The sequence below is a fragment of the Nycticebus coucang genome, chromosome 24 (assembly GCF_027406575.1).
Source record: "Nycticebus coucang isolate mNycCou1 chromosome 24, mNycCou1.pri, whole genome shotgun sequence".
Classification (NCBI taxonomy): Eukaryota; Metazoa; Chordata; class Mammalia; order Primates; family Lorisidae; genus Nycticebus; species Nycticebus coucang.
The window spans coordinates 23,114,181-23,388,214 of NC_069803.1; the positions used below are offsets into that span (position 1 = coordinate 23,114,181).

The 274,034-nt window shown below is 48.6% G+C and overlaps 3 protein-coding genes across 10 annotated transcripts; 1 reads left to right on the forward strand and 2 right to left on the reverse strand.

Moving 5' to 3' along the window:
* Window positions 1-8,638: 8,638 nt before the first annotated feature.
* On the reverse strand, window positions 8,639-16,037 carry EGR3 (early growth response 3). 2 transcript variants are annotated; one of them, XM_053578568.1, is made up of 3 exons: window positions 13,611-13,716; window positions 13,141-13,193; window positions 8,639-12,323 (listed from the first exon to the last, which is right to left on the reverse strand). In XM_053578568.1, exons 2-3 carry the CDS (start codon window positions 13,178-13,180, stop codon window positions 11,314-11,316), a joined length of 1,050 nt encoding a protein of 349 aa, XP_053434543.1. In that variant the 5' UTR covers window positions 13,181-13,193; window positions 13,611-13,716; the 3' UTR covers window positions 8,639-11,313. The 2 variants fall into 2 exon arrangements, with proteins under 2 accessions (XP_053434543.1, XP_053434542.1); XM_053578567.1 differs by lacking the exon at window positions 13,141-13,193 and having other exon boundaries at window positions 13,611-16,037.
* A 15,361-nt stretch (window positions 16,038-31,398) lies between these two features.
* On the reverse strand, window positions 31,399-235,144 carry PEBP4 (phosphatidylethanolamine binding protein 4). Of its 7 annotated transcripts, none has more exons than XM_053578575.1 (7): window positions 234,970-235,144; window positions 229,018-229,154; window positions 222,457-222,583; window positions 125,415-125,513; window positions 44,906-44,951; window positions 42,357-42,470; window positions 31,399-31,676 (listed from the first exon to the last, which is right to left on the reverse strand). In XM_053578575.1, the coding sequence occupies exons 2-7, from the start codon at window positions 229,146-229,148 to the stop codon at window positions 31,522-31,524; spliced, it is 672 nt and encodes a 223-aa protein (XP_053434550.1). In that variant the 5' UTR covers window positions 229,149-229,154; window positions 234,970-235,144; the 3' UTR covers window positions 31,399-31,521. The 7 variants fall into 7 exon arrangements, with proteins under 7 accessions (XP_053434550.1, XP_053434551.1, XP_053434553.1 ...); XM_053578576.1 differs by lacking the exon at window positions 234,970-235,144 and adding an exon at window positions 231,021-231,142; XM_053578578.1 differs by lacking the exon at window positions 234,970-235,144 and adding an exon at window positions 230,697-231,005.
* LOC128576429 (histone H3.3A) lies at window positions 161,208-162,222 on the forward strand. Its single transcript, XM_053578582.1, has one exon. It carries the CDS (start codon window positions 161,299-161,301, stop codon window positions 161,707-161,709), a length of 411 nt encoding a protein of 136 aa, XP_053434557.1. The 5' UTR covers window positions 161,208-161,298; the 3' UTR covers window positions 161,710-162,222.
* Window positions 235,145-274,034: the final 38,890 nt, after the last annotated feature.

Sequence of the window (274,034 nt, forward strand, 5' to 3'; positions counted from 1 at the left end):
GCATGTGAGCTGGTCTGGATGCCTCGGGCCACAGCTTGGTATTTCTGGCATTAAGGTGAATGCGATCCCGAGCCAGAGGATTGGATTATATGTACATTTCTGTACACTATTCAGGCAAATATGAGAGAAAATGGGTTTAGAAATATATTCCAGGGGCAGGGCGGCGCCTGTGGCTCAGTTGGTAAGGCGCCGGCCCCATATACTGAGGGTGGCGGGTTCAAACCTGGCCCCGGCTGAACTGCAACCAAAAACTAGCTGGGCATTGTGGCGGGCGCCTGTAGTCCCAGCTACTCGGGAGGCTGAGGCAGGAGAATCGCATAAGCCCAGGAGTTGGAGGTTGCTGTGAGCTGTGTGATGCCATGGCACTCTACCGAGGGCCATAAAGTGAGACTCTGTCTCTACAAAAAAAAAAAATAAAAAGAAAGAAATATATTCCAAGATAACATCGCAGCCATAAGAACATTCCCCCACGGGCTCAGACCAGTGGGAACTAAAGTCAGGAAGTGAGAAGCCCAAAGAGCCCCCGGGCCCCTGAGGGTATGGAGAGGGGGCTGGCACACAGCGGAGCAGGAGCAGGATCTTGGAGTTGAGTCTTGCAGCGGAGCCAGGGGGTGGGGGGTAGGGTCTCCTGCCCAGGGTGCTGGTCCTGGGACTTCTGCACATCAGGGCTGCAGATGTTATACCTGGACTGCCCGATTTTCTGACTGTGACTTTGCGAATGTCATACAGCTTTATCCTTGTGTCAGGGCCAGGACCAGAGGCTGGGTCTCCTAATTCCTGATGCGCACATTGTTCGGAGTTGTATGTTTGACGATCTGTGTTCTCATCAGCTGGAGATTTCGGCACCCTAAGACTGAGAAGACAGTTTCTAACAGTGAAGCTGGGATTATTCCTGAGCTGTCACCTCTGTGCCATCTGAAGCCTGCGCGGCTTTCTCACATGACCCAGTAAGAACAGTGACTGAGTTCAGACCTGGCTTCTAGCTCCACCTAGAAACGTCTTCCTAGAATATATTCACCTGTCAAGGGAGAAAAGCTTCCCCTCCTCCTTCCTCCAACAGTCTTCTTCAGGCTTCGTGGACAGGACAGCTATTTTTTATTTTTTATAATTTTACATCCCAGTGGCTCCTCCCCAGAATCCTGTGGTGTGGGGTTTTGTCCTCATACAGATGGGAGAAAAGAGGCTCTGCCAAGTTAAGAGATTGATTCATGGTCTAACCCACAAAGAAAGGCAATGCTAGAACCAAAGCGCCAGCCTCAGTCTTCTGCCTGAGAATCCAGAGCTCTCCGACCAGAAGCAAAGAGAAGCAAGCAGCTGGGCTGAGAGTGGGGAAGGTAGAGGTTTGGCCATGTTTGGAGCTGTGGAGGCAGAATCGCAGTGCCCCAGGAGGAGGAAGATGTGGGGTGCATTTCCTCTCAGCTCACCACGTCAGGTCCTCTGTGGAGGGACTGGCTCCTCCCCAGGCAAGGCAGGTAGAGATCGCCTGGAGGGATGCTCTCTGGGGCCAAAAGAATCCGAATATAGAGCTCCCCTCCGATACTTCCCCGGCCCCAGAAAAGTCTGCCTTGTAGCAAGGAGAAGCAACCAGAATGCAATGCAGGGACGCGTCATCTGGGTTGGGCAACTTCCGCCCAGCCAGCTGGGCATACTTCATAGACGCCAGGCTGCTGGGCCACTGGGATTTTCTCTTTTCCCCCAGGAAAAGGACAAAAGAGGGAACAGCCCTGTGGGCTGCCAGGGGAGCATCTTGGGGCAGTTCCACTCTGCCTGGAGTCCAATGGCAGAGCACTTAGCTTATCAGTGGGCCAGTTATTACTGTGGGACTTGGAAGGGGACTTTTTGAGATGCTCCAGGAAGTTCCCCCACCCCTTCTAAATGCCCACCTCTCCTCCCTCCCACCAGACTCTGGGTTAGGTGCCTCCCTGTCAGGGACCACTGTCATCAAGACGCCAGTCCTAATGTATTGAAATAATCTGTTCCTATGTCTGCCTTCCTTGACAGAATGTAAGGTCTTTGAGGACAGGGACTGTGTCTTTTTTTTTTTTTTTTCACCATGGTAATGAGATTTTATTTAGGAAGAACAAACAGAAAGTTTAGAGCATTTCCAAAGAGAGTTGAAAGTGGGTCCCTCTCATGAGGGGGGGAGGTGAGAGAGATGGAGGGATTGTGTCTTGGACTGTGAGACTTCCCCACCCCCAAGCTGAGCACTGTGCCTGGCTTAAGACTTTTGCTAAATCTGTAGATGAACGAAGAACATGTGAAGAAGCTCTGGATGACACCAAGTTGCCAGGGAAAGACGAGACCAAGGGGAGCTTCTGAAGAGTAGGAAGATCAGAAAAGCTGGAGAGAGGAATTTTTTTCTTGGGAATGAAATTGTTTAGACAAGGCTCTAGAAATGACCCTTGAGGATGGAGATGTGCAAGAATCCAGGGAAAGAGAGAGCTTGTGGCAAGGAGTATGGTGGATCAAGTGATTTGGGGGATATTCCATCTTGCATGTCCAGGGCTCAGGCTATGGGCAAGAATGTGGCCATATTGGAAGAACCCAGCCGTCTGCAAGCTTTTTGCCAAGACAGGAAATGTGGACAATCCAGCCACAGATAAAAGAGGGGTTGGCTGTGCAGGAGTGATTTCTGAGAGGCGAGGCCAAGGGAGATTCCCACTCCTAGGCTGGGTAGCAGCAAGAGTCATCTATCGTATTAGGAACTTGGCACCAAGGCAAATGTCAACAGGAAGAGAGAAGGCTCTTGGGCTGGTTCTTGAATGAGGCAGTTCTGTCTCTCTTTGGGAGTTTAGGAATTGTCAGTGGCTTTTGGCATCTCAGACATGAAAGCTCAGAGGGCTGCAGTCAGGGAGATTAGGAAGCCAAGCAGAGGGATGTGGGCTTTGAGGGCTGAAAGCAGGGCTGGAAGCTCTGCCTGGAGGTTGTGGGGCCTTCCCTCGTCCTTGGCCTTGAGTGTTTCCTTCTTTTGGAAGCATTCATTTCCTTTAAGGAGCTCTGTGATCTGATCCCCTGCTATCTTTCTCCTCGTATTAATTCCCTCCTTGTCATCTCTCCAGTCACTCACTCTACTTCAAATTATTCCAAGAAGTCCCAGAAGGCCACCTCCCTGAGGACCCCTGCACTTGCTGTGGCCTCTGCTGGGATGGCTTTTCGTCAGGTGTCCACATGGTCAGGCCATCGCTTCCTGTACTCCAAGCCCTTCGCTGTGAGGCTGTCCTGGACATAACGGGAACCTGTGCATAACGGGAACCCCCTCCTCCCAGTGTGCCCCATTTTTCTCTACAATACACATCACAAGCAGACACAACACTTACTTGCTCTTTTGGTTTTTTTAAAATCTGTTTTGCCTCGGAGAAAGTAAGCTTTGAAAAGCTTTTTGTTCACTGTTCTATCCCCAGTGCCTAGAAAAATGTGGTGCACATGGCAAGCCCTCAATAAATATTTAGTAAATAAATGAAGCAATCAACACCTTTTGGTAAGACCCTCTGCCACCGACAGTCTGGATCTGAAATCTCGGCTCTGCTATCGCTAGCTGTGTTTCTTTATCTGAAAAGGAGCATATTGGATTGCCAAGGACCCTGCCAGCTACAGCATGCTGTGTGGCCTCTTATGACTCTACAAATCTAGGGGGTTTTGCCCAAGGTTATGGGGGATAAGACAAAGGCCCTGCTATCCACAATTCTCTGCCATTAAAGCCCTAGGTGCCACTTCTGCTCTCAAACTAGGGCTGGACAGGGCCAGTGCCACCAGCCCTGTGGCTAGAAGCTAAGATCTAGCCAGAAGGCTGAGGTCAAGGTCTGATGACTAAAAACCAGGCTTGGATTAAGGGAGAGGGATGGACTGGGCGGAACTGGGGCTGCTGCGTTTTGTTTAAATCTCTGATAAGGATCAGGAAGCAGCAATAGCCGGTGACACCTTAATTAACTTTGCAGATGATACTGGATCAGGAAGGTGGTATATCCACCCATCCCAGTGAGAGAGATGGGACAAAAGGACCTGGGAAGAGGTCAAGAATCAGGCCAGGAAATGACAACAATGAACCTCAGCTGGGGCCAAGAGTGGAGGTGGGGTAAAGAGGACCAATTTTCAGAATCCAGATAGCCAGTGGATGGCAGGAGTTGGGAATGGTGACAAATTGATGTTCTGGTGGAGACAAAGCCCTTTTCTTTGCAACTGTGCTTGGTGGTTGGGGAAAGGAACAGGGACACAGGAACTAAGTGGCCCGGGCGGAGTGCCCACCACAAACCAGGCACCATATCCAGTACCCATTTGAATCCACAGCAGCAATGGTAGGACAGGAGGAAACTGAGGTTCAGAAAGACAAAGAGCTTGTTGACAGTCACACTGCAAGAAAGTGGCAGAATTGAGATTCAGTTCTAGGAGGGAGATAATGATTCCAAAGCAGGTTACAGACCCTGAGAAAAAAGCCAGAGTAGCCGCTGGGTTATCAAACTGCCTCTTAACATTCAGTAACAGGTCAACAACTAGGTAACAAGAGCCCCAAAGAAGGCTTTCATGAGCACCCTGGGGACCCACCAGCAAGGCAAGTTTTCTTCTGTCCCTTCTGCTGGGATGGCCTGACCTTCCTAAGCAGGGAAACAAGTGGAGACAGAGGAAGGGGTTGATGTCAGGTGTCTGGACATCCTGTAGAGGTCAAAATGCTAAGTAGAAGGTGCCATAGCTCTTGCAGCCGCTCATGAGGAGATGATTCCAAAGGGCTTGAAGGCTCAGTTCTTTTGGGGGGGACAGGCTGCTGATGGATTCTGGGTAAGTGGGTGGCCACCCCATGGAGTGAGTCATCCTAGAGAATATAGGTCCACAGACAAGGGTGTTTTCCCCTGAGGAGGGTCCTGGTTGCCCCCAGCCTCCTGGGAGTCAGACACCTCTTTCCCTCCAGGGAGCTGAGAGGTAGAGGCATTTCCTGAGACTATAAGTAGGATCTTAATAAGTGACCCAAAAGGGAACCTGAAAGGACAAGTCTGTCACTGGTTGGGTCATGATGCCACAATGCAAGGCCTAAGGCACAGATGCTGGCAGGCCCTGGGCAGGCCAGTGGGAGGAGCTGGCCTGGGGACCAGCCGTCCTGCTCCATGTACCACAAGCAGGGCCCAGAGAGCACAATTGGAGGGGTGACAGGACTTCTGGGTGTGGATCCCCAGAGGCTCCCCAGAATGGAGTGAAGGAGGGGATGACAGGAGCTGCACAAGACGCCTGAGGTCCCAGAAGACATTTCTGGGGCCCAGAGAAAGGGCCTTCTCCATTCAGGGACCTTGGAATCAGGGAAGCCACATGACCTAATCCTGAAAGAAGATACTTGGGGACCTCCCTGGAGGTGGGGCCCAGAAGGAAGTTAGACAGCATTAAAGAAACCATATGGTGGTCTAACTCCCACCCAGCCTAGAAGTGAGAACACTTTTGTTGACATTCTTCTTGTTTGCAGCTGTGGCCACGTTCTGTTTGCATTAGCTCCTTAGTAAAATTGCCTAGAAAACTTTCTTCTACTCATTGTGTGTTTGCTGGAGGGGCAGATACAGTGTTTCCACCCTGGGGTCAGGGGCTGGCTCCTCATGGCCAGCAGAGGTAGTGGAAAGGACTGCCCCATTTCTAGACCAGCTGTGATGGGCTCTCGGCCAGGAAGTCGGGGCCTGATCCCATCCTGCCCGGGCACAGACATAGACTTTGCTGCAAATTGGGGAAGGCCTCATCACACTAACTCCCATGCTGACCTACTCCCGTTCTTTCATAGAGATGGAATAGATGGAAACCTTTGTGCAAAAAGAATGGTGACTCTTCCGGAACTGAAATGTTGAGAGAAGCTGCACAGGGCCACGCCTGGCCTCTGCAATGACTGACAGGTGAGTAAGGGTGTGTGTCCTCAGTACTGTCCCAGGAACTGGTCTGACCAAGGGCCTCCTTCCCCTTCCTCTGGACGTCCCTCGCCTTTCCTCACAAAGAGTGGTTTTTCTGAGAAGAACCCCTTGGGATAGATTTGGAATTATGACCTATTTTAAAACCCCATGGCACCTTTTGGAGAGTCATTCATTTCCCCCTGGTCTTTAAGATTTGCCAGTCGGATTTCTAGTTTTGGGGACACACAGAGGGCTCCTGCTTTTTATTGTTCCAGAATACCTGGGAAGCCAGTCAAGGCCAGGACACGAGGCAGCACACAGCCTCCTCATCTACCACAGGTACGTTCTGGACTAGCAAAAGGGATCACAAGCCATCGCCTTCGTTCCCCAGAATCCACCTTGCTACTCTCTCCTGTGTTTGAGTGCAGTACACTAGAGCACATTCACCACCACACGCCACCTCCACCACGCCACACAAAACAGCTGCTGCCGCTTCTTGCCCCACGTTCTCTTAAAGCATCTCCTCACTCACACCCAAGCCCAGTTCACCAAGTACAATTTTGCAGTCATCACTTTCAGAATACCACTCCTGAGGGGGCGCGTGTGCGTGTGTGTGTGCCCGTATGTGAGAGGCATCCTTTCACTCACGCTCAAACACCTCAGGGGTTGCTTGGAAGGAGCTCTATCTTACTTCCACGCCTGGCTTTGCCCCAGAGTCTCTTTGCAAATCCTCCACTGATCCCTTCTCATGATAGCCCCATTCAGGCCTTTGCTCCACCTTCTTTCCACTTCACCCCTAAGTTTCAGGGTTGAGTCTCCTCTCCCCACATTTACAAAACCCAGGCAGGTTGGGTAGCCGGTGCAATGCTATCTGGGACAGTCTTATCTAGCTACAAAGCATGAATCAGTGATTACACCACACAGGGCTGGTGCCAGCCAGACGGGCTGCCATATTGCCAAGTAACCCAGTGGTTGAACCAGGTTAGGTTGAGTAATATCCACCAATGGGAAGTGAGTTTATTAATCATGCAGCATAGTATACTGTTGACGAAAGTGTAACTCTGAAGGCCTAGTTTGATTGGGGAAGGTGTAGGTGGGGCTGGATGCTAGTGAGGAAGATACGGAGTGGCAGGATCTTTCTCTGTTCACTAGAAAAACACATAAAAATCTGGAAGGAAATGTCTAGTTTAGCAAAGAGATAAATTTTATGCTCAATCATTCAGACTTTTCAGCCATCTTGGATTCCTTTTGTTAAAAAAAGGAAGATACCTCCACGTGGCTGTAAATCAAAAACTGCAGTTTGGAATTTTTAAAGTTTCACGAGGCGAGAGAAGGGAATTTAAGATGGCAACCAGTGACCTAGAATTGTGTGGGCGCGAAAATTTAAGATGCCATACTGCATTCTCTTTGTTCATCTCTCACTTCAAAAACATTCTTTTCCAAGGCCACGGCCTACCTCCTCCGCCCAGGCCTCGATTTCTTGGTAACTGCAGCCAACCAGAAATACTACCCATAGTTTTTCAATGTGATGGGCCTGCGTTGTAGCAGCAAGAGCAGTTTCTGAGCAGGTACACAGTATTTGTGTTATTTTGTGACTGGCCTGGTTTGGATCTCAGGGTCTATGACAGGGACCCAAGTCACACCCTTGTGTGACATTTATACGGCCCCTAAACTTTGGTGAGGCCGAGCACATGCTAAACACTGCAGAGACGACCAGGGGAATTTTCTAGAGGGCAGATAAGAAAAAAAGGAGGGGGAGAGGACTGACTTGTCCAAAGAATGTTCTAGAACAAGCCTCAAGGGATAAAGGATTCTAAAGGCCATGGAGAGGGGAGCAGGATGGAGGTACACACACATATTGTGGAGTACACATATTTCCTCACGAGAAATGAAGCTCTGGGGTTGGCAAATAATTTCATTAAAGGATGAGGAATATTCTGGGGGAGATAACCTGTAGGGTGGGGAAAGTATTGCTTTTCTGGGAGCTGGAAATCGTTAGATGTAATGGGCTGTTGCTACACAAACATGCCCCGTGTGTTCTCCAAATCCCAAATGTCTTTCTTCCCTTAAAAGCATCAGGCCCCTGGGTCATTTATAAAAGTGACTGTTCTGCCAGGACCACTTTTACCAGGCAGCTACCAATAGGGAGTCCTGTCCAGGCAGGATTAAAGTTGTAGAACTTTCAAGCCCGATTTTCCCCAATTATATGACCACAAAAGAGCTGCCAATCTCTCTGGTTATCTTGCCAACCCTGAAGAACCTCTGTCAAGCCTCCACCTGTTTTTTAAGCTTCAAAAGATTTAGCAGAACTATTCAGTGTGGCTGTAGAGGCCCTCTGGGGTCTTATTCTCCTAAGACCATCAGAGAAATAGTTTGTAAACCAGGATGTCCCCTCCCTTCTAACACTGAATGCCATTGGAAACCAGACAAAAGGTTCTAGAAGATTCCAGTCATCAGCCCTGACTCCCTGTGTGTTCATCTAATCTCTCTGGCTGTTCAAGCCTCTCAGAAGGGGGGGAAGAATCCTCTTTTCCCTAGAACCACAGGAAACACTGAAAACTGTATTTGAAATAACAGAACCTGCACAAAATTCTGAGCAACCTCCAATAACACCAAGTTCCATGTTTCCCCTTTGAGAGTTTTCAGAGCAAGAAATGACAACACCAGGCATAGCAACCTATCAAACAAATCACCAGTCAAAAACAAACCAAGACAAAAAGACCAGGCCAAACCAAAACTTTATGCTATGAAAACAAGAAATAAAATAAGGAGATTTATAGGCCGGCTGATTGTCAGCAAACACAATATATTTACTGTATTAGCATTTGCTCACAGTGCAAATGGTACAACATTACACCATTTCAATATTTCGGTTTTTAAAAATGCTGTTTTCATGAACTATATTATATTGGCATAACAACGTGACAAAGGAGCAAATGAAATGTTGGTGAAGAATTTCACCTTTTCACAATATCAAGCATATTTTTTAACCTTAGTATAAGGTACTATAAATCCAAGAAATAAAAACATCCACAAAATATATTACATCTGGTTTGTCTTTTTCTAAGTACTCAACTTTATACAAAAGTCTTTCAAAAAATATCATTCCCCATAGGTTTTCCTGTTTAAAACCTGATTATTTTTTTCCCTCTCAGTTCACATAAGTTAGAGTGCATTTTCTTTTGTTCTTTTTTTTTAAACATGCAGACATATAAAAAAATCCGGATAGCACAACGTTTTGGCAACAAAGTTATTTTTCTCTTAGTTTAGCTTAAATGTCTGAGAACAGTTTTATTAAAACAAAGGAAAACTCAGAGTTAACATGCAGTGGCATGCATACACCAGAAGGAGCAAGGAAAAAATATTAAAGGATATCTGATTCCTCCTTCCAGCTTTGAAGTGACCAAAATTTTTGTTTTTTTAATAATCATCACATTATAAAAAGTATTCAGCAAAATACTGTCTTTGCAAAGAAAGATTTTACCCTTCAGCTGAAAAAATATGGGCCCTCCTGGCAAACTTCATCTTCTCTCTCCTTCTACAAAAAGTCCAAGTACCTGGAAATTCACAACCCCCCCTGCTCTTTGAGCCCCCCCTTCACTAAAGTCCATTTAGTATTATTTATCCACCACCAAAAAACCGGTGCTTTTTTTCCTTTAAAAAAAAAAAAAGTGGGAAACGCATAAAGTGACTTTAAAAACAGACATTCTGTAAACTCTAGACCTTGGTTTTTTTCTCTCTGGGCAGCTTTAACGGACCACAGGAGAAATAACGCTAATGGGGACGGGTACATTCAGTCAAGACTGTGCTGGAAGCTGTGTCACAGAGCAACCTTCCCTACTATTCCAAAAGAGCCACCCTGTGCTAGAGAAGTGCTGGGCAGGACAGCTGGGGACAGGGGGGTGCCTGAGAAGAGGTGAGGTAGGGCAGGGAGAAGGTGAGGCTGGGATATGGAAAAGAGACATCTCATTCATCAACATGGATTAATGAAAAAAAAATCCCCCATCTTTGAGGACCATTTGGACAGAGATGTGTGTATGTATATACAAACACATGTGTACAGATACGTGTATGTATATATCCACGCACACATACACACGTATGTAGATATAATCTCATCCGTTAACATTTTCATAAAAAATAAACCATTTAAAGCTGTATACACCTACAAATTCTCTTTATTCCAGTGCACTGCACTGGATAACCAAATACCTTAGAAATTTTATCTTTCTAGGAATACATATACTGGGTATGTTTTATATATATATATATATGTCTGTGTGTATCTGCATACACACACATACACATACATACACACATTTAATTTCTATCTGCTGTGTTGGTGATGACAAAGGGCAAAACCAAAGCCAGCTTTCTTATGAATAGTGGAAAGAGAAATGGGTAGATGAGAAAAAAATAGAAAGCTGGAGTGAATGGTTGAGGCCTGCCTTTCTGGGAAAAGATTTTGGGAGAGATGGGGAGAAGCCTTGGTGGGGAGGGAAAAGGAAGGGAAAACGGGCGGAGGGCAAACTCAGGAACATTTTTAAAAGTGGGGCTGAGAAAATACATATATATAAAGGCAGGCTCAGTGATGGCTGCTCTTCTCCCCGCAGATCAAACTGCCCTGAGGCCTAAGAGGGAAGCGCTCAGAAAAGGAGGGGTTCTGAGGGGCCAAACCCGAAGCGGCGGCAGCGGCCCCGCGGCGGCGGCATCCGAGGCATTTCTGTAAGAAACATTATTTCAGAGCAGACGGAAGACCATCTCCTCCGGCCACGTGCAGGCCCCCAGCCTGGGACATCCCCCAGCGGCCTGGGGACCCAATGTGGGGAAGAGTTTGGGGTAGACACAGCCCAGTTCAGCTCAAGAGTCTAACACACATAGACGCGCGCGCGCGCGCGCGCGAACACACACACACACACACATACACATACACACACTCACACGCGAGCACGCACACACTCGCGCGCATCCCGCACGCAGGCGCGCGTGCGTGCGGCGGGCAGCAAGCTCTGCGCTTTGGTGCGCTTCTTAACCCCCTCCCCCTCTCGAGTCTTCGAGGGGAACCGAGGGAAACACTGGGGAAACAGTGAGGTGTTTGGGTCAGGCGAGGGTTGGTGGGCTCCGCCTTTAGTCCCCCGCAGGTCCTTGGCGCTGCCCAGCGGCCCCTGGATCAAGGCGATCCGACTGAACAAAGCGGGCTAGACGCCACCTTTCCGCCCCCACGCCTTGGCTAAGGGGGTGGGGGGACAGCGAGGGGAAGGCATCTCCAGCTCTGGCCCCTCGACCGCTGGCCGGTGTGAAAGGGTGGGAACCGGGGGCATCGAAGGGGAGCAAGGGGCCGCACGTCCATGGAGAGGCCAGGGCGCGGCCCCTGCGCCTCCGTGGCTGGCTTTCCCGCTGCTTTCAGGCGAGCAGCCGGGAGGCACTGAAGGGGAAAAGTGGGGATCTGGGGGCCAGTGCCTCAGGCGCAGGTGGTGACCACGGGGGCCAGAGACACTGGGGGAGCTGAAGATGCCGAGGGCGCACCCCCCTTCTCCGCCTTCTTCTCCTTTTGCTTGAGGTGGATCTTGGCGTGGCGCTTGCGCTCGTCGCTGCGCGCAAACTTGCGCCCGCAGAACTCGCAGGCAAAGGGCTTCTCGCCCGTATGTGTGCGGATGTGAGTGGTGAGGTGGTCGCTGCGGCTGAAGCTCCGCATGCAGATCCGGCACTGGAAGGGCTTATGGCCCGTGTGGATGCGCAGATGCCGGGTCAGCTCGTCCGAGCGGCTGAAACGGCGGTCGCATCCCTCTGCTGGGCACGCGTGGGGCCGTTCGTGGAGCGGGGTCTTGCTAGGCCGGTTGGGGTACTTGCGGGGCCGGATGGGCTTGAGCGTGAGCGGCGGCTGGGGCAGGCTGCCGAAGCCCGGGTGGATCTGCTTGTCTTTGAATGCCTTGATGGTCTCCAGAGGAGTAATGGGGGGCGGGTTGACCCGGATGGGGTCCATGCCCTGGAAGGGCTTGTGCTCCGGAATGGAGCCCATGTCGTTGGGGTGGTGGTACAGGTTGTAGTCAGGAATCATGGGGAAGAGATTGCTGTCCAAGGCCGGCTTGGCCGATTGGTAATCCTGGGGGGAATAGGCGAGCCCGGGATTGCCCTGGGGGTCGTGGAAAGACACTGGCTCCGAGTAGAGATCACCGCAGTTGGAATAGGGGGGCAGCGCCGGATACATGGCCTCCACGTCGCCTTGCGGCGGCTGCACCATGCTAGCGGTGGACGTCTGCGTGCTGAGCGCCCCTGAGGCCGGGGGCACCCCCAAGATGCCGGCGCTCATGAGGCTAATGATGTTGTCCTGGCACCAGTTGGAAGGGGAGTCAAAGGCGAACTTTCCCAAGTAGGTCACGGTCTTGTTGCCGGGGGCTGGCTGGAAGGAGCCCGAGTAAGAGAGTTCTGGGTTGGGCTTCTCGTTGGTCAAACCGATGTCCATCACATTCTCTGCGGAGAGCAGGGAAGAGAGGGGAGGTGTGAGTGAAGCCCAGCCGGCTCCGGGCCGCGGCGCCCAGGTCCTTGCCCAGGTGCTGAGGGTGCGGCCGGGTGGAGTGCGCAGCGCATGGGGTAAGAGGAACGCTGAGCACCGCGCAAAGCGGGCGGTGCCGCGCTCCCAGGCGCAACCTGGATACAGCAAAATACTACGGATCGGGGTGTGGAGTGGCTGCGGCACACATACCGCACGAGCCGCGCACACACTCGCGTACCACACACACGCGCGCGCGCGCGAGAAGCATTGTTGTTCTTCCCGAGGTGGGGCGGGCAGGTAGCTGCAGCTACAGGTAGTTTCAGCCCCGAGCGCGCCAGGCTCTCGCTCTCCAGCGCACACAACTCGGCCTCTTTCCCCGGCCCTGTCCACTTCAGGACGCCGCGCCTTTCCCGCCCCAGAGATGCCCCCCACGCTCGCTGTGCCAGGGTCGCGGACCTAGAGCGCTCCGACGCTTTGTGCTCAGCGTAGAAGGGTGCCGCCCTCAAAGGGAGCTCTCCCTTCTCCTCCCTGGGCCCCAGCCTTCTCCCGGCCTTAAGGAGCTCTTGGCTCTTGCTAGAGGTGAAAAGCGTAGCTCCAGCTAGGGAGGGTGGAGGGCGGAGGAAAACCGGCCAGTGTCTCCATGGCTGGAGAGGCCGACCCTTCCCAAGCTCCCCAGCCCCGGGATCGTCCCCCGTGGCAGCACCCCCGCACCACGAGTGGGCCCCCTCCTGCTCCCCGCCGTCCCCACACCCCCACGGCTTTGCTGAACGCCCCGGAAAGGCAGCGTCGCAGTACCTCTCCCACCGCGGGGACTCCACGCCGCACATGGCTCCATCCCGGGTGGGAGGCTGAGGGAGTAAGGGGGGAGAGCGCGGGTGAAAAAGACGCTGGGCTCCTCCCGGGAAGGGGGCGACGGTACCACGCCTTGTGCGCAGCCCGGCGATCGATCGGGCCCCTTGCGTGAGGAGGGAGAACCCCACAGCCGCTCGCACCTACCTCCCTCCGGTCGGCGGCTGCCCCCACCCGGGAGCACCGAAGCCTCTACCGTGGCGTCGCCAACCTAGCCTTCTCGATCGGGGAGGGCGGGAGGAGTGGGTGGGAAAAGCAACTCGCCCCCCGGAAAATTCCCAGCGCGCCCCCCATCTTTCCATCCATTTATCCATCCATCCATCTCTCCATCCATCCATCCATCCATCCATCCATCGCTAGGTCGTTCCCTTCTCTTCTTTCCTTGGCCTTTCTCGCCGCCTCCCGGCCGCCCTTACCTGTAGCCATCTGATTGTAATGGGCTACCGAGTCGCTGCTGCCGGAGAAGAGGTTGAGCGCGCTGGGGATCTCCTCGGGGTACAGATTGTCAGGCAGTTGGTTTAGCAAACTGCTCATGGTCACCGGCAGCTTCTCGGCGAGTTTGCCGGTCATAGCACTCCCGAGCTGCCGCCGCCGCCGCCACCGCCGCCACCGCTCCCTCCTAACGCAGCTTCCAGGCAAGCGGCATCCGAGAGGCGATCCGTGGTGCAGGGGAAAAGCATGCGAGAGGGAAAGTTCGGGGGGAGGGGAGAGGGAAGAAGGGAAGGGATGGGCCAAGAGAGGGGAGCTTCTTTTTGGGGGGGGGTGGGAGGGGGCAAAGGGGGTAATCCTCTTGGGTGTCTCAGCTGGCTGGGTCGTGGGGGTGGGGTGGGGCGTTTCGCAGCGGGTGGGGTGGGGGCTGGGCTGGGGGGGGATCTCGGCCCGAGGGGGTCGGACGCGGCCTCAGTATTGATCTCACAAACAGACACGCGCCCGCGGCCCCCCCGCCCCCCGATCTGCCACCACCACCGCCGCCGCTGCTGCCGCCGCCTCTGCCGCTGCCGCCGCCGCTGCTACCACCACCACCAGCCCCGCCGCTTCCTAGCAAGCTCACTGCTGCCCAAAAGCTCCCAGCCAGGGAACTCCACCAGCCTATTTATCTGAGCCCCGGGAAAGCTCCGTGACGTAGCTGCCCATATATGGACAGACAAAGCCCAGCCGAAGGGGCGCGACGTCACAATGGAAGCTCCTCACAATGGAACATTAGAAAGCAGGAAGCGGGCCGCAGCCAACGTGCGGCGCCCGCACCGCTCGCCGCTCTTAAAAAAAGAGAGAAGGAGAGAAATAGAAGAGAGGGAAGAAGAAAAATGAAAGAGGAGAGAGGAAAGAAGGAATCAGCTGAGAGCAAAGCATGTCGCGCGGAGTCGAAAAACCAGTAACTTAAGTGTGCCTTTGAGGTCCGCACTAGGAGAGCTAGTTTAGGGGTTTAGCGGACGGTGAGAGGTGGGGTGGGGCTCTTTGCAAGTGGTCTCCAGCACCCCCAGCAGGAAGAAAGAGTTGAAAACACCTGGCGATGTCCCTTTGCAGCCAGGGAACTTCTGGGGAGCCCGGGAGGTGTGCATTCCCACCACCCTGTTCCTGCAGCGCCCCCCGCGTCCAGGACCTCGCCCGAGATTAGAAGCAATGGCGGGGGGGAGGGTTAGCGTGTCAGGATCCCTTGGTCCACTATCCCGAAAACTTTTGTGCCCACTTCGATTCTTTGTCCACGCCCCTGCCCCTCTGGGGACCCCTGACCCCGCTCTGACTCCCGGCTGAGCCTGAGCGCAGTAGCAGCCCAGTAGTTGCTCCAGAGGCAAGAGTTTGGTATATCTGGGGTCGTGGATGTGTGATTTTGGTGATGAAGAAGGAATGAAGTTGGAATAGAAAACACGTGCACCGAATCTCTGGTAAATTCTCTAACGTTTCAAAGCAACCCCTTTGGCCACAGGATGGCAGGAGGGCCCAGCAGGCCGGGTGCAGGCGCTGTCTACTGCAGCCTGCGAAGGGCCCGCCGCTGAGTTGCAGCAGGAAGACGCTGAACCCACTATCTTTGAGCCACACAGAGGCCTCCCCCCTCTTCTCTCCCCACCCTCTAGCCTTCCACAGGGCTGTCCCCACCCATTGCTGCCTGCTGGCGCTCTGCACTCAAGGGCCGCCTGTGTTTCGACCCGGAGCGCTGTCACCTCGCCGGGCTGCAGCGGATCCCGGGGGCGGCTGATGTGTTCCCCAAGGCCTGCTCCCAGAGCGCGCGCCGCGGGACCGCGGGCGAGCGGGAGGAGAGGGAGGAAGCGTGGAGGTGCGACCCCAAATCACTCCGGCTTGGCGGGGGAGGATTCCCTCCTCGGTGGCCGCGTGGGCGCGGTGAATCCCGCGTCCCCTGCTGGGGAATCGGGACGGGTTGGGGGACGCGCGTTTCTCAGGGGGAGTGGGAGTGCTGTCAAGGAGGAAGACAGGATCCCCCGGCCTCACGCTGTGGGTGGGCCACGCGGGCCGGGACGTGTGGGAGGAACTCCCGAGCTGCACATCGTGGTGGGGGCGGATGACAACCTCTCTCCCCTCCCCTCTACTTGGCTCGGTGGAGAGCCGGGGATGGGAGGACCCGGCCTCCCCCATCTTCTCCAGTTCTTGGGAAAGGAGGGATTCCCGCCGCCCGCGAACCCCTTCTCCCCTACTCGCCGCTTCTCCCGCCAGGCTCCCCACTCTGGTACCAGGGAGCCACGGCGCCCCCGGGCTCTCCTCCGCCCGCGCGGCGCGGGCAGGGAGCGCGCTGCAGCGGTCCCGCGCTCAGGCCGGAATCAGGGCATGCTGCGGCTCCCGCCCCCGGCTCCTTCCCTGGGGGGCGAGCGGCCGGTCGGGGGCGTGGGCGGCGGTGTGAGCCCGGCTGGGTGCGGGCGGGGCCAGGCGGCGGCAGGGAGGGTCGCCGGGCGGCGGGCCAAGCCGGGAAGAGCCATACAAGGAGCGGATCCGGTGACGCGCCGGCCGCGCCCCTTCTCCTTCTTGATTTGGCTGCAGATTCCGGTCCCCGGATTTGCATATTTTGGCATCCAGTGGAAAAGGAAAGAAGAACGGAACCCGCAGCCTTTAAAGGAACCGCACAGGCTGTAGCGTCACCCAGGGAGGCGGTCTGGGTGGCGTGAAAAATTAGCCAGCGGCTCTGGCCTCTGGCCGCAGAGCCCAGCAGTAGGGGAGGGGCGGGGAGTGACGGCCGCCAGCTAGCTGAGGACGCGCCAGTCCCACTCTAGGCCTCTCTGGGGCGCTTCCTGCTGCGCGTGCAACCCAGAGGGGTCTCCGTGGTTCCTGCCTGGAGACTGGAGGGGCCGTGCAGCCCTCGGCGAACCGCAGGCCCCGGATTGATTGCAGTGCCCAGGTCTCCCAGTGTGAGGCAGAGCTTAGCCTACGGGGGTGGTGGGAAGGAAGGCAAAGGTCTCCAGGCCGCCCGGGTCAACTCCGGAGGACTCCACGATGGCTCTCACTTTCCACCTGTCGGGATGTCCCCCTAGGAGGGGTACAGAATGAGGAGCTAGAGACCCCTGTTCGTTAGCGGCCTGCATTGGGAAAGGCGGAGGCAGTGGAAGCATTTGGCCCCCAAACACTTTTAGGCTCGCTGGCCTTGTTGCCAAAGAGAAGAGCATGCAGCAAGCTTTTGCCCGCCTGCTCCAGGGCCCGCTTACAGGTTAGCAAGACTGAATAGGAGTTTCTTGTTTTTTTTTTGTTTGTATGTTTTTGGCAAGATGACTCCTTTATACTTTCTATTCTTTGCATAGAATAGAAGCTTTCAATTCAATTAAATCAATAAAGCTTCAATGTGACCTTTGGAAAACTTCTGAATTTTTTTTTCTTAGCCTCAGTTTGTTTCCCTGTCTGTGAATTAGGATAATATCTTATCTCTTAGAAAGAAATGAGTGAATCTTCATAGAATACTCATGCTAGATCCTTGGCAATCACTCAATAAATGGCAATTATTGTTCAACTGTATTCTCCCCCACCCTACTGTGTGTCAGAGATACTCTTCCCTCTTGGGAGTGAATTTGGGCACTAGAGATAAGAAAAAGGGCCAGGTATAGAACTGATCACAGATCATTATGATCAGATATGAGACACGTTAATATTTCTTATATAGGGGGGAAGAGGTGGTGTGCCTGGTACCTGCTAGGCTCTGTGCCAATCTAGGGAGAGTTCAGGAATGGTCCCGGTTCTGCAGGAGCCTAGACATGAACCGCTGGTTGTGACACAAAGCAGGTACAGAGAAGTCACTTGGTTGCTCTTTCACAGTCTAGAGCACCCTTGCAGACTTTTCTCTGGGGGGAGGCTGTGGCTCCTGGGGTGATACGGGGGATCCTGGTGTCTTTCCTTTTCTCCTTTGCCATGGAAGGAGCCCTGCTGGGGGAAGCCTGCCCTGCAAGCTTAGGCCCTCCCTGCCTGGGGCCTGTTCAGGTTGCAGCCCCCCATCCACTGTTACCCTGGACGATGTTGGCAGATGGAGGCCAGGGTTCTGTGGCAAGAGGGCACAACCCTGTGTGGAGCAGGGGTGAGGTGATTAGAGTGGCTGCTTTGTAAACTAATCGTGTTCTTCCTTCTGGTTCCCAAGCTTTGAATTCCAACATAGAAAAAAGTTTTTCTCCTTCCCTTCCTCCTTGTTTCCTCTCTCTCCTGAAGGAGGCTGAGGGTGTTTGTCTCTGTTTTATTGGCAGGCTCAGGTGAGATTGCCAGGGGCCTAATTACCTGAACTCAAAGCCCTGAACTTGTTGGGGAGCGAGTAGGCACTGGTTCAGGGCACTCTCTCCCAGGAGATGGTGAGAGGCAGGCTGGCCCCTCTGCAGCAGTGCCAAGGCTGCCCAGGGCTGGCTGCTGAGCTCTCCTATGGAACCCAGCTAGCCTCACCACCTGCTTTCTGGGGACTGCAGCTGCTGGGGGAGGGGGAATGGGTGTGTTTGTCTTGGTGAAGGCAAAGGAAGGAGGAGATGTGGCCCCCAAAATCCACATCTTTTTTGCAGAAAAAAAGGCAAAGTTGCAGCTCTATCTTGGTCCTTCACTCTATAGTCCCGTCTGCCCTCTGACCTTTAGCTCCCCTTTTTGCTAAAGATATCCAGTTCTTCTCTGCAGTTTTACAAGAAGGAATCCCAATCCAGAAATTAATCCAATCTGGGTGTTAGTAATTTAATGCATTGCCCTTCTCAGAAGATATCTGTACTTTAAAAGAAAATGCCTACAGAGGGTAATATAGTAACACCAAGGAATTAAGCCTAGTGCTCAGCATAATCCCTGGAGAATAGTAGGTGCTTGTTAATGCTGGTGGAATGAGAGCTGGACAAGGAGTGGGAGCCTTGGGGCCCAGATTGTGTCTGGGTTTCTCCAATGACACAAGCACCTGTGTACAGGGCCCACTGGTGGGACTGTTCCTGAACAGCAATGCTCTTTAGGGTCCTCACATGTTTTCCATTTTGGGGTGCCCCAAAGGAGGCTCATAGGAGACTGACAGATCTTCGTGGAATTCCCCTGGCCAGCCCTCCCTGGCATTCTAGAGGTCGTTGCTATATTTCAGGTAATAACAACCAGTTTAGAGGCTACATGAGTTTTGTTTGGAAGCTTTTGGAAAGGAAATATTGTTAGCAGCCCAGCAGAAGAGCCCCATAGGCTTTCTGAAGTTCTGGAGCTGGTGCTTCTGGTTGTGTTGGGGCTGACATCCTGCTGGGGGCTTCCAGGAGGTAGCCTTGGAAGATGAGGCCAGGGATATCTGTTGCCTGCTTTGCCTGATGGTCCCACTTCATTTTTTTTTTTTCATTTTTCATAACAATCCTGTGATAGGAAGGTTTTAGGTCTGGCCCTATAATACTTTTAAAGAGTCTGAGTAGCTTCCTGAAGGTTACCTGGCCACTAAGTGGCTACTGTGACATCTGAACTCACCCAGTGTGACCCCAAAGCTTAACTCCTCCCTTGTCCCCAATATGGCTGGGGAAAAGAAATGCGATGATGGATTCGGCTAAGAGGAGGGATAATATAAAAGCTGTGGAGAAAGCAATGAGTAGAAGAGAGGCAAGCTGGAAGGCTGACCCCAGCACGCCCTTGGAGCCATACTGGGGGTAGGAGAGGAGCCTAGCTCAGAGGAAAGGAAAGGAGTAAGGCATTCACCATTCCAGGAGAGGTCAGGGAGCAACAACTTGCTGCCAGGCCTCTCAGTAGGTGTGATAGCAACTGTGCCACCCAGAACTCTGGTTCCACTTCCCTAGGCTGTTTCAAAAGCCACAGGATCCTCCCTAAGCCAAGCACAAACCTTCTATTTATACCGGTTGGGGTCTAAATTCAAACTAACTCATTATAATCATGTTGAAGCAGGGTGTTTTTGATCATGCTTTAAGCAATTTCAGGGCATGTCTGATGACCAAAGAGAGAAAGTCTTGTTACAAAATAACATTTCCTAGAGGGGGCAAGGCCCCCAAAATGGATTGCCCTAAAAACCCCTCCTAAAACACAAGTCCAAGGCAGTAACTGCCACGGGTGGTCTAGAGGATGAGATTTGGGGGCCATCTCTGCTGGGGCTGGTAGGGAAGGCAGGTCTGAGGAAAAAAGGCTTAAGAAAAGTGGGGTGTGGGGGTGAATGTCAGGTCCCAGCCCTGACAAGAGTCTGGGGCTCTGCCATAAAGTATCTATGACTGGGTCTGGCCCTTCTCATTCCTGGGCTTTGAGAAGGGGTTGAACAGGGATAACCTCCCTCTAAATTTCTCCCCATTCTGGCAGTGCTTGTGACTCAGTGGGTAGGGCGCCATATACTGAGGGTGGTGGGTTCAAACCCGGCCCCAGCCAAACTGCAACAAGAACAAAAAATTTCCCCCCACTCTTTTAATCCATGAGTTTCTGATCCTGTTACAAGTTTGAAGGAGACATGTTTTAGAACTCCTAATCCAATTTAGAGGCTCTGCGGGGCTTGAGCTGGTGTTCTCGGGGAATGAGGCCTTGTAATGGGAACTTTTGCTGTTTAGGGGTTCACGAGGGTAAGGGGGGTCATGTGCTCTGAGGACATGTCACTCCCCCCTAGGGGCCACTGTGGGGCAGCCCCTTCTCAGCTGGGAGGGACCAGGTATCTTTATAGAAAGGACTCTCTGGGGATGGGGCTTTTTTGAAAGAGGAACTTTGTGATTTGAGATGAACCAGAAAAGGTGTGAGTGGGGGGGGGGCAGACAGTGAAGGAGGTAGTCAGGGGGAGCAAAAAGGGAGTGACAGAGAAAAGGAGAGGGAGGGAGAAGGGAGAAGAGATGAGAGTATGCTCTCAACTCCATTGCTCTCCATACAAGGGACCTCTTGCTGGGTGCAGGCTTTGCACATGGGACAGATGCTGAATGCAAAACCTGGCAGGTCCCTTTCCTCCCTACCCAGTAAGAACAACCTCTGGGAAACCAGAGAGATTTGTAGCACTTAGATCTTTGCCTCTTTCAGCTCCAGGCTCAGGTTTCTCCCCAGCATAACACAATCAGGCCCTTTGCCTACCCATGCAGGGTGGAGGCAGACTTTTGGTTTCTACCTTGCTATTCTATGTAATCAAAAATCTGGGATCCAGGGAAAAGCAGTTCATGACTCCTTGGAGCCCAGAGTTCAAGTGCCTACTTCAGTTGAATCAGCATCTTCTTCCACCTCGTGGCTTAGGCAGGGGTTCTTAGCTTTATCATTTTGCCTAGAAAATGAAACTCTTTTTACAGTAAAGGACTCAAGACTGCTCCAGGCCCCTTCCCATCACCCTGAGGCCTGGGAGAACAATGTTGGCCTAGCTGGAAGCCTGCACACTGGCTAAAATGCTGTGATTGATGCCGTGGGCTTCAGAGCTAGCACTCCTGGTGAATAGGAACAGAAGAGCATGTCATCTCTCCCTCAGATACTGCAGAATTATTTGGGCTGTTGAGAATTATTTGGCCCAGGATCACCCAGAATGTAACTGAAAGACAAAAGATGATACACAAGCTCCCTGAGGGCAGGGACTGTCTAATTCACCTTTGCCTTCCCAGTGCTTAGCACCTGCCTGTCCCCAGTAGGTGCTCAATATGAGCTTGTGGACCCAATTCAATCATCATAGTTGGTGATTCTGAAACATGGTCAGTTGGAGGAGGAGTCTGATCCACTTCACTCTTCCTGTTGGGTCCTTTTATTTCTATCCCCTCATCTCCCTCCCCTCACAGGATGTGTGGAATGAGGTTCTGGTAGAAATGATCACATCCAAGGGATGGTACGTGTCCCAAAGGAGGTACAAGTAGGGGATTTAGAGGGTAAGGTCCACTGTAGGCATGGAGGAGGGAGTTGCTCAGAGCATGGGGAAGGCCCAGACCTTAACCAGGGGCTCTAGAAGGCGCTAAGACCTTAAGTGAGGAGGGGAGGGAGGGATGGGGAGCTGGAGGGGGTTCCTTGCAAGGAGCTCTGATTTTTTTCCCCCCTCTTTTCCCTGTTTCCATCTTTAAAACTAGAACTCATTAACTTTGTTCTTCTAGGACTCTCCCTTGGAATGCCTGGCCTGGACCTGGTCATTGAATGAGGAATCCCAGAGAGGTGGGAGGCAGAAAGGTGCCTTGGATAGACACCAGATCCCATTCAAACATTTGGGCACCCACCAGAATGTGAGCTCTAGGAAGGCAAGAGCTTGGGTCTGTGACCTTCACAGCTACAGCCCAGCAACCAGAACAGGGGAACTCAGTGCATGCTTCCTGAAGACGGAGCGTGCTGTGGAGGGGCACTCTCCCAGACTCTGAGGCTATTAGCAGGAACAGAGAAGGGGCTGACTCTGGATGTAAAACCTTGGGGGAGTCCAAAGGAAGGGCATCAGGGGAAACACGGATCCCAGGTCGGGGCAGGGTCGGGATTAATCAGGCATAAACTCCAGTGTAATGGCCAGGTTAATTGAGTGGTAATGATTGCTGGCATTTTTCATCTTCAAAGCCAGGAACAAACTGTAATTAATACTCCTGCCACCGGGGGCAGGCTGTGGGGGGTGGTGTGGAGAGAAACTGAAGCTACTGCTACTCAGCTGGGGAAACTGAGGCGCTAGCAGAGATAAAGTCTGTTAGGGGAATGGACTTAAAGCCCAGCAGAGTCCAGGATCTTTAGGGTTGCCTTGAACAGACCCGAACGTCGTCCCCTCCAAAACCCAGGCACCTGGAAAGCCCAGGTTGTGCGAGGGGAGACAGGGAGCTGGACGCCAGCACAGGCTAACAGGGGTAGGGGCATGGGGGAATTGGGTTTACAAATGGCTTGGCTAGATGAGAGGCCAGGGTGCTCTGGGCTTCCCTGGGCAGACATTGGGGGGCCCTGGACCTAGTTCCCCACAGTCTTTTTGGCTTCTTCTGTGCCAGGGGCAGAATAGGAAAGGAGTCGTTTGCACCCATTGGCAGGCTGGCTCAGGGCACTCAGTGTGACTCATCAGCGCCCCAGATGCCTCCCGTTTCCTCATCATAGTCTGGCTGCCTTGAGCCCTGAGGGCGTTTTTCATTAGGGTGATTACCCTGCTGTGATTAAAAGCCGGTAAATAGCACCCAGGGACCTCGTGCTGCCTCTGAACTGCAGCTTGTGTGCCCGGGCCCTGGGTCACAGGCAGTGCTGCTTAGCCCCCCTGGTGACCTGGTCCTATCCCCAGTGCTTATGTGTGAGAAGTAGACCAGGACCCATTGTCTCGTGCTGCCCCCAGGACACCGACCCACCTTGGATGCTAGGTGGACACATTCTCTTTTCCCCGGACCATGATTTCCTGGAGGGCAGGAGCTGGCTGTTCCCAGAGTTGCACACTAAGCATCCTTGAGTTCAGTCACCATGTACTCAGAAAAGCCTTCCCGCTGCTACCCAGTTCCAGATGATACCCCAAATACCTCTTTTAGGTTGCCAGTAATCCTTCCCACTTACATGTTTACCTTTATTTGTGTAATTATTTGACACATGTCTGTCTCTCACCCTCCTCCCCCCAAGGTTTGTTCACAAGGGCAGGAACTACTCCTGATTTTGTGTTGTACCCCCATTGTATCACCAGCCCCAGCTCTCCCCAACTGGGCCTCATTTCACACACACACACACACACACACACACACACACACACACACACACACACCTGCCTCCTGGCACCAGTGTGGGGTATATAATAGGCAGCAGCTTTTTTGAATTAACACGTCCCCCATAAGTTGTTTTCATTTTTTAGAGCCCGGGTCTTGCTATGTTGCCCAGGCTGGATTTGAACTCCTGGACTCTGGCAATCCTCCTCCCTCAGCCTCGTGAGTAGCTGGGACTACAAGCACCAGCATCCTACCACCATGCCCAGCAGCCACATACTTGATGACCATTCCTCCTCCCAATTTTTTTCAACATTTGTTGGTACCTACTGTGTTGTCAGACATTGGGGATATGTATGGAACTAATGAAAAGAGTCCAAGTCTTTGTTATGGGGAAACTGAAGAGCTAGTGAATGTTCAGGGTGGGGATAGAAGAAAGAAATGGAGAGGGTGCCAAAAAATGTACACACATTTTAGGAAAGGAAAGAACAGTACTAAAAGTGTAATTCTCAATATATACCAATACCATTTGTTGGCCTGTATATTGTATCTCTTATAATCGCAGAAGTCAAACGTGACTTGAATATTACAGTTTTAATGCAGTTTTTTCTTTCTTAAAATTTGTATATGTTTTTTGGCACCCCCTGTGTACAGGAGGTGCTGAGAAGTGGTATGAAGACAAAGAAATCAGAATAAAGGCACTGGGAGTGACCAGGCTTGTGCTGAGCCTGTTTTCTGCAGTAATTCTCCCCTGCTCCTTGCATTTTGGAGTTAGCACTTGGACCCTTGACTTTTTAAAATACTGAATCTGAACATGTGGGTCTGTGTTTTAGTCCAGCTATGGCCTAACTTACAGGGTATGCTTTGAAAAAAAAATTTTTTCTTTTCTTTGAAAAATTATGTGTCAACAGAATCTTTGTAAAAAAAAAATTATATCAAAGTACACTAAGGAAAATCAGGTCTCTGAAGGGAAAGTCACCTGGAACTTGGCCCTTTGACCCTGGTGGCATCGGCCCATCTTCCCCTGGGTGGGCTTTCAACCCCCTGCCACCAGGTGGCCAGAGATAAAATTCTGACAGTGCTTGAGCACAGGGTAGTTTTCAGAGGCCACCTCTGGGCAGAGATGGCAGTGGACCCACCGTAACTACTACAGTAATCAGTACCCCAGCCCAAATCTCAGAGCTGCACTCCCCTCTCTCGTAAACTCTATCTCTTTCTGTAGTGGCAGGAAAGCTTCTTCTAGACCCCAAATGAAAGAAAAGTTGCCACAATGGAAACTCAAACTAATCCTCCCCTCTTGCCCCACTTCCCTCCCGCAGTCACACTTCCGGCAGGCCGCCACAGGGTATTTTGAGTTCGAAAACAAAGCGTCAGATCTATTTGAGCAACTTTTGTTCCATCGGAGTAGAAGCCTAGGGGCCTGTGGCTGCCCTGGGCTCGGCCACTTCCCCAGGGAACTGACGCGTTTCCCCTTCTCTGCCAAGGTCCAATTTAGCAACTCAGACTGGCCGCTTTTAGCTTCTGCTTTCCCTGGCCTGGCTGGGGGTGAGAGGCCAGAGGTAGGGCTGCTGGGGGATGGGCGTGTGTCCTGGTGTGTCCTGGTGGACTTTAGGGGAAGGCCTGGTTCTCCTCTTCTGCCAGAACTTTCCTCTCAACACCCCAGATCCCCCTACCCCCACCATGAAACCTCCACTGCCACCACCAAAAATCAACTTGCTGCACCAGAAGACATCAAAGTGAGAGTTGTGGTTAGGCCTGTCTAGTCCTCAGTTTAACTCAAGGGACATGTGTCTCTCTGTGGGTTGGTGCATGTGCAGGTCGTGAACCAAGCGGGAGTGCATATATGGAGATTGCATGTGTCATGCAAATCCCATGTTCATGTTTGTTGGGGCTGAACAATGCATGTGTACACAGCTTGCATGAATGTCTAGAAAGAGCTTGGCAGAGTCAATACCCTGGAGTGTCTAACGGGTGTGTACACCATGTGATTCTGCGTGGGCTGCTGTTTTTACAGTATGTGTGCAGGTTGCATACAGTAGAGCGGTGTCTGTGTGCTGTATATGTGTGGATGGGCAGGGCCTGGCTCTCAGGGCAAGGGGAAGGAAAACAGGGGAGCTCTGGACAATGGTGACCCGTGTGACTGTGTTCAGATACTGAGCCATAAGTGCTGTCCATGCATGGATGGACAGTTAGCAAATTGCAGGTGAGTCTGTGTACATGCAGGGGGGCCAGCTGGGGGCCGTAGCTGTTTTGTGCTCATGCCTCTAGGCTCACTTCTCAAGTCCCCTCCCCCCGCCCCACTTGTTAGCTGTCTCCTTACCACTCTGTTCTGGTGCTCCACTCCTGCAGGCCTCCCAATAACATGTTGTCTTTGGGTCTGCCCATGCTCTCTCCTGCTGCACAGGGAGAGCTTCCAGGAGGCAGAGACCGTGACTCTAGGCTCCTTGTCCAGTGCCCTTGATTCTCAGTACACAGCTGAGCCACCAAGAATCCTAGGGAAATAGGGACGGGGGTGAGGGGTGGGGGAGGAGGGAGGGTAATTGGTGGGACCACACCTACGGTGCATCTTACAAGGGTACATGTGAAATTTACTAAATGTAGAATATCAATGTCTTAACACAATAACTAAGAAAATACCGTGAAGGCTATGTTAACCAGTGTGATGAAAATATTTCAAATTGTATATAAAAACAGCACATTGTACCCCACAATTGCATTAATATACACAGCTATGATTTCATAATAAAAAAATAAAATTATCGTTGAATGAAAAAAAAAATAATCCCAGGGAAAGGCTGACAGTGCTGACTTCACAGCCACAGTGAGGGCATGAAGTTTGGCTTCCTTACATGATTCAAATGTGGACGGGCAGGTCTTACAGCATGTGGGTGGGTGGGGGTTGTGGTGATGGAGGGGGAGGGTGTTTGGATTCCCAGGCTATGCCCGTGCATGGCCCTGCTGCCCAGGCCCGAAAGGACGCACTCGGTCTGCACTCAGTCTGCTTTCCCCATGAGGCAGAAAGGCAGAGTTAGAACTCGGGGCCCTGCTGCTCCTGCCCTTCTGACACTCAGCTCTCTTCCCTGCCCAGCTGACTCATGCCCAGGCGTGGAGTCCAGCTCATGAGGAAAACGAGGGGTGCTTCTGTGTACTGCTCTCTTTGCCTGAGTGCAGACATGGGGCTTGTGTGCTCCTCCACCCCCTTTCCAAGGTGCTGAGGGTCCCCTAATGGGTTTCCTCCGGCCTAGATCTGGGGGACAAGCTGGCTGCTGCTTCTGGGAACTCCCAGGGTTTTCAGCTCCCCATGACTGTAAACGTCTCTCTAACCTTGGCCTCCCACTAGGTAGGGTTTTCTGGCTCTTGAAGACAAGTGTGCACTTGGCTCTTTGCTCTTAATTCTGGGAATACTTTTCTACCCTGGGCTGGTGGCTTCCATGTACTCCCAGCCAAAGGGACGTGGTGGTAGATTTCTTTACCTCTCTCAAAATAACCATATGGAATCGCAGAACATTCAGCTGGAAGGGGCCTCAAGAGAGTCCATTCCAAACTATTTTCTAGAGGAGGAAACCGAGGCCCAGAGAGGGTGGCTGACTTTCCCAGGCTTGTTCATCAGTGAATGGTGGAGCTGGTATTAAATTGAAATCTCGACTCCCAGTCAGCAGTTCTTGCTTTTTCTGTTTCCTTCTCTTTTCTTCCTTTTACTATTGAAACATTTCCTTTTTTTCCCCTTTAAAAGGTTCTTTCTGTTTTAACAGGATGACTTATGTCTGCTGGCTTGAAGGTGACATTTGGCGCTGAGATCCCTGTCCTGGCAGGGTTTCCTCGGTCCTTCCAAAAGGCTTCCCCCTTCCTGTCCTTCCCCCCCCTCAGGTACCCCAGGACCTGTCCTGGCCACTCCCCGAACCATCCTCTTCAGCTCCTGTTTCTCCTTCCTAGTGCCAAGGAGGAGGCAGACAGAAATCCTTGCGGAATCAGCTTCTTTCTCTAACCTTAGTTTCCTGGTCTCTAAAATGGAGAGAAAGTCTCAGAAGGGGAAATATGGTCATATTTGTGTATGTGTGTACATCTCACGTGTCTCCCAGCAGCTCCTGGGGGTAGATGCAAAAGTTAATTAGCACCAAGATGAAAGGTGTTCTGGGATAATTGCAGGTAATATCAGGACAGCTGGGAGAGTGGGGTGAGAGGCCCCTAGAAGTCCTGGAGGGTGGCAGTCCCCAGCCCCACTCTTGCAAAACCCATCAGACACCTGGGGAGGCTGGGGGAGGGAATGTTCTGACTGAAGGGTCTTTGTCTTTACAGGGAATTGCTTGTTAGTTGCTAAGGAACTGGGTTGTCTTTCCCGATCCAAGCCTCCCAGTGTTTTGCTCAGCTTGGGAGGGGGATGCTGGGCTGAGGCTTGAGGCTCCCTTGGCAGTTGGTCCTTTCCCTGGGGCTGCCGAGCCTCTGATAGGTCTCTTGGGAAGGACTCTCTTCTGGGATTGCTGCTTCTTTCCCATTACCCCAAGCCTCACTGCTGCTGCAGCCAAGCAGGGGAGAACAGGTGAGGTGGAGGCAGGGAAGGAGAGGAAAATGCACATTTCCTGAACAGCCTGCAGGCCAGTCATTGGGCTCACACCTCCCTGCTATCTCATTTAACCACTGCAACGAAGCTTGGGAGGAAGGCACTGCCATCACACGGCTCTGTGCAGCCAGAGCGCAGGATTAGAATAGTCGCTGAGGCCACAGGACTGTCGCGTGCTAGAAATTCCATGTGAACTTAGGTCTGCTTGGTAAGAAAACTTTATTTTTATTATCATTAATTTTTAGAGACAAGGTCTCACTCTGGCACCCAGGCTGGAGTGCAGTGGTGTGATCATATCTTACTGCAGCCTTGAACTCTCAGGTTCAAGCGACCCTCCTGCCTTAGCCTCCTGAGTAGCTGGAATTATTGGCGCATGCCACTGTACCTCACTAATTTTTCTAATTTTTATTATTTTTTTTTTTGTAGAGACAGAGTCTCACATACCACCCTCAGGTAGAGTGCCGTGGCATCACACAGCTCACAGCAACCTCTAACTCTTGGGCTTACGCGATTCTCTTGCCTCAGCCTCCCGAGCAGCTGGGACTATAGGCGCCCGCCACAATGCCCGGCTATTTTTTGGTTGCAATTTGGCCGGGGCTGGGTTTGAACCCGCCACCCTCGGCATATGGGGCCGGCGCCCTAGTCACTGAGCCACAGGCGCGGCCCAATTTTTCTTATTTTTGTAGAGCTGGGGTCTTACTATGTTGCCCATGTTGGACTTGAACTCCTGGCCTCAAGTGATTCTTGGCTTCCCAAAGTGCTGGGATTACAGATGTGAGCCACTGTACTCACCCTTGAAAACTGGTGTTTTTCAAACTATACCATGTAAGGCATATATGAGGCTTTCTTCCTAGCCCATGGCTGCTCACCCCTAACAACTTGCCAGACCACTGCCACCACCAACACTATCATCATCATTATCCAGCCTTCCTAGTGGCTTTCCCTCCTCTTCTAACCTCTCTTCTTTACCTAAGAGAAGTCATCACACAGGCATGGTGGGAGGGAGAGGTAATTCAATGGACTGAGGGTGATAAACTGTTGGGGTAGTGGCCTTGAGCAGGTAGGAGGGGTGGCAATGGCCAGGATATTGCCTTGACTATTTGGGAACCCCGGCCCTCCCCACAAATCACACTTGGTCCAGGATGGCTTCACTTAGGGGAAGGGAAGACACTTGGGGAAGATTACCCTTAAATGCTTCTGAAACTTCTAGACTTCCCTCTTTGGCCCACTCTAGCTCCTGAATACATAGAAGATCTGCCTTTATTTTATACAATCCAGAGAGTAAAATTAGAGTATTGTTTACCTCTAAATATTATGCTTGAGAAGGCTGGAGTTAACATCTGATTCCACTATCACTAGTTATGGAACCGAGAGTAAATTCCTTGACTTAGGGGACTCTCAATTTCCTTATCTATAAAATGAAAGTAACACCTATGTTATTAGGTTGTTGTGGCAATCAAATGAGAGACCATGTATGGAGCCCCCAGAGGGCTGTGAAGCCACGCGGAAGTACGTTAAATGAGAGGCCACATGGTAAGCATTTGGCACAAGGCCTAATATACAAAAAGTGTCCCCCAAATGGTATCTGCAAATGATGATGACAATAATGTCAGTCCTCTTTACCCTATTAAAGGAGTTACCACTGCTCCTTTATATTTTTATATATTGGCTGCTTCATTAGAGCTCTCAAAGCAGTTTACCAGTCCACCTGTTTCTACCTGGAGGAGATAAAGCAAAGAGAAGAGAGGAGAGCCGCAAAGAACAGTGCAGGCAGAAAGCTGAGTCAAGGCAGGGTTTTCCCCAAGGTCCCCTCGGCCTCCAGGTTCCCCGTCTGGTGTGGGGACCTTCTTCTCTGTGGTTTCCAGGGATCGCCTGGCACGGTTGGCTTCTGCCTAGAGCCTGGGCCCACTTTGTTCTTTTTTCACATTTTGGGGGAACAAGGGAGGGGTTCTCTCTGGCAGCTGAACTAAAAGCCCAAATCACCAGGTCAAAAGAAAGGAGGGTGGTGGGGGAAGGAAAGCATGCAAGCCGATAATTTCCTCGAAGGATAAACATCCGATTTTTTTTCCTCACCCAAAATAAACATGCTAGCCACAAGGAATTAAAAGCAGAAGAAGGGAGGATGTGTCCCGATTTGGGCTGCTCTAGGAAGCTGACCCTCTATTTATCCTGGCCCTGGGCACTAATCTGAGCTGCCAATTACACTCTGGCCTGGTGGGGGACTGTGGGGAGAATGTCCCAGGGAGCCGGGGACCAGAGGGTCCCTCTGAGACTGCCTTCTGTGACACTGTGACACTGCAAACGAACACTTCCTTTTGTTTCTCGTTTGAGGGCTGCTTGCAGGCTTTCCTGGCAGGGTGGAAGGGAGTGGGGGAGTGCCCAGCAGTCTCTCTTGCCTGGGCTTCCTTTTGCCCTGAGCTGGCATCATGTACCCTTTTGGAACACAAGGATTTGGTGCCCACCACCTGGGCTGGGAGCTGAATCTCCCGGTGATAGGGATGTCACCCCATCTGCCCTTCTCACAGACTCAATCAATCTCCTGCTGCACTGCGTTCTCCATGAACACTTGTCCAGCTAGTTAAAAGTGTGCTCTGCTGGGCCGAGTGGTCAGCCCGGGCCCCCTGCTTGGCAGCTCACGAGAGGTAGGACTCTAAGAAGGTAAAACCCCATGCCCAGCTGTCCTGTTCCTTTCATCTGGGGATCTCAAAGCACTTTTCAGACATGAGTTACCAAGGTAGCTGCATCCTCGCCAAGGAGAGGGGATGCTAAAAATCTCTTCACTTGCCTTCTAAAAACCACACATCTGATTATGTCCCCTGCCCCTCCAATCTACTTACCATTCAGTGATTTTCCACTGCTTTTTGATACAGTCCAAAACTTTGATACGGGAACAAGGACTGGCCTGGCCTTTGCCCACCAGTGTCCTCTCTTTTGCATACTTTGCTGCAGCCATACAACTGAGCTTTCATTTCTGAGAGGATGCCACACGTGCCCCTGCCAGCCACAGCAGCTTAGAGGAGTTTTGGAGTGTTCTCTATTGCCGTTGCTACTCAGAGGTTATCGCTGGTAACCTCTACCCGCTTTTCAGCACTCAGGTTAAATACCACTTGTTCTGAGAGGCCCTGTGTAGGCCTTCACCCCTCCGTCTGCATCGGGGGTCTCCTGTCCCCTCACAACACTCATTATAATTTGCTGTAATTTGCTTGTGGCTCCCTGATGGCTATTTCCCTCCCCTGTTGCATTGGGAGATGCGTAGGGCAGGTATCGTGCTGGTTTGCCTGTCCTCCTTACCCACTCATGCAACCCCAGCGCCTAACAGAAGGTCAGGCTCATGGCAGACGCCACAGATATTCGTTGAATGAAAGGTGTTGAATGTGCCAGCTGGCAAGGTCCCTGGCACTATGCTGACCACCCTCTACTGCTTCTTCCCCACTTAGTGTCACAGCTGAGGAAGAAGAACTTCAGAGGGGATACACTTGTGCCTGAGGTCACACAAGGACTCAATGACAGCTTAGGCCTAGGGATCCCCACTTCCTTCCTGTCCATCTAACCTACCACCCTCCGCCATCTCTGGTGCTGGACACTGGTTCATTTCCTCTTGTTGATTTTCAAAGAGATACAGATGGAGGAAATGAAATCCCAAGCCCTGGGTGAATTTTTCTTTTTTTTAATCTGGAAGAGCAGGGGTTCCAAACCCAGAGGGGCTTGTGTAGTCAGGCCCTCCGTGCTGGGCAATGTGGACACAGGCCTGGAGGGAGGAGCCTGCAGTCTAGCAGGGAGTTAATTATGTTTGGGTTTGTTCTTGGACTCACTGTCCCCTCCTCCAGCATTCAGGAGGCTTGGTGAGTCCTGCTGGTTCTGGGTCATGAACTGGGTGCTTGCTTCGGGTTCCTTCAGATGGAAGCGGTTCAGAAATTTGTCCATTTTCCAAGAGGCTGGAAGGACAAACAGATCACAGGGCGGTAGTCAGAGAGAACTGTGGACTTGAGAGCTGGCCAGGGCCTGAGAGAGAGGCAGACTCTGGGTTCACGGAGATAGTGGGTGATGCCCTGTGGGGGAGAGTGCCGGGGGTGGGGAGGCCTCTGGCTTCTGCTGCAGAGGCAGCTCCTAAGTGGTCAAGGACGCCTTGGGTGTCCTCCCCCGTCCCCTCCGCTTATCATAACTGCACATGCAGAAAGGAAGTGCCCAGTTAGGTGGGCTGCCCCCTTCCTCCACGACCACCACCCCACAACCGAGGCTTTAAAGCTTCTTTTCTTCACACTTGGCCACCCCAGCTGCTGGGGCTGAGATTGTCCAGCCTCTGCACTCAGCCGTCCCCCTCTCTGTGTCAAGGAAAGGAGCAGGGCAGATGTGGAGGTGCAGCGGGGGTGTGGGTGCCTGGAGAAGCCCAGCCAGTACCCAGGTTGGAGGGGTTTCTTCTCAGAAAGAGAAAACCTAGGGCTGTTGGGGGAGGCACATCTTCTGGGGCAAGTGTGAACAGGCCTCGTGGTAGGGCAAGGAGGGCACAGCCCCGGGCATGGGGAAAGGCTGAGGGAAGTGGTCAGAGGCATAGTCCCACACTCATGTTTCCCAAACCGGGGACCTCGGGCACCCTGGGGGGGGGGGTGGCTGCCAGGAAAACACAGGATGTCCCCTTAAATCCGAATTTCAGATAAACAACAAACTATTTGCTGATGTAAGTTGGTTCCACATGTTGCATGGAGTATACTTATCCTAAAAGAACTTTTATTGTTTACTGGAATTCAATTTTATTTTTTAATTTTTTTGTTTTGTTTTGAGATAGGATCTTGCTCTGTCAACCAGGCTGGAGGCCAATGGTGGGATCACAGCTCACCGTAACCTTGAATTCCTGGGCTTGAGTGATCCTCCCACCTCAGCCTCCCTCCTAAGCAGCTGTAACTACAGGGTCATACCACCATGTCCAGCTAATTTGTTTATGTTTAAATTTTTTTTAGCGGTAGGGACTTGCTGTGTTGCCCAGGTTGGTCTTGAACTCCTGGCCTCAAGTGATCCTCCTGCTTTGGCCTCCCAAACAGCTGAGATTACAGGTGTGAGCCACCATTCCTGGCCGGGCATTCAAATTTAACTAGGCATCCTGCATTCTTTGATTGCTGTTGTTCTTCTTTTTCTAAATCCAGCAACTTCCCTGGGTGGGGAGAGTGCATGGGGAAGAGCTGCTGGGAGCAGAGGGAGGCAGTGGCCCGTATGCCATGGACCAAGGGAGACTTGTCATCTCTGATCAAGGGGCTGGCTGCCTACAGTTCCTCTCAGGGCCTCCCCTGAGACTGCCATTCCACCCCCTTCCCACCTGCCACACTCACACCTCTTTGCATAACATTGAGGACAGCAAGCCAAGCCCATCCAGGTGTTCCTGCCTCCTGTGGGGTGGGAGTGGGGGGGGTTAGTGCTGGAAGGGAGCATTCATGTGGAATCAGAGAGTTCCAGTCCAGTGTTTCACAGCCCTGAGCTTTGGGCATTGCAAAGATATTCTCAAAGAGAGGACAATTTTTAACCCCAAACAGTAACAACAATAATGCAAATAGTAATACTAGCAGTGACACCACCAGTATGGTGCGTCCTGTACGCCAGGTGCCATACTACCCTGTTTCCCCGAAAATAAGACAGTGTCTTATTTTAAGGTGTGCTCCCAAAGACGCGCTAGGTCTTATTTTCAGGGGATGTCTTCTCTTTCCTGTAAGTAGGTCTTATTTTCGGAGGATGTCTTATTTTTGGGGAAACAGGGTAGGAGCTCTACACATATTAATTTACTCAATCCTCCCTCTGATTCCAGCAAGGGAGAACTGCTACTCTCCCAGCTCACAGACAGGATGGAGGAGGCACAGGTGGGGCGCTGATGAAGAAGCTTCTTAGAAGGCAGAGATGGGTTCCCTCAAATCCTGTCTGACTCAGAGACCGTACACTTCCATTGGACCTAGGTTGGCTGGAAAACACAGGCTTCCAGAAGTTTTCTTTCGGGAAAGGTGGCTGAGGCACTGACATTCTATAGGATGGTGTACTGACTGCTGTGGGGTCCCCCTAGGAGGCTCTGTGCCCCTTCTGAGGTGCCCTGCCTGGCTGGAGCTTATGCACCCGGGAACCTGGCTACCTGGAAAGGAATTATGGCATCGTGAGCCTGGGAAAGTGTGTGTGTGCACGTGTGCATACCAGTAAAAGGGCTCATGGGTGAACTCGTGTGTGGCAGGCACGGGGACAAAGGGGCCTTCCCCACTGACTAGGGTAAGAAGGAACCTGGGTGGCAGGGAGGGAATTGAAACCCATCACGGGACCAGAGCAAGCTGGTGAAAAGAAATCCCCTGTGCCCTGTGAGAGACCCGCTCTAAGCTTCTGAGCCTGCAGTGCCTTGGGGGCTGCACGGCTCCTTCCTGGTGCCATTTCCAACAACCCTGTGGTTCTCCGGCTCCTTGGGCAGCTCCTGAAACCGAGCCATGTGCCGGCCAGCCTCCTGCCGCCTCCTCTCCTGGCGTGGCAGTGACCCCTTACACCTCCTGTTTCCTGCCACAGAGGGTAGGAGGAACTGACCCCGCGCATGTTCTAGAAGGAAGAGGAGTGAGTCAGGCCTTCAGGGGTGTGTGGGGAGAAAGGGGGAGCTGGGAGGCTGTGGCTTCTGTGGTCACTGCTCGGAGGAAAGCCCCTTCCTGTATGGCACTGCTCTGTCCCTGAGCTGCAGGGAGTCGCTGCCATGCAGGAAGAGGGTGGTACTGTCTGTGCTCCGGCTGCTCCACTGAGTGTCCTAGACCCACTCAGGCTGGGCTTTTCTCCTAGGACGAGAGCAGGGGTGGGCACACACTTCAGAGGCCTCAGCTGAAGGAAGAGAGGAGGAAGTTGTCTATTCTGTCTCCTGAACTGTGGGCTGTGGCACTGAGACCTGGTCTCTGGGTGGGACTACCACTACGATGTGCAGGTTGGTCTCTGCACAACCCTAGGGGGCGCCACCCCCATCCTGCATAATCAGACGCAGTGGCCTTGCTTAGAGGCTTTTCTCTTAGTGGCCAGTCCTGATAGGGAAGATGGTGAGATGTTCAGAGATGTTCATGGACAGGAGCCCAGGGGAGAGTCTAGAAACCTTATCTGAAGCATTCGGGGTTTCTGAGCCACCACCATGTGCCTGACCTCCTAGTAGAAGTAAGGGGGCCATAAATGTCCTGTCCTCAGCAGCTGGGAAAGGGGCTCACCCTTAGAGCTTCAGTCCCAGGGCCTGGACAACAGAAGGAAAGTTTGGGAACGGCCCTGGGGCAGGCCTTGGCAGTCACTCTCTTCAATTTGCTGGGCTGGCTTTCTGCCATGTGGTGTGGCTTATCACGTGTGACTGGACAGCTCCATTGGGCCGTTAGGGACAAACAGGCAGCCAAGAGACCGAGAGAGTGATACTTCAACTTATCTAGCCCTCTGCCCCCTTGCGGGACTCAGGAGAATGGGGTGGACAGCTCCTCTGCCAGAATGTGCCAGCTCCGAGCTGAGAGGAGCTTCAGCACAGGGGTACAGGGCCCCTTAACACCTCCTGTGTCCTGTGGCCTCTGCCAGGCATGTGGGGAGCTGCCTTACTGTGTCTCCTGCCCTCAGCGAATGTCTAATATAACATAATTAACACTGGGCTAATAACAACTGGCTTTTTGAAAGGTGGCCTTGGCCAGCGGCACAACTTTACAGTGCGAGCCCCTGGAAGACAGGGTCCTTCCCCCAACGACAGCCCCAGATTCCCTTCAGCAGGGAAGGATAGCGCTTCCTGGGTGACCCTGGTCCTGCCAAGGGACATTTCCCACCTGACTGGTTGCTCAGTCCTCAGTGTGCCCTGAAGTATTTCCCTTTCAGCCTGGGAAGTGGGGGAGGGACCCTGGGATGGGGCCCCCCTCTTTTCTCTTGCTGGAGTCCCTGCTGTTCGCCTCTTCTGTGCTGCTCCAGCCTCCTACTTTGGAGCAGTCTCTGCAAGGGCAGGGTACCCCCTGGAATGGCCCTGTCCCCTGTGGGCAGGTGACCTGTCTTTCACCAAGGCGACCACCCTCTTCCCTGGCCTTGCTCTACTCTCCCCTTGGGCAGGGGCACTGCTGCCTCTTGTCAGGGGATGGTGGCCCTGAAGAAAAAAAAGACAAAAATTCAACTCCAGCCTAACAGCCGCCCCACAGAGGGACCAGCTCAGGTCTGCAATTTGTCTGGTTGGTCGCAGGGCTGGCTGTATTGATAGAAGCGCTGATGCCTTTCTGCTGAGATTAATGATGTCCTGGTGGTAGTAGGCGGGAGGCCGGAGCCTTTTATTTTTTGTGCCATTAAATGACATCCAGAGACTTCCACTCAGGAGCTGCAAAGCCCTCGTTCCATCACATCCAATTATGCTTGGAGGATATTTGCTGAGTGGCTGATCCTGCTGGCTGAGAGGCTTCGGGACAGTGGGGACCACTTTGACTTTGGTGTGAGTGAGAGGCCAGGGAGGCTGGGGGAGTTCCAGGCACTGAGGGTTACTGTCCACTCCTCTGAAAGCTGGAGAGTGGAAGCTGGTCCTAACCCTCTAGCTAGTGTCCCCCCCCAGGGCCCCTTCCCCTTTCCCGTGGCAAGGGTAGGGTGGAATGGGGGCGAGGGGAGGGGAGCCTCCAAGTTGCCAATTTAGCTCCCAGATGTCAACTCCAATAATTGATAATGGTGACGCCTAGCTGGAGTTTTAGGTGGAATTTGGGGATTATATGAAGTTTCTTTGTGATCTGTCCAACGATGTCACTTGACTGGAGCACACTTCTTAAAGAGGTCTGCCTAGAGCAGTGGTTCTCAAGCTTCCTAATGCCATGCCCCTTTAATGCAGTTCCTATGGGTCGCAACCCACAGGCTGAGAACTGCTGGCCTAGAGCCTGTGGAGATTTCTGGCAGCTCCTTGCCAGGGTGTCTGTCTGAGAGTTACCCAGGATGGCCCCTGCTGGGTGGCTGCCAGGTTCCCAGCTTTACCCACTGGGACAGGTAGGTGGGGCCCTTTGAGGCAGAAGAGAGGCTTCTGCCGCTAGGAAACACAGGGATGGGGGCTGGGCCCTGGGGCTGGGCCAGGTGAACCACCATGGGACGTCACGGGGGCGGGCTGTGTTTGTGTCTGTCTGGGTGCATGTTGGCATTGGAGGGGGGCAGTCTGAAGGCAGGGGGCTGGCATCCAAGCAAGGCTCTCTTTCCTCTCAGGCCTCTTTCTCTCTGCACTTCCTGACACCATGTGCACCCCCTCACTGCCATCAGGCCCCATGGAGTTCCTCGAAGTCCTCCCCGCCTCCCTCTCTGTGTCAATGTCTTCTGTAGGTGCTGTACGGGGATCTGCTGTTTTCGTGCCTTTGGTCCCACAACACCCACAGAGCCCTGCAGGCCCTCGGATGCCACAATCCAGACTTAAGCCGCGCTGTGTGGCAAGTCCCTGCCTGTCTCTCCTCTCTGACCCCTATGGGTGGGTGGCTCTTGTTGGTAATTAGGAGTGGCTAAATGCTGCCTGGCCCAGAACCTCAGGACCTGTCCCTGTCCCACCCCTCCCATTTTGCAATGGGTGAGTCTTCCCTCTGGAGGCCCTCAGGCTACCCCTGTGAAGTGGTCACTGGAACCCCTTTCGCCCATTATTTCCAAGCACTGAAGCACTGTCATGGGCCTGTGGCCTTGGAGTGGCTTTTGGAGCAAGTGTCAGTATGTTCTCTTTTGGGACACAGTGGGGATTTCCCTGGCTTAAGGAGTGCAAGGCCAGCTCGTGACACCTGTGGGTGAGGTGGCTGAGGTGCGGCATGGCCTAGACCACAGCTCCAGGAGGCTGAGCCACAGCCTTCACCAAGGGAGGGAGGAGTGTGAATGGACTGTTCCAGGTGGCTGCCACTGCCCCCGTCTGTCCTCACACTGCCTAGAAGTCTTGAGGTCCTGGTCGGGTGGTGGGGGGAGGGAAGGGAATGTGGGCAAGGTAGTGACAGATGTCATGAGCCCTCCCATGGAAATCAGGAGAAAGCTGATTGGTTATTTATTTAGTTTTTTTGCAGTTTTTTCTGGGGGGGCCGGTGCTGGGTTTGAACCTGCCACCTCCAGTATATGGGACCAGTGCCCTACTCCTTGAGCCACAGGCGCCGCTCGAAAGCTGATTGTTTATTAACAGTGGCCTCTTCCTTGAGCATGCCATTCACTGTTCTGGGCCTCAGTTTCCTCATTCGCCCTGGGGGTGGTGATGACTGCTGTCCCACCCACCTGGCAGGGCCATTAGCTGAAGGTTGGGGCAGGCAGGAGAGGCTGGAGGAGAGGTGTTGGGATAGGGAGGATGTGGATGCAAGGACCGTCTCTGCGGGCATGCTGCTCACAAGAGGCTGCCCTTTCAGCTTCGGAGGAAAGCTGACGTGTGCTTGTGACTGTGGGGGTGTGAGAATGTGCAAATCTGTGTGTGTGAATGGCTTGCGGCTCTGTACACATGGGCGTGTCCCCTACACAGACACTCACTGATTGAAAGCTCACAGGTGAGAGAAGGGAGCGAAAAGGGAGGCGAGCATTTCTCTCAAGGGATTTACCGTCTCATGGTGGAGGGAGGCCTGATGTGAGTGGAAAATGACTGAGTGATACTAAAGACCTCGAAGCAGATGTCTGGGGCCTACAGCGAATGCAACACGGAGGATGGAGTTGGGGGGTCAGACGGTAGAGACACTGCCGGAGGGGGCCTGGGTGGTCTGAGGCAGCCCCGTGGGTTGTTCCGGAGACTGTGGTGAAGGAGGAGCCCAGTGGCTGCTTGAGCGGGGGTAGGCCTGGCAGGTCTGGGGAGGGCAGGACAGGATGCCCCAGTCAGCCACAGCGGGCAGGAGCTCAGGGGTGTTCTGGCTGCTCAGGGTATAGAGAGCATGCAAGTGAAGTCTGCTGGTGATGACTTCTTCAGACACGTCTCCTTCGTGGCATTCAGCAGGTTTGTCTGAAGTCATGGATACGCCAGACCCTGGGGTTGGGGCATGGGATGGGAGTGTGGGGGTTAGTGCTGGGAGGGGGCATTCATGTGGAATCAGAGGGTGCCAGTCCAGTATATCACAGGCCTGAGTGAACACCTGCTCCACATCTAAGAAGGCGAGGTGTGACCTTTGGGACAAATGTTGGCGGGTGACACTAGGCCACACCTAATCAGAGGCTCCAGTTCACACTCTTGGCTTCACTTCCTGCCTCTCCTCCACTGGGGACCTAGTTATATGTGAGCTGTATGAATATCTCCCTGGCTCTCTCTGTGAACTCCATTTAGTCACAGAGCTACCCCAGGGTGACGCCAGGCACCCACAAGAGCAGGACACTGTCCTGTGGCTCCCTTCTGTTCTCACAGCACCCAGAATTGTGCCTTGCACTGAGGGAATGCACAAGGTATGAGTGAATCATGCCAAGCCTGGGGTGGCCGTGGTGGGAGAGGAAAGAGCTGTGGAAAGGCGGGAGAGGGGGCGGCTTGGTGGGGCTCAAGTTACACTAGAAGTAGGGTTACCCTAAGCCACTCCAGGGCCCTTGCTGTGGTCCTGGTGCCTCCTATCTGATGGAAGTTCTCCACCTGGCAGTGTCTGGGGTTGGCCACATGAGTCAAGCCTTATCATTTACTCCCAGGTGCTGAGGGGAACATGGCCAGCTGGAAGCAGATCAGTCTAGGGTCATTCAGTTGTAGACCCACCAATCCAATCCCTTATCTTGATGAAGTAGAAATCAAGGCCCAGGGATGGGGCGTTGCTTGGACAAAGTCACACAATGAGAGTTGGGGGCATCAGGATCTTCTCATTTGCTGACAATGTGTGTGATATCCTGGAGTCACAGTACAGAGAGGAATGTGGGGGATCTCACCCCCATGGCTCTGTATAGCCCCCCCACACACATAGTTATGGCTGGTTCAACTAGAATCCTCTCCATCTCCCCTTGCAGCTAAGTCTCAGAGAGGGTAGGGGCCCAAACAGGACTGGGTTCAGCCACCCATCTGCCATAGATGGTCCTTTCTCTGGCTCCTATATATTGGCCTCTCCCCTCCGATCTCTAGAAGCTTGTGTTCAACCCAGGGGACACAGTGGCTGGTTATATCACACTCCCTAGGACACTGCCCTCTTTCCACGAATCCCTTCCCATGGAGAGAAAACTAGACCAAGACAAGTCCCAGGGCCTGTGTTCACTGGCAGTCCCTGTGCCCTGGCCTCCTGAATGTCAGTCCAGCCTGGGGCTCCATGAGTCTCCAAACACTGTCCATTGAGGCTCTTGGTGTTTTGACATTGAGCAAAGGCCTGCCAAGGCTGCTTTTGCAATCGCTACTGGGTTCCTCTGCACCAGGAGGGCCCTCACTGCCTCACATCTCGGTGCCTGGGGCAGCCTTCTGTCCTCTTGATCTGGTCAGTTCTGCCTACCACCACAGCCTAAATCTGAGCATCATGGTTTCCCCAACCCAGAGCTCCGTTCTCCTTCACTCAAGGATTCAAATCTCCTCCTTCAGGGCCCAGATCATGCTCCACCTCCACCACCCAGCCTCAGGGCCACAAAGATCTGTAGGTCATCGAGAGCCAACCCCTCGTTTTCTAGATGAGGAAACTGAGACCCAGGGAAGCTAACTGATTTGCCCAATGTCATATCACTAGCCAGAGAGTGGAAGTCAAGATTTCCTCACCTTACGATAAAACTCCCCGCCCTCCCTGGCTGAAGAGGGCGTGCTGTATTGGAGGGAAGGGGCTGCTATGAAGGGAAGAGATCTGTCCCTGAATCCATGTGACAATCAGTGTTCTTAAAGTCAGAATGTGTAATCACAAGCCACTCTTCATTGCTATTTAATCAGCTCCAAAACAGATCGTAAGACCCTTGAGGGCAGAGAAAATCCCGGATGCCCTGTCTGAAACTCCTAGCACTGTGCTAACATGTAGAAGGCACCACTTGGTGGGACAGGTACCTTGGCCAGAATGTTTGCCTGGGTGGATCCTTTTCCTGCCTCTGTTTCTGGCAGTGAATAAAATAGCACAGAAGCCAAAGCCACTCTGCCCAGCTCCAAGTCCAGTTTCTAAGTTCCTGTGCCTGAAAGGTGGTCATAGGGGCCAGGGAAGGGCACCCAAGTTGTTTTGGCAAAGATCCAAAGGAACAAACAATGGGTTTCAGGCTCAGTAGGTTTCCAGCTTCCTTGTCTTGCCACCAGTGTCCTGGAAGGGGTGGGTCAACCCTTTGCTGGTCACTTGGACCACCATGTTTTCTGGAGGACAGGCTGCTGTCTAGCCCTATGGGCCCTGGCATGCCGAGCTGGAGGTGTCTTTGGTGTACACAGCTCCTTCCCTCCCTTGCCCCTTTCACTGTGCCTAATGTCACCTGATGCTCTGTCCTTGCCTCAGTGACAGGCTTCTGTTCAGGTCACAGGCATTGCGACTCTCAAATCTACTGGTGGGCCTCAGAAGTACTACCTCTTTTTTAATAAAAGTCCCACAGGTGGGGGACTGTCATAGGCTGAGTTTGGGATCATTAACCAGGCTTCCTGACACCTTTGGTGAGATTGGTACCCAGGGCACTGGAGAAATTTTTCTTGGCCTGGGCCAGATACATTCTTTTGTTCTCTCTTCGTATCCAAAGTTAAAAGTGTGTCTTTGGCAAAGCCATTTAGACAGATTTACAGATTGGCAAGGTGCTGAGGGCACCTGGGGAGGGTTCACTGGTGGAAAGGTTGTAGTAGCTTCGCTCCCAGGGCAGCCTGAGCCCTCTGCGATTGGTGGCCTTCATTTGAAGGGCTCCTTTGCTCAACCAGAGCCTTTCTGGGCTCCACGCTCTGCTCCTCTCCTCTCAGGCCTGGGGCATCAGGATTGTAACAATACCCGCCCCAGCTTCCCAGTGGGTGGGTGTTGGTCAGGGTCACTAGGTGAGAGGAAATGGCTGATGACACCCACCCTCCCACTCACCTTCCCATCAGCCTGGGGATGTGCCCTTTGTGCTCTTGAGTTGGCATTGGCACTTTCTACATTACCGTCCCTTCTCTGAGTGCACAGACTCAGACAGGAGTGGGGAAATGGGGTGTGTGGCTCACATAGGCCATTTGCAGAGTAGGGCAGTGGCCAGGTATCCATGGCTCCTCTTGCTCCCAAGGCCCTAGGGAAGAGGACTGAGGCCACACAGGCTGAGTTTTCCATTAGGAAGTCATGGGAGTGGGTCTGCTCTGAGGACTGAGGAGGGCTGCTCAGAGAAGCTGGAGGGGTGCAGCTGGGGAAGTCTTTGCCCCACCACTGAGATGGCACAGGCAGCCCCAACAATTATCAACCAATGAAGCCAGACCGGCAGGGTGGCATTCCAGGGCCCTCTTGCCCAGGTGAGACTCTTACAGGGTATGATTACCCGCAGAGGTGTTTTGGGGGAGCTGCCTGCACATGCCATGCCGAGTTTCAGGGGTGCTTCTCTCCTGGGCTCTAGTTGATCCCTTTGGAACCCTGACTTATACATAGATGGGCTAAAGCCACCATGTTGGCCTAGAGGACTGACTTCTCAGGGAGACCATATCTGATGCCCACATTTCCCTTAGGACTCTCATTCCGGTTCCCAAGAACAAGCCTAGTCTCCAAGGCTCAGGGTGCTGCCTTCCCTGTGAATGTGCGAAGCATCAGTCCCACCCCAGATTCACCTATGCAGGAAGGTGAATGAACCCGCCTTACCTCGGGTTTTGTTTTCTTTGTGAAGGAGCGAGATGACCCTTCCTTCCTGAAGGTAGACAAAGAACTGGTAGCGATGGAAGCCAGTGTGTGGCGGTGGGGAGGGCGGCTGGTAGGCTGTGGGTGGAGAAAGGAGAAAGGTGGGCATCACATCCCACACCACCCAGGGCAAAGCTCTGTGTCTGTCCTCGGTCACTGCTGACCCTCCTTGGGTCCCTGCTGAGGGCTGACCACATGCAAACCATTAGATACCTTCAATATCTTCATTTAGGAAGTCTGTATTTTGGGGAATGAGTATGGAGTAGGAGATGGTCGAAGGGGAAATGCCCTGGACTGGGCTGAAGGTCTTGGGTGCTGGCCCGCTCCCAGGGCTTTCGGGGCCTTTGGGTGTTGGTATTGCCCTGTTTTTGCTTTAGTCTGTCCTGACGGATTTCCTGCCTCAAGAGAAACCCATCTTCCTCTGCGAGTGTGTTTGGCAGTGGATTTTTATTTATTTTTTCAGCATTTCCTTATGAATTCAATCCCCAAAGAAGCCAATTTCTTGGCTGTGTCTGGAGGATCTGGAAGTGGTTATGGGGGTGGGTGGGACAGGGTTCAAAGGTTTGATCATGGGAACTGTAGGAGCTGGGTGCTCGGGGCACCAGAAAGAAGGGCCATGTCCCATCCTTCCCTCCCTTCCCTCCAGGATGAGGGCTTTTCCTGGGGGAACAGTGGGGGAGGGTCACCTCTCTTCCTTCCCCCACATCTAAGCAGGAGCAGGGTGCTGCTGGCCCAGCCTGGGTCTTGCAGGTTAGACCTCCTTCCGAGAGTGCTTTGCCCCTTCCCACCCCCCTTCTCTCTCTCCACCTCCCTGTCCAAGGAGAGACAGGCTGTAGGCAAGACTCCTGGTGGGGTGGCTGGGAAGGAGCATTTGCAGTGAGAATGCTGCAGGGAGCAGGCATTGGTGCTTTAATACGGCTGTCTCCCCCTCCTCTTCTCTTCTGACCACTAAACAAAAGCTCGACTTGCTGCTTGGAGCAGTTGGAAGTGTCCTCGTCATGCACTTCCGGCCGCTGGGGCCTCTAGCGTGCCAACAGCCAGGGGAATTCCTGACTATTCATCTCTTCCCCAGCCTTGGATGGCAGATCAGATGTGTGTGTGCTCAGAGTGAGAACACAGCAGGGCGTGCCAGGGGCCACGTGAGTTGTGTGCTTCAAGGGCTATACCCGGCGCAGATGTGTGCGTGAGAAGAGCTGCTGTGTAAACGCCTGACACTGTTCTGGAAGGTCTCTGGTGGTGTGTGTGTAAATGGGGTAAATCGGTGTTTCTCTACTGGTGTACAGAAAGACTTCTGAGCATGGGTGGGTGCGGGGAGTTTCCTGGTGTACCTGGGTGGGGGCAGGTGTGATGAGAGCACCAAGGGTGGGCATATCACCTGAGGCTGCAGACTGGTGACCATGGTTCTGTGAGGGCAGGTCTGCAGTGAAGACTCATTCATTCTGTGTAATTGGGAATCCATCTCAGGGGAGGTGCAGACTGACCCCCTCACCAGGGCTCTCCTAAAGAATCTCTCCTTTGAAACCTCCAAAGTTAGAAATTTGAGGCTTGGGAGGAAGAGGAAGGGGTTCACACGTGCCGAGCCACTATCCTGGGCCAGCCCCAAGGCTGCCTCTATCCATGTGTGATGTCTCCTTCATTCTCCCCACAACTCCCTAAGTTGAGTAGGAGGAAACTGAGGCTCCAAGAGGTTAAGGCCCATAGTGAATGTTTGGGTTGGGATTCGAATCCAGGCTTTCCTGGTGCCCAAACTCATGTTGCTTGACCAGAGGGTGAGGCTGGGTTTGGTGCCCAGTCCTTTGCTCTGGGCAGCTCAGCATCTGAGAATTCCCTTAAAGTTCAGTCAAGGGTATATTTGGGGGAGGGGGGTGTGAGAGGGAGGGGATCTGGGGAGGAGGATTGGGGCAGGAGGAGGTTACAGGGCTCTCTAGTCAGACAGACCCCTGCACTGTGTTGCCAGCTCCACCCCTTACTAGCTGGTTGTGTGACAGGTGCAGGTTGGTCTACGCCTCAGTTCTGTTCTCTTTAAAATGGAGACACTGGTGACAGTGACCTTAAGAGGCAGTTGTGGAGATGAAACCAGGACATACAAGTAAATTCTTGGGTTTGTGTTTGCATATTGTGAAGCAGCAATATGAAGTTGTATTGTCAAAATAAAATTATTACTTTTTTGAGCTAGGGTCTTGAGGTCACTCAGATTGGAGTGCAGTGGTGGGGTCATAGTTCATCATAACCTTGAACTCATGGGTTCAAGCGATCCACCTGCCTCAGCCTCCTGAGCAGCTGGGACTATAGGTGTGTGCCACTGTGCCCAGCTAATTTTTATACTTTTTTGAACAGATTGGGTCTTGCTGTGTTGCCCAGGCTGGTCTCCAGCTCCCTGGGCTCAAGTGATCCTTTTGCCTTGGCCTCCTGAAGTGCTGGGATTACAGGTACCCTCAGCCTGCATTCAAGATTCTTAGAATCAACACTGATGTCCTGGCTTGGGGGGAGGAGTGCTGGAGGGTCTTACTCACCCGATAGCTCCTGGCCCTGAATCTTCCCTTTCTTCATGTCAATACCCTAAAACAAGAGATAGGCAGGGCTGTGGGTTACTCCTGGCACCCTTCAGTCTTGCGAACCTGTTTTTGTCTCTGAGGGAGTGGAATGGAAGAGAGGGGAGGATATCCGGCTGCTCCTGGGGGATGTGGCTGTGGGGTTTTGGAATGGGTACCTCAGCGGGTCTGGGGAGAGGAGACAGACATAGATGGTGCTGAGGGTGGCCTGGAGGTGAGGGCTGGACCACCCAACCTCTGGGCAGTCCTAATAGTACACTTCCCAAAGGGCTGCCCTGTGATCACCATCTGCATCCTAGACTGGGCACAGGACATAACTATCAACCCGTGGGGTCTGGTCAGGCGCCTGACAGTTCTCAGGCACTTGCTAATCAGCCCATCCACTCAGGAGGAAGGATTTATCTCTCTTTGGAGCCTTTAGAACATTAGGCCAATGGCCCTCTGAGAAACTGGGAGTGGAAGGTGGCAGGAGGCTGCCGATTTTGCACCAGCATCTCCCCCAGCCTCTAGTTGACTCAGACCACAACCCCCGGGCAGACTTTCCTCCCCTCTCTTCCATTCCAGTCCCTCAGAGACAGGGGAATTTCTTTCTTTCTTTTTTTTTTTTTTTTGTAGAGACATAGAGTCTCACTGTACCGCCCTCCGGTAGACTGCCGTGGCGTCACACAGCTCACAGCAACCTCTAACTCTTGGGCTTACGCGATTCTCTTGCCTCAGCCTCCCAAGCAGCTGGGACTACAGGCGCCCACCACAACGCCTGGCTATTTTTCTGTTGCAGTTTGGCCGGGGCTGGGTTTGAACCTGCCACCCTCGGCATATGGGGCCGGTGCCCTACTCACTGAGCCACAGGCACCGCCCCCCAGGGGAATTTCTTTGGCCATTAGGACAGCCTCAGTTTCCCTCCTTCTTGTCCTCCCCCACCCCCCTGCTCAGTGTCTGTGGGATAATGAGGTGATCCTGGGGGCGGGTGCTAATTACTGTTTGGGCAGGACTGGGAGATGCTCGGATGAAAGGAACTGGAGCCGGGCCCCTGGGTCTGTGCCATGGCTCGGGGCCCCGGGCCATGCCAGGGACCCTGCGGCCCTGAGGTGTGGGGTTTTATAGCCTTAATGAAGGTGATTAGCGTGGCTCTTAACTGAGTCTGCCAACACCTAACTGTGCCCTGGCCACCTTTCCCCCAAGCCTCCCAGAGGTGCTTATTGGGGGTGGGTGGGGGTGGTGAGTGTAGGGGAGGGGTGAGGGGGAAGGTAAGACCCAGTCCCTAGCTTGTGGCTTCCTTTTTAAAAAGGTGAGAATGTTGGGCTCCGAAGATGTCAAACTCCTTGTCCCAAGCCACATGAGCTGTGAGAAGGAACATCCCACAATGTTCAAGGAGAAAGGGGCCTTGGACCCTGAGACCTTGGAGATCGGCTGGCTTCAGGTCTCAGACCTTTTGACCTCAGTGCTGTCCTGTGCTCTTTCTATGACATTACAGCCCCTTCCTTTCTCTGGGAGGCACTGATATCAAAGATACACAGATATTCTCTGGAGGGCTGGGGCTGCAGTGGAAAAGGGATCCTCCTACCCTTTAGCTCTTCTAAAATACCTTTGTGGATTAGAATATCACATCCAGCCTGTGGAAGCTAGAATTCTCTCAGATGAATGAGATTCAGGGAAGTTTCAGGAGGTAAGAGGGGAAATCTGTCGTTTTGGGCACTGCCCAGGGCCGCCAGTGTTTGAGAAACACATGCACCATGGCTATGGTGCTGAGCACAGGCAGGCTTTGCAAGGAGACCCTGCAGGATGGAAGAGACTGCCGAGAGGACCCCACCATTTGGACTTCCTCCCCTTCACCTGCTGCCTCTGCCCCCCAACCCACCCTGGCCTCCAGGTGTGCTGGCTCCTCTTTAGGAGAGGCGAGGCACAGACCCGACCTCCTTTGGCTTACTACAGCTAAGAAAGGCTGACATTTTTCAAAGAGATTTGTCTAAATGCTAAGGTTAAAAAAGGAAATGCAGTTGACTCTTGAACAACATGGGTTTGAACTGTGTGGGTCCATGTATACAAGATTTTTTTGAATGAAAGTCACAGCAAGGGCCAGGCGTGGTAGTTCACGCCTGTAATCCTAGCACTGTGGGAGGCCAAGGTAGGTGTATTTCTGGAGCTGGAGACCAGCCTGAGCAAGATCAAGACCCCGTCTCTAAAAAATAGCCCGGCATTGCAGCCACCACCGATAGTCCTAGCTACTTAGGAAGCTGAGGCAAGAGGATCGCTTGAATCCAAGAGTTTAAGGTTGCTGTGAGCTGTGTATGACGCCATGGTACTTTACGTAGGGTGACAAAGTGAGACCCTGTCTCCAAAAAAAAAAGAAAAAAAGAGTCACACCGAGTTGGGCTGTCTTTCCTACCTCCCCTTCCACCTCTGTTACCACTGAGACCTCAAGACCAACAACCCCTCCTCTTCCTCCTCCTCAGCCTACTCAACGTGAAGGCTATGAAGATGAAGACCTCTAGGGCGACCCACTTCCACTTAATGAACAGTAAGTAAGTTTTTTCTTCCTTATGAGAGACATTAACATTATATTTTCTCTAGCTTATTTTTTTATAGGAATACCAGGTATAAAGCATACTATCTGGGTGAGGGACATACTTATAACTTTGTGCAAAAGCATGTAACCAAAGCATTTGTACCCTACAATATTCTAAGATAAAAAAGAATACAGCATATAATATATACAACTTAAAAAATATGCGTCAATCTACTGTTTATGTAATTGGTGTGGCTTCCAAGTCAAGACTAGGCTATTAAAATTTCTGAGGAGTCAAAATTTATACTCGAATTTCTTTAAATTTAAAAATATTAGGGGATCCACATGTTTTTGTTACATAGATATATTGTATAACGCTGAAGTCAGGGCTTAGTGTGCCCGTCACAGGAATAGTGCTCATTGTAGCTGATAGGTAAGCGTGACCCCCTCGCCCCCATCCCCTTTCTTAGTTTCTCAATTTCTTTGAGGAATCTCCATGCTGTTTTCCATAGAGGTTGAACTAATTTGCAGTCCCACCAACTGTATAAGCATTCCTTTCTCTCTCCGTTCATGCCAGCACTTCTTCTGTTTTTTTTTTAGAGACAGAGTCTCATTATGTCGCCCTCTGTAGAGTGCCGTGGTGTCACAGATCACGGCAACCTCTAACTCTTGGGCTTAAGTGATCCTCTTGCTTCAGCCTCCCAAGTAGCTGGGACTACAGGTGACTGCAGCTAATGCCCATCTACCTTTTGGTTGTAGTTGTCATTATTGTGTGGCGGGCCTGGGCTGGGTTCGAACCCGCCAGCTCAGGTGTATGTGGCTGGCGCCCTAGCCGCTGAGTTACAGGCACCGAGCCATCATCTGTTGTTTCTTGACTCTTTAATCATGGCCATTCTGACAGAGGTAAGGTGGTAGAGCATGGCGGTTTTAATTTGCATTCCCCTTATGACTAGCGATGTTGAGCATTTTTTTGTATGTTTGTTGGCCATTTGTCTGTCTTTTGAAAAACTTTTGTTCGTGTTTTTTTGCCCACTTTTTAATAGAGTATTTTTTCCCTGCTGATTTGTTTAACTCCTTTGTATATATTCAAATTTTTGACTGTGCCCCTAACCCCTGAGTTGTTCAAGGGTCCAGTGTAATTATAGAACTTACAAATAGCATGGGTGTATGGATGTAGTTGGACAGCGATCCAGCTGAATGATCTCACAGTATCCCATGCTAGGCTAGGGCAGAGGTCGTTAGCCCCTTTGGACTGGAAGGAAACCAGAGAAGCTTCAGCTTCTCAAGGGCAGGGACTACATCCTGCCGATGTTCATAGCCCATGAGATGCTTGGCACACAGTGGTGCGATAGACATGGTAGGTGCCCTGGCCTGTCCCCTAGTCCTCGCCACTTCACTCAGCCCCACTTCCAATTTCTATGTGCCCGTGGGAACAGCCAGAGAGCTGCATTTTCTGAGGCCTTTTGTAAACATGAGGGTCCACAGAAACCCCTCCCTTACCCTGGGGAACCCCTTGGGTAAAGGATTGTTAACTGGATTTGATTTGTGAAGTCTGGAGGGTCGGGAAGGGGCTTGGTTCATTGCTGGTCTCCACAGGGATGTGGGCCGAGTTCCCTCATTCCCCGTCAATTACTTGAAGGTAAATGCCCGCCTACCTAGGTGTTTGTTGAGGGCCCCAGGCTCACTGTTCCCCAGAGCAGAGGGTCAGCAGCCCATTTCCTTGAGCAAGGGACGTGATTTAATCTCTTCAACCACCTCTTTCCATTTGGACAGGAGGATTCCACCAATTCTCCTGCCTAGCTGCAAACTCCTGTCCTAACGGGAAGTTTCACTTTTTGATCTCTGGGAGGAGGTGGAGTGGGGTGGGAGCATGGGCATTGGAAGAGTCCCTAACTTGAAAGAAGCACCCAAAAGGTGTCGTGGAGATAAAGGGAGTGGAAGGAGAAATGAGCAAAACAGAGCACGTGGAAGAAATGGGAGAAAAAAAGGGTGGGAAATAGAAACAGAAACAGAGTTCCAAGCTCTCTGACACTGGCACCAAATGAGAAAGCTCCTTGCTGTTTTGCACAGCTGCCTGCAAGCTGCCAAGTGGCAAAGGATCCAGGAAAAGGCACAGGATTAGAAAGTGCTATGCAGCAATCTGTGTATTCTGCAATTAACAAAGGGTAAGTGAGTGGAAGACCTGACAGCTCCCAGGCTCTGAGATCCCCAGGGGCCGGGGCTGCCAGGCCGCCTAATGCCAGACTGAAGAAGACCCAGCCCGGGAGACGGTTGCTGAGAGATTAAATCATGCTCCTAGAGGAAGGCTTCTAACCCCGTGGCCTGCCCTTCTGCCCTGGGGCTGAGGAAAGGAGGGACGGCCACCAAGGTGGGTGGAATGAAGTCCGTGGGAAGCGTTAAGAAGGAGACACAGATCTGAGCCCTCCTGGGAGCTGAACATTTCTAGACTCCAGGGTACAGGATGGCCAATTATTTTGTGCACTTGTTCCTTCAAGAGGTGTCAACATCAAAGACCTGATAGGCCTCTTCCTGGCACATTTCTGAGCAGTGGGAACAATATGGTGAATACTGTCTTTAGAAGACCCCAGTGGAATGTCTAGGCAGTGGAGCCTACTGTCTCAGCAGAGATTGGAAACAAGACCCCTGGGTTTGGATTCCTAATTTGGCTTCAAATCTGGGGTTGGTCACTTCACCAGGCCTCCGGATGCCAAAGTGGGTGGAGTGAGGTGTGGCTGAGAGACAATGATTTGATTCTTGGAGTATTTTCCCAGAATGAGAAGGCACTTCACCGAGAGTCGCACCACCTGCCATGACACTGGCTTAAGAGGCAAGATTTCTCAAGGCCAAGGTCAAGGTTGTTGGTGGCTTAAAAAGTACCGGCTGTCCAGGCCCTTTGTCCCAGGCCATGTGGTTGTCTTACATCCCTGTGCATGTGATAATATCTAGCACAGAGTTGGCCCTGAGGAGGTGGGTATATGAATGAATGAGAGGCTCTGTATTAGAAACAGAAATATAAATAAGAGAGCTTGTGGGATCGAGGAGCTCATGGCCTAGTGGGGCAAATAAGTTAATAAAGAAATAACTATTACAGACCTAAGGAATTGAGGTCTTATAGGTAATGCTGAGAGCATTGCCCAGGAGGGTCAGCACAGCAGGCTGGCCAAACTGCCTCTCCAGTCCAAAAAGGATGGGGGTGGGGCCAGCCCCATGTGGCAGGTCAGCGAAGGATACGGCTGAATGTCATCATTAATGGTCTCACTCAGGCTGGAGAGTCTGGGACCCCTGACCTCAAGCACTTCCCTTTCACAAACTATAATCTTTTGTTTCAGGTCATATGTTTACTATAGAAAAAATTTAAAACAGAGAAAAGCACTAGAAAGAAACCCCCCCAGGTCATACCACATAAAGATAACTGCCCTGAGAACATTCCTCCTCTCTTTGTATCTGGGTTCCAGAGCTTCTAGTCACACAGTTGCCACCTTTTGAGCCCCTGCCCCGTCTGGGACTCCCGTCTGGGACTCCCGTCTCTCTGCCCTGAGTCAGGACCTTCCAAGGGGTGAAACGCATTGGAAACCTGCAGAAGTTACTTTCAGTCCCTGAAGCTCAGAGAGAGAGTGGGTTGAGCCACAGGAAATTGTGGTGCCACCTCCCTTTGACACTTGCCTGCCCTGCCATGGGTTACTCATTCTCTGGATGTGGCTGGGGGTGAGGGGAATGGGGTGGGGGCAGGAAGGAAAGGCATAAAGAACACAGTGTGTGGTCTTTTCAAACCTGTTCCACTTAGAAGTAGACAAGAAATAGTGTTCTCCAAACATCTTTCCGAAAGGAATGTATTAATTTGCATTCCCACCAGCAGTGTATAAGTGTTCCCTTTTCTCCACATCCACACCAACATCTCTGGTCTTGGGATTTTGTGATACGGGCTAATCTTACTGGAGTTAGATGACATCTCAAAGTAGTTTTGATTTGCATTTCTCTGATGATTAAGGATGATGAGCATTTTTTCATATGTCTGTAGGCTGTGCGCCTGTCTTCTTCAGAGCAGTTTCTCTTCAAGTCCCTTGCCCAGCCTGCGATGTTTGGAGAACACTTAGAGATCCAAAAATAGATCTGCCATTCTATCCTATAATTCCTCTACTAGGTATATACCCAGAAGACCAAAAATCACATTATAACAAAGATATTTGTACCAGAATGTTTATTGCTGCCCAATTCATAATTGCTAAGTCATGGAAAAAGCCCAAGTGCCCATCGATCCATGAATGGATTAATAAATTGTGGTACATGTACACCATGGAATATTATGCAGCCTTAAAGAAAGATGGAGACTTTACCTCTTTCATGTTTACATGGATGGAGCGGGAACATATTCTTCATAGTAAAGTATTTCAAGAATGGAAGAAAAGTATCCAATGTACTCAGCCCTACTATGAAACTAATTTATGGCTTTCACATGAGAGCTATAACCCAGTTATAACCTAAGAATATGGGGAAAGGGGGAGAGGGAGGGGAGGGATTGAGGAGGATGGGTGGAGGGAGGGTGATTGGTGGGATTACACCTGCGGTGAATCTTACAAGGGTACATGTGAAACTTAGTAAATGTAGAATATAAATGCCTTAACACAATAACTAAGAAAAGGCCAGGAAGGCTATGTTAACCAGTGTGATGAAAATGTGTCAAACCGTCTATAAAACCAATGTATGGTGCCCCATGATTGCATTAATGTACACAGCTATGATTTCATAAAAAAAAAAAAGGAATAAGTAGACAAGAAATAGTAAGATGGGCTAAAAGCAAATGCCAAGATTTGGGAGCTAAATATGCTTACTATGGACTGGTGTAAGTTTAGATGAAAGGCCACTCTTTCTAGAGACTCGGGACAAGTTGATGCTTCTGGTCTTAACATCAGGTCACCCAAATGGCTCATTTATCTGGAATCATGTAGGAGTTGGGTATTCTACATAAATACATTTCCCTGCTATCTTGAATCTGAATTTTTAGCTCCCCAATTCCTTTCATCTTAACTCTTTTGGATAGCCATCTTATTAGAACACTAGTTCTTGTCTTCTTATACATACACCTGCAGCATACCTTGCGTAATTTAAACACCACTGTGGTTGTCACAGTCAATGCCAATTTTGTACCTCACTATGCGGTACCCGACTACAAGGCTTAAAAGCAAATAAAAAAAAGGGCCAGGCAGCCTTCCACCTGCTTCATCCTCCTTGAGGGCTGACAATTCAATGTTTATGTCATGGTCACCATGTCAAGAAAGGGACCCGACTTCTTGTGGAGCACCTACTGTGTGCAGGCATCTTTCCAGGGTCTTTACTTGAGTTCACTCGCTCTGGTCTCCACCTTCCAGGAAATTTCCCTGCTGAGGTGCAGGAGACCCCTCCCCCCCCCATATGGAAGGCAAAGGTCCCTGGCCCTGCTGGAGGGGTTGTGCTTTGTGATGTGATTTCTGGCTGCCACAGAACTAAGGAAATGAAGCCATCCAACTGAAGTAGCCCCACTTGAGGAACAACTCAGCGTCTAACACAGCTGTTCTCCTACAGGGCATCCTGGGCTTCAGTCCAATGTCATTACCAATTAGCAATATGTCTTTGAGCAAGACACTTAATTTCACAGCGTCTCAGTTTCCATGCCTATAAAGTGGCGATGATAACGATACCTGTCCTGGTTTCTTCACAGAGTTGTTATGAAGATACAATTAGGAGATGGACTATTCTAAAGGTCCACAGTGCTGCCCAAGGGCAAGGGTCATTACTGAGCTGAGCTCCCTGCTAAACTCTGGAGTGAAAGGCCCTGTGGCTGCCTGGGAAGTGGACAGAGTGGGGGGGGGATGAAGGTGGGCACGCTGCCTCCATCCAGCCTCAGAGCCCTGGGACCCATCTTGGCGGGGCTGGCCTCATGAGGCTAATGGCTGTGCCGTGGGCTTGGTGGTTACTCAGCTGTGAATGTGGGGCCTGTCCCGCTGGGCCTGCACTTACCCAGGGTGCACAGAGCGAGCGGCACATCATGTTTATTAATATGCCTTGATGAGGGGCATTAATATCTCTTAATGACACCATCTGAGCCCAGCCTCCTTCCTTCTCTCATTCCTTTCTCTTTCCCTCTATCCTATGGAGAGACACACTCCGACAGGCAGAGAGCCAGGGCACACAGAGGAGGCCCAGGAGAAGGGCTCAGGCTGGGGTGTAGCCTCAGCGATCAGACAGGGCATCCTGGGTGGGGAGCACGTCGGATGCTGCTGGTGCTGTCAGGTGGAAACTTGGCCAAAAACTGGTGACAGGAGCAAGGAAGCACAACAGTGGAGAGACTTTTCCATAAGGAAAGGGAGAGGGGGACTCTCTGGAACTGTCTGGTGGGAATGGAAGCTGCAGGGGATGAGACAGGAGAAGCTGGAGCTGGGACTGGAAGGAGGCGAAGGGAGCTGGGGGCACTCTCAGGCCGGGGCTGGGAGAACGCGAGTCACATGCATTTACGCACGTACACTGCTTTCACATGGTACACGCTCTTGCACACCCTCACACCTACACACATGCATGCACCTACACTCACAACTTGCAATATGCTCACACAGCGCTCGCACCCCCATGCACGCTCACACACTCACATTCATACACATGCTTATGCTCACAAACACACAAGCTTGCACACCCCTCTCCTAGGCAACCTTTTACTGGGTATGTTAGGGGCTGGGCATGGTGGGGAGCATCAGGGGAAGGGGGTTGGTGGTGAAGCTAAAGCTGGGGCCACAGGATTAGGAAAAGTAGGTGTGGGAGTCTCCAGGTCCCTGGTGGGGCCAGGACAAGGAGATGACGGGTTAGGGCTGAAGTCTGTGGATAAGAACTGAGTAGTTCTGTTACCCACCTGGGTTCTAAGACCTGGGGGGCTGCACTGGAGGGGACAAGGGTCAGTCCATTAGGAAGCAGCGGGGCTATGCAGGCAGCATGAGGCTTGCTCTCCACATAATTAGGAGAAGGTGCAGTTAATCCCTAAAACAAACAAGGCTTGGGAAACTGCACTGCCAGCGGGAGGAGAGAGCTGCAGGGCTAACTCCTCAGCCCGGGCCCTATCTCCTCATCTCTCTCCTCATCTCTCGTCTCCAGCACCCAGTCTTTCCGGCTGGGTGGCTGCACCCCCAGGAGGGGTAAAGGGGAGGAGCTGAGGAGGCCAGTGCACTGGGAGGGGCAACCCCCCAGGTCTTTGCTGCCTAGCTCTGGCTGGACTTGGCCTGGGGAATGGTACCCCAGGCCTGTGGGTGAGCAGAGGGCACCAGCTTCACACCCCTGCTCTCCCGGGTGGCTGTGGGGAGCTCCTCCAGTTTTTCAGAGTGTCTGGCTCAGCAGTTTCCTCTTGTTCCTGGCTCTAGCAATCCTTCCTTCCCCCTGTGCTGGGCTAAGAGGTGCCCTTGAACCCCCGCCCCTGACCTGTCCTGCTCTGTAGTGCTGCCCAGGAAGTGGGCTACTCTGCCTTCTCCTGTGCCATCTGTGAGATGAGGCCAGGCCTGGGATGGAGTACGGAGGGGGACGAGGAGGGCGAATGGGGCTATAGGAGCCTCTGCCAAGGGCCCTTGGGGGACACTGGCAGCTGTAGGTGGGTCAGATTCCTAACTTCTGTTCTCTGCTTGTCCCAGTCTTTTGCCCTGTTTTAGGCTTCTATACCCAGCTCTGGTAGGAACAGAAAGTAAAATCCATGCTTTTGAGCTTCCCCCTTGCCCTCCCCACCAGTGGGCCCAGCCTAGGGCCGCCTTGTGAAAAGGACGGAAGGAGAGAGGGACTCTCTGGAAGAAAGGTCAGGAATTTTGAACAGGAAAAGGTGCTGGCAAGATCTGGAGGCTCGGAGAAACGCTGTGCTCATCAGGAAGTGTGACAATGAGGAGAAACAGCCCAAGTCCCACTCAAACCATGTCTTGTTCTCTCGGGAAGTGCCAACAGTGAGCCTGGCCCCAGTTCCCGGGGCCCTGATATTCCGAATGGGGCGCTCATTAGAAATGCACACTCTCCACCCTGGCCCTAGTGAGTCAGAATCTTCCTTTTAACAAGGACCCAAGGTGATTCACACACATTAAAGTCCGCTCTTGGGCCCTTCCTGACCTTCCTACCTGATTCCCCTGAGGTCTCTGGGCTGGGGAACAGGGTCTCCTCATTAGATCTGTGTTGGGAAGGGAAACCATCTGAGCTCTTGTTCCTGGCAGTGTCTCCTTCCCTGTCACTTCCAGGCCCTGGAATCCCCAGGGGCTCACCCTTCTCCCTGTGGCCCCAGTTCTCAGTTCAGACTGTTTTTTATTTTTTTGTGGTTTTTGGCCAGGGCTGGGTTTGAACCCACCACCTCCGGCATATGCGACCGGCGCCCTACTCCTTGAGCCACAGGCGCCACCCTCTCAGTTCAGATTGTTAAGTCTGGCTGGGCCCTGGGGTGCTGGACGGACTGGGCCAGGACTGGGAGGCCTGGTGTGCCTAACTTCCTTTGCCCCTACATAGAGCCATGAAAAGTGGACCCCTGACTCTGGGCATGCTGTTCTGAGCCTTTCAGATCCTGAGGATGGGGGCAGGGGCTGAGGAAACAGGGGGCATTTGGAGACTCTAGAGAGACCACCGGGTGCTCCTTTCCCAGACCATGCTCCCTACTGCTGGCCCTATGAGAGGAGGGTAGTGCATATTCCCCAGGTATCCAGGGGCTCAGGGATCTGGGGAAGAGACCAGACAGGGCAGATGAGGGAACAGGGGCTTCCCCTTACAGCCTGCAGAGCAGAGGATAGGGCCCAGTGGAAGGTCTGTGGCTAAGTGATTCCTCTGTGTTCTCTCCTTAGAGAAGCCCAGCGTGCTGTCTGCCACCTCTGACAAGCTGCATCCTCCCCAGCCTCGGCCAGCCAGCGCCTGAGTGATGGGCCTTCATGTCCCTGCCTGCCTGTGTCAAAACCAGGTTCCTTTGCTCCAAAGGAAGAGCAAAAACATGGCCCACCAGGGCCAGCCGGGGTCTGGGGCCCTGTGGCCATCAGCTAGGACCGCGACTTGTTCTCACTCTGTTGTGTCACTTTTCACAGTGCCCAGAAGGCAAATGCCAATCTGGAGAGCTTGGCAATTACAATGAAAAAGCAACTGAGACTGAGCTCGGTAGACTACACCCTGAGCTCACAGTTGGTTTCATCATCCTGGAGTGCTTTGGGGACTAACATAACCCCAGGGAGAGAAAGTGAGGTCCTGGCCCACTCTGGCAAGGCTGCCAGCCCGAGGTCACTGCACTGCCCCTGTAGCAGGTGGATGTCTGTTAAGGGCCACTCAGCTGAGCCCCACAGGTGAGGGTCAGTGCGGAGAGGGAGACCTGCCCTGGGGCAGTCTGCGCGCTTGGCTTCCAGCCCCTATGGGCAACATTGTCAGTCTCAGGGTGTGTTGAAATAGGCCTTTGCACAACCTTGAGCAGGGCCCAGGTGACAGAGCCCAGGGGCATGAGGAGATGGGGGGAAAGGGGATAGGTGACAGCAGGCAGAGGGGGTCAAGGGATGGCTGCCGATTTCCCAGGCCTCCTGGCATGGGGCTTACTGGCCTCCTGATCAAAGCTCATCAAGTTCTAGTCCAGGACAGGACCCCTGTGTGGCTGGGCCTCAGGCCTTCCACTGAGGAGTCTAGGACGCTAGAAAGCCAGGCTGGTCCCTAGGCTGTGCCCCAGGGAGCTCAGACAAACTTCTGCCCAGAACTTTTTGTTGTGAGCAGTTAATTGCCCTGACATCTGAGGCTGCAGAGCTTGCAAGCAAGAGGCCTTTAATGAATGCAAACGACAGCTGATTAATCTGCCAGCTCTGGAGCCCCTGCTCCTCTCTGTGGGGTCTGGCCACGCTCCATTCAGTCTCCATGGCCTGCACCAGCAGGGTGGGCGCCAACCTATTACCACAGGCGCTTCTGGCCCTAATGGGGGAGAGGGCAAGTCCGTACCCCTCCCTGGTCTTGTCACACATGAAGGGCTCCCAGGGCTGGCCCTGGGACAGTGGGCTTGCCCCTGCTGGACTTTGTCATTGGGTATTCCCTACAGTGATGTGGTTAACAATCTGGGGACAGGAAGCTAGTTGGGGAGACTCAACTAGCTGCCCAAAAGGATGTGTGCGAAGGAATTAAATTTAGGAGGTAAGCAGAGATACTGCCTATACAGCAGCAGATGATTTATTTTCTAGCCTTTCCCTGACTGTGGCCTTGAAAGCAGCCAGCTCATCAACTCATTCGCCTTGTGAGAAAAGGCAGAGGAGAAGGGTTGGGACTATGAGAGAGTCCCCTCTTTCTATCCCACTTCATACATCCTGCCCTGGTCCTGGCTGATGTTAACTCAGCCCATGTTTCTTAAGTTCCTGCGAGGTCGCACGTGGTGCCTCACAAGGGTGGCTTACTATTTGAAGGGATGGGAGAGTCAGGAGGGGGCAACTGTGGTGAGCCCCAGGAAAGGGAGGTGGGAGGGCTTCCTGGAGGAGGCTGCGTGGGTCTCCATCAGCTAGTGGTGCTTGGGAAGAACTGTGTGCATTATCCTCTTATGCTAGACTCTAGCTACCAGGCCAGGGCTCTGAACAGGGCCTCCCTGTCCCCAATAAGCCCCAGGCCCTAATTATATCCTCCTTGAGCTAGCGGACCCTCTCCTTGGGCTGCTGGGCTACTAGGGGGTGGGGTGCTAAAGGGGGGTGAGAGTCAGGCCTGAGGGTGGAGGACACTGACTTCCTGGGTGGGACCCACTGCCAGGAAGTAGAAGCAGAGTTCCCTTTGGGGGAGAAACCCCCTGTTTCTACTACAATAAAGAAGAGGACTGAGCTCTCAAGCTCTCATAGGAGCCACTAATGACGGGGTTGGGGTGTAATGAATATCTGTGTACTCATAAAAACAGGTTAATGACAGCCCTCATTTCATGGACCCCTTTCATCCTTGCCCATTCCCAAAGCAGAAGCGACCATCCTGGGGACTGAGGCCTGGAGCTTGATGGCAGCTGCAGGCTGTAGCTGTTTGGGGTGGGGGCCCACTGGGTCCCAAGCCCAGACCTCTTCAGAGGCTGCCTTTCCCTCTTCCCTTCCTGGTCTGGGTGAAACAGCCTGAGGAATTTAGGTCGAGGGCTGACAATGACTGGCCTTAGGAATTGGGCAGGGGATGGGGAGGGAGAGAACATACACCCCGATTCTCAAGAACAGTGTCGACACTTGTAACACGTGGAGGCAGAGAAAGAGCATTCATTCAGCACTGCTGCTGCACCACGCCCCCTTCCTCTGCCTGGTACTGATAGGAGCTCCCTGAATCATCCCAGTCTCAATTCCAACACCTGAGAAGAACTTGACTCTGGGGAGGGCGGGGCTCTGCTGAATCACCAGCAACACCTGTGTTTTGCTTGGGAGGTCTCCCACTCAGGGACCAGCCAAGCCTGACCCTGTTTGGCTTCTTGGAGCTTGGTGAGATCACAGCCCGGGGGTTGTGGCTGCAGGCCAGTGTGACCTGCTATGCAGGGAGTATTTTTAAAGAGATACTTGCCCCTGTGTTCCCAGGACCAGCTCCATGGGAGGCTCAAGTTGTTATTTGAATTCTGCCCTGCCCCCCTACTTGGGATAAAATATGTATTAGAAACCAACAAGTCAATCCACTTGCCATAGACCAGCCCATGGGAGGTGGCCAGGGGGTCCAAGTGACTAATAGCACCTGAGGGAGGTGGGATGGGCCAAATCAGAGCCCCTTAGCCCCCTGAAGATGAAGAAACAGTGTCATTTTCTTTCTCCAGAGTTCCAGAACTGCCTCACCGTGGTCGTCTGGTCAGATTCTGGACAGGAGCCATGTGCCACCATGACAGGATCTGCCAGGGGCAAAAGACTCATCCGTGAGTCATCCTGCAGCCCCAGGGTTCCCACCAGGCACTGGTCGCCCCTGCCTTCAAGCACTCTGCAGATAGATAGCAGAGGATCCCAAGGATGTGGCCCCTCGTGCCCTAACCAACCTCCCCTTCCTGAGTTCTCCCTCCTCGGAGATGATCACCCTTTTACAACGAAAGGCAGGCAAAACACCGTCCCCTGGTTACACATAGCCTCTTACAGGGACATGATGGTAGGAAAGGAGCACTCAGAGGAGAACAGCTCCTAAATCCTTGTCTGGGGAGCGTGGAGAGCAAACAGGCCAGGTGAGTCACTCAGAGGTTGTGCCATGGTTGTTAGAAACAACAAGCATCCTGGCCTGTCCCTGGCATTCTCCACCCTGGGCATTTCAGACACTCACACAGTGGGATCATTTAATCCTTCAGGAGGAGGCAGAGAGGCAGATGCTATTGCCCCAATTTGCAGGTGGGGAATGCAAGCCTTTGAGAGGTTAAGTGACTTCTCAAGGTTAAGAGTTCTAAGCAGCGCAGATCCCCGCCACTAGAATCCAGGTGTCCTGGCCCAATCTGAGTCTCCTGATTCCCAGTGCAGTGTGTTTTTGCCTGTGCCTCAGAACAAATGGGCTGTGTTTGGGAAATTGATTCTGAAGGGAAGAGGTGATTTCTTTCCCCTTTGGTGGAATTTCTCTGGCGATCCTGGACTTGCTCAAGTCGGATGGAAGGACCAGTTTGGGTCTTCTTAAGTTCTCCTGGACTATGCCCAGGCCCAGGGGCAGAGCGCTCTTTTGAGACAGGGGCAGGCTATGGGCTCCAGCACCCTCTTGACTTAGGGGACCCCAGTGCTGAGTTAGGCAGGGCTGAGAGAGGTGTGGGCTGTGTTAAGTCAACCAGCCTTGGACCCCACAGGGGCACTGGCAACCAGATGGGACAGTGAAAGCTGGAGGGATGTGGGGCCATCCAAGGGATGGAGGCAGAGGGCCTGGGGCCCAGTGGCCAGAGGTTTCACCCATCCAAGGCTGGGAGCCTTCTTCAGGGTCCTTGTCTAACTTCACTAGTAAGAGTTGATGAACTTCCTCGTGAGCTTGGCTCAAGGATGTTCTCAGTCTTAAGAGCCCTGCTCTGATTCTCTTATCTTTCCAGTCCAGCTCACACTTCTCCTCCTCCATAAAGTTCTCCTCAATGGCCCTTCCCCCAGCATTTCCTCCCCTCACTTTCTATGCTTGTCTCTCTGTGATGGGGGTTCCACTCTGCCCGGACCTGCATCTATTTGTGCTTCATCCTCCCCTCTGCCTGCGAGGATCTTGTCCCCGTTCTGTCTCCTGCCTGTGATGCAGGAGGAAGCCACGCAGCGTTTGGGGCATTAGGTGAGGAACACACACACCCCAGAGCCTGCCTTGCCCGAGTTCCACATCCAACTTAATAGGTGTGCCCCTAATTGTCACAATAGCCCTGAAAGGCAGGAAACTGAGGCTCCGGGAGGTGGCACCTTGTCCTCGTCCTTAAGTGGCAGAACTGGAATTTAACTCAGGTGTTTCTAATTTCACAGGTGATGGTCTTTGCCAGGTTTGATGTTGTCTCTCAAATGTTTGCTTGGAGAATGCAGGAGAAAGTGACAAAATGCATTGCTCGTGTGTCTATACAATTGAGTCAAAGTGTCCCTTTGTTTGAAAATCCACCCAATGACTGGTTTCTTTCTTTTCTTTTCTTTTCTTTTTTTTTTTCTTTCTCTCTCTCTCTCTCTCTCCCTCTCTCTCTCCCTTTTCTTTTCTTTTCTTTCTTCCAAGAGACAGTTTTTACTAAAGGGAACTGACATCAGGCTCCTCCCTGGTAGATGAGCCCTCCCAGTGGAAAAGAGCAAAGGGCATCTCTCTGCCACTCCAAGTGCTCAGGGGTAGGGAGTGCCCAGGACACAGGGCTGATGAGATTGGAAACCACCAGATGCTGTCTCTTGGCCCCTGGCTGATTATGGTGCCTGTGATTCTGGGCTCTGGCCCTTCTGAAGTGGTGGTGGAGGTGGGAACATCAGTCTTCCCAGGTGGGACCCATTGGTCAGATCTTTGCCAGAGGTGGTGTCTCCCCACCTTACTCCCTGTTCTCTCTCCAATCTCTCCTCTTTCTCTCTTTTGCCCTTCTTCTCCTTCCTTAAAGCCACAGATGTCTTAGGCCACCTCATCCCCAATCTGCCTCCCTCCAGTTCGGTGCTGTTCAGTATGATACCGTGTGACAGTGGTATCACGCACTGAGAGCAAATATTCTCTCTTTGCACGTCCTAAGCTGCCAGCCACCTGTGGCCATCACACACTTCAGTGTAGCTAGTGCTATGAGAAATGCAGTTGTAAAAAATTATTTAATTTTAATTAATTTAAATTGAAATAGTCACATGTGGCTGTGGCTCCTATACTGGATGTCAGAGCTCCAGTGCTACGAGGGCTGGACACCCAGGAGGTCCCTGGGGGTCCCCACACCCTTCTTGAGGCCCTGCTGCCTCCCCAAGGTCTGGCTCCCCAAGGTCTGGCTGCTTGGTCAGCCTTTGTTGTGGGTCCAGCATTGCCCCTATTAGGCACCCTCAAGTGGATGCAGAGACCTGGGTTCTGGAATAGGACCTGGGTGACCTCAGGCAGGTCACTTGATCTGTGGCCTTAATAGCATCTTCTCTACAATAAGGGAGGAGATTTCTTGCAGGCCTCAAGGTTCCCATCCAGCTCTCAGGTCTATGTTCCTTTGGGCAAGAGCCTGCTAGGATCAGACCTGAGAGAGTCAGCGTGAGCAGCAGGGCAGGTGGAGTGCCTGCATATGTGTGTCATGGGTGTGCACATGTAGGGGACAGGGCCTGGGAGGCAGCATTAGGACCCCTCAGGATCCTGCTTATCAGCCTGACCACGCCATACTGAGCAGCCCCAGACTAGGAAAAGGGTTAAAGCTCCACCGTTAGTGGGAAGGTTGAGCCCAGCTCCACTCCCGGCAGGCGTTAGCCAGCTGCCTGGCCCGGGCTATTCCTACGATGCCCAGACTTCCTCTTTGGCCATAAAAGTCTCCCGGAAAGCCTTCCCATGCAGGCCCCAGGGGCTTTCTCAGGGAATGTGTGAGTGTGCACTCGCACAGGACTATGGAGCAGGGCTCAAGGCCTTGTGCACGCAGGCTGGAAGCCCTGGCACTGGGGGAGAGGTCTGGCCCAGCTTGAGGGAGGGAAGGAGGAAAAGCTGGTCCTTGCCTGGACTCGGGCCCTGGCTCATGTGGTGCTCAGACTTGTAGTCAAGTTGAGCAATGGGGGCACACATGCACACACACACACACCATGTAGGGAAATGAGGGTAAGTCAGACAAATCACCCATTGCTGCTTGCCCTCTCTCCAAGCCTCTGCTTGCAGAATTATCTCCCCAGGTCTGGAGGGAAGAGGAGGATACCCTAAGAGAAGGGTCCAAGCCCACGGCTGAGGTGCTGAGGCATTGAATGAGCCCCCCAGCCAGCGTTTGATGGAACAGGGCCATGGCATAGAGAGGAGAGGATGCTTTCTCTTCCTGCCCCAGGAGGTGCTCAAGCCTTGGGGATCTTGGGTCACAGAACCCGCCTGGCAGAAAGTTGCATCAGAATGAAACCGCATGCTAGTTCCCTGGGGGAGAGGGCATGGAGGGCTACGATTCTACGTTTCTAACCCTCAGGTGCTCAGGGTCAAAGCCTTGGCCTCCACCAGACTGCGCCAGACTGCACATGACAGTGGTGGTCTCAGGCTGAGTGGAGAATGGCGGTGTGAATCAGAGGTCACCGGGCTTTTATCAGCACTGAGTCAGAAGGAGGGTGGGAAGGTGGGTGGGAGCTGCTCCAGGTAGTCCTGGGGTTCCCTATAAGCAAGAGCACCTTGGGAAAAGGGAGGCCCCCCGAGGGCTGTGAAGCTCCTGACGGCCTTTTTGGCTGTCACTGTGCACCCTGGGAGAATAGAAGAGGCTACCGCAACTCTTGGATGATTCAGAAGCAGACCTGCCTGTGGGTGGGGAATTGGCTCAGATGATCCCATGGGCCTCCCAACTCTGGGATTCCACCCAGAGGCCTCAACACCTTGATGCTTCTTTGTGCTGTGGGCCCAGATAGGTCCCCTGAGAGTTTGGGTGGTCCCACTGCTGGGATTGGGGAAATGACAATCTGGGGTTAGGGGACTGAGATGGGTGCAGGAGGGGGCAGCCCACAGGGCTTTCATGGAGTTTCTGCATTTGCTCCAGGGTTCTTATTTCCCTGGAAATAGAAAGGAGAGTAGGGATGACCAGGAAGGTCTGAAGTTTCTTTTTTGGTTCTTGCAAGGAAGCGGTAGATGTGTTTTCCTTTATCCCAGCTGACAGCCCTGACTTCCAACAATAAAATGACCGGGAGACTGAGGTCTGGCTGCTTGGTCAGCCCTCCCCAGTCTATGTGTGCCTCTCTGTGGCTCTTCTTACTGTAGCTCCGGGGACAAGGGGTCCCCTTGGTGTGGGTCAGCCCTAGAAGCACAGCTGCCTCCCGGGCCCACGGCCTCTACCTGCCCTGTTAAAAGCTGGAGACCTGCGCCTGCCCCAGGCCCTGCCTCTGTCCCTCTCTTCCCTCCCTGGACAGGGGTCACCATCTTGGGCACAGCACCAGACACAGCATATGGGTCAGCTCTCTGGATGGTCCCTGTTTGCTCCCTGTCTGCATCTCCTTCCTGTCCTTTGAGCGGGTTCCCCATCTGGGGGTGTAGCTGCAGATAGCTGCAGAGGCATGGGTGAGCCAGGGATGCTGAGAGCTGCTAGGGAGGCCAGCAATCCTTCAGCCAGGTCCACCTCCTGCATTTCACAAAGGAGCAAATTCAGGGCCATGGCAGCCCCAGGACCAGTTATATGCAGCAGCATCAGTCTAAAACCTACTTCTCCTGATTCCCAGTTTATAGAGACACTTTCAGTTTCCTAGGGGCTTATAAGTATATGGGGCTGGAATTGGGAAAAACTTGTCCGGGTAGCATTTTTTCTTCTTTCAAAATTTAGATGGATGGTTCTGGGCACAAGGCTGCTGTTTAAAGATACTTGTTGATTGACCTCTGGGTGACTCCCACCTTACCTTTGAAGGGAAGGAAGGGGATAAGCCGTGAAAGTTTGGTTTATTCCTTCACCCTTCTCCTTGTAATAGACACTCCTGCTGGGCGTTAGTGAGAAAGAAAGATGCCAGAAGACCCATTCCCCACCCCTAGGGTTGCACTTGGCTGTCTCTTGCCTCCCCTCATTACTAAGACTTGAGTGAAGGAGCTGGTTTACACCGGGCAGCCACCCTGACTGACTGTTAGAGAAATAAACAAGATGTTATTGTGCCGAGAGGAGAGGAGTTACATCAAAAGTATCTCAGAAAGGAAGAAAGCCAAATTTTTTTAATATGAGATGCACGGATAGTGGGGGAGAGAGAGAAAAAAAAAAAGCCTGGGTAATTAAGTTAATAGGTTTCTTAAAGAATGCCCTTGTGAGCGACGTTCAACACATTCAAGTGTTGACAAGAAGGCATTGAACTTGACGCCCACGCAGCGGGCAGAAGCATGCTCTCGGCTCCGACACACCTTCTTTGTCTGAAACTTGTAGTAAAACTCAGCACTGAGTTGTGAAATCTGTCCCAGGGAATCCATGCTGCAGGGGTACCAAGGTCAAGTCCTTTGATTCTGGGTAGGATTGGGGTGGCCACCCTGAACTAAGATCCCATGAGTAGGAGGGCGGTGGTGGAGGTCCTCCACTCAGAAGACCAGAGATGCTGTTGTGGGGGCTCTGAGAGTGTCAAAACGACAACCTTCCACTCTTGGAGGTATCAAAACAAAGCTCTGGCCCTTCCTTCCAAGTCCCAGTTGCCGTGGGGAACTTGGGTCTGATGTCCAGCAACTTCTATGAGACCTTTGGGCTTCCCTATCTTCATAAACTCGGGGGTGGGAGGCTACAGATGAATGTGTGAATATGTATTTTCCCCTGCTCGTCAATCTGCAGTTGGGAGACGGGCCCCAAATCACTGGTGGGCTGGAACAAGAGGCCTTGTTGGAGGAGGAGGGGTATGTGTGTATTGTGTGTCTCTATAGCTGTATTTACAGAACACTTTGGGTTGCTCTTGGTTGAAACCACAGAAGCATAAATTACCACTCCTAAGACAAAGAAGCATCTCCTTTGCCAAGCAGCCTGCCTCAGAGGCCCTGGATCAGGATGGGACCTTGGCCTCTTTGCTGCTAGCTTATCGGCCTGCCCTCCTGGCGCCTGGCAGCCACCCCTCTTGCCATTAGCTGTCCACTCATCCATCCTCTCTTCTTCCACTAGGCTTGGACTTATCAGGAGATCAGAGTTTTCAGGCTGGGACCAGAATCTCGGGGACTTTGTCAGAATTAGGGCGGCCAGATTTATAAAATGGAAAAAAAAAAAAAAAGATGATTGAATGCCTTTTCAAAGGAACTTTTCTTTCTTAGATACTCAACCAAACACTTTGAAAATAAAGTAAGCTAATTCTACAGTTACCTGAAGCAGCTCAGATCCTAAGGCGGTGATTTAAAAAGCCCAGATTGATAGCCTTGGTCAGTGGGTTTCTGGTCTGGCAGAAGGCCCGGCACTGCCCCTCACCTAGAGTCAGAGACCAAGACCATGTGTGTCTGCTGGGTGGTGAGGAGAGGGTGTGGATCGGAATTCCCCTCATTTATAAATGGTGGTCACAGAAGGGAAAACCCTCTGGCAACTTGAAAGTCTGGGTTAGCTCTTTGCCCCTGTTCTTGGCACCAGCCCTTGTTCTGGGGGCTCGTTTCTGCCTGGAGAAACCAGTTCCCACCCAAGCAACACACACAATCCTAAGGCATTTCTGCTTCCAGGAAGAGGGAACAATTTTATCATCTTTCTGCCTAACTCACCATGCATTGGGACACAATATGAAAGGAAAGGCTGTGGGTTGAGTTAGGCACACCTGTTAATCTTACAGTATAATTTCCCATTCCCTCTTCAGCATGGAGACACATGGCTCCTATCTCTCTGCCCTTGATATTCCAAGTTGTGTTTCCTAAGGGTAAAATGAGAGGGTTAATCAGATTGCCCCCTTGCCTTTTGACCCAGTTGTGTGGCCAGGGGAGAAACCTACAGCTCAGTTCAGCACACACTCATGAGTTCATGTCTACTGTGAGCAGAGCCAGCACTGTGTGGTACAAGGGATACAAAAATTCATGGTCGGGCAGCACCCGTAGCTCAGTGGGTAGGGCACCAGCTACATACACCGCCCGAAGCTGTCAGGTTCAAACCCAGCCTGGACCAGTTGAAAAACAACAATGGCAACAACAACAACAACAAAAAATAGCTGGGCATTATGCGAGGCACCTGTAGTTCCAGCTACTTAGGAGGCTGAGGCCAGAGAATCACTTAAACCCAAGAGTTGGAGGTTGCTGGGTGGTGCCTGTGGCTCAGTGAGTAGGGTGCCAGCCCCATATACCGAGGGTGGCGAGTTCGAGCCCGGCCCCGGCTAAACTGCAAGAAAAAGTAGCTGGGCGTTGTGGCAGGTGCCTGTGGTCTAGGCTACTCGAGAGGCTGAGGCAAGAGAATCGCCTAAGCGCAAGAGCTGGAGATTGCTGTGAGCTGTGACACCACGGCACTCTATCCAGGGTGACAAAGTGAGACTCTGCCTCAAAAAAAAAAAAAAGTTGGAGGTTGCTGTGAGCTGTGACTCCATGGCACTCTACCGAGGGTGACAAGTGAGAGTCTGTCTCAAAATAAAAATATTAATGGTCTCACAATATCTGCCCTTTAGGAGTTTTCAGTCCGTGGGAAGCGCACGGCTGCCTGCACCTTCCCTGCAGTCCCGCAGAATGGGTGCTCCATGCCCAGGAGCCAGGAGGGGGCTGTGGGCATCCCAGAAACAACCAGGTTTCCAGAGATGTCACCCTTAGCAAAACAGACCCCACCTCCTAGCATCAAATCTCGGGGAGCCACATATACTTTGACAAGGAATCAATGATCAAGGTGGGACAACTTTTTGCCTGAAACTCTTTTCAAAAATAATGTTTTCTTCCCTTAGGTATACTTGTCTTGAATGAAGGAGAGTTCTTTCAGTCTTGACAAAATAATTAGATCAGTGATGTTGTTGGGTGTTTCAGGTGGACACATGTCTCTGAGAGAACTTCAGGGCTGGGCAGCTCCTGTGGCTGACAAAGACTGAAGGTGAACTTGAAGCAAGGAGAGTCCTCTGAGTGGCCCCAAGCCAAGGCTCCACCTTTCTGAAGTCCTACCCAGGCCACTGCTTCCCGTGGGGGAGTGGGGTGGGTGGGAGCCAGGGTCTGGGCTTTGCTCGGACTGGTGGCCACCTCAACACGGGCTTTTGGACAGAGAAGAATCTCTGGACCAGACTTTCCCATCCCTGCGTGGGAGGTGTGAGGGGCTGGAGCTGGGAGGCAGGAAGTAAGCACAGATGGGCAGCCTGGACAGCTGTGCAGAGAACAGAGCACATCTGTCTGGGTGTGAGTCTGGTAGGCCCCCTCCCTATAACTTTTGTACTGAGGCTACATGTTCCCCGATAGGGTGTGGGCTGAATTTGGTTCCCACATGGGGAAAGAGATGAGAAAGGAAAGTCTGAAGATAGAGGCTGGAGCTACGGATGGCTAATCGGGTATGTTCAGATGGAAGGGGAGAGAAGGGACAAAGGGCAGAGTGAAAAATGGAAGCAACTTGATCAAATTATATCTGCTCACCATGGGCTCTGAGATGGGTTTTAGTGGCTTCTGAAGTCCCAGGGTCTGATGTCTCCTCCTCTGGGAAGCTGCCCTGGGGCTCTGTCCCCTATTCCACATGGTTCTCCCTCCTGGTGCCCCAGCATCTTACATTGTAGCTATTAACATCCCCAAGGTGACTACTCATTTTTCTGCCTAACCTACTAGACTTAGAGTGTATTAAGATCAGAATCTTCATCTCCTTCATCATTGAATCCTTATTCTTTCAGTAGAAGGTTGTTGAATGAATGGATGATTTTATGGCCTAAACCAACCTACATTTTCCTATTTAATTCTTAATTTTCTCTAATTGGCTTTAAATAGTGCTGGGAAAGCTTATCCCAGGCAGGCGCTTGGGAGAGATCTTTGGGAGATAGAAATTGGAGCAGATTTCTCATCAGGAATTTGCTGGCATGCCTGGGGGTAAGTTAGCTTTTTTGTTCTTTTCTAGGGAGAAAAGCAGAAAGGAAAGGGTGGTTGTTTTAGAAACTGTACACACTAACCTGGCATCAGGGCCATTTGTGTGGCCTCCCTGGGGCTGTTGCTCCTCCCTCTGTGTGAAGCTGTCACTTGCCTGATACTGAGCCAGGCAGGTAGGAAGTATGGCTCACACAGACCTTTGCAAGCCCACGTCCACCCCTCTCTCACCTGTCTCGGGTTTTCACATTGTAATGAAAGGAGGTGGGAGCTCCGCTGTGTGGCCCTGAGTAAGTCAGTTCTCCTCTTTGGGCCTTGGTGTTCTGATCTGTATAATGGGATGGCTTAGGGTGACTCCTGAGACCCCTTCTGGCTTTGAACTACTGCGAATCTGGTGGGATGATGAGTAGGGACTGTGATTCTTGGTGATCATCATTGTCTCCTGACAGCCTGGGCTGGGGACTTGCCCTTAACCTAGGCTTAGGAAAGGGAGGAAGGGTCCAGAAGCCCACTACTCCACTCGGGGACTCCTGGGTTCACACAGTGCTATGATGGTGATGCCTCCTGGATGACTGGCCAAGTCCTGTCCAGCATCAGAAGGTCTGCTTGGGTGATTCTTAAATATTTCTACAGCTTCTATTCCTGGTTTCCTATTGTCTAGTGAGTATAACAGAAGTGCCAGTAGGCTGGAAGGGAGAACTGAAGTCCCTGGGGTTAGGCCCAAAACAGGACTCACATGCTCTTTTCTCCTTTCCTTTCCTTTTTTTTTTTTTTTTTTTTTGTTGAGACAGGGTCCCACCCTATGCCCCTGAGCAGAGTGCAGTGGGCGTGGTAGCTCACCACAACCTCAGACTCGGGCTGCCGGCACCCCGCTGCCTCAGCCTCGGGAAGCCACTGGGATTACAGGCGCTCGCCGCCGGCACCCCGGTTTTTCCATTTTTTTCACGAGTCGGGGTCTCACCGTCGCTCAGGCGAGTCTCGAACTCCTGAGCTCAAGCGATTCTCCCTCCTCAGCCTCCCACAGTGATGGGATTACAGGCGTGAGCCACCGCACCCGGCCTTTTTTTTTTTTTGAGACTGAGTCTCAAGCTGTTGCCCTGGGTAGAGTGCTGTAGCGTTACAGCTCACAGCAACTTCAAACTCTTGTGCTTAAGTGGTTCTCTTGCCTCAGCCTCCCAAGTAGCTGGAACTACAAGTGCTCACCACAACGCCCGGCTATTTTTGTTGTTGTTGTTGTTGCAGTTGTCATTGTTGTTTTAGCTGGCGCAGGCCAGGTTTGAACCCGCCAGCCTCCGTGTATGTGGCCAGCGCCCTACACACTGAGCTACGGGCGCTGCCGCTCTTTTCTAATGTAATTTTTATCATCACTTTTATCCTCACTGTCATCACCTCCATCATCATCCATGATTAATATTGTTGAACCTTTATTGTTCTTTATTGACCCAAGTGCTGGCTGCAGGAAGGTCACCTTACCCTGGGCATCTCTCAAGTTCAGGCTGGCACCTCCAACCTCACACAGAGTTTTAATCTGACCCCTAGCAGGACTTGGAGACCCGCTACCTGGAAGCGCTCTCCTTCCTGGAGGAAAGGCATTATCGTTCCAAGCTACTACTGTTGCTGTTCATCTGCGTCTTTTCAGGGTTGTAGCGTTGAACAGGGCCGCTACAAAGGGTGCTCAGCAAATGCTTACTGATAATAATTATTACAATGATGTATTATAATTATGGCCAGAGTGCTACTGAGCTGCCATGGGAAACATATTTAACTCCTTGTCTGGGGCAGCTTTCCTGCTAATGCTAGTGCCGTACAGTTGCAAGACTAGCGTGGGATTGTTTTGGAGGCTGGGTGGCAAGACTCAGATGGGAGGTGAACAGCTGGCGCCTCCTTCTGGCCCGGCAGGGCTGGAGCAGGCCTGGGAAGGGCAGGTGGGCTTGTGCAAGAACCTTTGCCCCTGGGCTGGCAGACTGTAACCCTCTCTGCCTGAGACCCTTCACCCCTGGAGAGCCCCAGCTCCGCAGAGCCAACGGAGAGGGAGAGCCAGGGAAGCTGTTATGTAACCGATTTAACTCCTTGTCAAAACGGTGACTAATTCAGACAGTCTCGGCCAGATTGGCTCGGCAGCTTTGCTGTTAACCTGGGTCAGTTTGCGGCTGACTCTCACACCCTCTGCTGGATGGATCGCTCAGCTTCCTCACTGGTCCCAGCCCCCTCAACCACTGGCTCATGCCCACTCCTCCTCGCTTAGATCAGGGAGGCTCTTCCATGTGCTCTGCCCCCCCGTTGTAGCATCCCTTCCTGCCTTGCAAAGAGAGGCCAGGAGCAGATGGTTCATTTATGCCTGTTCTAAGGACCGTTTGCCTGTGGGCTCACTGAGGGCTTTCTTCTGCACCCGGGTAGGGGAGAAGAAAGGGATGGCTGGCAAGCTGGGAGTTCTGGCTTACAGAGGCTGGGACTGCTAGGTTCAGAACTCAGTGGCCAATTTCTACCATTTCCCAAGGAGAAAAGGACTTCAGGGAATACCTGGCCTCCTCCCAGTCCCCTAACGTTGGACCCCTGGCCCTGTGGGTTATGGGTCTCCTGGGGGATGCTGGGGGAAAGGCCTGTGTTCACTGACTCAATGCCTACTTTTTTTTTTTTTTTTTTGTCTTTTCAAAAGGAGGTACAAAGAACACTCAGCCTATCCCTCCTGTAGAAGGCTGTCCCTAGGGAGACACGGGTGGAGGACATTTGCGTTTATTTGGAGACAGTTCATGGAGAAATACAAAGAGGTGTCCTGACAAGGTGGCAGGCCCACAGTGTTCGTCATAATGAGCACTCACTTGTTACATGCCAGGAATCATTTCATTTAATCCTTAACCAAACAACCCTCTGTGGTTGGGGATTATGCCCATTTTATAGGTGAAGGAACTGAGGCTGAAAGACATCTGTGGTTTGCCAAAGCTGGGATGTGCCCTCACTCTGCAGTGGCTGGGGAGCCCAAGCTGGCTCTGACACACTGCCTTCCCATGGCATTCCTGGGACTGGTTCCCGAGGTCCTTGGAATGCTTACACATCTCAGGAACTTCATGGCAACGGCCCAACATGACCCAGAAGATAATTCTACCTCATCCTCCTCCCGCTGCTTCCTTCCGCCAGGCGCTCACAGACGTGACCTCATTCCCTCTCACAGATCCCACACGGGCTACACAGGGGGAGGGGATTGTTAATGTTGCTTCCCAGGGAGGCACAGGGAGGGACAGTGGCCCACAGTGGGTCGCTCAGCCAGCTGGCAGGAGAGCTGCAACCAGAAATCAGGCTTCCCTGCCCTCCAGGGCAGTTATTTAGCGTGATGGATGTGAGTTAGAATCACCTTCCAGATCCAGCAAATTGGGGGGTTTGTCTGGGGTGGGGGAGGGTGACTCAGAGGCTGAAATACTCCATGAGAGTCAGGCTTGTGCTGAGAAAGGAAATCTGAGATGCATACAAATTCAATCCATGTGGAAAAGAGGGGTGTGGCCCAGGATGCTCTGCTTGTGCCTGAGCCGGCAGGATTGCCAGGGTCTCTCTGACCCTCATCCTCCTAAGAGGATACCCCAGGGGACAAGCTGTGTTGTTATGGAAAGAACACTGGCTGTCAGGTCATGGGACCTGGGGAGGATGTATTCACCAGGGACCCCCCACGTTAGTCATTTTGCCTCTCAGCTTTTCCATTTTTCATTCAAAAAAATCGGGATTCTAACTCCATGAAAGAGACATTGTGTGGGAAGTATTTCATCATAAACTGTAAAATCTGCGCAGAGAGAAACTACTGGTGTTCCCTTTAGCCTGATTTCATCTCTACTACACACCTTTTTAAAAATGGTTTTGATGCTGGCAGGTGGCACTGGATGGGGCTGGGCGTCTGTCTGTCTTTCTCATTGTGGCCTTATTCACTTGGTATCTGTGGTACCCAATGCCTTGTACTGAATATTTCCTGGGTGGCCCCAGGGGGAGGCAAACTTTCTGGAAAGGCCAGGTAGTAAATATTTGAGGGTTGGTGGGCATGCATGGTTTGGTCACATGTTCTTGTCTGTTTTCTTCTTTCCTTACAGCCCTTTAAAAATGCAAAATCCATTCTGAGCTCACATGCCCTACACAAACAGGCTAGGTTGGCCTATAGGCTAGAGACTGCTGGAGGCTCATTTACCTGAAGTAAAGTGGGTGGGTGGGAGTTTCGAAATCCACAGAAAGGCCTAGAGCCCCAGCTTTGTACTTGCTGCTCTGTGTGTCTTTGGACCGCTCATTAGCCTGCCCTGGACTGAGTTTAGGGTTTGCCTGATGACTCTAACGCTGCCTGCTTCAGAGCACTGTTATGAGAGCAATTGGTAAAAAGTGCCAACCTTAGAGCAGGTGCCCAGTGGATGTCATTGCTGCTGTTCAGCAAGCAAGGGAATGTAGGACCCGGGGCTGGCCTGCCATGTCTTTGGTATGGTGCAGTGTACAGGGCTTAGCCAGCATCTGGCCAAAGCCTTGCCTTGGATGGGAAAGGCCCTACAGGCTGCAGTTTCCCAAGGAAAGGAGTGAAGCCTAGGGTTGTATCAGTGCAAACTGGAGGGCACAAGGGAGGAAGAGGGGGCAGCCTGCAGGGGAGGAAGCCCATGGGAGCATCTCTTTACCTGCTCCAGGCAGCCACGATGGGTAACGCCAACCTGAGAGTGGGGGGCAATCCCATAGGGCTAGAGTGGCCACGGTAGCCTGGTGGGGCTTGGAGGGAGGTGGTGTCATGGGGGGTGGTGGCTGGAGACCTTGGCCCCAACACCGGCTCTGTCTTGGGCAGAAGTGGAATCTGGGCATCTGCAGGGCTAGAAGAGACCCAGACAGCCCGAGGGCCAGGGAGGCGCAGGGCTTTGCCAAGAGAGAGGACACCCAGGGAATACCTGTCCTCTTGAGTTCTGGCTTCTTGTCAAAATGAAAACTCAGGGAAGGTCAGGTCTGAAAAAAGAGTGGACTGGAGTGATAATCAGCGTCCTGAGTGCCTTTGTGGACGAGGTGCTGTGTAGGGCTTTCTGCAGCCTGGTGCCCACCCTTCCAACCAGCTTATGCCTCGCTGAGGGCCGAGGCCAAGGCTGGGTGAGAACTGACCTGCATCAGCCATGTCGCCTTCTCAGCTATCCCAGTGCCTCCCCGTGGGCTCAGGTTGGGGAGGACACCCAGGCTACGGGTTGAGAACTTAACTCTTTTTTTTTTTTTTTTTGAGAAATATAGGGAGAAGCGTGACTGGTTCCTTGAGCTGTCAGAAGCCCCCATCATCACCCCCAGCCATGGAGACCTGGAGTGTCCCTTTGCCCCCCCCCCCCCATCTCGTGGCTGATTCTAAAGGGCACAGTTGGGACTCTCCTGGCTGTAACCTGGCAGCATGACAGAGCACAGGGGCCACATCTTGAGGTTCCCAAACACCTTGCTCATTTCCACACCCTCCTGCATCTGCATGCCGGGCCTCTATTTAGAAAACCCCTTTGCCACTTCTTCCCTGGTAAACTTCTACTTAGTCAAACGTCACCTCCTCTGGGAAGCCTTCCAAGACTACACCCAAGCCTTAGTATCTCTGCCATCTATCTTCAGGCATTTTGATGCAATATTTGGGTGGGACAAACACTAGTTGAATGCTTATTCCACCCCAACCCTTGTGCTAGGCACTATTCTGTATCGTCTCATTTATACTTATGATCCTATAAGGGAGAAATGTTCTTACCCTATTTTACAGACAGTGAAACTGGGGCTTAGAGCAGCTAAATAACCTGCCCAAGGTCATTCAGCTGTTGAGTGGTAAGGCTGGGACCTGAATTCATGCAGTCTCACTCCAGTGCCATCTTCTTAGCCACTAAATTATATTGGCTGCCTTATATTACTTATAATTGCCCCAAACTGTAATTAGAAGTTTATGGGTCTGTAAATACCTCACTCTCTCTGCTCATAACTTACTCATTTTTGCTGCTCTAGAATGGAGCACTCAGTATGATGCACACAGTAGGTGCTTAGTAGATGCTTATAGAATGAATGGTAAATAAAGAAGCTATGGGGCCGGGGCCACTGAAGGACAGTGGCGTGCCTGAGAACAGGGAAAGGAAGACACAGAACAGGTGGGGCTGAGTAGGCAGTGGCAGGGGGAGAGCCCTGGACCCTGGGGGGATGGCAACTCCCACAGGGTCTGTGCCTTGGCATCTTGGAACCCCAGCCTAGCAAGAGCAACAGAATCGTGTCCTTACAACTTAGTAAGCATCTTTAGTAGGATAGGAAGTGCTTCATACACGGGCATTCCAAGTCCAGGGTAAAGGAGAGCTTGCTCAAATCCACGGACAACTCATGTAGGAAGAGCCCAGACCCCAGTCCTTGTAGGACATACTTGGCCAAGGTTCCCCTTGAAGGCAAGGTGGACTAGATGACCTTGAACATGACTCTGAACCTTGCAGGCATTCTTTGGATTGAGGGTGTTTCAGGAGGTTTCCTGTGCATAAATTCCCAGGTGCATCAGTCCTTTCTTGCACTGTACAACTCTGTGACAGCCGCTTGGCTTTCCAGGGAGGTGTGTACCAGATCTCTGTTTCCTTCTGGGCCTCTCCTACCCCTGCCAGGCCCCAAAACCTCCCTGGCAAGCACTGGTGGGCCTGTGAGGTTATGCTTCCTGGGTCTGAGAAGAGACAGTCACATCTTGCAGGTGGGAGCCTCGGCTGGTGTGTGTGTGGGAACACCTCCAGCATATTCACAGTTCCCTCTGGCGGCCAGAGGTGCCCCTTGAAGCCAACTGGAAAGCACCTTTATTGCCCGGAAGAGGTCCAAAGCCTGTGTGGCTGCTGACATGGTGAGGGGAGGGTGGGGGAAGGCGGGGAGAGCGAGAAGACCCCCCTGCAAGCCATGTTCATACAAAATGCATTTCCCAACGTATCCCTCTGGCCTGTCGGAGCCCCTTCTGCTCACTGCTCTGTTTATACATGATAGACAACTAATTAACATCCAAACCTCTTGAAAGGTCTTTTCAGAGGTAATGTTCTGACAGATTATGTCAGCAAGGAGCACTGATTTGTCTAAGCACGGATCACATTGTTTCAGACTGAATGAGGTGAATATTAAACTGCTTTAAATGTACTCTTCATAAAGTACTAATTACACACTCCCGAGGGAGAACAGCCAAGGAATACTAAACAGTAGAGAAGTCAACAGAGGGTTCTTTTTATAGTATGTTGCTGGGCTCTGTGTTTTTCTGTCTCCTTCTTTCTCGCTCTCTCTCTCTTTTTTTACAGTAAAATCACAGCACGCGAAAGAATACACATTTATAGCACAATGCTTCTCATCTAATTATATGGCAATCATTAGTTTTAAGCTGGATGCATTATATTTTCTTTGATATATTATGCCTAAGGCATAACTCTGCATTTATTGCTGCCGCTGGCAGAATTTAGTTCCCTACCCCCTCTTTCTAAATCCCAACTTCTCTCTGCCCCCACCCTTTAACAAATTATTTAACCCCTATTGTGAGTTTGCTTATTGTCTCAAAAACATCACAATTTAAATTGGAAAAAATTGGGGAAACAACGTCCACTTTGTTAATGTAAAGAAAAAAAAAAAGAAAGGAAGGGAATTTCATGTGTTCTGGGGGAGCTGTGTAATTTTTTATTAACCAGGTGATGTCCCGAGTCCACAGCCTCTACTCCCCACCCCGCTAAATTCCTTTTCCTTCGCAACAAATTCTACTGGATCACACTGAATTCCCGCTTGGCTGAGTTTCATTGTCCCTCAGGGAAAGAGATATTTATATGTATATAAATATATATCTATAAAAGCAACACAGGGGTGGAAAACCATGTGGTAGGGAACATTCCTTCAGAATGCCTATCTACAGATGTAGCCAGCGTTCCGTTCCATTGGTTTTTCTGGGTTTTTCTGACATTAGCCTTTGCCCATGGTTGAGAAGAAGCAAGATCGATTTTGAGGTGCCCTAGATTCTTGGATTCTCAGTCCTGAAGTGTGGAAAAGGCCAAGATTCATGGGGACCAACAGCCTGGTATTGACCCACCTGGTTTCTTTTGGGTCAGGCCTCCAATTCCCATGCTACTCAAGAGAAAAGAGTTTGCAGATCTCTGAGAGGTGGAATGATTTCTGCATAAGAAGCAAAGTGGGGCCGTGTCTCCCTATTACAATCTTCCCGCCCACCCTCAATCAGACAACCGTGGAATCCTGGAGTTGAAGGCATTAGAGCAGTGGTTCTCAACCTTCCTAATGCCGCAACCCTTTAATACAGTTCCTCATGTTGTGGTGACCCTCAACCATAATATTACTTTTGAGAAGTAGCAACGAAAATAATTGTATGAAGTGAAGTTTACTAAGTGTAGAGTATAAGGGTTTGAACACAATAATTAAGAAAATGCCACGAGGGCTATGTTAGCCCGGTTGGTGAAAATATTTCAGACTGTATATGGAACCAGCACATTGTACCTCATGATTGCACTATTGTACATAGCTATGATTCAATAAAAAGAAAATTGTAAAAAAAAAAGTGAAAGTAATCAGATTATAGGGGTTACTGAAAATAAAAAAAGAAAAGAATTTTATGGTTGGGGGCCACCACAACATGAGGAACTGTATTTTTAAAGGGTGGCAGCATTGGGAAGATTGAGAACCGCTGCGTTAGAGTTTTCCTTTGCTCCTTGTTTTACGCTGAGGAAGCTTGGCCAAGAGAGGCTATACATGTCACCTAATGTCACGGAGCTTCAAACAATTCTGCCTTCACAAGAATAATCAAGGGCAAAGGCATAAAATGACAGAGTCATCGTCTCTGACAGCCAGAAGTCTTAAAGCCTTCTGGCTATTTCTTGAATCCCCGCTATAATGTCCCCAACCAAAGACTTCCTCGTTCTTGGCTTTGGGCGCTCCCCATTGGGATCAGATCCCCGCTGTGCACCTCTCCTGGGTGTGTTTAAGAGCAATGGGCACCGGCACTAGAGCACATGGCTTCAACTCTTGCACTGCCACTTCCCAGCTATCTGAGCTTCCATAAACAACTTAGAGTTTCTTTGTTTTCCTTGCAGATAAAATAGGAATAATACAAATGTCTGCCTCCTAGGGTTTTGTAAGGATGAGAGTAGATAATCTCTGTCAGAAAAGGCTTAGACTCCTAGGCTGGCTATGGCTAGCCATTATTATTGCCAGAATGTTCATCCTCCCAGATGAGCTCTATCTCCCCAAAACAACTAGTACGAAAGAACGATCTGTCCCCAAGAACTAGCATGGCTACGGTTCTGCCCGGGGCTCCATGGAACAAGATTTATTTTCCTCCTCTATGACTGCTTTCAACAATTTCATTCACACTGTGCACAGCTTGCACTTGGTGGCCCCTGCATGCCAGGTACAACAGTGCCAGGTGTGGGTAGAGACACGAAATCGACCTCGCCCCTGCTCTCGAGGAGTTCGCACTCCAGAAGAACTCATCATTTGTTTTTGGAGCTTCTCTTCCTCAGGGGAAATGCTGATCAGTTTCTTTGCATATTCCTCACTTAACGTGATATCAATTCGTTCCTGGCCCCTTTTCCTCATGTAAAAATCATCCAAAGAAATATATCAGGGAGGAAGAAAAATGGCAGCAAATATGAGCTTCCGTTACCCAAACATACCCTACCGCACTTGTTACTCAAAAGACTGGGATTCTATTGGGCTGGAGGGGGCCCAGGGATGGTGTTTTTTAAATCACTTTCCACACTTGAATCTAATACACACACACACACACACACACACTCACACACGCACACACAGCCCCACTCTGGGTAAATGGGGAAGGCTGCCTTTGAACCTGCCCACTTCCCTGGGCTGTGCTCTTCTCCTCCACCTTCTACCAATGTCTCTCCTCTGTCCAGGTATTCTTGATATGCTAGGGGGCCACCTGCTACTATGTGAGTCCTCCAGAGTGCCCCACGTCAGGCGACAGTCCCTCTGCCCATCCATATGTCAGCCAAGACCTGGGAGCAGGGCTGGCTTTGTTGGGTTGTGACCAGTGTAGTCACACAAGACTCTCTGCTTTGAAGGGACTCACATTTGGAATTTAATGCTCTGTGGTTGTCGGCAAGTTCCTAGTAATTTACCTTTGAATTCGTGTTTTGTGAGCGAAGGCCAATGGGACAAGGGAGCGTGTGCTAGCTGACATGTGGTCCCACTTCCTGCCGCCTCCTGGCGTCCCTCTGCTCTGTGTGGGAGCCTGGGTGCAGGCGCAGAGTGGGGGTCAGGCACACACCCCGTCGTTTGGCGTGGGAGAAACAGTGGCCGCTCCTGTCCACAGCTGGCAGGTGGGTGACTTGACAGGGGCCCCTTACCCGCCCCTTACAACTTTGGGAGGATGTTCCTGGTCATGAGGGCCAGTGGGCCAGTAGGAAGAGGAAATGGATCTCCCCCATTCCAGGAAGGGCCCACATTTCTAAGTTATAATAGGTCCTGTAAATCTTGGCCTTGCCAGGGACCTACTGCATACGCCGTCTCTCACACCCTTTTCCATCTGGTAGCCACTCGTGTCTCGGTTCCTTCTTAGGGACTAATGTACAGCATGCCTGGATGACACGGGGTGCCCCTGTCTTTGCACCCTACCCCCCATCACTGAAGCTGCCAAAGCTAGTATAATAGAAAACAAACTTGACTCTGTCCTTCTCCTGCTAAATGCTTTGCACAGGATTCTCCAGCTGCTCCAGGGTAATGCACAAGCCTCTTGGTTGGAACGCTGGCGCATGTGAGTGAGCACATGTTCTACACGCCTTGCAGATATTTGCCCTGCACTGTGGGTGGGCTCCCTCCACAGCCTGTGGATTGCCACAATTTGAGGGGCTTCTCTGCTATTCTAGACGATTGTGTTTTATTCATTTTGTTACCTTAGGTAAAGCCTAACACAGTACCTGGCAGAGTGGGTCTCTGATACAAGTTTGGTGAATCATGCAGGGGTGACCACCCAACATTCAAGACCCCGGGAATATTCACGTTGTGAGGCTGCTATTTTTGAGGAGGAGCCCTGGCCTCACACCAGTGGATACGGGAAGCCAGCTTCTTGGCCTAACTTGATGGATTCCCTAAACAGAACCCTCTTCCCTGCCAAGCCTTTGCCTCCTTCCTTGAGTGAGGACCTTCCCACCTCGTCGTATGAGATTATCTGGTGATAGGATGTGTCCTTCCGGGTCAGCCAGATCTGGCTGTGTGACTTTGGGCAGTGAAAACTCACCACTAGGCAATGAGCACCCAGAAAATGCCAAACATGGCGGAAGAAACAGACCACAGGTGACGACCAGTGGGTATGTGGGCTGGGTCTTCAGGGAGCTTGCTGCCCACAGGTGATTCACTGCACTGAGCGCGGGATTTCTCCTTCTCAAGAGCAGCCTCAGAATACCCTTCCATGGGGCAGCCGTAGCAATGGAGATGGTGCACGTGCAGTGCTTGGCATGGAGTAAACGCTCCATGAAGTTTCTGAGCGCGCATTCTCCTACAGCTCAAGTAGAGCATAAAGAAACTGGCCCTTCAGGGGCAGGAACATCTCTGCAGACATGTGATCTGGTGTCTGTGCCGTGTCCCTGCATCTGGCTGGGGTGGCAATCAAGAGCAGAGCCAGCACAGGGGCTGACGGAGTGCTCAGCAGCAGTGCTGGGGACAGGGAGCCTCACATGAAGAGGTGCCCCTCTTCTCCCTGACACTTTGCTTTATGCCCCAGGGTGTCATTTTTCTCTTCAGCATGTCTTCTCCTTGTTCACAAACGTCCAGCACCTCCTGCCTACCTGGGTGTGTCTCAGCCCGAGTTTGGAGGAAGGAGATTAAACTAGGTTTGAATGGCTGCCTCTGCAAGTCATGTGGCCATAGGCACAGCCTCTCTGTGCCTCAGTTTCCTTGTGTGCAAAGTGGGGATAATACCACCGACCTCCTTGCCTCACAGTGGGATCAAGAGTGTGTGGCACAGATGCCTGGGTGTGACATGAGTTTCCAGTTCCTCGTTAAGTCACACGAAGGGGTATTACGGATTTGATGCATTCTCCCTCCTCAGGAGTTCTTGCATATTAAGAGGATGGGGGGGCTGCTTCCTACAGCACAATGAATTGACTGGGGTAAAACTTGAGGGGGAAGCAGCGAGGGAGAGGAAAGAGATATTCTGGGGGCAGGAAATGGCCTCCCTTTACTTCTGAAATCACACCGCTTAGGCTAGCAGTTCTCAGCCCCCAAACTGTGACATGCTGGTGTGGGACCAGCGGTTGTGAGATGTATCGCAGACAAATATGTTACTAATAATAAAATGCCACAGTTTTCCAATAATTCCCCTTTTTTTGTCAACTAGAGGGAATTCAAGGTTATGTCACACCCATCCTCACTCCTATATGATTTCTCAAGGGGGACAGAGAAGGGAGTGCCCTGGGCTTGAGCTCAGCCTGAGCAAGGATGTCCCCGGTCACGGGCCGCCTGGAGGAGGCAGCAGTTGCAGGTCACTGATTGGGGAAAGGACACAGCTGTGAAGGCCTCTGAGGGACTGAGGTGCCTGGGACGTGCAGCCCAGTGGGAAAGGGGAAGGAACCACTGCTCTGTGCACTCCCACAACAGAACATTGTGATCCAGTCATACAACACTTAAGAACACCTCTGATCAGTGGTGACAACAGTCCAACAATCTCACCTAACGGCGTGAGGAGGATATGGCCTAAGAGGAGACATGTAGAAGCCTCTTGGGGTGTTGGAAATACCCTCTTTTATAATTTTTTTTTTTGGAGCGAGGTTCTCACTGTCACCCTTAAAGAGTGCAGTGGCCTGAGACCAGGTGCAGTAGTTTGCTCCAGTAATCATAGTACTCTGGTAGGCTGAGGTGGGTGGATTGCTTGAGCTCATAGGTTCAAGACCAGCCTCAGCAAGAGTGAGACCCTGTCTCTAAACAAAAATAGCTGGACGTTGTGGTGGGTGCCTGTAGTCCCAGCACCTCCTGCCTACCTGGGTGTGTCTCAGCCCGGGCTTTGGAGGAAGGAGATCAAACTAGGTTTGAATGGCTGCCTCTGCAAGTCATGTGGCCATAGGCACATAGCCTCTCTGTGCCTCAGTTTCCTTGTGTGCAAAGTGGGGATAATACCACCAATCTCCTGATCTCGGGAGGCTGAGGCAGGAGGATCACTTGAGTCCAAGAGTTTGAAGTTACTGTGAGCTATGATGCCACGGCACTCTACCGAGGGTGACAAAATAAGACTCTGTCTCAAAAAAAAAAGAGAGTGCAGCAGCTTGATCCTAGCTCACTACAACTTTTAACTCCTGGCTCAGGAGAAGCCATCCTCCTGCTTCAGCCATCTGAGTAGCCAGGACTTCAGGTGGGGGCCACCACTCTAGGATATTAAAAAAATTTTTTTATAGATACAGGGCCTCACTATGTTGCCTAGGCTAGTCTTGAATTCTTGGCCTCAAGCGATCCTCCTACCTGGGCCTCTTGAAGTGCTGGGATTACAGGTGTGAGCTACTGCACCCAGCTGGAAATACTCCCTATCCTTGATCTTGGTGGTGCTTATGCAGGTAAAAGAACTGTGAAGTTGTACCCTTAACATCTATGTGCTTAATGTATGTAACTCCAAGAAAATATTTTTGAACAGCACCCTGGAAGTCCAGGCATACACCTATGAGGTATTTTCCTAAGGCACCCATTAGAAGCCCCACCATATGATCTAGGGCAAAGACAATAGGGTGAAGATGTTATTGCAGGAGCCTGGGAGCACTGGGGTCCCCTGTGATGACTGCCCCTCAGTACTCCTGTGACCCTCTGCTCACTCCACATCTCTAAGGCTCCCCAAAACTCCTCCCTGGTAGATGACTTTTGTGGGGGGGGGTGTCACCTGCATTAGCTCCAAAGCCCAGAGACAAGAGGACCTTCATCAGCCGTCTCATTTCTCCTGGCCACACAGCCCAATGGCACAGTAAAGGCACAGACACTACCACGGTGTGTTGGGAAGCATAGGGGATTGGGGTGCTCATGGAAGCCCCCATCAGAGCAGCCTCAGTGAAAGGAGCTGGGCAGACTCTCTGCAAACCCTGTGAATCCAAGGCCCCAGGATATTGAGGTGACTGCTCCTGGGCCACCCATGTGGAGCGCATTTTGTTTGCTTTGTGTGTTACTTTTCACCCAGCCCTTCTGTTGCCAAGGAAACAGTGACGCAGCCTTGGGTGGGGCCTTGGACCCAGTCAATACAGAGTCTTTTGAGGCCCTGGTTCAGTGAGGCCAGCCTGGTGCTGGGAAGTTGGTACAGAGGTTGGAGAGTGAGTCAGGGCAGGATGAGAAGGGGAGTTGGGGGGGGGGGGGCTTGTTGCTGACCTGAAGGATTGCCCTAGTCAGGATGCAACAGCCACTAGCCTCGGGACACCATGTCACTAGCAGAAACAAGGCAGATGGTCCCAGAGAGCTGAGGGAACATCCTTTTCCCATCCTGGTATTTGGGTGGCCTGGGACAGTGAGTCCCTGAGGTTTCATCAGGTCCAAAGCCTCTGCAGACCACAGCCAGGTCAGGAGCCAGGCAGAAAGCATTTCTGGGCGCAGGATGTGTCTGTGGACAACTGTGGAGAAGAGGCTGGTCCTTGGGGACCCTGCCTTGATATTAAATGGGTCTTTTTTTGCTGAGGATGTGCTCAGTTCTGTTCTTAACTCCAGGCTGTGGTCAAAGACCCTCCCTTCTCTGTGCCTCAGTTTCCCTTCCTGAGAGACCCCTCCTCTCCTGCTGCAGGGACACCCTCCCATGACTTGCTGGCAGCTCAGGCTTTGAAGCCTCAACAGAAGGAGCCTTTCTCTGCTCACTGCATGGGGAACCCAACCCAAATGCCTGTTCCCTGCCGTCTCCCTATCACCCAGTCTCAGAACCTCGGAGCTATTTCTGGTTCATCTCTCTCCTTTATCACCCTTCTCCAGTCACTTATCAAATTCTGTCAGCTCTTCCTTCAAAATGTCTCCAGCATATGTCCCTTCTTTTTTTTTTAAATAAGTTCCATTGTTTTTCTTTGTATAAAAGAGAAATATGCTCAGTGTAGAAAATTTAGAAAATACTGATAACCAAAAAGAAGCTATCCATTCCTCCTCCTGCCATCAATATTTTCAATATTTTGAGACATGCCAGCCAGTCCCTTGCTGTGCCTGAGGACCTCAACCTCCTCTTCCTTCTGTTTCTCCCCATTCCTGAAATTCTCCTTCCTGCAGTGCCTCCTGACTCTCCCGTCACTCACTCTTGTCACTTTTGAAACTCTGCCTTTGAAACACTTCAGTTTCCTATACATGGAATCCAGGGCAGACGCCCTTCTGGGTGGAAGCCCACAGCTTGGCAGGGCTTTGTCGGGCACCTTTGTGTGAATTAGGAAGTGGGCTCCCCCTCTGCAGGGTGGAGGAAGCCCCCTGAACGAGGTCAGTGGCTTGATGGGTAGAGGGCAGGCTGGCTCACAGCCTCTCCCTGCCCCTTCAGAGAGGAGCTGGCACAGCCACTGCAGGTGGCTCTGGTCAAACATGCCCTCTGCTGTTTGTGCCACACTCCTCCCTTTCCTAATTTCACCCTGCCCATCCTCAGAGGCCCAGCCCAGGGGTCACAGCTCACATGCCTGCAGAGTCCAGGTTGAATCAGGGGAGGTGGGGGGTTGGTGCATAGGAGAGGGCCTGGGCTTGCTACATCTTCCTCCAGGTTATTTAAATGCAACTTCTAGTTCAGTGTCACCTGTTAATTCAATACTTGCGGAGATCTTGCTTGGGCTGAGGGAATCTGTCCCATTTTCTGCCAGCCCATGTCTTCATGGAAGATTTCTGTACCTCCACCCAACCTCTTTTTGATCAACTCTGCTCCTCACACAGAAGTAGGATACACATGTCGGCAGTTTAGGCCCCACGGGTAAGTGGAAAACACATTTATCTATCCATCCATTCAGCAGGTATTTAATGAGAGCCTTTCACAGGTTTTGTAGTAAAAAAGAAACTACAGATTCTGATTCTACCACTTTCTTGAGCCAGTCAGTTGAATTCTTTGAGACTCATTTTCCCACCTATAAAATGGGGATGAAAGTAATTCTCAACCCTGTCATTGGTGAGAAGGCATTGAAATCAGATACGTGAAAGCATTTCATCAGCTGTCAAGCCCTGGAACGTGCCATTTTCATGCCATTGTCCTTTGTTCAGGGTGAGCTAGTTCCATGTTGAGTCCCCACAGTACTGAGTGTCTATCAAGCATTCGGTAAGTACTTGTGGATTAGTTAATGAAATGTATTTATAGTACCATATCTACCTCCTTCAATAGAGGATTTGTATAGATTACAATACAACCATACGCAATGAGATAATAACACAGTAATACTGAGAATGGTAAATAACAGCCACAGAGCTCCACTTCATTACGGGTGCTGTGCTAAGAGCTTTTATGATCATCATCTCATTTAACTTCACAATGAATCTTTAAGGAAGATAGTGTTGTTACCCCCACTGCACTGATGAGGAAACCGTGGCTCAGCGTGATTAAATAACTCCTCCGGGATTGGCTAGCTGGTGAGGTCTGGAGAGGAGAGGGAACAGGAAGACCAACAGACACAGTGTCAGCCCGCGGCTTTGAAACGTTGGAGATAATGCTGTGTACACAACCGCATCTAGAAGACTCCAGCAGGCTCATCCCTATTATTACTGGGTTCTAGGCCCATTGTATACCTCTTTTTATTTAATTCAATCCTTGCAACTATCCTACGGGGCAGGTATTCTTAAATCTATGTTCTGAAAGGGAAACCAGTAATCAGAGAGATTCAGTGCCTCTGCCCAGGCCATGCAGCTAGGGACTGAGAGGCTGGTCAGGGACCCCTTTTACTCGAGGGTCAGCTGTCTGGGGCTCACAAAGCTTTCCTCAGACAAATAGGAAAGACTCTGCTTCCTGTGGTGTTGCTGGAGGGACTTCTGTGAGCCTATTAGCCAGAGGTCCTTGTTCAGGCCTTCAAGGTAGCCTCCACCAGAACCCACCTGTCTCAGAAATACCTGTTCGGGGTGACGTGGGCTGGGCTCTCAGAGCTAACACGGGCCCTCCCTTTAAACCTCAAGGGAACAAAGACTTACAGAACCCATCTTGGCCTTCCCCACCCCCTCTGCATACCCCCCCAAAGAAAAATGAAAGAATCTGATAATTACTTCTATCTACCACCCAACTGTACTAATTACCAACCTATTTCTTCACAGTGTGACAGACACCAGCTCTGGAAAACACATAGAGATAAATTAGCACTAATTGGTTTTCCTCTGGCTGTTTGAATTAGTATTTAAAGCTCCAATTACAAAGCAGAATAATTGCTATTAATGTCCTATCGCAGCACAAAAGGCAGTTCTCTCGAGAACCAGCCCAGGTGTATTATTACTCTGATTACAGCATATTTAACCTGGCTCGTTAAGAGGGAGACACGGGGGATGGTTTCAATATGGTGGACAGGCCACTCCCTGCAGGGTGGAGAGAGGCCTGTGACCTGAGATGAGGAAGGAAGGGTGGGTGAGAAGGGGAGGGGAGTGGGGAAGCCGGGCCTGGAAGCCTGTGGGATTCGTCAGCAGGGCTCCTGAGGTCTCCTCTGCTTCCCCCACTGTCTCTTGCGGGGACTCTCCTGGGCCTGGTCTACCACACTTCCCCCAGTACCAGCCTTCTGTGCACACCCCAATCCAGGGAAACCCTCCATAGGCCTTCCTGGCTCCCAAGCGGATGCTTGACGGGGGGTGTGGAGGCAGCTCCAGAAGTAACCGTGGCCCCGTGGATGCTCCTGAACAGTGAGGGGCTTTACACTCCAACCACACAGCTCCCTGACTGGGGCTTGAGGACCCAGAGCCGCTCACTGCTCCCACTGCGGGGCCTCGCTTTACCTGCTCCACCCCGCTTCATGCTTCCTGACACCCTTTTCCATCTTGTTCCTCTGCCAAGGACCTTCCCTGTTTGACAGCAGATGATGGGAGAATGGGGGGAAGGCGAGGTCCCCTTAAGGGGTTCCGTACAGAAGAGGTCTCTTGCTCACTGGCTGGATGGCAAGTCCTCAAACCTCCCAGAGCCTCATCAGTTCAACTGTAAAATGGGCACAACCACCTCCCTCTTGCTGGCTTCACAGCGCTGAGAGGGACAGAGGAGGATGGATGTAGAAATGCTGTATATTAATAAATCACCTCATCGGAACCTGAGCAGAAGTGGCTTATTTGTACACTACCGAAGGGCGAGGGCCTGAGCTGCATCGGCCTCCTGCCGCTCCCTTTGGTTTCTTCTTCCCTTTCCATAACTTCCCTCCCTCCTCCTGTCACCACCTCTACTTCCACTTGCTCTGGGCTCCCGGATGGCCCGTGTCTCCCCATTCACATGAGGATATTAAGAACTCAATGGGTTGCCCTTTCCTAGAGCAGCTGCGTTGAAGAAGGGAGGGCTATGTTTAACCCAAAGAAATGAGTCACTAATGGTGAACTTTCAGGCAAACTGAGATGATATTTTGTGGGGGAGAGTGAGGATGTCACAGCGCTCTGCAGAGCCCCAAAGGCAGCTGTCTACTCACTGACACACAGGTTTGGCACAGGCCTGTGCCAGGCTCAATTTTAGCCAGAGAGGGAAGGAGGCTCTGCTGGGAGGAGGCAGCAAGGGAAGAATGGCTGGCGAGGCTGAGGTCCCCGTACACTCAGCTGAGGTTGTGACAGGAAGCGTGGGGGTTCCTATTCTGGAGGTGTGGGCAGGGAGTTGCTCTGGCCTGGCTGCCCACCTGGGGGGAGGAGGGGCAGCTGTGTGCCCTGGGCTGGGTGTCCCTGAGGCTGTTCTAAGGAGTTCGGCTTCCCCTCAGCCTATCAACACCTTGACCTTGTGTTGACTGTGTGTCCTAGCACGCTCTCCCAGGCTTCCTTTTCTGCTGCTGTATGGGAAATAAACCAATCTGGTTTCTTCCAGTGCGTCTGCTGGGCCTGTTTCATCCCCTCTGCGTCCTTGCCCTTCTGTGCCCTGCAGTCTTTCTCTGGAGCCCATCCTTGATCTTGCCAGCCTCAGGGTGCCACCTCCCTTCCCCATACGGGGAGAGATGCCACAGGGCAAGGGCCAAAGTGGCATCCTTAGAGCCAAGACCCAGGTTTAGCCCAGCTCTGCACAAGTTCACCTTGTGCCTATCTGGCCTCGGTTTCCCCACCTGTACCATGAGAGAGGGCCCCAAGTTCTCTTGGAAGGTAGTGTTCTAGCTTTTCGGGCTCCCTGCCTTCCTTTTCCATATCAACTGGTCCCTTATGCTCGAACAGTCTGTTTCTCTCAAAGCGGCCTCCAGGGACCCTGGAGCCCCAAGAGTTTTGATGAGGGGATTCCAGGAGTGGGCAACAGGAAGGCCTCCAGGGCCCACCTGCCAGGGAGAAGCCTCTGGGTGGTCTCTGCTGGGTGGGCCCAGCTGTCATGGCCCAGGCAGGAGTGGCACTGCCAACCAATCCTTCCTTTACAACCGTGCTGGGAGGGATGTGCAGGGGCCCGTGGGTGGTGTTCACGTATGGTGGGGGGGGGATTTCTTTTTAAGAGACAAGGTGGGTGGAATGGGGGAAGCCAGCTGGCTGTGGGCTCTATTTCTACTGACAAGGCTTTACCCTGTAGGTGTGAGGAATTCCAATTAAATATGCAGCCTATTTGTCTGTGTGTGGGAGAGGGTTTGCTGGGAAGGAGGGGGACGGAGGCAGTATCTCTGCGGCATACCAGCAAACCAGAAATTAGCTCCGTTCATCACAGGCACACGGGGCTTCCCTCAGCCCTCCTGTGCACTCGCAGGAGTCGCGAGAAGGAGACAGACAGAGGAAACGAGAGAGAGAGGTTGGGGAGGCGGGTTCTCCAGGCTGGAAGGGCTTCCGGAATCTCTGAGTGGGCAGGAAGGATTGCCCGACTCCTTGGCTCTTGGGGGGTTTCCCGTTCTGGAGGCGCCGGCAGTGAGCTCCTTGGGCCATCTGTCCTCACCAGGGACAGCCAGGGTGGTCTGGGCTCACCCCTGGAATGATAGGGGTTGTTTATGTACACAGAGGGGGTGTCTCCAACAAGAGACTGCAGGGGTATCTGGGGCCAGGGTAGCCTAGAGAAGACACCAACACTTCCCCGGGGCCCTAGGGGACCCCTGGGACCCTCCCCTGCTTCAGCGAGGGGCAGGGGGTGCTTTGAAGAACAGAATCCTGAAATACTGACTCTGAGGCTTTATATGTTGGATGGAGGGATCATGCCAAGGCATTTTAGGGGTACAAGGGCCTCCAGAACCTTTTTAGGGGTACATGGGCCTCATAAATGGGATTTGGTGGAAAACATGAAACTCCTCCAGGGCACAAAGGCCAGTGTATGTTGAAGCCGGTAGGTTCAGTCTTTCAACAAGATCATGGGGTTTGAGGGAGTTTTCCACGTGTGCCTGGAATGTGAGGCCCTCTGAAGATCAGTGAGGATGGCTGCAGGGTCTGCTGGCCCCCCCTGGTTATGCCATCCACTACAGTTGGTCTTTCCTTCAGGCAGCCATTCTGCCCTTGGCACCTTGTGCCAAGGTGAAAGTGTGTCAGTGCGTGTTTGCTTATCACTTCTGGATGCCATCTCTGTCTCTCCCTACCTACAAACACTAATCCCTCCTTATGTCTCATTCCACCGTCCATTTTCCCAGCTGATTAAACCATAATCACCTGTTGACTTGAGCTAAGTGTCTGGATGTGAAATGGAAGAAGAAGAGCGGCTGGGCAGCCATCTTTCTGATCAAGGCATCCAAGATGTTGGTCAAATCCAGGCCAGCTAACTCCACCTGAGAGCAGCCTGGAAGGGGGCCTGCAGAGCTGGGAGATGACCAGCACAGGGCCTCAAAGTCTTAGTCAGATCTGCCTGATGGGGCACTGGGGCACAGCCAGGGACAGCCTCTGGGGGTCCCAGGGAGGGCAGGCTTGGTAGACAGAGGGGAAGGCAGATTAGGGGCTGGAGGGTGGTTGTTACAAAAGAGGTGATGGTACAGACAAGCTGTTGGGCCAGAGAAAACCAGTGCAAAGAGGGGGAGGAAAGTCCAGTGCTGATGTCCCCCAGGAGGAGGGAGGTGTCTACTTTTTCTTCCTCATTCTCCCGGATCTCCCTCCTTGCTGCTGCTTAATCTCGGGGCTGCCCCTCCTTTACTCCTGCATTCGTCTCACTCCCCAGCTTGAATCATCTCATGCACAGTGTGGGAAAAGAGGGTGTGGCTTCCCTGGGCTAGAGAGGACAAGGCCACAATGAATAGGTTTTTGCCCTGGCCCTGGAAATGCTCTTTCAGAGTTCCACGTTCTCCACTGAAACAACAGGGCCCCTGGGCTGCACAGAAGGACAGGTGTGCCCCAGTGCTGGCACCTCTTTCTTCCTCTGCTTCGCTTTTCTCAATACTAATAGGGAACAGAGGCTCGGCACCCATAGCATAGTGGCTACCACACCAGCCACATATAGCGAGGCTGGCGGGTTTGAACCCAGCCTGGGTCAGCTAAACAACAGTAACAACTGCAACAAAAAATAGCCAAACATTGTGGTGGGCGCCTGTAGTCCCAGCTACTGGGGAGGCTGAGGCAAGAGAATCGTTTAAGCCCAAGAGTTTGAGGTTGCTGTGAGCTGTGACGCCACGGCACTCTACCAAAGGTGATAAAGTGTGACTCTGTCTCAAAAAAAAAGAAAAAGAAAAAGAAATATGGAACAGAGAGCAGCCTACAGGAAAGGGCTGGAGGTGGAGGCAGAGAAGTGCAGGGGATTAAAGGAGAAAAAGAGAAGAGAGAATGGCAAGGGAGGGGTATATCTGCTTTGAGAACATTAAAATGGTAACATTAGGTCATTTGTAAGTTTTTGGGTGAGGAGGAAGTCCTCCAGCAGGTCCGATCACGTATTTGGGAAACATTTGGATGTGCTCCCACTGGGCCTATCAGGCGATCTGGGGCTGGTTCTCAGTGGATGTCAGTGACAGCATGGCATGGGCCATGAAGTGAAGGGACAATGCCCCCTCACCTTCTTATCCTGTCCTCACTTTTCTTTGTCGAACACCTGTGATATGTGATGTTAAGTACTGGGTAGATCCCACAGAGGACACCATCACTACCTGCTAGGATCCTGCAAACTAGAGAAAAACATCTCACAGTAGGAAGAAATACCTACCACATGGGTGAAACAGGCCCTTTGGACAGAAGTCCAGGCTTTCCTGGGCTCAGAATGTGAACAATCCATCACTGTTTCCCTAAGCTCAACCTATGAGACACAGGAGAGAGGGGTGGCTGTGGCCCTGTCCCCTGGAGGAGACAGTGGGGAAGGCAGCATGGAGCCGTGAGAGCAACTGCAGGGAACTGTGTTGGGACAGCTGTGGCCTTGCATTCATGCATCCATGGAGGGAATGAGCCTCCAGGTGCAGGTGGGATCCTTCTAGTCTGTGAGGGCTACTGAGCCAGCACCCAAGGTGAGCTTGTCCTGGAGTATAAGAGGGGCAGGGAGAAGGGTGGGAGTGCAGTTCCCTGAGACCCTCAGGGAACCTCGGGCCCTGAAGGAGAGGGGCAGGCTTCAGCTGGGGCTGCACTAATAGGATCAGTGCCTGGGGTGGCTGGGAAGCCCCACCCTGTCTCCCAGCCTGGCCTAGCCCAGTCCCAGCCCAGCCCCATTAGGATCTTCTCCTCATTTGCCCTGCAGGGCACTCCTGTCACTCCAGAGCTGGGGGTGGTGGCTGGGGCGTGGGGAGATGCTGTGAATGGCAGAGCTGCTCGGGGATCCGACCATGAGGTGTTTTCCCGGCGGCGGCGCTAAGGATAACCTCGTAGGAGGCAGAGGGAATCCAATTAGACATGCAAGGCCGGGGAGGCTGAGGGCGGTGGGAGAAGCCTGCTTTTCCCTTTCTGGCTTCCCAGGCCTGCGATGAGAAATTATAGCCTGGCTCCTTCAGTGTCCCCCCCACACACACAACTTTCCTTTCCCAGGGCCCCTGTTTCACTCTGATTCCTGCACCACGCAGCCCTTCTAGCACAAGTGGGACAGCCCCACAGAAGGTGAAGCAGAGTTCCATGGCGACAGGAGCCCAAGGCAGCAGCCCTTTCAGGCAGTTCCACTGTTGTTCCCTTCTTCTCTCTAGTTCCCTGGGATGGAGCGGGGAGGCTGCCTTCTGCACCCTGGAACTAGGTGCCCATCTAAACTCTGCCATGGTTGTCCTGAGCTGATCTGAGCTCTGCAGCAGACATCCGTCCCAGCCTGCTCTGCCCCAGGTCCACAAAGAGAGGTGACCTTTCTTCTCCTGGACCCAGGGTCCTCCGCAGTGGGCCAGTCACAGAGCTTCTGCACGAGGCTGGATCCTGTGACCTTTAAGATGGTCCACTTGGTGCTCCTTTGAGGCAGTTATGGGGGACACAGCAGGAACTCCAGCAGGCTCCTGAGGCCCTCCCCAAGTGTACTCGCTTATAGCAGCAGCTGCTCCACTCGAGTCATGTGGCCCTCTTATCCCTGGCTCCTCTCTCCTGTGCTCCCGATGAAGCTCAGGGCTACCCTCCCCACATGGAGACAGGCAGGCCCAAGTGCAGATCTTTCCAGCTAGCCTCTAAGGAGAAGGTTCTGGGTGTGCTGGCTCATAGGTGCTGGGCTCTGAGAGTCTCCCCCTTGCCCGCCCTGGCCTTCTCCCTTGTTCTGCTGAGGCCATCTGGCCATCTGAAGGGGACTTTTTTTTTTTTTAGGGAAAGCAAAGTCCTCACCCAATCTTTAGTGTCCCTCAATAGTCAGGGCCTACTGCCCCCCGGGCAGACACCTTTGTCATATCATCGGGGGCTGTTCTTGGATGGAGGTGTGAGGAACTCCAGTTAAGCAGCCCGTCTGCCTGTGTGGTGGGCACGGGCTGTGGGGGCAGTGTGGTGACTCATCCTCACAACACGCTTAGGAGCCTCTGGGGAGTAGGCGGTGGGAAGGTGGGCGAGGGAGGCGGGGGACGGGGTTTCCTCACCAAGTCAGCCGGCTCCCAGCTCCCTGTGCATGCGATGATGCCCAGAGGAGTGTGAGATCCCAAGAAAGGGAAGCCACAGGGCCTGGACTCCCCGCAAAAGGAGCCCAGCCCTTGAGAGCTCAGGGTACCCCGCACTTTGATTCACCTAACTTCGCCTGAGGACCTCTGATGTACCAGGCATGCACTCTCCCCACAACCCCAAGGCAGCCTGTTTTGGCCTCAATTCACAGAGATAAAGGATCTAAGAAGCAGAGAAATAAGGGACTTGTTAAACATCTCCCGGCTAAGAGGTGATCGGGCTAGATGAACATACAGCTCCAAGTCCCGACCACTGGGTTTATCATCGTGTCACGGAGGCTGCCAGGCAAAGGCTCTCAGGATCTTAGCAGAGCATCTGGGTCCCAGGTCACATGTTCCCACCCCCATTATTTGAAGAGACTGAAAAGTCCAGGGAGAGAGCTAGGCTGGCACCCTGGTCCCCCCACTCTGCCTCCTACCAACAGGACGAGTTTTTCAGAAGACTGGGCAGTGTGTCTCCACTGGGAATATTCATTTATTTGGCAAATATCTATTCATTGCCTATACCGTGTCCCTGGCACTGTGCTTAGTACCAAGAAGGGCGAGGACAGCCGGGTCTTGAAGAAGAGCTGTGTAGCGGAGCCTGCAGTATAAGCGCTCAGAAGATGAGTAGCTATTTTTATTTTCCAAGAACGAATGAGAGGAAACAGGGCTTAAACACAGGTGATTTAGGTTGGATGTGCCAAACGCTCTCATGGGGGAGGACTGCTCAGTAGTTGGGGATGGTCAAAAGCAAGATGGATTCCCAGGTGTCCTGCCTTTTTTATCTTGAGGTTGGGGATGGATCAGACTGTCCTTCCTCACTTGGGCCCTGGCCAAGTTCACTGTCATGGACGCTTTTGTTTCCCAGAATTTTTCAATGACTTGTTGAGGCCCAGAGTAGCTCCTATCTTGAAACTCATTTATCCAGAGCAACCTGCCTGGTTCTCTCCCCTCCCTAAGGCTGACAGGACGCCCAGCAGGGAGAATGGAGGAGCTGGAGGCATTTGTGTTTCTGCCTGAACCACGGGCAAAGGTTGTAGGGGCTAGAACATCTCGGTGATCCTTTGAGGTTCAGAGTTATTCTCAAAAGGATGACTCCTGAGAAACTAGGAAGGTTACTACTGTGGGAATTATGAGGCCTGAGAGCTTCCGTTCACCCTGCCACGTGCCCACTGCAGAGACAAAGTTCCTGGATCTGAGGCTTCCACCAGCTGGAAGGATGTGGACAGAGGGCCCATAGTGATGGTTAGACTCCTCAGATACTGAGGAAATCTCATGTTTGATCTCAGACTTTCCCTTCCGTAAAAGGATGAGAGGGCCTCTGGGGTTCCTCTGGCTGAAGGGGAAGGTCATTGACATGCACTGAGTGCCTCCTAGGTATCGCTTTGTGCCCAGAACTGTACCCAAGATGTCTTACTGAGTTACCCCAACGGCCCCGTGGGATAGACCCCACCTCCCACCCCCATTTCCAGCTAAGGAAAATGGCTCAATGAGGTTCTGTAACTTGGCTAAGATTGCACAGTTAGACAACAGCCTTGTCAAGGTTGAAATCTGGATTTGTCTTTGGAATGGGCAGTCCCTGATTCTGGATGGCAAAGACCTTTAGCCCCCTGGTGGTCTGACACCAGGTGTTCTGTTCTGAACACAGGGACCAGAATCTCCTTAGGGGTGCCCTGTCTTGCCCACCACGTTCTTTCATTCTTTTGGTTGCCCCTGGCAGTGGGAGCCCTCCTGGGGGCCGGCCCCTCCCGGCAGTCCTGTGGAGGAGTAGGGAGTTCCGGGAGAACAGGAGGGGGAAGGGGCTGGTGGAAACTCCCTGAAGCAGCCGGAGCTGGGGCTGGGAGTGGGGAGGAGGGACACAGGGGTGGGTTCCAGGCTTTTCCCCACACTTCCTCAGGGATTGCTTTACATAACCAGGGCTGCTTAGTCACCGCTTTTTACTTTTTTTTTGGAAACAATTTTCTCAGCATCACAGCTCCCGTCTCCATCCCTTACTAGTCACCGGTGCTAGGGAAGTCCCTTTTCTCCAGTTCCCTAGGCAACCCAGCACATTTGCCTTTCAAATGATCCAAGGCCTGGGCGGGGGTAGGAGTTCCCTCCCCCTGTACCCAGGCCTCCTACGCTGCCACTCCTGCCTCAGTGGGCTATGTCATGAGGCCTAGCCACTGGAGACATCTGGGGAGACCAGCCTCCCTGCCTGGCCTCAGCCCCTGCTCTAGAAGCTCACATTTTCAATCCTTGAGTTTGGCTCAGGCTCAGAGTTCCCAGCTTGTGTCTGGGGGTGCCCATGTTGGACTTCAGACATGGCAGGCTCTCTCCTTCCTCTCTGGGGGAGAGGGGGAGCAAGTCAGACATCTTTGGGAGATGACAGAGCTGGGCTTCTGAAACCTGGGGGCTGGAGCTACCCATGCTGCCACTATATCTGGGAACAAGGCCCACTGGCCCTGATGCTCTCAGCTTACTTGAAGAGTCCAGGGTAGGGCAGCAGATTTCGGATGAGGTCTTCTCCCTTCAGAAGAATATTTCCCTGGCTACTGCCTATGTCAGCCTTGGCTGGACAGAGGTGCCCAACTGCTTGGAACACAGAGTTGACATGGGAGAGGAAGAGGGTCGGGGGAGATCTCTCAGAGTGGGTGCTAGAAGCATCAGGCAGAGGCCCCAGAAGGCCAGAGCCTGTGTATGAGCATTTCGCTTTAAAAGGCCATAATGTTCATCTTAATGATACAAGGCACTTTATGTGGGCTTGACACTATGAATTAAGGGCAATCATGTGAACTATAAAAATAGAAAAGTACGAAATCACAGAGCACATGGGAACCTTTCCCTCATTCATCCAACACAGTGGCACACCTACTACGTGCTGAGCATTGTGCAAGTCCTTGAAAGACCATCGGATCCAAACCTCTGCCTTCAGGGGCAGGAACGTGCCCAAACTGTCCATCAGAGAGCTTCAGAGAACTGCGATTTCCCAGGGTCCATGGACCACATATAGAAAATCTCATCCACTCTCAGGGGAGTACTAATCAGGATAAATGTTCTTAGCGTGTCTTCTTCAAGCTATAGTTCTTCACTTAGGACTCACGAACAAGCTTCAGGGGGGCTGTGGATGACCACAGTTTGTAAAAGTATACACCTTTATATATGTCCACATGTATATTTCCCTAGAAGAGGCAAGCCACTTTCATCTGATCAGGGTCTCTGATCCTCTAGGAGGTAAAGGGCCCTTTTATTCAAGGCTAGCCCAGGGTATCCTGAGAGTGATCCATAACCAGGGCTGTTTCAGAGTATCCTGAGAGGGACAGCCTGTACATGCATCACACTTGGAGATCAGTGTCCACAGTAGTAACCTAGTACACCAACCTCCCAGGACTCTCGGTGTTTGATTCTGCCAGGGTCATAGGGAAGAACCCTGGGCCCTCAGCCTTCTTGCGCAGACCCATCATGGCAGCAGCAATATGGAGGTCCCAGCCACCAGCATCTTCAGGCCCAACCTCAGTCAGAGGGTACTGGACAGGCACCTGTTTCATTCATACCTGACTTCTCTGAGCAGGACTCCCTGAGGTTTGGGTAGAGGGCACATGGGCCAGGTCTCCCCCTTCTCTGGAGAAGTCTTGGGAAAACGTGAGACTTTTCAGGGCTCTTTCTGTCCCATTCCAACTTTTTATTTCCCTTCTATATTTTGGTCCTTTCTCAGGCTTTTCTTGAGAAAAAGTGAATGATGCTTGTCAATCTTCTTTGTACTTTATCCTGCTTTCTCTCTAAGGAAAGACAGGCATGGATACCCCGTAGTGATAGCAAGTGTTATGGGCGCACACCCCCTGGGCTTTGACCAGCTCCCTCATGCCTTTGGCTCAAGGCTCAGCTTCCTCACTGGATGATGGGGCCCAGGACTGCCCTGCGGGCTCCCACCAGCTTCCGTGTGGTTGATGGCCAGGTGCCTGGTGAGAGGTCTATAGGCTCTGGATGGAACCAGGTTTCTGGATTCAACAAAGATTGGGTCTCAGCGAGATCTCAGAGCAATGATCGTCATGATGACAGTAATGAATAATGATCTCTTAGCACGTGTTTGTTTGCAAGTGTCTCCAGTTCACCAGAAGTGGAGAAAGCACAGGATTTGGAGTTAGAGCTGGAGGTCAAAGCCCAGAGTGACTCTCACTGGCCCGGGGAGCTTGGAAAGGCCACATAACCTCTCTGGGCCTAATGTCTACACTGGTAGAAGGAGGCCAATGACTCCTGGCTCTAGGCTGTTTGGGGGATTACGGAGATAGCCTCTGGCATGTCGGTTTCCTTCTGTCCTTGTCACCAGCACCCCTGCTATCAAAACTGAGTAGATTGTGATATTATGAGGGTTTAGGAGAAGAGTTGGAGTTTCAGTAAACAGCAATAGTAACAAACACAAGCAACACATTTGAAGGGAATGATGAATTCAGGAGTCAAAGCAGGAAAAAGAACGGAAGAGGCAGGAAGGGACAGAGTATAGTTATTTCACCATTATTTTAAAAGTCTGTCATTGATGCCTTGATTTTAGGGAAACTGAGGCAGTGGGGTGGCCAGGATAAGCCTCCTTGCCTTGAATTCTGGCCCTGCTGCCAGCTACTGGATGTGACCCTATAACCACCCTCCCGACCTCCCATCCCGGGAGACATGCCAGGCTTGGGTGCTGCCAGCCGGGAGCCTGATTTAGCGCACGCCTTGTTAGGAGAAGCTAATTAACAAACCTGCATTTAAATAAGCAGCCGCCCGGGTGTTTGTAACCACCGCCTTATTGAATTGTGACAAGTTATTAGCCCTTGCATGTTAAATGAAACAGAAGCATCCAGGAAAAACCCCCTAAATCCAATCTGCATAAAGCAGATTCCTGCTGAGAAAATGACGGCAGCAAAAACTGATTCACTTGCCGCTTTGGGGAGAACTCCAGGCCTCCCTTCCTTTGAGGTTACATAACCCTCTGTCAACAGCGCCACACCAGGAGGAAGGCAGCAGGCCCAGAGGGGACCATCAGAGCCGTGCTGGGCTCCATCTGGGTGCCACTTTTTGTGGGTCCTGGGGACTCGGCCCGGGCAAAGGAGCCACAGTGGGCCCTGTGTGTGAGCAGCGGGTGGGCTGCCTGCTCAGGACCCCAGAGTGTCCATAGCACGTTGCCGCCCAGCATAGCGTGGCTTGGCTTGGCTTTTCCCAGGCCTGGATGAAGCTCCTACCCCAGTGGGACAACAGAATAGCTCAGGCCCATAGGGTGGCTTTCCTTAGGGAACTGCTTTCTGCATGTTCTTCAAACAATGGGAGACAGGAGCCAGGGCCAAATTCAGGGGTGCCCTGACAATTTTTTTTTTTGGAGGAAAAAAGCCATTAGCCTTCAGCTGTCCCCAACCAAAGATTCAAGTCTTAGAAAATGGCATGGGAGCTGCCACATCCTCACGTTCTGTTCCTTGTCCTTCTGGGACTCATCAGGGAATCTGGCCTGGGCTCTCCTCAGCATCTCCTGCCCTGTGTCCAGGACAGCACCTCAGCCATATCAAGATCCCAAGAATACTGCAATGCGGCCCCATCTCTGGGATGGGGTAAGACTCTAAAAGGCATCACGGTGCCCTCTGGTTTGGGACAAGTCCACCATGGGATGTCCAGCCATGGATCTTTCTCCTGTTCTTCAAGAGGAGGGAGTTGAGACAACAGCCAGGCAGGGAGGTAAAAGTGGTCATGGACCTGGCTCTGCCACTTGCTAAGCCCGGCCTGGGAGAGCTATGGATCTTCACTGAGCCTGCTGCTTCCTCTCTGGAAATGAGAAGCACAGATACCTGGCCTGGGAGGGGCAAATACAGCCTGACATCGAGTGAGAGGCCAATGAGTGCGGGTAGAGGAGGAAGAAACCAGACCAACAGGCAGACGTGGAGCTGAGTTTCGCAGACGTGGAGCTGAGTTTCCCAGACTTCACTGCTGCCCAGCGTCCATCCTGGACCCAACAGGCATGCGTCAAACAACGTGGGTGCTGGAGACAAGCAGAGCTGAATTTGAATGTTGGCTCTGCCAGCCTGGATAAGTAAATGAACTTCTCTAAACCACGATTTCCTCCGGTGTCAAGTCCGTGGGTACTTACCTTGCAGTGTTGGAGGGAGAATGTAACCAGATAATGTGTGTTTAGAAGGGCCTGCCTGGAGCAGAAGCTGGATGCATCCTGCCCTCTTTTCCTCCCTCTTATCCACTTCATGGCTTTTGTCTGCCAGCACGAGAAGCACCAGACTGTCCATTCTGGAGGGTTCCGGATTGGTGACAGACAGCAAGGAAAGATTATTCTAGTATGTTACAGTATCCTGAGTATGTTTTCCTCGGGGTTAGGGTGGGACCTCTGGGAAGAGGCTAGGTACATTTCTGGACTTTGAGAATCTCTCTATTATTAGCTTTTTCAAGGTGGCCAGGGCAGCTTGAGGAAACGGAAACGACCTCCCCTCGGTCCTTCTAACAGTGAAGTCTTCAATCAGCTCATCAATCAAAGATCGCTCATCACAGCACACGCTGTATACACACGGTGTGTCAGGCAGAGATGCCTCGGGGGTCCTAGGAAGGAAGAGCCTGGCTCTTCCTGATGAGCAGTCTAATGTCTGGGCAGGGGAGAGGTCTTCAGGGATGACTTCCTCCGGGAACACGCCCCAGATACCTGTAGGATTTGCATAGATGGGGAGAGGGTGGTATTTTTCTCAAAGAATAAGATACAGAGAATGGAGCTGAGTGCTAGGGTCTGTTGTTAGATGTATCAGTCAGGTTTGAAATATGAAGAGTTTTCTCTGGAGCAGTGGTCAGAGGGCAAGAATTACACTGGGTCTTAACATCTCAGACTCATCTTTCCCCAGGCACATGTTTCAGCTCTAGGAACTGGTGGATGATAGACAAGGGGGGTAGCAGCATTTTGACAGGGGAGTTTTGTTTTCATGGCACCCATACCCTCTCCTTGCTCTTCCCCATCACTACTGTGCAGTCAACAAACACATTAAACTCCTATAGCTATGACTAACTGCTCTACTCTGCCGAGTTCCACGATGGAGGAATGTAGGAGTGATGGTAGTTTGCTAGACTCGAGGAGACTCCTGCTGCCCAAAAGGAAAGCCTTGTGAAGGGTGAAATATTTTGGCTCAGCCTTAAAAGATGCTCTAGGCAGGAGAGGGGGCAGGAATAAGGGCGGGGACGTGGAGACGCTGAGCTAGTTTTGTTTTCAATGCGCCCTGGGCATGGGCCTGCAGAGCATCTAGGCGAGGTGTGTAACAGGTCTGCAGGCCTGGATCTTGGCAGAGGGAAGGTGGGTGTGGCTCAAGCCTTTGGGAATGAATGAGAGCATCCTGGGAAAGTATAATGGGCAAGGAATCCCGGGAGAACCGGGAGAAGTAGAAGCAAGAAGTTCCCTTGGAGGGAGGGAACCAAGGAAGGAGACTGAGGAGCCTGGCCTGTGTTGGGGTTGGGGGGATGATCCTGGCAGCCAAGGGAGGAGAGGGCTTTACAGTGAGAGGCAGCATCTAACTCTCACAGAGACGCCCCCAGGAATGAGAACCCACGGGCTTCCATCAGAGGTGGCCTCCAGAGGGTCAGAGGAGGAGCATTTGTCTGTTCCCTGTCTGTTCAGCAGGGAACAGACAAATGGGAAGGGAAGAGTAGAAATTGCATGTGTAGCCTGCTCTTAGGAGGAAGCATGTGGCTGTAAAGACCAGTGAGAAGTCGGGGCACCATAAGGGAAGGGGAAGGTTCCAGAGCGCTGAGTTATAGCAGGAAGGACTGAGGTTGGCAGGCGGGGTGGGGACAGGAGCTGTTCCCATGCTGGTGAGGAATGCCCAGGACAAATACCTAATTCCCCTGTGTCCCCGGCCTCAGTTTCCCCTTCTGTAGCACAGAGGGGCTGGACCACAGCCTTGCTAGGTCTCCTGTCAACTCTAAAATATAGTTGTCCTGATGGTTATACATATGCTATTGGTAGGATTCTAAGTTGATGGAAATTCTAAATTCTGGATGGCATTTTAGTAACATGGACCAAAAAGCCTTTGAATATGCAAAACCTTTGACCTCTGAGAATTTTTTCTAAGAAAATCACCACAGTGTGAATGAAGAGTTGTATATTCACAACTTTGTTCATTGTAGCGTTGGTGATAATATAAAAAAAAAAAGATAGACACAACCTAATGTCCAATAGTAAAGGATTGGCTGAGTAAATTATAGTACATCCATATGGTAAACTACTTCTGACTAAAAATCATGGTTTGGAAGATTATGTGTTGACATGGGAAAATGTTAATGATATATTGCTAAGTGAAAAAAACAGGCTACATTACAGAATGTACAGTATGATACATTCATTTTCAAAATTTTTGATTAGGACACAGACCAAATCTTTAATTAATGTCATTTTTTTCTTTTCTTGGCAAGCGAGAAGAGTATTATCTGGAATAATGTAACTAAAAAATGAAACAGAGAGACAAAGTTATGCACTGAGCATTCATGTGGATTTTTAAGTCATTAGGATGGAGAGTAGGCTGCCAGGGAGTCAAGGAAGAGGAGAAATTGGGAAACTGTAGGATTTTAGAAGTGGAAACCGCCCTAAAGATCATTGGGCTCAACCGCCTCAATTTTCAGATGAAGAAATTTGAGCTTCGTGGAACGCCTAGGACAGTATGACTCCTCAGGGGTTGGGGTGGGTGCCAGCTCTGCAAGTAGGGCCTCCCAACCTCCAGTTGGTGCTAACATGTTGCTGTCCTTCAAAGAGACTCCACTGATACTTCTGAGGTGACTCTATTCCTAAGTCCCCTGAGCTGAGGCTGCAGGGACCCAGAGCTGGGTTTCACTGTCTTCCCAAAGAATGTATCCTCATAAGGTTTTTCTCCACCTCCCAGTGCAAAGGCAGGGCTGCATTTTTCACTGTGGTCAATTGTGGGGGGACAAGTGCCACTTCAGATGCCCTGCATGTGGGTGGGGTCCTGTTATAGTTCTCTTTCTAACTCAAGGAGAGGGTGTCGGGCCTGGCCTTCCAGGATGAGGAGTTCTCTGCCTCTTCTCTAGCCCCAGGCCTGCTGGCCACCATGGCCCCTCTACCATCTCTTGCTTAAACTATCGCAAGAGGCTCCTAGCAGATCTCTCAGCTCCTAGCCCTTTCCTTGCCTTTAACTCTCAGCCCTGGAGCAAGTCCTCAGTTCCTATGCCTATTAGCCTCCTCTGTCAGCCTCTGACCATTGTAAGGGCTCCATTCACCCACGCATTCATTTTTATTGATCATACACTCAGGCACAGAGCTAGATGGTATTTTGCCCTTAAGGAGGTCACAGTCTGGCAGGAAAGCAGACTTGGAGGACTGACTATACCCAGGCAGCATGGAAGCCCCTCCTGAAAGGCAGATACAGGAAGTCAGGAGATGGCAAGAGACCCTATCAGGGGACCTAACTATTTGTGATGGAGGTAGACCAGAAAGCCTATGCACATCAGGGGTGGATTTGGACCCTCCTTTGAAATATGTATGGTGGGAGGAAGACATCCCAGGCAAGGCAAAGGCTTCGCCGTGGCAGAAAACACGGGATATTTCAGAGTTGCTGAGGCTGCTTGGGAAGGTGGGATCGTGTGGGGTTGCGGAGGAAATAGAAGCTAGGGCCTGACCTTGGAGGGTCTTGTGGCTACCTCTGAAGGCTTAGTGTTCTAGTTCCGAATTTGTACATTTTACAGGCTTTTGGAGAAACGGAGAGTTGGCTCCCTTCTCAGCAAACAGACGGGGTTTAATTGCTGTTACTGTCAGTGTAGTTGCAAATATCATATAAAAAGGGCTTTTTGGCTAATTGTTTTTAGAAGAAAAATTCAGGAACTATGTATAGATATTATGCATCCAGGGTACTTTAAAGATCAAACTGTTTATATTTCTCTTAAATACAGTCTTTAGCATGCTGCACCGGGATCTGTGAGTGACAGGGACATATAGTGAGCCCCCCCAGGGCTTAAGATGTTGAAACAATTGGACGGCTTTGACTTTTTTTCTGGGGGCAGCTAGCGGCCTATGATTGGTCAGAAGGCCAGCAGAATAGACAGCCAAGTGTGGTAATGTCACAGGCAACTTTAACCTAAAGGGCTGCCCCCAGCCGTACACACCGAGAAAGCTGGATTCCATAGGCTTCTGCGGGAGAGAGGGAGGGAAGGGGCTGCCTTGTCCAGCAGCTCCTGGAGAGCTGGGGCTGAGAAGCAAAGCAGTGCCAGGAGGTGGCAGAGTTCAGACAAGCCCAGCACCGTTTATCTTCCCTTCCCTCCCCTGCAGCTTCCTTTCCTCGCCCCCAAATGGTGCAGAGAGGAGTTCTGAGCCGCACCAATAAAGCCATCCCTATCTGCTCATTGCCATCTTGTCTCCGCGCTCAACCCTCTCTCAAATTTTAATTTGGGAGCTTTTAGAAAGGCAAATTTATTTGTGACACCATCCAAATTCTATTTTATTGGATCCTATTCTCAAAAGATGCGATCGACTCCTGAGAAAGCTGCGGGCTTCTCCTTTTGATATTTCCCCAAACTGTGCGTGTGTATGTGTGCGTGTGCGCATGCGTGCACATTCATTTTCGGGTCCTCTACATATCTTACGTACAAACACATGATGCATATTCACAAGGCAGCTACAGAAGTGTATATATATTCATCACATACATGTGTAATACGGTACAGATCCCGCAAGCCAATATTTAGGTTCTCATATTTAATGCGTTCGACAAACATTTAATAAGAACTTACTCTTCATTAAACACCGTGCTAGGCTATGGGCAGAAAGCAATAATAAACAAGTCAGACAAAGCTCTGGAGCTAGGGAGCTAATGTTTAAATCCACTGGCTTCTTAACATGAGGTTTCTGACAAATGTGAGGAAGTCTGTCTGGACAGTCACAGGGACTGAAAGCTACGCCAACAGATCAGCGTTCCCTTAATGCAGGAGAGACGTCCATCTGAGGGTGACGGTGGTAAGCAAACGTGGCATTAGGGTTCCCAGCCAAAAGGCTAAGGGGCTTTGCACCAGTAAAGGTGGAGATGAAAGAGCTGGGGGGTGGGAGGGTTGGTGGAGTCTCTCCTTTGCGACCTTCTTATGTCCCTACCCCACGGTGATACCTGGTCACATCCTAGGTCATGTCCTTTCCATGCCTCTGGGTGATCCCCGGTGCCTTCCTCCTTCATAAAGCCTTCTCTGCTCATCCCAGTCTTAACCAAAGATTCCTCTCATGAGCTCATCGTGCTGTTTGTGTGATTCATCCAGCACCTGTGTTGCCTTATTTTGATAGGTATTGGGTATTTATTTATTTATTTATTTTCTTTTAGAGACAGAGTCACTTTGTCGCCCTCAGTAGAGTGCCGTGGCATCACAGCTCGCAGCAACCTCCAGCTCTTGGGTTTAGGCAAGTCTTTTGCCTCAGCCTCCCGAGTAACTGGGCCTACAGGCGCCTGCCACACACCCAGCTATTTTTCTGTTGCAGTTTGGCCGGGGCTGGGTTTGAACCCACCACCTCCACCATAGGAGACTGGCGCCCTACCTCCTTGAGCCACAGGCGCCGCCTAGGTATTGATTTTTTGTTCTAAGTCTTTATTGCTCTTTCAAAGAACAGTCAAGGATTTCTACTGATGTGTAGGTAAGGGACCCTGGCTCTGCCCATCAGGACTCAGTTGACAAGCAAAGCTGTAATTGTGAGTGGAGCACCCGGAGTGCAGCTGAGCTGTGCACAGGGGGCTTGTAGGGGCATGGCAGTGGGTACGGGTGGCCAAATAGGGTGGCTCTCAGGGCTCCTCAGCAGAGGTGATGCTCAAATGCTCCCCAAAGAAACTCAGACTCCCTGGATCAGGGACCTTACCTAATTCTCTTTACATCTCCTCCTACCAATAGCTGTGATGATCATATTCTCTTGCCCTGTAATTTAATTTTTAAGTAGCATTTTAAAATTGGATAATAAAATACGTACTATAGAAAATTTTGAAATATAGCTTAAAAAGCCCAAAATAGAGTATAAAAATCACTCATAAGCCGACTACCCACCTAATAATTATTATGAACATTTTGGTGCAACTTCCAGTTTCTTTTCCCCATTTAACAAAAATGGGTTGTGCTCTACTTAATTATTTTTCATTTGCTTTCTCTTTTCATGTAACAATTTGGCACAGTTATTTTACTGATGCCCTCCTCATGTATTTATCTTCATTCACTTTCATGGCTGTATAATATTCTACATATCATAAATTTGCCAACTCTCTCTTGTTGGATTGGTGATTTCTGATGTCTTCACTATTGCAAGCAACACAGTGATGAATGGCATTGTGGGTAAATTGTTGTTCACGTCCATTATAATTTCCTTAGTAATTGTCTAATACATAATATGTCCTGTCTTATTTTGATAGATATCACTTTTTGTATACGTTTCTAGAAGGAGATTGTTGGCTAAAGGCTATATACATTTTAAAGGCATTCAACATTGGATACATACAGTCAAATAACCTTGCAAAGGGTTTTTTTTTTCCAATTTACCCTTCCACTAGCACTATGTGAGAGGGTATTATTCTGTGTATTTTTTTAATAAAATAAAGCAAAACCCAAATATCACCAATTTAATGGCCACAGTGTGGGTTAGGAAGAGGTAGCAATAATTTCTTGTTTTTGTTTGTATTTCTAACTGCCAGTGTAGATTTTCATTTTTCATATGCTTATATCGTATTTCTTTTTAAATAATTTCATATTCATGTCCTTTGTCCCTTTTCCTTTTTCTTTTTTTGAGACAGAGTCTCACTCTGTTGCCCAGACTGGAGTGCCCTGGCCTCATCATAGCTCACAGCAACTTCAAATTCCTGGATTTAAGCAATTTTCCTGCCTCAGCTTCCCAAGTAGCTGGGACTATAGCACCCACCACAATGCACGGCTAACTTTTCTATTTTTTTTTTTTTTAGTAGAGATGGGGGTCTTGCTTTTGCTCTTGAACTCCTGGTCTGGAACTCCTGAGCTCAATGGTTTTCCAGCCTTGGCCTCCTAGTGTGCTAGGATTATAGGTATGAGCCACTGTGCCTAGCCTCTGCCCCTTTTTCTATTTATTATTTTTCTATCTTAAAAATAACAGCAAACATTTGTTTCCTATATGCCAGGCACTGCCCTAAGAACTTTACAAACTGCGTTATTTCCTTTACTCCTTTCAGAAATCTCAGGAGGTATACACACTTATTATCATCTTGATTTGTAAGTACCTACATATTGAGGACTGTAACCATTTGTCATATATATCACATTTCTTTCAATGTGTTAATTGCTTTTTAATTTCATCTTTGCAGATTTTTATTTATCGAAGTTTAAAGGGTGGATGAGGTCAGATTGGCCAATTATTTCACTTCTGCCTTTGCATGTATTATGAAGAGGCTTTTATCCTATACTGAGATCAGAGAAATATGAATATATTTTCTCTTGATTCTCTTATGGTTTAATTTTTAGCACTTAATTCTTTTTTTTTGCATTTTTGACTGGGGCTGGGTTTGAACCCACCACCTCTGGCATATGGGGCTGATGCCCTACCCCTTTGAGCCACAGGCGCCGCCATTAGCACTTAATTTTTAACATCAAAAAGTAACACTTAGGGTGGTGCCTATGGCTCAAAGGAGTAGGGCCCCAGCCCCATATACTGGAGGTGGTGGGTTCAAACCCAGCCCCAGCCAAAAAAAAAAAAAAAAAAAAGTAACACTTAACTATCTAATCCATTTAGAATTTATTTTTATTATACTGTAAGAAAGAGGTCCAATATTTATTTTTTTCCCAAGTGGATAGGTAATCATCCCAAATCATTTATGGACTAATTGATCTTTTTCTGTTTTGAAATGGCTCCTTTGTCACACCCTGAGTATGCATTTTAACCTGTTTAAGTTCCAATCTGTTACGGTTATATGTCTGTGTATTCTTTCACCAGCATCATACTTTTTAATTATTGTAGTTTTATAACATCTATTAATATCTACAAGGACAGGCACCCCTTCCTACTTATCTTCCCTTATTAGTCCTCTTTTACAAAAATTTCTCAAATTTCTCAAATTTTCCTTACGGGTCCTCCTCCCCTTCCAGGGTTCACTTTGGAATCATCTGAAGTTTCAATAACAATTATTTTGTCAAATTACAATAAAAATCTCTTTTTTTAAAAAAAATCTCTTTTTTAAATCAACAAGATACACATGGGAAAATTAATTTGGAGCATATGGATTTATAAACGTATGATGTATTTCTCCAAATATTCAAGTCTTTTATATTCTCCATAAAAGTTTTTTCATTGCAATTCCTCACATTTGCCAATATTTTACATCATTTCTCAGTATAAAATATAAATGAATATACCATGCTTTGTGGACCAAAAATCAACATACAAAGATAGATTTTTTTTTATGCTTCTAAGTGTCAAGAATAGTTTAGGAAGTATAGTTTGTATGCTGAAATGTGGGAATTTCTGGGCATTTCTATGGTAAAGAGGAGAACAAGGTGGGAATGTTTAAAATTTGAGTACTATTGAAAAAATCTCAAGGGTATGGTCTTCAAGCTAAAGCGTCCAGGGCAATGTCCTGCCACATGGTGGACACTCAACATTTATGGATGGCTTCATATTGTTGTATTGTGTTGTGCTGTATAGACACTTAGAGTCTAAGGTTGGAAAATCCAAAATAGAGGTTAAAAGCAGTGACTCATGTTGGTCGGAATACCAGACTCTTTAACCTATAGATTCACCCAGATCCCTTGGCAAGACTCAGATGGTATATGGGTATGCGTTTGTGTGTGTTTGTGTATATAATTCATTTCCCCACTAAATTTTGAGTTTATCGAGGGAAAGAATTTAATTTAATCCTTCTAGAGCCCCTCCCTTCCATACTGACCAGCAGAGAGCTGAAGGCAGAGGGTGTGCTTAGTAAATAATTGCCGAGTTGAGTAATTGTCTCTTGCTATTAAGATTGTAAACAGTATGGTCAACCATCAGCAGCTAAGAAGGCTCTGGGGAGAAGATAAGCCAGATGTAAAAGTCCTATTCTGCCTGTGGGCAGCCTAAGAAGAAATACTTGCCATATTCAAGGAACAACTTTCTAGAGAATGTCAGCAATCCACATGGTTGGAGCCAAAAGTGGCCTCGGTGGCCATGCTGTCCAGCTCTGCATTCTACCTGGGAAGACACAGGCCCAGGGATCTGAACAATTTGACTCAGTCAGTGAACTCCTGGATAGAAGCCTTCAATGTCATTCTGAAGGTGACGTGGTCTTTAAGTGGAGTATGAACACTGGAAAGAACCTAGTCTTGGAAGAGAAGAAGAGAAAGGACATTTTGGGAATGACATGGGAAGAGAAGAGGTATGTAGGTAGGAAGAAATTGGTGGTGGTGAGCAGAAGTGGTGGTCAGTCAGTAGAGGTGTGTGTTGGAAGAGGCATTGGCAGACTGTTGTGGGGTTCATGTGATCAGAAGGAAAGGAGTATCGGAGGAAAAGTCTTGCTATTGTCCATGAGAGGGACAATGATGCAGTGTATGGTGACAGCCTAGCTAGGAGACAATAGTAAGAAAGGTGAGGGGGTCAGAGTAGGTACAGGATGGCAGCGGGGAAGGGCTGATGCCAGCAAGCATGGCAGTGCTCTGGGGATAGGGCTGGACATGCACCAGTGCAGGAGGGAGGCAAGCAGAATCTTCCCAAGGGGCTAGGAAACTAGGGCAGGTGCCCTGGGACAGCTAGGAAACAAGACAGTGTGGAATCAGGTGCTAAATTGTGCGGCACAGACTGAGTGCTGGGGGTGGGTGGCAGAGAACGGGAGAGGGCCTGGAGTCCTAAGGACGTTGTCCTCAACGGGGGGATTCTGAACAGAACTTTCTTTTTTTTTTTTCTTTTTTTGTATTTTATCCTTTTCCTCTTAACAATTTTTATTAAATCATAACTGTGTACATTAATGTGTTTATGGGGTACAATGTGCTGATTTTATATACAATTTGGAAGGCTTACATCAAGCTGGTTAACACAGCCTTCACCTCACTTAATTATTGTGTTAAGCCATTTATACTCCACTCTTAATAGATTTGACATGTACCTTTGCAATATGCACCATAGGTGAGGTTCCATTGATTACCCTGCCCCCACCTGGTCTCCCCCTTCCCCTCCCTTCCTCCTCCTCTTCCCTCCTTCATCCTGGGCTATAGTTGTGTTTTATCATTCATATGAAAGTGTGGGTGATTATATATTTGTTTCATAATAGTACTGAGTACATTGGATACTTTTTCTCCCATTCTTGAGATACTTTACTAAGAAGAATATGTTCCAGCTCCATCCATGTAAACATAAAAGAGGTAAAGTCTCCATCTTTTTTAAGGCTGTATAATATTCCATGGTGTACATATACCACAGTTTACCAATCCATTCAGAACACAGTAAGTAAAGCAAGCTGAGCAGAACTTTCTATTTGGATAGAAGGGCATTCTAGGCATATTCATCATGTTTTTTATTTTCTGTATTTTATGATGCTTTGATTTCCTGAAGCCTTGTTAATTCCAGAGAGACTACCCCTCCCAGGCCTAGTTAATTCCTAGAGATAGTAAACAACTTGCCTGCAAACACCCTCCTTGCAAACCAACCAATCTAGAACCCATCCCACCAACCACCTCCTGTATGTAACTCACACACACCAAACCTATATTCCCCCTGCCATAAAGCATTCCAAGGCCAAGTCCCAGATGACTAGAAACCATCCCTATAGCCCAGAGCCCTGCCAACATTATGCAAACTAGCTGACCCTAAGCATGTGCAAATTTGCTGACCTTGTCCTGTCCCCCTTGTCCTTCTATGGAAACCACAATAAAGACATCAAGGATTCAGGCCATGCTGTCTTCTGCTTCCTGGCATGTACCCATGCAGCTCGGTGTGGCATGGCCTGGCAGGCCTCTTTCTCTTGAGAACTGTGAGTAATAAAGCTTCTCACAATGGCACTGATCTATCTGTGTCATTACTGAGTCATGGCTGTACGTTAAAACCTGGGTACAAGGAAAATACCAGGCAGGAAAACAGCCTTGGGTTGGGGGCAGCTGGTATGGAGGAAAGAGCACGGACGTTACATGGAGACAAAGGCAGTGAGATTCTGCTCCTTTCCTCTGACCCTCCCTTACACCTCTCCACCTCTCTCACCTTCCTTCAGTGCCCAGTTGGCCTCTGATCCTGTTTGCCTCTGAGTGGCCCAGCCAAAAGCCAAAATTCCAATATCCTTTCCTATTGCTTCCAGTGTGAGGCGTAAGCCAGTCTTCCCACCATGGGTGGCCCTTGCAGCCTTACCCTCCTCAACTGTGCCATGACATTTCCCTGCTAGTGACGAATTTTAGGCATCTGTAAAGCCAAAGGGGAAGATAATTTGAGAGCTGGGGATGGGTGGATTGGGAGAACTTTTCTAGAATCTCTAAAATTGCAGTCCTTGGCAAAGGCCAGATTAGGCTCACCAAATGTCAAATCTTGATTTTAAAGGAGAGAGGAGGTAAGAGCTGAGCAGTCCATGGTGAACTCCTCCTTTCCTTTTCAGTTTAGCCTGACCCTGTGATGTTTCCTGTGGCTGGGTGAAAGCTTCTCTCCTTCAGCAAGGTCAGGGCAGGAAACAGAACAGTAGAACTAAACGTTGGGACACCTCAGTTTTGGTTTACCCTGCGCCCTGACATGCATGTATGACCTTGGGCCTCAGTTTCTTCATTTGTAAAATAGAAGAGAGGGACCAGATGAATCTTAGGGCCACTCTAGCTCTAAGGTCTAGAAATCTATGACGCAAGGAAGAGTCCTTGAACTGTGCTGTCAACCCTGTGCCACCCTCTGGCCTGTGTTGTGACTCTACTCTTCATGACAAAGGGAAATAGAAGCCTCTCTCGCGAGGTGCTCTCCTGGGGATAGTCTCTGGGCAGGCTGGCTCCATCTCATCTCCCTGGGCAAAGTGCACCTCAGACTGCAGGGTGGGCATGGCAGGCCTTACAGAACTATTCCTCAGAGCCCCTGGGAGGAGAGTTCAGGTTTTTTCCCCTGAAGTTAGAGCCTGTCTGGAGCAAGGGATATGAAAACTGGAGTTGAGTGGCCTGACCAGTGAGGCGTAAGAGGTGGTAAACCTCCCTCCTGAGCTGTGTGCCCAGCTCCTGGGGCCTGTGGGAGAATGCAGGTTTCTCTTAACTCCCTTCCTAACCTAGGAACAGTCCAGAGTTTGGCTGCCTTTGCCTCTCGAGACAAATTCAGGCTCCTTTCCTTGGACCCTCTCCTCCCTGCCTACCCCAATCCTAGCCGCCTTCCAGGCTTCACCCAACTCTGCCTCTCCCACACCCCTCCTGCACCTTTGACCTCCCCAAGGGCCCTAACCTTCCCCTCTGCCTCCCTCAGGACCTAGCAAAGCACAGAACTCATGTACCAGTGGAAATCTATTGACCAGAGAGATCATACAGGGAAAGACAGACACTGAGGGCTTCCAGCAACCTTTAAGCCACAGCTGTGCCTGAGAGCCTCCTCCTCATCCCAGAGAGGCCGGTCACAGCATGGAAGGTGGAAGACACTCCGTGTCAACATGCGTGATCTCATTAATGTCTCGCATCAGCCCTGGGAGGTATGTGTGTTTTTGCCTCTAACAGATCTGGGCTCAGAGAGGCAGGTCACTATTCAGAGTCAAGGAGCAGTCGTGTGGACCCAGGTCTACCTGGCATCGGTATCCCTGCACCTACCATTGCACCTCACTGCCTCTGGGAGCAAAGGGGACCCTGCTTCCTGGCCTGCAGGTCCTCAGAGAGGTGCCTATTCCTGAAGCAGATGGGAGGACGCGTACAGGGACTGTAAACAGTAGTGCAAGAGCTAAAGGTTGCAGCAGGGCTCCTGGCCTCTGCTACCTTGAGGCCAGTTCCCAAGGAGATGGAGGTTTCTTTGGAAGAAGTGTGTTTTTCTTAAGGAAAGGGCAGAACCCGAGCTCACCCCCGGGAAATGGTTTTGCACAAGGACCGGTGGATGGGCATCCACACACATGCAGTCCACACATGCACACGCGCACACATGCGCACACACATGCACACACATGCATCCACAGCCAGAAGGCTCCCAGCCACCACGGCCCTCCCCCCACCAAACCCCGCTCTCCCTCCTACCCTATATGTGCAATCTTGTGAAAACTCCACCACTCTTAAGGTTAATAAGGCTCATTTGCTTAAGATAGCACCTGTTTCTATGGTGACTCCTGCCACCCAGAATCTGTTCATCAACTGAGACAAGAAAACAGTGACTTCCACGCTCTTTGAAAGGAAAAAGCCAATTCTTAGCCAAGGGTGTGACAGGCCAGTGGCTCAGGGAGCTCTGGGCATCTGCCCTTCTACCCTAAGTCCCTCTCTAGGGCCCCTCCCTCCACTCCCAGGCAGACTCTCCAGATTCTTCCTGAGGGCTCCGGACTGTGGTTTCCTCCTCCTCCTCTCTCTGGGAAGCAACAAAGCCCCTGTGGGAGGAGAGTGTTGCTCTGTCCCAACTATGGGCCACCGGCTATGTGGTCTTCAGCCTCTGATCTCTCCGCACCAGCCCCACTGTGGTCTTTCTGGGAGGAGGCGGGCAGAGAGCCCCAGGAAGCCCCTGGGCCTTCCTCTCCATCCTGCTGCCCCCATGCTAAGCCCATCTCTCACCCCAGCATGCCTGGATTCCAGCAGCTGCCCCCTAGCTCACCCCCTGCCCTAGGGCTCGTCCTCCCCCCGTGTCTGCAGAAGGCTGCTGGCTGACTCCCTGAAATGAGAGCCGTCTAGGCCTCGCCCCGCTCAGTGGCCCACTCCAGTCTTCTGTGGTCTGTGGCTGAGATTTGCAAGGCCGACCTGACACAAGTCCTGACCGATGATTGCAAATCATTAGGGAAGTGGGTTCTCAGGCAGGTGTTACTAATAATAAAGCTCCAGTGCACGGTTTACCTTTTAAAATAAATGAGAGTGACTTCCAATGACTCCTTCTAATAATGACACTCTCGCTGGTGCTCTGAAACACTTTGCTAAGTGGAACTTGGAGCTCGTTTTATGTGTTCTGAGGCCCAGGGGAGTGTGCTGTGCATATGAACAACATTTCAGCAGGTTGGGGGCTGCTTAGTGGAGGATCGGGTACGGAATCACAAACTGTCAGACCTTGGCCTTATCACCAGAATCTACCTTACCTACCTGGCTCAGTTTGTAGATGGGATAACAGAGACTCACAGAGGGGCAGAGACAGGAGCAGTGTCACTGGCTGACACGTGACCTTCTGAATCCTGGCCCCAAACTCTTTCCAAAGTATTGCCTCAGTCCCCTGCTAAACAGAGGCGACCCCTTCCTGGCTCTGCTCTGCTCTGGATGGTCTGAGGTCAGGTTCATTTACAAAGTTCCGGCAACTGAGAGCCAATATGGTCCAACCGTTTGCCCCATCCCTGGCAGATGGCTTCTCCTTGAACATCTTGGCCTTAAATACCATGCACACATCACAAAGCCAGGCCTCCTGTCCTGTCCTCTCCTAGGAGTTCAAAACTCACTTCAATCTCTTATTTGAAATCTCTACCCAGAGGCCTAAAAGGAGTCTCAAAATGAACATGTCTGAGACAGAGGTTTAGACCCCCGCCTCCTACTGTCCCATCTCAGTAAAGGCTTCAGGCCCCATTCAGGGGCACCCTCCAGCCATGCTTCACTCTCCACATCTAATCCAGCAGCATGCTTTTTTGGTTCTCCGAGGCTGTCCTTTGCATGGCCACTGCTCTCACTTTGGCTCAGGCCATGCCATCTGTCCCCAAGTAACAAAATGGACTCTTTCAGCTATCTGCTGCCCCAACCCCTCACAGCAGTCAGACTGATTTTTTTAAAAAACACAAGGCAGTTTATGCCCCTTGCTTAAAGTCCTCCCATAGTCCACCTGCCAAATCTCTTACTCAGGCTTGGATAAAGGCCCTGTTTGGGCGGTTCTCGAACACAGGTGCACATTAAAAAAATTCTTTTTTACTGTGATGAGGACATATAACATGAGATCTATCCTTTTTACCAGATCTTAAGTGTACAGTACAGTGTTTCTAACTAGAGGCACAACGCCACACAGTGGGTCTCTGGGACTCAAACATCTTCTATAACTGAAATTTTAGGTCCATTGAACACAACTGCTTGTTCCCACCCCCGCCACCCTGTTTGCATCCCCTGAGGAGCCTTAACAGTAACCATGCCTGGGCTCCACCCCCAGAGAGTCCCATTTAACTGCTTGGTTCTGTGGCTTCTCAGGTGATTCTAACAGTCCAGGGCTAGACCTCCCTTCTTCCTGGCCACCCTGGGAACCTCACAAAGCATCTCCTTCCACTTGGCCACTCTCTCCAGCCACAGCAGTCCCTTCCTGTTTCTGGAACACACCCAGCTCTTTCCTGCTTTTGCCTCTGCCCAGATGCCCTCGTCACACTGGCCCCTGGTGAATTTGTTTAAAGATGGCCTCCCCCGGGGAACTTTCCCACCTTCTTATCCCCATGGTTCTCGGGACTGAACGCCATCCTGTGCCCTCCACTGTGCTGGAATCTCTGGTCTTTTCTCCTCCGTCGCCCTCACCAGACAGTGATTCCTAACAGGAGGGATTCCATCCTATGACCTTTTGATCTGCAGTACCTGAATGAAATCTGTTCCCTAAGATGTGCTTAGCACGCACTAAATGAATGAATGAGGTGGTCTGACCGACCCACAGAAAGGAAAAGTTGTAACTCTTCATTGATCAAAGCCTCTACTTCCACTGATATAAATTAAGATTATGTTAACTGTCTTAACTCCTGCATTACAGTTTGACATTCTATTACTAGCTTAACATTTAGATTAAAATTAACTTAAAAACGACCTAAAACTCCTCTTGATCTTTTCCCCTCATGAACCTCTAACATGCCAGATCTTCCCCTTTCTGTATGTGTGCACTTGATTTGGAATCTAAATATAGAACTTTAGACTAATCCCTATTAAATTTATTTTTTTCAATGCAAGCACATCCTTCTGATTTGCCAAAATTAACTGTTTTGTGTCACCCATCATGTTAGCTAATCCTTGAAATGTTGTGTAAGCATGCTATCAATAAACATAATGAGGCTCGGCGCCTGTGGCTCAAGCGGCTAAGGCGCCAGCTACATACACCTGAGCTGGCGGGTTTGAATCCAGCTGGGGCCTGCCAAACAACAATGACGGCTGTAACCAAAAAAAATAGCTGGGTGTTGTGGCGGGTGCCTGTAGTCCCAGCTACTTGGAAGGCTGAGGCAAGAGAATCGCTTAAGCCCAGGAGTTGGAGGTTTCCGTGAGCTAAGATGCCATGGCACTCTACCCAGGGTGACAGCTTGAGGCTCTGTCTCAAAATAAATAAATAAAAATAAACATAATGAACAAGGTGAGGCTCATGTCAGAAGCTTGTGGCAGGTCACCAGTGACAAACTTTAGGATTGATCTGTTAATAAGCCACGAACTCATCTAACACAATAGTCTTTGAAGTCCTATCTCCCCACCTTGCCCACAAGGTTACTGTGATTAACTTGGTCTGATGTTTTGCACCAAGCTGTGCTGTGCGTAATGACAGTTTTATGCTAGTTCAAAGGATCAGGGCATTTACCCACTAAGAAACCTGGGTGGTCAGGTGTGACTTGTTTTTGGTGAACCTATGCTGACTCCTAATGTTCACTGTTTTTTTCTGTGTTGTCTCAGACCATCTGCTTATTAAACGGTTTTGAATTTTGATGAGGATTGTTACACTCACCAGCCAAAATTCAAGAATCCACATTTTCCTTTCCTATTTTCTGGAAATGATCTCATGATTGCAAATCTAAGCTCTTTCTGGACCTGAAAGGTATAAGTCACCTGGAGATCTTAACGCATTTAAAGGAACTCTGTGTTTGCAAATTGCAGATGGGCTTTTAGGAAGAGGGGAGTGAGCACTCTACAGAGATCTCTCACAGCCTAAAAGGTTTGAGACCCCCCAGCAAGAGACCCAAGGCTGGGGGAGAAACAAGGCGGAGAACAAAGGCCTTGAACTAGCTCTCCAGGGAAATGGGACTCTGTTCCCAGAAGGGAGAGTCACTGCAGGGCTTCAAACAGGAAAGTAACATAATCCATTTAGATTTTAGGATCCCGTGAAGGAAAGATCGATACTTTTGTAGGAAGATTATAGGAGGGGAACCAGTTAGTAGATTTTGCAATTAATAATCTAGATACAAGTGATAAGAGTCTCAATTAACTTGATTTTTTTGTTTGTTTGTTTGTTTGTTTTGCTTTTTTTTAGACAGAGTCTCAGTCTGTCCCCCAGGCTAGAGTGCTGAGGTGTCAGCCTAGCTCACAGCTACCTCAGATTCCAGGCTTCAAGAGATCCTCCTGCCTTAGTCTCCTGAATAGCTGGAACTACAGGTGCCCACCACAATGCATGGCTAGTTTTTCTTATTTTTAGGAGAGTTGGGGTGTCACTCTTAGTGACAGCTGGTCAGGCTGGTCTTGAACTCCTAAGCTCACTGCCTCACCCTCCCAGAGTATTAGGACTATAGTTGGGAGCCACTGTGCCAGCATTAACTTGGCTTTTAATCTTGGCTTTTAATTTTATGTTTATGATTCTTTTGTCACCCCATTCAAATGTTGAGCTTTTAGTTATGCTATTCTCTTCCTGAAATGCAATCTCTTAAATACTCTGACTTTTCCAGACCTACTCCTAATTAAAGGCCAAGTTCAACTCCTATCTCCACTGTTAAGTCATGCCAGAATGGCACCACCCTCACCTTCCATCCTCCACCTACCAAAATCCATCCATCCATCCATCCATCTCCCCAACCATCCATCCATCCATCCACTCATCCATCCATCCATCCATCCACCCACCCATCCATCCATCCATCCATCCACCCATCCATCCATCCATCCATCCCTTTCTTCATGTCTTTATTCATATATTCATTCAACATTTATTGAGGGCCTTCTATGTTCTAGGCACTGTGCTAAGTGCTGGGGATATACTATGGGTAATATACATTTCTGCTCTCCAGGAACTCATAATCTCAAAGGGAAAAGAGGTGCATAAATAATAATAAGGGCACTGACTGAGGTTTGCCTGGGTGGGGTAGGAGCACAGGCAGGATTGACTAACTCAGTCTGGGGGTGTTAGAATAAGCCTTTTAGCAGAGGCTACATCTGAGCCAGAGTCTGGGAGGAGGAGGAGATGCCTCACCTAGAAGAGGAGGGTGCTCTCAACTCTCCCAGCCCTCGGAGTCTAAAGAGCCCACGGAAACTTGACTCCAAACCACGGGGAACTGCTTTCTAATGACTGCCTGTATGTTGGCCCTGTCTTTCCAACCGGGCAGCAGAAAACTCACATTTTAAAATTCCTAACACATATTCATCATATATTTATTTGTTTGCATTTTATTTTATTAAATAGCAATAATAGTGCTGAGTGTAATGCAAACAGCCGGTCCTGACACCTCCCTATTAAGTCTGATGCCCACTGGTGGCTTTTTTCCCCTCGAGGTCTTTTAATGCTATCCACATGGACAGCTCGCTCTCCTGACCAGGCCCCATCCAGCCTCGCCAGAGTGACATGTGCTCCATATCTGAGCATCCCCTGGAGGATTCTGAGTGACAGAAGAGGAAGGGGCAGAGAACCCACATACATGTAGCAACTACAAGTGTCAGATGCTGTGCGCTGGGCGTTTCACAAATTTGATCTCATTGACAATCCTGCAAGGTGGATGTTAGTCTCCCCTTACACATGTGAGGAGACAAACTCAGGGAGGTAGACACTGTGCTCATAGGAAGCAGGAGAATTAACCTCCTGTGTCCACACTGCACTTGAAGGGGCAGGTCCAGGGGTTAGCCATGGCAGAGGTGAGCATGGCTAAAGGCAGAGGGACCACCAACCTCACACAACAGCACCACTCCCCCTTAGCACCCACATCTGGCCCTGATATAAGATGCCACGTGGGCTAAGCCTAGGTAGTGGGTGTGGAACCTGCCCTCTAGACAGGCAACACGGCCACAGGAGTAGGGTTTGGGCAAGCATCTCCAGCGACTGTGACACCTCGGGCACTTACGTTGCTTACCCACTCTGGGCCTCGGTTCTCCTGTTTCTATTACCTCCCTCTTAGGGCTTTTGTAAAGACTATGTGAGATGTTTGTGGCAAGCACAGGGCTTGGCACCACTTGCCAAATGTGCTAATGCTTTTTCTTATTTTTCTTCTTCCTCTTCCCTCTGTTTTTATTCTTTCTTCTTTCATTCTTCTTGTTGCTAATATGCTACATAGCTATAACTATAACCTATCACTGTGTACCAGAGGGTGTTTCCCAGCCAGGAGAGGAAATATGGTAGGTGGAGACATTTTCGGAGGTGCCAAGGGACACATCTTACAGGTCACCCGCACCAGCCTTCTATCCAATGAGGAAATTCTCTTTATGGGGTAAATGCTCAATTCCTAAGCAGTTCAAATTCTTAGAAAGTTCTTCCATACATGGGGTCAAAATTGGCTTCCTTGTAAAACTTCCCACAGTGTTGTTTTTTTTTTTTTTTTTTTGAGACAGAGTCTCACTATGTCATCCTTGGTAGAGTGTTGTGGTGTCACAGCTCACAACAACCTCAAACTCTTGGGCTTAAGTGATTCTCTTGCCTCAGCCTACCAAGTACCTGGTACTACAGGCACCCACCACAATGCCTGGCTATTTTTTTGTTGCAGTTGTCATTGTTGTATAGCTGGCCAGGGCCGGGTTCAAACCCATCAGACTCGGTGCATGTGGCCAGCACCATAACCACTGTGCTACGGGCGCTGAGCCCCCTCAGTGGTCTCGATTCTGCTTTCCAGTGATATTTCCTCAACACTGCAAAGGCAGTCCATTCCCATGCCTCGCGGGGTTGCCCTACTGGGCTAACCATCCCTACTTCTGGCTGACACAGAACTGATATGGTTTCTACAGAGCCTCACCATTCCAGCTGCTTTCCTCACACTGGGCACCACCTCCCTTAAACTAGTGTAGTCAGAAGACATTTTTCCAGGTGTGGTGTAAACAACACAAATGGGTAGAACTTTCTGAGATCAAGAAAGGATCGCTGTGCTCAAAGATGCTGCCAGCCACAGCCCTGGCCCCACCCCTTCTTCCTAAGAGCACCTGCTCAGGGATGGGTGACGAAAGCTCAGTAGGCAGTCAATGTCTAGGTTCTTCATGTCAGGGAGAGGGTGGACTTGGACTGCTGGTCTCAGTCCCATTCATTGTATAGCTTTGTCCAGGAAGGGGAGCCAGGCACCACTCCTGGCCCCCTCAGAACTGAGTGTAGAGTTGGGTGAGCAAGACTACGCTGCTCCCTTTGGGGTGTTGTGTGTGTGTGTGTGTGTGTGTGTGAGAGAGAGAGAGAGAGAGAGAGAGGGAGAGAGGGAGAGAGAGAGTGTTTTCTGCCTGATCCAGGAATTCTCCTGGATGGCAGAATTGGTTTCCATAACGACTTTCTGATATAAACATATTTGATAAAAATAAGTTAACAGCGGAGCTGAGTTGGAGCACAGAATCTCAGAGTGGAGAGAGAGAGAGGGAGAGAGAGAGAGAGGGAGCGAGAGAGAGAGAGGAAGAGATCTCCTCGAAGAACAACATTTTCTTTTTAACTCCTCCTAGTCAGCCTCTTGATACACGCTTGCCATAAACCAACTAAAAAGCTTTGTTTACCCTATTCTTGTATGTGCTGGCTCCTTTCCTGCCTAGATACCTTGCATTCATATTTCCTCTCTCTCTCCCTCTCTTTCTCTCTCTCCTTTTCTCCTTAGTTACCTGAAGCACTACAGTATGCATGGCATAATATGGTAAATTCATTTCCAATTCACTGCATTATCCCTTGAATATTTTAATGACTCATTGAATGAAGTAAAAAAAAAAAAAGCTATTTCAAATGAACAATTATGCTGCATTAGTCTAAGGGCTGATTATATTTAAACACTGCTCACATGGATAACAGGACACAGCGACCTCAGCATACGAGAGCTAATTTGGCTCTTATCTCCAAATAATTTCACATCGCAAATTACCATGAAAACCTAAAGGGCTTTAAAAACATTCATCAAAAGATAATATTCCACTTTGTAGCAACATTTTATTTAAATTATTTTGAATGGGAGTGAAGGCATCTCTGGGGTGGGACGACAGCAGAGTGGGACTGAGTGATAAGGAGCTGGAGAGGGCGCTGGCTTGTGTTAAAAATAGAGGTGGAAAGAGTTAGGGAGGAAGGGGCTGTGGCCTTGAACATGGGATGCACGCTATGGGCCTATCTCTCGAGCCCAGCCCCACACCCTGGCTGTGGGTTGCAATGACTCCAGAGGGCCTGCTCTGGTCCAGGGAGTCACAGCACAATCCCCAGGGGCTGGATGATGAGACTGACCACCTTCTTCTGGCCTCCAACTACCATCTCTACCAAAGCTAGCCTGGGTCACTCTGGGCCCTCCAGACTGGGCCTGAATCCATCTGGACACAGAAGAGCGGTGAGCTGTGTTGGGCCTTGCCTGGAATTTTTACTTTGCAAAACATGAATCCAATACTGTAAGAGATGTCAAAGTTAACGGAGGTTCAGGGAGAGAACCACATTTATTTATTGAGGTCCTATTTTTGTGTGTCAGGAGCCTTAATCGCGTTGAACTCTGGCAAACAGGTATTATCATCAAGCCCGTTTAAATGGCAAAGACACTGAGCCTGGAACCGCCTCTGGTTCATTTGACCCTAAAGTTCATTCTCCCTTCCTTTTACAGTAGCCGCATACCAGCCTGATTTATAACCTGGGCCACCTCTGTGTTGTCCCCACCAGTAAATGCTCTTTATGGCCCATCTGAACCTACATGCTCTTAGGGAGCATAAGTCACACCTTTCAGTTGTTTATTATGTAAAATGGACCCTCCCAATACAGGTACAAAGGCCGGTCAAAGCACACACAGGCAAACTGCACGATATTAGCAATAAAACAGAAGCTACAGTTCTAAATAAATAAATGATTATTAATCCCATTTCCTTGGGTCGACCTCTTCATCTGAATTTGTGGTACTGATGAAGATCGTTCCCTCTGTTTATCACTAACTAGGTTCTGGGTCTGTAGGAAGTCACATCATATAAGTGTGCATATATATGTATGCATATAAATATACACGTCTTCTCAAATTTCTACCAGATCCGCTGCTCCATTGATGAGGAACAAGGATAAATGTGCCTCTCTTTAGGGAGGATGCTCCTCTTTGCATATGTAATTTCCTTTTCTTGTCTCAACCTGAAAAGTGAGGATTTCTGTCAGTTTTACAGAGCAGAAGCTGCAGTCTCAGGGAGGTCAGGCAACTTGCTTGGTAACAGGTCTGTTTGCTTAAATCTAAGTGTCCTGGCGCACACAAACCATCTAGCTAAGAAGCAGTGAGCAGTAGCCCTCCCCTGTTTATTGGGTTTCCCATTTGTCTTATTCACCTAACACTCTTAGAGGTCCTTAAAAACATCTCAATTATAGAAAAATTTAACACCATAGAAATGGAGACAGAATAATGACCCCTTCGAGGCCCTTTTCACTCAGCCCAGGATCAGTTGCATTTACAGCTGCCAAAGGTTGAGGGCACTGAATGAAAGGGAAACATGAACTTGCCAGTTTCCTTTTCTTTCTTAAAACAAAAAAGATATTCAGGGCAAATTTTAGAATCATTGACAGTTTCTAGGAAGATTTTCTTTTTTGGAAGAAAAAAGGTACTCTCGTCTCCTTAATTGTTCTTAGCGTTCTTTGTCACCAATCATGATATTCTTTGTGGAAAGTATTAATATACCATCTTCCTGTGTTCAATATTCCCATTAACAATAAAATGTCTAATGAAAATATGTGCCTGCCAAGCCCTGAGCACTAATTTCAGCGACAAATAAAAGATGAACCAATAAGTATTTCTTCTAAAATGAATGATGCAGATTAATTGATATCTTAATGAGGCTTCAGGATGAAGATTATTAGTTAGATGGAATCAGAACTGGAGAATATCTTCAAGGAAAAGCTAAGGATGTAGGAGGGGGAGAAAGGTGCTATCTGTCAATATTGTGTTAGAAATCTCTTTTGCTCAATGACAACGTTTCAAAGAAGGGGCCAAGAAGGATCGCATTCTTTATGTATGGGTCACTGCTGCTCTAGTCTGGCCAGGTTGAGGACTGAAGTCTAGTCTTGTTCTTGAGCTAATGGGAGCCCATAAGTATAGGCTGTCCCACCCCTAGGGAGCCCCCAGGATTTTTGGAATACCACCACTGTGCTGCAGACTCCTTCCTTGGTCTCTCTAGATTAGAACCCCTATGCAGGCAGAACCTCCCTCTATTTTGTATGCATTTGTAACCTTAGGGCTACCTATACACTCGCCTTACAGAGAGAATAACAATGTAACAACAAACGATCATTATAGGGCTCACTATGTGTTCTGAGTATTGTTCTGAGCACTTTACTTTAAAAAAAAAAAACAACTCAGTTTAGCTTCATAACAATAGTGTGATGTAGGGACTGTTAGTATCTCCACTTTACAAGTGAGTATACTGAGGCACAGAAAGGTTGAGTAACTAGTTCAGGATAACACAGCCAATAATGGTGGATTAGGGATTTGAACCACAGCAGTCTAACTACAGAGTCATCACTCTTAGTTTTTCTTTTTGTTTTGATAGGGTCTTGCTCTATGACTGTTGCTATAGTCTGCGATATAACTAGACTATACAACTGGTTTCAAAGTCTTGGGCTCAAATGATCCTCCTGTCTCAGCCTCCTGAGTAGCTGGGACTATCGGTGTGCACCACCACGGCTATCTAGAGAGTACTTGCTCTTAACCACTGTACTATATTCAATAGTGTTCAATGTACATATTTCTTGAATTGAATGAATACAAGGGTACCATGAATGCTTAGTCTCTCCTATTGAGCGTCTAACTTCTGGTTTTTATTTAAGTTGTCTATAGATCTAGATATTTATCCTACTTTATGCCAAATACAAGTTGCTCTTTGTAGGATGGGATGGACAAGCTACAGATGTTTCCTGTATTCCTAAAAACTGGTTGCTGTCCTGTTTCAACCTGGATAGCTTGCCAAAAAATTTACTCCTACTGAGAGATTCCCCTGGCTCTGGCCTGGTCCACCATCCAATCCATCCTGGACCCCTAATATCAAAGCCAGCCTGGTTGCACCAAGGTTTTTTCTGTGGTCATTGTGAATCCTAGGGCCATTGCCAGGCCATGTCTGCAGAGACTTTATGGGCTGCTTTACTGCTGAGGCTGCTTGGATAATGATAATCTGTGGGGTGTAGTTTTATGAGGTTCAAAACACTTAGCAGGTGTCATTTGTTTCGCAAGATAGTGTTCCCTGAGGAGAGTTCCCTGGCAGCATCTGGCTATAAAGGGTGCTCAGAAGGAGAGCCCTGGGAAGTAAGTGTGAGGGGGAGCCACAGAGGTTGTTTCCCACCTTACAGAGGGGGCATGGTGGTTCCTTGTCACGGTGGGGTTGATGGGAGAGATAGAAGAGACGGCATGGTACAGAAGGAAGGATGTGTGGTTTGGATTCGGGGGTGTGGACTGAGACTCACTTCTATAACCCAGAGGCTGAGAGGCTGCCTCATTCAACCTCTCCAGCCTTTGCCTTCCCCACAACAAAATGAGGACAACATCTAGTTCACAAAGTGACTGTGAACTTCAAAGGTTTCAAAAGTGCTTTTTGCTCAAACGTTCTTCTACAACAAGGTGAACAATGGCCAAGGCCTCCCTGTGCTGGACTCTGCAGTCTCGCGTCAAGCTGCTGATGCCCCTGGATACAGGTTTCTCTCAAGGCTGAATGAAGGACAAGTTTGGCAGGCGTGGCCCAGGAATCTGCATTTTAACAGGCTTGCCTACTAGCTTGAACGCACCCTGCTGTTTCAGACCGACTCAGCCGTAGGGAACACCAACACAGAGGAAGTGCTCTGGCCTGAGCAGAGCCCTCCCTTCCTTTGGTCACAGTCCGGAACCTGAGACCTAAATGAAATTGGTGACACTGTCTTTGTGGCTGGCGGAATTTGGGGACAGGTGGGCAAAGCCAAGTGGATGTAGCTGCTGCTTCCTGCTGAATGCTCAGATGAGGGGAAAGGGGGTGAAAATGTGACTGAAACTCAACCCGGCCAGAGCGGGAAGGCCAAGGGCTGTACCAGGGCAGGTGGTCTTAGTAAGCTCCATGGCTTAGCAGCCTTGCCTGACAGCTGCCACCTGCCAACTGCTCTGCTTCTAAGCTGGCTGCTGAGGCCAAACCCATGTCTATAGCTCAGAGCTCAAGTGAGAGGTCTGTCCTGAGTGAGGAAGTGGGAGTTAGCAGGTGGGGGTGCAGAGAGGCAGCCTTATGGTCCCAGGCTCCCCTGACTCTGAAATTACCCTATCCACAACTGCCTTTGCATTCCAGCCTCTGGAACGCCCAGTAGAGCCCTGTTGTAGGAAACCCTGGGTGCGTGGGGCAGCCTAGGGACATGACCTTGAGAGCTATACTCCTCTCTGAGTGTCTCACCCCCTGTGACTTCAAGGGAGGCCCAAGTCCAGAAAATGACAAAGCTTTAGACTGTGGGGAGATACCATTTATTTCCCTTTTGTGCCCTCTGGTCCCTCCATGCCCTGATGGCATGGACCTCCCCAGCTCTGCCCCTTTGCATGTTTATGGTGTTTCCCGTGCTCTTTGCCAGGCTGGAGAGGTGCAGCATAATAGAGACTAGTTCTGGCACTGCCCAGGAAGCTGCTGCTCAAGTCTCCCCTGAGGAAGCCCTTCCAGTGTCATGACCAGGGCTGCCACTAAGGAGGGCTGAGGAGGACTATGCCCCTGAGCTTCCCAGAAAAGGCCCAGGTTGCAGAGCTATGGGGTTGTTGTGCGGGTAAATCCCCTTACCCCAACTCAGTGGCTGTGAGTCCCTGCCTTGAACAGGAGAGTCAATATCTAGTTCAGACCAACGCCCCTTCTTCTGCCCATTGCTCTAAAGGCAAAACACAAACTCCTTATATTTGTGGAATTCTCTGTTTTCCAAAGTGCTCTCATTGGCTGATGATGACAACCACACAAAGTCAGTAGCATGATTCCCATATTACAGATGCAGGTGCAATCCCAGAGGGGTTCCTGGTGACCTGACAGAGGTCATTGAGTTGGTAACTAGCCAAGATCTAAACCAGACCCAAACTTAGTTTTTCTAGCTCTGGGTTCCCACCATCCACAGAGTTGATTCCTCTGCATGCTCTGTGCAAAGGCCACCTGTGGGTCTTCTAGGCATAGAATCGTAACTATTTGTGGCTAGTATTGATTTCCCCAAAGTACAGTAACAGGCACTCAGGAACAAAAGAGTCAATGATCAAGTAAGATTGGAAAATGAATGCATATTACATAGTTAGGAGAGTAAATCTCTGAATTTGAAATTGAAATGGGATTGATTTAGTTCAACCCAGAGTCTAACTTGTTTGGCAGTAAAGACTCCCCCCCGCCCAACACACACACATAATTGCCCACTAACGATCCACCAAATCTGATGAATGTACTCTGGAAAGGGTAAGACAGGCTCCTTTACAACTACTGTGAACAAAGACACAAAGATAAGGGGCAGCCACTGTTCCCTGTACAAAGAAAAGGAAATCACATACTTCTTCCACATGCCTGGCCCCATGAGCAACCCTCGCCAGTTCTGTTGCGTGGACTACACAGAATCCCCTCCGTGCCAGCAAGTCCAGTGGTGCTGGAGTCCATTGTTAAGGTTTCAGAAACTGTGTGACTCTGTTTTTACACTAATTGGTAGCTTCAACTTGACCATGGTGGGAGAATTTATTTCTATCATAAACAGCAACAAACACTAGAAATCAGGGCTTTCCCTCCCGCCCTCCTATCCTGGGAGCTGGTTTGCCAGTGTACCACTAGCCCTGGGACACTTTTGAAATTGTCAGAAAACTTGGGAGGGCTGTGACATCTGAGTGCTGGGGCAATCTGTCACAGAAGTGCTCGCTTGACCTTGTATCCAACCCCTTGAATGACAGCGGAGAACTTCACGGGATGATAACCTTCTAGCTACAACCCCACGTGACCAGAAAGCACCTCTTGACTTGCTTACCTTGATATCTGACACCAGCCAATGTCTCCAGAATCTCTTTGTGGGTTCTGTCCTGCTAGGGGCATCCGGATCCACCATCACCAGGATATAGGTTGCACCCTGTAACACACACACCAAAAAGTTATATAGTATCCTGGCTACAAGTATGGCAGGGCACTGCCCGGGGGTGGACTCTCTTTTCAGCATCATCCCAACCAAGAATGTCTGACTAACTACTATGGCTTCGCACCCAGTTAATTCATCTTTGTTCTCATTCCTCTTGTGTCATGAGTTTATTCTCAGAGAAATGTAGTCTGTGAAGTAGACAGCAGGATATTTGCCTTTTCCCTTGTGAGGAAGAATCAATCCAACAGGCATATTTACTAAACACCTGGGAGTCCCTAGCACCATGGAGCAAACAAAGAAACCTCAAACAGGGCTTCCGCCTTCACGAAGCTTCCAACATAGTTGTACGGACTTATCTGTTAATTTGGCAGACCTGTGAGAATTCACTCCGAGTAAGGAACTATACCAATTGCATTTGTCCCTTCCAAAAGCTATTTACTGACCACCTACTATTGCAGGGAGCTGTCCCAGGTGCTGGGAAGCCGACAGAGCACAAGACAGTAAGAGCCACACTTTCAGGAAGCTTTGCTTCTAGGTAAGAGACACAGATGACAAAAATAGATAAATAAGCAAAGAAACGTTAAGTTGTGATTACTGCTATGATGAAAATAAAACAAGGTAGGGCGAGAGGTGGTAAGCATCCCAGGAAGCAGAAGCAGCTGCTACAAAAGGCCTCCAGGTAAGAAAGAGGTCAGCTTTGAGGAGCAGAAAGATCACCTTTGTGGCCAGGGACATGCAAGAGGAGGAGCCAACATGGCGGGTGCGAGAGATGGCCAGGGCCAGGCCACAGGCTTCTTAGGCCTGGGTGAGAAGTGGGATTTTATTCAAATTGCAACATAAAACCATTGCAGAGTTTTAGGGAGGTCAGTCATATGCCCTGATTTATGTTTTTAGGAGATCGTTTTGGCTACTGAGTAGAAAATTGATGTCTGGGCTCGGCGTCTGTAGCTCAGTGGTGAGGGCGCCAGCCACATACACTGGGGCTGGCAGGTTCGAACTTTGCCCAGGCGTGATAAACAACAATGACAACAACAACAACAAAATAGCCAGGTGTTGTGGCAAGCGCCTATAGTCCCAGCTACTCGGGAGGCTGAGGCAAGAGAATTGCTTAAGCCCAAGAGTTTGAGGTTGCTGTGAGCTATGATGCTATGGCACCCTACCGAGGTTGACATAGTGAGACTCTGTCTCAAAAAAAAATTTTTTTTTTTTTTGTTAGAAGGCCAGAGAGGAAGCCAGGAGGCCAGTGGGAGACTCTTGCAGTAGCATAGTGAGGGATGGTAGTATCTTGGGTTAGGGTGGTAGCAATGGAGATAGAAACAAATTGATGGGTTGGAGAAGTATTTTTAGATAGAATCAATAGGGTTTGCTGATGGATTGGCTAGTAGGGCAGGGGATAGAGAAAGAGAAACTGAAGATGACTCCTGGGTTTTGGGCTTGAGCAACTGGGCTAATTAGTGGCACAGAGAAAACTTGCAGAGCGGGATGCTTGAGGGGACAATCCAGTACATATGTCAGAGTCTAGAGTTTGAAGGAGAGATCAGGACTGGATGTACAGATTTGGGAATCATTGACACGCAGATGGTCTTTGACTCTGTAGGGCAGGCACAGAGAAGAAAAGAAGTCTCACAACTGAACTCTAGAACATGCTAACATGGAGAAGGGGGGGATCTAGGAAAGGGGATGTGGAGCCCAAAAGGTGAGGGGAACACCTGGAGGGCAGGTGTCATGAAAGCCAAGACAGAGAGCATCTCAAGGAGGAAAAAGTGACCAACTATGACAAATGCTGCTGAAAGGCAGGGCTAAATGAGGACACGGGTGTGGCAATCTGATTTGACAACTTGGGGATCACCCTATCTTGAAAAGGCCAGTTCCAGTGAAGTAGAAAGGACTAAGATTTGACTAGAATAAGGTGACCTGAGATGGGAAGTGAGAAATTGGAACTAGCTACTAAAGATGCTAATATGAAAGGAAGTTTTGGCGTGGACAAGTGAGGTACGAGTGACTGACACTAGAGAGAAGAAAGGGTCAAGGGTTTTGTTTTGTTTTGAGAGATGGGTGATAGTCAGGAATCTTTGTAGGCCAATGGAGATGATCTAGGAGAAAGGGAGGTATACGGCAGAGAGGGGATAGAGGATGGAGGGAATAGAACCCAGAACGAAAGTGGAGGGCTGGGTCTCTGGTAGCCGCAGAGGATACTAGTTCAGACTCAAGAGAACTGGCAGATGTGATGGTGAAAAACAAGGATCTATTTTCCAGTGAATTAGAGGCAAGGTCACAGAGGAAGAGGGATCATAGGAAGTTTGAGGACTGAGAAGAAGGTGAAATAGTCATTTAAGAAGGTGAGAAAATTAATATACATAAATATGCAGTGGGGTTACTAGGTAATATGACATTCTACAGTTGTGTGCTATTTAGTTGTTCAAGAGCAGATGTAGAACAAGTGGTAGGTGGGTTGGATGGGGATTTAGACCCATGAGTGTGAGCGAATTGGGGAGTGTGATGTGGCAAGACCCCCACAGCCTGAGAGGTGTGTTCAAGGAACAACCCCTAACTGCTGCTTCTCCCTTCTTAAAACAACTATAGTCCTTTCTCCTTGCTTCCTCTGCCAGAAGTCATATAGCCTCTGTACACTTTCTTATCTTTTAAGGAAAAGCACGTAGACTTCTCCCGCTAAAGTTAATCTTCACCCCATGTACTAAGATTCACATCATTAGGCTCAGCGCCTGTGGCTCAAGCGGCTAAGGCGCCAGCAACATACACCTGAGCTGGCGGGTTCAAACCCAGCCTGGCCCACCAAACAACAATGACAGCTGCAACCAAAAAATAGCCAGGCATTGTGGCAAGCGCCTGTAGTCCCAGCTACTTGGGAGGTGGAGGCAGGAGAATCGCTTGAGCCCAGGAGTTGGAGGCTGCTGTGAGCTATGATGCCATGGTACTCTACCCAGGGCAACAGCTTGAGGCTCTGTCTCAAAAAAAAAAAAAATTCACATCATTAAGAATATTGTTTACCATAAAACTTCTTTTACTTATCCAGTTACTTCCCCTCAGCCTTGTACAATGAAAATATCCCTACTCCTTTTCCTTACTGATTTGCAACATTGTTAATATAAGCAACCTTGTTTAGGTACTATATAAATCAAGCTGTTCACAATGGTAGGTGCTGGCTGCAGTCATCAGCTGTGCCAGACCTTCCCATCCCAACTCTTTATCTTTTATGCAATCTATGTTTCTTGTGTGATTTATTTTCTCAACTCCCTGCCATTCCCCCTCTGATTCGTTTACTCTTTGTGCTGGTTTGTGAAAGGGGAGGCAGAAAGAGAAAGACGAGAATAAGAGAAATAAAGACCTGGCTGCTCTTGACAGGGAGGGACAGGCACACTTCCCATGATGTTCCAAGTGCTTGAATAGAGGAGCCTGTACCAAGTACTGAGAGAACAGGGAAGAGGGAATCTAAATTTATCTCAGGAAGGCTCTAGAGCAGTGATTCTCAACCTTCCTAATGCTGCTGCCCTTTAATACAGTTCTTGTGGGTTGTGACCCACAGGTTGAGAACCGCTGCTCTAGAGTTATCTTTTGAGCTTGATCGCCAAGCTTGAGCAGGTAAGGGATCAGGAAAAGGCTACTCTAGGTAACAGAAATGGCTTGTATACAAAGGCATAGGGCTGTTTGGGGGCAGGGCTGGGCCACACAGCATCTGGAAAGGAGTGGTAGGTGGTAAAGCTGAAAAGGTTTGGAGGACTAGACAATAGAATTTTTCGATGGTGGAACTTGGGAACTCAAGGGTGAGAGGTGGGAGAGTCTGAGGAGAAGAGAGTTAGGAGGATGGCCAGGGAACCATGGCATCATGGACACAAGAGAGAAATAGTTTAAGGAAGATGTGGAGGTGGTATCAATGTCACAGCCATCAAGGGAGATGAGGACCACAAAGAGACCATTGGTTCTAACAATGAAGAAGAGAGGGATCTATGGGCAACTTTCCAAAAGTGAGTTGTTTCAAGATAAAAATACTGACTTTTGCATTTCAAGATCTGAAAGAAGCAATGAACCACATATTAGATGCTTTAGGAAATTAAGTAAGAGAATATGAAAATAAGACCAGGAAAATCTCTAAGGACTCAGAAGGAAGGGATAAAGAGATGAAAATATTAGGGAAAAAGAAGGGAGAGGGAGAGACAAAGAGAGAGAGAGAATGAAAAGCCCCAATAGAATCCCACAAGAAAAATGTATATTGTGTTCGATACATCCAAGAGTTGGTTCTAATTAAAGTAATAGGAAATAAAAAGAAACCAAGCATAAACACAATAAAAGAAAACATAAAACCATCTCCCCTCTTTCTTTTCCTTTTTTTTTTTTTTTGCGCAAATAACATAATCAACTACATGAGAATGCAAAAAGAATCAACTGGAATCAAATAGACTAATATTCAGTAAAGTAAGTACACAAAATCAGTACTTTCCTACATACTATTAATACTCATAAAGTAGACTTTTAAGATCCCATTCACAATTGTAACAAAAAATGTAAACTGTCCGAGAACAAACTTGATGCACATGCAAGATTATACAAATAAAAAAAAAACATTATTGATGTGTATGAGAAGGAAGTATGAATAGATGGAGTAAGACCCAGTGCTTTTAAATTGAAATAGTCATTTTGCAAAGATGTCAACAAATGTTCAATTAATTTGTTTATCTGGCATAATTCTAATCAAATCCTAAATAAATGTTTTGGGAACTTCACAGCATGGTTCTAAAGCCCAGAATAAATAAAAGAAAAAGATTAAGCTAAGGCAATATTGAAAATGATAAAATAAGTATGGAATTGATTTTGCAGCTATTAAAATATCTCACAGAGCTACAATAATTAGAACAATGAGGCATTGATTTAGGAATGAATAAGTAAAGGAAGCAAAATAGAAAAGCCAGAGAGAAACTCAAGTTTTCAACATATGTGTATTTAATATATCATGGTTATCATTTAATATTGTATTACTATAAGACAAAGTTATTTCAGATGAGTGGGGAAAATATATTTTATAAATGCTGTTGGGCAAATTGGCTGACTGCGTGAAATAAATAAATGAAGGTCTCTCTTTCAGATATCAGAAAACTTCCACATTTAAATATGAAAATGAAAAACAAGATTTTAAAACGGATTAATAACATAATATTAAATTTATATAATGAAATACTCTACTAGAATCATATCTTTTTATACTTATATGAGAAGATACATGCAATACACTAATATGTGAAATAAGCAAGTTACAGAATGGTTTTTATGATATAATCTCAAATATGCAGGAAAACTTTATGTATCTATCTTTATATATATATATATATTTATAGACATATTTGCATATGCATAGAAAATGTCTGGAAAAATATACACCAAACTGTTAACAGTAAATGGCATGAAGCAAAGATTGATATATTTAACTAGATATAATTTTGCATCTTTTACATGGCAAAAAAATATGAAATTAGATTCAAAAACAATAAACTGGAGTAAATAGTTGCAAGATCTATGAAAAAGGGTTAATATGCTTAATATATAAAGTATTTTTAAATAAATAAAAAAGACTAATAACCCAATGGAAAAAATACACAAACAACATGAGTAGGTAATTCATAAAATAGGAAATACAAATGATCAAAGAACATATGAACAAATATTCAATTTCACTAGTAATAAAAGACACACGAGAAATAAAATCCAATCTTTGCCTACAAAATTGACATTTTTTTTTGTTTATCCTCAGGATTTTTAAGGTAGAAATAATGGGTAGATTACAAAATTCTATGTATCTTATGATCTCACTGTCTTATTTTAGAAGAAAGAAAGAAGGCCCCCAAACATACATCATACCCCCACATGTGCACCCCTCCATGGAAAGACTAGAAAATAGGAAGTTAAATGTCGACTAAGGATCTCTAAGTGACAGGATAATTATAAACTTTATTTTCTTCTTTGTGCTTTTCCACATTTTTCAAAGTTTCTTCAATAAAGTGTATTGCTTTCACACTTAGAAAAATAAGATTTGTACTTTAAAAAAAAAGTCACCGTAAGAAGTCCCAGAACTTTCATTCTTCTCCTGTTCAAACAATATCCAGGGGGATTCTTCTCAATGAGAGGCTGCTCTTCCTTCCCCATCCCTACTTCTCCCCCACTACCTCTCCTGAAAAAGGAGGAAATTGGCCAGTCTTCCTTCTGGCATGTGAAACTCATTTCTGACCATGGCAGCCCACCCTTTAAGCATAGCCAAGAAAGGGAGGTGCAATCGACACTTCCAGCAAAGGAATTGTCTCTAGAGATTTTTGTATTTGCCATGTGTCTACAAGCCTGTTTTATACTTTTCTGGGGGACCATGCAGACCTACCAGGATGCTGGGTACGTTACAGGTACCCACTAATGCTTGTCGCACTGTGGGCTGCAGATCTTAGCTAAATCCTTCTCTTTTTTTGATTTACTCCCCCAAAATGAAGGGACTGAGCTAGATGATCTACTTTCCCTCAGGTTCTAGTATCCTTTTGCTGGATTCTGAGATATCTAACATACTGTGGAAGTAACCCTACTTATATGATCCAGCAATTCCATTTCGGGGGATTTGAGAATTAAAACCAGGGTGTCATTGCAGCACTATTTCCAATAGCCAAGATTTGAAGACAATTCAAATACTCATCAATGGATGAATGGATAAAGAAAATGTATTATATACATATAATGTAATACCACTTAGTCTTAAAAAGGAATAAAATACTGCAATGTGAAACAACACGGATGAACTTAGAGGATATTATGCTAAGGGAAGTAATTGCCAGTCACAGAAGGGCAAATTGTGTGATTCCACTTACATGATATATTTTAAATAGTTGACCCCCACAATTATCAGAGAAATGCAAATCAAAACCACCTTGAGATATCATCTAACCCCAGTGAGTATAGCCCACATCACAAAGTCTCAAAGCTGTACATGTTGGCAAGGGTGTGGAGAAAAGGGAACGCTTTTATGCTGCTGATGGGATTGCAAACTAATACAGCCTCTTTGGAAAGAAATATGGAGAATCCTGAAAGAACTAAAGTAGACCTTCCATTTGATCCTGCAATCCCATTACTAGGCATCCATCCAGAAGAAAAACAATCACTTTACCATAAGGACATATGCACTAGAATGTTTATCACAGCTCAATTCACAATTGCCAAGACATGGAATCAACCCAAATGCCCATCAACCCATGAATGAATTAATAAACTGTGATATATATATATATATATATATATATATATATCATGGAATACTACTCAGCCATAAAAAGATGGAGTCTTTACATCTTTTGTATTAACCTGGATGGAGCTGGAGAACATTCTACTTAGTAAAGTATCACAAGAATTAGAAACCAAGTATCCAATGTCTCAATACTAATATGAAACCAGTAGATGAACAAACACCCACACAAGAGAAAAACACAATTAAAGTAGTGGGAGGGAGGGAGGGGGGAAGGAAGAAGGGAGAGGGATTGTCAAGCTCTCACCTAACAGGCCCAATGTAAGGATTTATGGCACACCTCCTGGGTGAGGGGCACAACTGCAGTTCGGACTTTATCTAACAAACGCAAACAATGGAATCTACTTGTCTGTACCCTCATAGTAATCTGAAATTTAAAAAATAACACAAAATAAAACAGTCAAACCCACTGAAGCAGAGAATAGAACAGTGATTTCCAGGGACAGGGGTAGGGGGAACATGGGGAGTTCATTCAGTGACGCAAGATTAATTTGCAGAGTGACAGTACAACATTGTGCCCACAGTTAACAGTATTGTTTTGTACATTTAAAATCTGTTGAGGGTAGTCCGGATGTCGTTTTGCCCATGCCTGTAATCCCAGCACTTTGGAGGCCAAGGTGGGAGGATTGCTTGAAGTGAAGTTCGAGACTAGTCTGGGCAATATAGTGAGACTCTGCCTCTACAAAAATAAAAGTTAGGTGGGCAATGTGGTGTGCACCTAGAGTCTTAGCTACGCAGGAGGCTGAGGAAGGAGGATTGTTTGAGCCCAAGAGTATAAGGTTACAGTGAATTATGATTGTGCCACTGTACTCCAGCCTGAGTGACAGAGTGAGACCCTGTCTCTAAAAAATAAATAAGTAAATTCATGATATAGATTTCCTTTACTCTGATATCCTTAAATCTTCAACCTCTTCTAACTTCCCCAACCCTTTCTTGGAGGAGGTAACTTTCTCAATAACTTCTCAGAGAAAATTGAAGCCATCATGTAAGTTCTTTGAGATCTGCTTCAAGGCCTGTAACCCCTGGTGAACCTGCTCTGACCTCTCTTTCTCATTTCCAGTTATCTTAGAGAAGCTGGGAGATCCAAACCTTGAGAAGGATGAGCTCACTTTCTCCCTGCATGCTTTGGATCCCTTCTCACCATCAGTCATACCCCCTCTCCCCTGAACATTCCAGTCTCCTATTCCTCCTCCTCATTGCAGCCTGATCACACACTTTCATCTTTAGAAAAATGCCTTCCTTGACCCCCCATATCTCCCCAGCTAGTCCCCTACTCCTGTCTCTTCCCTGCTTCATAGGCAAACTCTGTGAAAGAACTGTCAACACCCTCCGCCTCTGTTTCCTTACTCCTTAACCCACTCTTCCCCCATCCCTTCTGCTGCAGCCCTTGCTACGATCACTATGTCCAGGTCACCAAATCCAGTGGATGTTTTCCAAACCTTACCACACCGGATGTCTCAGCTATACCTGACATGGTGGGCCACCCCTTCTTTACCAAAATATCTTTGTCCCTTGACTTCTGTGATTCCATATCATACTTCTTCCTCAAGCCTTGTTATCCCAATCCTGGATCTTTCTTTCATCACCGTAACCTCCTTCTCAGGAGTATCAACCCACAGGCACATTTATTTCTCTAACCCAGAGTCCCCTCTGAGCTCCAGACCCTGTATGTCCATTGACCCACTTCCCATCTCCCCTTGGCTGTTTCAAAGCACCTCACACTCATCACGTCCGATGGGGCTGCCTGGCCTTCCAGAGATTCCTATGCCTTCCTTCCACTGGTGATGCAAACCAGAAACCCAGGCGCTATCTTTGCCATGATCCTCCCTTGTGTCCTCTTCTTCCAAACTACCACCATGTGTTGTCATTTCAGCTTCCCAACAGCTCTCGAATCCACACATTCCTCCCCCAACTCCACTACCACCATGTCGATCCAGGTGGTTATCATCTTTTGTCTTGTCTACTGGAACAGCCTCCTAGGCAGTCTCTTTATAGCTTCTTTGGTCCCCTAATCAATTCTTTGCCCTGATCCAGAATATTCTTTCAAAACACAAATAAGATCATATCATGCTTACAATCCCTCTCTGCTTTCCATGGATCCTTAATATGCCCTCCAAGTCCTTGCACTGTGTTCCCACAGTCTTCCCACCTCTCCTTGTCTCAGTGCACACACGAGCCTTGCACTCTGTATTCCACTCTCATGGGCTTTCCTATGTCTAGGATTTGCCTTGCTCCCTCCCACCTCACTCACTGCCTATGCATATGTCTTCTCTATGTCTGAAACACATCCTCACTGTCAACTCACCCCCTGGAATCCAGTTAACTTCCATTCATGCCTAATGACTCAGTCCAAGGTCATTTCTCTGGATTTAAGTATTCCTTATCTGCATTTGAGCTTAAGTTCCTTTGTTAAACATTTGCACATTTCTTTCCTTCAGACAGTCATCTCAGTTTATAATCAATAATATACTCACTGGCATAATTTTTGATTAATGTCAGAGTCGGTCGCAAGGCTATATAGCCTCCTTGAAAGCAAAGATAGTGTCTATTTCTGCTTACTATATATCCCCAGTAGAGCACAGTATCTGCACACAGTAGACACTCAATAAATATTTTGAACAAATAAACAAAATATACAGTAGAAAAAAGTTGGCCATCCAAGGGACTATGACAAACTGGTAAACATACAGAGGTCAACATAAGGAACTGGGCCTACTTTACTTACACATACATATGGTACATGTCTGGTCTATGAAAAGTAGATCAACTTAAGGAGGCAGTCAATGTAAAGAAGTGCTCAACTATGGAGGTTTTACTGTATATTGGCCCAGGTGGTTCAATTGTTCATTCATTCATTCATTCATTCATTCAATAAGCATTGATTGAGCCCTTGTCATATCCTAAGGATCACTCTAGGGGCTTAGGATAAGAGATGAGAGAGGTACGGCCTCTGCTTTTGAGGACATACTGGTCTGAAGGGGATTTGAGTGTACATGCATAGAGTCTTAGCACCCTTTGAGCTCTAACCAGATGTGCATCTAGCACTGCAGAAGCAAACCTAAGGAGGTGATCAACTCTGCTGGGGATGACTACATAAAGCCTGACAGAGAATGTTACCTCTGAGCTGGGTCCTGATGCATAGAAATGTGTCCAGGAGGAAGGCCATACCAGTCAAAGGAAGTGGCACATCCAAAGGCAGGGCAGCAAGTTGTTCAGTGTGTCTGGAGGGTAGAGTTCACAAGACTGAGAGGTGGAAAGGGAGAGAGGCAGCAGATGAGGCCAGTTAGGATTGATGGGGCAGACGGGCACGTGCTGGGGTGGGTGCAAGTGCAAAGGTGGGGCGTGGAGTGAGTAGGGTGCTGAGATCAAAGTGAGGTTGGAGTGAGAACTCTAACTGCAGTGGGGATGATTGGAATGCACACTGCAGGGCCTGTGGGGGGCTAATAGGTCAATCCGTGTGAGGATGGATCAGCATAGCATATGAGTGGTCATTCCTGGTCACATGTTTATGTCTTCTGAAATTCACATGGGGAAGCCCTACCTCCCAAGGTGATGGTATTAGGAGGTGGGGTATTTGGGACGAGATTAGGTCATGAGTATGGAGCCCTTACAAATGGGATTAGTACCTTTATAAGAAGAGACCTGGGACAGCTGGCTTCCAGTGTAGACAGTGAGAAGGTTACAAGCCAGGAAGCAGCTCTCACCAGATGCCAAACCTGCCAATGCCTTGGTCTTGGACTTCCCAGCCTCTAGAACCCTGAGAAAAAGTGCTTGTTGTTTCAGCGTGCGGTCTGTGGTACATTTGCTATGCAGCCCAAACTGACTAAGGCAGATGGCCAAGCAGAGGGCTTTCCTGATGTGGAGATGAATGTTAGAGTCTCTGAGGTCTTCTCCCGCCACCTTGCCATGCGAGGAGTCTGTGTCTGTCTTTCCTGGAGAGGAAGAATGAAGTGTTCTTACAACAGAATGTGATCACATTTCAGGAGACATTGAGACAGTCCTGAGTCCTAGAAGTACTGAGAAGGAGGGGCTGACATTAATCGTGTCTTTTATTTTCTGTGTTTTCTCAGGCTTTAGGGGCTTTGATGACCTGGGAAGATTGAGCCTCCCAGGGCTAACTAATTCCTAGAGATAGCAAACATTTACCCCAGAATATGCTCTTCAAATGAAAATCAACCAACACATCTGCTTGACCATCTCCTTTATCAGGCCGAGCCACAGTCATCCCAGGGCCAGAAACCAACTAGTGGCTGCCCCTATCCCTAGAACTTACCAGACCAGCCAATCCTAAGCCTGTCTGCCCTGACTTGCTCAGTCTTTCCTGTGGAAACCACAATGAATGTTCTTGCCCACATTTCTCCTTGCTGCCTCTGCCTCCTGACCAAACCTGGTGCTTCCCACATGACCCTACACCATGTCTCCTGTTTCCAAGGAGTGATGACAGCCTTCTCCCTTCACCACTATCATTTCCTTCTGCAAGTCCTAGGTACATTTGAAAACAAGGCCCTGACTTCTTAATGCTCAGACGTCCATCAGGCCCATTTGTAGCCTACAGGAACCTGGGGAGAGTCTAGCACTGCCAGCTCCCATTCTCTGATAGGACTGTGGGTGTGGCCTGTTGCCTTGAATGGCAGATGGAGTTGACCTGACCAGGTTAGTGTTCGTGGTCAATTTGGGTGCAGAGCCCTTTTCTCCAAGGTAGTGGTCTTGGCTGAATATTAAATTACCAGGGGAGTTTCTCAAAGCTATCAGAGCTGGGCCCCATTGGGTGGAGATTTTGATTTCAGGGAGAATCTAGGTGTTGGTGTTAATTTGGAAATTTCCTAGCTGACTCTAATGCAGTGTTAGGGACAAGAACTATACTAGCTGACTCTATGCAGTGTTAGGGACAAGAGGCTGACTCCCCAAAGTCCCTGGCCAAATCCACCTCTGGCTACAACCTCAGTTCCTTTCTTCTTGCTTGGTGTGCTTAGTTCAAGGAAGACAATGTGTCCTCTAGATAAAGAGGGCAGACTTCTCCCGACCTTCACTGGGCCCCTAGTGCCTCGGACCCTGGAGATGAAAAGGCTCGAGCACCCAATCGAGATGCTTAAGTCACAAACACGAGTTGCCCTGCGCTCCCACTATTCATGATCATGTTGGTTGAAATACAAATTTAGCCCAGAGTGGGCTGGTTGTGTTTGAGCCTCCCCCACAAAGTTCTGTATGGGAAATCTAGTTAAGAGCCTTCTTCCTGGGGGAGGCTGAGTGTAACAGCTGCTCCTCGCCAGGGCTGACAGGCCCACCAGGATGCAGGCTGGGCGTTGCCCCCTGGGCCTAAAGCCTTTCATCCCCAGGGACCTGCTCACATTTCAGGCGGGTATCCAACAGGCCAGACTTTCTCTCCGCAGTTGCTGCCAAAGCTACGTCCTGGGCTGTGTGGACAGAGGCACGTCCCCCAGGAGCTGGGCTCACATCACACTTTGGCACCTTGGGAAAGAGGTGTTGTGTAGTCACTGTGGATCAGATGTCCTTCTCCCTTGCCTACCTCTAGTATAGAAGCTGGGAAGATAAAATACTGGATTTACCAGCCTCTACTGCCCCCGAGGGCATGTTCTGACCAAGAAGATGGAGAAGCAAGTCTCTGGAGACAGATTTCTTCCTGAATAAAAGGCCAAGTCTCCCTTGGAGAAAATCTTTGGTGTCATTTGTTGATGACATGTCATCCTAGAATATGGATGTGACACTGGATGTATACCAGCCATCCTGTGACCAAGAGGGGACAAGTGTGAGGCTGAGGCCCTCTGTGCTAGGATGATAAAGCCTAGAAAGGTGGGAAGAGCCTAGGCCTTGAGTTGCTCAATAGACCCAGGGTTGCCAGCTCCTAGATTTGTTGTTGCAGAAAACAAACCAACACACTAGGTTCCTCAGGCAGAGACTTTTCTTCCTTGCACCCAAACACATTCCTTTTGACATATATGGCAGTTTTGACAAGTGATTGCCAGAGGCTAGTCCTCAGAAAGACTGATGTTGTGGCAAGGTTCTCAAGTTAACAACAGATGACCTGGATTTGAGCCCCAGTTGTACATATAGGTTGTGTGTTCAGGGAGTTATTTACTCTCACGAAGGGATAGTTTACTGATCTGCAAAATGGCAATAATACCTGTCTCACACAACATGGTTATTCTAAAAAAATGAGTTACAAGTGTGGAAGTAGTTTTAAGACTGTGAAGCAGTATCTATGGGTCAGGCTTTGTTACTGTGGACAAATGGCACCAGCATTTGTTTCCAATGGCCCCTGGAGTAGAAGTTACATTGACAGCTAGGAGACTTCCTCCAAATGATCTGTCTCCAGCTGCCTGGAGCCAGAGAGACTGAGCTCCTCAGTATCTCTTGTGGGCCTAGAAGGAGGTGGCCATGAAGACACTACCCCACATGCAGCCCTCAGAATTCTGGAACACTGGAAGGAATAGGGGCCACGTTTCCTTAATGGCAAATTTGGTATCCAGCGTCTTCCACAGCCTCCCAGAAACGAGCAACCCCCACTCTCCTGGGAGTGCTGCTCATTCTGGTACAACTCAGATTGTTACAAAGCAGTGTGTCCTATGGAGCCAGAAAATGCCTCCTTACAACTCAGACTTTCTTCAACAATGACCTCAGAATAAGCCCTGTCCTTGCACATGGCAGCCCCTCAGGGCAGTTATCACATGCTCCAGTGACCTTCTCTTCACTCAAAAGGCCTCAATTTCTTCAACTAGTTCAGCTACATCCTACACCCTGCCTTGAGTGGTTCACAAGCTGTGGAGGGAGACGGATGTGTATGCAGTTACAGAACCATGCATAGCATCAGGATCCAGGACAGACATATACACACAGGGCTGTGGGAACGCAGGAGAGGTGGGGAGGTAAGGCCTTGTAGAGAAGGTGGTACTTGATGGGGAAGAATAAAGAAAGATTTTGCAGGGCGGCACCTGTGGCTCAGTCGGCAAGGCGCCGGCCCCATATACCGAGGGTGGCAGGTTCAAGCCTGGCCCCAGCCAAACTGCAACCAAAAAATAGCCGGGCGTTGTGGCGGGCGCCTGTAGTCCCAGCTACTCGGGAGGCTGAGGCAAGAGAATCGCTTAAGCCCAGGAGTTGGAGGTTGCTGTGAGCTGTGTGAGGCCACGGCTCACAGCAACAAGTGAGACTCTGTCTCTACAAAAAAAAAGAAAGATTTTGCAGAGTCAAATGTTGGGGTCTGTGGTTGCAGATGATATGGGCCCAAGTCAGGTAGGGCTATCATTTGGTATGGCTAGAGACACAGCGCCAGGAACCAGGGGCCATTGCAGGGAAAACCCTCCCAATAGAGATTATTATTCTAGTTTACAGATGGAAACATCGGGGCTCAGAGGGACTGGGGATCTACCTGAGGCAATATCCTTTAGTGACGTGAATCCCACACAGTGGCTATGTGGCCTTGGGCAAGTTGCCTAAACTGTCTGGGCCTCTGGCTCATTGTCTGTAGGATGGAGATAATAATAATCACAGGGCCTTTCTCTTAGATTGTACACAACAGTACATGGCTCAGAATAGCGACTGGCACACATGAAGTGATCAATAAATGCCAGTCACAGAGAACAAGCAAATGGCTTCTCTGAGCTTCAAAACCACATCCCTTGTCTCTAACTCCACCCTGTTCTCCCTGCACAGGGCAGGCACAGCACAGGGGACAGAGGGACACTCAGGGGTGACTTATTCACAACAATATGGTATTTGTGTGTTGCAAGTTCGTGCACACTTAGGTCTCTGGACACTTGTGAAATTTAAAACATCCATCCTACAAAGACGTCCTTGTTGGCAACGTGTCCCGCCAGCATCTCTGAATCAAGTGCCTTCTGCCACTGTCCTGCCCAGTCCTCTGGGGACGGCAGTCCCTCCAGCATCTGCCTGCTCAAGATGGCTGAGGGAAGGAACGTTCTCGTGGGGCTCAGGCAGCCCTGGCTGCATGCCAAGGGAACGCAGGCCAGCCAAGGGGTGAGTTCAAATCCTGGTGAGCTCACTGTACTTTGTCCCTTCTTCAAATCCCCTCCTCTGTTTCCTGGAGCCACTGCAATTTTTCTGTCTTAATAAAGCTGAGGGACTTATTTAAATTTCAAACTGTCATCCGGAGCCAAGCAGGCAGCAGAAATCACTACATGTCGAATGATGAATTAAGAGATCCATACTGCATGGGAGGGAGGCGGAAGAGGAAACTGATGGAAAAGAAAGGGAAAAAAAGAGGTCCTAAGTGACAAAGGGCATGGATCATTTCATTAACTGAAATAGTGATCAGGAGAACAGCTCTGTCTCCAAAGTCACTTTCCTGTCTCCCACCTTAACCGGTTCCTCCTCTGACTTAACCTATTTCTATGAATGGCACTGCCATTTTGTCAGCCATCAACTTCAAAGTATGAATCACCTTTCAAGTCTTCCCTCTCCATTCATGCCCAATTCTTACTGATTTCCAAGTTCAGGGTCTCTCTTGAGTCCATCCTCTCTTCTTCCCCATTCTTTCTGAAACCTTTGGGTGAGGTCTGTACCAGTTCGTGCCCCTACTATTTCAGTAGCTAACAGGCCTTCTCACTTCTTTCCCTCCCTTCCTAGCATTTGGGGCTTGCTTACAATTAGAGTAACCTACTGGTGTCTTGGTGAATCAACTCTCTGGGAAAAAAATAAAATCAGACCCAGATTTGTGGCCTTTGCTCATTTCTGTGGGTAAGTATTCACACCTTGTTGATCTGAGCTACCAATGTGAGGTCACTGGGTGCAGTGTTGGAACGATGCACAGAACCAGCTCTTGCAAGCACATTTCTGCCCCATAATCGGCCTAAAAAACAGCACCCCACAGAACAAGTAAGAACTTAAATATTATAAATTTAGACTTTATAACCTGATTTGAGGGCCTCCACAGCCAGCTCACCCCAGCTGACCCTGTCCAGCCCTTACATGTGCCCATGTAGCTGGGGGACATTTCTAATTCCCACTGTGATTCTTGCTTTGTGGGATATCTCTGTCCCTCAGATAATCCTTGCCAGTATTCAAGACACAGTTTATTTATAAAGACTTCTTCTGAGCCCCCTAAGCCCTCATTCTTTGAACCCCAATAGTGTTTGCTTACACCCTTGTTGGAGCACTTGCCAAGCTATGCTATGTATTTAAAATAGACAACTATTTTAAATTGAACATGAACTTTATGGCCACCCAGTACTACATGTGTGGGCTTCTTTTGGCCTCTATTAGATTATTATTGTCTTGAGGCAGGGACTATTATTTCTTTGTTGCTCTTGAAGTGCTTTGTGTTATTTTCTTGTACACAGTAAGTGCTTAAGAAATATTTGTTGAAATGAATTTACCCATTTCCTCTGTAGGGATAAGATATTGTTTTCATGTTCTAGGAGGGGGAAGAGATTTCTGGCCCCCTAGCTGGACGAGCCCCTTGTACTGCTGGCTCTGACACAGTGTCACTTGCTATGAAGCTCTGCCTCAGCCCAGGAGAGCAGAAGCCTCTGGACGCTCACTCACACACTAGGCTGCCTCCCAGGAAGTCCAGGTCAGCTCAGCAGACCTAATGGACTCTCCTAAGAGAATCCTTGGAAAACACTGGTTGGGCTGGCTCCTCGCTGGGCCTGGCAATTTTGGCCTTTGCCTAAAAGCTGGGCCCGGGTCTCAGCTGACTCAGAAAGCCTTGGTGGCTGAGCCAGAGCCAGGACAGTTCTGCCAGGCCTGGCACTGAGCTGTGCCATGGCCTCCTCTGCTCCTGGCCTGAGCCACCGCAGTCGCCAGGGCCCCTAGTGTGAAGGAATTTGAGTTCTAACTTTAGGTGGCTACGTGGCTGATGGCTGTGTTTGTGAATATCTCATTCCTACTTTGGTTGCCCAGCTGGTGGGAACAGAACGGGTAGTCATGGGACTGTCATCATGTGCTGTCCAGGTTAACATGTAGCATTTCTATTACTATTAACAGACTTTCTGCTCCTCACTCCATCTGTTCTCTGAAATAATTGCAGTTGTACAGACCATGCCTTCGCTACAGGCAAGCTCTGGGGAAGAGGATAGTGCTTTTATGAGAAAAAAAAAGTGTTAAAAAATAACAGCAAACATGAGAAGAGAGTGGGAATGGAGCTAGCAGCAGGTTTCCAATTTCTTTCGGATTCCGGCCTGCAAAGGTGGCGTTTTTCACACTTGTTGGGGATGACCAGGCCCAGCTAGATAGGGGTGAGAGGCCGGGCTGGTGGTTCAGCCTTTTGGAGGTAGGTCGCCAAAGGATTTGGTCCTTGGGCAGGCTACCCAGTGAGGAGGTGCTAAGCAAGGGTGGGGCCCTCAAGCTGAGCAGAGGCTTTCCAGAAGGTGCGGCAGTGTCCTCCTCAAGGGATCTAGATGGGATCAAGGCCTGGAAGAAATGCATCAGGAAGGGGATGGAGATGTGGAGGTTAAGTCTGGGCCTCTGATGTTCCATAAACCAAATGGCAGGGGTTAATCTCAACAACCCCGTGTCTTGAAGGGCTTTTAGGAGAATCAGTGGGTTACTACAAAATATTCAGAATTCTTCTGGTGGAGGGTTAGGAGAACTGGAAAGGATGATTAAGACTTGGTATGCGAAATACCATAGCTACTAAAAGCACAAAACAAATACTTGCGGGTTTGAAGCGTTCTGATTTGCGAGCATAGCGTGTGGGGGTTTCTGTCTTCCCCTGGGTGTTAAACAAGGCATAACTGTGAGAACCACAACCTGACGGGCCCCTTGTGATTTGTTCTGGCACCTTCTCTCCCACTGCCTGCCTTGCCCATGTGAGGGGCCCAGCAATGGCTGTAGCATCTCATCTGCCGAAGCTGAATGTGGTAATCTTGCCCCCTTGCCCCAAACTCCATCAGAATGGGCAGGAGGAAAGCTCTATTGAGCTTTTTAGGAGTGAAATTGATAGGGAAAGAAAGAAATGAATTAAGAGAATATAGCCATGTGATTTTCTAAGACTTCTTCCAATTTTAAGGAAGTGTTTTCACTTGAAAGAAACCCACAGAATGTGACTGGTCTGTTGTAAATAAGACATTTGTTGGGGAAATTTTTTTTTTTTTTTTGGTGGGATGCTATACTATGCTCCATACCCATCTAAAGTTTAAAATTCTGGAAGGGCTCAGAGAATCAGAGGGATATGTGATGATGGCCGTAACACAAAACATGTGTCACATATCAGGTAGATTTTTTTCCTATCTTCTTCGCTTCCAGTGTCCCTCTAATCCAGCGGTTCTGAGCCTGTGAGTCGCGACCCCTTTTTAACAATGAAAATACATTGTGACATTAGGAAGGTTGAGAACCACTGCTCTAAACTGACCGGAATGTTCTAAGGATCTTTCCTGAAACTAGGTTCAGTGGGGACCGGCAGATCTTTATTAAAGAATTTTTAAAATACACAGATGTGGCTGATAATGTGGCCCTGTGGCCTGGAGCCTCCCTAAAGAACCTCGTTCTCTCTTATTAAGGAATTAGGAGGGGAAAGTTGTGATTAATGCTGTCCTATGGGCAAATTTTTTTAATTGCCTTGAGAAGGGCCACATGTTCTCCTTGGGCCAATGACTTGATTGGAAAGAATGAGAGTGTGTCTGTGTTAAAGACTAGTTATATCACATTAGTTTTTGAGGTGTTACCTTTCACCCCACTTTGTGATCTCTGCAAGGGGCCTTTAGTGTCCCCTACATACTTCTGCATGTGTCTGATGCACAGGAGATTCACAGTAAATGTGGATGTGAAAATATGAACACAATACATGAAATATATAACTAATGGTACTAGTGACAGCCCAGGAGATTACTACCAAGAAAATGCCTTTCCTTAAAAAGCAAATCCTGGATATATCATTAACGGAATCAGTAATAAAAGATTATCACATAAAAAATAGCTACCATTAATCAAGCTCTTTTATCCTACATCCCAAACTCTTCACTTCCTTGGCTTCATTTAATCCCACAGCAAACAGACCAGCTCAGCACCACCATCCCCATTTTAAAGCCGAGAAAACTGAGGCTTCCGGAGATTGAACAACTTGCCCAAGGGCACATCATTAGTAAACAGCAAAGGCAGAAAAATCAAACCCAGTTCTGACTGTGAAGTGGAGGCTCCTAGCCACTCCACTCTTTCTGCTGCCCTTTGAGGGGGAGGAAGCCGATTTCCGTGAAATGCAATCATGCCTCTTTAATCTGTCAGAGTTCTTCAGGGGGTAAATAACTTAGTGGGAAGGGAAATTGTATTTATTCTTTCCAAAGCCTTTGACAAGGTTACTTTCAAAATTAAGAACCTTGGGTGCCAAATATTTTGTCACTGAGAGGAAATAGCTTAGGGACAACCACGAATAAAGCAACAAACATTTCTTTCTCCGTTTACTTCTAGATTGCATTCTGTTGGGTTCAGTTCTAGGCCTTTTTCTTCTACACTTTTATGGAAAAGGAAGTGTGCAGTGAGACCCCCAGGCCGTCAGATGAGGAGGGAGTTCTTTGGCCTGTGTAAATGCCGCCTGGTAGGGCTAAATCCAGGCTGACCACGTTGAAACTGGGTAGGCCCAGGCCAGGCCCTGGTAGGAAGAATCCTGCATATACTTTTGGGAGGACAATTCAGAAAAGGATAAAATCCCTACAGACTGTTCACAAAGGGCCACTGCAACTGGAAAAAACACTGAACGGTTGGGCTTCACTAGGAAGCAAATGTATTTCCTGCATATTTGTGGGCGGCCTTTGCCCAGAACCCTTATAGGCCTGGCCTGGAGGTGCTGCTGCCCTTTTGCTTCCAGTGCTGCAGAAAAGGGCCACTCAAGTGATCAGATAGAAGGAATGGAAGAGGGAGAGGGAGAGGGAGAGGCCATGTGAGGACAGGAGAAGGGGATGAGACATGATCAAAGTATTTCAAATTACTGAGAGTACAAATGTTTAAACACCACCTTGGTCATCAAATCCTAGAAGGCAGAACTAGAACAAACCCTGACACTTGAAAAGAAAGCAGTTAGTATAGATAAAAGGAGCTGCTCACTTACACAGTGGGTAGTCGATTTGTCTAACGCGTTACCCCCAGAGAAGAGACAGGTTGAAAATACAAATTGCTCTTTAAAAGGTTTGGGGAAACTTATGGGCGATCGATTCACAATGGATTCTTGGGTAGATCGTGACTTTTAGGATACGTTGAGGATTGAGAATGGAAAGGAGATTTGGAGAGTTGTGGTAATTAAAAGTCTCTGAGCGCAGCAGCCAGAGGCAGCGTTCACAGCTGAACAGATCATGGGTTCTTTGGACCCAGGGTGCCAACTCTGATGCGCTCACTGGGCTGAAAGAGGTAGGAAATAGTATGTGTGCATTGCGAGTAGAGTGAATGGGGTTTACAAAAAGTAATTTCTGGTCCTTGCAAACATATGAGCCCTGCCTTTGGAAGCATTAGGGAGAGCCTTAAAAATCTGAGTCCACAGAGCTTTGGAATGCTATTGCAATGAAATAGGAAGAATGTGCCTCTGTTGTGAGACCAGAATCCCCTAGAAGTGTGTGCAGGGCCACTCTTACTACCATTAGAAGCAGGCTGGCTTCACAGGTGGGCAGCCTGTGCAGCTGCCCGGGGTCCCTCCCTCACTTAGAAGGGCTGGTGTTTGGTTTAACGCTCTATTGTTTCCATCTTGAAATTCCTGATGATTTTTGAATTTGTATTTTGCACTGAGCTCCACAAATTATGTAGCCAGTCCTGATTACAAGCTACTCCACTGATATAATAATGGAGGGACCAAAGGAGGGCCAAGGGAGAAGGCCAATTGAGGCAACTAGATCCAAATGATACCAAGAAGGGGAACATGTATAGAACAGTTTCCTAGGAAACTGGTTGCTCCATCTAAGTGTCACATGTGTGCTTTGCTGAAAACGTCTCCTAATGTCAGGGAATAAAACAAGAGAAACCAGGGCCAGGAGAACCCAAGGCACACATCATAGTGCTCAGTGGCCTGCGGCGTGGCCAATCCATGAATGGAACCATCTAGAAAATTCCAAAATCATCTAGCAAAAAGAAAAAATAGACTTTGTTGGGCCTGGTCTCGAGTGGATGTTTTAGGGTTGAATTGTGGCTTTACCCTAGAGGTGTGTGTTTTTCAGAAATATTCTCCAGTAACAACTTTAGCTCATAACAAGGGCCACTCCTGAGTTCTCTTGACGAGCTCTAGGTGAAGTTGATATTATGAAAGGTGGGGGGAAAAGACACTCAGGAGAGCCTGAGGCCAGGCTGTGCTCGCAGCGCCTGGCACTCCCCCATCAGTGCTCTGAAGCCCATTTCTAACAAGCACTTCATTCTCTGCGGTTTGCCTTTTCCATCTTCAGGGCAAGTTAACTCAAATCCTCCTCAGAAAGCACAAAGGCACTGATTTGGTTATGGAAGGCAAAAATAAAACAACTACTAAAATAATTAACCTGCGTGCTCATGTTGCCACAAATATAATTCCAGAAGAAACACCAAGATGGGACCCCAGAAATTCTCCGCAGACACTCATGCAGCTCCAAACGGCATTCTTCAGTTGACAGAAAAAGTTAGTTTAAATTATGCGACTACGGCACAAGGGAATCCCAAATCGCAAGGCTTTGCCTGGCTACAACATTTCAAGGATCTGGATAAAGTTTCCCCACTAGATTTTTCTCCCTTTTCACTTAACTCTGTTCTCCTTTCTCTCTCTCTCTCTTTGTCTATTTGGAAAATTGGTTCTGATGGGGAATGTCTTGGCTCCAGGTATTCAGAGAACTTACCCCTTCCTAGCCAAGGGCTTTGAGAGGTGTGCCCTGAACCCCTGGCAGGGCTGCCTCCTGGCTCTCAGTAAGAGATCAGCATATTTCTCTGGCACAAGAGAATGCGGGGGGTGTGGGGGGCACCTATCCCATCCTCAGCAGGCTGCAGGGTGATAGAAGTCACTGTCACAGCAAGCCAAAGCCCTGTATGTCTAAGATCACGATGTCTAAGGTCATCTCCACGTGACCCAGGGTAGAGGGGATTCAGTTCCCAGGACCACCAGGGGAGCTGCCAGCCTGCCACTCCCTGTCTGGTCCCCACCTTCCTGCCCCATCAGCATCTCTTCCTTGAGGGGTAGAAGCAGGCTCTTTGGTAGAAGGTAAGGAGGGATGAATTTCGACTCAGCCTGAAGGAGGAGTTGCTTTGTGTGTATGTGTAATTTTTGAGACATAGTCTCACTCTTGCCTTGGCCACCTGAGTAGCTGGAACTACTCCACCATAATGCCCGGCTAATTTTTCTGTTTTTTTTTTTTTTTGTTTTGTTTTTTAGAGACAGAGTCTCACTTTATGGCCCTCGGTAGAGTGCCGTGGCCTCACACAGCTCACAGCAACCTCCAACTCCTGGGCTTAGGCGATTCTCCTGCCTCAGCCTCCCGAGTAGCTGGGACTACAGGTGCCCGCCACAATGCCCGGCTATTTTTTGTTGTTGTTGTTGCAGTTTGGCCGGGGCTGGGTTTGAACCCGCCACACTCGGCATATGGGGCCCGCGCCCTGCTCACTGAGCCACAGGCGCCGCCCAATTTTTCTGTTTTTTGTAGAAATGGGGTCTTGCTCAGGCTGGTCTTGAACTCCTAAGCTCAAGCAATCAACTGGCCTCAGCCTCCCAGAGTGCTAGGATTACAGGTGCAAGCCACCAAGCCTGGCCAAGGAGGACTTTTAAGAGACAGCACTGAGCAGCCGTGAAGTGGACTCCTTAGGAATGAGTAGAGTTGGGAGGGAAATTAATTCACCACTGAGGGTGGGGATGATGTAGAAGAAGCTGCAGGCTTCCTTCAATCTTGTTGTTCTCCGAGTCTACATATTTTTTTTTTTTTTTTTGAGACAGAGCCTCAAGCTGTCGCCCTGGGTAGAGTGCTGTGGCATCTCAGCTCACAGCAACCTCCAATTCCTGGGGTCAAGTGATTCTCCTGCCTCTGAGTCCCAAGCAACTGGGACTACAGTCACCTGCCACAACGCCCGGCTGTTTTTTGGTTGCAGCCATCATTGTTGTTTGGTGGGCCCAGGCTGGATTCGAACCCGCCAGCTCAGGTGTATGTGGCTGGCACCTTAGCTGCTTGAGCTACAGGCGCCGAGCCAAAGCTATGTATTTTTTAAGGCAGGTCAGCTCTGTATGCAGCTCTGCAGCTTGCTGGGGGTAAAAACCTCCCCATCCTTAAGGGCAAGAAATGCATCCTCAATGTCACAGTCATTCCACTGTTATTCTGCTCTTGTGCCCACAAGGCACATTTCACTTTAAGCCACTGTTTGACGCGATTTCTTTAGAAATCTGTCATCTGACCATATCACAGGCCCTGCTGGGCAAGCTGCTCTGCTCCCCTCTGGTCTTGGCCTGATGCCTGACCAGTTGTGGAATGAATGCATCAATCAATAAACGAATAAATGCTGCGGTCGGCAAGGCTTTGGGACTTCCCTGTTCTTGTGCTCCTCCTTGTTTGTGTTGGACTTGACTCGGGGCTAACTGGGATGGCAGAGGCTGGGATAGGGATGGGGCAGAGACGCCAGGAGAAACGCCCCAGGAGGGGGGGCTCTGGGCTCTAGGGGCTCTAGAGACCAGCCCCTACCCTGGTCTCCACTGCTGAGCTGGCCTGGAGAGCTTCTCTTGCCTGTGCCCTCTGAATGCCACTCTGACATACACACCGGCACACACAGGTCGGGTCAGCCGGCTCCCCCTCCAGTCACTGGCCTCTCAGAGGTGTGGGAAGAGGTGACCCAGGGGGAGGCAGATGAGGAGAAACAACAGCCTGGGAAGTCCTGGGACCCAGAGTTAGTCCCTTCCCCAGAGTAGAAAGGGGGTGGCTCTTAGAAGTGAGGGGCTACTGCTTTAAAAAGTTCTGAGACTGGTTTGGGAGACAGTCTGGCAACCTTAATTGAGCCTAAGTAGGCATCCTCATCACCTCAGCCTAAGGAATCTCTGCCAGTTCCCCCACCCACCCCAGACCACCTTCTCCTTTGGCTGCTGGGCTGGTAGTACCAGAAGTGCCCCCACTGCGCTCTCACAGCCCTTCCTCCCCTCAGAGATGAAAAGGCCAGAGCATCAGGGAGCCTCAGGCTGTACCCATCAAGCCGGTGAGGGGTTGCGGTGCTGACCCAAAGTGCCCCGACTCTGCTGCCCTGCGAGGGGGGCACCTGCCCGGCCTGGGGCCAGCTTTCCACATCCACCACGACCTGAGAGTGGCCAGCGCTGGTGAACCACAGGGGACTGGATGCAAATATCAGGGAAGACATGGAGTATTGGGGCTCAGGCCATGTGGAGACAGCCTGGTAGGGGGATGATGGAGAGTCATGAGGAGACAGGAAGAAGGGAGATCCTGGCAAACCGGCCCTCAAGATATGAGTGACGCTGCTTCCATCCCTGTGCGTGACCTTCTGGTACAATCCCTGCGCAGTGATATTTTGTCACACTGTGCTCTGGCTAGGGGGAAGGCCGGGTGGTTGGACCCATCCCTCTGAGGCCGAGAAAGGAAGTGGGGGAATGTCAGGAAGTCTGTTTCAAGGCCCACCCCAGGGTGGCAGAGGTCAGAGCTAGCATTCAGATCTGCTGTTCCTCTTCTGTCCTACCCCGGCCCACAGCCATTTAAGGTGTCACTTCCGCCTATTTAAAGCATATCCTTGGAAAGAGTCCCCTACCCCACCTTCTTTACTCCCTTAACAATCCTCATTTTCTTGGGGATTTTGTGGAGTCTGTCTAATTAGAATCCCGAGCACTACCCTGGGGTGAGAGGAGAATCTTCAAAGGACAGGAGATGCTGGTTTTGTCCCTAACTAGTCGGGTAACTTCAGGCCTCCTCATTAGTAAGATGACAGGCTACTATGTTAACCAGTGTGATGAAAATGTGTCAAGCGGTCTATAAAACCAGTGTATGGTGCCCCATGATCGCATTAATGTACACAGCTATGATTTAATTAAAAAAAAAAAAAAAGATGACAGGCTAGGTCTCCTCTGCTTCTCAGAGGCTTTATTTATTATACCATCTTTTCAGAGAGGCTGGAGTGCAGTGGGGTGATCATAGCTTACTGCAGCCTTGAACTCCTGGGCTCAAGAGATCTTCCTGCCTCAGCTTCCAAAGTAGCTGGGACTACAGGCATGCATCACCACATCCAGCTAATTTTTAAATTTTTTATAGAATTGGGGGTCTCACTATGCTGCCCGAACTGGTCAAGAACTCCTGACCTCAAGTGATCCTCCCACCACAGCCTCCCAAAGTGCTGGGATGAGAGGCATAAGCCACTGTGCCTCACCATTTATTTTAAAGAATAAGGCTGCCTGGGTTTTATGAGGTGAGAGCAGAGGTACCAGTCAGCCCTAGGCAGCATGTCTACAAGTGGGAGGGCAGCCCCAGCCCTGTGTCCTTCTCTGCAAGAATGGTCACCACCCCTATCACCAGAGGATAATGTCCTTGGGAACACCATCAGAAAGACTGGGTGGGCAGAGGAACCCAATGACAGTCTGAGTTCCATGTACCCCCTTAGGTAGCCCTGCTCAACAGCACCCCTAGCCCCCAAAATGCACCAGGAGAAATGCCTGGGCCAGAGGTGGCTGTGGGAACCCTCGGAACCAGAGCCTGTTGCTCTCAGTGGGGGTAATTGCTGAACTCTGTGAGGCAAACACCTGGAAAGAGCTAAAATGACTTTAAATGCCTAAACATGTTAAAACAAACCTTCCAACACAAGGCTTTTAGGGGTATTTTTTTCTTTTTTCCCTTTTTTTTTTTCTGCCCCAGCACTAAAGCTCTCTCTCTCTCTGTCGCTTTCTCTTTGGGGGGAATTCAAAAGCCGTTTTATGCCTCATTACCTGCACACTGTGAGTGATGTCTGTCGGTCCGTGTGCTGTAAATACCTTAAATCATGCTTCATTAAGAATATCTATGGTGCTATTAAAGAGCTATAATAGACAATGAGTTAACAGATGATTAAAGATGAATTCCATTTGTGTCAGTCACCAGCCAGAGAGAGGAGAGGCTGTAAGTTCTCAACTCATTATCCAGCAGAGCGCAGCTCTCTCTGCCTCCCGTGCTGGGCTTGTGGGGAGTAGGGAAAGCGAGGGAGGGCTGTCTGCCTGCCGGCGTGGGGTATGGTACACCAGGGAGGATGAGCGTTTGGGACCAGCCCAGGGGGACATGGAGAGGGAATCCTGTGTGGGCACAGCGCAGGGGAAGTGTGTGTGTGCCTGAGCGTGTGAGTGTGCACTCACTCCCAGGCACGTGTCAGGAGTTAGGCTCACTGCCTGGCAGTGCTGTCAGCTCTGCCTGGCTGTTTCTGTGCACACAAATTCCACTTGGAGTCACGAGACACAGATCAAGTTCAACTGTCTGGAAGCCAGAGAAAAAGAGGCAAGTGGAAAGGAGGAGACGGAATCCCAAAGGTGAAGACTGCAGGTTGTTTGGTAGTAGCCACGGCAAGTAGGGAGGAAGGAGAAATTTCCTTTCCTCTGCTGTGTTTTTAGGGAAAAGAAGATGGGTGTCATCAAGAAATAAAGGGGTTTTGGCAAAAGGGTGGGACTGCTGTGGGAGCAGAATCGTTTCCCTGTGAAGAAATATCCATTAAAGACCAAAGTACACTGTCTAGCCCTGACCTCTTTTTAGAAGCCACTGCCATTCAGATAGTCAGAGATCCTCACTTCTGGAACAGACTAGTGGCAGAGATCCAGAAATCAAGGACCTTAAATCCCAGTTCAATGCTCAGAACCACAAAGATTTTAGCAAGAGACTGGGCGCAGTGGCTCACGTCTGTAATCCTAGCACTCTGGGAGGCTGAGGTGGGTGGATCCCTTGAGCTCAGGAGTTCAAGACCAGCCTGAGCAAAAGTGAGACCCCATCTCTAAAATAAACTAGCCAGGTGTTATGGTGGGCGCCTTTAGTCCCAGCTAATCTGGAGGCTGAGGCAAGACAATCACTTGAGGCCAAGAGTTTGAGGTTGTTGTGAGCTAAGACACCACAGCACTCTACCTAGGGTGACAGAGTGAGACTCTGTCTCAAAAGAAAAAAAACAGCACTGTGGCTCAAAGGAGTAGGGCCCCAGCCCCATATGCCGAAGGTGGCGAGTTCAAGCCCAGCCCCAGCCAAAAACTGAAAAAAAAAAAAAAAAAGAAAGAAAGAAAAAAAAAACAGATTTCAGAAAAAATGGATAGATAAGGTCTCAGTCAGAAATGAAGATGAACACAGGCAGTTCTACTAGACAGCTTCAACATGCCCCCATGAATAGGAAAGTTGTTCTTATCCATCCCTTAGAAGATTTGGAAGTACTCCCCCATTTTACAAGTGGGAGAAGCTGAGGCCATGAGCAAAAATAGATTATGGGTATTGATGATTTAATAGATGTTAAGTACCTTCTCCTGCAAGACATGCTTCTAGCATTTAAGACCTAGTTCTTACCATCAAGGTGCTTTGCAGTGTAGATGGGAAGGTACAAATCCCACTGCACGGGCAGGGGAAAGAAAGCTACCGACCTGAGGTCAGTTGGAGGGCAGAGATGGGCGGGAAGACACGGCAACTTGGAATCAGCAGCCTTGGTTGAATCTGTGTGTTGCTCATGCTAATGATAACATACCAGCTCTTCTTGGCATCTTCTGACCCAGACGGTGTTTCTGTGCCCAATGCCAAGTTATCCTGGCTCTGCTGGCAATGCTGATGTGTGGCATTATGCAAGTCTCATCCCCAGTGTTGCTGTCACGTTCTCTGACATCCTGGATGTCACCTGCCATGCTGTCTTAAATGTGCTACTTGGCCTGGGATGTTAGTACGACTCTTTAGTCTTCACATCTACTTTTTATGCAAAAAAAAAAAAAAAATGTTAAGATGTCAAAATCCGATGCTTCTGATTTCTTTCGCATGGAGCCAACCCTAGATGTTCAAGTGTCCATGGCTTTAATCTGTCATCCGTTGCTGGGGAATGCAACCGGTTTGTAAGCAGGAATGGGAGACAGAATCTGGTGCATTTTGAGAAGGAGGTGGCACATGTGGGCATTTAGTAAATTCTGGGTGAGAAGAAACAAAGCAGGAATTAGGGTGGGAGCAGTGAACACAGAGGGGCTTGTGTCTGCCTGGTGTTTTGCAGGTCACCAAGTACATCCACACATATCGACTCACTGTATGCCCCAGGAACCCTGGGAGAGAAAGTATTATTATCCTACCCTTTTAAGGAAAACAAAACAAAACAAAACAAAACCACCCATGGCTTACAAAGGCCAAATGGAGGCCTCCAGGACTTCGGCTAGTAAATGACAGAGCTAGGATTACTGTTCTTACTGCAAAGCCTCCTTGGTTCAGGGTCAGGTTTACAGGCTCCTCCCCAAAATGATGGAGAAGGGGGACAGGCAAGAATGAATGGGGCTAGTCATTGCTGGCCAGCATCCTGAATTAGAACAGCCAGACAAAAAGGATCGTCTGCTGGTGGGACAGGACTGGTGGAGAGGAACTAGGAAAGGATCAAACTCTGGGGACTTCTCCCAGGAAAATGCTGGTCCACTGGGAGAACTGGGAAGCCAGAGAAGAAAGTTGTGTCCCAATAGTCAGAAAAGTGACAGAGGGACAGGAACTATGATAGGACCAAGGCAGCAACGATAGGAATAGTTGTTCTGGGTCTAAGATAGAGCACATTTTCATGGCAAGTGTGTGTGTGTGTGTGTGTGAAAGAGAGAGAGGGAGGGGGGGGGAGAGAGAGAGAGAATGAGATGTTAGGAAGAAAGAGAGAGATGTTAGGAAGAGCAACACCTATGGGCTCAACTCCAATTGTGGAATCTGCAGTTTATGACTTCTGGTCTTAGTTCTTCATGTGTATGATGGAAATATTAACCCTTCCTCCCAGCATGGTTTGAAGATGAAATGAAACAAAGATGTGTGGGAGCTATGTCTAGGCTCATAAGCAGGAAGACTGCTGTACTCAGTCCGTGTTACTAACAGCCACAGCCTCCCAGGACCTCAGGGAGGGGCAGGAGGAAGGGCTTCTCGTTGCAATGGGATCCAAGTTTAGAAAGGAGTTGGAATAGACTTGGGTTCAGACTTCACCGGCTTCATGCCATGTTCCATTTCCAGGAAAAGAAACGGGCTTGTTGGAAAAAGAAAACAGACTCAGAAAGCATCTTGGGCATCCAACAGTTCTTAGGAAGCAGCATTTGGGCAAACATCATTGAATCAGCAACACTTGGATCCAGTTTCCATTGACAGCCTCACAAACTGAAGATGGAGAGGCGGGGGACCTGGAAAGGCAGCCTCTTCAGGACAACGTCCAGCTGGATCTTGCCCCAGGTGACAGTCTCTCCTCCCTCCCTTCCATCCATGTCTGGCCTGCAAAGTATCACTAGTTAAGTTCTAACGTGCAGGACTCCACAGACACTTCTGGGCTTCTGGAAGAAGTGGACGCAAAAGACCTTGAGCCAGAAGCTTGAACATCTGGCTGAAGTTTCACTACACTGGTTCCTTTATTCATGACTTTGTATCCCAGTGTCTTCGGAATCGATTACATACCCGTCAAGGAAGTGCTTTGGGACCCTCAGTGAAGGGCATTAGGGTAGATCCCTCCGGATTTTAGAACTAGATGATGAAATCCAGAGATCATCTGGTATAACTTTATTATAGTACAGACAAGGAAAGTGAGGCCCAGGAAGGCTCAGCAACTTGCCCAAGGCCACACAGCTAGAACTAGGGTCTTCTAACTCACACTCAGTGCTCTCCTACGGCGCCACATCAGCGGTGCCCAGGTAACCTCAAGCTGACAAGCGGCAGAAAAATCCCCCCCTCATTTGCTAGAATTCCATTTCCTGCCAGAAAAAGTGGACACTATACAGCTCCCCAGTAAACACAGGCAAGAACTGGGGGGGATGGGAACACGCATTGGCTCTGATGATTGAATCTTCTGCAGAGGGACTGGCAATGAGCTGCAATTGAATTACGTGGAAAATGGCATTTCTGCATTGTTAGGAGCCTTCCCAGCCCCAGGCCCTGATCATTTACTCCAAGCACCTGGTGGTCACGAGCATCTGACCCCAGTGCCCAGCTGAGACCCGGGCCAGCTGGGATCAGCCTCGTGGAGCAGGAAAAGAAATTAATTTTCAATCCCTGGGGACTGCAGTTGGTAGTTCAGCAGCCAAGGCATTTATAGACCTGGAGAGAATAGAACACCATCCCTCTGGGGGGGAGGTATTGAACTCCCAAATGCTGCTGGTGCAGAAGAGGTGAGGGGAAGCTGGAGAGAAGGGTGGAAACTGTCTTTATTGGCAATCCCATCACTGAGATTGAATGGACATTCTTGTGCTGGAGATTTTTTTCTCTTGCTGATTTCTCTTCCGAATATTTAATTTCAAACTCCTGCCCTCCACCTCCAAAGCATCAACCCTCAGAAAGTGGAAGTGCTGAGGTCCTTTTTTTTTATTATTATTCTTTTCTTCCTACCTGAGGCAAGAAATTACTTTGGTGAAATGGCCTTGCTCTGATTTCACGAACAAATCTGGATTCCCGCACCTTCCCATCTTCAAAGACCATCCAAGGAGCACAAACTTCCCATTTGCTTTCCCAAATCCATGTAAAAAGGAACAAACCTGGGTCTGTTCTCCTTCTGGCCCACCTCTTCTAGTAGTTGGTAAATGAACAGCAGTTAAAAACATACCATGAGAGCGCCCAACCAGAAAGAGCCTAGAAAAATCTGTTCCCCAACACAAACTTGGTTCCAGCAGAGTCTTTTGTGAGTGTGAAGAAAATATGAATTACGGTTCCTGGCCGTGCAAAGTCCTCACTAAAAAGAAAAAAAATAAAAGAAAGAAAGAAAATGCTACATCTGTTTCTCTTTCAATTGCTCACATGTTTAAATACATTGATGAGGCATCCGTCTAAATTTACCAGGTCCTGAGTAATTAACAATTAAAAAAAAAAAAGACTAAAAGATGATGGCAATGTTTGAAAAATGCAGAATGCTAAGATGTGTGTGCCCGCGTGCTCATTTCTACTGCGCTGCATTCCTTTGCAATTCTGGTGCTCCGGGAAAACTGGGGGAGGCCCCTAAAGGGGGGGGGGGCATCATTAGAGAGCCAGATCCCTGTCTCAGCCTGCAGCAATTACGGCCCTGTGAAGCAAGCTTCCAGAAGCTTTCATTACGAGGGGAGTGAGGGGTCACTCACCTCAGAGGCCCGGTCTTGGGCTATAGCAAGCATTTTCCCACACCAAGGAGTCCAGCTTCATTTACATCTATAATTGCTTTGATTTGGGTCCATATGGAACGTGGAGACTTCATGACTAAGAATTACATTAGTCAATAAGTTTGCTATTTATTAGCCCTCGTTTTGCCCCATTACTCCAGCTCCCATCTGAACCAGTGTTAACAGACTCTTTTTTTCCTCCTTGGGGATCAGTGAAATCGCCCTGCAAGACCACCTGTTCCAGGGATAATTGGTTTCTCCAGGTCACATAGGTGGGATGAAATCAGCAGATGCAAACAGGGAGGGTTGTTCCTGCTTTCATAGTAAAGGAAGTCAGTGCTGGGCATGGGAAGGAGTTTATTGCAAAGACCTTATGCTTATTTAAAGCGTTGACTGTTCAAACTCCTGAACATCTATTAGCTTAAGACCCTGTAAAGAAGGTAGGAAGGTACCCTTCTCTCCAGAAAAAGGGGGTAGGGGATTCCCACCTCTGCCCCAAAGTTCCTTCAATTCTACGACTTGCCTCATAGCAAATTCCTTACATAGGAGGAAATCCAGGAAGATGAACCATTGTTCCCTTCCTTTGGGGATTCAGAACCCCAAAGCCTGGACTCAGTTTCTAGTTTTGCCTCCTGGCAGCCAAGGGCTCCTTCTTTGGGCTTACCGAATGATGGCCTGAGTCCCTGGAAGGTTCTGAACAGGAACTTGTCAGGACAAGAAAAAATCTTCCTCCAGACCTTAGGAGGGATTGGGACCGACAGGTTAGCAGAACACAGAAGATGTATCTTGGTTGGGACAACAATTACACCAATTGTTGATTGTTCTTTATAAACGGACCATGGGTCCTAGTTAGCAAGAACAAGGAAACTCCCAACACCAGATCCCCCAGAGGCCATGAGACAAAAGAAAGTATTCACATAGGAGAAGAAAATTATCCATCCAACATATTCAATGTATACAATGCCACACACAGCCTTACTAGGATAAAGTCCCAATGCATGATTCTCAGGTGCTAGAGGCCCAGAGGTGGCCCACTTTTTAGGAACTAACGGGGTTATAAGGAGCTTTGAGGTTGCCAGCAGCCTGTAGGCAAGGGAGGTGCTTTTGTGGTATTCTTTTCACTCCAGTTTCCCTCTCTTTTTTCTTTTTTTTTTGCAGTTTATGGCCGGGGCTGGGTTTGAACCCGCCACCTCCAGCATATGGGGCCGGCGCCCTACCCCTTTGAGCCACAGGTGCCGCCCTTCACTCCAGTTTCCATAGGAGATGGAACCTTGGGAGCAACTTTTTTTGACTTTCCTCCCATCTCCAGGAGAAGACTTTTCGTGGAGGGCTTGCCCAATGCACATATCCACTACTTACCCTGTTTCCCCGAAAATAAGACGTCCCCTGAAAATAAGACCTACTCACAGGAAAGATAAGACGTCCCCTGAAAATAAGACCTAGCGCATCTTTGGGAGCACACCTTAATATAAGACACTGTCTTATTTTCAGGGAAACAGGGTAGCTGCCCCTGGGGCACAGTCAGGGCCTGGGACCCACTCCTCCAACACAACCAGCGTACTCAGCACCTTATAAGGGGAACAAGAAACAGTCTTGTGGTAGGGACCAGTCTCAGGGCCATCCCTGGTGGAAATGAATGTAATTGTGCCTTGCTAACAGCCGGGGGACATGAGATAACTCCAAAACTGCCAGTAAAGGGCAGAGAAATAAGCAGGGGCTGGGCAGTCAGGAAGTAGATGAGTTAATGTCTTTTCTCCCCGTCTTCACTTAGGGAATTTGAATTCTTGATCAAGTGAATTGTCAGGATTGTTGTGTATTTACTGTAATTACAGAACATCAAATGTGCATTGACGTAATTATCATAAATATGTGTAAAGACATTATAACGTGTAATTATGTCATATAATTCTTTAATAAAGCATGCAAAGAAAAATTACTCTGCACATACTCAGTGCACATCTTCTTGCTATTCTATTGAAGGTTTAATTTCCTTCCTTCCCCTCCCCCTCTTCAAATTACAGAAGACAGTTTCCCCCATTTGGAATCTAGCAGAAAAGTGAGGTTAGAAAGGGTGTGTGTGTGTGTGTGTGTGCGTGCACAAGCTTATATGAGTGAGCATGTGCGTGTACACACACAATCCCAGGAAAGAAAGGCATTTTCAAGCCCTGGAAGAGCTGTCATGGCCCAGGTGTGAACAGCACACCAGCCTTGCAGTCAGCATTTCCACCGCTGAAGGTAAAGAATTATGAGACCCAGGATCAACTCCCTCTTTCTCTCTGCACACCTGCCACCTGTCATTGCTGGGGGTGCCCTGTACCCTGTATGGGGAGCATGTGTTGGTGAACAGGCCACATGGTTTGGTGGCACTGAGAGCTCCTAGGAGAAGGATGCTTGGGAAGATATTGACACTATTCTGGACCCAGAAAACTTTTGTAACGCTTTGAACAAGAACTAAAATCCCGTGCATGAGATCACTAGGAGTATTGAAACAGAAACTGGATTGGTCAGACTGTCACCCAGCCTAGAACAGTTAAAGCCCTTCCCTAGCCCTCAGAATATCTATTACACCTGGAGTCCATGTCAAAGTCTACATTTCAAATTCCCTCCTTTGACACCATAGGTCTTTTGGAGGCTGTGCATTCTTGAGGCCAAGTATTCTGGAGATAAAACCGCTTGAAGTATTATGTTTCTAGAACTCAAGAGTTTAATCAAAAGAGAAAGAATGCTTTGAGTGGGGAAGGCCTTCCCAATAGTGATATCAGAATACAAGTCCTAAAGGAAAAATACTGATAGATTAGACCACACAAGAATTACACAATCTTTCTATATAAAAAAATCATCAATATAGGAAAAAGCAAACAAAACAGCAAATAAATATTTGCAACATAGGTGACAAGGGGGATAATATCCTTAATGTATTAAAAAACTATGAACAGACATGAATAGAACCTTCTCCAAAGAAGACAGACGCGTGGCAAAAAACACATGAAAAAAATGCTTAGTGTCCCTAATCATCAGAGAAATGCAAATTAAAACCACCCTGAGATATCACCTAACCCTAGTGAGACTAGCCCACCTCACAAAGTCCTAAAGCTGCAGATGTGGGTGCAGATGTGGAAAGAAGGGAACACTTTATACTGCTGGTGGGACTGCAAACTAATCCAGCCTCTCTGGAAAGTATGGAGAATCCTCAAAGAGTTAAAAGCAGACCTTCCATTTGATCCTGTAATCCAAGTATCACCTATCTACCCAGAAGGAAAAAAAAATCATTTTCCGTAAGGACATATGCACTAGAATGTTTATCACAGCTCAATTCACAATTGCTAAGACATGGAATCAACCCACGTGCCCATTAACCCATGAATGGATTAATTAACTGTGATATATGTATACCAGGGAATATTATTCAGCCATAATACATCTTTTGTATTAACCCAGATGGAGTTGGAGAACATTCTACTTAGTAAAGTATAACAAGAATGGAAAAGGAAGTATCCAATGTACTCAATACTAATATGAAACCAGTAGATGAACAACTATATGCCCACATGAGAGAAAATTAAATTAAATTCAGGGTGGGGAGAGACCAGCGAAGGGGAAAGGGAAGGAGAGAGGGGGATTGGCAAGCTTTCACCTAACAGGCACAAGCTAAGGGTATACAGCACACCTGCTGGGTGTAGGGCTCAACTACAACTTGGACTTTACTTAATAAATGCCAACGATGTAACCTAATCATTTGTACCCTTGTATCAATCTGAAATTAAAAAAAAAATAAAAAGCTGTGATCAGTCATTAAAAGAAATCTGAAAAGAAAAAAATGGGCAAAAATGAATAGAAAATCACAAAATAAATACACATAACCAAAAAGCATATGAAAAAACCCAACACCTACCCTACAATCAATGTAGAATATACTACGTTTTACCCATCAAGTTGGTAATTATTTTAGCAAATGATAAGACATACTGTTGGTGAAAGGTTGACAGTATGGAAATAGAAATTGGATTCACTTTCTTGGAACCAATTTGTTGATAAATACTTAAAACCTTAAAAGATGCATATCTGTTTACCTATTAATTCCTCTTCTAGGATCTTATTCTATGGAGTTAAAAGCAAAGTCAAAGATTTAGTTCTAAGCTTTCCTGACACTTAAATTACTTATAATAGTGAAGGAAAAGAATTCCCTGGGAACAACCCAATGTCCAACAAAGGGGAATTGACTAAATGAAATGTAATAGAGTAAAATCCCGGTGTTCGCAGCCGCCCGCGCCGCCGTCGCTGTCTAACGCCAGTGCCGCCTCTAGCTCGCCGAGCTCCAGCCGAAGGAGAAGGGGGGTAAGTAAGGAGGTCTTTATACCATGGCTCGTACAAAGCAGACTGCCCGCAAATCCACCGGTGGTAAAGCACCCAGGAAGCAACTGGCTACAAAAGCCGCTCGCAAGAGTGCGCCCTCTACTGGAGGGGTGAAGAAACCTCATCGCTACAGGCCTGGTACTGTGGCACTACGTGAAATAAGACGTTATCAGAAGTCCACTGAACTTCTGATTCGCAAACTTCCTTTCCAGCGTCTGGTGCGAGAAATTGCTCAGGACTTTAAGACAGATCTGCGCTTCCAGAGCGCAGCTATTGGTGCTTTGCAGGAGGCAAGTGAGGCCTATCTGGTTGGCCTTTTTGAAGACACCAACCTGTGTGCTATCCATGCCAAACGTGTAACAATTATGCCAAAAGACATCCAGCTAGCACGCCGCATACGTGGAGAACGTGCTTAAGAGTCCACTATGATGGGAAAACATTTCATTATAAAAAAAAAAAAATTCTCTTCTTCCTGTTATTGGTAGTTCTGAACGTTAGATTTTTTTTTCCCCATGGGGTCAAAAGATACTTAAGTATATGATTGCGACTGGAAAAATAGGGGACAGAAATCAGGTATTGGCAGTTTTTCCATTTTCATTTGTGTGTGAATTTTTAATATAAAATGCGGAGATGTGCAGCATTAATGCAAGTCAAAATGTTTCAGTGAACAAGTTTCAGCAGTTCAACTTTATAACAATTATAAATCTGTTAAATTTTTCTGGACAATGCCAGCATTTGGATTTTTTTAAAACAAGTAAATTTCTTATTGACGGCAACTAAATGGTGTTTGTAGCATTTTTATCATACAGTAGATTCCATCCATTCACTATACTTTTCTAACTGAGTTGTCCTACATGCAAGTACATGTTTTTAATGTTGTCTGTCTTCTGTGCTGTTCCTGTAAGTTTGCTATTAAAATACATTAAACTGTAAAAAAAAAAAAATAAATAAAATCCCATGGAATACTCTTTGGCCATTAAAAATAGTTGGTGTTTCAGGACATAAATTGTTGCATTATTGTGTGAAAAATTAAATTATAATCAGTATGTAAAGTAAAATACAATTTATAGGTATACAAGTGTGAAGGAGGCTTGGTGCATTGGCTTACACCTGTCATCTTAGCACTTGGGGTGGCCAAGGTGGGAAGATCTCTGGAGTCCAGGAGTTCAAGACCAGCCTGAGCAACATAGTGAGAAATGCAAATTTTTGTCTACAAAAATTTAAAATATTAGCCAGGCATGGTGGTGTGCATGCCTGTAGTCTCAGAGACTTAGGAGGCTGTGGCAAAAAGATCGCTTAAACCCAAGAGTTTGATGTTGCAGTGAGCTATGATCATACCACTGTACTCTAGTGGGGGCAACAGAGCAAAAGACCATCTCAAAAAAAAAAAAAAAAGCATGGCTTGATCTATACTAATATATCACTACTAGTCATCTTTTAGTGTGGGAGTTGGAACTATTTTTTTTCTTGTTTTCTTTTTTAAATAAAAATCTGGGTAGTCAAATTTTTTAGTGAACATTTGGGCTACTTTAAAAATTGATGTCCGTAAACACACACACACATATACACAGTCATACATTTTGTTTTATTTTATTATATCATTTTTTATTTATTTTTATTTATTTATTTTTTGAGACAGAATCTCAAGCTGCCACCCTGGGTAGAGTGCTGTGGCATCACAGCTCACAGCAACCTCAAACTCTTGGGTTTAAGCAATCTCTTGCCTCAGCCTCCCAAGTAGCTGGGACTACAGGCACCCGACACAATGCCCAGCTATTTTGTTGTTGTTGTTGCGATTGTCATTGTTGTTTTAGCTGGCCCGATCCAGATTTGAACCTGCCAGCCTCGGTGTATGTGGCCAGCACCCTACCCACTAGGCTACAGGCGCTGCCCTTTAATTTTTTAGAGACAGGGTTTCGCTCTGTTGTCTAGGCTGGAGTATCTCAATCTCCCCAGTAGCTGGAACTACAGGCTTGTGCCACCACACCAGCCACACATTTTGGCTTAATGCCCTGAGACCGTCAAAGAAAATTCCCAATTTATAGAGAAAGCCTCCATACCATATGGAGCTCATATCACCTACCAAAGGCTACACCCTTTTCTCAGCCTCTTGCTCCCAATCATTCATTCTAGAAACACTCATGGCCAGAGCCAAGTTTCTGAAGGAACACCAGAAGGGGAAGGGTCAATGCTCATTGTATTTTGTTTCTATGCAGTGAAGGAGACTCACAGCAAGTAAACACCAGAACCAGAACTGGAACCTAAGATAGTGGGTTAGTGGAACCCAAGAGCTGGGCTGGTTGGTGGAGTCCTTGAACCCAGGACTGACGTGATGAGTCTTTCATCTGAAGTCAAAGGAGATCCCTACATCGAGAGATCTTATGGGGTTGATACTAGTGGGATGCCAAGTCCAGAACCAAAGAGAAAGGGGGAAGTAGGCTACTAAATAGGGAAGCCAGAAACCAATATCGAACACCAAAGTATTCCTAATAACCTTTCCTCTGTCTCATTTGGTACATTTTTCAGGCAGCAGATTGAGTCAGGGAGCAGTGAGCCAGGAAGCTGAACAGCAAGCACTGGATAGGCCCAAGAAGGGAGCTATCTGTGAGAACTACCTGCAGTAAGAGTTATCCCTCGTCTGACTCATAGATGCCCCATGGCACAGAAGGTGGTGGCCATATTTAATGGGCCATGGATAGGACAGACTCTTTGTTACTCTCCCAATCACCTCCTCCACCATTTTCTAGAGTGTGGGGATCAGGAAGTAGAATTCTTTGAGGTGGCCAGGATCGAGATATTTGATTCTGGCTGCTGTCATAACTAAGGAAGGGGCCTCTCCATGTTCTAGTGAGAAGGGACAGCTTTAGCCACACCCAGAGACACAGCTAGGCAAAGGGCCGTAGTGTGGGTACTGAAATAGTGAAGGAAATGGGCCCGATTCCTGCATTTCCTCTTATCAAGTTCCCTTCTCAGATGTCGGCCAGCAAAATAGCAAGGGCATCAGAGGAGTTTAACTGTTTTTAGCAATGTGTTTTAAGAAAGGAATTAGCTTGGCTTCAATGAATGACCCCATAGGTTAACACTTATCATCAATCTCAGAACAAGAATTTTCTTCATCTGTTTTTGTTTTGGAAAATGTATAAATAAGAAGAACACAAAATATACCCTCATTGGCAAGTGTTTAGCGCCAACATCCTTGGAGAAAGCATAGTATTATGTATCCCATCCAGTTATTCAGATGTCAAAGTATGCCATCATCTCTATTCCATTCATCTTCCCAATATCCTTAGAAAGCAAGAAAGTGAAGATTATACTCATTTTAGAAACGAAAAAACTAAGACTTAGAGAAGATCACTGAAGCACAAAAGTCTAATGTTAAACAAATGACAGAGCTACATAGAGAGCTCTATCTGTGGCCATCTGGCTTACAGCTCCTTCTAGAAGTCATATGTCCCTATTGCATTGTGTCCCCATGACACCCAAACACTTAAAAAAAAATACACTAAACTCGAAAATGTGATAGACCAGCTCATTTCTATTGTCAATCCGTAAGTCCTTTGTCTTAGGCTGAGAAAAGTCCAACCTATTAAGAAAACTAAGGCAGCAGCTACCTACTTGGGAACCCTCCCATGTGGCCATCACACTTCTCCATGGAGCCTGCACCAGGCGAAAGTGACATAAGGGGAATCCAGATAGGTTTTGATGCAGAGCCAGTCATCTGCCAAGTGTTAGGCTCGCAGCACTGAGGTTGCTTGACTGTTCAATAGGAAGGAAGTCAGGCTAACAGGCTGGAATCTCATTAGTTCCTACTAGTGCAGCTGGAGCTCGAACATTCTGCAGGGAAAGGGGAGGATCAGTTCAAACCAAAGCCGGCAAAGTAACCAGAGGTGGCCAGGTGCAATGGCCCAAGTGAGATGAGCTTCGAGGCCTGCTTAGCAGAGGAGTGTGCTGCGGCTGAACTGGAATAATAGCCTAGAACACTGGCCCCAGAGTACCTACAGGTTGAGCAGAATATTAGAAGACTCACCTTGGCAATTTAAACTCTGCACTCCTTGACGTGGCCCATCTTGCACTCTGGCTGTGTGACTTGATTTCCCAGGCAGACCTAGCGTACAACATACAGCTGCTCTGTCCCTCAGATTCATCATTTGTGAAATGGGAATGGCCCGTTCAAGGCCCATCTGGCCTCATCTCTCCTCTGTCCCTCCCTGTACTTTAAGTTGGGGTCCCATTGGTCAACTATCCTTTCCTTGGATACAGCCTACACCCTCGTGCCTCCCTACCTTGTCTTACATCTTTGTTCTTGTACGTCCCCTCCCCATCTTTTTTTAAATCGTTCTAGATTAGAACAATTCTAGAATATACATATCATACTATTTGCCATCTTAACCATTTTTAAGCATATGGTTCATTTGTCTTAAGCCCATTCACACTGATGTGCCACCAATCTCTAGAACTCTTCATTTTGCAAAACTGAAACTCATCAAACAACCCCCATTTCCCTGTCAGGCCCTGGCAATCCCCATTCTACTTTCTCCCTATGAATTTGTGTAAGTGGAATGACCCGGTATTTGTCTTTTTGTGACAGGCTCACTTCAGTTGGCATAACATCCTCAAGGTTCATCCATGTTACAGCATGAGTCAGAATTTCCTTCCTTTTGAAGGCTGAATAATCTTCTGCTGTGTGGACAGACCACATTTTGTTTATGCGTTCCCATCGTTTTCACCTTCTGAAGATCTGACTCCATCTTCAAAGATTAAAATGCAGGGTACATAACATACTTCATGAAGCTTTCCCAAACCCTCGGCTATAGCTAGTCTTACACAAACGGATGCTCAAGGCATCCGTTTGTGTCAGGCATAGTGCTAGCCAACGAAGACATGGGGGATGGGGGGCAGCAGCCTCCTGAGCACACTGCAGGTGACTCTGTGACAGCCCTGACAGTTCCCACTGCGCCATGCCACTGTAAGATCTACTTAGTAGTTCCCACGTTAGTTGTCTCACTGGTAAGTGCTTGAAGACTATGCTTAAGCCACGTCTTACCTCACTATCCCCAGGATCCAGCACAATATACTGAACATAAATATTTGTTAAAATAGAATTAAATTTGCACCCCTTGGAATGCAGAGTTTCTTGGCTTCTAAGCGACTGACCAGCTGACGAGGTAAGGTAGCAGTCAATGGCAACCTCCTTGCCAGGGTGGTTTCCTGATCCAGGGCCACAGGCTTGGATTCCAAGCCCTAAACAGAGGAGTGGGGGAACTTGATAAAACTATTTCCCTTTGGTTTTTGATGCCAGCATGTGCAGAGAGAGGAGTGCAGGCGCATTTGCCCTGGAATAGCTAATAATGATAGCTAAGGTGTACTGTGCTCTTTCCCCGTGCCAGGCTTTCTAAGTGTTCTCCGTAGACTAATTGAATCCTCACAACAAATCTGAGATAGGATTTCACCTAGGACAAATAAAGATCTATTCCTATTCCTATTTCACTAATGATGAATCTGAGGGACAGAGCAGCTATACGCCTTACCCTAGGTCTGCCTAGGAAATCAAGTCACACAGCCAGAGTGCAAGTCCAGGCAGGCAAACTCTTAATCCTATGCTACCCTGGTATACCTGCTTTGGCAAGATTTGACATAGATTATGTTTATCAGAACTCACTGGAGAATCTCTTTAAAATACTTAAAAGGGGGCTTGACCAGGGGCTCTCTGATGTCAGGTATCTATTTCCTGTTTTGGCTCTCATTCAGAGGCCTGCAGCCCACCTGGATTCGGAATTTCCTTAGGTCCAAAGGATGTCAACTTGATTAAAGAGAAGTATTAAGAACTAAGAACTTTTCTGGACTGAAAGGTGTGGGGTAGGGGTGGTAGATAGTGGAAAATGAAAAGAAACAGAGAGAAAATGGTTTCAGTTGCCATTTATAATAACCTAGACTCAATCTTTCACGCTGGTGATAAGATCTGAGGAGCAATTTGTTAGCAGGGTTTGACTGGCATCCTCGTTGGTTTCAGTAGGGGCAGGAGAGCTCACAGTCATCCTCTCCCACTTCCCTGCCAATTCTGAACCCTGAATTAACCTCTCCTGCAGGTTTAGCTAAGCGCTGGGGGAGTGACAGAGATACACAAGAGTGCACCTGACCAGCATTGAAGGAGAAAGGAAAGACCTAAAGGTCTGGGGCTAGACTGAAGGTACGGGCAGGGCCCCGGGACAGCTGGGCAGTGATGTTCAGCAGGCCACAGCAGGAGCAGGACTGAATTAGTCTTTCCCTAATCACACAAATAACTCAATCTTTGGATCTGGGAAAAATTTGAGCTTGAATCAGTACCCACAGGATGTCTTATACCCGTATATAATATTCTATTACATAATTTTATGGCATAGTTAATTCTCTACAAGAGTATCTCACCTTCAGTCAAAAAGGGAACTGACTTTTCTCCTAAATGAAGTGTATTTTCTTCCTCCAGAAGAATATATTTTCTTGACCCAGCAATTACAGGGTCAGTGGTTCTTTTCCTAAGTATCCAAGGGTCCAAGGGAAGATCTCATAGGATCCCCAAACAGCAACTTGTGTAGGTCAGCTGGGAGAAAATCTGAAAGCATAACCACGCCAAACGGAGGACAGAGAACCCTGGTGATATTAAGAGTAATTAGTATTTATTGAGTGCTTAGCAAGTACCAGACACTGTTCTAAATAATTAAACAGACATTAATTCTTTTCAGCTTCCCAAGTACTCTACTATAAACCTAATCTACAGGTGAGCAAACTGAGGTTTCAAAAGGCTGATTCTTTAAGACAGTGTTTTTCAACCTTTTTTTATCTCACAGCACACTTGAACTTACAAACTTCCACAGCACACTCAAATTATGTTGATCAAAAAAAAGAGAGAGTAAAAAATCACTTACTGTGCTTTGAACTTCTTTCAAAAATAATTTTATTAATGATCTCTAAAATTTTCACGGCACACCAGTGTGCCGCGGCATACTGGTTGAAAATTAGTGCTCTAAGGGTATCGGCTGGTAGGAGTAGAGGGGCCAGGGTTTGAGCCTAGACAAGAGCCCACCCTCTAATGCAGTATTCTGACCTCTTCTTTTATTGTCAGCAACAGACTAGGATTCAATGTTGGGATAATGACCAGAGGAAGCTATTTGCAGTGAAAGGTGGCTGCGGAAGTCTCCAGGCGCACACGCCCCTGACAGCATGCAGAATTAAATGAGCAAAGGCCTACCTCCCCGCACGCATTCCTGCCACCCCAATAGACAGAACTGCTGAATGCCGGGGAGTCCCTCTGTGCCACTTTCCTCTCTGTGTGTCCTAAGGGCCATTATCCAAGCCCATCTTTTGCGCAGCCAGCTCTAATCGGAGCACATTTCAGGTGTTCAAAGAACAACTCTATAATGTGTTGGTTGGAAAGCAGGGCCCTGAAACTGGTAAGGAGGCTTCCTACAGCTTCTGAAGCTGCAGTCTTTGCAGTTGGCAGCATCCTTTGATTCACGGTGAAGGCTGTGGGGGGAGGGTTAGCACTGGGATGAACAGTAGTTAGAGTCCTGCATCCCTGCATCCTTCTACCTCCAGCTGGGGACAGAATTTCCAACCCCTTTTCACTGCTCTAATCTGATCCAACACACATTCATTCAACAAGCTTGAACAGGCCCCAGTTGTAGGCATTGTTGCCAGTTGCCACAGCAGAGACAGAGAGTGGGTCCTTGCCCTCCAGGAGTACTAGACATCAAGCACAAAAGAGAAGAGGTCCACCTGTGTGATGACATCCTAGATGTCTGCCTGGACCGTCTAACAGTGGGCTACACCCTGGATCTCCAGTTAAGTAACTGTCAACTGTTTCTCAAATGCACCCTGTCCTCTCCAGGACACTTCTTCCCCATGGCACCTGGTCCAGGCTTCCTGTCTCTCTGGCCTAAACTATTACAAGAGGTTCCTGACCCATCAAACCCACTCTTCCCAGCCACCAGAATGATGTAGCCTTCTCCCATTTCGGCGCATGGAACATTTTCACTTCTGAAAACTGCTTTTTTCTGGAGCCTGTGCTTTTGTTCCAAGTGTCCTCACGTACTTTCCTTTTCCTTAACTCTGATTCCCAATTACAGTCTCAGCCCAGGTGTCACCTCCTCCAGGAAGCCTTACTTGATTCTTAATAGGATGGAAACAGCACTAACCTCCTCCTTCCTTCCCTGCCTGGGTGAGACATCTGTGCCCCTACAGCACTCTGTGCAGAAACAGATCTGTGGGGCCACCTCTTTGGATTATATAGATTTGTTTCTAGGCTCACCTCTCCTGCTTGGCTCAGCTCATTGAGGACAGTGACCATCTGACCTCTGAACTCAACCCAGGACCTGCCTCTGATTAAGAGGAGTCAGAAGGCATTGAAGAAGGCAGAACCATCAACCAGGCCATGGGAACCAGGGGTCCTGTCCTGCGCTGGATGACATCTCCACAACCCAACCCCAGGCCTCAATTTCCACTTTGGGAAAGTGAGGAGGAGGGGTGAAGAGGGAGCAATGGGAGTCTAAGTTACTCCGGAGGAAGCAGCTTCCATTCATTAGCATTTGTAAAGGGCTCTGAGCGCTGCAGATGGAAGCTGCTCTGCGCAGGCAGCTTGTTAGGACTAAAAATAGAGTTGTGTAGCACCTTCTCAGCAGAGAGCTCAGGAGAGGGTGGAAGGGGTGAGAAAATAGGTAGCCAGAGGTGGAAGAAGGTGACCAAGTCCTAGGGGACAGCGCACACCACCGTAAACTACCGCAGGAGCCCCTGGGCACCGCGAGCGCCCGCCTGGTGAACTGACCCCCAGCGCAAGCCATCTGCTTGGGGGAAGTCAGGGGCAGGGGACAGAAAGCGGGGCTGCTGTGCTGGGACCTAGATGAGCCATCTTCACAGCCGCCAGGGGGTGGGGTGAGGTGGCTGGGCGGGCTGCGCGGGTTGGGGGTCAGGTGTGACAGCGGGCAAGGGAGGCACGTGGCAAGGGGCCGCAAGGAGGGCAGCCAGCCAGAGACCTGCCCCGTAGGGCCAGACACGGGAGGGCCCTGGGTGGAGAGAGGGGTTAAGAGACAGGGGCTGGGGCTGGCCAGGGAAGAGCCGCAGGGGGAGGAGGCGGGGGGGCCCACGTTCTCCTGTGACTCAGGTCTGACTCAATGCCATTTCTGAAACAGCCTGGAGGGCGGGGGGAAGGTGTTTTTGCAAAATGGCAAAACAACTCCTTGCTGAGGGCAGCCAGGGAAGAGCCGCGGGCGGATGGGAATCTCCCCGGGTCCCCCTGCAGCAAGACTCCCTTGCCCACCCACGGGGCGGCGGGACCCCGGCCTCGCTGCGCTCTCCGCCTTCCCTCCCGGACGCCGGGCGGAGGGCGACGCTTTCTCCCGGCGCGAGGCGCTGCGCACCGCCACCCCCCGGCCACGCCGGCAAGAAGGAGCCTCGGGGAAGAGCTAAAAAAGGCAAGGCGCGGTGCCGGTGCCGGTGCCGCCGCCGGGGAAGGAATTCCCTCCGCCCGGCGCGCGCGGCCCCCCGCCCCCAGCCCCATCCTGCCCAGAAAAGCCTCGGATTGCGCCCGGGAGGAGGCGGCGAGGAAGATTCAGTTCCAGCCACCCCCCCGCCGCCCGGATCCCAGAAAAAGGGAGAGGATTCTCCCCCACCGGATCTGGTGGGCGGGAGGATGGGCCTCAGGGAAGGGAACTGCGGCCACTCCCGGGGGCGCGAGCGGCGGCGGCACCCAGCGCCCCCCACCCGCCACCTCCCGCTCGGGCCCGGGCCGGGACAGCGGGGGTGCACCCTGCAGAGTGGCCGGCTCTCTCGGCGCGGGCGCCCGGACGCCCACCCCAGCAACTCCCGACCAGCCAGCACCTCGAGGGTGCCCCGGCTCCTCAGAGCCGCGCAGCCCCGACCACACCAGCACCGAGCGCGCGTAGGCATCTGTTTTTGCCCGAACTGAGGGCATCGCCGGCTCCCTGCCTGTCCCCTTTCACAGGCAGAGAGGAGCCCTGAGAAATGAGTAAATGATTAACTTCACTCGCCACGTTTTACAGTTTGCAGAGCAGGTCCGCGGAATCACCTTGCTTGTCACACAATCACCCTGGCGTCTCCGTTTGACAAATGAAGCCTCGGAAAACTTTATTAGCCCACTTTAGCTCAAACTTTTGTAAGAAACGAGGCCACGAACACAAATCTTGGGCCCTGTAATTCAGGAACTTTCGTCTGATTCCTAGCGCCGGGCATGATTCTTGGGAGTCTTTTCATGCGTTTAACACTTTGGGGATGCCCTAATGGGTATCCAGTGAGAGGCTCAGGACAGCAAGATGAACAGGAGCCCCTCTCTGACCTCAAGGAACTCACAGCCCAGTGAAGAAGAGAGAGAAAACAGAATTGTAGATTAAAATACGGTGTAGACCACACTGTTTTAAACACAGAAGCAGATTCAGTAACTTGCCCAGGTCTCAATATTGTAGCCGTGCCACCAGGATTTGAACCCAGACAGTCTGACTCCAAGGCCACCCACACGTAACCACTACACAAACTACCTCTTTTGCGTTTAGCTATGTAGCCGTAAGTGGGGTTAAAAAAAAAAAAAAAAGGCAGATCACACCAAACAGTATGTACAGTATACTCCAAATTAAAATACAGATAAACGCACAAGGGGGGGAGGGGAAAGACCAGAAGAATATATGTCAAGAAGATGGGCAATTTTTGTTTTCTTCCTTTTTTTTTATAAGCTCCATATTTTCTGCACATGAATTTTGTAATAAGAAAAAAGCAATAAATGTTATTAAAGTGCAGCTTGAATGCAAAGCTTCCAAAAGATGGTGGTGTGTGAGTTTGCCCTAAATGGAAGCAGAGGAGCTAGTCAAGTTAGGAGATGGGGAAGGGCACCCCAGGGGGAAGAGATTTATACACCAGGAATGCAAAGGAAGGGCAGGAGGACAGAGGCCAGTTGAAGAAACTGCAAGTAAGCCCCTGTGCCAGAAAGAATGTGGGAGACAAGGCCTCAGATTTGGGGAAGAGAGAATTCCAAACCCTAATATCCTAAAATCTGCCCTGTGGGGAGATGTCCACTGAGTACCTGAGAGAGTGGTCCAGGAGTGGGCTGAGACTCCTGAAGGTTATTATTGTGATTTAAATCTTTTTCTATCTTTGGAGGCGAAAAGACTGGTGTAGGGCATTAGCCTCCACCATCACATTTAGGTCAGAAGGTGCCGGGGTGCTGGGTAGAAGTCATCAGGATGGGCTGTTACTGGGCGCATTTTCATTAATCTGGCCCTGATTCATAACTCAGCTTTACTCTCGCTCAGATCCAAGCCTGCAGAGACACCCCATCAATAACCCTGCCTTTTGCCATTCTGCCCATCTCTCAGAGGTCTCCTTGGGCCCCTGGCTCTAATATCAGCCTCGGCTTATTAAAGCACTAGATTTTCAGATTGTGGCTGGCAGGTCTTGTCCTCTGCACCCAGTCCAGGCTTCCCAAAGTGCCCTGACTCCTCTTTCTCTGCTGGGGAACCTGGGACAAAGACCAGAAACTGTTCTTCCTGCTCCTGGCTCTAGCCCTCTCAGAAACAACCCAGAGCCCTCCCAACCCCACCCCGAGTCGCAGCATTCAGTGCACAGAACGCAGACTAGCAGTTTCTCCGCAGATTCCAAGTTCCAAGCTGGAAATAGAGGGGCCTTTGCTCACGTCATTGCATGAAATTCACCATCTGCCACTTGAACAAGAGACTCAGGGATGTTTAATGTGAAAACTCGGCTCTTGCTTGGGCAGCTGACTGTATTTCAGGGAGAGGACCACAGCTGGCATGTTCATTCTGGGACCTGAGTTTCTGACGTGGGTGATCTGGCCTAATATTGGTCTAATAGGTGATGAACCCGTAGTCACAGATATCACCCCTTTAAACAGCCACCTCTGTGTGTACACTAACCGCAGGCAGCTGGACTCAGATAACCCAGCCAGTGGGCACCCGGGGTTTATCTGGCTGCTTGTCCAGTGGCTGGGAGCAGAGCTGAAGTGATTGGCCTAAATAGTAGGGTGGGTCCCCCTCTTTTTGCCAGCTTTATAGTTGGTGAGGGAAGGCAGACAGACTATGAGAGGCTGTTGTTATCACCTTTAAAAGTCACAAGTGTCTGTGTCCCTGCTGCTGGAGAAGGGAAAACAACCCCCTGGTCTCCCCTTCCCACCTTCTTTTTAGTAATGAGCAGTCAAGATGTTTTGGGAGTCTGTCTTGTATCTGATTGTCTCTTAGTGTAATTTGTGGTAGCTTGGATTTATTTACCTGCCTTCAAGCCTCCAGGGAGTCTCAGAGGAGCTGCCTTCCCCTGGGTGTGCCTGTTTTATGCATTGCTCCAACTCCCCAGTAAGTCTCAGCAGAGGAAAGGGTGGGAGGAATTGGCCTTTATTCCTCCTTTTTGTTCCCCATAGCACTCAGTTCAGTGTCTTATACACGAACAGCCCTGAACTCCAAACCCACCTGTCCAACATCTGCCTGACATCTCCGGCAGGATGTCTAACCGCATAAACATAATATCCCACCACCCCTGACATCAGCTGGTCTAGGTCAGGGGCAACCCCCTGCTTCCAAGGTATCAGGTCAAAAATCATGGTGCCATCATGATTCTTCTCTTTCTCACCCTCAGTCTAATCCAGCAGGAAATCCCATTGGCTTTACCTTTAGCTACATCCAGAATCGGACCATGTCTCACCAGCTTCTCCTCGTCTGTCATCTCCTACCTGGATTATTGCACTGGCCTCCCTGCTTCTACCTGGATCTCCTCTGGGCCTGTTTTCAATATGGTAGCCAGAGAAGTAGTATTTGAACCTACATGAGATTGTGTCACTCCTCTGCTCAAATCCCTCTGATGGCTTCCCATTTCTCTCTGAGTGGAAGCCACAGACTATGCAAGGATGATGAGACCCCACCCAATCTGCATGCGCCACCCTCAACCATCCTATGTCTTTTTCCTCTCTCTACTCCACTCCAGCCACACTGGCGCCCTTGCAGTTCCCCAAGCACACCAGGCCACAGACTCGTGGCCTTTGCACTGGCCGATCTTGCTGCCTGATTTCTCTGCTCTCTTGGCTTGGCCTTCATCCTCTTTGCTTCAATGTCCCTTTCTTGATGAAGCCCACCCTTCTACCCTACTTAGATTACAAATGTCCCTTGTACCTGCACCTCCATTCTCCCTTGTTCTGCTCTCACAATGGACTTAGTCCCAGAATACTAGATAATATATATGTTTTTCAGTATATGTTTCTATGTTTATTTTTAGTATATCTAGTTTATTTTTAGTATCTCCCCTACCAGAAAGTGAGCCTCACCAGTCTCAGAGCTTTGTTTGTTTCCTTCACAGAGGCATCCCCAGGACTCAGTGCCTGGCACAGTGTAAATGTTTACAGAATGAATAAATGGGTGAGTTCAAAGTGAACAGTGGTGACAGACTCGCACATTCCCCCCCCCCCAGGAAGCCATGCCCCTCCACAACTACTTTGGCTTCTTTGCATTTCTTTCAGGGAGATAAGGAGCTATGGATCTGCTGGACACACAGGAAGAGGGAGTAAACTTGAATGGGGTGAACAGAATGAGGAGACAGGCCACAGATTGGGGGGAAATATCCACGAAATACATACCTGGTAAAGGACTGGAATCTAACATATACAAAGTACTCTCAAAACTCAGCCATAGGGCTGGGCCTGGTAGTTCATGCCTATAATCCTAGCACTCTGGGAGGTTCAGCCAGAAGGATCACGTAAGCCCAAGAGTTTGAGGTTTCAGGGAGCTATGATGATGCCATTGCACTCTAGATGGGGCAACAGAGTAAGACCCTGTCTCTGAAAAACAAAAAATAAAAAAATTCAACCATAGGAAAAAGAACCACCCAATTAAAAGATGGGCAAGAGATCTGAACAGACACTTTACCAAAGAAGATATACAGACAGCAAATGTTCATATGAAAAGAAGCTCAACATTATGTCATCAGAGAATAGCAAATTCCAACAATGAGATATCATTACACGTCTGTTGGAATGGCCAAAATCCAGAACACCGACAACATCAAATGTTGGCGAGGATGTAGAGCAACAGGAATTCTCTTGTCATTGCTGGTGGGAATGCAAAATGAGATCTCCACCGTAGAATACAATTTAGTGATTTCTCACAAAACTAAACACATTCCCACCATACAACCCAGCAATCATGCTCCTTGGTATTTACATAAAGAATTGAAAATTCATGTCCATATAAAAACCTGCCCGCAGATGTTTATTCATAATTGCTGAAACTTGGAAGCAACCAAGACATCCTTCAGTAGATGAGTGAATAACAACACACCGTGGTACATCCATATGATGAAATATTACATAGCACTACAAAGAAATGAGCTGGAGTGACATTAAATGCATACTACTAAGAGAAAGAAGCCAATCTGGAAAGGCTACAGACTGCATAATTCCAATTGTGTGGCATTCTGGAAAAGGCAAGACTATGGAGACAGTAAAAAAGGTCAGTGGTTGCCAGGTGTTAGGATGGGGGGGGAGGGATGATTAGGTGGAGCACGGAGGATTTTAGGTCCTTTAGGGCCCATCAGCAGGAATGAAACTATATTTCCTACAGCAGCAATGGGGATGATAAAATGTGGGCCCAGGCCTGGGTATAAATTGCCTTTAAGACAGAATTGTGATAAGAGAGAAAACCAGTAGTTTGACCTTGGCTTCTAGACAGTGGCTGGATTGCTGCTCCTGCTTTCTGGAGTCATCTATCCCAGCTGTTCCTGCTTCTCTGTTTCTCCCCAACTCCTCACTCTCAGGGACCAGCAGCATTTCAGGGGATTAAAGGATCCTTTTTTACCCCAGACATTGGGATTGAGGCATGCAAGCAGCAATAGGAAAGATTCTTTTATTTTCCTTCCCTCATTCTTCAGTTGAGTGGACATAAGGGCATCTGCAAAAGATCCTCCAGGATGTCCCCTTCACACTCTCCTCTAGGGCTGTCTTTGATCCTGACAGTTCTCAGTACAGGGTTGTTCCAGAACAAAGCCCCTTTTCTGCCAGAGGCCCTAGGAGCTTCTTTGGATAGGTAGAGAAGTAACCATTCAGAGCCTGCAAATCTACTGCTTGAAAAGATCCACGGTCCATTCAACTTTTTTTCAATAGACTTTACTTTTTAGAGCAGTTTTGGGTTCACAGCAAAATCAAGCAGAGCACATAGAAAGTTCCTATATACCTTACTCTTCCCATTCCCCACTCCACACCACTCACTATCAACATCCGCCAGAGTGGTGCATTTGTTACAACCAGTGAACCTACATGGACATGTCATTATCACCCAGAGTCTAAGGTTATATTAGGGTTCACTTTTGATGTTGTCCAGGCCTCCTGGCCTGGGATGAATCAGGCCAAAAGACAAGACTTGTTTTTTGTAGCTTGTGCAAAAGTGCTGAGTGTGCTGGCTGCAGCCCTGCGTGGTGGAGCCTGCTCTCTGGGACTTGCCAGGACCATTTGGAAGTTTTCTGTTAGGACAGGGAAAAGGGGAAGAAGTCAAGAGTCTTTTTTTGTTACGTACCTGAGAAAAGGAAGCAGCAGAAAAGTATTGTTTCCATTACTATGAATGAAGGCACTGCCTTCGGTGGTTTTTGGTTTTCTTGACTATTTACTCTGAGGCTACTTTGATTTCCTGGCTAAAACTGGTTCCAAATCCTGACTCCTGATTTCCAAGGTCTTTTTACTAGATCAAGGAAGATTAGACATAGAAAGGGGAGAATTCCTATAGGCAAAGTTTAATTACAGCTTAAACTGAGCAAGTTCTCACCAAAATCATTTTTCCCTGGCTGCGTTTAAAGAAGGGCCAGGATAATTTTCTGAAGCTGGGACGGTTACTGGAGAGGTTATACTTTGATTGTTCTTCTTAAACCTATTATGTCCTGGTTGTATTTTTCTTTTTTTTCTTTTTTTTTTTTTTGCAGTTTTTTTTTTTTTTTTTTGGCTGGGGCTGGGTTTGAACCCGCCACCTCCAGCATATGGGGCCGGTGCCCTACCCCTTTGAGCCACAGGTGCTGCCCTGTATTTTTCTTCTTTCTGTTCATTATCAGCCATAGAGGAAAGGATGAGAGGAAAAGATGACTTTACATTTTTCCATTCAAATTAAGTTGAGAAAGACGACATTTAAAGTAACACCACCAACAGAGCTGCAGATTAAGTATTTTACACTCAGTGTAACATCCCTGTTGCCCACTTTAGAAATTAATGCTGTCCTTAGTATATTGGTATTCATTTTAATTCCTAGGGAGGAGATCACTTGTTGCATGATGGGTACATGTGGAGTGGGGAAGGGCAGCCCCAGATCTGGATCTTGGTGGGTAATAGGGGTTGGCTTAGTGTGTGAACTTAAGCCTCCCTGCTCCTCTATGGCTTTCCCCCAGTGGCCTGGTTACACATTTGTCCCTCTCTGGGGACAAATGTGCTCAGCCTGCTAAGCAAATGAAAGTAAAAACCCAAACCCAGCAGAGAATTTCAGGTCCTGAAGTCTCAGTGCCTGGAGCTAGCTTTCCATGTTTGGAGCCCATGCCTTGGCTGTGACCATGGAGGGATCTGTGCAGGCCACCAGAACACAGATACCAGAAGCTTGGAATCTGTGCAGCTCCGGAGTGGAAGGGATTTCGATGAAAAGAAAATAAGGTCAGAGCAGGGGAAAGGGAAAGAAGTCAAAAGCCCTTTTTTAAGTACCTGGGAAAATGAAGAGGCAAAAAATTATGATTTCAATTACTATGAAAATGTATTTTATTAGAAGATGGGGATTCATCATTGACACTCAGAAGCCTGAAAAGCAATATCCAGCATTATAATACCCCGTCTCCATGCAGGGAGAATGAGTTATTAAATTGGAAGATGAATGTTTTGCAGTTCAGTTAACTGCATCTGTTAAAAAAGAAATAGTTATAAACTTGCTGTGGGGCCCTGACCCCTCCCCTGTAAAGCTGCCTCTTGCCAGCCCCCAGCCCTCCACATCTTCAAGGATTTTGACACCCCCCCTTTCAATTTCTATGGCATATGAAAATTCAGGAGTAAGAAAGGAAAAAAATCAGCAAATTAAATGCAAACTGGAGTTATTTTATTATTAAAAAACCCAGTTGCATATAGTTCAATTGTTGCAAAGTGCGACAGTGTAAATGCGGGGCATTCTTATGTATAACAGCTTTCCCTCCGCTCCTATGGCAGCCTCAATAACGCGGAGCTTCTGTTCTGCATGAATAAATATGTATAAAATGTAACGCTGCAAAGAAATAAAATCCGATAACTGAAAGATACCATTTCTTAGATTCCGAGGGCAACATGAGACACCAGCTTTTCTGATTCTCTCGTATTTATGTGAGCAGCCATTGAAATGATAATGTGGAATTTAGTATTTTTTTTTTCAAGGGCAAGTAATTTCCAGCTGTTCATCCCTGCTTTAAGAAGCGGAGGTTCTGGTGATCTGTCTCCCCATATTTTTTCTGGGTGGGGTCTGGCTGCTTCTCTCATTCTTCCTTCAGATCATATACCCACAACCTCTAAATCCTTTCTCTTCACAACCTGGGGAGTCAAATTCCCAAGTTAGGGAAATAAAGAATTTATCCTTGAGAGCCGGCTGTTCGCAGCCTTTCACCACTGAAATCCAAGTTCAACATATTCCCTCATGCAAGGACACTGGCCAGTGCACACAATTTCCTATCCACAAAAAGGAAACTCCAGAGTGGCGCCTGTGGTTCAAAGAAGTAGGGCGCTGGCTCCATATGCCAGAGGTGGCGAGTTCAAACCCAGCCCCTGCCAAAAATTGCAAAAAAAAAAAAAAAAAGGAAACTCCATCCCTTTATGTCATTGGTCATAGTATTTTAGTCATAATCATATATATATGTGCCAATTTTTTTTTATTTGCCAATTTTTTTTTTTAAGAGGAGATTGCATACAAACTTTGACACTTTGTAACAAAATACTTGGGACCCTGCTGGCAGTTAGATCTAACTTGCTCTCTCTGTCCTATGCAAAGGCTGCAGCTGAGCGTTATTAGGGGCCAGGTTGTCTGGTTCCGGCCCCCAGCCTCCTTCTCCTGCTTGCCTCCCGGTCTCACACCGTGCTTCCACGTGCGTCTCTGGTTCCAGATCTTGTCTCTTTCCTCTATGTGCAATGCTCTTTCCAGCCTTTCTAGATTTGGAATTCTCAGCCTTCAAGATTCAGCTCAGATGTCACCGGCTCTGCAGCCTCTTCTTCCATTCCGACTGCAGCTCCTTTGCGCATTCTGCGTGCATCACAGTGACATGTTGCTGGCTCTCTCTGCCAGTTTCCTCCTGCCCGGTCCATGGTGCAATTCACAGTGTCCAGCGTTGGTTGAAGTGTTGAATGAATGAACCACGCAGAACGGAAAGGAACCAGCTTATTCTTCCCCTTCTCAGGATTTTACTCTCAGCCCCATTGCAGGAGAGGGGTGACAGGAGATTACTCAGGGGTACTTGAAAGCTAGAAACAACTCAGGAGAGAAATCACTCTCCAGTGATGAAGGTGCCACCTCTGGTGACGTGTCCTATCTCTACCTTGGCTCACAGCCCAGGGACACTTTGCCCGAGCTTTACAGATGACAGTGCAAGTTTGTGATGCTTGGGTTGTGTAAATAAACAGCGCTTGAAGTATGAAATTAGCATTAAATAAATGAGTTAGAAATTGTTTCCTCCCATACTTCTTGTGTGGGACATTAGCTTCCTCAGAGGAAAGGCAAGACCTGGCTTGGTTAGCAAGAAAATGTAAACAAATTTCTGTTGGTGTTAATTAATGATAGAAAGGCACCAAGTTGGTTTTTTTCTTTTCTTCTGGTTTTTGCTTTTTTGTTTTTTTTCAGACAGAGTCTCACTTTGTGGCCATGGCGTGATCATAGCTCACAGCAACCTTCTCTGCCTCCCAAGTAGCTGAGACTATAGGTGCCTGCCACCACACCTGGCTAGAAACAGGGACTCAGCTCTTGCGCAGACTCTCAAACTCCTGAGCTCAAGCAATCCACCTTCCTTGGCCTCCCAGAGTGCTAGGACTGCAGGCGTGAGCCACCACTGCTCTGTGACCCAGGGTTAGTTATTTAACCTCTCTGAGCCTTGGCCCCTTATCTTTAAAATGGGGAATGATAACAGTGCCTCCTTCATCAAGTCCTTGTACTATATAAATATACATTATATAGTATGACACCTGGAACTGAAGAGTACTCCATAAATATTAGCTATTTTAATTATGGTTCTGGTTTCAAGGATTTTTTTGCTCCTATAAATATATCAAGTGGACATCATGTTTTGATTTTTTCTCTCCTCTCCAAACCAAGCTCTCCTAATGAGAGAGCTGATACAGTCACAAGACAGCGAAGCAGTGACAAGACTCTCCCATGCCTCCGTGGGGGCGGGGGGAATCCTCCAAGTGAGCCCCTCAGCCTCAGAGTTATGGTGTCCCAGACATTTCAGTGGTTTCAGGGGCTCAAAGTTCACTCTCTGCCTGTCCCTGTCTAGAGTGGGATGAGAACAGTCTACTCTGGAATATAGACTAGAGGTGCATAGCTAAAGAGCTACATTTCCTTATTATAAATCAAAACCTGAGGGCCACCGGGAGGTCATCTGAGCCCACTGTGTGGCTGGGTCACTTGTTAGGTCCTATGTATGTTCATGCCGTCAAGCTGCCACGTTCACTCTCCTTAACTAACCCTGCACACCAAAAGCTATAGTCCTATGCAGGGTCTGTCAGAGCCAGAAGGCACAGACTGTGTCGCCCATGGCCACAGAGCTGAGAAACCAGAGTTTCTGAGTCGTCAGGAAGCCCGAGGCCAGGGCCAGCAGCTTGTCAACACACACACACACTGCCACAGCCCACCCTGCCTCCCTGTTATGAAACCTGCCCCGGGGCAACCACACATGTGGGCAGCCGGGGGGCTTTCCTTGAACTGACAACAGCTTCTTGCTTGCGGTAGCCTGGGGAACACGAGCGGAGCCGCTGAGCTGCTTACATAAACACTGCCTGGGAGACACCTGCAGTGTGGGCTGCAGTAGAGTCGGGGGAGGGTGAAGCGAGAGGGCATGGCTCTGCGCCCCACTGTGCGTCCGTACACCACACACACACGTACACACACACGTACACACACATGCACACATTCATGCACACAGGCGCATGCACGTCATCTTCTCGGCTGTGACTGGAGGCAGGGAAGAAGGCGGTACAACCACGTAGTCCTCGTTCTTCAGCAGACTTGAACTTGCCTCCAGCCCCTCCATCTCCTCTGACATGGGCCTCTAATAAAAGTTGGCTGGGAAAGGAAAGTTGGGCATTTGCAGGTGAACCCACCTCAGATAGAGCAGCAGCTCCTGGGGTGAGGTGGAGAAGGAGGGAGAGGCGAAATGCTGGGAATTTGAGATTAGGGAGAATAGGGGATTGGCCCCATAAGGTGGTGTTTAAGGGCCACTCCTGAAAACTTATCTCACAGGCCAGATGGGTCTGGAATTTGCGGGCGAGGCTGGAGGGTCAGTGTGTGTGCAGGGAGGGGGTTCCGAGAGGTGGCGGGACAGGCTGAGATGCAGAAGGCGCCAGTCTTGGGTCACACTTTCCAACTGACATGCTGAGTTAGTGAGATTGGTTGCCTGGCACTTCTGGGCTTGCCGCCTCCCTTCTCTGGGCCATTCCTGGCTTCTGAGTGAGTGAGCAGAGCAAGAGGCTTCCCAACAGGAGGTCACTCCCTGGCTTCCTCAAAGCAGAGGCTCAGCCCTCGGGAGACAGAACACAAACTGGAAGTCTAGACCAGGCTGGAAGCTAAGGAGAAACTGCCCCTTCTCTTCCAAGTATTCTTGCTCTTTAACTGTAGTCATCACAGTCCAGTGACCATGGGCGGATCCAGGGGCTGGAAGGGAATGGGCATTCAGAGTGATGCCAGCTGGAAGAACAATGGGCGGGGGCAGGAGTTAAAAATTATGGTTCTTAGTCCCAAGCTAGTGTGGCTGTGAGGCCAGAGCCACGTCCTCTGTGTTCCTCGATCTCTTTTATGGCAGAAAGAGAAGATGAGCCTTGACCCGTGGGAAAGCTTGACCTTGACCCGTTGCTTTACTACAACATGGTTCTGTCATCATCCTACTCTGCCAGAGCCTGCTCGCAGAAAACCGCAGCACAGACTGGGCAGGTAGGCTAAGATCTCCAGGTGGCAGTGAGTGAAGAGCCAGACACAGAGATGTAAGCGACTTGGGTAAGGCCACCCGATGACAGCACACACCTCTGGATGGCCCTGAACATATTTTACTGTGATGCGTGAGCTTCTGGACTGCCTGTCCCACCAACGGCAAGCTCACAGAGGCAGGAACCGTATCTTAGTCACCCGTGTATCTCCAAGCCTAGCCCTGGGCCTGCTGGGACAGAGGCACTCTGAAAATGTGCCGTGGACACATGAATCGGTTAGTAGCAGAGATGAGATTTAAAGCCAGTGGGGAGAGATGATCATCTCTCAAGAGGAATATTAATTTCAGGAAGCATAAAAAGAAATGAAAAGAGTATTGAGATTAAGTTCCAATTCTTCAGCTTCTAGCAGACAGAACTGAGGTCCAGAGAGGTTAGGCTGCACACTCAATCCCACACAGCAAATTCTAGGAAGGGCCAGGACTACTATACAAGTGTTCTCATCCGACTACCCTGTGCTGGTCAGGGAGCACGAGGAGCTGCCAGAGGGGTACTTCATATGGTGGGGGGGTGATTTTAGGCCTTGGGGTACACACAAGTTTGAAAACAGAACCACATGATTCAACATGCATCTGCAGTAGCAATACGATTATCTCTGAGAGCCAAGCATTGATTGAAAGGAGTTTTAATTCCCCAAATCTCTTCATCCCTCCCCACAGAAGAAAAGAAAAAAAAAAGTGTTCTGGCAGCACGTTTATTTCATGGTAAAATATGATAAAATTCTACGTTACACAGGGGTGAGCCGAATGTGCGGGAGGGGGTGTTGAATACCATTTTGGTTGCGGTGATTGTTTCTGCAGCTGCAAATACTCTTCCTTTTGATCTTGCAGACTGAGCAAGGGGTTAAGGAAGAATGGGTGGCCCCCAAAGACAGCAGATGGTGGCACAGGGGTGACGAAGCCAGCAGCATAGACACTTGGCCTTCTCAGAGACTTAGCTGAGTAGAGAGAGGCCCACAGGAGCCTCACCTCCAGTAAGGACAGGACGGACCTTAGTGCCTTCACCTACTTCACAGGACTATTGTGGGTCAAATTACACAGGAACTTACTTTATCGAGTCTCAAACAACTCTATAAATTATTTTTATAGGTATGTAAATTATTTATAAATTTATAGACATTGTTAGAAATCTTTTGAAACTTAAAAAATTTAACATATTTAAAAAATTTTTTTTATTTTTATATGTATTTATTTATTTATTTATTTTATTTTGAGACAGAGCCTCAAGCTGTCACCCTGGGTAGAGTGCCATAGCATCACAGCTCACAGCAACCTCCAACTCCTGGGCTCAAGTGATTCTCGTGCCCCTACCTCCCAAGTAGCTGGGACTACAGGCACTCGCTACAGCACCCAGCTGTTTTTTGGTTGCAGCCATCATTGTTGTCTGGCGGGCCCAGGCTGGATTCGAACCTGTCAGCTCAGGTGTGTGGCTGGCACCTTAGCTGCTTGAGCCACAGGCACCGAACCAAAAATACTTTTTAAATAGCTATACGTTTATAAATGATTTAGAAATTATTTCCTTATAGATGCTCAAACAGCTCTATACATGTGAGGAGTTATTCCAGCATAAAGATGCAGATAATGGCTGGGGACGGCCACCCTGGAGTTTTTAAGGAAAAAATTTTTGAAAAACTGCTCCTAAGGTAGCTGTCATCTGCCTTACACTTGGGTTGTTTTCTCTTTGGTGGTGGCTGTCAGTGTTGTGTTTTGTTCCTGAAGCTAATTTAGATCCTTCCTGATGGACTCTCCATCCCTGTTCTGAATAAGTGCCTTTCGCTGGCAGGTGCATGCAGCTCTAGGGGACATCCCCAGGTAGCCCAGGCCCTCCTTTCCTGGGCCTAGGCTTGGTTGTTGTCACCAGATCCCCCCTCACCCTTAGTACTCTGCTGTGCATGGGGGAGGAGTGTGGGGACTAAGCCCCACCACATTTCCCATCTCTTTTGGATTTAGTCTGAGCTGGGTCATGAGAGGCGCTGGCAGGATTAAAACGCAAGAGGGAAAGAGAAGCTGGGATATTTCCACTTCCTCTTGGAGTCTGACAGTGCCTCTGGCCTCAGCTGTGTCTACGGGTCCCCAGGCATCCCCAGGGACAGATGCCTCAGCGCCTGACCCATCTAACTCTGCACCCTCCTTTGTCCTCCAGCCTGAGGGCAGCAGTTGCTGGTTTTCAGATTGCCTCTCATTCTTTTTGGCTGCTTAGACCTCCCATCACCTGCCTTGCAATTCCTTGCAGTAAACCCCCGCTGTTTTTAACACAGCCCTCGAGTCTCTGCTGAGGACGCTGGCTTTGTCCAGGGTTGGCCAACCTGTGGGCCTTGATGCAGAGGAAGCCAGAGCCCATCAGATACGTGCTTCCTATAGCAATTGTATTTATTTGCTCACTTTTCTCTCATCTGTCCCCCTTCACCAGGCTGAAAGCCTCCTGGGTATAGGGACTTGGACTATCTCGTTTACAATTGTGTGTCCCCAATGCCTAGAGCTGCGATAAACACCTCATGGGCACTAAATACTTGTTGAGAGAAGAAACCAACAAAACCCCTTAAGTTCTAAACAGCACTCTCTCCAGTGGGGAAATGCCTCCTCTTTGGGGTAACCCCTCCTGGGATTAAGATCTGTTGCTGCCTGGAACACACCCAGGCAGGCCTGCTGGCCCTGCCTATAACAGGGGGGCATCAGAGTGCAGCCCTAAGGGGTGGGTTGTGAGGCCAGAGCCCTGGCTCCTCCCCTCATGACTGTGTGAGCAAGACCAAGTGAGGACAAGTGCCTTCATCTCTCTAAACCTCAGTTTCTCCAGCTGTAAAATGCTGCTGAGAGTGACCCCTGCGTCCTATGGTTGTTGTAAGAACTAAACAAGATGGTACGTGTAAGAGCCTGGCCACCCCACAGGAGCTGAAGGCCTGGGTTCAGACCACTGTCATGGGCATGAGAGTCTTGCTCAGCGGGACAATGAAGAGGAGCACTGAGACTTGGGTAGCGTCTCTAGTTGGGAGATGTCCCTGGTTTTCTGCGAGGATTAGAGAATCCCTTCGCCCTGTCTCATAACATTTTCTGTTGCTTCTCCCCATCTTTCCCCCCCAATTTTTCAGAGAAAAGAAGCATTTAGGCCTGGGACCCATCCTGTTTCTTTCGAAGAAGGCAGCTGAGTTTCAGGAAGCGACGCAGCCTTGCCGAGGGTGCAGAGTTTCTGAGTTACACTCTAAGGACATTCGCCTGTTCTCAGCATCAATGACCAGATGGCGCCATCCACACCCAGGCAGCCTCGGATTGAGGAGAGAGGGCGGGTGCTGGCTAAGGGCCCACCAGTTGAAGGGAGGAGTTGTCTTCCTGACCTCACAGATACGGGATTGGGTGGTGCTGGGAATCCATGACGATTTTTTGTCATAATAACGGTGATGTTACTTTCTACGTACACCCTGTTTTAATCCGGGGCCTGGGCCAAAGGATAGAGGGAGGCCTCCAAGTGTCAGAAAAAGTTATACGGCTCCAGGAGAGAAGGCAGCCACAGGTGTGAAACTATGAAGGCTTTGTTAATCATTTCTTTATTCTGTATTTTTGGTGCTTTGACATCTTGGGGCTTCACCTATCCTGGAGGGACTGCCCCTCCCCCATGGCTAGCTAATTCCTAGGGACAGTAAACCCCTCTGAGAGAGCACCTGCAATCATCCAAGTCAGAGCCCACCTGCAACCACCTCCTCTATCAGACCCTCACACTGCAGGACACTCCAGGGTCAAGTTCCAGACCAGAGGGACAGCTCCTATGTCCCAGAGGAATCACCCACACAAGCCAACACTAAGGCCTGCTTTCCCTGCTTCCTGTCCCTTCTCAGGGAAACCATGATATAATGACTCCCACTTAAGTTTTTCCCTTTGTTCCCTCTGCTTCCCAACCAACCCTGGGGCTTCCCTGTGTGGCCTTGGGTGCCCCACCTCTTGTTTCTAGGGACCTGTGAATATAAAACCTTTCTCCTTCATGCCAGTCATTAACAACATACCTGGTTAAAACCAATGTGCTGGAATTTGTTTATACAAACACCTGTTTGTATAAACAAGAGGGTGTTTATACAAAGCAGGGTTTATGATGCTTGTTTAGAGGTTCAGAAATTCGGGACCTGGGAGTATCCTCATCACCATTATCCTTAATTATATACTTGATCCAAATCCTTTCTGACGTAGGAATGGCTCCACACAGCCTGCAGGGAGTCCCATCCCTCATACTGAGGTCGGCCTGAATAGTCTTTGCCACCATCGCCACGCTTCTTGTTACCTTTGACACACCCAGATTGCTTGCCCAATACCGGCCACTCAGAAACTGACCCCAATGAACTCACCGTGCTCCAATGTGCTATCACCAGATCTTAAACTCTTATCCTACATTCTTCTGCAGGGAAGGTTTTATCTACATACTTTAAAAAAAAAAAAAAAGAAAAGTTGAGCAGAAGATGGCACAAAATTAGTTCCTTCGACAGACAAATTTGCTCCTGAAACACTCTGCCAACCTGCTAATGAGTCGTCTTGAACCTTGCGTGGTGTTACCTCTAATTTTGCAGCCTGCTAGGATTTGAGTTCTGTGGACAGCCTCACATTTGGTTCGGAATTATAGGCTGAATTGCCGCTCACTCCTATTATTGTGCTGTCAATCTTGGATTAGCACATTATAATATGGTACACTGAATGCATCTGTTCTGTATATCACAGGCCCTCATTGTCATTTGTTGAATCGTTTTGCCTTATATGATTGTTAAGCAATTACTTCATCTTGGGCAGCTTAAACTTTTGATTATTGTATACTGTTTATGGGAGATATAAAAAGATCAGCTGATCGCACCCACTCTCAGCTCCAGCATTCGCAAATATTTATGTTGGACTGCAAAGGCTTCCTGACACCTGGACACATGTCCTCAAATCTGAGGAAATCGTAGCAGAAGGGGAGAAAGTAGTAGTGGACTTGACTTAAGGGTTCTTGGTGTGGTGATCTTGACTTAAGGGCTGAAGAGCTTGCAAGCAAGGCTGTGAACAGCCACGTGGAAAATGTCCCTCTCTCTGCCATCACTGGCAGTTTTCTTGCTCCCATACTGCAGAGAGGGCTCCCACACAAATCTCAAACACAGGGGCCTCTTGAAAGTGAAAGGCACCCAGTTCTACCACCTAGTTAGGAGCAGTTACGAAGGCTGAAGAGCTGTTGTCTGAGAGTCATAGCCCAAATCTGTGAGAGAGAGTCTCCTAATTAATAAGACACGGAAGACTAGAAAGTCGCTAAAACTACCTGGCAGGGCTTGGAGCCCGCTGTCACCACCACGATGATAGCACTGCCTCTCTTCTCCTATTAGAATGTCAGGGTGTGCGTTCTCGTCCCCCAGTGGGACAGCGAGACATGCTGGCTATTAGGTGGGAGCAAGTGCAAGTGACGACTAAGGCTGCAGGAGGACAGTTCATCAAGAGCCAGGTGACAAGACTCACTCAGTTCACAACTACTGAGAATAACAGGAAGAGGAAAAGGAGAAGGAAGAGCCTCTTCCAAGGGGCAGCAGCTGTCCCCAGCCCCTCAAACCCAGGGGCTTCGTCACGCCTTTCTTCTCCTCCGAGCATTTTCCTACTTGTTCCGAGCCGCCAATGTGAGTTTTTGCTTCCACATTTGGGTCCATCCTATTCCTTTTACCCTTTCTGAAAAGAATTCCCTCTTTTCTCTCTGCTCATTCAAATCCTATCTGTCCTTCAAGGTATGGCCAGACTAACCTCTTCCAGAAAGTTCCACTCTGCAGGGTGATCTCCACCCTGAACCACAGCAGCATTTACTATTACATACTTCAGCAGGTTGCAGCTAACGAGAGTTCACTGCACTCCCCAGCCCCTCCAGCAGAGCGCACACTTGTTAGACGTAAGAACAGAAGAGAGCCGGCACGCATGTATCCAAATGAACACTTCTCACTGGTGTGCACCCGGGGTCCCCCGGCAAAGCCTTCCCTGTGTCCCAGACACAAGGCCTGCAAGAGTGTGGGATCCCTGGAGTTTGGGAACTGCCTTTGGGCCAGTTTATAGGTCACTCCAAGAACCTGTCTCATTGCTCCGTAGTCCCAGATCGTCTGAAGAGTTGACTTACCCACCCCCATGGGAGACGGGCTCCCTTCTCTTCTGAGAGTAACCGGGAATTGTAGGTTAAGGAGGGAAGTTGCACTCATTTGTTGATCCATTCATTCCCTCACTTACTCATTCAACAATCATTTCTTCAACAGCTAAACCCTTACTAGACAATTACTGACCCTACTCCAGATTCACTCCCTGCTAGGGGCTGGGACAGTTGAATGAACAAGCATTGCTTCCCACAAGGCATTCAGGGTCTACTTCTGCCCTTTACAGACAGACAAGATGGAGCACAGAACCAGCGACCAACCATGGGCTCTCACCTGGCACATTTCTGGAAGAGGCAAAAGGCAAGTCCTCAATTCAGGCTGGTCCTCAAAAGGACATCTGATGCCATTCACAGCCATTTGTATTTGGGCCTCAGTTTAATAGCATCCTCTCACCCTGGGTTTTGCTTAGTGCCTGGGGGACCTTGAGGATTTCTCAAATTCCCCGAGTTTAGACTTTCTTATTTTTCACATGCCAACTGGAAACACTGCCTACCTCATGTTCTTACAAGTGTTAAGTGGGAACACGTGTATAAAGCATTCAACACGTCTAAGGTCTGTGATCTCACGTCAAGGCCGAGACACAGGGGCGGGCAGAGGTGTGACCCCTTTCTATTCAGAGCCATGCAGGGCTCAGCCACTTGACAGCCCTTCGGGGTGAGGCTGCAGCCCCCAAACAGCCTGCGCGGTCCAGGGCAGCAACTTGGCAGGAGTCCTGACAGCTCGGTGGGCCTGTTCTAGTTGTCCAAGGCCCTACTCCTCACCCAGTAGCAGCTGGCATGGTGACAGGGATCTGAGATAGGGCGGCCCACCTGGCTGAGAGCTTAGCACTGGGCACACTGCCCAGAGGGTGGGGGCTGGTGGGCGGGGGCAGAGGTAAGTGATGGAGGGCACAGTTATCAGTGCTGTCTAGGGAGAGGCGGAGAGGCTGAACAAGGGCCAGGGATCACCCGAGGCGGGGTGCTGCTCAAATCAGAGAGTAGAGCTGCCAGGTTGTTGTCTAATCATGACTCATCTCTCCTTATTTTACTCCTTGTGACTTGTATTTCTTTATTTTTTAATCCTCCCAAGTTACTGGGCCCTGCAAAAGCTCCTAGCATATTTTTATATTTACCAAGTAAAGTTTTATGATGTTCTCCAGCATTTTATATTTTATTCTCTTAAAAAAAAAAAAAAACCCTCTGAAATATCTCTGGAGGATGAACACACACCCAGATAGACACACGCCGGGAACAGTAGCTGCTCTGGAGGTAGAGAACCGAGTGGGAGGGAGACCAGCTTTTCATGATGACCCTTATTTACACACCTGCTAACAACAAGAAAAAGGGAGTTAGTGCTCTAAGTTTAATCACTTTGTACTCACTTCCAGTTAATGGTGTTTCTGATGTGGTGCCCTGCACAGGACTCCTCACATGTTCTTGAGGACATAAGCCCTTGGGTGCAGGACCAAACCCACTTCTAAAAGGATAGACCACAGCAGAACCCATGGTCTTGGCCTCGGCCACTGCTCTGTAAATGAAGCGGTTGTAGGTTCTGTCCACCTCCAGCCAGACCCTGGATCCCTTCTTGGCTGGGCCACATGGGCCTGCTCAGGGGCAGGAACACCAGCTCTATATTTCCAACGAGGATCTCATACATTGCTATGGAATGAATCCTCCTGAGCCATTATTTTTATTCTATTCACGTGCCCAGGAACCTACAATGCCTACTTCTGTCCCCACAGGATCTCAGCTCCCTGGTAGGTGTCAAGAGGCCCCTGCCACCAGGTCCTCATGCCCAACTGGCTGTCCAGCCATGGCCAGGGTTTGTCATCTCCATGTCAAGAAGAGCTGGGCTCAGGATCCTTCTGCCTGATTCCACCTTCTAGGAGTTCTTCTCTCTCCCCTTTCCTGGCTGCCCCTGGGCTAACTTCTTCCAAGGAGAGGAAAAGAGGGTCTGTAGAAGGGAGAGGGAGCAGGAGGCAGAGGTTGGGCCATCAGAAACTATAGAAGCCCCCTCAAAATCCAGAATGAAGGGGCTCAGAATAGGAAGGTGGGCTTTGGGTAGAGACCCCAGCCTTCCCCAGGAGAGATGCTACTCTATTCTTCTTTCCACTCTAAGGCTCTGGGGAGAGGGTAAGTGGGAGAGAAAATTAAAGGCAAGAGAAGTCTAAGGAAGTCGTCAAAGCACAGCCAGGAGAACAGAACCCTGAAAACAAGGAGGTAAAAGGTAATGCCGTAAATTACAGCTTAAAAGCCTCGTTTTGGGCAAATTGCTTTTTAACAAGCAGACAAGTTCTATCAATAGCATCTACCGTATGTTTTTATAAAGTGCAGAAATATGTTTTTAAAAGGCCAGTAAATAAAGTTCCTATCGATTTGAACTCAAGTGTAATCTGTTTTTCTGTCTGCCACCAACACTGGTAATAAAGCAGAATCATGTAATACGGTATTTCAGCTAATGTGACTATACATCACTGCGGGGCCGCCCTGCTCGGTGGCGATCTATCATTTTCTATTGGTATTGCTTAGCTGCAGAATTTATAAACTTGCTCCAAATTGATGCAATGTTCAATTTTCTTTTCCAATTTATTTTTGGTTGAGCCAAGCAATATTGAGGTCTGTGAGCAAGCTGCTGAGCACTACCAGATGTTACCTGGAAGACCTCACGCTACTTGATAGGAGTGAGGACAGAAGCCAGGACTCACCACGCTCCACAGGCAGAGCAATGGGAGGCCCTGGAAGCAGATGAGTGATGGAGAGGAGGTAGGTTCCTACCCTGGGGACCCAGCAACAATTGTACTCTGGGGTACCCGGGAATGGAAGGGTGAAGGGTAAGAGAACATTCGACACAGAAACCACAGAATGAACATGCAAGAGTCTGGGCATTTCACGAAGATGGAGATGCTGGTGGAATTGGTCTGGATGATGCCTGCAACTGTTTAACAAAGTGGCCAGGCAATGCCAGAGCTGCTGGCCCACAGGCCACACTTGGACCGCCAATAGCAATGCTCTAAAATTTTAGCAGGTTTTTGTCTTAAGCATCCTAAAGTCACAGACTTACAAATCTCAGAACTGAAAGACCCCTGTAAGAAATCTGGAACCCTCTCAGTCTTCACCGGGAAGATATTATTGGCTCTGTTTTTCAAACTCCCTGCCTCCCTGCCCTGTGCCCCAGTAGCACTATTGGGCACACCTGTGTCACTCCATATCACACTGTGTTGTCCACTGGACAGCGAGTGTTAAGAGATGAATGGTGTTCAGAAACTGCCTGGCAGGTGTCCAGCAGCAGTGCAGTAAGGTAGAAAGAGTTTGGAATTAGATAACATGGGTTCAAATCCTGAGTTCACAACTTACCGGCCAACATGCTTGAGTTTCTTTACACTTCCTGAGCCTCAGCTTCCTCACTAGTAACTTAGGAATAAAGTTCTTTCCTCAAAATATACCTGTTTTATTAAATAGTTTAACATATACAGGCTGGGCACCATGGTTCATGCCTGTAATCCCAGCACTTTGGGAGGCCAAGGCAGGAGGATCACTTGAGTCTAGGAGTTTGAGACCAGCCTTTTAAGCAACTTAGCAAGATGCCATCTCTACCAAAGGAAAAAAATAAAAGATACAGTGCACTGACTTTGACACAACACCAAATGTGCAATAAGGGTCACAGCCTTATATTGATTCAGTATATACTTGCCAAATGAATAAATACTTATGTGGTAGCCAAGCGTAAGAAAGCGTAAGGGGAGGGACGGAGGGAGGGGGGTGGGGCCTTGGTGTGTGTCACACTTTATGGGGGCCAGACATGATTGCAAGAGGGACTTTACCTAACAATTGCAATCAGTGTAACCTGGCTTATTGTACCCTCAATGAATCCCCAACAATAAAAAAAAAGGAAGAAAAAAAAAAAGTACAAGAAAAAATAAAACTTGTGATGCACAAAATCAAAATATCTAATAAGTTACTTAAATAGAGAAAAAAAAAAGAAAAAGAAAGCGTAAGGGGCTTACAGTAGATGATAGAGAAGGAAGAAGCCAGGGCAGAGGGCGGGGTGGGAATGATGGGCTCCTGCTCTCAGCCCCATCTCGCCTGCTTTCTCCCACAGCCTCCCTCCCTCCAGTGAAACACAAGTGACAAAAGCGTGAAACGTTCTTTTTGGCCTCTTGGGCTGGTGTCATTCATGCCACCCAGAGGGTAAAGCTGTTTGGGGAACCAGGAGTCTAGGTGCAGGGATGACAACACGGTTAGGTGTGGTACTGTCTCTAATGTACCCTGAATTCCTGGTGTCCCTGATAGAATTCAGGGTTATGGAAGCAAACGTTCAAGTTACTCAGAGCAGTGTCAGGAGCTAGCTAAGGGTTTAGTGAAGTTCGTGTAGGAGGGGGTAAGCTGGATTATAACTGGGTCTTCTGAGCCCTCTGTACCATTTTCCCACTATAGATCATAGTCTCACTCATAGCCGAAGAAACCAAGGAGTAGAGGGACTAAGAATCATACTTAATTAAACCGACTTACAAGAAATGGAACTTTAGTAGTCAACCTATTTAATGCTAAAATATCTGAAATATGCAATATTTTTTCTGAATTATTTTTAAATGACATGTAAGAGGTTTTTTTTTAACTGTGGCAAAATACACATAGCATAAAATCTCCTGCCTTAATAATTTTTTAAAACTATCTCATTTACTTCTTTATATATTTATTGAGACAGAGTCTTACTCTGTTTCCTGGGCTAGAGTACCAGCCCTCAGCCTAGCTCACAGCAACCTCAAACTCATGGGCTCAAGCAATCCTCCTGCCTCAGCCTCCTGAGTAACCAGGACTAAAGGCATGTGCCACTGTGCCCAGCTAATTTTTTCTGTTTTTAGTAGAAATGGAGTCTCACTTTTCTCAGGCTGGTCTTGAACTCCTGAGCTCAAGCTATCCTCCCACCTTGGCCTCCCAGAGTACTAGGATTACAGATATGAGCCACCATGCCCAGCCAATAATTTTTCAGTGTTCAGTCATGTGAAGTGCATTTACATTGCTGTATAATCATCACCACCAACCATCTCCATAACTCTTTTCATCTTACAAAACGAAAACTTCACTCCTATTAAACAACTCCCTATTCCCCTAGCCCCCAGCTCTGGAAACCACCTGCTACACTCTGTCCCTATAAATTTGACTCTAAAACCTCATTTAAGTACAGTATTTGTGTTTTTGTGATTTGGCTCATTTTACTTAGCATAAGGTCCTCAAGGTTCACCTATGCTGCTGAATATGTTAGAATTTCCTTCCTTTTCAAGGTAGGAAAGGTTTTATTATCCATTCATCCACTGGCAGATACCTGGGTCACTTCCACCTTTTGGCTATTGTGAATAATGCTGTTATGAACATGGGTGTGAAAATATCTCTTTGAGGTCCTGCTGTTAATTCTTTTGGGTACATACCCTTAAGTGGAATTGCTGGGTCATCTGATAATTCTATTTTTAATTTTTTGAGAAACTGCCATACTGTTTTCCATAGGGAGCTGCACCATTTTACATTCCTAATAGCAGTGCACAAGGATTCCAAATTCTCTACATTATGTTCTATTTTTTTAAATTTATTTACTAATGGCCATCTTAATAGGTATGAAATGGTATCTCATCGCAGTTTTGATTTGCGTGTCCCTAATGATTAGTGCTGTTGAACATCTTTTCATGTGCTCTTTGGCCATTTGAATATTCAATTAGGAGAAATGTCTATTCAGGCCTTTGGGATGATTTGTGGTTGTTGTTATAGTTCTTTATATATGCTGGATATTAACCCCTGATCAGACATGCGATTTGCAACTATTTTTTCCTATTCCATAGGTTGCCTTTTCACTTTACTGATTGTGTTCTTTGATGCACAGTTTTTAATTGTTTTCTTATTGAAATAGGGTCTTGCTCTGTTGCCTGGGCTAGAGTGCAGTAGCACTGGAACCTCAAACTCCTGGCTCAAGAGATCCTCCTGCTTCAGCCTCCCAAGTAGCTGGACTACAGGCTTGCACCACCATGTCCAATTAATTTTTGTAGAGACAGGGTCTCTGCTGCACGCTGCCCTTGAACTCATGGCCTTGAGTAATCCTTCCACCTTGGCCTCCCAAAATGTTAGGATTTATAGTGGCCATAAATTTTTAATTCTGATGTAGTCCAGTTGGTCTACCTGTTTTTAATTGCCTGTGCTTTTGGTGTCATATACAAGAAATCATTCCCAAATCCAATGTCATGGAGCTTCTCCCCTATGTTTTTTTCAAAGAGTTTTATATAATAATTTTAGCTTTATATTTAGATCTCTGATCCATTCTGAGTTAATTTTTGTATATCATCAAAGATAAGGACCGTAGGTTATGTTTTAATACAAATTTTTTCCATATTATTTTTACTATCACTATACTCTAACAACAAAATACCAATTTAAAATTCCACAATTTAGGAGGTAACATTTTTGCCAAAGAGTGACAGGAACATTAACAAAAATAAAATAGTTACGTGGAAATAAGTCTACATTTCCTGGATTGAACTTCTAGAATTTTGTATGTGCTTTTCTCTCCATTCAGGCAGGGGTTTTGTTGATTTGTTTTTATCATGACTCACAAATATGTTACCTTGAACAAGCTACTTACTTTTCTCAGCCTTAGTGTCCTGATAAACAAATGAGATGAAAATGTCTTAAGCCTCCTAGGTCTGTGATGATAGATGAAATTCATGTATACACTGTGTGTTTAGGAAAGATTTGTTTCTTTTAGTCTGTGAGCTCTAACGCCACACCTTCACCTTGAACATTCTACTCTTCTAATTTTCTTTAAAGTACTGAGTAAACATCAAGCAGCTTCAAGGCCCATTCATTCCAAGAAATCTTCCCTGACTTAAGTTACTCATTCTAGTCTTCCCTTTCTTTGCACGTCCTTGGTACATGGACAAGTTTTTCTTGACTTATGGTACGCAAAACCAGCACAGGAAGACTGTCCTGCTTTTAACCTGATAGCAGTGACTGTGGTTCAATGGGTGAAGTGAATGTTGGGGAACCCAGAAGACTCGAGGCTGCTAAGTCATGGCTTAAGTGCCAATTTAATTCGGAATTAGAAGAAATTCAAATTTCTTGGGCTTCAGTTTTCATAGCTTGAAAACAGGCATAATAATACATCATTGTGACATTAATAAGATGATAGTTTGAAAAAATACTGAGATAATTTTCTTTGTAAAGGCTAAAAGAAAGAAAGAAAAAACAATTTCAAAATGGGGATAACATCAAGGATTCTTAACATTTATTTATTTTTTGATGCAGTCTCACTATGTCACCCTTGGTACAGTGCCATGGCATCACAGCTCACAGCGACCTCAAACTCTTGAGTTTAAGCAATTCTCTTGCCTCAGCCTCCCTAGTAGCTGGGACTACAGGTGCCCACCACAACACCCAGCTATTTTTTTTGTTGTTGTTGTAGTTGTCATTGTTGTTTGGCAGGCCCAGGCTGGGTTTGAATCCACCGGCTCCGGTGTATGTGGCTGGTGCCCTAGCTGCTGAGCTATAGGTGCCAAGCCAATTCTTAACCTTTAAAATCCTAGAGCCCTAAAGAGAATCTGGGAGAAAAAAATGTATAGACTCCAGAAAATAATTTGCAAAAGTAAATTCTCAAATAATTCTGGAAGTTTACAGATTCCCCAAAGACTAATCAAGGTCTCCAGACTATTGATGAACCCCAGGATAGGGGCTCTGTTCTGTACAACTGAGCATAACAGCAATAAAATACCTGCTGTGTGTTACTTCTGTCTTAGCGTTTGCTTTTCTTTCTTTCAAATCTCTATCCACTAAAGCTTGATACTTCCATAGGGTAACTGACTCCTAACATCAAATGCTGAGAGGTGAGACTAGAATATTACCAATAACAATGTCACATTAATTCCTTTTGCTGAAGGATGTAACTGTACAGAGTGGCCCCTGCTTTTGCTATTACCAACTGAAGACTTAAGACCACCCCATGATGGAGCCCAGGAGCCCAGGACCCTTCTCCATCTGTGGGATGCCTCGCTGTTAAGAGTTCCACTCTCTCTAGCCTAGAGACTTCCTCCTCATCACATGAGGAAATATCAGATTATAAGCTCCATGCAAAGAACTATTAATAGGATACAAAGTAAAAAAGGAATCTAGACTTGTTTAGATAAATTATGACTCTGTGCATTTCCATCCAACTTCCCACATTCACCCCATCCCTGACTCAGGCTCTTCTTTTCCAAATGGCTATGATGCCTGGCACTCCTCCTGCAAGTGCACCCTCCTGAGCTGCACAGACTGGAAGCTAAAAGCTGCATTTTCCAGAACTCCCTTGCAGTTAGGGCTCTGTATGAAAATTCAATTTTACCAATGGGATGTACTCATACAACAAAGTGAGGTGAAGGCCATCTCCTACTTCCTGAGCTGGTGCAGTTTGTACAGACTGTTGGGTTCTTCTGCAGCAGTTTTCCAGTGTTGGCATCAGTTTAATAGGTTTGGCAGAGACATATAGTAGCAGAAATACCCACATTCAATGTTCTCCGTTCTAGTTATGAACATGGTTGGAGTTGAAAGGCCCTTGAGGGAGAGGTGATAGCAGCTTCCTGATCCTTGGATTGTAGTGCTTGTGTGTTTTTGAAGTCAACAGCACCCTCATGATCCCCTAGTTTCCTCACTGGAGCAGAGAAAGCAGCATCTCCAGTAAGCTAGGTTGCTGGTTTTATTCCTGATGGAGTCATTCTTGGAGGCCTAAACTACAGTCTGCTTCTCATTATAATTTTGTGAGCACTCAATTTCCTGTATTAACTACTTTTCTGTATAAATTACCTAGAGTGTGGTTTCAGTTTTCTGCAAGTAAACAGTGACTGAACTAGTGTTTTGGAACTAGAAGAGGCTGCAAGCAAGAGATCCTCATATTTGGGGTTGGTTATCTGCCTAGTTGGATGTTAAGACAGGTCTTCTGGTTCCAGCCAAGATGGAGTAATATCAGGAACCAGACTTACCTTACCACCTAAAATAATAAAAATACTAAACAAAATATGTAAAACAATGGTTTTCAGACTTTGAATTTCAGGCAGTGCTGGACAATGATCACTAAAAGAGAGGAGACAAATGAGGGAATCTTACAACCACCTCAGCTTACTGCCTGGATAGAGTTTCTAGGCAGCAGTGCAGGGAGGGAGAATCCAGAGAGACTAAGTTATCCTGAGTTAAGGAGATAGAGCTAGAAGTCCAAGGAGATAAAAGTACCCAGAGTTCACAGGGCAGATGTACACAGCAAGCGCTCTGAAAATTTAGAAGACTCCTTGAGTCTCCAGCTAAGTACAGATTAGCATATACATACAAGGAAACTATCTGAGTCCAGGAAAAGAACTCCCCAAAAGAAACAGGGAAAAATCTTCGGGACTCACACAGGGCTGAGAGTAGTTTGTATTCCTACCAGGCATAGTAAAAGACCTTCCTAATTCCTGGAGCAGCAGGTGGAGTATTCAGCAGTGGGACAAAATTAGCCTAGAAAAAGGCTGCTCTTATCTCATCCACCAAAGCTTAAAAGCAAGCCTAAAAAGGATCAAACTATTTTCAATGAGCCTAACTACACGGCAGAACAAAGCTCAAGAATATTGATAAGAATAAAATAACATTTCACACCTAATGAAGTAAAAATTTACAATGTCTGCCACCTAAGAAAAAATTACTAGACATGCAAAGAAGCAGTAAAATAGAAACCATACAAAGACAAAAATCAATCAATAGAAATAGACCTGGAAATGACACAGGTAATAGAAGTAGTACACAAATACATTAAAATAATTACTATAACTATATTTTGCATGTTCAGGAAGATGTGGGAATGGTTAAATATTCCCGGAAACATGGAAAATATTCTTAAAAGATCCAAACCAACTTTGAAGAGATAAAAATCTCATTATCTATGAAAAATAAACTGGATGAGATTTAACAGAAGATTACACAGAATAAAATATTAATGAACTTGAAGACATAGCAATAAAAACTTTCCAGACTAAAACATAGAGGAAAAAACAAGACTGGAAGAAATCCAGAAGTAGTGTCTGACATTACAGACTGCAGAATTACAACCTAAGTTATGTTCATGGCCTCATTGGGTATCTTGTGGGACAGGGCACTGATTTGGGAAAGATGGGACCCTATGAATTGGGATGGTGGAATTTGATAACTGAACCTCAAACCCCAGTAAGCCTTCCTTTCCGGAAGAAGCTTCTCCTCCTCCTTGAATCCTGCCTTGCAAGAGAATCCTTGTCCTTGATGTCCAGGCTTCTGCCCTTCACTGATCCTGACCTGCAGTAAAATTTCAGCATATCCTATGGAGACAGGTACAAAATCAGATTCTGAAACAGTAGACTTCCACACAAAAACAGTTGCTATTTTTTTCTTATATTAAGTGGCAGAAATCTGAGAAATAAATAATAATGTGCTAGATCAGAGAGCAAAGAAGATCATTCTTGACTAGACCATATTGATCAATATAGATTCTGGATCCAAAGTACTAGCTGGATCATCTGAGTATGGTTCTGTGCTTGGTGGGTTATCTGATGACTGCTGAATTCAATGGTATCCTCTACTAAATAAAGCTGAGGAGGCAAAAATTCCTTGATATAATATGTAAGGAATCTAAACACCAAGAGAGTTACAGAAATGTTGGAGTGGGTTTATACACATGGGCCCTTCATGTACTCCATAACTCCGTAACTTCGAACATATCTCCTTCATGAGCATTTAGAAGTACTTTGGTGAAGGAGCTGCCAACATAAGTTTTTTCTTAATCATCTTCAGAGTTTATCTTTGATTTTCAGCATTTTGACCATGATAGGTCTAAGTGGTTTTTTGTTGTTTTTTTTTTAAGAAAATCCTGATTGATATTCTCTGTGGTTTGTTGCCATTCATTACTTCTGAAAAGTTCTTGGACATTATCTCTCAAATATTTCTTCTACTCTGCTCTTTTTTTCTTAATGGGACTCCAATTATATGTATGTTAGACCATTTTGTGTTGTCCCACAATGCTTGTGTGACCCCTACAGCCTTCTGTTCTCTTTGTTTATTTAGAGGTTATTTGTTTTGTAGATACAAATTCTCCCTTTGTTACCCAAGCTGTTCTTGAACTCCTGGTCTCAAGGGATCCTTCCTCTTCAGCCTCCCAAAGTACTGGGATTACAGGCATGAACCACAACACATAGCCTATTTAGATCACTTCTATTGCTCTATCCTCAGGTCCACTGATTCTTTCATCTGCTATGTTTAATTTGCTGAAAATTAACCTGTCTAGTTTCTAGGTTTGATGGAAGTTCTGCCTTTTTTGCCAGATTATCTCCAAGAAGATGAGACCTATCCCTCAGCCCAGACTCAGTGGCATGCTCTCTGCTTCCCACAGGCAGATTTCTTCATGCCAGGCAGCCTGCCTGAGCTTCCACTCACTAGTGCCCCATGTACCCTGGAGTGGGTCTGATGTGTGGCATAAGACAGCTATCTTAGGGCAGCTCCTGTGGCTCAAGGAGTAAGGCGCTGGCCCCATATACCAGAGGTGGTGGGTTCAGACCCAGCCCTGGCCAGAAAAAAAAAAAAAGACAGCTATCTTAAAGTTGCTAGTAATATAGTTGGAGAGGGGAGCCATGTCCCCAAACCTCACATCCTGGCATAGGGTGAGACAAGGGTCTTTGGAACGTAGCTATGGGAGCCCAGAGAAGGAAGCTGTGCTAATCTGGGAGGAGAAATGGCAAGTAGAGCTTGGGAAATCCCTGTCGTAGCCCAAGTGTGATAGTATGGTGGGCACTGGAGCAAAGCACAGGTCAGGGCTAACACCCATTGATAACAAGGAAATGCTGAGCTCTGCCCCTGCTGACTTGTCAATTCTCCCTCCAGTGACTACTTACCTAATGTGGCTGCAGTGTTCAGTGGAAACAATGTCAGGACTCCATGGCTACTTGCCAAGAGTAACCCTCAAGCTAAGTGGAGCCTCCCCTAGTCTCCTCTCATCGCCCCAGTTTCCTTTCACCTCCCCACCTGAGTTTCATGGGGCCGACTCAGGTGTACTCCTATGCTCACTTTCCTAATGTTTTGTCCAAGCAGCTTTTTCTTCTCTATACCTGGAGAATCACATCACCTATTTCACTTCCCCACCTGTCCCTGGCCTCTTTACTACTTCTCGAGCTGAGGCTTGGCAGTTATGCAGACTCTCCCACTACCTCATTGGCCACTGGTGGAACCAGCATCACGCAGAGCTCAGGAGGCAACAGTTTAGGAGAGGGCAGAATCTCAGAGTGCCAGATGCCTCAACTCTCTCACCTCTTGACATATAGAGACCTCAAAATCCATAATTAGTTCCTCTTTTCTTTAGCTCATTGGGCCTCAATTTATATTGAGGTTTCTCTTTCTCTCTCATATACAATATATATAGTATATATAATATATATAGTATATTTGAATATTTATATATAGTATATTTAGATTATATATTGCTAAATAAATATGTAAAATGGATAGTATATCTATATCTATACCTATCTATGTATATATGTGTGTGTGTGTGTGTGTGTGTATATATATACACACACACAGAAAATATCCAAATATACTAAGGCTTCACATAAAGACATTAAGATGAGGAAAAGATTTTTTTAAAATATGGGAGAAACACTCAAAAGTGAGTAAAATCTATATATTTTTTTCCCTGCCACTTGGGAAAATGTAGCCTCTTTTCTCTTCTTTCTCCTCCTTTAAATTTAAGACCGTTCAGCCTCTCATCATGCAAAGTCCCTGGGGACAGCTAACATTTTAAGCTGCTATCAGTTAGCACATGTGATGTGATGTGCTCAGAAGCACAGATACAAATGGGGAAGAAGAGGGGAAGGAGAACAGGGATGCTGCCACATCCAAGGAGAAAAGAGAAGGAGGATTGAGGCATCAAAGACAAACTCTTTCATGATCTTTCCCAAGCTTATCTGCACCATTTGACTCTCAAGAATTAGCTCTCTGGGTTCAGTATGCATAAAAAGAATTCTGTTGTTCTTATTCAAATCTTGCAACAACCTTATTATTAATCCCATTTTATAATTGAGAAAACTGGCTTGGAGAGGTAATGCATTTCTATTCCAACCTAAATGTCTCCTTTGAACATCAGATTTATACAAATATAGAAGCACACTCGATATCTCTCCCTGGGTGGCTGATAATGCCTCACACTAGCCATGTCCAGATCAGGATCACAAAGTTCTCCCTCCCGTCTCCTAAACTTGCTTTCTCTCTGCCTTTCCCACCTGTTACAAACTAAACTGTGTCTCCCAAAATCCAATATCCACGAGTATATTGAAGCCCTAACCCCCAAAATGATGATATTTGGAGGTGATTAGGTCATGAGGATGGGGCCCTTATGATGGAATTAGTGCCCTTATGACAAGAGACACCAGAGAACTTGCTCTGTCTCCCTACCATGTCAGGACACAGTGAAAAGGTGGCCATCTGCAAGCCAGGAAGGGAGCCCTCACCAGGAACTGAATCTGCCAGCACTTTGCTCTTGCATTTCCAGCATCCAGAACTATGATAAAATAAATGTCTATTGTTTAAGCCACCCAGTCTATGGTATCTCGTTATGGCAGCCCAAACTGATTAAGCCATCATCTCAGAAAATTGTAACTTTATTCTCCCGGTCACCAATCTAATATGCAGGCTCTCAGTAAAAGTGCTCTAAGCTCTAGTTTGGGGGAAGTTTAGAAAGACAAACCACAGTTGTTCTTAAACAAGGGAATGTTCCCCCTCATGCCCTGCCCTCTCTCCTCATGTCTGTTTTCTTTTCAGGAGTTAGTAAGTCCTTCTCAAGGGTCTGCAATTAAGAGGACATTTGTGATTGAAACTCAGGTTGAAGGGCAAGGCAGGCTGGATAGCCCTGTGGGATAATAAAATAGTGAATTTTGAGGGCCTGGTCCCTCAGGAGGCTTCCTCATTGCCCAGAAGGGAGGAGTTCAGGAAGTCAGAGAAAGCCTCACTGTGGAAACTAGACTGGGCAAGGAAACTGAGCCCAAGGATCCCTTTCTTGTGTCTGCTATGGACATTTCCAAGGAAGTGTGACTTGGTTCATTAAAACCCGTTGTTCTAGCAGGGAGTACAGCAGTGGTGGCTGAATTACCACCTCTGGAGCTCAATAGTTATGACCTGGGGCAAGGTACACACCTGCTTCCTCATATGGAAAATATGGATAATAACAGGACCTGCCTCATGACATTGTTGGGGAGATTAATAGATGACAATACAAAAAGTAGCTACAACAGTGCCTGCCATAGAGTTAGCTCCTACCCCTTCTCTCCGAAGGTAGGAAAGCTGCCCTAAGTGGGCTGCACACAGACCCACGGAGCCGGGGGCTGCCGGGGGCATCCAACCGTCATTGCGCTCTCCCCATCCCAAGGCCCTCTGGGCAGGTGCCAGCTCCTCTGTGGGGAGCCTTGACCCATGGAAGAGCAGAGAGAGGGGCTCCCATTTCCCTATCTGAGAGTGGCTCTAATTTCCCATGGTAATTATGTGAGGGAGCTAAGCCTTCAAAATCATTAATTCTGAAAAGCCCAAGTATGATAAGGAACCTGCTTTAGCAGGTGGCAAAAAAGTGTGTTTCTCAGTATTCTGTTCAGGGAGGCTCTTTGGGTGCACTGTTTCTTAAGCTTAAGCTTGTTAAGCCTGAAACACCTACAACTCACCCCATTAGCCTGGGGTCTGCTGAGCAGCACCTGGGTGGTGGTGCCATTTATCTGGGGGAAGTATCTGGTGCTCCTGGCCAGGTTGGGGATGTAGAGAAAAGGGGTGTCGGGTACTCAATGCTAGAAAGGAATTAAAATATTACAGAAAATTTGCAGACTTTGCATGGGTACTGCTTTTTACTTGTCAAAGAGCTTTCATGGGCATTATGTCATCTGAGCCATCTAATAACCCTGAGACAGCAGGGATGGCCAGGAAAGTTTGATAAGCCCATGTTATGCATGAGAAAATCAAGAAAGTGAAGAGGTTAACAACAGGATCTTAACTCAAAGGGAGTTAGAGGAAAACATTCAAGAAACCTGGCTTCTGGTTTGGGCTCTGTCATCCCCCACCTGCCGGACCCTGGGCAAGACCCTTGACTTCGCTATGCCTCAGCTTTCTGGGGATCTGCTACCCCCATGGACTACCACAAGCTGAGGCTAAGGAATGCGAAGCACAGGGGAGGCTCTCTCTGAATAAGACACGTTTCCCATGACACAACTGAGCATCGGGAAGGGTATGGAGATAGGAGATGATGTTCAGCAAGCACCTTCTACCAGAAAAGCTCTGCGCTTCTGATTCTCTCAGAACTCCATTGAGTAGATGTTATTATCCACTCTTACAGATGAGAGAATGGAGGCTAAGATAAGAGAACTGAAACTTAACTAAGTTAGGTGGGTACAGAACTGGGATCGGGACACAGCTCTGCCTTTTTGAACCTACGCAGCTCATGTTCTGACTGTCCCTTGCTGCCTTCCTGGTCACCACCTCTGAAAGATACACGGGGCTCCTGGGCTAAAACTCAGGAGCTTGACTCACGCCCTCTTTCTGAGCCTATTTACTCTTGGTTTAGACATAATTCTGACACGCTTGTTAATCGGGTTTCCCATCCAGCCGCAAATTAGAAGGACCATAAGGACACTATTCATCACTGATGGCAGCAAGAAGTGACAGATGACAAGAGGAAAATAAAAATTTAAAAAGTAATTTTTGTAGTCGTGGAGGCTTTTGTGAAGAAGCAGATAGTCCTACACATTTTCTGATCCTAGATATTACTGAGAATGATCTAAGAAGATTTCTGCCTTCCTTTACGAATATGAAATAAAGTCTATATTCCCAGGGCAGGCCTGGCTCCAGAAAAAGAACCTCCAGATAGTATGGGACAGCTCATGAAACAAAAGATGCAACGTGTATTCCCTGAAGACTTGGGGACAACAAAAGGGAAAGAGCTGAAAGAGAATGATATGAAACCAGACGATCTGGTGCACAGTAGCCACTGGCCTGTCATTTACACCATCAGTGGACATGGATCAGACACTTACTGTGTGCCAGCACTGTCCTAGGCCCAGCGGACCCAGCTGTGAAGTTGATTAACAATCTCTCTGCCCTCTCAAAGCCACCTTGGTCTTGCAGGGAGTTGGTTAATCTTCAGCTTCTGATCCCAGGAGAGGGACATCTGCCCTCTCTAGGCCAGCTGGCCTTTGTGTGGCTGAAGTCATCTTCAATTCCATGCATGGCCACCCTACCCTCTACACTGTCTAGCACAACTTAGACAACCCCCAGAGTTCTATGTCCCAGTTCCAGATGATGGACAACTAAGGGCAACCTCCTCCTCAAGGCAGACCCAGACTTACCCAAAGAATCTCAGGCTGGGGGCTCTGCAGTCTGTGTAGGAGCCCACTGACAGAAACCTGTTGTAACCCAAGTCAACAGCTATTGCCACCAGAGGAAAGAAACACTTGCACATAGTGAGGGTAGCTGGGATGTTTATAATGATGCCATGGAGTCATTTAATAAAGGTTAGATCATGTTCACTAGACTCTTTAAGAAGGCAAGGTCATATATCATCTCTTTGTGAAAGACGCCACTAAACACGATTAAACTAAGAAGTTTAAGTACAAAAATGAGCAAGGTTCAGCTATCCAGAGGTGAGCTCAGACACAGCAGCTTACTCCCAAGTGTAATCTTTTTATATTGCCATTTTAAATTTAAATACCTACTTCCTGACTCCAAGCCCCCATCATCGCCATAATAGACAACACTGGGATTCCCTGTGCATGAAGCAGAGCTCTGATACCCACATGTGACCTTGGTGAGGATGTGACAAACTCCATGTTGATTCTTTTGGATCTGATGCCTTGTTAGCCTCTCCGCAGGCTGCATCCTCTCCCCACATGACCTGGGGGGTCTGGACACCTGGACTCTAGCCACAGGTCTGTTACCATCCTGGGTCCAGGTGAGTGCTGAGCTCTGGCCAGCTCCAGTCTCTGCAGACTTCCTGAGCGAAAGGAACAGTCCCTGCTGCCTGGGAAGAGTTAAGGTTCCAACATTTCACAAAGGATCAAAGAGCCCTGAGGGTTCTGCTGCATAAATAAACAAGAGTTTGTCAAAAGGCAGAACCCAGGGCCCCTGCAGGAGGGAAACTGCACTGGACTCAAAGCCTTTCCTGGAGAACAGAATCTCCACGCTCAGGGATCATAGATCCTGTAGGGACAGCCCTGGGTGGCACATGCTGGGGGTGGTGTGAGAGGGGGTACTGAACTCTGAACCTTTCTCATTACACTGCACAGAACTTACAAGGAGGGGGCTCGCAGCCTGATGAGCCTGAAAGGATAACAGTAGCATTTCAAGGACAAACACCTTTGACTTGGATTGCATCTCACTCTGATGGTGCCTTCTGCTCCCACGGCCTAAAAGAGAAAAATAACCCCAGAAACTTTGAAATGTTAAGAGCAGGACTTATTTGCCCACAATTTGAGAGCCAGTGTGATGTCAAGATTAAATACACAAATTTGGGGACTAGACAGCTGGCATTCAAAGCCTGGCTTCAGCATTCACCAGCCATGTAACCTTGGGAAGTTGCATAACCTATCTGTGTCTTGGTTTCTCCATTTATAAAAAGTGAGGAAAATAATGGTTGTGAATGATAGTTGAGCTAATATATCTAAGGCACTTAGATCAGTGTCTGGCACGCACCAGTGTGTGTGACATACAACAAAATAATCAAGCAAAGGCAAGGGGTTGAAAAGATGAAGCATTTCCAAAAACTGTTGCTGAGGCTGGAATGCATGGGTTCTCTCTCCTCACCCCAGTGGCAGCAGTTTCTGAATGGGGCTGCAGAGGAGGGAGTGCATGAAGGGTTAAACCCCCAAGTGCACAGAAAAACAAGTTCCATCTGGTCTCTGGGACACAGCGACAGCCTGCAAAGCCCCCAGCCAGGGCTCCTGCTCAAAGGACACATTGCTTTTTAAAATTCCAACTTGTGGCTGCCTCGATCTATAAATCAACCAGTTCTCCACACCCTAGAGCTCTGAGCAGGATTCACAAATGGCAGCTAGACATGCGTGTTCCGAGAATAGGCATATGTAAGTGCCTTTGCAACCAGCTCGTCCTGGGTTACCTGGTATCCAGCCTCCTTGCTTCCAGGCCTTTCATCTTTGACCTCCCCCCTTCCCCACTTCAAGGCAGACATTTGCTTTCCTGTGGCAAAGAGAAGGAAGGTCAGACAGAGTCAGTGGGCAGGGCTCAGGTGGGAGTAGGACTTCCATTTAGATGCCCAACTTCAGTGAACCCTCCCTGGGACGCAAGTAAGTTCCTGCCTTTATTCATCAATACAGAAAGAAAACTAAAGCCACTTGCCCTACCTTCTAAACCATGATTGGGACCCTGTCTTTCTTTAGATGCCAAGGCTAATTAATGAGAATTATCAAATACTCCACAGAGGCAGTGGGCTTCTTTTTAGCTCCCTGGCTGACCTAGGGCAACCTGTGCCTCAGCATCTGCTGCAGGACTCCAGGACCTTCTCCAGAAGAGGAGAAGAAACCAAGAGGAAACCCAGAGGGCCCCCCTTGTGGACCTTGGCCCTAGGCAAGGCCCCTCGGTTTTTACCTCCCCCCAGCCACGTGCCCACACCAGGACAATGCTGAATCCAGCACCAGCACTAACCCCGCAGAGCAGCAGAGTAATTCACAAAAAGTTGGGCAATTCAAAGTTACAGTTTCCACAGCAACCAGCACTCAGACCATTTGGGTAGCTGAAGCCTTTTCCTCTTAGCGTTCACTTTTCCCCCCAAATAGCATTTTTTTCTTATTATTAAAGTAATACACATTCGTTGGAGAACATATGGAAATTACAGACAAGTGTAAAGAAGAAAATAAAAATCACCCTTAATCCCAACCCTGAAGGAGCTCGCCAATGTTAACATTTTGATGTATTCTCCATTTGTCTAGTTTCTTTTATTTTTGCATGCATAAAAAGATGTAATTTTTGAAAATTGGGACCATTGTGAAATTTCTGTTTTATCATTTGGTATCTTTCCTTTAAAAATATATTGTAAGGCTTCCCAGGGGCCTCAAATATTCCTTGAGAACAGGATTTTCAATGGCTCTCCAGTACTTTTTCATACGGATAGAGCACATTTTATTTAACCAATCTATTGTTGAACATTTAGTATGGTTTTCTTTTTCCTGCTGTTTTAAATAATACTACAAATGAACATCCTTTTACATAAATTTTTGTGTATGTCTCTGATTAAGAGATCAGATTAGAATAAATTTCTAAAACTAAAATAACTGTTCGAACACAATGAACATGCTAATGATTCTAATACACATTATCAAATCAGCCTCCAAGAAGGCTGAGGCAATTTGTACTTCTACCTGAAATGTATACTCTCCTTAAAAACACACACACAAAGTGCCTTTTGGTTGGTTTTTAAATAAAATTATCCACCATTTTAAAAAATGGCAACTTTTTGTATTATAAATGGAATTGAACTTCCCGCATCTTTGGAATGAACTTTCTTTTTATAATCGCTGATTAACATCTTTTGTCTTCTTTTTCCATGGAGTATTCATCTTTTTCTTATTGACACGTAAGAGCCCTTTATGCATAAAGATAATAATCTTTTGCATATTTGTGGCACATATGCTCTCTCTGTTGCTGGGTTTTAATTTTATTTATGACATTTTTAAGTGCAGAAGTTGCGAACATTGTTGCGACTCACATTCACCCTTCTTCTTTATGACTTTGGCCTTCGATTTTATGCCTGGGCAGAGCTTTTCTGCCCTGAGATCACCCACAGTTAACAGGATATTGCTCTTGTGGTCATTTTATGGCTGTGTGGGTTTGGTTTTCTGTCGACTGCTCTGAGCCAGGGAGAGGTGGGGTTTGGACTTGGCTTCTGCAGCAATCCTAGCCAGGCCAGAGGTGGTGGTGGCCAGGGAGTTGCCGGACCCAGCCTGTCTGCTGTTCCCACCTCAGGGGTCTCAGCCTCGCAGGTACTTTCCACAGGGCCCTGGATCTTGCTAGTGAATGAAAGAGATGAACAGGGAGGAGGAAATAGCTGCTCTGCAATTACACACAGAAAAAGGTGCACCTCATGCAGCCCCACTTCCCATCGGAGGTGGGGGCGGGGGAGGATGGGGAGTGCCAGATGTATGGAGAGCCGGCAAGAAGCTTCAGTCTCAGCACATTAGACATCAGGGATCTGATTCCAGACCTGAAATTAACCGTCACTCCATTCGCAAGATGAAGAGCTGGAGGCAGTCTTGCTGACACTGCATGTCACCAAGCATCAGGTTTTCATGAAGGAGAGGTGCTGGGGACCGAGGGAACCTGGGACTTCCTGAGATGTGGGTCTTCTCTTCACTCTGATCACCCAAGGGACCTTAGACTCAGAAAGTACCAGGCAGGATGGTGTGATGCCGAACAGAGGGTGGATGCCTCGGGACATATCCAGGAGAGGACACTGCAGGCGTCCCCTTCTGTCCAGCCTCAGGAGAGCCGCTTTCCATCACCCGTCACTCTCTCTTCAATCCAGCCCTCAAACTTCTCACCAAGGCTGCATGGCCAGTTTGCCAAAGTCAGTTCTGCATTTAGTGACAAGGTAAGGGGCTTGCTCACTTATTCTGTAGGTTTATTGAGTGTCTACTATCTGCATAGCCCTGTGTCCAGCCTCATAGATCTACTCCTCTTCACCCGGGATGAGATACTTCCCTCCTCCTCCCCCCTCCTTTTTTATTTTTTTTAAAGAGACAGAATCTCACTTTGTTGCCCTTGGTAGAGTGCCATGGCATTAAAGCTCACAGCAACCTCCAGCTCTTAGGTTTAGGTGATTCTCTTGCCTTAGTCTCCTGAGTAGCTATATATAGATGCCCGCCACAACACCCAGCTATTTATTTATTTATTTTTTTTTTTTTTTTGCAGTTTTTGGCCATGGCTGGGTTTGAACCCACCACCTCCAGCATACGGGGCTGGCGCCCTACTCCTTTGAGCCACAGGCGCCGTCCCGGCTATTTTTTGTTGTTGTTATTGTTGTTGCAGTTTGGCTGGGGCTACATTCGAACCCACCACCCTTGGTATATGGGGCCAGCGCCCTACTCACTGAGCCACAGGCGCTGCCCCTCCTCCCCTTTATCACCTCTCATCCCTAAAAACCAAAAGCAAATCCTTTGTCTTGAACACCATATCCACTAGCCATTGCCTTGTCTCAGCTGTCAAGTTGCAAGGCTGCAGTCACACTTGGGTGTCTGAGAAGACTGTCCACTACCCACCATGGCCCCCATGATCTACTGAATGCTTCTGGTGCCAGGCATGCACAGGCTTTACACACATGACCTCTTGTAATCTTCATCCAGTAATCTTTATTCAGCATATATTTATCAAGTGCCTACTACATGGCCACGACTGTCCTAGTGCTTAGAATACGCCAGGGAATAAACCAGACACGGATTCCTGACCTCATGAGGGTGGAGTGGGAACAGACAAAGCAAACACACAGCAAAAAACATCACAGATGGAAAGTTTCCCCTAGGCAAGAAGGTGGCGAGTACAATGAAAGGAAGTTAAGAGGGATATGGGACTCAGGATGGAGCACCTGGAAGGCCTCCTTGGGAAGGTGACAAAGCAAAGATTTGGAGGAGATAGTGTTAGGGGCCTAAACCCTTCTCCTCCTCCCCTCCCAAAACAAAAGGCCTACCTGGCTCTGCCCCAAGAGTTCTGATGGAAAGATCCTTCCAGCGACCCGTAGAATCTCCCCACCCACCACCCCCAATATAAAAACAAGACCCCAACCACACGTAGTACAGCTGCCATCTTTGCCCAGGGGAGTCTCTGTCTCGTTTCATCAAATTTGGCCTGAACCTCTCCCAGTCTCATCTCTGGGTACACCGTCAAACCCCCTCAGACAGGGATGTGAGACCTGAGCTATGAAAAGGAAGAGGGGTCCAGGTAGAGGCCACCTGAGTTCCAGGGCCCTAAAGCACACCTGGTGTGGTCGAGAAGCAGAAAGGCAGCCAGGAGGCTGGAGCCAGGGGAACAGGGCAGCACAGAACAGTAGGGAACTAAGGCCCAGAAGTGAGAGGCCAGGCCACACCAGGCCTGCAAAATCAGTCGGCACTTTGGTCTTCCTCACCTGAACTGGGAAGGAACTGTGGATTTTGAGCAGAGACATGAACCAATTTGACCTGCAGATTTATATATTTTTTTATTTTTATTTTTTTGAGGCAGTCTCATTTTGCTGCCCTTGTTAGAATGCGTGGCATCACAGCTCACAACCTCAAACTCTTGGGTTCAAGAGATCCTTCCGGCCTCAGCCTCCCAAGTAGCTGGGCCTACAGGTGCCAGCCATAACGCCCAGCTATTTTTAGAGACAGGGTCTTGCTCTTGCTCAGGCTGGCCTCGAACTCCTGAGCTCAAGCAATCCACTCGCCTCAGCCTCCCAAAGTGCTAGAATTATAGGCGTGAGCTACCCGCACCTGGCTCTGGCCTGCAGATTTAAAGGCTCACCATGACTGCTAGAATAAGAATATACTGACCACGTGCTCAGGATAAGCAGAGATGGTAGTGGGGAGGCTGGGAGGCAGAGATGGTGCTGGGAGGCTGTCACGATAACCTGGGTAGAGAGGACATTGGCCCTGGCCAGGATGTTGGCAGTGGAGGGGAGAGAGGGTCATCTTCTGCATCTGTATCCCTGGGCACTGCGGCATGGTGGGAGAAAGAAGAGCTGCCCACTCCCCCGCACAGTTGGGAGGCTGGGGCCTCTCTTCACAAAGATGGGGAAAGACTGTAGACAGGGCAGGTTTGGAGTGGTGGGGCAGGAACTGGGCACTTGGAGCTGGTCATGTTTCATGTGGGGGGTCTGTATAGGAAACCATGATCACAGAGATGATAGTTATTTAAAGTCCTGACACTGGGGGAGGCCCCCAAAGGAGAGGGGTTGGGAGAAGAGGAGCAACTAGCAAAGGAGCTGAGGACATAAAGAACCAAAAGTGTGAAGACACATCCAGAGGGTGGACGGAAGCCAAGAGGACAAAACACCCATCCAGGATGAGGAAGTCACCCACTGCTGGTGGATCAGGGAAGATCAGGATTGACGACCACTCACTCTCACCCTGGAAGTGACTGTTCTGCCCGTTTTAAGGTGAGGAAAAGGAATCTCAGAGTGGGGAAGTAGCTTGCCCAAGGTCACACCTACAAGCAGCAGCACCAGGATTGCCTCCAGGTCTGTGCACAGCCAGGGCCTGGGAGATTCTCAAACTCAAGGTGCTGAATGCTCCCTACACCAAGCCACGGAAGGCAGCGAATGCACTCCTGCCAGAGTATTCATACAGAAAAACTGCAGATGGGGGGCGGAGATAAGCAAGGGACTGACCATCAGCAAATCTTTTAATCCAGAGTAGGGCATAAGAAGCCATTCTTGGGGCCAGTAGGCTTCCTTTGCATGCAACTGACTTTCTTTCTTCCTTGCCTTCTTTCCTTCCTTTTTTTTTTTTTTTTCTTTGAGACCAAGTCTTACTCTGTTGCCCTGGGTAGAGTGCCATGGCGTCATCACAGCTCACAGCAACCTCAAAATCTTGGGCTCAAGCAATCCTCACAGCTCAGCTTCCCAAGTAGCTGGAACTACAGGTGCCCACCACAACACCCAGCTAATGTTTCTATTTTTAGTAGAGATGAGTGTCTCACTTTTGTTCAGGTTGGTCTCAAACTCTTGAGCTCAAGCAATCTATCTGCCTCAGCCTCCCAGAGTGCCAGGCTTACTGGTGTGATCCCCCTGCCCCAACCTGCAACTCACTGTTTCACTCAGCTAATTAGGGACCTGATCTTTGAAGACACTTTGAATTGGTAGCCCCAAGTTTAGAGCAATGTACTCCAGGGATATTTACAAGTTAATAGCAAAGGACGTTTCCACCAACAACTGGAAAAGAGTGAGAAGGGTGTTGCAGAGGTGTGCACACAAGACCCAAATCAGGACCCCCTCCCCTGCCCTCTGCAAGGCCTTTCTGCCTTGGAGGCCCCAGCCTCTCAGCCCGCTCTGGGTTCCCAGGATGACAGTCACCACTCTCCCCCTGGTGGCAGCTTTGCTAATTGCAGCCTGGAGTGATAGCAGAAGGCGATCTCCGCCTACCCACCAGGGCTGCCTGGGAGCTCCGCCTAGAAGCGGTGACTGGTCCTCCCTTTCCCACCCTCTGGCCTTACACCAGAGCCATGGCACAGGCCCTCTGCATTCCCCACGAGGTGGGTAGAACCCAGGCTTGGGAGTTTGAATAGCCCGTAGTTTCTCCTAATTCTATGTCAGGTCAGCAGTGCAGACCTAACCAACAGTGAAGTAACAGAAGGTGTCTGATTTCCGCGTGCCCTTTGCCTAAGTCATTTCACGTTGCCTGACCACCATTAGCCCATTTATAAAGGGAGGTGACTGAATAAGAGGACCCCACAACCTACGCCTTCCCTGTATTGGCTTCCTTCTTCCCCAGACCCGGAGCTTAGGGAGGCCAAGGTGGCCGTCAGGAGACATCTCAGGCTATTTGGGGTACACTGCAAGCTGCTTTCCACCTGTCAGGAAGCAGCTCTGTAGAGGGGTCAGGGGGCATGAGCTTTTGCATCCACACAGACCTGGTTCCAAGGCTTGACTCCATCACTTGTGAGCTGTGAGAATCTTTCTGTGCCTCAGTTTCCCCATCTATAAATCGAAGGTAGTCATGCCTACAGCGCTAGGTGGCTGCATGTTTTAATGTGATAACATTTGCAAAGTACTTAGCTCGGAGCTGGGATAGCCAGAGAACGGTCAGTGTCACCCCGAGTAAATAGTTGGAGACAATAGGGATGGAATGGGTGAGGCAAAGACCATGCTGAGCGGCCAGGGGATCTGGGCTCTAGTCAGTTCATGCTGAGCGGCCAGGGGATCTGGGCTCTAGTCAGTTCATGCTGAGCGGCCAGGGGATCTGGGCTCTAGTCAGTTCATGCTGAGGGGCCAGGGGATCTGGGCTCTAGTCAGTTCATGCTGAGGGGCCAGGGGATTTGGGCTCTAGTCAGTTCATGCTGAGGGGCCAGGGGATCTGGGCTCTAGTCAGTTCATGCTGAGTGGCCAGGGGATCTGGGCTCTAGTCAGTTCATGCTGAGGGGCCAGGGGATCTGGGCTCTAGTCAGTTCATGCTGAGGGGCCAGGGGATCTGGGCTCTAGTCAGTTCATGCTGAGTGGCCAGGGGATCTGGGCTCTAGTCAGTTCATGCTGAGGGGCCAGGGGATCTGGGCTCTAGTCAGTTCATGCTGCCGGACTCTACAAAGCACAAAGGCCTTTCCAAAGTGTCAGAGTGCACTGGTCTCTGAAAGAGTGACAGATACCCTTAAAGTTGGGATCCTGTGACAGCTCTAGCCCCCTGCAGCCACCACACCCCATTCTCAAGTAATTCCCCAATGGGTGGGCTGTCACATTCCAGGGGACACCTCAGGGCAGCAGGTGCTGTCCCCAGCAGAGGTTCCATCCCACTTCCCCCTTACGTCTCCCCACCCCCAAGCCTGCAAGTTTAAACAAGTAAAAAGTAACATTATTACTCTTCAAAAAATCCCCAAAACCGTTCTCAAAATTCGTCTTCAGGCCACCACTGTCTTTCTCCAAGGAGAGCAGGCAACTAGTCACTGTAGCCTTCAAAATGCACGTGTTTGTCCCTCTAAATGGCTGCAACAAAGGCCAGGCAGCTATTTTAAAATCCAAGGCGGCTTTCTGACACTCCCAACAGACCACTGTGAACAGATCCCAAACATGTGAAGAGCCCCATGCTGACACTTGCTAAATGCCTAAAAAAAAAACAGGATGCAAACCCATTGAACTCTCCTTTCAGGCCCCACATGCCCCCTCTACAGAGCAGCCCACACAGTTTTTTCAAAGAAACACTATTTGATCTGAAAAACATCTGGAACCTTTTCTCCCAGCTCTTGACTGGGAGCTTTCAGCTGAGGTGGCGGATGCTCAGTCTTCCAGCACACACTCAGTCTGCCTGTGTCCCCAGCCGGGTCCCCTGGGACTAGGGAGGGCCCGGCTTAATGAAAAGTTCCTGGAGGCGGGCTCAGGTCCCACCAGAAGTTGTGTAAAAGGCGCTGGGATTGGGCATTGCCTGTGGCTCAAGGAGTAGGGCGCTGGCCCCTGTGCTGAGGGTGGTAGGTTCAAACCCAGCCCCAGCCAAAAAACTGCAAAAAAAAAAAAAAGGCACTGGGATTAAAGAGGGCTGAGAGTGATGACCAAAAAGGAGATGCTTCATAATGCGCAAGATAGTCGCCTAAACTCAGAGTTCGTTCCTTTTTTTTTTTTTTTTTGAGACAGAGTCTCACTATGTCACCCTCGGTACAGTGCTGTGGTGTCACAGCTGCACAGCAACTTCAAATTCTCGGGCTTAAGTGATTCTGTTGCCTCAGCCTCCCAAGTAGGTGAGACTACAGGTGGCTATTTTTTGTTGTTGCAGTTGTCATTGTTTAGCTGGCCCAGGCAGGTTCGAACCCGCCAGTCTCTGTGTATGGGGTTGGCACCGTAACCACTGTGCTGTGGGCGCTGAGCCCAGAGTTCATTCTTACATAGTTACCCCTTAGCTGTCAGGTGTTTAATGGACATGTAATAACAATTACCATTCTTACTATTAGGAGAGCCCATCGTGGGCAGGACGGGTTTATTTTGTTCCTATCCCAGCTCCTGCACCAGTATCTGGCAGAGGGCCTAAGAGTAGAACTCCCTCCGGATATGCTCCAATGAATGAATGAATGACACCCATGACCCCATGAGTCCAGCAGCAACAATAGGGGCTGTTTCAGGCATCAGAGTGGATCCAAGAGGCAAAATTATGTAGAAGAAAGGGCAGTGGACAGCAGGGCAGGAAACCTGTGGTCCGGGGCTAGTTCCTCCACTCTCCGGCTTTGGCAAACATAACCTTGGGCAGCATCCCTCAGCTGCAGTCATGGGTAGTCCCTACTCAGCCCTCCTCCTCATGTTACTAGGAGGATCTTGTGAAATCCTGCACGGGGAGTTTCTGTGCAACCTGGAAATCTAACTCCAAACTTAGAAATGCTAATAATTGTTGTTTCCTTTTCACTTGGTCCTGTTGTGCCCAGAGAAGCCCCTGGGAACAGCTGGGTGATTTGGGCAGACTCTGACCACGTGAGCTGAGGAGCCAGGGACAAAGGACGACAGGACCTAGGAGCAGGTTCCCCTGGATGCGCCCTCACCTGGGCCCCTAGCGCTGTCCTCACCTGCTCCTCCAGGTGTGGCTCCACCTGTCTGCCTCCCCACTTCTTTTACAATTTTGGTTCCTTGCCTCTGGGCCTCAAATCATTGGCCTCCCAGAGCTTCAAAAAGCCCCACTCTTCCCTTCCTCCTCTATTCCTAAGACTACAAACCCATCTCTTCTTACAAAATGACAACCAATAGGATACCATGTATTAAGCTCTAGTTAGGTGCCAGGCACGGGGCTAAAGTGGCATCACAGTAATTCCTCCCTAAACTATCATGCTATATGTCCCCTCCCCACAGGGGACCCCTCACCCAGTCCTGACTTTACCTTCTGCCCCAGCCCATCATCCTGGAATCCCCCAGATCCCACACTCTTCTCCGACCTGGATGGAAGCAGCCTCTCCCCCCCTCACCTCTCCAGCAATGCCCATGACCTGAGTACTCCCCATCCTCTGTCCCCAAAGCCCTGTACTCCGTAGTTTATGACACCTTCTACCTTACTTCCTGCCTTTGCAGGGAGGGCAGGGCTGGCTGCTCCAGGGCTCCAGCTCACAGGGTGGGCCTGGGAGACTCCAGCAGTCTTTAGCCCCCTGGGAACACACCTGAACTCCTGCCCCCTTTTCACTGTCCCCTCCTGTTCCCAGCCTATCTTATTTGGGGCCTTAGGAGTACCTCCCACTCAGCCACTCCTGACCTCCAGACAGTGGCCAATCTGTCACTTCTGAGGTGTCTGAGACACCTTTCAAAATCTCCACTTCTATGACCCCCACCCTCACTGTCCAGTCTTCGATAGGCCCCGCCCCTCTGTCTGCCACCAGGATGCTGGCACTGCCCTTTCTACCTGCTCCCTCCCGCCAGCACTTAAACATTCCTGGTACCTCTTCCCCTGATGTGAATAGCCCACTCCTAATAGGGGTGCCTGACAGCGTGGTCAGCCAGATGCATGGTTCCTGTGGCCTGTATAGCCCAACCTTTCAGGCTGGCTGTTGGTAACCTCTGTACACTGTCTCTCCAAGTGAGCCTGTCCTCTCCCCAGGTAGGCCTGTCCCCTCATAGAGTCCTCCCCCGCCCAGATGCTGCAGACCCAAATCCAGAGCTGCAGGCCTGCCTTCTTCATGTCAGGCAGGAGGCCTGCCCACCGGCAGCTGCCTCTGGGCGCCGCAGCACCCTCCAACTCCATGGGTGCAGAAGTCGCTGCCACTGGCTGCCATCCCTGTAAACCTAGCACTTCTCTGTGATCCTTCCCTGCTGAATGCACCAGCATGAGGGTTCACACACAGCCCAGCTGGCTGGAGCCATGTGTTCCCAGCATCATTATGAATGGTGCTCCCCTGCACTCTGGAAAGGTCCTGTGTAGATTCTAAATCGTATGCCCAGCCTCACCCTCACCCACAGGCCTGCACATCACATATCTCACCTCCCCACAGATCTCACCTCCTTGCCGTCTCTCAAACCCATTCCCAGGGGTTACGCCCTCGCCGCAGCTCCTGCTGAAGGCGGATGGGTTCCCTGCCTCCAATCTCACCCTCCCTCCACTCTTCCTCCTTCTGCCAGAATGACCTTCCTGAATCTCAAATCTGATTTGCGATCACATCGCCATTTGATTTTCAGGCTGGCGAATTTGATCAGATTTGCGATCTCCTCCTCCCCAGCCAGGCTTCAAGATACAATCCAAGCCCTTGCAGCTTCCTGGCTCCTCCCGTGTGCCCCTGTCTCCCATCCAGCCCTTGCTGGGTGCCTGCTCCCTGACACCCCGTGTCCCCAAGTTTGCTGGCTACCTGGCTGTCTCTTCACCTGTCCTGTGAGCACCAGGATGGTGTCTTTCATCTTTGAATCAATAGCACTATTGTGCCAGCACACAGTGTGTGTTCAGTAATATTTGTTAAGTGAGTCACTTCCCATCCCTAACACCAAATAGCCCGCAGTGGCTGTAGATCCCTGAACCAACGAGCCTCTATCTGTGTGTGCACACCCCTCTAGGCCTGCCTCTGCACCCCTTCTTTGCCCGGATCAGAGACCTCACCCTCACCCCTGCTCCACCCACAAGGGGCTGCCGCACCAGAATTGCCACAGGTGTCAGACGCCATGCCCTGCTTCAGCTAATCATTTTGAGACTGTGGCAGCCCCTATTTGTCTGCTCTGCGTGTATAGGGGAGGGTGTGGGATGGGCTGGCAAGCTCCGAGGTCTCCTGCGGAGAGAAGAGTCTGTGACTTCCACCACCCATGCAGGTCTCCAGATTTCCAGGCCTCTAAAAACTCCTTGTTGAAACACGGGGCTGATGAGGGTGAGGAGATAGTCCCCAGGGGAACTGCAGCGCAGGTCTGGGCTGACATGGGGATGCACTGGCCCAGCCAGGTGGGACCCTCAGGGTCACCTGCTTTCCCAGGAGGGAAACAGAGCCAGAGCCAAGCCTAATTGGAAACTTGAGGGACAGCAGGACAGAACACTATGCTGTGGCCTTTTGTTCCTTCCCTCTAATGCAACGCACATTCCCCATTTAAAGGCAATTTCTTCACTTCAAAAGGATTCCAGCTGCTTAAATTTAAGGTGAAGAATAAGCTCCCAGTCAAGAAGCTTCTCAGGGGCCTTTCAGTTTTCAGTGGCTTGAGAACTGGATGCATTTAAAAATGTTTTGCCTCTTAATGTTTGTCAGAGCGCCAGGGGAGAAAAGCTTCCTCTTAGCCCTCTTACTCTCAGCAATGGCTGGCACAGGAGCCGGCCACGTTGCCCTGCACTACTTGCCTTCTTGTGACCCCGCCGACTTCCTCGTCAGTCACTTACCCACTTCCCTCCCACTCTCCAGCTCGCACCTACCCCAAGGACAGTCCTGTTGCCCTGGGGTCCACTAGGCTCAGCCGCTTTTCTTCAAATGCCCCAGGACACTCGGCAGCTTAAAAGAGTCAACCATTGGGCTGACATGGCTCACAGCTCACCCTCCAGGAGATGCTCTTCTACCTGCCATTCATTCCTTCATGCATTCATTAATTCACTCACTCACCTGGTCACCCAGTCAGCCAAAAAGGATCTGTAATGCTGGTAGAAACTGCGGGTGTTCACAGAAACACAACGCAGCCTTGTTCTAGCTTATAATGAGTGAGCAACTGCAGTACAAGGCAGAAGGAAGTAAACATCAGTTTAGGGGGTGGGGGGGCATTAGAAAAGCTCAGAGAAAGAAGAGATCAGCCAGGGATGCAGGTGGAGCCCAGAGGGAGGCAGTCAGGGAAGACTTCCTGGAAGAGGAGGCAGTGGGATGGGGGCAGGGTCCAAAGATGCCAAGGGTGGGAAAGTAGCCTGTCCCACTGTACCCTTCCTTCCAGGGGCCACAGGCTTACTTTGGGGACTCTCTGGGCAAGTCTGCGGGTGGCCACTGACTTGGTGGTGTGGTGTCAATCACGTGGAAGCAAGGCACCTTTCCCACAGGGCCAGTCATCAACTCCTACCCTTCTCCATCAGGCCCTGGGCCCACAGGAAATGTCTTCATCCTCTTCTTTGCCCTAAGTACTCAGGACCCTTGTCCCAGATAATACCCTCTCTGACCTCGTCAGTCACTCTCTCTCTCCAGGGCTTTGTTCACTTAGCCCCTTAAGCTCCAACTACCACTTTCCTTAGCAAGTACTGTCCGCCCTGCCTTCCCCTTTCCAGTCTACCTAGGCATGGCTTCCCCTTGCCCCATCCCAATGGCTGTGTCAGCTCCCCTGGTGTCCCCCTCCAAGCCCTACCAGGGCTCCACCAGCCACATCTGTGGGGTCTGGAATTAGGCAGACCTAGGTTTGAACTCTGGCTCCGCCACTTCCCAGCTCTGCACTTGGCCAGGTTACTGAAATCCCCCCAACATCCCTTCTCCTCCTGCTAAATGGCACCTTGCCACTCCTTCAGAGCAACCAGGCTGCTCTGCTCTTGTTCCTTGTATATTACATGGGGCTTCCTATGGTCACTTTTTGGTTCAGGGATGGGTATGTGACCCAAGCAGGACATTTAATGTTTGAAAAGGGTCAGCGTATTTCCATGGGGACTAATAAATTGATCAAACATAAATCTCTGAGGCTGCTAGGGCTGTGTTCGTCACTACAGAGAAAGAATCTCTTTATAAATAAAAACAGCACATGTACACACAGAAAAGCAGGGTCGAGAGACAGATTTCTAGTGACATTGAGCACCTGGATCCAGCCACAACCTGAAGTTATCCCTGGGGTTTTCAGTTTTGTGAACCAATAAGTTCCCCCTTCTTTGGGGGGGTTAAGCCAGTTTGAGTTGGCTTTTTGTCCCTTGCCACCAGCAGTCTTGAGTAATGAAATACTTAACTTGTAGGTTTGATGAGAGAATTAAATGAAATGATGTATAAATAGTACCAAGAATTAAGTGACACTCAATGAATGGTAGCTTTTGATAACACTAAGCAAATTTGCCCTCTCAGGGGTCTGTTACATTTTCATAAACTCTGTAGCTATACAGTAGTATAAAACTGTTCTTCCCACAGCTTCGACCTGAACTTCCTTTGAAATCTTTACCCTCCTGGTTTTCCTGATCACAGCTTGGTGTCCTCCACTAGTCTCTGTTCCAGATCAGTTTTCTCTCCCACCCCACCCCTGGGCTGAGACTGGATGGGCTTGTTAACAGCAGGAGATGTCAGAACATGGCAGGCGCATTGTTGTCTCTGTGTTATGGGCCCATATCCCAGAACAATCAGTACGAAATGAACCGAATCAAAGCAAAGACCTTCCCAACTGGCTTCAAAGCCCCTCCACAAAAAACGCCAGGCGCTCAGAAAGTCTGCACTGCCATCTAGTGGACATATGCAGTAACATCAGCACGTGGAAAGGAGCCCTTTGCCCAGAACCTCATGAAGACAGTCACCAGCCTACGAAAGCCTTTGGCCCTTACTCCAGCAGCGGAAAAACAGAGGACAAGTGAATTAATGATAAAGCGAGAGTCTTTCCCTACAGGGTCACATATAATAGTCCCTGAGAGACTGGGTTCCTGTCCTGAGTCTGTGGCCCTTCACCTCCTGTTGCAAGAGTTAAAATCACGACAGCCTCCCTTTCTCTGCCTCTTTTGGCGGTCCACAGTATGTCCTGGGCTAAGAGTTCCCCAGTAGGAGGGCAGATTGCATGTGCATGTGTGTGTGTATTCACATATGTGTGTGTGTGTTGTGTGTATGTGAGTGTGGCAGGAGAAGAAACCCAGAAGGCCTCCTGCCAGGTCTCCCAAGGGAAGGATGTTTGTCATATTTGCAAATAGAGGACACCTATCAAAGCTTCGTGATAACAGCCTCAAATTGTGAGACATGCCAGGCATGGAGACTCACACCTGTGATCCTAGCACTTTGGGAGGTCAAGGAAGGAGGATCGCTTGAGGTCAGGTTGAGTTTGAGGTTGCTGTGAACTATGATGACGCCACTGTACTTTAGCCTGGGCCACAGAGTAAGACTGTCTCAAAAAAACAAAAATAAAAAAACAAAACAAAAAATTGTGAAACATGACAATCTGTTTCTCTCTGATAGTGAAAAACACTTCAAGAAAGAAAGGAAAGCCCACCCTCTAGATCTGAGTAATCCATCTGCTGCTGCCCTCCCAGCTTGTGGCCTGGTACTGACCACAGTCAGGCCTGCCCAGGGCAGCAGGAGAGCAAGGAACAACCTCCACAGGCCCTTCCCCACCACCTTACACAGAAGGTGATCCAGAAGGTCCACCTGGTGTGTGTGCTTAGTCATAGCCTGACCCTGACCCTTCCACTTCCACACATTTAAGACCTGAGTCTTGGTCACGTCCACTCCTTGTGCCTAGGTCAATGCCAGCACCTCCTCCCTTAACACAAAAGAAAGTAAGAGGACAACTACCACCGAAACTTTGGAGGCTCAGTCTGGCCCAAGAATCAAGGATGGAAGAAGCAGTGACCGAAAGACTTGAGCAGTCCCCCCAAGGACATGTTTTGCTGCTCAGAGCAGCCCCACTTCCCACTTATATGACACTTCCCCAGGCTTTCCAGATCCCCAGTCCAAGACAGGCTTCCAGAATATGACGGTACTAATCACTTTTCAGTAAAAGAAATACTATTTTCCATTCCTAAAATGCTTTGGTCTTCTATTATAGACAACTTGGAGTGAAAGAAGAGTGCATCTCATATTGCAACACAAGATCACGATGCGCTGACCTCTGCTTGTTTAGCCTACCTGGGAAGCTCTGTCCAGGTCCATGCTAGCCTCTCTCTGGCTCAGAAGAGCTTTCTGAAAGTCCTGCCCATGCACCTTGCAACAGGACTCCTCCTTCACCCTTCATCTCTTCCTTCTTTCTGCCAACTCCAAAGCACACACCAACTGGTCTCCACATAGCCTCTGCAGAGCCAGACTTGGGGGTTCAGGGGAGTAGGAAGAGGGCTGCAAAGAGTGATCTCTGACAATCACCAAAGCCCCAGGCCTGCAACCCTTCCACAGGTCCCCAGCCTCCTCCTCAAGGCCATGGGGCCACTCCAGGGTAGGCATATCTTTATGGAAACAGCCATCTGGTGCCACCAGACCCAACTCAAATGACTGCACAGAGCTTCAAGTGCCTGCATGAGCAAGCTCAGAGGGCATCAAGAACCCCCACCTCTCCCCCTTCAGGCCAGTTCTGCTTACTCACATCCAAGGCCTCAGGGAACTTGACTATCGGCTCAGGCCAGTAGGTGATCTTCTGTCTGAAGTTGCTGCAGTCAGGAATAAACTCACAGCCAATGTTCCCCACCTCTGGGTAGTAAACTTCAAGGCCCCTACAGAGAGAGGGAGGAGGGTGCCCCGTGTCAGGCTTTTAGGGCAGCTTGGGGTACACAAATTTTCAGCCTAGCACTGTTAGAATTATAAAGTCAAATAGGAATAAATTCTAAACTAGCCGTGGGTTAGTCTGTGACCCATGGGTCACTTGATTTCTTTGTGTCTCCGTTTCCTCATCAGTAAAATGGGGAGAGCAATACCTCCCTTACAGGGCTGGTGTAAGAAGAAAGATGGCAGGCAATGTTTAGGACAGAGCCTGGCACACTGAACGTGTCAGAAAGCCTTAACCATCATTAGCGTTTACTTCCCAAGATGAATATACGTCCTTAGGCAAACTTGGTCAGCATCTTTAAAGTAGGATGGCTTTTTGTTTTTGAGACAGTCTTATTTTGTTGCCCTTGCTAGAGTGCCGTAGTGTCACAGCTCACAGCAACTTCAAACTTCTGGGTTCAAGTGATCCTCTTGCCTCAGCCTCCCAAGTAGCTGGAACTACAGGCATGTGCTACCACGCCTGGCTAGTTTTTCTATTATTAGTACAGACAGGATCTTGTTCTTGCTCAGGCTGGTCTCAAACACCTTCCTGAACTCAAGCAACCCACCTGCCTTGGCCTCCCAGAGTGCTAGGATTACAAGTGTGAGCCACTTCGCCTGGCCTGGGGTGAAGATGGGTTTATAAGAACAATATTTACATATTGTTTTTCAGGAATGCTGTTATTACAGAGCGAAGGGTTTAGCAGGTCAGCACAGCCTTGGGAAGACACTGTCTTGCTCCCCTAAGCAATCAAGAGCTCCCATGCCTGAAACCTCACCATTAGTTGAATCATGTACTTCTTTGGGTTAAACATTGGGCCAGATTGTCCTTCAAAATGCAAATATCCCTCAGGGGATAAAATATCTAGTTGCTATGTCGGTAGCAGGAACTCACTTATCCATTTTCTCCCTGAGAAGAAAGGTCTGGAGAGCACAAGAGGTTTGAGAGGCTGCAATCCTGGAAGGGGAGAAAACATGACACAGAACAAGGGGACAGAGGCTGCAGCAGAGGAAAAACACGCACCATAGCTCTGCTGGGGCTGACCTTCAGTGCTCACCTACACTTGAAACTCAGAAACATAAGGCAGGCTTTGGGAAAGGTTTTTTTTTTTTGGAGACACTCAGTTGCCCTGGAGTTGAGTGCTGTGGTGTCATTATAGCTCACAGCAACCTCAAACTCTTGGGCTCAGGCGCTCCTCTTGCCTCAACCTCCCAAGTAGCCTGGACTTCAGGCCCCTGCTACAATGCTGCCCAAGTAGGTTTTTTTCCTATTATTAGTAGAGATGGGGGTATCACTCTTGCTCAGTCTGGTCTTGAACTCCTGAACTCAAGTAATCTTCCTTCCTTGGTCTCCCAGAGTACTAGGATTCAGAGGCATGAGATCCCACGTCCGGCAGCAAAAGATATTTTTTAAAACTTTTTTCACTTGTCCTTCTGTTACATTTTATCACCAAAAGCCCAGTTTCTGCAGGGTTAACCCAGTGAAGACAATGTACTGAGAAAGAAGGGGCACAGGGGGTGGTGGTCCTAGGTCCCCAGACTTTCTCAACAGCCCAGCATGGCTGAACTCCTCCACATGTGGCCTGCAGTGACCACCCACAGCTGTCCTGCTGGGGGCAACACCTGAAGGTGACCCCCCCCCCGTGAGGATGTGATGTGGACACAGATCTGGGGGTGGCTCCCTGAGGTTGGGGCCTGGGGTAAGGCCAGGGCAGCTTCTTGGTGGGGAGCCCCACGGCCTCCTTCCTACCCTTCTAGGGGCTCCTATAGCCCAGCATTGGGCAAAGGCAGCCAAGCCCACCTCATGGTGACAGGCACAGACACAGGACACCTCCAGGACCAGCACCGCTGAAACTTGGTCCCACAAGTCATCAGCTTGCTGACAGCACTTGCTTCTTTCTCCTCTTCCCGCATGTATGGCAATTGTTTTTGGATGGCAAGGTTTTAGCAGCTTTTAAAGAAATTTCAGGGGATGAATTTCCATTTTCCTTCATAGCAGCAGCATTTTAAGGACCATCTGATTTGTTTCTGCCATAGTTTCCTGCCCCTACCGGAGCTATAGAGACGTGAGGCAGAGAAGAGGGAGCCCTCCAGGGGCAGAGACAGGAACAGGCAGCGCGCCTGGAATGGGGACACCAAGGCCCGGGGAGGAGGTGAACTCTGGGCAGAGCCCCCGTAACAAGTCTCCCCTTGCGATCCCAGTAGGATAACTGCAAATGTTAAAAGACTTAAACACGTGAAATCAGCAAGTTGATATTTGGTGAGTGGGCCTGGAGCCACAGGGAGTGCCCGGGAAGGACAGGGGACCGGGGATTAGATCATGTCCCTGTCCTTCTTATCACATCCCTGGGGCGTTGCCAGTCCAGAATTTGAAGATGGTATATTTCTCCACATGGGCCATGTGCAGGCCTCTGTCCTGCTCCCCAGTTTTGTCAGACACTTGGAGAAGGACACAGAAGGCCAATCTATTTGATTTACGGATGGCACAGAAATGATCGGTGACTATCAAGATGATCAAATTAACTTAAAAGAAGATCAGGAAGGCAGTGCCTGTGGCTCAACGGAGTAGGGCGCCGGCCTCATATGCCGGAAGTGGTGGGTTCAAACCCAGCCCTGGCCAAAAACTGCAAAAAAAAAAAAAAAAAGAAGAAGATCCGGACAAGCCTGAGATATACTGAATCAAACGTTCAAGTTAGTGAGAATACACTTTAAAACTTGCATTTAAGTCCAAAAACCTCAACCCTGCCACCTGGCGTGCTGGCTGCTGTGGTTTACCTGCCATGGGGTACGTTCTCATTTCTATCCTGAGATTGGGGGGCACCCTTGATTTAAAGGCACCCTAGATAACGGAGAGAGCAAAGCAGGGTCCCAGCTTTGTCATGAACTTGCACTGCCTAAGGGACTGGGAACAAAGAGAATGGCATTTATTGGGCCACCCCAATCGGTCAGTTGTACCACATGTGTGTTATTTCATTTAATACAGCGACGCCTCGGAGCAGCTGTCCCCATTATTTTCATCTCTCAGATGACTAAACTGAGAAACTGCAGGACAATAAATGTTTGCAGCTGCTGAGTGTCAGGGTAATTTGTTGTGCGGCAACAGACAGCTAATAGAATAGGCTTGTCCATACGTTTCCCTGTACCACGCAGCTTCCGCAGGGAGTCATTTACTTTCTCCAGGCTTGTTTAAGCGAGATGGTCACTTGAGTCTCTCTGCCATGGTAAGAAGTGGATCAGAGAAACACAGCTGTACTTGTAGAAAGGGCTCAGAATTTCAGCCACCCCAGAGTAAGGGCCATTGGTCTGAGTGATGTTGGAACTTAATGCCCAAAGTGATCATACTAAGAGGGGGAGCCTTTTGGAGGTGATAAGTCATCCTTATAAAAGACACCCTTATAGAAGAGGTTCCTTCTAGCATGCAAAGATGCAGCAAGAAGGCCCCATCTGTGGAGCAGAGAGCAAGCCCTCAACAGATGCTAAATCTGCTAGCACCTTGACCTTGACCTTGGACTTCCCAGTCTCTAGAACTGTGAATAAACAATACATTTCTTTTTTTTTTTTTTTTTTTTTTTTTGAGAAAGACTCTCACTTTGTTGCCCTCAGTAGAGCTCCATGGCATCATAGCTCACAACAACCTCGAACTCTTGGGCTCAAGCAATTCTCCTGCCTCCACCTCCTAAGTCGCTGGGACTATAGGTGCCCACCACAATGCCCAGCTATTTTTAGAGACGGGGTCTCGCTCTTGCTCAGGCTGGTCTTGAACTCCTGAGCTCAAGCAATCCACCCACCTTGGCCTCCCAGAGTACTAGGATTATAGGCATGAGCCACTGCACCTGGCCAACAATATATTTATATAAAAAAGATATATATTTATAAATATATATATATATTATTTATATTTTAAATACATTGTTTAAAAATTACCCAGTCTGAGGTACATTTGTTAGAGGCTCATAATAGACTAAGATGGAAAAGGGTGACAAAAGGCCCATGGGACTTTGGGCTGCCTTCACAGAAGGGGTCTGGTGGGCACCCCAGCTCTGCTGCATGGTATTCAGTGTGAAAGTATAGGGCACCACACTGTAAAAAGAGCAGTGACCAAGGCCCCTGGGGAGGGGCTGAAGGGCTGGGTGTGGCTGCCCTGGGAGGGAGGAGCTGGGGTGAAGGTACAGGGCGTAGCATCTATCTCCAAACATGTGAAGAACCCTCAAGAAGAGAAGAAACTAGACTAGTTCTGCGCAGCTCCCAGGCCCACACGAGAAAGAATGGGTTGAAGTTACAGAGGAGCAGCCAGTGTCTTGGGACAAGGAGGACTTTGGGCGGCAGCTTCTGTCACCAGGGGAGCTCCCCAGGGCTGCCCCAAGGGTGATTAGGTAGATTCATTACTGAGCTAAAGGTTGAGTGACCACGGTTCTGAGACCGAACCCAGGGTCTTGACTCTCAGAGGTTTTGTGTCTAATCTGTCGTATCTCAGAGTTAGGCAAGGGCTGATTCCCAAAGAGGTTCTCCCTTAACAATGCTGTCACACTGCGTGTCACTGTATATACAATTCCTCCTTTAGAGAGTACTACTTTTGAGTCCTATATCCAAGAATTCCCTATTAGATTCCAAATATCCAGAAGAGAAGTGGCTTCTCTGGGGGGCTCTTGGTGAGGTCAGAATATTGGGGGGAGGGAGCCCAGTGCAGGAGGTACCACTCTCTCCTCAGGGCTCCAACATGCCAATGATGTATTTTAATTTCATTTCAGTGAGGATCTTTTATAAATACAAATATTCAGCAGTAATAATGACAAAGCTTCCCTTTTGCAATGATGACTTCCAATCAAAAGACATCTTTCTTAGCATTGACCCTTAGGGAGGGTCATAAATCTGGGTTCCTGCTGCTATATTCCAGGAGCCCTGAGAATGACCCTTCTTGGCTTGAGCCTGAGAAGTGTTGGGCCTGGGATAAGGGTCATCAGTGAAAGCAGGGGTCGGGGGAAAGAGCAAGTGTGGAGTCGGACAAGGGGGTAAATCCAGCTCTACCACTTCTGAGCCTTGTAAGCACCATGGGCAGGTTCTTTAATCTCTGGGGACTCTTCATCTGCAAAATGGGGATGATCATACCTACTTTGTAGGTTCGTTATGACAGTGAAGTGAGCGAAACAGACCAAAACTAGCAGAGCACCTGGCACATGCCCACCTATGGGTGCACAAGTCATCAGGGCACCAAAATGTGGATCTCTGCAAGGTAGAGCCTAGGGTCTGTGGAGCCTCAGGCTGGTCACTTCCCATGACCACACAGGTGCCTGGTGCAGGCCCAGCTGACCTCTCCAGCTTATGGGGGTTCACCTTTGCACCTGTCCACATGAGAAGCCTGCCAGCTCCAGGTCCACTGAGCAAAACACCTAGAAAACTAGAGCCTGCATGTGAGAGGCAGCCATATTTCTCTTCTCCTACACAAAAACTTCACCAAGAACTGTTTAATAAGATTTTTCAAAATGTACTGATATGGAATTTGTTACTTTCTTTTAGGATTCAACTACATAACTTTTAAAGAGAAGGCATTTTTATTGTCATGTTTGCCCAAATTCAAATGGATAGAAAAAGAAAGAGTAAGAGGTGAGAGTCCCTTTCTTCTTCCCTTTCTCAGAGATGGGATCAGTGGGGTGTCCCTTCTCCTCAGCCAGTAGGCTGGCAGCAAAGAGGCTTAGGGGTCCCTTGGCATGACCCATGAGTCCAGAAAAAGACTTGCTTTTCTAGCCAGCAGAGACAGAGAGGGTGAAAGAGGTTTGTGTCCTTGGAAGGGAAGAAGCTAGCCTCAGCCACCCTCATCATGGGGCTCCATCCAGCACACTCCCTAAGGGGCCCTCTGTCCCAGTATTCCTGGGGTCCATTACTGGGAAAAAATCTCTCATACAGGGAGGGTCCAATCACACACATTCTTGAAACTGCCACTTCTCATTTAAATGCTGCTTTGTTCCACAGCACTCTACCCAAGGCGATACAGTGAGACTGTCTCAAAAAAAAAAAAAAAAAGGCTGCTTTGTTGGGGGTGCCGGGGGTGGGGGCATTCTGGACAGTAGGGAGGGTCTCTCTTTTTCTGGGTCCCAGCAGGAAAAGGAAGGCCAGCCCTCACCGAGGCCTCTCACATTTGGAAGACCCATGGGGAGCCAACCTATAACCACGGACCTCTCAGCCCTGGGAGAAGCACTTTCTGGAAGACAGAACCTGTTTCAAAGCCCTTTTCTCAGTGTCATCCTCCATCAGGGTGGCCTCCAGACTCTGTCGGGCCTTTCCCAAGAGAGTGGGGTTGGGAGATGGTGCTCTTGGTTGTGGAAACACCCTTTCCTAAGACCTTCTCCCAAGATCTGCCTCCAGGGCTACCCGTGGGCTTCCCGCCACCCAGCTGTCCTTGCCTTACTTGCACATGACAGCATCTTCGTCCGACAGGGACTCGTAGATACATGGATCATTTTCTTCCTCGTCTCCTGTCACCACCGTCACAAGACCCAGCAACAGGGCTGCTGTCACCAGCCTCATTGTCCACCCCATGGGCACCTGGAACAGAAGGAGCTTTAGAGTAGCTGGACCCTGTGCTGGGGGCCCACTGCCCATGCCCTTACCTAGAGCCCCACCTGGTGGGGCAGAGACCTCACGTAAGCACAGGGTCAAGGCAAGTAGCTGTCTGGGCTCCAGCAACTAATCTACCACCTGGACACAAGTACCTTGGGCGGACCTGGGCCTCCTCCAAGCTAGACTCAATTTGCAGGCCACTCCTTTGGCAGGCCCCAGCTTTGTTGTCACTCTTGTCCTGGCTGCCAGGGCAGAGAGCAGGCTGCAAAGTAGACATGCTTACATAAGCCTTTCAGTGCACCTCCTTGTCCTGCCCCCGCACTTGCACCGGTGTGGTCAGCTGGCCTGGGACAGCCCGCTCCTCAGCTCTAAGGCCAGCCCTGGGATGCTGGGGACCTCAGGCTCAGGGATGGGGGATGAGGTGGAGGATGGGCTGCACCACGCTCCTCAGCCTGGCTCTGCTGCGTCTGGCCCCAGTTCCTGCAGCACCTGAACCCAGGTAGAGGTGGCTGGAACAGCCACCTCATGTAGGAAGGCTGCAGCATGGGTGGGGGCAAGGGTGCCCTGGCCTGAGGCCAGCTCTGAGGGGTCAGCTGAGGACAGGAAGGTACATCTGGCTGTACCTTGCAGCTGTGCTGAACTCAGCACTCTCCCAAAATAACAGCCTCTGGAGAAGGAGGCCTGCAGGGTGCTAGGGGGCTCTGAAGGGGGAGCCTGCCCCAGCCTGCTGTTGGAGAGGGGCCAGGCCAGCAGAGCAGCCTGTATTCCCTGGGCCGGGGAACAGTCCTGCGGGCAAGTGTGTGGGACTGTGATTAGAGCCAGAGCAGGCAAGGGAAGATCAAAGGCGGCTTCCCACAGCCTTTCCAAGACGCTGCTCTCAGAGGCTGGAAGAAAGGATGGGAGGCTGTTCCAGCAGCCAGCAACTCAGGGCTCCTGGCTTGTGCTCTGAGCTCTGCCTGGCCACTGGGGTGGCCATTCTGCTTCCCTAAAACACACAGCCTTTCCTTCTCAAAAACAAGTAAAATGACTCCTGTTATGCTGTGCCTTGCTAAGAAAGATGAGATCGGAGCTATAACATATCTGCACCTAGAGTTTTAGGAAACTATTTTCAGCATAGCCTGCATTCTGGTTCAATTCCTGCCTCCAGGATCCCAACCTCTAGCAAAACAAACAAAAAAAAAACCTTTGTGGTTACAAATTAAACAATTCTCAATCATCAGGCACCCTGAAGGACAACCAGGACTCCCCCAAAGAGAACTTATTCCCAAGATGTCCCCTGCTGGAATGTGTCTAACAAGAACCTCTTCACAAAATGACTGTGAGAAAGGAATGAAAAGAATCCTATAAAGCGCTCGGTAAGCTGCCCGACTCATAGCAAATGCTCAACAATTTATGAGTAGCGCAGGCATTCTTCCACAGACCTATGTTCATTCATTTATTCACTCACTCATTTGCAATCCATCTCACCAATAGGCATTGAGCACCTCCCACGTACCTGTCCCATATAGGGCCCTGGGGTATATATACCAATGGTTTGAGCAGGTCCCTGTCCCCACGCAGCTCCCAGAGCAGCCAGAGCCAGAGAACGGTGCTGCCAAGGCCAAGAGACTTTTCCCTTCCGAGTGGCAGCCAATAGAGAAGCCAAAACTCGGAGTCAATCGCTCTTCACACTTCCGTGAGTGGTGAGTGGCTGCCCAGAGGCGCGGGAGCGTCTTTGACCCTCTCCCAACGGCCACTTTCCCTATTTTATGTGCTGAGCACTTTTATCACTGAGTCCTTATGCCAATCCTCTGAAATAGGCACTATTATCAGCACGTCTTAAGAGAAAGGGGCACAGAGAGGTTAGCTGACCTGATTTTGGTCACACAAGCCTCTTAAGTGTGGGATTTGAACCCAAGCAGTCTGGCTCCAGAGTCTGTACTCTCAACCAATCCACTCCACTGCCCTGTACTGGTGTGGGGCCGTCTGTACTTCCCCCATCTTCCCTTTGCTCCGGGGAGGAGACACCAGAATCCTCCACGTGGCCCATGATGCCCTGCGAGACCCGGCTCTTCCTGGGCTCCTGCCTCTCACAAATTAGCCACGCCCACTCCATACGCCCCGCCCCCCAAGCCCTATTGGGTCAATTCCTCTGGGGAAACTCCTCTGACCCCCAGGTTCAATCAGTTTCCCGTTATACACAATCAGAGCACCTTACTTCTTTCCTCCTTATTCATTTGTACTAAATTATTTTATAGTTATTTGCTTCTTGATACTCCCCTCCCCCTCCCACAGTCTTTAAGCTCCTGGGAGGCCACACCGACTGTGTCCAGCATTGCAAGCACCCTACTGGGCCTATATAGGCACTTCATAAAATGCTTGTTTATAGCCGGGTGTTGTGGTGGGCACCTGTAGTCCCAGCTGCTCGGGAGGCTGAGGCAAGAGAATCGCTTAAGCCCAGGAGTTGGAGGTTGCTGTGAGCCGTGTGAGGCCACGGCACTCTACTGAGGGCCATAAAGTGAAACTCTGTCTCTACAAAAAAAAAATAAATAATAAAAAAAATAAAATGCTTGTTTAAATGCAAGACAAACTTGCCACTTCTGTTTCTGATCCTCCTTATTTTCACTTAATAGCCCACATTCCTACTAACTATTCAGGTTGGCCCCAGGCCTGGGTCCCTTTTGCTTATTTATCTAACCTTCTCCGGCTTGTTTTCTCACAGAGATTTTGCAGCATACAGTGGTTCTCGGTATTTTTCAAACCCAGCTTTTCTCTTGGGGATTCACTGGACTTTGCTTCATTGTTGAAATCTGAGATCTGGGAGCCATGTTCAAGCACATGCCGAGGCACTGGTTTTGGTCAGCTGCCCTCTTCCATCACCTGGACTGGGACCACCTCCAAACACTATCAATCAGGCCAAGTCTGTGGCTTTCTGAAATGCCTCAGTCCCTGCAGCCATCCTGGTCGGCAAGATCAGTGGTGCCAGAACGTGCCACCCTGCAATCCTCCTCCCCATCCCCCTCTAGGCTAAGAGGAGGAGTTTAACACCCTTCCTTACTGCTCAAGCTTCACCTTCTTTTTCTACCCAGATGCAAATCCTCTTTCCCTCTCTCCTAAACTTTCCCATATGCTCTTAGCAATCACTAGTCTACTTTAGGTTCCTATAGATCTGCCTTTTCTGAACATTTCATATAAATGGAATTGTACGATTTCCATTGACTGGCATCTTTCACTTAGCATAAAGAGTGTGGGGTACCGGGGATGATAGCTAAAGGATGTTAAGTTTCTTTTGGAGATAACAAAAATGTTCTAAAATTGTGGGATGTTTGCAAATATCTAAAAACCATTGAATTGGACACTTTGAAAGTGATGAATTGCTATCTCTACAAAAAAAAGTGATGAATTGTAAGATATATGAAGCATAGCTCAATAAAATTGTTTTAAAAAGGCAATCCTGGTGACTTCAGCAAAATAAAGAGCTAGGACATTCCAAGCTATTGCTCCCTCATGGAAACTTAAACACAAACAACTGGCTGAACTAACTTTATAGGAGCTCTGCAAAATAGCCAAATGTTCAGAACAACCAAGTGAATACCCAATCAAGAAAAGCCTCCTTCACAACCATGGGAAATTTCATTGTCTTTCTCCCTTGTCCCACTTTCTACCCAGGGAAGCAGCACTCTTAGTCTAGAGGAGATGGCAGCTCGGTTCCTCCCTCAAACCAGAGGCGGCAGAACAGACCTTATTTGCAGTATCTAACTTGTCTGGGGGCTGCCTGCAAGACTGATCTCTGTTTCACCTAATTCAGATCTCAAGTGAGAAAAGGAGCAGGCATTGCTCATGAAAGCAGCAGAGAGACTACAGACCTGCAAACACCCGGGAGAAAGATTACAGATTAAGACATTCCTCCATCTAAGGCCCCAAGGAGTAGCTGGAGTGAAAATCTGGGACATTCAAAAGCAGCCGTGTATATTTGGTAATTGAAGAAAGAAGTAAAAGTCATTGGAAATGAAGAAGGGGGATTAGGAGGGAGGGAGGGGTAAAAACCCACCTAACAGGTACAATGAACACTATTCAGGTGATGGGCACACAACAGCAAATGTTGTGCAGCTTATGAAGAAATTGGAACCTTTAACAGTTAGCAAGAGTGTAACATGGTACAGCTGCTGTGGAAAATGGTATGGTGGTTCTCCAGAAGGCTAAGCCTAGAACTACCACATGATCCAGTAATTCCACACATAGGTACATGCCCAAAGGAATTGAAATCAAGGATTTGAAAAGATACTTGTATGCCCAAGTTCATGGTAGCCAAAAGGTGGAAATAACCCATCTGTACACCAACCAATGGATGGGTAAACAAAATGTGATATATACATATAATAGAATGTAGAACGTTGAAACAGGATCCACATCTCTCATCACTCACAAAAATTAATTCACGGTGGATAATAGACTTAAAACTAAAGCGTGGAAACATAATAATTCTAGAAGATGATGTTGGAAAAACTCTTTGGAGACATCTGCCCAGGCACAGAATTTATGAAGAAGACCCCAAAGGCAATGACAGCACCAACAAAAATTAACAAATGGGACCTATTACGTTAAAAAGCTTCTGTATAGCCAAGGAAACAATCAATAGAGGAAACAGATACCTACAGAATGAGAGAAAATATTTGCACCCTATTCAACCAACAAAGGGATGATAACCAGAGTCTACAAGAACTAAAGCAATTCAACAAGAAAAAAAAATCAAACAACCCCATAAAAAGAGGGCAAAAGACATGATCAGAAGCATTTCAAAAGAAGTTGGACTAATGGCCAATAAACGTGAAAAAATTGCTCAAGTTCTCTACTCATCAGAGAAATGCAAATCAAAACCACAGTGAGGTATCCCCTAACTCCAGTGAAAATGCCTCTTATCAAAAAATCCCAAAACAACAGGGGCTGGCATGTATGCAGAGAGATAGGAACACTTATACACTATTGATGGGACTGCAGACTAGTAAGACCTCTATGGAAAGTCATACGGAGATACCTTAAAGAAATGAAAGTAGACCTACCATGTGATCCAGCAATCCCATGATTGGGTATTTGCCTTAAGGAAAAAAAAGTCATTTTATCAAAAAACACATGTACTCGAATGTTTATTGCAGCGCAGTTCACAATTGCAAAGACGTGGAACGAGCCCAGTGGCCATCAAAACATGAATGAATTATAATAATAAAGTGTGGTGTATATGCATCCCATGGATCACTCCTCAGCCATAAAAAATGGTGAATTCACACCTTTGTAATAACCTGGATGCAATCAGAGACCATCCTTCTAAGTTTTCCAAGAATGGAAAAACAAACACGTTTACTATTAAATGGAACTAATCCATCAACACCAATGTGTACATAGGGTAGTACAAACCAATGGAAAGAAAGCAGATGGGAGGGAGCAGGAAGGGAGAGGTAAATTCACACGTAACAGCTACAAAGCATGATATCCAGGTGAGAAGCACACTTATATTTTGGACTCAAACTGTACAAAAGCAATTCATGTAACCAAAACATTTGTACCCCTTAAAGGAAATACCTTTTACAAATGGAAGAATTTTTTCTTCTGCCATAAATAAAACCATTGTGCTATGATAAAAAAAAAAAGCATTTGTACCCCTATAATATTCTGAAATTTTAAAAATAAACATAAACATTAATTCCTATTAGCTTCCAAGGCCAAGTTTCTCTCTCTCTCTCTCTCTCTCTCTATCTATCTCTCTCTCTCTCGCTTATGGACAGTCTCTCCCTCACATCAACAGAGAAGAGCCCTTGTCACTTACCCAGAGCAGAGTGGGAGCTGTTGGGTGGTGGTTACAGAAAGGCGAGGAATCTTGGCAGGTTCCTGGGCTGGAGAAGGTGGGGAGAAAGTTCCCTCCAGGATGCCCCACAGTTTGGACCCTTAAGGCGACCAGGGTCTGCTGGTGTTGAGAGTTTGGGAGTGTTGAAGAAGGAAGGTTCCAGCAGCACCAGGAGGGGAGGCAGCAGTTGGCCGTTGGGGAGGCAGTTGGGGAAGTTCCAGGGAAGTTCCAGGGAGGAGCTAATGTGTAGGGAAGGAGAGAATAGGAAAAGAAGGGTGGGTGGGTTTTCTGGCATTCCTCCTTCCAAGGATTCTAAGGAAAAGAGTGGCAACCACAGAGACAATTGTCTTACCGTTGCTCTTAACTTTCAAGATACACCATGCGGCAGGCACAAGGGACAGAAGAGGTGCCCAGAGGAAGCTGCAGAGGCGTAAGAAACAAACCACTGACCCCAGAGCCCAGAGGAAGACGTTCAGAGTTTGACTATGCAGAGTAAAATGCAGAGGTGGGATTGGCAAGCTTCCTCAGAGTTCCCAAAATGATGGGGATTTGGAAAATCCCCCTTCCGCAAGTGCAGCCTGGAGCCTGCAGAAGGATGGAGAATGCCCCATGGTTCAAGTCCAAAGGCTAGCTTAGACTTAAGTTTCAGCAGGTGAGATTCTATTATATCAGGGCCTGAGCTCTCCTGCTGTGTTTTAAATAACCTTTCCTAGAATCGCAATCTTGTTTTCCTTATAGCAAGTTCCTTCCAGAAAAATCAAGGAATCAATGGAAATTTATACACTACACCAGTGTTTCTGCATTGTAGACCACCTGAGAAGCTTCTGAATGCCTGGCCACGCCCCAGATGAATTACACCTTAATCTCTGGGGGTGAGACCTAGACTTTGAAAGGATGGTTGGCACTAGATTGCTTATTGCCACTCAATTTACAGTCACCAAGATGTGGAAACAACCTAAATGCTCATCAACTTGGGTATGGCCTAACGAACGGTGGGATATGTATGCCATGGAATACTATTCAGCCATAAAAAAGGATGATGACTTCACATCTTTTATATTAACCTGGATGGAATCGAAACACATTCTTCTCAGTAAAGTATCACAGAATGAAAAAGCAAATATGCAATGTACTTAATGCTAATATGAAGCCAGTAGACGATCTAATTCACACCCATATAAGAGGAAAACTCATTTCAATTCAAGTTTGGGGGCAGGGAAAGGAAGTGGGGGGCCTTGGGGTGCTCCCACTGAATGGGCACAATGTAGGGGTGTCTGTCACACATTTGGGGTGCAGAACACAACTACAAGAGGGACTCTACCTAACAAATTCAAATACTTGGTCGTTTGTACCCTCACAAATAAAAGTTGCCTATACCCTGTACCCTGAAACAAAAATGTAAAAAAAAAAAAAAAAGGGGGGGGGAATGGTTGGTCTTCTTTTTTTTTTTAGACAGTCTTACTCTGTCACCTTGGGTTGAGTGCTGTGACATCATAACTCACAGCCACCCTCAAACCCTTGGGCTCAAGTGATTCTCTTGCCTCAGCCTCCCAAGATGGCTAGCCTTGATAGCAAAATAACAGAAAAATTATTCTCTCTCTCTCTCTCTAACTGGCAGGCACTCCTTACAGCTCTGTGTTCACATCTGAAAGGAACCCAGCAGACAAAAAGGAAATGTAAATTTTTTTTTTTTACATTCACCAGCTCACTACTCCTAAGAACCTATTTCCCGGGCTTGGAGTTCTGGGATGAACAGTAGTGTACAAGTGTCAGGCCTCTGACCCCGACCAAAATGATATGTCAAGTGCAGAATCAACAAGATCAAAAACACCTGTGAGAAGTCTGGCTCGTCATCCAGCTGCTAAGACGATGGAATGAGCATGGGGCAGTTTCACAGCACCCTATGAATTTAGCTGCTGTCACTTTTTTTTTTTTTTTTTTGTAGAGACAGAGTCTCACTGTACCGCCCTCGGGTAGAGTGCCGTGAGGTCACACGGCTCACAGCAACCTCTAACTCTCGGGCTTACGCGATTCTCTTGCCTCAGCCTCCCGAGTAGCTGGGACTACAGGTGCCCGCCACAACGCCCGGCTATTTTTTTGTTGCAGTTTGGCCGGGGCTGGGTTTGAACCCGCCACCCTTGGCATATGCGGCCGGCGCCCTACTCACTGAGCCACAGGCGCCGCCCAGCTGCTGTCACTTTTTTTTCTCTTTGCCCCCCTCAAATTCAGCTAGCCACTTAACCTCAAGGCTGACATTTTTCCATTCTTTCTTTGGGATGCCATGCCACATCCCTGTTCTCTTTTTTCTTTCCCTACATTCTTTTCTTTCTTTTGCAGTTTTTGGCCGGGGCTGGGTTTGAACCCACCACCTCAGGTATATGGGGCCAGCGCCCTACTCCTTGAGCCACAGGCACTGCCCTCCCCACTTTCTTTCACTCTCTCACTTCCTCTCTTCTCTTAAGAAGATAAAATAAATTTTATACTTTTATATCCTCATCTTGGTGTGGAGAAAGACTTCTCACCTGCAGAGCACCTGCTGAGCTTTCCACCCTAACAGAAGTGGATATTTTTAAATGCTTCCCACATGACTCTAATAAGCTGCCAGGCTGGGGGGGTCCCTGTATTAAATGTAGATGAGTGGCAGGCGCCTGCCATGGGCCCAAGGTGAGGAAGAAGAGCATGAACCCCAGACAATCACAATGAAACAGCCAACAGCCCAGTGCTCAGTTCAGTCACTGAAGCAGCCCTAGGGAAAAGAATGTGTTTTCATCATGTTTCTTTTCTGTATTAAATGATGGTTTGACATCCTAGGGGTCTTGCTGACCTGGAAGGGCCTGTCCCTCCCAGACTCGGTGATTCCTGGAGATAGTAAACCACATGCCCGCCCCCCCCAACACACCTTCCATATGCAACCCAACCAATCCAGAGCCCATCCCCCCAGCCACTTCCTTTATCAGACATTGAGCCAATATTCCCCCTGCCCTCAGTCACCCCAGGGCCAGCCCAAACATGAGGGACCACCTCTGTGGTTTGAACCTGCCACCTCCAATATTACTATGCAAACTAGCCAATCCCAAACCAGCTCAGTAGCTCAGCCTGCCTGGCCTCTTCCATCCCACAGAAATCACAATGAGGGCTACTCTTTTCCCTGGCTCCTCCTGCCTCCTGACCTACTGGGTGCCTCCCTCTGTGGCCCTGCATGGTGCAATACTCCCTTCTCAGAGAAACTGTCAGTAACAAGTATTTCTTTTTATGGTCTTGGCCTCTCCTTTACTCAGTCATCTCCATCAGTGAAAATCCCTAAGTACAATAGAGGCAGAGGATGTGGTTATCTTACAAAGTGAGCATCCAGAAAGGCTTTGAGAGAGAGACAGGAGAAGAGTGTCCCATGTGCAAAGGCACTGTGGCCAGAAGGGATAGGGCTGGTGGAGTAGAAACAGGATGGAACTGCTGGAGCACTGAACACAGGGACCAAGAGGGATGGGGTGGGGACAGCATGCAGGCCTTGGACTAGGCCAGGGAACCTCAGGGACAGCAGTAGACTATTCTACTGGTGGGGAAACCAAGGCACAGGGGGAGTTGAGTCTTCCTTAAATAAGAGCTGACTTATGCTCTTGGCTTCATCAAATCCTACTCACTAATTCCTTTCTCAGTGTGGGATTCTGAGACCCCACAAGGTCATGGTAGAGAGCCTTGAGTCTGGCACCCACCTTCTAGCCTAAGGAGACTATGGGAGGAGGAATGAATTAGACTGGCAAGCTGGGTGTAGAGGGCACCTGTCTCTGAGGGAGGACACATGCTTTGGGTCTGGATTGCAGACCTGCCACTTCTGGACCTGCTGCTCTTTCTCACCTGTCTCCTCATCCGTAGAGTGTGCGTCCTAGCCTCCTAGTGTCCTGGGTTTGTCATGAAGATGAGAAAGGTGAAGGGTGAGGACAGTGCTTGACACATAGTATTTTGTTATTTTTATTTATTTATTTGGAGACAGTCTCTGTCACCCTGGCTAGAGTATAGTGGTGTCATCATAGCTCAGTGCAACCCCAAACTTCTGAACTCAAGCAATCTTCCTGCCTCAGCCTCCTGAATAACTGGGACTACAGGCATATACCACCATGATCAGCTAATTTTTTCTATTTTTGGTAGAGACAGGGTCTTGCTCCTGGTCAGAATGGTCTCAAACTCCTAACCTCAAGTGATCCACCTCAGCCTCCCAGAATGCTGGGATTACAGGTGTGAGCCATAGCACCTGACCCACATAGTATGTTTATCTTTGCCCCCTTAAACCAGAAAACAATTCTAAATCTGACAAGAACCAAAAAGACACATTCCCTTGAAATGCAAGATAGCAGCTCAGGAGGTTCCAGGGGGTGATAGTTCAGCCAGAGCATCTCTTCCAGACCATCCTGCCACCAGGAGGTCCTGGGGCTGCCAGGAGATCTGCTCAGCTAGCCAGTGTCAGCCTCCATCACCTTGCTGCACTAAGCAAGGCCTTATCACTTTCCTAGAGAACTTCTAGAGGAAGCTGCAGGGCAAACAGATGTGGCAGGTTTCCTGAGGCTCTCTGACAAAGGAAAGGTGACAGTCTTCTCCCCTCCTGCTCTCTGCCACCAGCTGGGCTTCTCTGCTTGGAAGCCTTGTGCTTCTAGGGCCATTCAGATGCCAACCACATCTCCCATGACTGGGCACTCGCTATGTGCCAGACAGTAGTGGACACACATAACCCGCTCCACCCCACTTCATTCTCCCACAGCCCCACCATGTGGAGACTCTTGCCCCCACTTTACAGCTGAAGCTTGATGTGGTTGAAAACTTTATCCAAGGTCACGTAGCTAGCAAACAGAAGAGGCTGATCCCAGCCCAGATCTGTCTGAATCCAAAGCCTGTGTTCTTACTACCCAGGTTGTTCTGGGCCACTTGTGTCTTCCAGACTGTCCCAAGGCCTATGGACACCAATCCCTCTCTGTTGCAACAAGTTCTATCTCTCTTTTCTATTTAACTTTTAATTAATTAATTAATTTATTTATTTATTTATTTATTTTGAGACAGAGTCTTGCTCTGTTGTTTGGGCTAGACTGCCATGGTGTCACTGCTCACAGCTAGATTCAGACTCCTAGGCTGAAGTGATCCTTCTGCCTCAGCTTCCCAAGTGGCTGGGACGACAGACACATGCCACTCTGCCCGGCTAATTTTGGTAGACACAGGGTCTCACTCTTGCTCATGCTGGTCTCAAGCTCCTGACCTCAAGCGACCCTCCCGCCTCAGCCTCCCAGAGGGCTAGGATTACAGGCATGAGCCACCTTGCCCAGCCTTAAACACTGTATCATTGATTCATAGTTCATGCAAACTGTGACCTTTTGGCTCCTCCTTCTTTGACATGTCTCCCTGTCTCATCGCATTCATTTTATAGATTTTTCTCCGGGTCCTGTCCAGGCCCGGTGCCCTGTAATTCTGAGGCTGCACGTTTCCCTGCCACTCCATCAATGTGCGATCAGGGAAAACAAAGAGGTCTCACTGGGTCCGGAGTGGACTTTAACTGGCCACTTCTGGGGAACATGAGTGGAGTGGCTGCCAATCCCCTGGGCCCAAACAGAGGCAAATCTAGTATTCTAAGCCCCAAGGACACCTACATAATAAATGTAACACAATGTCTACCTCAGTTTAGTGGGAAAGGCAGGCATTTACTTAGCCAGCGGGAAGACAAGATAGCCTACGATAAGAGCTATAATAAAGGAGGGAACTAAAAAGTAGGGAAACTTGTGAGGATGGAATTGAGGGACGCTTCACAAAGGAAGGAATGTTTTGCAATCAGTCTTGGAGGCTATTTGCTCTGGGCTTATCCTTTTTGCCTCGAGGGGGACTAGAACTCCTGCATCAAATCCTTCAGGGCCTGCCAGAGCCCCCAGCTCTGACATCTGATTAGATATGGCTGCAGAGTTTTATTCGAGCTGCCTGGCGCCCCTCGCACAGCCTCTGGCATGGTGCTCCTGGCTTGGGCTCAAAGGCCTCTGCAATGAGTCCTTGCACCATTCCCTTCAGAGCAGTGTCCTGTGTAAGGGCTGATTGCTGTAAAACCCCCCTAAGGAACCACAACAGCCAAGTCACTAACTCTGAAGCCATCAACAGTAAGCGTGTCCGAGGACGCACAGAGGCCTGGCCCATGTGTCGGAGCATTTCCAGACACCAACCAAGGAATAAAGATCAGGCCTGAGGTGAGGCCAGTTTTCTGCTCTTCACTGGGAAAGTCATTTGAGACCTCAGAGGAAAGCCATGGCCTTGTTGAGGATGCTTTGTTAGGAAGGTACCTGCTAAAATCAGGAGGAGTTGGGAGCCCAGTTGGACATTCTTGCTTTTAGATGCAGTGATTATTCCCCAAGGCAACCTAAGAGGGTGTGGATGAAAGGTTTGGAGGAAGCCATGAACCCTGTAGCTCTGGAGGGAGAAGGATCAAGCTACCCAGGAGCTGGTTCCTGCCCAGTTTAAGGTCAACAACCACTGATGGGATGACCAATCCCCTCAGGCCACCTGAGGACCCACCTGCGGGACCCTTTAGGAAAATGTTTAGACACAAGCCCCACCCACAATGTCCCACCAGGGACAAGGCAGAAGGGATTCAACTCTTTTTTTTTTTTTTTTTTTGAGACAGTTTCATTTTGTCGCCCTCGGTAGAGTGCTGTGGCATCATAGCTCACAGCAATCTCAAACTCTTGGGCACAAGTGATTCTTTTGCTTCAGCCTCCCAAGTAGCTGAGACTATAGGCACCTGCCACAGCGCCTGGTCTCAAACCTGTGAGCTCAGGCAATCCACCGGCCTCGGCCTCCCAGAGTGCTGGGATTATAGGTGTGAGCCACCTCACCTCTTCCCAAGATTCTACTCTTGGGAAGATTTTGAGTAGTAGGTTTTCAACTTGAGCTTTAGGAAGGTGCTTTAGGAACTGTTGGGAAAGCTGACTGGTTAGAGCAGGCATCTGTTTTCTAACGAGAATCCTGTGTGGGATATATTTTTAAAAATAATTCCTCTGGTAAATAGTCAAGAACTCACTGGATGAACTGGCATTAACCTGGCTCTATCTCACCTTTGCTATCTGCTCTTTTATATTCCTGACCGAATTATCCCTTTTTATGAGGTATACAGTGATTGTCCCCATTTTCAGTTGAGGGAAAAGGCACAAGAGAGCGTGAGCCCTTTTGCCCTAAGGCCCACAGCTGGTAAATGCTTCTCCTGACCTTCCCCTGCCACTCAGAGGACTGTGATTTCCTATTTCTGTGTGTTTGTCAGAAGACCCTGGGCAAGGCTGTAGGTGCAGCTGAGTTTGACTGCTCTGCCCATCCTCCCATTCCTGAGCCGTGGAGCCCTGTGTGTCTCACTTGCAAAGTCCAGGCCTCTATGATGGGAAAGCAGTGGATAAGAGGGGAGGGGCTGTTTGAGGGGCCCCTGGGGCCCAGCCCCTTTGCAGATGTGAGAGGGAAAGCCTTGTGGAATGAGTAGCCTTGGGGGGATTAGTGTCCTTGTGCATTTTAGCACCTTGCTAAACATTGTAGGCACCCAATAAATATTTGTTGAGTAAATGGGTGGTGTTTTTTTTTTTTTTTTTTGAGACAGAGCCTCAAGCTGTCACCCTGAGTAGAGTGCTATGGCATCACAGCTCGCAGCAACCTCCAACTCCTGGGCTTAAGTGATTCTCTTGCCTCAGCCTCTCAAGTAGCTGGGATGACCGGCGCCCACCACAACACTCAGCTACTTTTTGGTTGCAGCTGTCATTATTGTTTGGCAGGCCCGGGCTGGATTTGAACCCGCCAGCTCAGGTGTATGTGGCTGGTGCCTTATTCGCCTCAGCCACAGGCACTGAGCCGAGTTTGGATATTTGTCCCTTCCCAATATCATGTATATATATACATACATTTGATCCCTGGCTCGGTGCCTGTGGGATCCTAAGGCACCAGCCACATATACCAGAGCTGGTGGGTTCAAATCCAGCCTGGGCCTGCCAAACAACAATGACGGCTGCAACCAAAAAGTAGCTGAGCATTGTGGCGGGCGCCTGTAGTCCCAGCTACTTGGGAGGCTGAGGCAGGAGACTTGCTTGAGCCCAGGAGTTGGAGGTTGCTGTGAGCTGTGATGCCACAGCACTCTACCCAGGGCGATAGCTTGAGGCAAGAAAGAAAGGGAAGAAGGAAGGAAGGAAGGAAGGAAAGAAGGAAGGAAGGAAGGAAGGAAGGAGAAAGAAATTTGATCCCCAATGGTGGGTGCCTGGTGGGAGGTGTCTGGTCATGGGAGAGGATCCCTTATGAATGGCTTGGTTCCCTCCTCTTAGGGAACAAGGAGGTTCTCATTCTATTAGTTACTGCAAAAGCTAATTGTTAAAAGAGCCTGGCACCTCCTTCTCATGCCAAATGACACACTGGCCCCAGTTACCTTCCGCCATGATTGGAAGTTCCCTGAAGTCCTCACCAGAAGCACATGTGGGTGCCATAATTCTTCAACAGCCTGCAGAACTGTGAGCCAAATAAACCTCTTTTCCTTATAAATTACCCATCTTGGGTATGCCTTTATAAGACAGATGAACTAAGGAAGCTTCTGGAAAGTTTGTGCCTTTCACTCTGTTCCATCTGTGCCTTCGTTCCAGATGTTGTGTGTTGTCATCACAATGTTGAAAAGCTTCCTGTCCACTGATGAAATATATATGAATATTTATCGTTGGTTTGTCTCCCTGGCCAGTAAGAACACTGTCAGATGTATGAGACTGCCTTCGTGCTCGGGGCTGGGCTGATAAAAAAGTTCTAAATAGTGGGCGGCACCTGTGGCTCAAAGGAGTAGGGCGCTGGTCCCATATGCCAGAGGTGGCGGGTTCAAATCCAGCCCCGGCCAAAAAATAAAAAAAATAAAAAATAAAAAAAAGTTCTAAATAGTGGGAAGAGCGAATTGCTGTCTAATCCCTTGGTGTTTGCTTAAATCTAAAATATGCCTTTGATACATAACTATTAAAGGATGATTGTCAAACAAGGTAACATCATCACTCTCACACAAATAGAAAGTGAACACATGGAAAACTTTTATCTTTTTTTTTCATGATTTATCATAAATGAGAGAACTGGTAAGTTCTTACAAGGGCAACCCAAGGAATGGACACATTGACAGATCAGTGAGGTTGAAATGACTATGCAAATGGTGGCAAATTGGCTTCTTCCACTGTGGGAGAGGGAACATCTCAAGGAACCCCCACCAGATAAAATTTTTTACATAACTGTAGACAAGAATGACTCTATATTGAGATCAATTATCTATAATTTATAGAGCTATCATATAGCTCAAGCCAATGAATGAACCAGAGAACGTGGAAGAATGTGCCCTAAGCGATTTGTAGTTTTGTAACCTACTAAGTAATATTTCTTGCTTATTACAAACTTCCTTACCTGACAAAGGAGACAAGTGAAGTCAAGGAGGAAAGGACAGGCTATCCAATAAATGGTGCTGAGACCATTGAATTCCATATGAAAAAATAAAATTGGGCTGGATGCAGTGGCTCACGCCTATAATCCTAGCACTCTGGGAGGCCCAGGCAGGTGAATTTCTTGAGCTTAGTTTGAGACCAGCCTGAGCAAGAGAGAGACCCTGTCTCTACCAGAAAACACACACACACACACACACATATAAATATATATATACCCAGATGTAGTAGCAGACACCTGTAGTCCCAGCTACTTGGGAGGCTGAGCCAAGAGGATCACTTGACCCCAAGAGTTTGAGGTTGCTATGAGTTATGACACCACAGCACTCTACCCAAGGTGACAAAGTGAAACACTGTCTGAAAAAAAAAATAAAAAGGGCCGGACAGAGTGGCTCACACCTTTAATCCTAGCAGTCTGGGAGGCCGAGGTGCATGGATTGCCTGAGCTCATGGGTTCAAGACCAGCCTGACCAAAAGCAAGACCCCATCTCTAAAGATATCCAGGCATTGTGGCAGGCGCCTATAGTCCTAACTACTCAAGAGGTTGAGGCAAGAGAATCGCTTGAGCCCAGGAGTTGGAGGTTGCTGTGAGCTATGACACCATACGGAACTCTACCAAGGGCAACAAAGTGAGACTCTGTCTCAAAAAATAAATAAATGAATAAAATTTTGAAAAAGTAAAAAATTAAATTATGGTGTGATGCCATACTTTACACAGAACAAATTTCAGGTGGATTAAAAAATGAAATATTAGGGGCGGTGCCTATGGCTCAGTGAGTAGGGTGCCAGCCCCATATACTGAGGATGGCAGGTTCAAACCTGGCCTTGGCCAAACTGCAACAAAAAAATAGCCGGGCGTTGTGGCAGGCACCTGTAGTCCCAGCTACTTGGGAGGCTGAAGCAAGAGAATCACGTAAGCCCAGGAGTTGGAGGTTACTGCGAGCTGTGATGCCATGGCACTCTAGCGAGGGCAATAAAGTGAAACTCTGTCTCTACAAAAAAAAAAAAAAAGAAAGAAAGAAAGAAATATTAGAATAGAAACTTTTAAACCTTTAGAAGAAAACACAGGAGAATAACTTTATGACTTTAAAGGAGGGAGAAATATGACAGAAGAAACCACAAACTGTCCCCCCAAAATCCATAGATTTCACTATATTTAAAACTAAAACTTTTTCTTTCATCAAGAAACCCCAGATATGCCACACACAATGGCTCACTCCTGTAATCCTAGCACTCTGGGAAGCTGAGGCTGGTGGATTGCCTGAGCTCACAGGTTCAAGACCAGCCTGAGCCAGAGTGAGACCTCATCTTTAAAAATAGCCAGGCATTGGGGTGGGTGCCTATAGTCCCAGCTACTTGGGAGGCTGAGGCAAGAGAATCACTTGAGCCCAAGAGTTTGAGCTTGCTATGAACTATGACTCCACGGCACTCTACCGAGGGCGACAAAGTAAGACTCTATCTCCAAAAAGAAAGAAAGAAAGAAAAAAGGAAGGAAGGAAGGAGGCAGAGAAGAAGGGAGAGAGGAAAGGAAGGGAAGGGAAAGAAAGGGAAGGGAAGGGAAAAAGAAAGGAAGGAAGGAAGAAAGGAAGGAAGAGAGGAAGGGAAGGGAAAAAGAAAGAAGGAAGGAAGGAAGGAAGGAAGGAAGGAAGGAAGGAAGGAAGGAAAAGAGGAAGGGAAGGGAAAAAGAAAGAAGGAAGGAAGGAAGGAAGGAAGGAAGGAAGGAAGGAAGGAAGGAAGCCCCAGATATAAAATAATGCATTGCTAATAAAGGATTCACTTCCAGAACTTATAAAGAGCTCTTGTAAATCAAATCAGAAAGAGACCAAGAAGCCAGCAGAAGAGGAGAGAAGGGGAAGAAGCTATAGGAAGAGACTGGGAGTACAAACTACTAACAGGTTGTACCCAAACTGCCTCTTCAGTGCCTCTCAGAAGAGTCCTGGCTCTTATACCAAACCATTATAAAGAACCTAGTGGGACAAGTGTAGCCCCAGCGATTCACCCAAACCAAGTTTGAAACCAGGATCTCATTCATTCATTCAACAAATCCTCAGTGCCCACTTAGTATGGGGTAGAGAAGACATGGAAGGATGCCAACTCCCAGAGCGTCCCCTTCAAGGGCTGGTGAAAGATTCAAATGCTAATCCTCAGGGAGGGCACGATGCTAAAGGGAGACAAACACCAAGGAAAGACCCTGGCTCCCAGCCTGGGCTCATCTTTGCTCAGCCCCTCAACTCATCCCTCTGAGTTTGCGTGGTGTTTTACTTTTTTTTAAAGTTAATTTTATACTCACAGACAAGTTACAAAAACAATACAGAGAATTTCCCATATGTCCTGTATGCTATGCAAGGTGTGATAAGTAACATTTTGCGTGGTCACACAACAATTATCAAAACTCAGTAATTAGTCTTGGTACTATACTATCAGTGAAACCACAGAATTGATTCGGAGTTCACAAGTTTTCCAATGATACCCTTTTCTGTTCTAGGATCCAATTGAGATCATGGCCTATCATTAGTGAGTCTCAGCCTGCAAGAGCTCCTTGGTCTTTCCTTGTCTTTCATGATCTTGACACTTTGGAAGAACAATGGTCAGGCCAAGTGTAGTGGCTCACGCCTGTAATCCCAGCACTCTGGAAGGCCGAGGTGAGTGGATTGCCTGAGCTCAGGAGTTTGAGACAAGCCTGAGCAAAAGCAAGATCCCCTTCTCTACTAAAAATAGAAAAACTTGCTGGGCATTGTGGTGGGCACCTATAGTCCCAGCTACCCAGGAGGCTGAAACAAGAGGATCACAGCAACCCAGGAGTTTGAGGTTGCTGTGAGCTACGATGTCACGCACTCTACCCAGGGTGATGGAATGAGATTCTGTTTCAAAAAAAGAAGAGGAGAAGGAGGACGAGGAAGAGCACTAGTCAGAATTTGTAGAATTCTTCATCATGATTAAATTGAGATTAGACATTATTAGGGAAGGTGCCACAGAGGGAATGCCCCCTTCACGGGTGTACAAAGTCCATTTGCAGTCCTGGGGATATCGACCTTGATCGTTTGGTTAAGGTGGTATCTGCCACAATTTTCTACTGTAAACTCACTATTTTCTCTCTGTAATTGCCAAATATTTAGGAAGAACTACTTTTGAGATTATCCTGTTTCTGCTGAAGGTTCACTGTGGGTTGTTGTTTTTTAAACACTTTGCTGCATTGGGCTTCATAAATCTGATGACCCCTGACCACCAGCTATGCTCGGCTACTCATCTGAGAAAGTGCACTCACTGCTCTTTCCTCTGGTGCACCAGCACAGGCACAAAGAAACCACACTGTTCCCCTGGCAGTGTAGGTCCCCACCCCCACCCCCAAGATATGAAGATGCCTAGAAACATGACAGCTTGCATGACAAGGAGCTAGAAAGAACTTTAAAATATGAAGACAGGCTAAATAAGTTTGTCTTTCTTCTGCAACCTGCGTAAGAATATGCAACCAGAGATGAATGTGATAGGGTAAACATGAACTTGTCTGTTTCCTTAAATGCTAGTAAATTGGGGCATAGGATGGAGTAAGGAGAGCTGGAAGCTTGAAGGAACTCATTTTAAAAGTCAAAACTACCGGGTGATGCCTGTGGCTCAAGGAGTAGGGCACCAGTCCCATATGCCAGAGGTGGCGGGTTCAAACCCAGCCCTGGCCAAAAACCACACACACACACAAAAAAGTCAAAACTACCAGGGGCTGGTGCAGGGGCTCATGCCTGTAATCCTAGCAGCTTGGAAGGCTGAGGCAGGTGGATTGCTTGAACTCAGGAGTTCAAGACCAGCCTGAGCAGGAGCAAGAGCCCCAACTCGAGTAAAAATAGAAAAACACGTGGGTCATTGTCCTGGTGTCAATAGTCCCAGCTACTCAGGAGGCTGAGGCAAGAGGATCGCTTGAGCCCAAGAGTCTGAGGTTGCTGTGAGCTATGGTGTCACGGCACTCTACCCAGGTACACAGAGTGAGACTCTGCCTTAAAGAAACGAACAACAAAAAACAAGCATCACTTGAGCCCAGGAGTTTGAAACCAGCCTTGGCAACATAACAAGACTCTGTCTCTTAAAACAAAACAAAACAAAAAAGAGTGAATCCAAGAAAGCTTGACTCTCTATCATAGAAAAGACACATATGGAATTTGTGCATCACACAAACCCAGTGGCCACATGTCCAGCAGCAAGTGGGCCAGTATGTATGACAAACATGGGTGTGGCCTGTAAGGTCCACCATGAAGGTGATTGGGATCTTGGCTTGGAAACCTGTTGGGACCCCGGCTTGAAAACCCATTGTTCACTCTCCCCAAAACCCTTAGTTGGCATCAGTACCACCAACTTGAGCCTCCTTGGTCTTAGTCCCATGTGTAGCCCGCCGTAGCAAATTCCCCTTCTATCAGGCACAGCCAATCACATTTTTCATCTTTCCAGGGCTGAATTAAATTAAGATTCAGTCGGAAATCTGGTTCCTGTTATTAGCTCCGGCTGTCTCTGAGCTGTTTAGCTTTTTGGTACTTGCCCTGCCTTCCAGAACCATCAACATCTCACAGCCTAGCCCAACTCTGCTTTGATCTGTGGTTACCTTGCACCTGAAAAGCAATTTCTTTTTTCTTTTTTTTTTTATTGTTGGGGATTCATTGAGGGTACAAGAAACCAGGTTACAATGATTGCATTTGTTAGGCAAAGTCCCTCTTGCAATCGTGTCTTGCCCCCAAAAGGTGTGGCACACACCCAGGCCCCACCCCCTCCCTCCTTCCCTCTCTCTGCTCTTCCTTTCCCCACCCCTCCCTCCTTCTTTCTCTCTCTGCTCTCCACTCCCCCCACCCCCACCATGTCCTTAATTGTCCTTGATTGTCCTCATATTAAAATTGAGTACATAGGATTCATGCTTCTCCATTCTTGTGATGCTTTACTAGGATTAATGTGTTCCACTTCCATCCAGGTTAATACAAAGGATATAAAATCTCCATTCTTTTTAATGGCTGAATAGTATTCCATGGTGTACATACACCACATGAAAAGCAATTTCTAACACTGATCCCCTGATTGTTGCCCTGTGTGTGGCTATGGAGACCATGGACTCTGTTAAATTAAACTAATTTGGCCTGAGGATGGTTCTGTACTAGCATGTAAATTAGCTGAAAGCCTAACACAGAAATATATACTCTTTTTTTTTTTTTTGAGACAGAGTCTCACTTTGTTGTTCCAGTCTAGAGTGCAGTGGCATCACAGCTCGCAGCAACCTCAGACACTTGGCCTCCTACCTCAGCCTCCCAAGTAGCTGGGGCTACAGGTGCTCACCACTATGCCCAGCTATTTTTAGAGACAAGGTCTCACTCTGGCTCATGCTGGTCTTGAACCCATGAGCTCAGACAGTCCACCCGCCTCAGATTCCCAATTGCTAGGATTATAGGCGTGAGCCATGGTACCCAGCCCTTGGCCAAGAAATTTTTTGAAAAAGAAAGTTAATGGTGTATGTAGGGAAGCAGATCATGCCCTATTAGTAGTCTTCCTGCTACAATAATCAACGTATTATGTGCAAAGTGTGATTCACACCTGTAATCTTAGCATTCTGGGAGGCTCAGGAGTTCAAGACCAGCCTGAGCAAGAGTGAGACCCTGTCTCTATTAAAATTAGAAAAATTAGCCAGCTGTCCTGGTGGGCACCTATAGTTGCAGCTACTCGAGAGGTTGAGGCAGGAGGATCACTTGAACCCAGGAATTTGAGGTTGCTGTGAGCTAGTCTAATGCCATGGCACTCTAGCCTGGGGAACAGAATAGGACTCTGTCTCAAAACAGAAAAAACCATTACCGTCTGTCACAACAATAAACAACTCAATGAAACAGAATTGAAAGTCTAGGAACAAACACAAGAATGAGTAAATATTTAATATATCATAAAAATTAGATTAAATTAGAGAAGTAAAGATGCTCAGAAAAGCTCAATGAAACAGAATTGAAAGTCTAGAAACAGGGCGGCGCCTGTGGCTCAGTTGGTAAGGCGCCAGCCCCATATACCGAGGGTGGCGGGTTCAAACCCGGCCCCGGCCAAACTGCAACCAAAAATAGCCGGGCGTTGTGGTGAGCGCCTGTAGTCCCAGCTACTCGGGAGGCTGAGGCAAGAGAATTGCTTAAGCCCAGGAGTTGGAGGTTGCTGTGAGCTGTGTGAGGCCACGGCACTGTACCGAGGGCCATAAAGTGAGACTCTGTCTCTACAAAAAAAAAAAAAGAAAGTCTAGGAACAAACCCAAAAATGAGTAAATATCTACTATATCATTAAAGTATGATTTAATTAGGGAAGTAAAGATGCTGGGACAATTGAGTATCCAGAAAAAAATAAATTTCAGGTAGCTCAAAGAGTTAAACATGAAATATAAAGCTATAAAAGAATAAGGAAAATAATATAAAATATTTATATGCTATCAGAGAGGGAAAGGTCTTTTTAAGAACAAAAGCAAAGACATCAAAAATGAAAAATGGATCTCTTTTAGGAGACAAAACCCTGAAATTATTGAATGCCAAAAACTATCAAGCAATGAAGTAGGAAATAATATTGAAAATGATGACGGGCAGCACCTGTAGTTCAAAGGAGTAGGGCACCAGCTCCATATACAAGAGTTGGTGGGTTCAAACCCAGCCCCAGCCAAAAACTGCAAAAAAAAAAAAAATGATGACAAAGGATTAATAATAATAATATATAAAGATAGCCATTATAAACCAATGAGAAAAAGTAGCTTTCTGCTAGAAAATGGGTAAACAGCATGAACAGGCAATTCACAAAAGAAATAAAAATATGACTAAAGCAATGTTCACTCTCATTAGCAGTCCAAGGATGCAAATTGACACTAGATACTTCTGGGGCTGGACAGAGATGGTGGAGCGTGAAGAGAACACAGAATAAATCCAGCAGAGTGATACTGAGCTAAACAATGTGAGGTTACAAAACAATATCTTTAATGTGATGCTCATTTCTTGCATGAACATTATATGGTGGTATGCCTGGGTTGTGATGTTATAGTATGATTGGATTTTATATAGTTTTTGCTTTTATGTATTTGTTAAATTTCATAGAACAAACATCATTCAAAAATAAAATAACAATTCAAATAAATTAGGAGATGCCAGGAATGGGTGTATAGAGAAAGACCAGGTGCAGACGGTAAGGAGGTGGCTGTCTGCAAGCCAAGGAGAGAGACCTCAGAAGAAATTAAACCTGCCAACAACTTGATCTTGGACTTCAAGCCGTCCGAACTGTGAGATAAATTTCTGTTTTTTAAGTTAAAAAAAAATCCTCCTTCCAAATTATATATAGGTTATAGCATTTAGAAGATGAAATAAAAAACTTAGATGAAAAAAAGTCACAGTTATCATAGGGGTTGCTGTTGGGTGGTGAAGCTATGAGTGGTTATTTTGGAGAGCAGGCGTTGAAGGTTTGTTTTGTTTGTTTGCCTCTCAATTCTTTTCTTTCTTTCAAAATGCTCTAAAACAAACATGTTTTACCATCATGTATCAGAAGGTACAAAATAAGTACATTGAGAAAGGGGAGAATATATAGGTATAAAATGCAGAGAAGAGGGAGAAAAGATCGTAAGAATCTTCCCAGGTGACTACAATGTCCTTCACAGGAGGTGACATCCCCAGTCCACACATATTTATTTATTTTCAGGTTCCATTCAAGTGTGTCAAATTATATTGTGGGTTTTCAAGCTTCTTTTGCTCCAGAATTCCTTTTAAAGAAGAAACACAATTCTTGTCTTTTGGATCTTATGATACGTGGTAACCGTTGTGAGACAAAGCAGACAAACATATGACTTAAATAAGTCAAGTACAACCACTTGGCAGTGGAGATGGGAAGGTCACTTCCCTGCAGGCACCATCATGGCAACTGACGTCTAAGCTTCCTCTTCCAGCCTCAGGACACGCCGCCCTCTATGCCTCCTTGTCAACGCCATCTGTTGGCCTCCTGGTCACACCTCTTCATTCCCTGATGCCCTTGAACCTGGATCACTGTCTTCCCTATTCCCAGTCCTCTAAATGGACTCAGGGTCCAAAAAGTCTGAGCTAACCAACACTGTGGCTTCTTGGTACCTTGACTGCCCCACCTTCTAAGAGCTTTCTCTCCCTTCCATCTTTGCCATCTGCTCCCCGGAGCACAGAATAATGCAGACCTTCTCCCAGAACTGCTCCACTCTGAAATCTCACACCACTTCTCAGTCCCATCCTTGTAGCTCACTCACTCATTCACTTCCTCCCACCACAACCATGACTCGACCCCATCAAATCCATCAGTCTTGGACTTGATTGTGTTCTCCTCTCTTCACTCCCTTCCTTCCAGCCTCGATTCCTCCATCCATCATGTCAACCACCAGCTTAGCACTATCTTCTACCATTGCACAAATGTCTTTCCTTAGGAAGTTCCCAAGAGAACTCCGGCCCTGAAGAAATCCAACTTCTAACCTCATCTGTTCCTGCACCCAGGCTATTGAGCTCCATTAAGAGAAAACATGCGACTTCACAGAATGCTGCCACTAAAATGTGACAGTCCCTTCCTCAGTGATGTACAGTTTGATTTGTAATTTTCTAATGCCATCTTACTCTCCCATTCTCCACAGTAATCATTACAAATCTTCCATACCCTCAATAAACCTCCCTATCTCTGTTTCTTAGCCCTTTCTATTTTAGAGGAAAAAATGGAAGCTCTGAGATGAGGACTCCCTGGATTCCTCCACCACCCCCCAAATAATGGAAAGACCAAGTCCAAGGCTAAGGCCTCTTCCTGTGCTTCAGTTCCATCTTCACTCAGCCAATTAGTTGTTTCCATTTTCTGTATCTTTAATCCCTCCCTTTCAATTTGCTTCTTCCTACCAGCACTTAAATACAACAGAACCTCTGTAAGTTGACCACCCAAAGGATAGTAACAAACTAGTCAACATACAGAGGTGGTCAACATAAGGAACTAGGCCACTGTACTAATATGTACATGTGGGTGTGTCCAGTCTATGAGAATTAGGTCAACTTAAGGAGGTGGTCAATGTAAGGAGGTAGTCAACTATGGAGATTCTACTGTCTACAGTTCCTTCCATCGTAGGAACTTTCTATAGCAGGTGCTATGATGCATCGCCAGGATCCCTCCTTCTGGACTGTTTACTCTTCATGTTCCCTCAGGGAACTTTCAAAGGCAGTTGCTTTACTCAAAGTGACACTCATTATCCAGGGCAGTCCACACCCAATGACTGGTTGGTGCAGGGGTGTTTTAAGGGTAGCTGTGATTTATTTTAATCAGATATCATAAAACATGCAGACACAGTAGTGACTGTCATGAAGGAAGGTTTGATACTCACAGGTCCCTAGAAGCACATCACCCCAGGCCACAACAGGAAGTATGAGAGTTGGTTAAGAGGAGAAACTTGGGCAAGAGCCTTCATTGTGGTTTCCCCTGGAAATGCAAGGTAAACCCAGATAAGTAGGCTTAGGACTGGGTAATTTAAATATGCTCAGAGGGCCCTGTGGTGTAGAGGTTGTCCCTCATTGCTTGGTACCTGCCCCTGGGATGATTAGGGCAGGTGGGTAGCAGCCTGAGTCAGATAAAGGAGGTAATTGGAGGGTATGGGCTTTGGATGAGTTGCTCTGGATGTAAGAGGTGTGCTCACAGGGCAGTCATTTGCTATCTCTGGGAATTAGCTGGCCCTGGGAGGGGCAGTCTCTCCAGAATCCACAAGGCCCCAGATGTCAAAGCATCAGAGAACACGGAAAATAGAAAGGCATGATCCATACATGGGGGTGAAGGTCCTGCCCACCGTCCTGATTCTTGGACAGCTGTGAAGGGCCATGCTAGCTCCACAGCTTCCAGGGAGCTCTTCTGAGCCCTTTCTTATTTCTGCATCACAGCCTGACTCCTCCCATGTCCCCATGTGCCTCCCCAAGAAGCTTATCTCAGCATCTGCTTCCCCCAGAATTGATGTGAAACAGTCTGACCCCACTAACCACCACCCCATCTCTCTCCTTTCCTTTGCACCCAAACTTCTTGGAAGAGCAACCTATACCCACCACCTCCACTTCCACAAATGGACTTTTCTACAGCTCCACCCACTCTGAAGGGGCCAGGGCCACACTGCCTTGGTCATCAGCAACTCAAGGCAAAAGACACACTTCACTGCTCATTTGCTGGACTTCTCTGTAGGATCTGACACTGCTGACTGCTCCCTCCTCTAAATACTCACCCCCTTTTATTTAACCTACACTTCTTGAGCTTTCCTTCCACCTCCTTGGCTATTTCATCTTTTTCTTTTTTTTTGAGACAGAGTCTCAAGCTATTGCCCTGGGTAGAGTGCCGTAGCAACATCATAGCTCACAGCAACCTCCAACTCTTGGGTTCAAATGATTCTTTTGCCTCAGTTTTTCTATTTTTTAGTAGAAACAAGGTCTCACTTTTCCTCAGGCAGGCATTCCATCCTTTAAATGTCATTGTCCCTCAGGTTTCACCCACTGGATTCTCATCTTTTCACTTCCCATCAGGGTGACTTCAGCTCTTGCTTCAGCCACCTTCCTTATGGCAGTGACTGTATCTAAGCTGAAAATCCCATTATCCAGCTGCCCCTGGACATTTGCACATGCCAAAATAAATGGGCTCTTCTCTTTCTATAAATCTGCACCTACTCTGTATTCTTAGTGTCAGAACCTGAGCTCTGATGCTGTTAGCCATGGCACCCTGGTCACTTTGCTCTCCTCTTTCTAAACTATGTGACCTGTCAGAGTACACAGCAGGTCTCATCCCCAGCTGTGTCTTCAGTGCCCAGCTTTGGCCTGGAGCTTCCTGGGCAGCCCTAATGAAGTGACCTCTGAGCGAGTAGAGAAATGAGCAAGGAGGGAGGCTGTTCTCTTTCCTTAGAGAAATCCCCCTCCCTGCTGAGGCTAAGATGAAAAAGTCAAAGGCAGAGGCTGGGTCACAGGGCCCTCCTGGGGGGACAAGTGGGAGGAGGCAGGAGGGGAGATAGCACAGAGGTATCCCTTTCCCCAGGCCTCCCCTAGCCCTGTCAGACCAGAGCAGCCCGCTGCCCTCTCCCCATCCCACGCCCCGCCACTTGGGTCAGAGGAAACCCACCCAGTGCCAGCCCTTCCAGAGAATTGCCTGACCACTTCCAGGGCTCCCAGCCAGGGCTGGTGGGAGCCCATGTGATCATTTAGGTATGCATGACCAGCTCCCTGGAGGGAAGCTTCGAGGGGTGACCTTGCCACCCACAGTGGACCCAGCCCTTTCTTTTCAGTTTGCTAATGTGTGGTTGGGCTGATTCCTGGGTCTGGGGGATGATGGAAGGGGAAGGGCGGGATGCGGGGAGGAGCAGGGGCAGACTGGCCTGTCCTCCGAAGATATCTGGCCCTGATTTTCAAGTCCTGGTTACATAACACCTGAGAACTAGGCTCCTGTCACCCACACCTTTTCCCTTTCTGTGGAGCATTTCACAACTGCAGCTGCTTCTCAGAGAAGGTCTATTTTGGGAGCTGTTTTCATTTGACCTATATTAAGCTCAGTCACAAGGCAGAGGCAAGGTGCGGGGTGCAGGGTGGCCTGCTGGCTCTTTGTGCCTTTTTTAGTGTCTTGGGTAAGAAAACCAGACACACCAGGGCCCTTGGCCTGGGAGTTGGCTTAGGCAGCCTACCTGTAACCACACAGGCCCCAGCCTCTGCCACCTTTCACAAGTCTTGTTTTCCTCCCTCTACAGCCCTGCTAAAAAGATCATAGCTTAGTCGCTACAGCATTGGTTAGGGAGAAATTTAGATTCCTTGGAAGCCTAGAAGCTAGATGGCCAAGTCAAGCATGGTCCTTCAAAACGAAGCTAGCAGAGACTTGTAATTGACCACTGGGCCCCTCCACTTGATCCCCCTTTCCTGAGCTAATAGTTAAATCACATGACCAGCAGGGGGCGACCAAGGGCTGCCAGGAGCCACGTGGCCCAGGTACCTTGCACAAGCAGGTGTCAGGGCCAGAATTTCCACTATGCACACTGCTGAGGCCCTGGATAAAATGATAATGGAAATGACTCACTCACTAAGTGCCCCCATTTGCCCCCTTTGGGTTGTCTCTTGGTTCCCTACTTTATCCCTTGAGTCTCTTTCTATCATCCCCTAGACTTTGACATCCCTTGCCAGGATCTAAACACCTACCCCACTCATGCTACTGGCCCCTAAATCTACATTTCCAGCTTCTCTTTTGTCCTGAGAGTCAAGCCCAGATTTCCAAATGGTTGTCCGCTGATGCATCACGTTTAAAAAAATCTCAAAACTGAACGGTGTGCTTCCTACATACCCAAATCTTCCCTCTGCCCTAGGGTACTGCTGTTGTCCCTTCCCCACCCTATGTCTACCTTAGAATGGCAGAATGGGGACATTGCTTATCAGCTGGGGAGATCTGGAAGTCACATTCCCTTAGAACCGGGGAAGGGTCAGCAAAAACCGTAGGTGGAGGGACTACACTTTGGTGGGTGGCACCGTAGAGTTTGCTACACATGCCAAAACCATCCCCTGACTCCCACCTGAGCTGGCAGCACCCTAGGAACTGGGGAGGCGACTCCCCCAGGAGTTGGTGCAAGGGGTTGTTTTTATACGATGGAAGGGCTAGTGGCCAAGGTGGCTGAAAGAACAAGGTCATGGAAGTAAACGCAGAAACGAGAGGAGATAAAGGATTCTAGGCTTGCCCTTGAGGATAGTAGAACTGATCCTGGAGGAGAGGAAGGGTAGAGCCTTCTAGGCAGGGGCACCGTCTCAGGGAAAGCATGCCACACGGGTCTGTGGGATGCCCATGCACAGAGTGTCGTAGCAGGGTGGGTTAGAAGGGAAAGGCGGAACCAACTCCAGGAGGCTTGAATTCAAACTGGCCCCTTCCCTCCAGTCTCTTCCCCTACCGCTCACTAAACACCAAGACTATGGAGGACTGGGGGTGGGGGATGGTGTCAAAACTGCAAATCCTTTCTGAAGGCTGAGATTAGGAGCCACCTCAGGCAGAGAGCTGAGGATCGCCCAGAGGGTCTCAGAATCTGGGAACAGGCTGTCTCTCAGAACTTCCTACTTTTGTCTTGGGTGGTGGCGAAGCCCAGACAACAGAATCCTGGAAGCGGAGCCAAGCAAAGTGCTTGGGGGATTTGAGAAGAAAAATCCACTTTGGTTATCAAGGAATAAAGAAAGCCAGTATCGTTTTCTCTGCCTCCCACCCCATAAGTACCAACAAGGAAAATGAATGAAGCCATTCTAACATAGGGAATATTGCCGTTTTTAGTTTGGGGTATTTGTTAGAAGTTTTGTTTCTATTGACATAGTGTAATCTGTGGACCAACTTTTTATTATTTATATATTTTATTTATTTTTTGATAGAGTCTCAAGCTGTCGCCCTGGGTAGAGTGCCATGGCATCACCATAGCTCACAGCAACCTTCACCTCTTGGGCTCAAGAGATCCTCTTGCCTCAGTTCTTTTTTTTTGTTTTTTTTTTTTTGAGACAGAGTCTCATTATGTTGCCCTTGGTAGAGTGCTGTGGCATCACAGCTCACAGCAACCTCAAACTCTTGGGGTTAAGCGATTCTCTTGCCTCAGCCTCCCGAGCAGCTGGGACTACAGGCGCCCGCCACAACGCCCAGCTATTTTTTGGTTGCAGTTCAGCCGGGGCTAGGTTTGAACCTGCCACCCTCAGTATATGGGGCCGGCGCCCTACTCACTGAGCCACAGGCACCACCCGAAAAATGTAATCTCTTTTAAGATTATAAATTAAAAAGCAAAAAAAGGGCTGGGTGCCCGTAGCTTAGTGGTTAGGGTGTGGGCCACATGCACCAGGCCTGGTGGGTTCAAATTCGGCCTGGGCCTGCTAAAACAAACAAACAAAAAAAATAGCCAGGTGTTGTGGCAGGCACCTGTAGTCCCAACTACTTGGGAGGCTGAGGCAAGAGAATTGCTTAAGCCCAAGAGTCTGAGGTTGCTGTGAGCTATGATGTCAGGGACTCTACTGGGGCAACAAGGTGAGACTCTGTCTCAATTTTTTAAAAAAGCAAAAAAATGTATAGATGATATATAATACACAAATAGAAGGAAATAACTGGCATTCAGATGTTGAAATCATGTAAAACAGTTTTTTACTTAAATTCCTGTTAGGTTTTCCTATCTTTGAAAAGTACATTTAAAAGTTATTTACAAAAAGCAATTCACTGCCTAGCTTCCTTTATCCTGTATGTTGCCATAAGTATGTGTGTATATACATATGTCTTTATTAGAGTCTTTTATGAACCAAGTTATTTAACATATAAAGTTGGAACTTTGTCTTAAACTTGACTACATTTTCTTTCATCACTTACCCATGGGATGCAATAAAACAAAATACTGTTTGTAGACTTGGTGACTCACACCTGTAATCCTAGCACTCTGGGAGGCTGTGGAGGGAAGATCGCTTGAGGCCTGGAGTTGGAGACCAGTCTGAGCAAGAGTGAGACATACCACCATCACCACCCCTTTTCTACTAAAAATAGAAAAATTAGCCAGGCAAGGTAGTAAGTGCCTCTGGTCCCAGCTACTCAGGAGGTGGAAGCAGGAGAATTGCTTGAGCCCAGGACTTTGAGGTTGCAGTGAGCCATGCTGCTGCCACTACCCTCTAGCTCAGGTGACAAAGGAAGACTCTGTCTCAAAAAAAGAAAAAAATGTAGTCTTTCTATCCATTTCCTCAGATGTGAATTTTTCTTCAATACTGAGATCATACTGATAATTATGTGCCCTTGTGTGTGCACGTGTACACATGTAGATGCTGTTTTGTACACATTCCATCTTATGGCTATGCCATCACTTATTTAAACCTTCCCCTATTACAGGGCAATTTATTTTTTTCATTTCCCCCTCACTATTGATAGTGTTGTGAATAGCCTATATAGGAATCTTTACCAGACTTTTGATTATTTCCTTAGATTTTGTCATTAGAATTTTCTGGATTAAAGTATGGAGATTCTTTTAAGCTTCCTAATTTATATGTAGAGGAGAAAAGAAAGCAACTTTTCCTTTTAAGGAAAACTGTTAAGTTCAGTACCTGGGGCTTGTGAATTAAACTGATAAGAGACAGGTTAACAGGAGGAAAACCAAGGTTTGTGTACACACGTGAGTCAACAAAAATAGCTGGTTCGTGGCTAGGCGGGATGAGTCATGCCTATAATCCCAGCACTCTGGGAGGCTGAAGCAGGTGGATTACTTGAGGTCAGGAGTTGGAGACTACCCTGAGCAAGAGCGGGACCCCATCTCTACTAAAAATAGAAAAACTGAGGCAAGAGATCTCTTGAGCCCAAGAGTTGGAGGTTGCTGTAAGCTATATCACATCACTCTACCAGGGTGACAGAGACTCTGTCTCAAAAAAAAAAAAGGAAGAAAGAAAGAAAAGAAAGGGCGGCGCCTGTGGCTCAGTGAGTAGGGCACTGGCCCCATATACTGAGGGTGGTGGGTTCAAACCTGACTCCGGCCAAAACTGCAACCAAAAATAGCCAGGCATTGTGGCGGGCACCTGTAGTCCCAGCTACTCGGGAGGCTGAGGCAAGAGACTCAATCGCCTAACCCTAGGAGTTGGAGGTTGCTGTGAGCTGTGACGCCACAGCACTCTACTGAGGGTGACATAGAAAAGAAAATTAAAAAAAAATAGCCGCTCATTAAATGGTTAAAAGCTTAAATAATCTTTATATCAACTCTGGGGTCCTGGGTGGGTCCCCACATATAATTTTTGGTTATTTTCCAGGTATGTTTTACTAATTTATATACCACTAAGCAGCGAAAGTATTATCCTTAAAAAAAAAAAATCCTTACCAATTAGATGAAAAATTAGTTTTCACTTATTTTATTACTGTTAGGTAAAATTCGTTTAAAAGTTTCTTTTTGTATTTATACCCTTTTTAATGAATTATATCTACCCATTCTTTGTCTATTATTTGCTAAAATAATTCACTAGTGTATATATATATACTTTTTTCCTTTTTTTTTTTTTGAGACAGAGTCTAAGTTTGTTGCCCTAGGTAGAGTGCCATGGGGTCATAGCTCACAGCAACTTCAAACTCTTGGGCTCAAGTAATCCTCTTGCCTCAGCCTCCTGAGTATCTGGGACTACAGGTGCCCACCACAAAACCTAGCTATTTTTTAGAGACTGGGTGTCGCACTTTTTCAGGCTGGTCTGGAACTCATGAGCTTAAACAATCCACCCACCTCAGCCTTCCAGAGTGATGAAATTACAAGCGTGAGCCACTGTGCCTGGCCTAATTCACTAGTATATTAGAATCCTTCAGATTTTAATGCTCTTACCAATGCTCTATTCGTACTTTAGAATATTTATGGGGTGGTGCCCATAGCTCAGTGGGTAGGGCGCCAGCCACATACACCGGTTCAAATCCAGCCAGCCCCAAACCCAGCCAGCCTCGAACCCAGCGGGCCCTGGCCAGCTAAAACAACAATGACAACTACAACAACCAAAAATAGCCAGGCATTGTGGCAAGTGCCTGTAGTCCCAGCTACTTAGGAGGCTGAGCAAGAGAATCACTTAAGGCCAAGAGTTTAAGGTTGCTATGAGCTGTAACACCACGGCACTCTACCAAGGACAACAACTTGAGACTCTGTCCGAAAAGAAAAAAAAAAGAATATTTATAAGGATAAAGAGTAAAAACCTTGTGTATTTATCCTACCAGTGTGAAGAGAAATAATAATTCATTTAATCACCAAATTCCTTAATAATTTTGAAAAACAAGAGTTCATTTAATCAGGATAATTTTGATTATTATGCTAGCAGTCTTCAAAGTTAAATTTTGAACCAATATCCAATATTAGGTTTTCTACAAATACAAACTCTGGATATTTAAAATTAAGGCTCCTCCCAACAATAAAAAATAAATAAATAAATAAATAAAAATAAAATAAAATAAAATTAAGGCTCTAGGGCGGCGCCTGTGGCTCAGTCGGTAAGGCGCCGGCCCCTTATACCAAGGGTGGTGGGTTCAAACCCAGCCCCAGCTGAACTGCAACCAAAAAAAAAATAGCTGGGCATTGTGGTGGGTGCCTGTAGTCCCAGCTACTTGGGAGGCTGAGGCAGGAGAATCGCTTAAGCCCAGGAGTTGGAGGTTGCTGTGAGCTGTGTGAGGCCACGGCACTCTACCGAGGGCCATAAAGTGAGACTCTGTCTCTAAAAAAAAAAAAAAAAAAATCAAGGCTCTAAATTCCAAGGAATCTAATCTTCTGACAGCTTTGTGTGATGTCCTAAAATCTTTAGAAAACCAAAATCACAACTTTGTGTTTTAACTTGATTACGTTAATACCCTGTTTCCCCGAAAATAAGACCTACTTACAGGAAAGATAAGACGCCCTGAAAATAAGACCTAGCGCATCTTTGGGAGCACACCTTAAAATAAGACACTGTCTTATTTTCGGGAAAACAGGGTAGCACCTCACCTCATAGCTATGACCTCAAAACAGTATTTTTTAATTTGTTCAAATGTCCTATACTAAACTTTCTCTTCCAGCCATAGCTAATCAAAACACTAAATTGCTGAGCGCTGCTCTTCTTCCAAGCATGATGTGTTATCTGTTTGTACAGATGAAAGCAAAAGAATTGGCTCGCAACGTTCTCAATTTTAACCCACCAACTAACTGATTTGTCTCTGAGATTCCTATATGTATTTTTCAGAATTCTACTTCAGCATATACAGAGTATAAAATTGTAATACTCAAGTCACATTTGATTTCTGCAATTACAAGAGAGATAAGATAAAACATACAGGATAACCAATGTTACACTATGTATTGACTATTACAATTTTAATACAGTGTTTTCCTTTTCTTCATAGTTTTTTTTTTTTTTTTTTGCAGTTTTTGGCCAAGGCTGGGTTTGAACCCACCACCTCTGGCATATGGGGCCGGCACCCTACCCTTTTAACAGGCGCCACCCCAGTGTTTTCCTTTTCTAAAATGTGTACTTTGTTGGCACCCTCTGTACATATAAAAGTTCTGCTTGTCAGATTACATATTTTTTTTCTTACCATCTCAATTCCTATTGTAAAGCAAATTGTCAGTGCCTGGCACAGTGCCTGCCAGAACCCCATCCGTAAATGCTTACTGGCTGGAAATGATTCAACCACAACTGGTGAAGGTGAAATGTCTCCAAGGCCTCCATAACTCTGGTTGTAGCAGCAAATATTTTATTTTTATTTAATTTTTTATTTATTTTTTGAGACAGAGTCTCATTTTTGTCACCCTGGGTAGAGTGCCACGGCATCACAGCTCACAGCAACCTCAAACTCTTGGGCTCAAGTGATCCTCTAGCCTCAGCCTCCCAAGTAGCTGGGACTGCAGGCACCAGCCACAACGCCCAGCTCTTTTTAGAAGCGGGGTCTCACTCTTGCTCAGGCTGGTCTCCAACTCCTGACCTCAAGCAATCCAACTGCCTCAGCCTCCCAGAGTGCTAGGATTACAGGCATGAGCCACCCTGCCTGGCCAGCAGCACATAGTTTTAAACTTAGGCTAAATTTTATCACTGAAAGGAAGAGACCTCGGGAAAGTCCGGGGGAGCTAACTTCAGCTCAACTCCTCACCCCAGCCCACCCCTACTCTTCTTTGCTTTGATGGAACCATAAGAAAGACATTCTCTCTCGATTGGAAGTAGGCTGGTTTCGAGAGCCGAATCTTTTGCCAACCAAATTCATGAGAATAACCCACCAAGTCCCTGCCTGCTCTAGAATTCAGGAATTCACTGCTAGGCTAGGGCAGACTCCTTCTGTCTGGGATGGAGAAGGGCAGGTTAGGGAAAGCGGGTGGGAAGATAAAAGGGGACAGAAGTAAACATTGTGGGCTGCCCCTTCTTCCTCTGATCTGCTCCTGAAACAACTCAGTCTGCCCTCCAGGGGTGTTGCAGCAGGAGCCATGGGCCCCCTCCAGGCTGGCGTGCTCTTGAGGGAACGTGCCAAGTTCTCCAGAGGAGTGCAGGGCTTGGCCCTGCGCCCAGTCAGCTGAGCACAGCTGCAGCGGCGCCTACCTCACTGCTGCAGCCCAGGCGGTCTGGTATCTGGACCACTTTACACTCAGGTACAGCTGGCCCCTTGGTGCATCCCTGATCCCCAGACCTTCCCCAGTGGGATCTCAAAATCCCCAATGTGTAAAATGGTGGCAACTGTCCCCGGGAGGCTAAGCACTGTGATCTGCCCAGGTTTTCTGCAGTAGACTAGAAGAGAGAAGCCGCTCTCCCTCTGATGCTCTCCAGCTGGACCTCCCATCATTCCGCCTAACTTGAGTGCAGGTTAACCGTCAGGCAGGCCAGGGGGCCTTGGGTAAGAAAGCAGCATCTGTTTGGGAACCTCTCCCCCAGCCTCCTGGCCTTTTCACCTGTTGTTGGGAGATGCTGCTACTATCTCCTTCCAATCACCCACCGTGTTACCCTTTGGCCACTCCTCATTCTCAAGTAATTATGTACTGTCGATTCCTTTGGGCAAAATACGTGAGATTGAGTGACCTTTACTTCAGAAACAACAGAAATCTATTGCTCACTGTTGTGGAGGCTGCAAGTCCAAGAACAAGGCACCAACAGATTTGGTGTCTGGTGAGGACCTGTTTCTTCTAGACGATGTCTTCTTGCTGTGCCCTCACATGGCAGAAGGGGTGAATAAGCTTCCTCAGACCTCTTTTTTTTTTTTTTTTTTTTTTGAGTTTTTGGCCGGGGCTGGGTTTGAACCCACCACCTCCAGCATACAGGGCCAGTGCCCTACTCCTTTGAGCCACAGGAACCGCCCCCCACAGACCTGTTATAAAAGGGTACTAATCCCATTCATGCAGGTGCAGCCATCATGATCTAATCACTCCCAAGGTCCCACCTCTCAACATATGAATTGGGGGGTGGGGCACCTACAGGTCATAAAATGTACCAACGTGGAACTACCCAATAAGTGAGACTTTAGCTTCCAATCCACTGATGGAAGCATTGTTAGAGGGTTGGGAGGCACCTGTAACATCAGTTGAGAAATAGTGGGAACCTTGGTGGCTTAGCTCAGCCTGCCAGATACACAAATGGGAATGTGGGCAACACGAAGACAGCTGGCACTAACACGTAGAAAATTTTCACTCAAACCCAGCAAAATGGAGTTCAAATCATTTAGCTAAAAAAAAGGGTGCAACTCTCAGGTTGACAGTTCAGCATAATAAAGCATGAGTAAAAAATATAGGGTTTTGGTGATGGTGATCATAACCTGTATTTTTATTTTCTACCTTATGGGAAAAAAGGGTGTCCAAACTCTTGCTTAAGTCCAAGAGTTTGAGGTTGCTGTGAGCTATGATGCCACAGTACTCTACCCAGGGCAACGAAGTGAGACTCTGTCTCAAAAAAAAAAAAAAAAAAAAAAAAAAGCATGGTGGCCAGTCTGAGGTTTCACACTCATTCTATTTTCTTGTATTCCCTGGCCAGCAGGGGATGTCTGGCCACTAGAAGCTGAGAGCTTTCCTGCCTTTTGTTTGTACCTGTGTGCAGGTGAGCAGAAGCAGGAACCAAGCCTCTTTCCATCAACCAGCAGCCACCCCACCCTTCTTCTCCACTGCCTTCCCTCTCCCCAACTTCTACCACCTCTAGCATAGTAGCCATAATTAATCACAGGTGGGGCCGAAGCCACAGCACTGTTCCCTGGCTCCAGGCCAGGATCTCAGGATGTGCGTCAGAAAACCCCTGTGAGTGAAATTCCAAAGCAGCGTGAGTCACCAGGAGCTGAGAAGGACAGGCCAGGACCTAAGTCAGAATAAAAGCCTGAGGCAAACCAAAGCACAGCCCCAAGGGCCAGGAGCTGAGTCAGGAACAAGAATGTTCACCTGTCCAGAGACAGAGACAGGGCCTCCTGTCCAGCTGGCTTATCTCTGGGCTCTCCATAGCCCTGGAGGAGGAGGGAACTGGCCTGGAGGCTAGCCTTCTGGTCACACCCCTGGGTACAATGACCCCTTCCCTCACCTGGCCCCATAGGCTGGGCTTTGGATCCCAGTCCTTAAAATCCTTGCACTGTTTCCTTCCACTGATCTGGCCCACGAAGCTGCTTCAGAACAGAATATGGTGACAGGAGAGCTGGGCCCCAGAGGAGAGGCAGCAGGTAAGTCCACCATCCCTGGGCCCTTGCTCTGGGCCCATGGAAGAGGATGCTCTGCCTGTCTCTACCAGGTCACTCTCAGCAGTCCGTACAATTTGCAGTTCTCAGAATTAGCTCTCTTCGGAAGGAGGGACTATGTGGAGGCAGGATGATGGGTAGGGGTGTTAAGGAATCAGATGTCTTACCCATCAAGGCCCAGTAGCAACCTGCAGCAGCCGCCCTGGGGTAGGAGGTGGAGGGCTTCCACTTGCCACGGAGTGTCAAGAGAGAGTGGAACCCAAGGCAGGCCTGGGTTTCATTCTCTCCTTGTGAGCCTAAGAGCAGCTCAGGGGATCAAGCCCCACCCACTGTCCAGCCCATTGAATCCTTATCCATCAAAGGGGCCACTGGCCAGGACTGAGCACAGCAACAGCCTGTGTGCTGGGCCCTCTGGCCATCTCCAGTCTGTAGGGCCCCTGACAGCACCTGACTTCTACCAAGGATGCTCTGCTCTCCTGCGTCTGTTATCCTACAGCAGCCTCTCTTAGCACTCACGCAGCCTAGGTGGTCCCTTCATAGCTCCTCCCCACTCCTGGTCCTCCTTGAGCCTTCAGGCAGTATGATCTGTTTATCAAAAGAGAAACTCAGTGTGCAACTACGGTTTATGGTTCAGTTTAAAGAAAGAAAATAAGAGAGAGAGAAATTGAGGCCTCAGGAGGTGGCTCAGGCCTGTAATCCTAGCACTCTGGGAGGCCAAGGCAGGAAGATCCCTTAAGCTTAGGAGTTCAGGAGTTCAAAACCAGCCTGTGCGGGCGCCACCTGTGGCTCAGTAAGTAGGGCGCTGGCCCCATATACAGAGGGTAGTAGGTTCAAACCCGGCCCCAGCCAAACTGCAACAACAACAAAAATAGCCAGGCGTTGTGGCGGGCACCTGTAGTCCCAGCTACTCAGGAGGCTGAGGCAAGAGAATCAGCTAAGCCCAAGAGCTGGAGGTTACTGTGAGCCGTGACGCCACAGCACTCTACCGAGGGTGACAAAGTGAGACTTTGTCTCAAACAAACAAACAAAAAAACACCAGCCTATGCAAGAGCTAAGAGTGAGACCCAACTCTACAAAAAGTCGAAAAATTAGCCAAGTATGATGATGTCTGCCTGTAGTCCCAACTACTCAGAAGGCTGGGCCAGGATGAGCTCAGGAGCTCGAGGTTGCAGTGAGCTATGATGATACCATTGCATTCTAGCCCAGCAGCAGAAAGAGCAAGACAATGTCCCCCATTACAAAAAAAAAAAAAAAAGAAAGAAATTGAGCAACATCCCTAATCTGAATTCTTTCCCTGGATACCCAACGTCTGTTTCTTTATTTATACCTGGCCAGAAACTTTCAGACTTGCTGTAGGAATTCCTCCCAACCATCCCCCAGGCTCCTGTCACTTCCTTGCAAAGGAGATGAATGAGGGCCCCTTGGCTTTAGGAAGGGATGAGGGGCTGAAGCTGAGAGATGGGCTGCCCTGGGCATCTGCAAAGGTGGAGAAGAACATAGGTGCTGCAGAAGCCATGGCCAGGCTGAGCCCACAGGTAGGCTGTGGCTGAGAACATTAGAGGATCTAGCACATCTCGTTTAGTTAACCTTTGCCTGAGGCTCTAAGTTAAACAATTTTACATCTTCTGCCTCCTCCCCCACCTTATAGAAATGCATACATACATTCCTTTTATTGAGTTAAAAGCCTTGTGCCTTGAAGTAGGAAAACACATCCACATTCTTAACTCCCTATGGGGCAAGGATTGCCACCATCCCCACCCCAGGTGGCTGTGATCTGGCTGGACTCTGAGGCCAGCCTCAGCTGGGCCATTCCTGCTTCTCAGCTTTCTGTGTCCCTGAGGCTGTGGAGTTCCTCTGGACCCTCCCTGATGGCGGAAAGCAGCAGTGGTAAGATAACATAAAGTCCGGATTCCAACAAACCTGCCCAGATCCATGGCCACACGAGGAAATTGACAGCCAGAATGCTGGGTCTGACACAGCCACAAATTAGCTGTGTGACTGCACAAGACTCTGTTTTCTCATCTATGAGGGAAAGAGGGTTATTTTGACATGAATTAAGAACTCATGTGGTGGCGGCGCCTGTGGCTCAGTGAGTAGGGCGCCAGCCCCATATGCCGAGGGTAGCGGGTTCAAACCCAGCCCCAGCCAAACTGCAACCAAAAAATAGCCGGGCGTTGTGGCGGGCGCCTGTAGTCCCAGCTGCTCGGGAGGCTGAGGCAAGAGAATCGCGTAAGCCCAAGAGTTAAGAGGTTGCTGTGAGCCGTGTGACACCACGGCACTCTACCCGAGGGCGGTACAGTGAGACTCTGTCTCTACAAAAAAAAAAAAAAAAAGAACTCATGTGGGCCAGGTTTGGTGGCTCCAGTCGGTAATCCCAGCATTTTGAGAGGCTGACCTGCCTGAGCAACATAGTGACATCCCCATCTCTAAAAAAAAACATTAAAAAATTAGCCGAGCTTGGGTACCTGTAGTCCCAAGCTGAGGCAGGAAGACAGTTTGAGCCTAGGAATTCCAGGCTGTGGTCAGCAATGATTGCACCACAGCACTCTAGCATGGGCGACAGAGTAAGACCCTGTCTCTAAAAACAAAAACATAAACAAAATAAAACTCAAGCCAGGGCCTGGTCGGAATCCTCACCCCACCCACCTGCTTTTTGACCCTGGCAGAGTTCCTCCTCTCACAAGATTGTTTTGAAATGTAAATGAACACAATCCCAGGCAAGTAATAAACGCCCAATAAAGTATTGTTATTATCAAATGTAAGCTCTTTGAAGACATGGGCAGCACCGCCCTCATTTTATAGTCCACACGGCTCTAGTCCAGTGTCTGGCACTATAGGAACTTAATAAGCATTTGATGGATGAAAGGAAGAATAAACAAGGAAGGAAGGAAGGATCCAACAAATCCCATTTTTTCCAAGAGAAAAGTGAGAGCCAGGCTAAGCAAGGTGACTTGAGATGCCTGGGTAGGTCAGGTGCCATCAGCCTGGCAGGCTGTTAGTGCTCTGTGACACCTCTGCTCCCAATATTGCCACCTTGGGTAAGGACAACCGGGCTGCACACTGGGCTCTGATACCTGCCAGGTCCCAGCTTCGGGTCTCAGCTCTGCCTCTGTAGGGTGCTGGCTGCTGTATAGAGGTTTCCCTATGGGCATGTGGAGATGGCAGTGCAAGAATCCCTCTTCAGAGGCCCTCAGCTTCCATTATGGTCCAGGCTCCCGGGGGCTTTCTGCTGGTGCTCCCCAGGAGGAGGAGGAAGAGGACAGATTGGGAGGAAGGTTATGAGACCCTCATGAAGCTTTGTAGAGCGTATAGTGAGCCCCAGGCCATCACACAAAGTTGAGGCATGTGTATGATGGCCTTTTGATCACCCTGAACTGTGTGTCCAGGGGACAGGGCACAGCAGCCTGTGGCCCTGGCCACTCTGCCCAGGCACCTGCACCAGTGGCCACCTGGGGATCATGCCTTACCTGTTCCATGGAGAGCTTTCCACTCAGCCCTGGCTCCTTTCCCCTCTGGTCCCTCTGTTATGCCCCACTGTCATTTGTCTGGCCTATCTGCCTTCTCCCCTTCTCACTTCATGCCTTGTAGAGGCTGGGGGTGTTGCCAAAGCAAACTGGAGTTCCCCTACCTGGTAAATTCCTGCTCTGCCCGCAGTGGGGGTATTGTTAAGTTGGGAATGGTCACGCCCTGCAAGGCAATGCTTTGGCTGTGACCAACCACAATGGACTCTCAGCGTTCTCTGTCCAGCCCTTCCCCTCTCCTTAGCTTGAAAACCTTCACCTTGGGAAGGGTAGGCTTCTCTGGGTTGGTGGGTGACCACAGCGATGGCTGCTAACTCCCACTAGCAGGAGCCTGAGAGATGGCTGGCCATCTCTCAGGCTGGCCATCAGAAAAGGCCTGGGACAAGGCAGCCAGCCAGTTGGTCCCTCATCACTGTCACCACCGTGGGGAACTCTGGCCAGTGTTCCCTTCCCCCATCCACCAAGGACCGCTTGGGGTTGAACACTATCCATCAGGGTCCCTTGTACCCACACTGTTCCCCAGCCAGCTCATCTTGTAAGCCATCTGAACCAAGGTCATGTGTACTATTTTTATAGAAATTTCTGCTTAGGGTGGCGACTGTGGCTCAAAGGAGTAAGGCGCCAGCTCCATTTGCTGGAGGTGGTGGGTTCAAACTCAGCCCCGGCCAAAAACTGCAAAAAAAAAAAAAAAAAAAAAATTTCTGCTTAGGAAGTAGGGAAAGGGTAGAGTGGACAAAGGAGAAGGAGAGGAAGGGAGGAGAGACGAGTGGGGGCCCGTCAAGGTGGGTGGAGTGGGACTCCACTGGATCCCAGACCTGGTGGAGAAAGTGGAGCTCTGGAGAGCTGCGGGGGGTCTTCTGACCATAAGAAGTTGGGGCCAGGGCGGCGCCTGTGGCTCAGTGAGTAGGGCGCCGGCCCCATATGCCGAGGGTGGCGGGTTCAAACCCAGCCCCGGCCAAATTGCAACAAAAAAATAGCCGGGCGTTGTGGCAGGTGCCTGTAGTCCCAGCTGCTCGGGAGGCTGAGGCAAGAGAATCATGTAAGCCCAAGAGTTAGAGGTTGCTGTGAGCTGTGTGATGCGACGGCACTCTACCTGAGGGCGGTATGTGAGACTCTGTCTCTACAAAAAAAAAAAAAAAAAGAAGAAGTTGGGGCCAAGCTGGTCTGAGCACAGAGGTGTTTGCAACTAATAGACCACAACCAGTTACAGATTTCTTTGTTCTTCCACACCACTGCTTCACTCTAGACTGGCCTTTAAAAACTAAATAAAAAAAATTAAAAAATAGGCTCAGCACCTGTGGCTCAAGCGGCTAAGGCGCCAGCCACATACACCTGAGCTGGCGGGTTCGAATCCAACCCGGGGCCCGCCAAACAACAATGATGGCTGCAACCAAAAAACAGCTAGGTGTTGTGGCAGGCACTTGTGGTCTCAGCCACTTGGGAGGCGGAGGCAGGACAATCTCCTGAGCCCAGGAGTTGGAGGTTGCTGTGAGCTGTGATACCACAGCACTCTACCCAGGGCGACAGCTTGAGGCTCTGTCTCAAAAAATAAAGAATTAAAAAATAAGTGAAAGAAGTCAGGGCTAGGGACCGGTCACTCATTTTTTTTACTGACAACCCAATGGGGAGGTGAACCCAATTCCTGACTCTGCTCTGAGGCTTTTATGTCATTCCCTTACTTGCATTGTTTGAGGTCCCAGTACTAAGCAGGCCCCCAGGGCTGGGCAAAGGGTATAGGGGATGGCTCTGGGGAGTCCACCATGGTGCTCTCCAAGGGGAACTCAGGACATAGGTGAGGATCAGATCTCTTCCTAACTAGCCTTCTGACAATCCTTGAATCATCTGGGTGAGAAGCAGATACATCAAACTTTTGTCTGATTACTGACATCCAACAGTGCCCCAAGGGGATCTAAGTTCAGCTTAACTTAACCTTGGCAAGAACACTGAGTCTTCCCAGTGTTTACTGCACAAACCCTGTCCTTTTGGTAGGGCAGCCTGATTGAAACTGGCCTCACTGCAATGTGATCATTTTTCAAGATGCCCAGCTCCAGGCCATGCATTCCTTGATCTAGAAGCAATAAACTAGAACCCACTCATAGTGGACCACTTCTGAAAGTCAACAGACAACTTCCCCATCCCTGACATTGACTGTGCTCCCTGTGAACGGCAGCAGAACCATTTACTGGTAGAGAACAGTGGATCGGAGGAGAAGAGACTGGGGGTCTTGGACACATACCTGCCCTGCCCCTCTAAACACAGCAGCCACGTGGAAACCTGTGGGGAACAGTTGGGGCTTTTTATAATCTATTTGTTAACAGTTCAGGCTATTTTTTTTTCCATGCTGCAAGTGATGCCAATGCCTCATGGAAAAGTTGTGGAAAAAAACAAGTCTATTTTGGGGTGATCAGCCTCCTCAAAGCTTCTCACTCCTGCTTGGCAGGACTCAAGGAACAGGGCCTGCCCTCTCTCAGGAGGTCTGCAGCTGGGTCCAGCAGATGGATTCTTGGGCCTGGAAGCACTAGCTGTGGTTTGCATTTTTGTGCCCTTTTGTCTTGTCCCTCTCTGTCTATAAAACAGGACAGGAGTGACACCATCTAGCTTCTTTTCGCTGCAGGCCAGACTGATGGTGGCTTTGGGACACTGTCCTGAGAAATCAGCAACCCTGGAGACTCGGGGTGGGTCGGCAGCCATGGCTAATTGTTGTGCATTCTCCTTGCATGCTGTGTCTCATGGCCTTAGTGGTTGTACTTGCAGCTCTTTAAAGACACAACCAAAAAGAGCCCAGATTTCTTTGATGAACAAAGAGCTGCTTCAGAGATGCAGTAAATGTTTTGTGAAGGCCCTGGCCAGCCATGGCTTCATGAGAGGCAGGGCCAAGATAGGCAGGATTGGAAACATGGGCAAAGGAATCTGTGTGCCCAGACCTCTGCTGTGGAGACTGACCGTGGCCTGACCAGGCCAGGCTGGGAGTGGATTCTTCAGGTCACTGGAGGAGCTGTGCCAGCTGCACAGTGTGGGCCTAGGATGGCTAAAAGGGCTGGCTGTCCTTGAAGATCCTGAGAAAAACTCTCACTCATGTTCCCTGTCTCCCCTGACCTTTTCTTCATTTTCTTAGGATACCCACCCAGCACTAGGGCCAAGGTAGGCAAGGGATTTTCCAACTCTTGTGGATTAAACTGTCAAACTCATCCCCTTGCCCTCTGGGCTGTCTGCTTTCCACACATGGCCCATATGGCAGAGGGACAAACAAAAGTTGGGTCCTCCTTTTCTCAGGGTTACAGGGCACAGGTCTGTGAGGGAGAGATGGCAGAAGTGGAAGGAGTCAGAGGGAGCTCAGCCCTGGAAGGGACGATGAGGTCACCTAGCCATCCTCTGTCTTTAGGCAAGTAATAACGTTTTCCCCATGGGAGACCAGAGAGATTAAGTTCTTTGCCCAAAGTCACACTTTGGTTTCTCTTTACTCTTTGGAGCTTCCTCTTCTCTCAACTGTCCCCTGCCTTGTGGCCACCTTGCCCTTGGGGGGTGGCCATAGAAATGCCCCGCCATTCTCCCTTTGACAACACAGTCCCAACTGCTTCTAGAGCAGTGATTCTCAACCTTCCTAATGCTGCGGTCCTTTAATACAGTTCCTATGGGTTGCGACCCACAGGTTGAGAACTGCTGTTCTAGAGCTTTCTAGTAATTAATTCTTCCTTGATCACTTCCAATATCTCCTGAAATTCTAGAATTTTCTTTGACTACAGTGCTCCAGAAATTGTGGCTGACAGCTGGGTGCCAGGAGCTCAGTGGTTAGAGTACCAGCCCCGTGACAGGGCCGGCGGGTTTGAACCTGACCTGGGTCTGCTTAACAAAAAAGAAAACAAAACAAAACAACTTGTGACTGACCATTTAAGGAAGCCGAAGGTGGGAGGTGATTGCAAAATTAGATTCTGCGTGTGTGTGTGGTTTTTTAACCACGTATCTAATCCTCGCTCTGTCTCTAAAAAAATACCTCCTCCTTCCTTTCTCTGCCATGGTGACCATCAGCTGATACATTGCTGAGTCCCAATTTGGGTCAGGAGTTGCTCTGATGAAGAGGACAACCAATAAAATCCCACCTTTCCATGCTAGGCACCCACATAGCATTGGAATGAGGCTTGGAGGGCACCTGCCCTGGTCTTTGTCCGTGACCAAGTGATGGCCAGAGAGGAGAGAAAATTGTCTAATGTCACACAGCTTCATGAGGACAGAACCCAGGCCTCCTGATGGATGAATGATTGCTCTTTTCCAAATGGCTAAACCAGGTGAAAATACCTACAGGACAGGATGGATCAAGACCCCAGTTTCTGCCTCTCATGTAGCCTCTTGAGTTCCCAGGGATGGCCTCTGTCTTGACCACAGCTTGGGGTTTCAGCCCACTAGGCCTGGACAGCAGGGCCACTCCCTTGTCTTGAGTAGGGCCCTCCATTTGGGCTGATCGACTTTTGGGTAAACAGCGTGTTCATTCCCCTTCTCCTTGTCTTGCTCTCTTCACTCCCATCCATCTGAACCAGGAGCCTAGAGGGATACAGAGCATTGGAAACCTAAAGAAAAGGCCAGTGCAGCCTGTGGACTATCCCTCTGGACAGCATCTGAGTAGCCACTGCGTGGTGGCATCTCTCTCTCCAACATCCCCCAAATACTCATTCATCCATCAAGCATTTATTATCTGTTGAGTGCCTGTTTGTGCACTGGGCTACAGGCATTGAGAGCATGAAAAATAGCCTTTTGAATAAGCATCGCTCTTTCCATAGGGAGTTCTCAGTATGGTCAGGGAGAGTGACAGACCCAATTATGCAGCACTGGGATTGGTATTATCAGAGGAGCACAGGAACAATGGGAAACCTGGACTTGACAAGGGTGACCTTGGAAGGCTTCTTGGAGGAAGTGGTATCTAGGCTTCCAGTTCAACGATAAATATGCATTTTCTTGGTGAAGG

Bases quoted from the DNA above. Each gene is read 5' to 3' on its own strand.
- EGR3 (XM_053578567.1), bottom strand. From the start codon at position 13,764: ATGACCGGCAAACTCGCCGAGAAGCTGCCGGTGACCATGAGCAGTTTG. The intron at 12,324-13,610 runs GTAAGGGCGGCC...TGCTCTCCGCAG, and splicing joins TTACAATCAGATGGCTACAG to AGAATGTGATGGACATCGGT.
- LOC128576429 (XM_053578582.1), top strand. From the start codon at position 161,299: ATGGCTCGTACAAAGCAGACTGCCCGCAAATCCACCGGTGGTAAAGCA.
- PEBP4 (XM_053578574.1), bottom strand. The intron at 222,584-229,017 runs GTAAGGCAAGGA...CTCTCTCTGTAG, and splicing joins GAAGATGCTGTCATGTGCAA to GGGCCTTGAAGTTTACTACC. The intron at 31,677-42,356 runs GTAAGGCGGGTT...TTGTCCTTCCAG, and splicing joins CAAAGAAAACAAAACCCGAG to CCTCTTGGAAAATGGACAAA.